Source organism: Hylobates moloch, unplaced genomic scaffold (genome assembly GCF_009828535.3).
Source record: "Hylobates moloch isolate HMO894 unplaced genomic scaffold, HMol_V3 SCAFFOLD_2, whole genome shotgun sequence".
Classification (NCBI taxonomy): Eukaryota; Metazoa; Chordata; class Mammalia; order Primates; family Hylobatidae; genus Hylobates; species Hylobates moloch.
Genome location: NW_026652277.1, coordinates 22,156,752 through 22,436,339, shown reverse-complemented (window position 1 = coordinate 22,436,339; position 279,588 = coordinate 22,156,752). Strand labels below are relative to the sequence as shown.

At 42.0% G+C, this 279,588-nt stretch overlaps 1 protein-coding gene across 2 annotated transcripts; it reads left to right on the top strand.

Moving 5' to 3' along the window:
- Positions 1-36,228: 36,228 nt before the first annotated feature.
- Positions 36,229-216,446, top strand: PIP4K2A (phosphatidylinositol-5-phosphate 4-kinase type 2 alpha). 2 transcript variants are annotated; one of them, XM_058432231.1, is made up of 11 exons: positions 36,229-36,656; positions 140,520-140,617; positions 142,217-142,313; positions 148,092-148,214; positions 158,757-158,909; positions 177,000-177,146; positions 182,832-182,870; positions 200,557-200,670; positions 209,155-209,398; positions 211,470-211,573; positions 214,163-216,446. In XM_058432231.1, the coding sequence occupies exons 1-11, from the start codon at positions 36,513-36,515 to the stop codon at positions 214,241-214,243; spliced, it is 1,344 nt and encodes a 447-aa protein (XP_058288214.1). In that variant the 5' UTR covers positions 36,229-36,512; the 3' UTR covers positions 214,244-216,446. The 2 variants fall into 2 exon arrangements, with proteins under 2 accessions (XP_058288214.1, XP_032025449.1); XM_032169558.2 differs by lacking the exon at positions 148,092-148,214 and having other exon boundaries at positions 36,230-36,656.
- Positions 216,447-279,588: the final 63,142 nt, after the last annotated feature.

Sequence of the window (279,588 nt, the reverse complement as noted above, 5' to 3'; positions counted from 1 at the left end):
TGAACTAGTTTACAGTCCCACCAACAGTGTAAAAGTGTTCCTATTTCTCCACATCCTCTCCAGCACCTGTTGTTTCCTGACTTTTTAATGATGGCCATTCTAACTGGTGTGAGATGGTATCTCATTGTGGTTTTGATTTGCATTTCTCTGATGGCCAGTGATGTTGAGCATTTTTTCATGTCTCTTTTGGCTGCATAAATGTCTTCTTTTGAGAAGTGTCTGTTCATATCCTTTGCCCACTTTTTGATGGGGTTGTTTGTTTTTCTCTTGTAAATTTGTTGGACTTCATTGTAGATTCTCGATATTAGCCCTTTGTCAGATGAGTAGATTGCAAAAATTTTCTCCCATTCTGTAGGTTGCCTGTTCACTCTGGTGGTAATTTCTTTTGTTGTGCAGAAGCTCTTTAGTTTAATTAGACCCCATTTGTCAATTTTGGCTTTTGTTGCCATTGCTTTTGGTGTTTTAGACATGAAGTCCTTGCCCATGCCTATGTCCTGAATGGTATTGCCTAGGTTTTCTTGTAGGGTTTTAATGGTTTTAGGTCTAACATGTAAGTCTTTAATCCATCTTGAATTAATTTTTGTATAAGGTGTAAGGAAGGGATCCAGTTTCAGCTTTCTACACATGGCTAGCCAGTTTTCCCAGCACCATTTATTAAATAGGGAATCCTTTCCCCATTGCTTGTTTTTGTCAGGTTTGTCAAAGATCAGATGGTTGTAGATATGCGGCATTATTTCTGAGGGCTCTGTTCTATTTGTTTGGTCCATATCTCTGTTTTGGTACCAGTACCAGGCTGTTTTGGTTACTGTAGCCTTGTAGTATAGTTTGAAGTCAGGTAGCATGATGCCTCCAGCTTTGTTCTTTTGGCTTAGGATTGACTTGGTGATGCGGGCTCTTTTTTGGTTCCATATGAACTTTGAAGTAGTTTTTTCCAATTTTGTGAAGAAAGTCTGTGGTAGCTTGATGGGGATGGCATTGAATCTATAAATTACCTTGGGCAGTATGACCATTTTCACGATATTGGTCCTTCTTACCCATGAGCATGGAATGTTCTTCCATTTGTTTGTATCCTCTTTTATTTCACTGAGCAGTGGTTTGTAGTTCTCCTTGAAGAGGTCCTTCGCATCCCTTGTAAGTTGGATTCCTAGGTATTTTATTCTCTTTGAAGCAATTGTGAATGGGAGTTCACTCATGATTTGGCTCTCTGTCTGTTATTGGTGTATAAGAATGCTTGTGATTTTTGCACATTGATTTTGTATCCTGAGACTTTGCTGAAGTTGCTTATCAGCTTAAGGAGATTTTGGGCTGAGACAACGGGGTTTTCTAGATATACAATCATGTCATCTGCAAACAGGGACAATTTGACTTCCTCTTTTCCTCATTGAATACCGTTTATTTCCTTTTCCTGCCTGATTGCCCTGGCCAGAACTTCCAGCACTATGTTGAATAGGAGTGGTGAGAGAGGGCATCCCTGTCTTGTGCCAGTTTTCAAAGGGAATGCTTCCAGTTTTTGCCCATTCAGTATGATATTGGCTGTGGGTTTGTCATAGATAGCTCTTATTATTTTGAGATACATCCCATCAATACCTAATTTATTGAGAGTTTTTAGCGTGAAGGTTGTTGAATTTTGTCAAAGGCCTTTTCTGCATCTGTTGAGATAATCACATGGTTTTTGTCATTGGTTCTGTTTATATGCTAGATTATGTTTATTGATTTGCGTATGTTGAACCAGCCTTGCATCCCAGGGATGAAGCCCACTTGATCATGGTGTATAAGCTTTTTGATGTGCTGCTGGATTCAGTTTGCCAGTATTTTATTGAGGATTTTTGCATTGATGTTCATCAGGGATATTGGTCTAAAATTCTCTTCTTTTGTTGTGTCTCTGCCAGGCTTTGGTATCAGGATGATGCTGGCCTCATAAAATGAGTTAGGGAGGATTCCTTCTTTTTCTATTGATTGGAATAGTTTCAGAAGGAATGGTACCAGTTCCTCCTCGTACCTCTGGTAGAATTCGGCTGTGAATCCATCTGGTCCTGGACTTTTTTTGATTGGTAAGCTGTTAATTATTGCCTCAATTTCAGAGCCTGTTGTTTGTCTATTCAGATATTCAACTTCTTCCTGGTTTAATCTTGGGTGGGTGTATGTGTCAAGGAATTTATCCATTTCTTCTAGATTTTCTAGTTTATTTGCGTAGAGGTATTTATAATATTCTCTGATGGTAGTTTGTATTTCTGTGGGATGGGTGGTGATATCCCCTTTATCATTTTTTATTGCATCTATTTGATTCTTCTCTCTTTTCTTTTTTACTAGTCTTGCTAGTGGTCTATCAGTTTTGTTGATCTTTTCAAAAAACCAGCTCCTGGATTCGTTGATTTTTGGAAGGGTTTTTTGTGTCTGTATTTCCTTCAGTTCTGCTCTGATCTTAGTTATTTCTTGCCTTCTGCTAGCTTTTGAATGTGTTTGCTCTTGCTTCTCTAGTTCTTTTAATTGTGATGTTAGGGTGTCAATTTTAGATCTTTCCTGCTTTCTCCTGTGGGCATTTAGTGCTATAAATTTCCCTCTATACACTGCTTTGAATGTGTCCCAGAGATTCTGGTATGTTGTGTCTTTGTTCTCACTGGTTTCAAAGAACATCTTTATTTCTGCCTTCATTTCGTTATGTACCCAGTAGTCATTCAGGAGCAGGTTGTTCAGTTTCCATGTAGTTGAGTGGTTTCGAGTAAGTTTCTTAATCCTGAGTTCTAGTTTGATTGCACTGGGGTCTGAGAGACAGTTTGTTATAATTTCTGTTCTTTTACATTTGGTAAGGAGTGCTTTACTTCCAACTACATGGTCAATTTTGGAGTAGGTGTGGTGTGGTGCTGAAAAAAATGTATATTCTGTTGATTTGGGGTGGAGAGTTCTGTAGATGTCTATTAGGTCTGCTTGGTACAGAGCTGAGTTCAATTCCTGGGTATCCTTGTTAACTTTCTGTCTCGTTGATCTGTCTAATGTTGACAGTGGGGTGTTAAAGCCTCCCATTATTATTGTGTGGGAGTCTAAGTCTCTTTCTAGGTCTCTAAGGACTTGCTTTATGAATCTGGGTGCTCCTGTATTGGGTGCATATATATTTAGGATAGTTAGCTCTTCTTGTTGAATTGATCCCTTTACCATTATGCAATGGCCTTCTTTGTCTCTTTTGATCTTTGTTGGTTTAAAGTCTGTTTTATCAGAGACTAGGATTGCAATTCCTGTCTTTTTTTTTTTTTCCATTTGCTTGGTAGATCTTCCTCCATCCCTTTATTTTGAGCCTATGTGTGTCTCTGCACGTGAGATGGGTTTCCTGAATACAGCACACTGATGGGTCTTGACTCTTTATCCAATTTGCCAGTCTGTGTGTTTTAATGGGATCATTTAGCCCATTTACATTTAACGTTAATATTGTTATGTGTGAATTTGATCCTGTCATTATGATGTTAGCTGGTTATTTTGCTCGTTAGTTGATGCAGTTTCTTCCTAGCCTCAATGGTCTTTACAATTTGGCATGTTTTTGCAGTGGCTGGTACCGGTTGTTCCTTTCCATGTTTAGTGCTTCCTTCAGGAGCTCTTGTAGGGCAGGCCTGGTGGTGACAAAATCTCTCAGCATTTGCTTGTCTGTAAAGTATTTTATTTCTCCTTTACTTATGAAGCTTAGTTTGGCTGGATATAAAATTCTGGATTGAAAATTCTTTCTTTTAAGAATGTTGAATATTGGCCCCCACTCTCTTCTGGCTTGTAGAGTTTCTGTGGAGAGATCAGCTGTTAGTCTGATGGGCTTCCCTTTGTGGGTAACCCAACCTTTCTCTCTGGCTGCCTTTAACATTTTTTCCTTCATTTCAACTTTGGTGAATCTGACAATTGTGTGTCTTGGAGTTGCTCTTTTCAAGGAGTATCTTTGTGGCGTTCTCTGTATTTCCTGAATCTGAATGTTGGCCTGCGTTGCTAGATTGGAGAAGTTCTCCTGGATAATACCCTGCAGAGTGTTTTCCAACTTGGTTCCATTCTCCCCGTCACTTTCAGGTACACCAATCAGACGTAAATTTGGTCTTTTCATATAGTCCCATATTTCTTGGAGGCTTTGTTCGTTTCTTTTTATTCTTTTTTTTCTAAACTTCCCTTCTCGCTTCATTTCATTCATTTGATCTTCCATCACTGATACCCTTTCTTCCAGTTGATCGAATCCACAACTGAGGCTTGTGCATTCATCACGTAGTTCTCGTGCCGTGGTTTTCAGCTCCATCAGGTCCTTTAAGGACTTCTCTGCATTGGTTATTCTAGTTAGCCATTCGTCTAATTTTTTTTCAAGGTTTTTAACTTCTTTGCCATGGGTTTGAACTTCCTCCTTTAGCTTGGAGTAGTTTGATCATCTGAAGCCTTCTTCTCTCAACTTGTCAAAGTCATTCTCCGTCCAGCTTTGTTCCATTGCTGGTGAGGAGCTGCGTTCCTTTGGAGGAGGAGAGGCACTCTGATTTTTAGAGTTTCCAGTTTTTCTGCTCTGTTTTTTTCCCCATCTTCGCGGTTTTATCTACCTTTGGTCTTTGATGATAGTGACGTACAGATGGAGTTTTGGTGTGGATGTCCTTTCTGTTTGTTAGTTTTCCTTCTAACAGATAGGACCCTCAGCTGCAGGTCTGTTGGAGTTTGCTAGAGGTCCACTCCAGACCCTGTTTGCCTGGATATCACCAGCGGAGGCTGCAGAACAGTGAATATTGCAGAACAGACCTCTCCTCTGAGCTCCATCCCCATCTAACTATCTGCCCACGTCGATATCTTCTCAGGAATCTCAAAGGTATCTCAATGTCAACACCTCTAAATCCAAACTTCTGATTACTCTCCCCAAACTTGATCTTCTTCCATTGTTCTCTAGCTCAATGACTGATATCATCCACAAAGAAAGAAACCCAGCAGTGACCCTTGAAATTTCCCTTGAAACCTGTTGTTCCCAATATCCCATCAATCATGAAAAACTACAATCTTACTTCCTAACTATTTCTTGAATCTGTCCAATTCCCTCCACTCCCAGCAACCAAGGGATGCACCATACCCCTCCCCAGATCACCATTCTCATAAGCGATCACAGAGTGACCCTTATGGAGTTGGGCAAGGTTGTGATCCTGTCACCATCCCCATCCTAGTAACATGATTATTGTTTCTTGCCTAGCTACTGCGGGGACCCTCAACACTCTCCTTCTCATCTGGCCCCATTGAATCTGTGCTTCATACTTCAGATGAATTTGCAAACCCAAATGTACCTATGCGTGCTTCCTGGCTGAGATCCTTGTGAGATATCACATTGCCCTTAGAAAAAAGACTCAAGTCTTTAACATATTCCGTCAGGCTTTGCAATGTCCTGTCCCTACCTACCCAGACCCAGTGCACATCATTTCCCCAAGATGTTTATGATCCATCCACAGGTGTCTTCTTTCAGTCCCAGAAACCTGCCATGCTCCCTGTTCACACAAGGATTCACACATGGCAGAGCTCTATCCATAAAGTCTTTGTCTGGTTAATACCTACTCATTTGTATCAGTTACCTATTGCTGCTAATAAACACTTCAAAACTCAGTCTCTTCAAACAACAGACACTGATGGTAGCTCACAGATCTATGGGTCAGCTGGATGGGTCAGTGGCTCTGGGCCAGGCTTGGCTGATAGCTGGGCTTGATCATGGGACTATGCTCACCTAGCAGGGCAGCTGCAGCCTGGCTTGTCTTGGATGGCCTGTCTCACATGTCTGGCAGTTATGTAGCTGTTAGTGAAGACGTCAGGGGCAACTGGACCAAACATGTGTCTCTTTTTATCCAGCAGCCTAGAACAGCTTATTCCCATGGACGGCAGTGTTGGGCTTTTTAAGGAGTGAATGGCCACACACTAAGCCTCTTAAGGTCTACATTCGGAACTGACAAACTGAACATCACTTCTCCTGCATTCTATTGGCTAAAGTAAGTCACAAAGTCAGCCCAAATGTAAAAGATCATGAAAAAGATTCTCCTGATGGCAAGAGTTACAGAGTCACCTTGTAAAGGGATGGAAAGAGTCAGGACAAGTTTTGCAATCAATCTACGACGTTATCTTTCAGATATTGGCTCAAGATAAGATACCTCAGGGAAGCCTCTCATAAGCTACTTGCCTAGACTACACTGCCCCATTATGCCCATTATGGACTCACTCTGTGAACCACCTCTTCATGGCACTTGGCACAGTTGGAATGTCACATGTGTTTCTGTGATTATTTGCTTAAGGTCAAATCCTCCCTTCCATATACCTCTTCCTCCAAGACTTAGAGGTCAACTAAAGGCCAATGTCCCCTTTTCCAGCACCTGGCACAGAGTAGGTAGTAATCCATGAATATTTGTTAAAGAATGATTTCACTTCCCATTATGTTATTAGGAAAATATACTTTCTGTTTCCTGATACAATGCTTTAATTTAAAAAAAAAATTTTTGCTTTTTGGGAGGAGGCAGCAAGAGAAATATTGAGTCCTGTGCACAGCAGAAACCCCAAGGGATAAAGTGATGATCATTGCCTCTTTGGGACCTGTGGCAAGGAAAAATCTGCATGGGTTGGCCACTGGGGGCTGGAAAGTAGCTTTAGGACTTAAAATACAGAGACTCATGTGGGGTCTTCTCAGGAATTGAGACCCACGAAAGCAAAATTTAAAAAAAAATCATCAGGTTATTAGAAAAAGTAATAGGTTTTGTTGTAGATTTGTTGAGTTTGAGGAACATTCATGAATCTAACACTTGGAAAAGAGCTGGAGATTGGACAAGGAGGTATTAGTTCTCACATTGCTATAAAGAAATACCTGAGACTGGGTAACGTATGAAAAAAAAGAGACTTAATTAGTTCACAGTTCCTCAGGCTGTATAGGAAGCATGGTGGCATCTGCTTGGCTTCTGGGGAGGCTTCAGGAAACTTACAATCGTGGGAGAATTGGCAAAGGGGTAATTGGCATGTCTTGTGGCTGGAGCAAGAGAAAGCGGGGTGGCGGGAGCTGCTACATACTACACAACTAGATGTCATGAGAACTCACTCACTATACAGTACCAAGGGGGGATAGTGCCAAACCATTCATGAGAACTCTGACCCCACGATCCAATCACTTTTCACCAGGTCCTACTTCCAACATTAGGGATTACAATTCAACATGAAATTTGGGTGGGGACACAGATCTAAACCCTATGAAACATCTAGAGTTGGGAGTTCACAGTGTATATACTTAAGAGCAATCTCAACCATAGAAGTAGATGAGAGTGGGCAGAGTAAGAAGAGAAGGCTAAAAATGGAAGCTGAAAGAAAATCACATTTAAGAGGCAAGAGGAACAAGTAGGGCAAGGGGCAGTGAGGACTACTCAGAGAAATGAAAGCAGAAGTAAGAAAGAGCCAGTCTCAGAATTAGAGGAGGGAAGAGTTTCAAGAAGGAGGAAGTGACCCCCAAAACCAAACATAGCTAACAGGTCAAAAGATAAGACACAAGAAACACTCAATTCAAAATGACATATGCTGTGAGTGTTATGAATCACTTTTCCTCAAAGGATTATTTGTAATGATGTGTATGTCTTAAAATTCTTAAATGTAATATGGCATAAGTTTCAGGAAGGCACTTTATAAGGCTAAAAATCCAGACACAGTGTCCATTTTGTATTTGAATTTCTACTTTGAACGATTTTTAAGCCCCATTCAGATTCTTGTCCTCTTCCCACAATGCTATTTGGCCTCTCATTTCTATGCATATGTGGAATTAGTTATTTTGGTAATTTTTACTGCCACTCATATCAGTAAAGAATACCAGTATAGGTTAAGTCTAATTTATTCCCATATTCTACTTAACTAGAATGAAATGTTAACCCCAATTTTTTTAAAGGCTAGAAGAGCTAATTAAGCAAATGGGACATGCTAGATCCCTATTACCAACTGAAAATGTTGCTGCCAAACCTGGAACAAATTCATTCATTTGCTAAATAAATGTTGATTATTGAGCTGATCAACTAAAACATGTTTAGAATTACCTCTGGGTTCTGTCTTTCAGAGAATTATACATAAAAGCAATCAAAAGGGAGGAAAAATTAAGCAAGAAAATACTGAATGTACCAAATGTCAAGGATGCCTTTCTCTTCCTCTGTAGTTTTTTTTGTTTGTTTGTTTGTTTGTTTTGAGATGGAGTCTTGCTCTGTTGCCCAGGCTGGAGTGCAGTGGCACAATCCCAGCTCACTGTAACCTCCACCTCCTGGGCTCAAGAGATTGTCCAGCCTCAGCCTCCCAAGTAGCTGAGATTACAGGCACGTGCCACCATGCCCAGCTAATTTTTTTGTATTTTTAGTAGAAACGGGGTTTCACCATGTTGGTCAGGCTGGTCTCGAACTCCTGACCTCAAATGATCCACCCACCTCAGCCTCCCAAAGTGCTGTCATTACAGGCATGAGCCACCGCACCTGACCCCTTTGTAGTTTTCTAATGTTGAGCTAATCATGAGCACAATTGTTTGCTGATTTTTCTCTTCTTTGTCTTTTAAACAAATATTTTATTAAAAGGATTTCAGAGCCATCATTTCATTTTATTATATTTTTAATTAGAATTGAACTGGAACAAAATAGGAAATGCGGTGAACTAGTCTGACTTCTGCCTATAACCAGGTAGATATAGGTAATTTTTTTCTATAGTTTTTATTAATTGAGACTCTAGCTAAAGGTTTGATATTTCTATTTTGATATATACCTTTTTTTACCATAGATTTATTCTTTAAAAGAGAATCTGTAATTTTACTGCTGAATGAAACTTAGAGATGTTTTTCTCCAGACCATCTATTGCACAGATGAAGAAATGAGCCTTCAGAAGATTCATTTGCCTAAAATTACAAAGGTTTAGAGACAAAACTAAGACAAGACCCCAACTCTACAACCTCATGCTTTCCCCTACCATACCATGAGTGTATTTACAGTAACATATAAATGAAATTTAATATTATTTTAGTCTAATAGGATAATCTATTCTTAAGAAGAATCAATTTCTAAACAAAGAAACTTTTTTATAATATTAACAATCTTTGTATGTCACTTTGAGATACTGGTTGAGTTGTTTATTTGTTTTATTGAAGCACATCAGAAAAAGATTATATACTATTTGTATTTCACAAAGTCTCTTCGGAGGAAATTCAATATTTATATTCAAACAGAGATTCTGATAACATAATTTAGCAACAAAAACGTTAATGAGAGCTTGGTGTTTTGGCAAGTAATACTCCATATCAATGTAATGTTAGTCTTTTTTTTTTTTTTTTTTTTGAGACGTAGTCTAGCTTTGTCATCCAGGCTGGAGTGCAATGGCATGATCTTGGCTCACTGTGACCTCTGCCTTCAGGGTTCAAGCAATTCTCCTGCCTCAGTCTCCCGAGTAGCTGGGATTACAGGTGCCCACCACCACGCCAAGCTAATTTTTGTGTTTTTGGTAGAGACGGGGTTTCACCATGTTGGTCAGGCTGGTCTTGAACTCCTGACTTCAAGTGATCCACCTGCCTCAGCATCCCAAAGTGCTGGAATTACAGGTGTGAGCCACTGCACCCAGAAAATGTTAGTCTTTTACGACATGAATGGATTGTAAAAATAGAAACAAATGTGTCCCCTCCCTGCATCTACAGCCTTGGGAAGTGACTTCACAGCTTCCCCCATTGGGAGGTAGAGTCTGCTTCTCCACTCTTAATCTGAACTTGACCATATGACTGGCTTTGGCCAATAGGACATTAGCCAACATGACACAAGTAGAGACTTGGAAGGCACTTGTACGTTAGAACCTGCTCTCCTGCAGCTGCTGGGGACTCTTCTACCACCATGTGGAAATGTCAGGGATAGTCTACTAGAAAATGAGAAACTAGGTGATGTGGTCCCAGCTGAAACATGAGCTATCCCAGCTGAGCCCCGGCTAGCTCCCATTGTAGCTGGAATTTGACCACAGACCTGTAAGTGAGCCAAGCCAAGATCAGAATAACTCAAGGGCAAAAGAAATGACTGCTTTTTGAAGCCACTAAGTTGTAGGGTGGTTTGTTACACAGCAAAAGCTAACTGATACAGGGAGAGAACAAAAAAAACCCTTCAGAGATATATTATTAATGTTTGATAAATGAGGCTAAATGGGAAAAAAAAGATTAACTTTCTTATCTAAGATATGAAATTGAAGCATAGTGAAGTCCCACAATTTTCTCAAGGGTCATTTTTTTTTTTTTCTGTTTTGTGTGTGCGTGTGTGTGTGTGTGTTTTGAGACAGAGTCTCGCTCTTTTGCCCAGGCTGGAGTGCAGTGGCACGATCTTGGCTCACTGCAAGCTCCACCTCCCAGGTTGACGCCATTCTCCTGCCTCAGCCTCCCAAGTAGCTGGGACTACAGGCGCTCACCACCATGCCCAGCTAATTTTTTGTATCTTTAGTAGAGACAGGGTTTTACCATGTTAGCCAGGATGGTGTCGATTTCCTGACCTCGTGATCCGCCCACCTTGGCCTCCCAAAGTGCTGGGATTACAGGAGTGAGCCACCGTGCCCGGCCTAAGGGTCGTATTTTTACTATAATAAAAATTGGAGGCAAAACATTCTAAATATCTTAAGTACCAGCTATGTTCTAATTACTGTTCTGTAACTGTTCCAGATGACCTGAAATCCTGTGGTTCTATCAGATTATTAAAAGCTGATTTGGATTTTTGTATGTTGATTGCTATCATAACTAAAAATTCTAGATCATCTAGGCCATAGCCAGTTGCACTGTGAAAGGGTCAAAGGGAATGCTCCGTTAGTTGAGGGAAGATGTTACTACGTCTAGAGTGAGGAAACTTTAGTCTTCATTGTTCTAAAATTACAATGGGAATATGGAGGTTTATCCTTACTGATATTTTGAGTATTTTAGAATCTATATATTCCATTTATCTTTTTATGGAGCTTAATTCTGAGAGACACGTGAAAACCTAAATGTTACTGATTTTCAGTTATTTTTAAAAAATAAGCATTATCAAGAAAGTGAAAAATGTAAAGTAGCAAGAATTTCATTGTAGGGTATCTATCTGTAGCAATCATACATTCTACTTTGAATGCTTTTGCATATTGAACTCTCATCCTCTATTGACCACTGAGGGCCATACAACTGTTAAGTAACAATGCGAAATTCCTGGCTATCTCTGCAATTTAGTTAAACAATTAACTAATATTTATGCAGAATCATTAACTTAACTGGACAAGCAGGTTTCATGATGTTACACACTCTGAGTTGAAGAAAATTGTCCACCTTTGCAATCCTAAAACATTCAACATAGCAATGTAAAAGTGTAGGCAAACAGCACTGGGTGAATATAAACTTTGAGGATGGATTAATTTTTTTTCCCCATAGGGTACTATATTAACAAAAAAGGTGCAATATAGTAGCCACTGGATGAGGAGTCAGATTTAGGGTGAGAGGTCACATTGTATTACATGGGAGTGATTCCAGAAGTGCATGGAACTGAGACGAAATGAAAACAAAGAGCAAATGCGTGCGTGTCCTGAATCAGCCATGAGGGTGATTAATAGGGAACTGCATTAGGAATAGTCCTCACGACTAAGCTCCTTCCTTGTCCTCTTGTTTTATTTAGCACTGGGCAACACTGTCTTTTATTTATTTATTTATTTATTTATTTATTTATTTATTTATTTGAGATGGAGTTTCACTCTGTCACCAGGCTGGAGTGCAGTGGCACCATCTCAGCTTACTGCAACCTTCGCCTCCCGGGTTAAAGCGATTCTCCTACCTCAGCCTCCCGAGTAGCTGGGACTACAGGCACCCACCGCCATGCCCGGCTAATTTTCCTATTTTTAGTAGAGACAGAGTTTCACCATGTTGGCCAGGCTGGTCTCAAATTCCTGACCTAAAATGACCCGCCTGCCTCATCCTCCCAAAGTGCTGGGATTACAGGCATGAGCCACGATTTCCTGACCAACATTGCCTTTTTTTTTTTTTTTTTTTTTTTTTTTTTTTTTTGAGACAGAGTCTCACTCTGTCATCCAGGTTGGAGTGCAGTGGTGCAATCTTGGCTCACTGCAACCTCCACCTCCCAGGTTCAAGCTATTCCAGCCTCAACCTCCCGAGTAGCTGGGATTACGGGCGTGTGCCACCACACCCAGCTAATTTTTGTATTTTTAGTAGAGATGGGGTTTTGCCATGTTGGCCAGGCTTGTCTCCAACTCCTGACCTCAGGTGATGCACCAACCTCGCTCTCCCAAAGTGCTGGGGTTACAGGTGTGAGCCACCACACCTGGCCACTTTGCAGATATTCTTATCACTCTCTTAGAGCATTTATGTAGGTGAAGAGGCCCAGGATAGCCTCCTTTAAGATGAGAGACCATGCGGAGAGAGAAGCCCAGCTAAGAGTCAACTCCAACAGACAGACACATGAGTGAGGTTCCAGTCAAGCTCCCATGTGACTGCACCTGAATGAGTGGTCCCAGCAGGACCAGTGGAAGAAACCTCCAGCTGGGCGCAGCCCAAAGAGCTGACTCACTGAAATATTACACAATAATATGGTGGCTGTTTTAAGCCACTGGGGTTTGGAACAATTTCTTATGCGGTAATATAGAACTAATGAATACAACTAAAGTACATTTGAATGGCAAACAAAAAACAAATCCAGTGTTGCTGTTTGCAAGAGTTACAAAAAAAAAGTGCTGGGATTATAGGTGGTATTGGTTTTTAAATTAATTCTGTTGAAGACTAAGTGTCCTTCCTAAATTATATTCTAAAAAAAAAATACAGGTAATTTGAAAATAAAGGGACAACAACATGCTAGCCAAAAAGCAATATTAAAACAGAAAATAAATTGAAAAGGTAAACATTTCAAAAATAAAGATATTTTATATTGGTAAAATGTACATCTTACCAGAAAGGTACAAAAGTCATATACCTTTATACACCTAATAATGTAGTTTCAAAACATGTTAAGTAAAAACTGTTTTAATATGAAAGGAAATAGGATAAAACAACTTGGAAGTAAATAAATTTAAAAATAAGTTAAAAAATAGAGGATTACAGTTACACAATTAATAAACCTAATTGAAGAGTTATATTTTAAGAAAATCTGTGCCAAACATATAGGAAAATGCATTAAGTATTCTTATTTATCTTCATTTTTATGTATTATTCCCAACATAAAAAATACAGAGAATCATATCACAACATATACCTGCCACTGAGATTTTTTTAAAGGTTAACTTTTTTGCATATTTATTTAGATCTTTTGGCTTTTAGAAAATAAAATGCTACAGATACAATAACCTTTATTATCACATTTACCTCTGTCGCTCTCTGAAGGGCACAACCATTCTTATTAAAATGATAAATTTCCCACCCTGTTTTTGTACTTTTTTTACATATATGTGTTTCTGTAATTAATATATAGGTTTTTTGTTGTTGTTTTTTTTGGAGACAGGATCTCTGTCACCCAGGCTGGAGTATAGTGGTGTCATCTTCGCTGCAGCCTTGAGCTCCTGGGCTCAAGGGATCCTCCTGATTCAGTCCCTCCCGAGGGACTAGAGGCACTCACTACCATGCCTGGCTAATTTTTTAATTTTTTGTAGAGACTAGGTCTCACTATGTTGCCCAGGCTGATCTCAAACTCCTGGCCTTGTGTGATCCTCATGCTTTGACCTCCCCAAGTACTGGGATTATAGGTGTGAACCATGATGCTTGGCCTATTATGTGCATTTTTAAGATTTACATTGTGTGGGGGAGTGGGGGAAGAAACCTTTTTTCTCTACCCTCTTAGTTTCGGCATCTGGGGCCCAGAAAATTAAACTGACATACAGCATCTTAACAAAGAACGATAAATTTGTAAAGAAGTGAAAAGACAAAAGGAAAAAGGGTTTAGGTTCTTAGGGGTGGCAAACTACAGGAAGATAAGTATATAGGGGAAATTAATGAAGGATGAGGGTTGTTTTATAAGGTTTGTCATGCAGATTCCTGTCTGGGCTGATACTTAGAGTCTAGAGTCATCTCAGGTGACTAAGACTTCTGGGGATTAAGAGTGGTTCTCTTCCTGATAAGGGAGAGGGAGACACCTTAACAAATGGGAATTTATGTTCTGCTTTAAGTCAGATAGGGGAGGGCAGAGAGCTTTATTTTCTTATGTCTACTGTCTCTCAGCTACTTTTGGCTCAAAATAGTTCTTATGCCACAATGGCATATTTTCAGCTGGCATGTTCTGATCCCCTACAACATAAAATTTTAAATTTACATAAATATTATCTTTCTGCAATATTTTTAAAATTCAAAATAAAATAGCCATGCTGTATTCACTTGAAAGCCTATGATGAAGTTCATTCATTTTAGCTGCTGTGAAGTATTTAATTCAGTGGTCCTTAGGTCTCCTACTACTGACCACTTAGGTTACTTCTAATTTTTTGCCATTATGTGAGTCTGCAGTGTGCACCTTTGTATACACTTTTGTGGATGTATGTAAAAGCATTCCCAGAAAACTGGAATTGCTAGGTCATAGGTAATACAAACCTTGAGCTTTGCTAGATATTGCCAAACTGTGCTAAGAAGTGGCACCAATATCGCCCTACAATGTAATCACCAATGTGTACTCCAACAGTAGCTGAGAGTTCTGATTTCTCTACGTCACGACCACCACTTTGTATTGTTAAACTTTTTAAATCTGCGCCAATTTGCTGAAAGTGTTATGGTATGGTTTAGTTTAGAACTGGCCACAAGGGTGGCTCACGCCTGTAATCCCAGCACTTCCAGAAGCCAAGGCAGAAAGATGGCTTGAGGCCAGGAGTTTGGGACAAGCCTGGGTAGCAGTGAGACTCTGTCTGTACAAAAACACTTTTTTTAATTAGCCAGGAGTGGTCAGTAGTCCCAGCTACTTAGGAGGCTGAGGCAGGAGGATCACTTGAGCACAGGAGTCTGAGACTGTGATGAGCCATGACTATGCTACTGTGCTCCAGCCTGGGTGACAGAGTGAGATTCTGACTCAAAAATATAAATAAATACAAGAATAGAATCCTAAGTTAATAATGGCGTTCCCATTGTCATCTGGCATCTAATGTTGCAAATGATAAATACACTATCAGTTTACCTGTCATTCTTTTTTGGCACCTTATTTCTCTGTTTTAATATTTTGTCTTTGTCTTTGTCATTGTCATTGTGCAGCTTACAGTCACATCATTTTGAATTTTTTGTTGTTGTTGTTGTTTTTGAGACAAGTTCTCCATCTGTTGCCCAGTCTGGAGTGCAGGAGTGTGATCATAGCTCACTGTAGTCTTGAACTCCTGGTCTCAAGTGGTCCTCCCGATTCAGCCTCCTGTGTAGCTGGGACTATAGTCATGCGACACCACACCCAACTAACTTTTTAAAAAATTATTTTACTTTGGGAGGCCGAGGCGGGTGGATCACGAGGTCAGGAGATCGAGACCATCCTGGCTAACACGGTGAAACCCCGTCTCTACTAAATATACAAAAAATTAGCCGGGCGTGGTGGCGGGCACCTGTAGTCCCAGCTACTTAGGAGACTGAGGCAGGAGAATGGCGTGAACCCACGGGGAGGAGCTTGCAGTGAGCCGAGATCGCGCCACTGCACTCCAGCCTGGGCAACAGAGCGAGACTCCGTCTCAAAAAAAAAAAAAATTATTTTTGTAGAGACAGGGTCTTGTTATGATGTCCAGGCTAGTCTTGCACTCCTGGTCTCAAGCAGTCCTTCTATCTCAGCCTCCCAAAGTGCTGGGATTATAGGTGGTATTGGTTTTTAAATTAATTCTTTGAAGACGAAATGTCCTTCCTAAATTATATTCTAAATCATTATCTTTTTAAATGCTGTCTCCTGACTTCTGTTTCCAGCAATCTGGTAAACTTGGTGTGCCCATTCAAGTATAGAACCATTTTTAAAGGACAGATAAAAATAGGAAAAAAAATATATACTTCAAAAAATGTTTTGCAGCTTTCTGGAAAGTAAAGGAAAATAACTAGGGGCTGAAAAGAACTAGAAATCATGATTTCATAAGCACTCGAGCCAGCATGTAACCTGAGGGCATCTGCAGATCCCCGATGGCCCAGTATCTGAGAGTCAAGTAGAGTAAAGGGTCAGAAGGAGGCTGCCCACAAAGGCCAGGATCTTCCACTGACAATGACATCAAAAGTGGGTGAATAGAAAAGATACCCACTGAAAAAGACTCTGGCTGTTTTGACCTTGGCTCTGGGTAAACAGAGAGGGGCAAAAAGTCTCTTAATCATTTGTAGCCACAAGTATGCTCTCATTCAGCTTGGGAGGCAAATCCACAATATTTGTGAGGCACAAAAAGGCCCAAGCTAAAAATCCGCCCTAGAGGAACATCCTTTAATCATAGGCGTCAAACAACTCCAACATATAAAGTTCCAAGGAACATATTCTCACAGTCAAAAATTCCTACATGCATGAGGAAACAAGCCACAATGAATGAGAGTTATAAAGAAAGATAAGATGTAAATTCAGACACACGAAGAGTATAGAAATTAAATATAGTGCAGAGGAAAATCCTTAAGAGAAGATAACATTTGGGCAAAGACATGAAGAAGGTGAGAGAGTGAGCCATCCAAGTATCTCAGGAGAGGTGACCTTAGTGGAGAAATCAGAGTTCAAAGGGTCTGAGGCAGGAACATGACTGAATGTTCCAGAAACAGCATGCAATTTGACCTACACTTTTAAAAATACCTTTCTGGATTCTATGTTAAGAATATAGAGGTGAAGGACAAGAGTAAAAGCAGGTAAGCCACATAGATTATGAATTCATGTGAGATATGGTGGGTGAATTAGACCAAGGATGTAAGGGATAAAACTGAGATGTAGACAGATTCTTGAAGGTAAGGTAGACAGGATCTGATGATGGGTTGAATGTGGTTGAGAAAGAGAGAGAGGAATCAAAATCACTTTTCACCTACGATGGGAAAGAAGAAAGATGAAGCATGATTGAGAGAAGGGCAGGAGTTTTTTTCTGAACGGGTTGTGCTCAGATCACCAAATTGGGAAGTTAAATAGACAGCTGGATATATGAATATGGACTTCAGAAGACAGGACTTAACTGGAAGTTTCATTTAGGGGCTGACATAAAGATGAAGCTGATGAAAAAAAAATCTCACATTCAAGAAGAGCAATGCATCTCTAGAAGAATTAAAAATAGGATCTAGGACATCAGGTTTTAGCTCCAGTATGTAAATGGATTGGAACTCATCACTCCCATATACACAATAAGATAAAAAGGTGAAGAAATGGAAAATCAATGACTTTTTTTTTTAACTCTTCAGAGAATTGATGTTGCAGAGCAAATGGGCACCCTGAAATCCGGAGAGAAAGACAAATACAAAGAATCACAGCCAAGGTCAGCTTGCTGGGTTTTTGAAAAGGTAAATAAAATTGACAAATCTTTAGCTAGACTAATTAAAAAAGAAAAAGAGAGAAGACTCAAATAAAAAAATTATAAATGAAAGAGGAGACATTCCATCTAATATCACAAAAATACAAAGTATCATGAAGAACCATAAACAGTTATACAGCAATAAATTGGATCACCTAAAAAAAACGGATAAATTCCTAGATACATACAACTTACCAATCATGAAGAAATAAAAAATCTGAACAGGCTGGGCGCGGTGGCTCACGCCTGTAATCCCAGCACTTTCGGAGGCTGAGGCAGGCAGATCACGAAGTCAGGAGATCAAGATCATCCTGGCTAACACAGTGAAACCCCGTCTCTACTAAAAATACAAAAAATTAGCCAGGCGTGGTGGCGGGCGCCTGTAGTCCCAGCTACTCGGGAGACTGAGGCAGGAGAATGGCGTGAACCCAGGAGGCGGAGCTTGCAGTGAGCCGAGATCATGCCACTGCACTCTAGCCTGGGTGACAGAACGACACTCCGTTTCAAAAAAAAAAAATTCTGAACAGACCAGTAACGAGTAAGGAGATTGAATTAGTGATTAAGAACCTTCCAACAAGTAAAAGCCCAGGACCCGTTAGCTTCACTGGTGAATTCTACCAAGCATTTACAGGATTAATGCCAATCCTTCTCAAACTCTTCCAAAAAATTCAAGAGGAGGTAATTCTTCCAAACACATTCCATGAGGTCAGCATTACCCTGACATTACAGCCAGAAAAATACATGACAAAAAACAAAAACAAAAAAAAGAACAATCTTCCTAAATGAACATAGATGCAAAAATCTTCAACAAAATACCAGCAAACCAAATTCAACAACACATTAAGAGGATCATACACCATGATCAAGTGGGATTTATCTCTGAAATGAAAGGATGGTTCAAAATACATAAATCAATAAATGTGATATACTGTCTTAATAGAATGAAGGATAAAAATCATATTGTCATCTCAATAGATGCAGAAAAAGCATTTGACAAAATTCAACATAATTTCATGATAAAAAAAAAAACTTCCAACAAATTAGGTGTAGAAAGAAGGAACCTCAACACCATAAAGGCAATATGTATCAAGCCCACAGCTAACACCATATTCAATGATAAAAAGCTGAAAGCTTTTCTTCTAAGATCAGGATCAAGACATGGGTACTTCTATTCAATGTAGTACTGGAAATCCTAGTCAGAGCAATTAGGCAAGAAAAAGATATAAAAAGCATTGCTACTGAAAAGGAAGAAGTATAATTATCTCTGTTTGCAGATGACATGATCTTATATATAGAAACTGCTAAAGATTCCACAAAAGGTTGTTGGAATAGGCAAATTCAGCAAAGTTGTAGGATAAAAAGATCAGCATACAAAAATCAATTGTGTTTTTGTACATTAACAAATAAATAAAAAATAAAAAGAGATTGGCAGAGTTAATTTAAAAAAATACCCAACTATATGCTGTCTTCAAGAAACATCGTTAAGATAGAAAGACATGGATAGGTTAAAAGTAAAGCAAAGGAGAAGAATATTCCATGCTAACATTAAGCAAAGAAATGCTGGAGAAGCTATATTAATTTCAGATAAAACAGATTGCAGAACAAGGAAACTTATTAGATAAATACATTCACACAATCTGAATAGGCCTGTATCTATTAAAATAATTGAATCAATAATTACCAACATGGCATTAAAAAAAGCAACAGACTCAGATGGTTTCACTGGTGAGTTCTACCCAGCATTTGTAGACAAATGATACTAATTCTCTACAAGCTTTTCCAGTTAATAGAAGAGAGAATACTTCTTAACTCATTCTATGAAACTAGCTCTATCCTAATATCAAAATCACATAAACACCACAAGAAAGAAAAATTATAGACTAACATCTCTCATTAATATGGTTGCAAAATTCTCAAAAAAAAGTTACAAAATTGAATTCAACAAAGCATAAAAAGAATCACACACCATGACTAAGTGAGTTATTTCAGATATATGAGGATGGCTCGGCATTCAAAAATCAGTTAACCTAATCCACCACATCACCAGGCTAAAGAAGAAAAACCATACAATTGCATCAGCTGATATAGCAAAAACATTTGACAAAGTCCAACACCCTTTCACATCAAAAACTCTAAACAAACTAGGAATAGAGGGGAATGTCCTCAATCCCATAGAAAGCATTTACCAAAAAACCTACAGCTAACATTATACTTACGGCAAAGAGTTTGCCTCTTATTACTCCCATTCAACATCATACTGGAAGCTGTGGCTGGTGCAACTGAAATAAAAGACATATGATTAGGAAGGAAGGAACAGAACAACCTTTGTTCACAGCTGGGATCTATTTAAGTAGAAAATCTCAAATACGGAACACTATTAATAGGTATAAAAGACATTAATTTACATGGAAATACAATGTAGAAATTTATAGCAATAAAATATGAAAAACTGATTACCTTTCTAGAAAAATATTTTATCAAAATTGACTCAAGAAGGTGGAAAACTGAACCAATAAATAACCATCCCCAAACCGCTGAAATAGACACTATACCTTTAATGAACAGATGACTAATGTTTTATTTAAATAATTCCACAAAGAGAAAAAACATATAATGTTTTCCAACTTATCTGTTACTGAATCTGTGTTAAGAGTTATTCATAAGAATATCACTATAAGCCAGTCTCACTGGTGAACATAGGTACAATAAAATGCTAGCAATGAAACCCAGCAGATTCATAATATATTCCCTCACTGAAAGAGAAGACATATTCTATTGACAAAAGTGGGAGGGAGAAGCAAAACACTTGAAACTTAACAAGAAATGTGTATTACCTATGTGAAGAGAACTATGAAGCTTTACTGAAGGTCATAAAAGAAAACTTCAGAAACATAGACAAATGTATTATGTTCATAGATAAGAAGTTTCAGTGTAGAAATATTTCAATTTAGTCTGTAAATCTAATGCAATCCCAATAAGACAAGTTCATTCTCATGTTCATAAGAACGGAAACATGCTTCTTAAGTATATTTTAAAAATTTGAAAAAATTGTGCAGGAAATTTGACCAACCAGAGAGCAAAATATAAAAATACATTGATTTTTGCATGAGGTATTAAAAAAAGAATAGGCTGGGCACAGGGGCTCAGGCCTGTAATTCCAGCACTCTGAGAGGCCAAAGCAGGCAGATCACCTGAGGTCAGGAGTTTGAGACCAGTGTGGCAAACATAGTGAAACCTTATCTCTACTAAAAATACAAAAAAAAAAAAAAAAATTAGCTGGGTGTGGTGGCACATGCCTGTGATCCCAGCTACTCTGGAGGCTGAGGCAGGAGAATCACATGAACCCAGGAGGCAGAGGTTGCAGTGAGCTGAGATTGCCACTGCACTCCAGCCTGAGCGACAGAGCAAGACTCCGTCTCAAAGTCAGATCGCTGGAATTGGAGAGTCAAGAAATATTCCATCTAAATTAAAATTTAAATTATCTTAAGTATGATCTTTTACATCAGTCTGTAGAGACTAGTCTATTAAATATATGGTGCTGTGATATTACCTCATACCAGGAGCAAAAATTAACTCCAGAGCAATTAAAGAGCTACATATAAAAAATATAAAAGCATAAAAATATTCAAAGAAAACAAAATATTTTTATAATCTTGGAAAAGGGAGATGGACAGTTTTGACCATATTGTAACAGATCTTTAAAATAAATGACCCCTTTAACAAAAAGGCCAGCAGTAGACTGAGATACAACACAGTATATTTTGCAGCATATATAACATACAAAGGATTAATATCCAGAACAAAGCCCCACTACATATCAATAAGGAAACAGAAAGACTATAAACAGGCAATTCACAAATTAATAAATACAGTCAATGTAACGCATGCTGTTCTGTGCTGCAGTACTGAAAGATTTATTCTCCCAGCTGCTGAGGGTGTCCATCCTCTCTGGGAATTGCCGTCAGTGGAAGGGACTCACCTTGCCCAAGGGCATGCCTCCTAGGGCTGCCCTCATTCAATAACTGGGGACTCAGGGCTATGCTGGCATCATCACCATGCTCTAAGTTGGACAACTGGAAAGCACCATTCTAGCTTCAAAGATCACCAGGAGGACAGCTGAGGCCTTAGTTGTGACCGAGTAGAAGCCCAACTTCTTCCTCTGCCCAGTCCTGCTTCCTTCCCTCCCAACTTGGGTGTTAAGCAAGAGAGCACTTCCTCATAACTTCCTGTACCCTAATTTCCTTCTCTCCACCCGCTTTCCGGGACCTGACCTGCAACAGTCAGTGGACGTAAAAAGATACCTTGCCGGCCAGGAGTGGTGGCTCACGCCTGTAATCCCAGCACTTTGGGAGGCTGAGGTGGGCAGATCACGAGGTCAGGAGTTCGAGACTAGCCTGGCCAACATAGTGAAACCCCATCTTTACCAAAAATACAAAAATTAGCCGGGTGTGGTGGCACAGTCCTCTAGTCCCAGCTACTCGGGCGGCTGAGGCAGGAGAATCACTTGAACCCAGGAGGCGGAGGTTGTGGTGAGCCAAGATCATGCCACTGCACTCCAGCCTGGGCAACAGAGCCAGACTCCGTTTCAAAAAAAAAAAAAAAAAGTACTTTGCCCCACTGCTAATAAACTCAAAGGTTCTATTTTGCTTATTAGATTGGCAACATTTTCAAAGGCTGATAATATCCAGGGTTAGTGAGGGTGTGAGTAAATGACCATTTTCGTACATGGTTGGAAAGTCAATTGGTAAATCATTTTTGGAAAGCAATTTTCCATAGCCTCTCAGTTCCACCTTTCAGTACCTATCTGTAAGAATTACTAATGCATCTGCATAAAAAGACATATATAAAGCAGTTCACTGAAACTTCATTTTTAATAGAGAAAAACTGCAAACAGTACACATGCTGTTTTATAATCTGCTCAACATTTCCTGCTTTGGAGAACCACCTCTTTCCATCTTATTATGAGATGGTGGGACTGTTCATCCCAATAGCTCCTTCCTCCATCTGGGTACAGTGGTGAGCACAGAACCCAGCTCTGGCCAATCACAGCATCTCATTTCCCTGGACACAGTGATAGGGCCAGGGGTGGGCACCTAATCCCAATAGGGCCAATCTCAGAACTGCTGCAGAACTGACAGATGGATACCAGTGCAGAGAAACTTTCTTTGCAGAGCGGTGAAGCCAGGGACTCTCAGTGACCATCTTCCCTGGGATGTGAAGAAAACGTGTGTGTGACATGAAAGCAATGCGCACACTGAGGATGATCAAGAGCTGGGAACATTGATCTTTAAAGCAATTGTCCGGTCTCTAGATCCAGCAATGTCTGACTCTTCCATTTCAATAAGCCAGCAATTTCCCCAATTTTACAAAAACTAGTTTAAAACAAATTTCTAAACCTTGCAACCAAAAGAATATTAATGTGATTTGTTGAACATTAGAGGATTAAATAACTAATATTACCTGTGTACTAGAAGCTGGCAATTTTTCTTTCTTCCAGAAAGAGCCAAAGAGTAGTTATTTTAGGCTTTGCAGATCATGTGGTCTATCTCAGCTACTCAGCTCTGCTGCTGAGGTGTGAAAGCAGCTATAGACAATATGTACATGAATGAACGTGGCTGTGTTTCTGTAAAACTTTATTTACAAAAGCAGGCAGGATTTAGCCCTCAGGAAATAGTTTGCTGACATGTCCTAGACAATGAAATCACGAAGAAGCTTAAACATGATGTCCTTTATAGATAAAAATGTAATGAAGTAATATTTTGCAACATAAACCCATGGTTTTTGTTTTGCTTTGTTTGAGAAAGGGTCTTGCTCTGTCACCCAGGTTGGAGTACAGTGGTGCCATCATGGCTCACTGCACGGCTCACTGCACGGGGACATCAAGGCTCACTGCAGCCTCAACTACCTGGGCTCAGGTGATCCTTTTGAGTAGCTGAGGCTACAGGTATGTGCCACCATACCCGGCTAATTATTTTATTTTTTTCTAGAGACAGGGTCTTGATATGTTGCCCAGGCTGGTCTCGAACTCCTGGCCTCAAACAGTCTTCCCACCTCACCCTCCCAGAATGTTAAGATTACAGGTGTGAGCCACCAGACACAGTCAACCTATGGCTTTTCTTTCTTAGTGACTCCTTTTAAGCTTTCTGCATCAGAACCTCTGCACTTGCAGGTACTTTGCCTGGAATATTCTTCCCACAGGTACCTGGATGGCCTGCTCCCTTCCAACTTCAGGCCATTACCCAAATGTCTCCTCCTCAAGACTTTTGCTGCTCATGCTATCTAAACACCTTCCTTACTTTATGTTTCTCCTTATTTTCCCCATCAAACATACTACGTATTTTTTTACTTTGAAAGCTCCATGAGGACAGGTATTTTAATCTGTTTTATTCACTATCCCAGTCCTTAAAACAGGGTCTGGCACATAGCAGATGCTCAATAAATATTTGCTAAATGAATGAGTAGAAAGGGTAACGTTTACTGAGCACTTACTATGTGCCAGGCACCATTGAAAGTGCTTTCTATTAATCATAATCCTCACAACACCATTTCTAGCAGGTGCCACTATTATTTCTATTGAAGATAATAGTCTTGGAAGACAAGGTTTTTCCTTGCAAGATCTGACCTTTTAAAAATAAAAATGAACAAAAGCTTTCTGTATGGCCAAAAGCCAAGTACCCAAAGGATTTTTGAGCATAAAGCTTATTCTTAAATGATAGATTGTGATGAATACTTGGATGGTCAGTGGTGCCTTTTAGAAAGAGAGGTAGGGAACACCCTGGGTGCAGCTGGGAGAGTTTCTGAGAATTGGACGGTGGCAGAATTGGCCCTGGTGTGGGCCGGGAGGTGTCCCACATCAGAGCAGACCTAGGCCTTGACTACTAGGTTTGTCCCAGGAGGCTGAGCTCCGCGGACAAGAACCAGGGCAGGACCAGAGCATGCAATGTTACTGGCTGACTGAGGTTCCAGGAGGAAGGCCCAAGGGCAGCCCAAAATCCCTGTGATCTCTCAGGGAGGCAGAGGTGGCTGAGAGGGGAGGGTAGACCCACAGAGAACTGGAGCCAAGCTGAGAAGTTTCCAGAGCACAGGGGCCTCGGTAGAAGAGACCATGGTGTGATGGAGGTTATCTGGGGGTAATCTGAGGAGATCAACAGGCCAAAAACACATCCACAGTCTCCATCCCAAAGCCACAATACATAAGCCTCCTACCCCCATCTCAGGTTGCTCCTAGCGAGAGAGGACTTGACTTTCATTAAGTATTTCCCTAATAGGGGCTAAGGAAAACTCAGAATTTCACCAAGTTTATCTAGAAGAGACTTGATCAAGTCCTCTGCTATTCAGCTAGCAACTGAGCTAATGGTGAAATGAAGTACAGGATGGATGAAGAAAATTATAATTTCATATGGATGAGATTTGTGATAAGTAAGATTTGTCCCTGTTACTCTGATATGGAAAGATCTCGAAGGCACAGTGTTGAGTAAAAAGGCAGCAAGTTGTAGAACAATATGTACAGTATATTTCTGTTTACATAAAAAGCTAACATATGGCGAGGGGTGGTGGTTCAGCCTGTCATCCCAGTACTTTGGGAGGCTGAAGTGGGAGGATCCCTTGAGCCTAGGAGTTGGAGACCAGCCTGGGCAACATAGTGAAACGCTGTCTCTATAAAAAATAAAAATTAGCTGGATGTGGTGGTGTGTACCAGCTATTCAGGAGGCTGAGGTGGGAGGATCACAACCCAGGGGGAAAAAAGTAAACAAAAAAAAGTAAGCATATATTAGTGCATGTACATATACGTGTAAATACATAGAAATGGTCTGACCCACTCAGATATAAACAGAGGGGAAGGGATTGGAGGGAAAGTGAAAGGATCTAAGAAATGGAAAGCAGGAGTGGAGGAGACGGAGGAGGGACTTTCCCTTTTTAGTCTATGATGCCATTCTGTGCTGTTTGGTTTTTTTTTTTTTTTTTTTTTTTTTTTTTTTAGGGGGTTTTTCTCTGTTTCCCCCGGGGGGGGGGGGGGGGGGGGGGCCACCCACAACCCCCCCCCCCCCTTTTTTTTTTTTTTTTTTTTTTTTTTTTTTTTTTAGACAGGGTCTTGCTCTGTCATCCAGGCTGGAGTGGCAGTGGCGTGATCACAGCTAACAGCTCACTGCAGCCTCCAACTCCTGGCTCAAATGATTCTCCCACCTCAGCCTCCTTAGTAGCTGGAACTATAAGTGCACGCCAGCATGACCAGCTAATTTTTAAATTTTTCTGTAGAGACAGGGTCTCATTATGTTGCCCAGGCTGGTCTCCAACTCTTGGCCATAAGTGATCTTCCAAACTCTACCTTTCAAAGTGTTGAGATCACAGATGTGAGCCACCACGCCACATGCTAATCGTGTGCTTCTTCCTCCCTCTAAGCATTTACAGCCCTATCTCTATTGTCTTGCTATAGAAGGTACCATATTGCATTAGAAATGGCTGGCTTACAGCTTTATCCTCCCTACTTAATTATGCACCCCTCAAAGGCAAGGGATGTGTCTTACTCAACTTTATGCTCAGAATCTTCTAGGACCTCAACACATATGTGATGAATGAATGAGCAAAAATGGTAATAAACGTATCTCTGATTTCAAGTTAGTCCCTGAGTTCTAGTTCATCAAGTGTTTAAATACCAGTAACATGACCTACTTAAAATTTGAATTTGCACTTTGGGAGGCCGAGGCGGGCGGATCACGAGGTCAGGAGATCGAGACCACAGTGAAACCCCGTCTCTACTAAAAATACAAAAAATTAGCCAGGCGTGGTGGCGGGCGCCTGTAGTCCCAGCTACTTGGAGAGGCTGAGGCAGGAGAATGGCGTGAACCCGGGAGGCGGAGCTTGCAGTGAGCCGAGACTGCGCCACTGCACTCCAGCCTGGGCGACAGAGCGAGACTCCGTCTCAAAAAAAAAAAAAAAAAAAAAAAAATTTGAATTTGAAAACTAAAACGGAAAAAGCCTGAGTTAGTAAAGGAAAAACAGGACTCTTCATTGAAAATTAGTTGTGACATCAACCTCTAAGGAGGAGCCATCCCATAGTTAAGGTGAAAGCACAAACCAGGGGCATGAATATTGTGAATAATCAAGAGTCCCCTATCTTTAAAATTCGGACCTAGAATTTTATGTAACAACGATTTCATCTGTAACTTCCTTTTAGTGCAACACTCAAATGTTAGCTAGTGCTAAAAGTATGGAAGGGTGTTTTTTTGAAAAGATGTTTTTCAGAGTCTAAAAAACCCTCAAGTCCAATTCCATCTCTTCTGAGATTTTATGAGACTTTCGAAACTGACTAGGGCCATGTCTGAGGGTGACAAGATGAGCACCAGATTATTAATTGAAAATAGCCAGCACTTTATATCAGGCACTCAAATCCAAAACTAAGAGAACTCAGGAGGCTGAGGCAGGAGAATCGCTTGAACCCAGGAGGCAGAGGGTGCAGTAAGCAGAGATTGCGCCTTTGCACTCCAACCAGGGCGACAGAGCGAGACTCTGTCTCAAAAACAAAACAAAACAAAACAAAACTCATGGGGTAGAATTTCATGATGTTTGCACACGTGACAGGAGAGAGTTCCGTGGGTTTGCAGACTTCTATGTAACTGGGGTAAAACTGGATAGGCTCCCCAGGTTTGGGAGCACAGGTATGGGTGACAGACTGATCTAGGAATGCCTTTGCAGTGGGGGCCTCCTGAGTGATTGTTCTGGGGCTGCTTCTGCAGGCTACAACCACAAATTTCAGGAACTGAGAATGGTGAGGAGGCAGTGGAAACAGACTGGGTAGCACCAGGAGATCTCTCTGGGACCTCTTGTTCCTCTCACCTACCTCAATTCTTCCTCCTGGGTTGATGAACAGGAACCACACAGGGTTCACCAGCTCATACCCTCAGCACTACCGGGAAAGCAAGGCCTTAGTCCCTGGCTAACTCTCAAAGCTGTTGTTCTGTGTCTTCCATTTGGTTCTCGAGGGCAGTGGAGACCCTGGGAACTGCCCCATCCCTGACCACTGGACACAGCAGTGTGAAGAAGACTGTGATCCTTTTCTTGTTTTTTTTTTTTTTTTTTTTTGTTTTGAGACGGAGTCTCGCTCTGTTGCCCAGGCTGGAGTGCAGTGGCACGATCTCGGCTCACTGCAAGCTCCGCCTCCCGGGTTCACGCCATTCTCCTGCCTCAGCCTCTCCGAGTAGCTGGGACCACAGGCGCCCACCACCACGCCCGGCTAATTTTTTGTATTTTTAGTAGAGACGGGGTTTCACCGTGGTCTCGATCTCCTGACCTCGTGATCCGCCCGCCTCGGCCTCCCAAAGTGCTGGGATTACAAGCGTGAGCCACCGCGCCCGGCCTGACTGTGATCCTTTTCTTACGGTGATCTCAAGTCACATTTTTTTAGATGCTTTTCAAATATGCACATCAATTATTTCTCTAGGTTTTCTTCAGTGTAGCATCAGTACAGTGTATACTATATTTTAGAATTAAAAAACTCCATGAAAGCAGACTTTAGGTGAGATTTCCCTCTAGGTACCTTCCCATTAAGAGCAGTAGGCACGTAAATTAAGAGTGTCCCTTGATTGCAGGAATGTGGAAAGCACAAATAAGGCCAGGTACAGTGGCTCACACCTGGAGCCCCAACCGCTTTGGTAGGCTGAGACAAGAGGATTGCTTGAGCCCAGGAGTTCAAGGCTGCAGTGAGCTAAAAAAAAAACAGGCACAAATGAAGGTGTGGCTGAGATCTTCCACTATGCACTGCTCTAGGCAGGGAAGCTAGTTTGAATTTTCTCCTTGCTTCCTGCATCTGGACTTTTCCCTTGCGCAGGGCAAAAGGCTCAAGCTAAAATCTTCTGATTCTTTTGCTTCTTGGCCTTTTGGCTAAGATCAAGTGTAAAATCTTCTAATTCCCCTGGTCTTGGCATTCAGTATTGGCTTCAGGTCTGAAGGTCACACCAATTTGTCTGGACCTTGTTGATCTACAAAGAATAGAATCTTTCCTCCCCGCAGCCATTTAAAAAACTCTCCTAAGGGCTGGGCATTCTTATTTTTGGAGGTTTCAACCCTTCAGTGTATCAAACATATGAAAATGCATTCACAGACCACATTTAATTCAACATTTTTGCTGTAAAATACATTAGAAAAGATTTTTATAATTTTGCTCTAAAAATGCTTAGCTATGACTTTTTTTTTTTTTTTTTTTTTTTGGAGATTCAGAATCTCAATCCACCCAGACTAGAGTGCCACTGATCACAGTTCACTGCAGCCTCAATCTCCCAGGCTCAAGTGATCTTCTCACCTCAGTCCCTCGAGTAGCTGGGACCACAGGCACACAACCACTATGCCTGGATAGTGTTTTATTTTTTGTAGAGGCAGGGTCTCCCTATGGTGCCCAGGCTGGTCTCTAACTCCTAGGCTCAAGCAATCCTACCACCTCAACCTCTTAAAGTGCTGGGATTACAGGCATGAACCACCACGCCCAGCCAAACATTTAATTTTTGATTGGCTATTTACTATCTTTTTTATCAATCATCATGCATACTTGTAACATAAGAAAAGCTAAGTCACAAATTGTTTATATACGTAATGACTTTTTAAATACTAAATTTAAATTTAATAAACTTGGCAGTATTATGTTTTGGCAACATTTAGTCAAATGTTATTATTGATATCACTTTTGCAGTTTTCTTTTGTAATCAAAATTTTTGTTTTCACATCTCAAATTTTTTCTAGGTCCCCGAAAAACGCATAGGCTCTATGCGTTGGGAAGATGATGCCCAATGGGTAAACAATTTGTAAACTTGCATAAGGACTTTTTGCGAACACGGGAAGTTCCCTTTCTCCTACATATAGGAAAATGGTCTGTTCACCACAGGCTTAGTTCGCTATTGCCTAAATCGTACATCGACTATTATAAATAGCAAGGAACAAGTGAAAATGCTGGTCTCTTATTGGAATTGGGTTAGTATGTTAAATGACATTACTGTGTTACTTATTTAACTAGGAAAGATAGTTGCATTAAAAAAATTATTATAAAAGTAACACATATGCATCTTATAACATCTGGAAAATGCAGAAATATGTTTTAAAAATCATCCATAACCCTAACTGCACCCCGATATAGCACTGTCAAAAGTATGCTCTGTTTTCTTCCAGTGTTTTACATGCACACACATCTTATAATACACTTTTTACTTTTTAAAAATGTTTAACTTTTATTTTGTAAATATAGGGCCTTGCTATGTTGCCCAGGCTGGTCTTGAACTCCTGGCCTCAAGAGAGCCTTCCACCATGGCCCCCTAAAGTGCGGAGATTATAGGTGTTAGTGCTATTTGGAAGCTTTGTGCTTTTTTAAAAAAGCTTTGTGCTATTAAACTGTAGCATATATACGATATGTATCCTATTTTTTCACTTATATTAATATCATGATTATTTTATGTCATTACATTTTCTGTGAAAATATCATGTTTATTGGATGCATTATATCCTGCCATGTGATCTCCCAATGTTGAAATTTCCATTTCTATAATAAAGAAACCTTTCATATATATATAAAGATATATATGATCAAGATATAATGTCCTTCACTCAGTTTCCTGTCTTCCAGCGGTGGAGGCTAGCTCAAGTTCTCATGTTGCTGCTTGGGGAGTGGAGAAGGTGGGGTGGTCTGGGGAATGGTTAGTCTGCGCATTACCTGCTTTTTACTCCATCTTCTCCCAGTCCAATCTCCCCAAGTCAGGCTAACCAGATAGGTGCCAACTAACTGGTAGATTCCTGGAATGGCTGCCACTGTCCCGGAAGTCCCAGCCAGCTACAGAAGCCAGAAGAATCACCATCGATATTTAAATTGGAGTGGAAAACCCCAACTGGCTGGCGCTAAACCACAGCCAGCCCAGGAAGGGTTTGGATAGTTTAGCCAGACCCCTGGAACTCCCAGAAAGCAAGCCGTGCTGCATCATGTCAATAGCTTATCCCCCCAAAAAGTAACTCACTTGTCACAGTTGAATTTTTAGAGCCCATTTATTGCATCTGTAGCTTACTTATTGCCTTTTGGCTAGATTTGACAGCTTATGCACTTTAAGAATGGTCTTCCAACATAATTTTGCATGGCAAAGCTCAAGGTGACATTGTAGAAGGATGAATGGAATTGTCTCACATCTTGCTCTGATCTCTTCATAAGGCAAGGAAAAGCACAAAGCTTCCAAATAGCACTAAGTCAAAAAAGCTACCAGTTTCCTTTTCTCAAGGAAGAATCGGAATTATTCAATTGATAGTATTTTTTATTAAAAAGGGTAATATAAAAAATCAGAGCATCTACCCTATTCGACCTCTACTTCTGGTCTTGCATACTTTAGGCAACATAATATTTACACCATGTAGTTTTATAGTAAATAAAGTTATTTATACTAAATAAAGTTGATTATAGTAAATGTAAGCAAAAACAAAACCACAACAAGGAGCATAAACAAGTCAGTACTGGGGGCTGTGCACAGCGGTTCACACCTATAATCCCATCACTTTGGGAGGCCAAGGGTGGGGATCACTTGAGGCCAAGAGTTCCAGACCAGCCTGGGCAACATAGCGAGACCTTGTCTCTACAAAAAAATACAAAAATTAGCTGGGCATGGTGGTGTGCACCTGCAGTCCCAGCTATTAGGGAGGTGGGAGGCAAGAGGATCACTTGAGCCCAGGAGGTTGAGGTTGCCATGAGCCATGATTATGCCACTGCACTCCAGCCTGGGGCACAGAGTGAGACCCTATCTCAGAAATAAATAAATAAATAAAACCAAGTCAGTATTGGGAACGTTTTAAATCTTCTTGACATGAACTTCTTTCTTCTTAGTGAACTTGGCTGCTGGAGCCTTTCTTCCATTTGTGATGGGTTTGCCGTCTGGATGAGTAACATCCCACCAGGCCAAATGCAAAAGGATGTGGCTGTTGAGGAGGGCATGGCATTCTTCTTGACTGACACAACCACATGCTCTTCTTGAAGTCAAACTCCCTTGATCTTCCTTCTAGAGAAGGAAGATCTATGCTTCTCTTCCAGACCCTTGGCGAATGTTGATGGTTTGGGTTCTTCAACCCTTGACAAGGTAAACAGCTTGAACCAGGTGGGCTGAACCAAGAGCAAGCAGGACATACACTTTGTCTCATTAGCATGCAAACTCCAGAGGAAAACAGTGATCAAATTGCTAGGTGGCTAAATCCGCATATAGTATCTAGCCCTCGAGTTTAAATATTATGTCTAACCTAATTTCCTAACAAAGTATTTCTGAATGGAACCTTGCACAAAACATTTTCTGGCTATGCAAACTTTACATGTAACTTTGTTATGAGAGATAAAATATTCCTTTTTTCTTTATTCACCAAAATTTCACCACAGCTGCTATGGGAAAGGGAGAATTCAGGGTTCACTGAGACGCCCTAGAAGTGGGTACACCATGGTCCTTGCCTTCAAAGTTTCTTATTGCCCAAGAAATTACTTATTACATTTCTCTAGATCTCAATCGTCTATCAAATGCATACAATTTGAGAATTGGATTACACATTTTGAGGTCACTTCGTTCTTCTTTCCTTTTCTTTCTTACTTTTAGAGACAGTTTCACTCTGTTGCCCAGGCTGGAGTGCAGTGGCACAATCATAGCTCACTGTAACCTCAAACTCCTGGGCTCAAGCGGTCCTCCTGCCTTGGCCTGCCAAAGCTCTGGGATGACAGGCGTGAGCTAAGGTCCTTTCTGTGACTCTAGAACACTTGCATCACACATACACTCCACAGAGCACAAAGCTAATGTGAAAGGTTATTGGCAAAATCATTTAATGAGGCAGGAGTTCAAGGCTGCAGTGAGCTGTGATCTTGCCACTGCACTCCAGCCTGGGTGTCAGAGTGAGACCCTGTCTCAAAAAAAAATACATTAAATAAATAAATAAATAAATAAATAAATCATTTAATGATGTATTTGTGAGTGGCCTTGTGTTAGATGCCATTCAAAACATGTTAAATCACCAGAAATTCTGTCCTTTGAAACCTGCAAGTCTCCTCCTAACTACCTAAAAATACCACACTATGCCCCTATCTGTCTCTCACATGGTGCTGTTGGCCTCTGCATCCACCCACAGATTGCTGCTTTCCTAAGGAGGAGCCTCTCCTGACAACAGGTATCCATCTCCTCTCTCTAGCCTCATTCAGCACTCTGTCACCACTAAATTCAGTTTTTTGGCAGTTGCAGCAAGCCTGTTGTCTTGCATAATTAATATAAAATTAAGTATAATATAGCTATTATGAAACAAATAAATGCTATGGAAGCACTGAGGTGGAAGGATTAATTTGAATTAGGAGGATCAGGAGTGATATGAATGCCATTTCCAATATAATATAATACAAGAAATAAAGTAATTTGTGGATGGGGAAAGATGTCAAACTTGGTTTTAGATATCTTTTTTTTTTTTTTCGAGATAGGGTCTTGCTCTGCTGCCCAGGCTGGAGTGCAGTGGTGCAATCATAGCTCACTGCAGCCTCAGTGATCCTCCTGCCTCAGCCTCCCAAGTAGCTGGGACCACAGGATGCATACCACCATGTGCAGCTAATTCAAATTTTTTTTTTTTTTTTGGTAGAAATGAGATCTCACTATTATATCCAGGCTACTCTTGAACTCCTGGGCTCAAGTGATTCTCCCACCTTGGCGTCCCAAAAATGCTGGGATTACAGGTGTCAGCCACCATGCCCAGATGGTTTTAGACACTTTTAAAAGATGCCTGTGGAAAAGTGATGTACAAATGTGCAACCAGGCACTTCTCTGGGGTCGGGGGAGAGTTTATGAGTTACTTGCAAGCACTCTACATTTTCTATTGTGTTGTCTGGTTTACAAAGGGCTTTCATGGCCATTATCTACTGTTGATTTTGATTCTAACAAACATCCTATAAAGTAGGTAGGGCAGGATTATATTACTAGGTTTAAAATAGTTCCTAAAGTGACATTTGTGTCTGATGATACTTATTGTTAACATAAAGAACCCAAGGATGGGAGAGGTTAAGTGATTTGCTCAAGAAAGTGGGAGAGCTACAGCTCAGTCCCGTGATGTTTCACTAAAAATTCAGGTTTTGGGCTTTTTTAAACCACTAAGAGTAGTGATGGTTGATGCTGGAGAAGCAGATAACATTTTGGATGAAAGCAAGCAGGAAATTATGACGAGGGGATTTTGGGGGTAAACTTGTGTTTAAAAAACAGTCAAAGAAACAATAGGAGCAAACGAAGGTGACCACACGACCTCCCCTCAACCCCTGAGGAGACTCAAGATCCTAAAGGGATAATGGCCTGTCATCCTTCATCTCCCTGACAGGACCAAGCAGTCTGCCAAGGGCACAGAAGGTATCTACTATATTTGAGTGGAGTAATAATGACAACAGACAACTTACAGCGGGTCCTCAAATACTGTCACTTTGTTCAACGTGGTTTTGTTATAATGTTGATGAGAAAAAAATGGATTTCTAGCCGGGACCACTGTTTGTATTTGCAGGTTCTCCTCATGTCTGCAAGAGTTTTCTTTGGGTACCCTGGTTTCCTCTCACATCTTAAAGACACGCACGTTCAGTTCATAGGCTTGTCTACATGATACCAGTAGTTTTTCTTTTCTTTCTTCTTTTTTTTTTTTTTTTTTTTTTGTTTTAAGAGACGAGATCTCCATCTATCACCCAAGCTAGAGTGTAGTGGCATGATCACAGCTCACTGCAGCCTCCAGCTCCTGGGCTCAAGCAATCCGCCTACCGCAGCCTCCAGAATAGCTGAGACTACAGGTGTGTACCACCATGCCTGGTTAGTTTTTGTATTTATGGTAGAGATGGGGTTTCACCATATTGCTCAGGCTGGTCTCCAACTCCTGGGCTCAAGCAGTCCACCTGCCTCATGCCTCCCAAAGTGCTGGGACTACAGGCATGAATCACTGCCCCCTTCCTAAATGGTCCCAGTTTAAGCGAGTGTAGGGGTGTGTGTGTGTGTGTGTGTATGTGTGTGTGTCTTGCAACAGAAGGCATCCTATCCAGGGATGGTTCCCACCTTTTGCCCAAGCTGAACTGCTGGGATAGGCTCCCACTATCTGTGACCTTGAACTGGAATAAATGAGTTGGAAAAATGAATAAATCCATGAAACAAATGACTGTAAAATAAAAATATGTAAGTGTACATTAATCATAAAAATGCATGACAATAAATGAGATAGGAGGGCACTCAGCTACCATATTTGTGATTGTTTTTGAATCTCATGGTAGCAGCAGGTCCTACAAGCAACTTTTGCTTTGCAAACACTTATTCCTTGATTTAACCCAGACCACAGCAACCATCGCTCACTGAATCACCAGAAATTTGGCAAACCATTATCTTGTTTTTATCAATCTTTAAAAAATGTAGGTGGGCCGGGTGCAGTGGTTGGCGCCTGTATTCCCAGCACTTTAGGAGGCCGAGGTGGGCAGATTCCTTAAGCCCAGGAGTTCAAGACCAACCTGGGCAGCATGGTGAAACCCCATCTCTACCAAAAATACAAAAAGTTTATCCAGGCTTGGTGGTGCGCGCCTGTAGTCTCAACTACTGGGGAGTCCGAGGTGGGAGAATCACCTGAGTCTGGGGAAGTAGAGCCTGCAGTGAGCTGTGATTGCACCACTGCACCCCCAAGCCTGGTTGACACAGTGAGACCCTATCTCAAGGGAAAAAAATAAAAATAAAAAAGAGGTATAGCTCACATTTATTTTAATGTTTAATATTATAAGTGTTTTGAGTCTTTGAAGTTCGGTGATGTTTTTGTAACCGGAAATAATGCTGCAGGAACTTAACTCTTTTTTTATATGTCAGCCTATGGCAAATTTGGTTTTGTTATACGTTGTTGTGCTTAAGGTGACAGTTTCCAAGAACCTATTCCGTGAGGACTGGTGAGCTGGGTCAGAGTAAATAGCACAGGACGACGACTGCAAGGACGATATGGAGGCAGCAGGGTTTTAGGCATACTTGGAATGGCAGCTTCCTGAGGTAGGCCAAGTATTCTCAACATAATAAGGGCTACATTTAGGTGTATCTGGAGGAAGACGGTGAACAGATTTCCATGGACGGTGAGTGCACTGGAAAACAGGCAGGGATGGCAAGTACCATAGTGATGGATTGGAAGAAGGTGCACTTTGGGGCATGATTCTACTGGTTAAGCCAAGGGCTCTCGATGAGGTCCCAGGTTCCTGCCCCGGGCACGCAGTGGGTTGGCAGTGACAGCCCAGCCTATTAGGTGGGAGTTTCCCTCTTGAATGACTCCAGGAGGCCCATATCGAGGGTCTGAAAGGCCAGACGGTTAATGGCACAAAGGTATTAAGTTCATTTCAGGGACTGACCCGGCAATGTGCCCGGGTCCTTCCCCTTGGTGCTGGGAAGCCCTGGTCTCCCTGCAGCATTTCACACCTGGCTGGGTCTCTTGACTCGCGGCGTGGGTGAGCGCGTGAGCCTCCCTCTTTCGCCTGATCGACGCCTGGGGGCTCCCCTCCCCAACATCCTCACTCTGCCCACTCTGTCCTCTCCCTCCTCGGGGAGCGGCAGGGGACGCCTGGCCGGGGTCCCCAGGCTCCCTGCTCGCAACCCACGGCCTCCTCCGCGGGCAGGGAGCGAACGCCCGGAGGTCGCCCGCGCACAGGGGACGGCCCGGCTACAGGGGAGCCGGGGCGGGAAGGCGCAGCCTAACGGTCCGGCTGCCGCGCCCCGCGCCCCGCGCCCCGCACCCAGTGCCCCGCCCGCGGCGCCGCAGCCGCCTCCCGCCTGCCCGCCCGCCCCCTGCGTCATGACGCCGGCGCCCAACGCGGAAGCCGCTCGCCGCGCGCCGGGTCCAGCCGCGGGCTGAGCGCGGAGCCGCGGCGGGCGCGGGATACGGGCCGGGGAGCGAACAGAGCGCAGTCTGCCGGGCCGAGCGGGCGGAGCGAGCCGAGCGGGGCCGAGCGCGCCGGCTGCGGCGGCGGGCGGAGCGCAGCGCGGCGCGCCAGGGCCGCCGCCGGGGGGATGCGGCTGCCTCCCCGGGCCAGGGTGTAGAGAGGGCGGGTCCCCGGCCTCGGGAGCGCGGCGGTGGAGGGGACATAGGAGGCGGCCATGGCGACCCCCGGCAACCTAGGGTCCTCCGTCCTGGCGAGCAAGACCAAGACCAAGAAGAAGCACTTCGTAGCGCAGAAAGTGAAGCTGTTTCGGGCCAGCGACCCGCTGCTCAGCGTCCTGATGTGGGGGGTAAACCACTCGGTAAGGGCTCGGCTGCGGCGCGCTGTCCCCTTCCTCCTCCTCCTCTTCCTCCTCGTTCCCCTCCTCCTCCGGCTGCAGCTGCTGCGGGGCGGGGAGCCGGAGCCAGCCCTGGCCCTCCGGCTGCTCGCCCGCCTCGAAGCCCCCAGCCTCGTGGCGTGTGCCCCCAGCCCTCCGGGCCGCCCAGGCTCCACCACTTGCGTCCCCTTTAGATCTGTGGCCAGGTGCGGGTTGGGGGTCCCGTGTGCATGTGAGTCTCACGGTGTGTGCCAGTGCCGCCCCCCGTCCGCCCGCCCGCCCGCGGGTCGGTCCCCGCAGCCTGGGAGGTAGGAAGTTTGTGCGGGGCACGGCGCCTCGGCTGTCAGCCCCAGCGGGAGCTGCTGGGGGCCGGGTCCCGGCGACCGCTGCCCGGTGTGGGGGCCGCGCGGCGCCCGCGTCTTCCGCTTGCGGGCAGGTGTACCTGTCCCGGGCTGGGCGCGTGCAAGCCTCCCACTGGGGCACTGGGGCGAGGATACCGGAGCGCGAGCAGATTTGGGGCAGCAGCTTTGGTGCTTAGGTCCTTTCTTTTTCCTTTAAAGGCAGTATTACTGGGCACAAGTCGGCTTTTTGGCAAAGCAGCAGCCGATGTAAATATGGCTCTGGCGTCGGGCGGCATCCCTGCGCTTCTCCCGCATCGCCCTGCCGCTGTGCGGGCTGGAGAGCCCTTGGCGGGGAGTCTTCCTCCCTTCGTCGCCTCCCCCCACTTTGGGGAGTCAGGCAGAAGTCACCGACTGCGGAAGGGCGGCCGGGGCGGGGACAGCAGGCGGGGGTCCCGGCGGGCGCGGGCGGAGGGGGTCCCGAGTTGGCCGCACGCGCTGTGGGGGGTGTGGGAAAGGCTGGAGAGGAACGCGTGGAAAGGTTAGCGTCACGTACAGTCGGGGGTTGGAGGATGCGCCGCTGCGGGCTATGCGGACTGCGGTTCGAGGGTCTGAAATAGCCTCCTGCTGATCTGACAGCGAGAAACTCCTGCAGTTTTAATCCACTTAGATAGGATCAGGAAACATGATCGGAGCTGTTGGCTCAGCCAGGAAAGTTTAAACGAGCTGTGAATTTTGACCATGACCTTAGCCACTGCAGTCACTTAGCATCTGGGGAAAAGTGTAAGTCCGCTTTCCCTGCTTTTGATTTCGATGGATGTCTGTATGTCCTTTTCAGCGTAATGGAAATGACAGAAAACCATGCTGGCTTTTTGGGAAAAAACAAAACAAAACAAAACAAAAAACACACACTCTCAATGTAGTGAAGTTGTTTAAAATGCCTAAAAGCGTCGTTTTTGTATTTTTCTTCCCCAAGCTGAGCAGGGGGAAGGGCGAAACAGTATCAGGATCGATCGTGTTTGCTTGGAGTGAGTGTTTTTGAAGAAGTTGAGAAATGATTATTTTTATCCAGCTTAATGACTGATTCACTGAAGTTCATTTTAACTTCCTGACAACTTCTTTAGCTATTTGGGAGTGTAAGTTGTTACAAGAGCATGCATTACTGCACCAAAAATTCCTTTCAAGTTTTATTACGGAAAATGAAATGCAATTTTTCCTAAGTAATAAGTTTACAATGTAGAGTTATGTATAATTTTGTTAAGCTCTTTTATTATTTATGTTATTAGTTTTTGGGTCCCTTATTAGTAGAATAGAAACTTATAATTTAAAAAAAGGATGAATACTGTAGTGCTTACTCATATTTATGGTGCTTTTATCTCCTTTGGAGTTCTGGTGTTTTGGTCAGGAGAGTGTTTCTGTCTCGGGGTTTAATTTAGTAAGGTAGTGTCAACAATATGCAGCCGAGAAAGAGTGCTTTCTGGGAACTCGTCTGAATTCCAGTTTGCCTTTAAAAATCTTGTAATTGTGTATGTTTTACTGTAACCACTTATGTTGCTACCTTATATTTATGAATTGCTACATTTGTTTTAGAGTTTCTTGCTAATTGGAAATATTTTGAAACTACTTAAGTGTTTCATAGTGTATGACTTGTGAATAGTACATTTGGTGTTATTTTCTTTTGCTCTCAAGAGAAGTTAGCAATTCTGAGTATCCATAACCAGAGGAGTGAAGTTTCCATTTCATATAAATGTAAGCATGTTACTCATTCAACAGATATATATGGGCACATACAGTGTCAGCTACTATGGGAAGAATTGCTAAAACACCTCTAATATTTTTGTCCAGCTGTCTTTATTTTGAGGGCTCTGAGTTGACATAAGAAAGGTCTGTTTCACAGCCTTCTTTTTCAAAATGTGTATTTTCTTTACTATATTATTTTTGAAAAAAGAATGTAGGTGTAACATAAACATGAAATCTAAACATTAGATGCCATGTATTTCTGGTTTGATTTCATTTTAGGTGACAATGTCTGATATTAGATAAATGTTTTATATGACTTTCTGTGCACCAAAGTTTATAGTATGATGTGAGAATAAATATGTCAGCAGTCTTAAGAACAAACAAGCATGGTGTTGTATATGAGCATCTTCCACATACTGTGGTAAAACGCTCACTGGATCTGTGCTTTAAGTTTTTCTTAAATTCTAACTGTTGACCTTGGGCATGTTAAGGTCAGGTTTTGGCATCAGTGTTTGCACCTGTGAACTGAAGTTGTTTGGATGATTTTCAAGTCTAACTCAAGATTACGTTTTTTTCAGTCTACTAGGTGCACAGTGTTATACTAGGATTTGTAGAATACTATATATAAAAGTTGTCTTACTATTATAACCTTCCAAATGCAGCAACATTCAGGGAATTTTCAAGACCTTGACTAGAGGGGAAGGAAATCTATGGTGATTTTAAGAGACTGTGAACTAACAGTTTGTTATATTGAATGTAGCTGAACTGCATTACAGTCTATTAAGCCAAAGTCGATTTGATTGAAACATAACAACTTGCAATTACGGTGAAAATGTTCAAGTCCATTGAGGTGGTAATGGACATCTTGATTTGGGCAATGGTCATAGTCGGGAGTAAGCCTGCCATTGTGTGGTTAATTTGATATGTTACTGCTTTCTAACTTAAAATACCCATCAGTGAATGGATCAGTGCCAATTTTTAAGTATTTTAAGCAGAGATTATAACTGAATACATAAAGGAAAAGACTTAAGGCAATTTTGTCTTGTTACATTTAGAATTAAACTAAAAATGATCAAACAGTAAGCGTCTTAAGATGATATTTTAATAGTGTGGGGAGGATGTTGAATGATATGAGCCAAGACTTGTTTTAAATAGATACTGAAAAAGATTTTTATCCTCAGTGAAATGTGAGCCTTTTAGAAATTAGTATTTTAAAACCTATTTAAATATCCAAAGGAAAACATTATCTGTATAGAAAAACCTTAAAGCACATAAAACTTGTTTAAAACATGTAGCATTTAGAAGTAGCTAAGTATTGATATTCGAGGCTTTCGGTTTAAAGCTGTAGAAGTTCAAATGAGCTTTGGCAAAAATGTCAGGTATTGAGGGGTTTGGGGGGCCTATCACAGTAGAAGGAAAGGCTGGTAACGGAACCATGTGAAGAGCTGGGTGCTTGAGTGTGTGGGTGTGTGAGTGCGTGGGACTTTTCTGTACCCTTTGGCTCAGTTCTCCTTCATAGCTGGCTGGCTCCACAGAGCAGGGAATGAACGGTTCCTGTATTTCACATTTTGTCATTTCTGCTCCCCCAAAAGGGTTTCCTGTCTCTAATTCAGTTATAAAAATACCGTGGAAGGATTCCACTTGGGATTGGTCTGGCCTTGGTCATTTGTGGCCGTCCCTTGGACTAAGCAGTTATAAAAACATGGCAGCGCTTGCCTGTTGGCGTTGGGGAAAGAACAGTCCCCAGACAGGGGAAAGGGCCTGCCAGGCAGTGTCACGCAGGTCTCTGTCCTAGTAATAGAGCTGGATGGTTCTGGACGTCCGTGGGTCTTTACCATGGGGATCTGGGAGGGCCAGCCTGATGAGCACCGTGTGCTGTGTTGTGTGTGGATTGGAGAATTCATGGCGTCCTTGGTGGAGCATCAGTAGCTTTGATTATATTCTCCACAGGCTCTGGTTTTTGGAATAGATAAAGACCATATTGGATGCATCATAATTATTATTTTTTTGGTTTCATGGGTTTTTATTTGGGCACTGAAAGAAGATAAGAAAACTAAGTTTTAAAGTGATGTGAGTGACTGTGAAATGACTTTGACTGAATAGGACATAATAAGGCAATTACATTAAAATTAAAATTAGACATTAGATGAAATTATTGAGTGGAATCCAGCTACCATTCATTCAAGAACTAGTCTCCTCAAACTATTTTTTTGTTCTTTTTAATCTTCAGAGGAAAGAAACACACCAAGCAGACATACAGAAAGTTTATTAGGGAAGTCGTTTTATACTCCTTAAAACTTGGGATTATAACCGGAGAACAGAATACATTTTCCTCTCCATTTGTCAGATACTTTAGAGTGAACTCTAAGTATTTATACTTAGTGCTTAGTGTTACTTAGTACTTACAGTTACTAAACTTCAGTACTCAGAATGATGCCCCATGTCAGGTCAGTGATTTCTATTTCCAGGGTATCCTTATCTGCTGTGCCTTTAGAAAGGTTGCCGGCAAGAATTATAATAAACCACCAAAATCTGCCTTAAGTTGATTAGAAAATACAGTCAACCAGAGTAATTAATTCTGCCAGCATAGCCTTTGAAATACAAATTTTAGAATTGAAGGGAATTGGTGCAATTTGGCTAAAAAGGTTTGTGGTTGCACAGATGAGGTTCAAATGCTTACTTTGGAACTGATGGGCTCTTTGAGCAGGTAATTTAGTCACTTGAGCCTCAATTTTCACATTCTTAAATTGGAGATGATGATATGACTTCACAGGGTTGAGGGTTAAATGAGATACTGTATTTAAGGCCTAGCACTGTAATTAGCACATGGTGATATATTAAAAGAACCAGATCCCTCTTTCTCAAAATTTAAGGTGCTTATTAATCACTTGGGGACTTTTTTAAAAAAAAAATGTCTGCTAAATTAGGCTCTGCTGCTGGGCAGGTGGCTCATGCCTGTAATCCTAGCCATGCATTGGGAGGCTGAGGCAGGAGGATCACTTGAGGCCAAGATTTCGAGACCAGCCTGGGCAGCATAGCAAGACCCTGTCTCTACAAAAAATGTAAAAACATAGATGGGTATGGCGGCACACACCTGTAGCCTGAACTACTCAGGAGGCTGAGGTGGGAGGATCATCTGAGTCCGGGAGGTCCAGGCTGCAGGGAGCCATGGTTGTACAGTGCACTCTAGCTTGGGTGACAGATGGAGGCTCCCACTAAATGTGAAACAATAAAAATTAAAATGCAGTGTCTAATTCAGTAGATCTGGTGGGGGTGCTGCCTGAGACTGTGCATTTATCATACTCTCGGGTGGTACTGGTGCTGCAGGTCCACAGGCTACATAGCAGTAGAAGGAAGAACTTTACCACTAAGGATTCCTCCCCCAGCCCCAACTGTATGTGATGAGCCCTTAGAAGAATGGTGGCCCCGTGATAGATTAGAAAATTTGGGAGAAGAAATTGTAGGTTGGAAAGGGACACAAACAATTTAGATTCAAGAATGTGGAATTGCAGGTGATGGTGGTGGGTGCATCCTGCAGTTACAGTACCATGTGGGATGCTGGAGAGGTGTGATTGGAGCTTGGGAGCCACTAGGGCTGGGACAGACCATTGAGACCTGCCCGTACAGAATCGGTAAGTCAGATCTTCACCAGAGGAGCAGGGACACTGGGGACACTTGGCTTTGAAGGAAGGACAGAGGAAGAAGAAACAGGAGGAGAAAACAGAGGTCAGCAGAATTAGATGTTCCCAAGTGCTTGAAAGTCATGGCTGTGCTTGTGTTAAAGTGGTTGATTGGGGCTGGGTGCGAAAGCTTAAAGACTTAAGGAGTGAATGAGTGGAAGTAGAGGCAGTTCCTCTTTTTTGGAAGGTAAGTAGAAGGAAGGTGAAAGATGCCATTTTGTTAGGAATACCTGGGGAGTTTCCTTGAATCCGTCTCTTCGTTTCCATTCTCACTTCTGTCACTCCTAACCAGATTTGTTTCCCTCTTTCCTAGACTGATATTAAAACCCCCTAGCTTATTTCCCTGTGTCTGCCTTTATCCTCATTTCTTTTCTTTTTTGTACCAGGGACTCCTCTGGCAGTCCAGTGAAGGCCACAGACGCCTCAGAATGAGGCTTTTAAAGGAATAAATGAAAATACAGGGGATATATGTCCTAGCAAGTTCAAGGATCCCTTTAATTCTAGCCATGGACCACTTGGGAGTTCATGGAACCCCCATCAAGAACCCTTGCAAGAATAAGATGGGGATAGTGTGGGGTGAGAAAGTGGGGAGAGCACGCAGCAGCCAGGAAGAATTCTCGGGGGGGACCACACATAGGCTGAATTGATTACCCGCCTGGGTCATAGTGCCTAGTACTTGGGATTCACAGCTGTACCCTTAACCACTGAGTTGTACTGCCTGGGCCAACCTCAGGAGTCATTCATTTCTTTGAGTTCTTTTATTTTCTTAGTTTTAAGAGCTGTTCTTGGATGGACAGAGTATTAGCTGTTAACATGGGAGAAAACTACTTGAAAAACGGTTTTTTCCTTTATAGAAAGAAAATCATTGTTAATGTTCAGAGCATGTAGGGAGAGAACCAATACATAATTTATTTAAGAAAAATGTAGAGAGTTTTAAAAGAGTAACTTACCTAAAGCTAAGCCTCGCAATTCTAAATCTTTATAGTTTTTCAGCTACCTGGGCACAGTGACACAGTGATTAAGAGCTCCGGAGTCCGTGTTCAGTTGGCTATGTGACCTTGAACAAGTTATTTTGCCTCTCAGTTCCTTGTTTATAAAAGGAGGTAATAATAGTACCTACTTTGGAAGTTTGTTATATGGATTAAATCAATTCATACCTGTAAGATGCCTAAATAGTTGCTGGCACATGGCAAGTTCTTAATATGCTAGCTGTCATTATTACTATTCTTTAACATAGAGACAGAGTCTTGCTATATTGGCCAGGCTGGTCTCAAACTTGTGACCTCAAGCAATCCTCTCACCTCGGCCTCCCAAAGTGCTGGAAATAGAGGCTTCAGCCACCATGCCTATCCTATTTTTTTTTTTTTTAGTATCTTAAATGCTAAGAGGTAGCAAATTATCAGATTGTATGCTAAATCAATGGTTACTTTATCCTGTTTTGTAGTAAAACATCACCGTTGTACTTGGCATCCTTGTGTATTTTTGAGTTATGAATTATCATTTTAGAATTACCCTTGTGCCCTTGCTTTACTTTCTGTATCTATTTTGTTATGTTCTTTCTTGTATTTTTCACACTTCTGCTGGCGATTAGGTTCTTTGAAGTGTCAGAAATCTAATTCACATCCATTAGTTGCAAGTTATGTCAGCTATTGACTTGATATTTCACCTTGTCTTTAAATATGGAGACACTGCAAGATGCTTCAGATGCAAAATGAATATATTGTGGACCTTGCCCTCAAATTGTGCGTAACTACAGGGGACACAGATGTAAAATAAATATATGTGTAAATAACCACAGTGTCCAGAATGCTAGGGGTGGAGGGTATTAAATAGACTGTGCAGAACATTGAGCAAAGGCATGACGTTGGTGAAGGGCTTAGACAGGCAATTTGGGAGAAGAGCATTTCAGGCAGAGGGGTCAGCTGGTGCAAAGGGCCTGAGGCTGGTGCTTGTTTGGCCTGTTATGGCAACTGCAGGAAAGCTGGCGTGGCTGGAGCACAGCAAGAGGGGGATATAGTGGTAGGAGATGGGGCCAAGGTGCTAACCAGGACTGGATCATGATTACTTCTGCCTGGGGGACTTGGAGAATCCTTGAGAGGAGGTAACAATGAGGAGGACCTTGAGGATTAAATAGACTCTCCCAGCTGCAGAAAATGGGTGACATGGTTCAGCTGTGTCCCCACTCAAATCTAATCTTGAACTGTACCCATAATCCCCAGGTGTTGTGGGTGGATCAGCTGGAGATAATTGAATCTTGGGGGCAGTTTTTCCCCATCCTAGTCTCGTGATAGTGAGTTAGTTCTCATGAGACCTGATGGTTTTAAATAAGGAGCGTCTCCTTTTGCTGGGTACTCATTCTTCTGCTTGCTGCTGCCATATGAAGAAGGACGTGTTTGCTTCCCCTTCTGCCATGATTGTAAGTTTCTTAAGGTCTCCCCAGCCCCTTGGAACTGAGTTAGTTAAACCTCTTTCCTTTATAAATTACCCAGTCTTGGGTATTTCTTCATATCAGCGTGAGAACAGATTAATACAATGGGGAAAGGCATATGCAGCCGAGGGTCCGACAGCTGGCAAAACCAAGCAGAGCGGAGAATGTGAGTAGTTGGCTTTGGCTGTGGCCACAATGGCAGGAACATGTTAGAAATGCAGAGCTTGGGCCTCTGCAGACCTGCTGGAGCAGAATGTACATTTTAACAAGGCATGCTGATGGTCAGCATATTTAAGTTTGAGAAACACCCATCAGGGTAAAATCTTTGGTTTCAAGCCCTGAGGTTCCTTAGATGTGCCTCGGGGGCTGGTGGGAGGGGGCCGAGCTGGTGGGGGAATTTAGTCCTACCTCAGTTTCCTCCAGAACAGCCTTGTTTTTGTCCTCATTGTCATCGCTCTCCTTTTTTTTTTTTTTTTTTTAAGTGGGGTACTGAATATAATATGTAAAGGGGGTAAAAAAGATCCTGCAGCCAAGAAAATTGAAAACCACAGAGGAACATAAAGGGAATGTCAGGAGATGGTTGAAAGAGTAGTTTGAGGCCACCTTTGAAGGGCCAAGTGGTTGATGTTTGCCAGAGAAAAGCCAGCAGTTCTGACCAGGGTTACTTTAAAATTTGCCACAAATCTCAAATGACACTCGACCCGAGGGTTACTGCCTCCTTTAATATGTTCTCTACTCTCTGAAGTCATTTCTTCCTTTTCCCCTCTCCTTGAACTTCACCTAGTGTCCTGTCCCCCACTCCCCCCACCTCGTCCTCCCCTCAGCATATAACCTCATTTAGATAGCATTGAACAAATGGAAGCCGTCAGCTTCTGCTCTTCCCACCATCCCATCTAAATTTTGGACAGCTGGGTCCGTCAGTCTACAGACATGCTGGAGGGACTGCCCTGCCTGGTTTGGTAGCTGCCAGCCACATATGGCAATTTAAATTTCAGCTAATAAAACTTAAAATTCAGTTTCTCCTATCAAGTGCTCACTTAGCCACATGTGGTTAGTGGTTACTGGATTGAACAGTGCAGATATAGACGATTCCCACCATTGCAGTATCTTTCACTGACATGGCTCACCACTCCGGGGCCTCCCATCTTGAAAGCAAAATAAACTACAATAACAGCAGAAGCTCTCCTTCACCCTTAGTCTCTCATTTTAGTGTCTTCTCATGTTTTCTGTTCCTTTTTTTTTTTTTTTTTTTTTAGATGAGGTCTTGCTTTTTGGCCTGGGCTGGAGTGCATGGTGCGATCACGGCTCACTGCTGCCTCAAACTCCTGGTCTCAAGCAGTCCTGCTTCAGACTCCCTAAGTGCTGGGATTACACATGTGAGCCACCACACCTGCCCTGTTCCTTTTCATAGCAGGAGTGAAAGGCCTTGTCTAAAGCTGAGGTCTCCTGTTTCTGTAGAGACACCCTACCGCGCAACCCTCAACTTACCTGCCATGATCTCCTTAACTTACTCCAATCTAGCTTTCACCTCCAGCACACCTAGGAAACTGCTCAAGTCAGCATCACTGGCGGTGCTCACGTTTTCAAGTGCAGGGGGCTCCTTTTTTTTTTTTGTCTCTTGTTTTCCTTCTGCTTCACTAGCCACTCCTTAGGCGCAGGCTCCTCCTCTTTTGCTCAGTCTGGAAATGTTGGAATGCCCCAGGCCTCTGTCCAGGATCATCTTCTACAATTACATTTACTTAACCTACATGATTTCATTTGGTCTCATGGCTTTTTATACCATTTTACAGTGATGATTGAGAAATTTTTAACTTCAGCTCTAACTTTCCTCTTGGGCTCTATATGCAGTTTCTTACCAGGTATCTTCACATGAATACCTAATAGACATCTCAGATGTCCCAAGCAGGCCTCTTGATTTCCTCCCTGCACTCTGCCCCATCCCCCGTCATGACTTACACTGGCCTCTTGCGGTCTCAGAAAATGGAACACCATAGACCCAGGTGCTCAAGCTTAAACATAGGGCCCAACCTTGATTATGCTTTTTCTCGCCACTCCTTCTCCACATCCAATTTTTGAGTCCTGAATCCACCTGCTTCTTTCTATTTGAATCTTCTTTCTCAGGAACACTGTGGTAGCCTCCTGTTTGGTCTCCTGGCGTTCAGTTTTGCCCTGTTTCAGTCCGCCTTCCCTGCAGCAGTTGCAGAGGAATCTTGCTGAACTGTAGATGATTTCATGTCATGTCCTCAGTTAAACCTTCCAAAGGCTTACATTGCATTTAGAATAAAATCCAGACCTTTTCTGACCTGCAGGATCTTACTGGCCTGGGCCCCACTTTCCTCCTTGCCCTCATCCCATAACACCCTCTTCATGATTCCTATGTTCCAGCCACCCTGCGCTTTTTCTGTTCCTAAAGGCAAGCTCAGAGTAGCTACAGTTCTTCAGTCTTTATTTTTCTCTTTGTCGGGCCTCTTTTATTTATTTTATTATTTTTTTGAGACAAGGTCTTGCTCTGTTACCTGGGCTGGAGTGCAGTGGCATGGTCATACCTCACTGCAGCCTTGAACTCCTGGGCTCAAGCGATCCTCCTGCCTCAGCCTCCTATGTAGCTGGGACTACAGGTGTGCACCACCATGCCTGGATAATTTTTTTAATTTTTGTAAGAGATGGGTCTCGCTGTGTTGCCCAGGCTGGTCTTCAACTCCTGGCCTCAAGTAATCCTCCTGCCTCAGCCTCCCCAGATGCTGGGATTACAGGCATGAACCACCATGCCCAGCCTGCTCAGATCTTTGGATAGTTGGCTCCTATTAGTTATTTTAGTCTCTTAGCTAAGGGGTTGCCTTCTCAGATGGCCTCTCTGACCTCCTAAGCTAAGGGAGCCCCTCCACTATCATACTGTTATTTTCTCTGTGACAACGCTGTTTGAAACTGAGTTGTGTACATTTTTATTGCGTATCTCCCTCAACTAGAACAATAAGTTTCATAGCAACTGAGACTTTTTCCTATTTACTAGGTGTATCCACATATCTAGAACAGTGTGTTTAGATAGTAGGGGCTTAATACATATTGTTGAATGAATGAGTGGGGCTGGGATTCTAAACCGTAGGCCATTAGTTCTCAGGTGGCATACCATGAGGCCTCCGATATTCAATTTTCATAAACATGTAAAGTTCACTTTTGTTATAATCAAGCATAGAGCATTTTAGAGCATTTTGCTGAGCGGGTTGTGCAATGCATTAGAGAGTGAGGAAAAACTTGCTGCAAATTGGTGATAAGAGGTATGGGGTAACTGCAAGCCATTGCCAAAGAAAGAGGTTATGTTTACAGCAGCATGCAAGAACTGTGTCTTGTGAACACGACAGAAAAGTTTCAGAAAGTAAACAGCTTCTTTCAAACAGTGTCAGATGTTGAAGGGCCGCCAAGTGAACTGCGTGAAGACTATGAATGCATTTCTAAGTAATCTGAGATATTATGTAGAAGAGTGTGCTGCAGTGTTGTTACTGACTTGTTCTTTTAATGTCTTCAGACATGCCTCTAAAAATTGTAGTATTCAGAAGTGTACCATAAGTTAAATTTAAGATTGCATAAACATTGTAAGAATAGTGATAATGTCAATATCTCGTCCTTTGTGGGTCTTTTTCTATTGTGTATTGTTTCTGCTGGTTCTTCTTCATGGTGCCTTGTTGACATTTATGTTTGGTTCATTTTGGCTCTCAGCTGCTCACTTCCCTTGGATAGTTATTCAGGGAGCATTCTTCAAGTCTTGGTATAAAGATGTATCCTTTCAGAGAGAATTGTTTGTTTTTGCCACATGGCTAGGGGTACTGGAGACCAAGCCCATTTGAAACTAAATTCACGGCTTGGAATTTTTTGGATCTCATGGTGATATAAAATTGTTCTGCAGTCCCTGGGGTGGCATGGTTTTATTTTTGGTAGACCCATTGTAGCCTTATGGAGAAAAGGTTTCCTATTAGACTTCACACCTTGGGTGGGCCCTAGGCTTTGTCTTCTGTTCCCGTTAACCCATGAGACCATCAAAGCCCTTAGAGCTAAAGTGGCTTCCATGACTAACTTACTCTTCCTGCTTCCAGTTTTCACTAAGGTCTTGGCAGGCCGACTTCTCTCCTCCCTCTTCCAAATCTTTGATGCCTTCAAGAAGATGTTTAAGAACATATTTTATTCAGGACGCTTACTTATCTTCAGTGCAGAGCTGACCTGAATAACCCCATCAGCAGAAATGCAAATCAACCTCAAAGTTTCAAAAGAGGGAATCCAACAGTAAGTAAGACAGTGGGAAGCCAAAGCATGGTGGCACTTCCGCAGCCTTCCAGGGATGGATCTGTGAGGGGAGTCAGTGGGACAGGAGGCGGGACTGCAAGAAGGAAGGATGCCATTGCTGTCTTCCAGAGGTGATGGGAACCTGAGCTTGGGCAGGGGTAACAGACATTGTTGGATAACCAGGTATAGATGTCGTAGAAGCTGTGTCGTCTAAGTGGCCCATAGCCTAAAAGATTTGAAGATACTGCTCTAAACAAGCAGACAAAGGATGTGCTTAGAGAGATTTCAGGTAGAATCAGCTGGATTTGGTGACTGTTAGGTAACAGGAAGGAATCGACAGTGACTCACCTAGGTCAGTTTCTTACCATTCACACTCTCCATTACATTATTGTTATTTGGGGGCTGTTAGCTTCTGGCGGGATACCCCTGCCCCCCTTGCCGCAACTGGGATTGTACACACAGATACTGTGAGACAGCAGAGGATTAGTAAACTGCCCTGGGAGAGTTAGTGGTAGGCTCTTGAAATTCTTCAAGAATTGAATTAGCGTGGTGGATGGAGAAGCTGGAGAAAACACATTACAGGCAGAGTAATGCATACAAAAGCATAAAGGGTATGTGGCATTTCCAGGGAACTGCCAAACCCTTCTTCAGGTGCTTCTATACTTCTCTCCTTCTGATTTTGTGGTTTTATTCATTTCCATTCTTATAGACATGTTCTTATTTAAATTACTTTTGTTTGTGTTTTTCTAGGCTTGGTCATTTACGCTTAGAAACATGTTTGCAAGTTGCTAGACACCCTAACATTCAGAGCTTAGTTTATTTGTAGTTGTAATAAATAAGCCTTGGTTTTGTTTTTTCAACCTGGACTTTGAGGAAGGTGTTAGGTATTAGTCAACCCAAGAATGACCTCTGTAGCATTCCACATGACCTGCACAAAGGCTCCAGGTGGTAGGGGCAGGTGGGGGCTGACGTCAGTATTGCCACCTGCAGGCTGCGTTAGCGGGAGACAGGCACCCTTTTTGTGAGTTGTCCGCTCAGAGGAAGCTCATTTTCTGATGTGCACAGAGGTGCCTGTGTGCTAGCAGCTGCCCCGCTTTGCCTTGCTTTTCTCGGGTCATGCATCGAAAATTTCTCATGTCACGTTCCCGAGCACTGGTGTCTTTGGAGGAGCTTTCAGGTGGTGTTCAGTCTGGACAGAAGAAAGTGGGGTTTATAAAGTCCCCTTATAGATTTGAATCTGCTTTAGAAAATGCACCGTTGTGCAGTCTTTGCTGCTGCTACATACATGCTTCTACAATGCAGATTCACTTGTATGAGAGCTGTGTATCGGGAATGTGATGTAGGATGTATGAATTGGTCCATATGCAGTTTTCCTTGAGTACGCCACTGCCTCCAAGTATCAGCAGCTAGGTGCAAAGTACACTAATACAGCTCAAGGCAGCAAGCCAAATTGGAAAACAGGACTGCATACCTTGCTCATGTATCCGTTTTCTTCCTCCTGACTTCAGCAGCCTTCTGCTCGATCTCGGAAGTACTCATTTCAGGGTTCTCTCCAATCTTTGGACATTTTCTCCTAGTCTGTGTAACTTAGAAGCTTGGTTACTCCTTATATTCCTTCCATCAAATGATCCTCACCTTTGTATTTCTAAAGTCCATTATATATCTATTAGAAATTACACTAAAATACTGTTTATTTTTCTATTTTGGGGATTTTTCTGTTTAAGCATTCTGGTGATAGAGTTTCATGGTTTTTGAGTGGTCTGCCTAAAATCTGGATTTTAGTGTCTATGTAGAACTGAGAAATTTTTCAGAAATACATATATTGCATTACAATAAAAATAACATATATTGCATTTACAACGTATTTTGAACAACTATATGCCCAGGCTGCAAGTTTCCTAAAGAAAGATGTAATCGTTGGTTTTTTTGTTTCCAAGGATAACCAAGTATAGATGTGGCAGAAGCTGTGTTGTCTAAGTGGCCCATAGCCTAAAAGGTTTGAAGATACTGCTCTAAACAAGCAGAACATTAATTTCTTTGTCGGCTCTTTGAGTTTTCTTACTAATCCTCCTCTGGCCTGACCATGTGTCCCTCCCGAGTTTCGCACGTTCCCAGGTATCTACTGTGTTGGGTTGTCTCCCTGCGCTACTCAGCAGCTACCTTTTTCAGCATTGGCCCTAGCTTGCTTCTGTGCCCAGGAACAGGAACAGAAGTTTTCTTCTCAGCTGTCCCCTGTCTCTCTTAGACCAAGTCCACAGGCTTTTACTACATTAGGCCTTGGAGTACCTTTCCTGTAGAATCAAAGGGCCAACTTACAAATGAATGCTTGGAACACAACCCATTCATAAATTAGGTTCTGCCTGCACCCAGATGGAAAGTTAAATGCTTTGGCATCAGAAGAACTGTTGGGAAACAGATATTGTTTCTGAAATTATGATAAATCCATAAGGCACTTTCTTTTTGGCACATTGCGCCAAAGTAGGAGGACAGGAGCAAATTTTAGGAACATTAAAAAAAATAGGTTAGGAGAAGCTAATCTTTTTGTCTAATTCACTTTCTCTTGCAGTTCTGGCATCAGATACAGATTTAACACATGCCAATGAATGTTTGAGCCAGGAAATAGCCAATAGTGAATATTTTTATTATGTGTTAAATAAAGCTTCTTTCTTCTTATGCTTATTTAGGTGAGCTAGAAATATGGTTTCAGTGAAATTTAAGTTCTGATAAGTACAGATATATAGAATATTTTCTGAAAAACTTGAAAAACACACACAAATATAAAAAATTACCGTAACTATTCTATCAAGAAGCAACCAGTGTTAACGTTTTAATGTTTCTTTCCAATATCTTTTTTAAAAAATCTCATTGAGACTGTTCTGTGTACGTATTTAATCTTACTATGTATTCTTCACAGTTATTTTAAATTTTTGATCACTGCTTAATAATTAGGTTGGTGCAAAAGTAATTGTGGTTCTTGCCATTACTTTCAGTGGCAAAAATTGCTATTACTTTTGCACCAACCTAAATAGTTTATGCCACCACAAATAATGTTGCTGTCAGCATCTCCTTGTATGAAACTCTTTCTTATTTGGGATGATTTCCTTAGAACAGATTCTCTTTTTGGGGAATTTACTTGGTCAAAGGGTATGAATATTTTAAGGCTCTTGGTACATGTTGCCAAGTTGCTTTCAAAAAGGGTTATACCAGATTATAACCCTAGCAGTGTGTCTAAGAGCTGCTTTCCCACATCTTCTGCTTTCAGGGTTCTTTTTTTTTTTTGAGACGGAGTCTCGCTCTGTCGCCCAGGCTGGAGTGCAGTGGCGCAATCTCGGCTCACTGCAAGCTCTGCCTCCCGGGTTCACGTCATTCTCCTGCCTCAGCCTCTCCCAGTAGCTGGGACTACAGGCGCCCGCCACCACGCCCGGCTAATTTTTTTTTTGTATTTTTAGTAGAGATGGGGTTTCACCGTGGTCTCGACTCCTGACCTCATGATCCGCCCACCTCGGCCTCCCAAAGTGCTGGGATTACAAGCGTGAGCCACTGCGCCCGGCCTTCTTTCAGGGTTCTAAATTGAACAGCAAAGATGGGAATAAAAAGATATCCTTTTTTTCCATATGCTTTTAACCCATTTAAATCTCTTTATAGAGATTTTCAGCAGTTTGACCAAAGATGTACACACATGGGCATTGTGGGAGTATCAAGTCTGAGGTTGGAGGATGGCTCCCACATAGGCTGCCTGGCCCGAGTCTGCCCTCTGAAAAGAGCTGCTTTCAACTGACCCACTTCTCCCAGTTTTTCTTCATCGGACTCTAGGCAGTGAGTGCCTGCATCCCAGAAGCAGGTCACTGTCCACTGTCTGTGGTTGGTTAATTTCTGCTGGCCATAGCCCACATGATTTATATTAAACCTAATCCAATAGCATTTAATGGCAGGCAGAATTCTTCCCATGTAAGTAGACTAGTCAGGAATTTGCATTTCATTATTCTCAGTCTGACTGCTTAACGTTAGACTCGACCCATGGACGATTCACATGAACCATTTCAGAAAATGTAATGTGACATCTGCTACAGTCCACAATTACAGGGTGTGTGTGTGTGTGTGTGTGTGTGTGTGTGTGTTTAATTTTTTAAATTTTTTGAGATGCAGTTTTGCCCTGTTAGGCTGGAGTACAGTGGTGTGATCATAGCTCACTACAGCCTCGAATTCTTGGGTACAAGTGATTCTCCTGCCTCAGCCTCCTGTAATAGCTGGGACTATAGTTGTGTGCCACCATGCCCCACTAATTTTTAAAAACAAATTTTTGTAGAGATGGGGGTCTTGCTATGTTGCCTAGGATAGTCTCGAACTCCTGGGCTCAAGTGATCTTTCTGCCTTGGCCTCCCAAAGTGTTGGGATTTCAGCCATGAGCCACCACACCCAGCCTTCTTTTTTAAATGTTGGATGTTACCATCCCTCTGCTGTGGTCCTATAGTTTGGCTCGAAGCTTGATTCTGGGTGCTAGCCACTCTGTCAAGCATATGTAGTATAAATAATGCCGGTCACTTGTGCTGACCTCACAGACATTCCGAAGCCTGGCAAGGCAGGTGTGGAAGCTGAAAGCTTTGCCATCAAACTGTGAGTACTCAGGCTTCTTTCCATTTAGATAAGACACTCAGAAAGGAAAAGCAATGCAATTTTAATTTTTAACTCTTTTACTTCACATACAAAGTAGCCTTTTTTTTTTTTTTTTTTTTTTAAGCTGAAGGAAATGAACTCCAGAGAACACTGAAGAAAAAAAGCAGAGCTCTTAGAAAGAAAGGAAAGGTCACGCTTATAAACTGTAGCCATCTAGATAAACTGTTATTTCCACTTTATGTGGATGTATTTTATTGTGACAGTGCTAACTACAGTTGCCAATTTTCAGGAGGCCTAAATTACTGACTATTTTAGATGAATTCAGGCTTTAAAATTAGCCCTGGGATAATATATTTCTTTTAAAATGGAACCTTAATTGATCCTTATTTTTTAAAGCTTGAATTAAGTAGAAAATTAAGGGTCTTTTGTAAAAGTTGATAATATATATTTAACTTGGATGATTACTTAATAGAGAATTATTCCTTGTTCGAGTATTTTAAAATATTAAATGTTTGACACAAAAACAGACCATTCTGAATAGGCTTTAGGAAGTAGGTGACTTCTCAGGATGAATAAACTATATGTAATTTTTCATTAACTTCAAAATAAGAACTTTAAAAATTATGGATATAAATTTTTATGCCCTATTTTAAGAAACTACCCTTTTTTTCTTATGTGAAAGATGTCTGCAAGATTGATAAAAGCTTCCATATCGAGTAATATATTGAATGAAATGAGTTGTTTTCCACTTAACCAGAGTGGCCAAAGGCTATTTCAAAACAAATTTATTCCCATTTCTGAACCTTCAAATCAAGAGACCACTTAAGGATTCATTTCAATTTGGCTATTTATAAGAAGAAAAGACTATTCTGATGGCACGTAGGATGGTCCTAAAGTAATTAGCTCAGCTAAAAACACACTTATAACTGTTGGGCATGTCAGCTGAGGAGAGACCCTTATAGTCTGTGTTTCCTACAAAAACAAAAACACAGTTCTTTTATGAAAGTAGACAAGTTGATGGTATATTTGGGCTAAATAAAATACGATGTTGACATATGTTGAAATATTCTGTAGTTGTTACACGTGTTGGCTGAGGTTGTCGTACTGATCTAGACACATGGCTGATACTTTGAGTGGGAACATAGCCAGTGTGCCTTTAAAGTATTATGTCCCTCTGAGGAGGGATTACAGATGATTTTTTGCTTTCTACTGACACCTTTTTATAGGTTTTGTACAAAAATATTGAGCATGCAGTCTTCTTACAATTAGGGAAAAACCCAAGACATGTTCTAAGGTGAGATGGGTGGTGGGAAGAAGTCTGTATACAGTCAGCCCTCTGTATCCAAGGCTTCTGAATCTTCGGATTCAACCAACCACGGGTTGAAAATATTAAAGGAAAAAAATAAAAAATAATATAAGTAAAAACACCAATACAGTAAAACAGCTGCTTACTGTGACCATTACATTGTGTTAGGTACTTACACATGGACTAGAGATGATATAGAGTATATGGGAGGATGTGTGCAGGTTTTATACAAATACAACGTTTTGTATTAGGGACTTGAGAATCTGGGGAATGTGGTATCCTGGGGAGTCCTGGAACCAATCCCCCAAAGATACCAAGGGAAGACTGTATATTGAATTCAATGAGGCAGAAATAACTTGTACATTTTGGTTTGTGAAATAAAATATTCTCTTGATATAGGAGATTTTTTTTCTCTGTGTAGCTATCCTAGAAAATCCCTTGATTAAAAGAAATACTGATTGTACTGGGAGAAACAATAATTCTAAAAGTTATCACTTTTTGTGAGTTTGGGAAAAACAAGGATAAACTGCAGTGATGACCACTAATTTACCTACAGGTATCCAAGTTTTTATTGCATCTTAGCAGTGAGAAAAATCGGAGCATGTGCTCTCACTATATGAATTTTTATTTATAAGTTTTCCTGTGTGTACTACTGAATTATTTTGTCTTATACACAGAAATTTTAAAAGGATGCACTGACGGTAAATATTAGTAACTAAAACTTGCTTTGTGAAAAATTATTGATACTGTGAAAAATTATCATTAGTGTGTAGTGGATTTTATTTTTTCATACGAAGGTTATGTGGATGAGTTTGTATCACTGTTTTTAAAAATGGTGACTATTTTATGATAAAGCAGTTTGAAGGTCTGGTCCTATATTCATTTTGCTGTTTGGTTTTAATAGCTCCAAAAGTTACCTACAAAGATACACTGATGCAAATGGGTGAAGTGCATTGTTGACTGTGCTTATTAACTGGTGATTCTCATTTTCACACTGTCCACCAGTTAGATAAAAAATTTTCTGGTAAATTTCCATTTTTGTGGTTAGCACTAAGTTCTCATAAAATGTGTTCCAGTTTATATTAAGGATAAAGAGGGTTGAAAATAAAAAACTTTTTTCATTTATTGAAAATTTTAAAACAGATGAGAAGTATTTTGTAAGTTCTTTGTACAAAAGATACAAAAGCACATCTCTTTTCAAAATACTTTCCGTACGGTCTGAGTTTCTTTCCAAAAAAGCAGTTATTTTCTTGCACTTCTTAAAACCTCATCTTTACCTTGAAGGGACTGATTAAGTAAGGTCATTGAAAAAAACATCTGCCAGGTATTACTGACAGCCACTTGTGATCACAGAGTAGGTCAGGAAATTTGGAGCAAATTGTATTTATGTAAGGGAAAAATGTGTTAATCATTCTTAAAACAATTCTTCTATGTATTTTGCCACAAGAGAACTGGAACACCTCTGTATGGTACGAAACATTTTTGGGGTCATGCCCCACCTCATTACTGAAAGGTTTTGTTTTTTTATACTGCATAGATGGTAGCCCTACATGAATAAGTTGAACAGATGACAAAGGGGCCCACTGCCACATCTTGAGTTATTTAAGTGGCATGTGACATCTAACCTATGGACCCAAATAAGGTCTGTCAGTGTTGGTAAAAGCTGCATTTATTAGCGTTTAAGGTAAAACTAAGTGTAAGTAGACATTCTGACAGTTTCTTCTTGCACTCAGTAGATTGTCTTGCTTACCCCTCTCCCATACACATCACTTAGATTTTCAGGTATAGTAACCTTTTGGTATCCCAGGGGGATTGGTACTTGCATCCTGCAGACACCAAAATCCTCAGATGCTCAAGGCCTTGCAGTCAGCCCTGTGGCACCCAGGGGTATGAAAAGGTAGTCCGCCGTATCCACGGGCTCTGCATCCAGCCAGTAAAGTATTTTTGAATCATCTTTGTTTGAATCCGAGGGCTCCACATACTCAGATAAGGTGTGTAAATGAAGGAGAGAGTGACTCTGGACTTAACACCTCTTTTATCAGGCTCTCTTCATTTCTTGGATTCCATTAAAAAAAATCATAAACCATCAGAACCAGGTGGTAGTTGTGATTTTTTTTTTCCGAATCCCTTCATGTTATAGATGAGAAAGCTGAGACAGTGAAATAAATAAACAGTGCTCAGTGATACAGCGAGGACCAGAATTATGTCTCCCAACTCAGCACCAGGCTGGGTATGTGTGTTAAGGTCATCTGTGGGTAGTGTGTCAATGACTAAGCTCCCCAGATGGGAACTAGTGGAGATCTGTTGATATCTGACTTCCTAAAAACTAATTTCTCTCTCAGATCTCTTGGCTCTGTTCTTTTGTTTCCCAAACATATGGCCTTGAAATCATCTTTAGTTTTTGTCTTTTTGCTTTCTTCTTACAGACACATGCTTTGTCTAGCTATTACTGAAACGTGAAGAATACTCATAAATAGATTCTCATTTCCTGAGAAGTTACCTTCTAAGTGAATCAAGATGCCATGTAGAATCACTCTTGGACTCTTTTTAGTGATGATGGTGAAATCCTTGTAGGTAGTACTCTCCAAAAGCCTTAAAAGTTTTAACAAAGAATGCATAGGTAAAAATAAAGCAAAATGCAATCAGCTAAAAAAAAAAAAAATCAATTTGTAAAGATGGGGAAAGAAAAACACATTTACCATAAAATTTTTCACAGTCCTGGTTAAGGAAACTGACATTGGAACTTGAAACTTAGGTCTGAATTTCTTAGCAACCATGACAAATCTGTGATCTAACTATCCTTGTCTAATGGGAGGACAGATACTGGTTTATTTTCATTCCCTGATTCTGAGGAAAACTTATGACCCCAATCGATTAAAACAGGACTAAAATTAATGGATATGCAGAACTATTTGTTACTGAGTCCCATGAAAGCCAAGGCAAAATGGGACACACACCAGGTATCAGAGTGAGGCAGCCCAGAGGTACGGCTTTCTCCCAGCCTGGCTGTAAACAGAGATCAGCCTTGAATAAATGGTTCCTTCAAGAACATTTTCCAGTCCAGCTCGGTGAAAAATTGAGATCACTATTGAGTGCCTAAAGGACATGTTTTCTGCATTGTTGACTGAAAGAAGATTCCTATACCATAGTTACCTTGGTATGTAGGTAGTAAAGACCTTGTACCATTGGGTCAAATGAGAACTTCACTTGTGGTCTTGTGTGAAGGGCTGTTCCATCTCTAAGGGAAGGCCATAAGTGGGGCCTGGATATTTCTGAGAAAACATTTGATGGTAGTACTCTGTTGAAGCCCCAAATTCTAAGCTACAGAGCAGAAAAGACAATGTCTAGGAAAAGAGACACCAAGTGCCTACCCCTTTCACAGAAGAATCTAGATGCAGCTTCTGTATGTAATATGTTTATTTAGAATCACATCCCACCCTGCCCTAGTTCTCAAATAATCTAGTGTGGATTTTAGACAATTTTCTGTTGTCTAAGACGGATCCCCAACCCCTGCCCACAGATGGACCAGTAGTGGTCCATGGCCTGTTAGGAACTGGGCCACACAGCAGGAGGTGAGCAGCGGGCAAAGGATCAAAGCTTCATCTCTATTTACAGCTGCTCCCCATTGCTCACATTAGCGCCTGAGCTCTGCTTCCTGTCAGATCAGCGACAGCATTAGATGCTCATAGGAGCACAAACCCTATTGTGAACCGTACATGTGAGCAATCTAGGTTACTCACTCCTTATGAAAATCTAATACCTGATGATCTGTCACTGTCTCCCATCACCCCCAGATGGGACCATCTAGTTGTAGGAAAACAAGCTCAGGGCTCCCAATGATTCTATATATTATTGATTTGTATAATTATCTCCTTATATATTACAATGTAATAGAAATTAAGTGCTCCATAAAGGTAATGGTCTTGAATCATCCCAAAACCATCCCTACACCACCCCAGTCCCTGGAAAAATTATCTTCCACGAAACCAGTCCCTGGTGCCTGAAAGGTTGGAGACTGCTAGTCTATAAGATGGTTTTCTATTGCCCAGTCCAGACTGACAATGACAAGGAATTTAGAATCTCAGCTATTATTCTGTTTCCAGCAGCTCTTCCTATTGAGTAACTATGAGAAACATATTTTTAAGAAGACTTATTTTTGGGAAGTTAGAGTTGTGTTGTTTGAGGTGTGCTCCTGAGAGCTGTTGACTCAAACCTTCATGGGTCAAGTTTTATGCTGGGAGCAGGGTTTCCCTTGTAGTCAGGAGCGTATACCTGGAAGCATAGCAAATGACACAATGGGAGAGCCACCTCACTGTGGAATCACGTAGGGCATACATACAGAAATGAATTTTCAATGTTAAAGTATTTCTGTTTTACACAAATGATTATGTGAGGACTTAGATTTGATGATAAAAAGTAAGGAATAAAATTTGAAAAAGCTTTATAAGAACTTCTGGAAAACAAAAGCAAAAACAAGTCTCTTCTGGTATAAAGATGCATACGCAGTGGAAGGAAATGTACTGGGGCGGCAATCGAACATCCTGGGAGGAGGAGAAGGGGCAAGAGTCAGAATAAACATAGGGCTCTGTCATGTATCGGTCTGAAGAAAAGAGGGCCGGTATATGGATGAGCATTTCAGGCCTTTTAACTACAGAGCTGGAAGATAATGCAGGTTCCCGGGAGGTAGGATGAGAAGGACAAAGGAGGGCAGGCCTGAACTATTCAGGGGACAAGCTCTGGGCTGTTCTGAATCGCAGATGCCATGCTGCATTGCATTTGCGTAAAATAGGCTGCAGTGGTTCATGCACACCGTTGCTTCTGTTTGGCACACACCGTCTGAACCTCAGGCATTTCTTAAGACTTTACCAAAACCATTCAGTTTTCTTATTTGTAAAATCGGGATACCACCACCTCTTCTGTCTCCCTTAGGGTGTTACATGGGGGACCAAATCCTTTTTTCTACCCTGGAGGAAGTGCCAGCACAGGGAGGTGGTAGAAATGTTTGCTCAGGTGCCCACAGCCAATTGATGCCCCACTGCTCTTGTGTTTGTATTGAATCCCTTTGTTAATTTTTTTCTTGTTTAGGGGAAATACATATGGTGATTTTGCAATCAATGCAGCATTGCGTAATAATTAAAGGGCTAGCCTTGGGGCCAGACTATTTCAGATTCTAGTCCTCCCATTTGCCTTGCATGATTACTTATCTCAAGCTCAGTTTTCTCCTCTGTAAAACGGTTATTTCTTGCCATGCTATTAAGAGGACAGAATGAGGTAAGGATGACCCAAGTGTCAGTCCATGTGCACTCAGTGAATCTTAGGGTTTTTCCTCCCCTTCTTCGGTATTTGTGCTCTTTGAAGAAAAATCCTCTTGAAAGAGGAGATATGTTGGGTTTTTGTCACTCTCTTCCACAAGAGGAGATGTAAAAACCTTTCAAAATTTTATTTAGTATTTTAGCTTGTGGAAAATACGTTAAGATGGCAAATAATCTTAAAATAAATTAGTGGAGTTAATGATTTCCAAGTAGGGGGAACCCTAATGATTTAAATATGTCCTGATGCTGTATTAACTTACAGAGCGTAGCATAGTGCCTGAGTTCAGATTTAGGAGCCTACTGGCTGGACTCAGCACTTACTAGCTGTGTGACCTTGGGCAAGTGAATTAATTTCTCTGTACCTCAGTTTCATTATTTATACAACATGGGTAGTATTAACAACTAGATTTTGGGATTGTTCCCCCAACCTCTACTCCAAAATAGGGTATTTTTGAGGTTTAAATGAGTTAATATACATTAAACCCTTAGAACCATGCCTGGCCCTGTTTGCTGTTATTTATTATTGTTATGATGCTGCTGCTGTAGTGCGAATAAAGTCAAGAGTAATTTAAGTTTTGAGAAATACTTAGTTATAATAAAATGTCTTCGGACAAGCAGTTATAAGGATTTTTTTTTTCCCCCTGCAGGGCTCAAGTGTTTGAAAAGAGTAAGTACATTCCAGCCATATTCAGTGATGTCCTTACAGGGACCCTACTTTTGTGCATCAGTCTTTTGTGACATGAAAATGTTGCTAAAGAAAAACTTGAGCAGTTAGTAAAGACATCGCAAGGTGTTATGGCAACAACCATCAGTTTGCAGTGATTATGCTATGGTTGGTTGGTCTCATGTGCTTCCACTTTCTTTGCAGTAATACCTGTATGCATTATTTACAATTCCAAATTGAAGCCATCCATTCCTTTACTGTCACGCACCTTGAAATCTGTGTACAGTCATCCCTCAGTATCTGTGAGGGATTGGTTTCAGGACCACTCCCCATACCAAAATCCTGAAGATGCTCAAGTCCCTGATATAAAATGGCATGATGTTTGCATTTATACTGTGCATGCTTATACTGTGCTTCCTGCATGCTTTAAATTCTGTCTCTAGATTATAGTACTTAATACAATGTAAGTGCTATGTACATAGTTGCCATACTGTATTGTTTAGGGAATAATGGCACGAAAAAAAGTCTGTACATGTTCAGTATAGCTGCAACCATCGTAGGCCTAGTTACATTTTCCATCGGATGCGGAACCTGCAAATATGGAGGACCTGTTGTATGGGCTTCATCTAGGTGATTAATGACATAGCAGAGCAGTGTTTTTTTGGTTGTTGTTTTTTAAAAATATTTTTCAATGTACAGGTCTTTATTAACTGAGTGTTCAGGAGTAAGCTCAGTGTGTCACAAGCATTGGAGATGGGGGATTGCTCCCAAGGAGAAGAGAGGGGGTGAGGGGCAGCTTGGGGAGTGAGGAGGAGAGGAAGGACAGGGGGACCAGGGCTAGTCCCCCACCTCCGATACCCTAGCTCCTGAAGGGTTCCACCAGACCCACCCTTGTGCTCCTCGAAGAAAAATCTGCTTAAGGAAGAAGAAAAAGATAGGTTAGTGTTTTTAATGTGACAGACAAATGAATCTTTAAGTGATTCCTTGCATGAATCTAATTCTTGATGATAGCCAATTATTTGAGATGTGTGATAAATTATAACAAGCCCAGACCTTTTACCCTTGGCTCTGGGTATGCATATATGTAAGGAACTTAATGGTAATAGGAACACCCCGTTATCCAGTCTAATAATGAACCACTAATTGTACTAGATAAAAAATATTATGAACTAAAGACCTAATATTGTTGAAATGTCACAACTTCTATGAGTAAAACATTTCAGCTGGGCATGGTGGCTCATGCCTATAATCTCAGCACTTTGGGAGGCTGAGGTAGGAGGATCACTTTAGCCCAGGAGTTCGAGACCAGCCTAGGCAACATAGCAGGACCCTGTCTCTACAAAAAATAAAAAAATTAACCAGGCATGGTGGTGAGTGCCTGTAGGCTCAGCTACTCGGGAGGCTGAGGTGGGAGGATCACTTGAGCCCAGGAGGTCAAGGCTGCAGTGAGCCAAGATGGTATCAGTGTACTCTAGCCTGGTCGACAGAGCAAGACCCTGTCTTAATCAGTCAATCAGTATTTCATGCTTTTAGTTACTCTGTGGTTTTCCCACCAGATGCTGTCACTGCTATCAAAGAACCACATAAGAAAATTCTGTAAATGGTTCTTAACTTTGTGCTGGACACCTGAGAATGTGCACAGGTGTATTAGCCATAGTCTTTCATCTTGAGTCTGTATAGAATCCTGTCCTCTTCTGATACTGTACATAAGTTACTCAGTGTTACCAGTTTTCTTTTTTCTTCATGTTGCTTTCTTACTGTATTCAGAAAATTTCTTCTTTAAAAATGTTTCAGATTATTGTCACTTTGGTGGGCCCTTTACTCGTCTTTAATAAAATGTGAACTGAATACATTTTCAGGTGAGATGTTTCAGTTCATGCTATGGGGTCTCCTGTCTGTGTGAAGATCTGACCTATGGTGTACTTTCTCTTCATTTTTTCCCCCTATTTTTCTAAAATTAATTTTATTCTATATATTTGAGGTTTACAACATGATGCTATGGGAGTCACAGAGATAATAGTGACTATAGTGAAGCAAATTCATCTATCAATGATCTCGCACAAAGTAGGCCCTTTGTATCTGCATGTTCTGCATTTGCAGATCCCACCAACCACAGATCGAAAATACTTGGGAGAAAAACAAATATAACAATGAGAATAATACAGATTTTTAAAAAATGCAGTATAACTATTCACATAGCATTTACATTATATTTGGGATTTTAGAAATGATTTAGAGTATCCAGGAGGATGTGTGTAGATTATATGCAAAGCTGCGTCATTTTTTATCAGGGACTTGATCATTGCGGATTTTGGTGTCCTGAGGGATTCCTGCAACTGGTTGTCCACTGATCTCGAAGGATGATGGTAGTTAATTTGTGTGTGTGTTTGCATGTGTATGCGTATGTGTGTGTGTCTGCATTTGTGACGAGTAACTAAAACCTACTTATTTAACAAAAATCCCCAATACAGTTTTATGAACTCTAGGCCTCATGTTAATACATGAGATCTACATTAGACCTCTAAACTTGTTCATCCTCTGTATCTGCTATTTTGTGTCTTTTGACCTCCATCTCTTCATTTTGTCCTCCCTCCACCTCAGCTCTGATAATCATTGTTTGATTAAATGCATACCTGACCTTTTTAAAAAAAGAATCCACATATAAAATCATGCAGCATTTTTCTCTCTGTGCCTGGCGTATTTCACTTAGCATAATGTCCTCCAGGTCCCTTCATGCTGTGGCAAATGGCAGGGTCTCAGGAAGGGTTTCTTTTTCATCTGAGGTCGACATTTCCTTCCTCCTTTTTTTTTTTTTAATCTGACTTATTCTTGCCTAGTTGAATTGCAGATTAGTATAGTGTCGCATAGCGTGCTGCATCATGAGCATATCAGAATATCACGTTTAATGTATAAGAACTTAATCCAGTAAAACAAATAAGGTCTCATTTGCTATTTACGAGTGAGCATGTATGTGCTAAGTAACTGTGGAGCAGGAGACAGAATGTGTGCGTTCTTCAGCTGCAGAATACCTCTCATAACAGATGGCCCTAAATGCGCTTCTAGCGTCTCCAGACATGAAAAATTCAAATGGTCTAATTTAGCTGCGTCAACATGAGAAATTTAAATGCTGAAATGTTACCTACTTTGTACCATACTCTACTTTATTCCTAGATTAAAGAAAAAATAGAGGCTGGGCGCAGTGGCTCACACCTGTAATCCCATTTCTTTGGGAGACAAAGGTGGGAGGATTGCTAGAAGCCAGGAGTTTGAGACCAGCCTGGGCAACAAAGCAAGACCTCGTTTCTACTAAAAAAAAATTTTTTTAAATAATTAGTTGGTGTATGCCTGTGGCCCCAGTACTGAGGAGGCTGAGGTGGAACTTAAGCCCAGGAGTTCAAGGCTGCAGTGAGCTTTGATTGCAACACTGCACTCCAGCTTGGGCAACAGAGTAAAACCCCATCTCTTAATTAAAAAATAAAAATCCAATAAGAAGAAAATAGAGCTTGCTTTCTTCAATTATTGATTGACTTCTCAACCTAGTATAACTAACAGGAAGAAAAGTCTTTTTGATGCCTACTGATGTCAGTTTTCAGAACTCTGAAAGGAATCCAGGGGTTTAAAGTCCCCTCATTCAAATTATTTGTGGAGTTTAGTTAAGACGTAATTTGTGGAATCTATTGGGAGATTAGATTTCCTTCAGGAGAGAAGAACAACTATCTAGGAGTTCAACTTGTCCAAGGTTTTAGCCAACTGCCTTTGGGAATAATGAGTTTCCTGTTCCTGAAATTATCCGAAATGTGCTGGTTCAGCATGTTTCCAAGTTGTTTTCCACAGCGATAGACAGGATGGATAAACACTCACAAGCACAGCAGACTCCCATGGGCACTGTCGGAAGTTTGCGGCAATCTTGACACGCTCACTATTTACTCGATCTCTGCCTCTCTTAAGGCGAATATTGGAATGAGAGGGAAAGGATGGCATGGCATTGAATCTACTCACGTTCGTATATAAAAAGTAAATTAGAGAACTATAATCGTTATTAAATTACAAACAACAAAATAGATAACTGAGTATTGCAGTCATCAGTGTGAATGACTGGAGGTGTTGTCTGCTGACCTTATGGCCTGCCGTTGCTGTGAGGGGCATGGCACCAGCCGAGTGATAGGACTAGGTAGCTTTTCTGTTTCTCCCTTCCTCCCCCGCCCCCACCCCCACTTCTTCTCTTCTGTTGTCCCTTCTTTTCTTCCTTTTTTTCTGAGACAGTATCTGTCACCCAGCCTGGAATGCAGTGGTGGGATCATAGTTTACTGCAGCCTCAATCTCCTGGGCTCAAGGGATCCTCCTGCATCAGCCTCAACCCCCCTGAGTAGCTGAGACTAAAGGCACATGCCACCACGCCCAGCGAATTTTTAAAGTCGTTTTTTTTTGTTTTTTTTTTGGTTGTTTTTTGTATTGATGGGGTGTCGCTTTGTTGATCAGGCCTGTCTTGAACTCCTGGCAGCAAGTGATCCTCCTGCCTCAGCCTCCCAAAGAGCTGGGATCACAGGTGCAAGCCACCATGCCCAACCCTTTTCACTTTCTTAACCCTGAGATTTTGATTCTGTCATGACCAAAGTTTCACAAGGAAAATTTTCTTAATGATTCGCCTTTCTTCTGAAATTTGTTAGTATTATGGTTCATTAATAGTATGACTTGATGCTAAATATCAAAAACATTGTTTAAGAAAAAAATCAGTAGAAGAGTATACACTGGGACTGTTAAACTCCTTTTAAAAATTACCTAGATATAATCTCTTATGCTGTGTAATTATAAGTTGTACTTTTAATCTCATAACTTTAAATACTCTCCAATTCAAGCAGAACCATTTTCAGAATCAAAGTCCTATTGCAAATATAAACATTAGACTTCTTGAAAAAATATATACATGGCAGATCTACTGTGGATGAAATTAAATGACAAGAGTGTCACCAGGAATGCGGTTTCTCTTATTGCATGGGTTCCACAGGTGTAAAAATAACCCTTACTAGCCCCCTGTTTACTAGCTGGACACTTGCCGAAATGGCCAAGAACACGAAAGTGAAGCAGCTGTGTATCAGGGACAGTTGTGGACAAGATGTCCATAAGCAGTGCTGTAAGGACCCACCAAAGCACAACTTCAGATGACTTGGCAGGGCAGTGACATGCTGGGAAGCAACAGTCATTGGCTGCGCATTTTCGCAGAAGTATTCAAGGAACTCCAGGGTAATTTACAAATGGCCACTTTGCCATATGCTTGAGACATTGGAAAGATTTTTAGTGGGTGGCATCCTATAGACCAGGGATCGTTTTGATGCCAGGGAGCTTGAGCTGATACTGGACATTGGAGGGTGTGTCAGGTTTTCTGATAGACCAATTATGTTTCACTAATAGAATGTTTTGTTTGAGGTAGGGAATATTTTTAAGAGGACAAGGAAAGCCAATAGGTATATTTTTAAAAATTATGAACATATATGTGTAAGAAACAGTATAATGAAACAAGTGCATTACAAAGAATAATGGTAAAACACATTGTGTGTTAGCTTTTGGCGGAAGGAATATAAGCTTAAAAGTTTTTTAAACAACTTTATTTGGCAAAAGAAGTAGAGGGAGTGGCTATCAAAGAAAAAATAAGGGATTCAGACAAAGCGTACCTAGTATTAACTGTTAGTACCACAGATACTAATGCTGGTTTTTAATTAAAACGACCTAATCAGTAATGTCTTTGAGATTGCCTAAATTTACATTTTGCTCTCAAGTATTTTTAAGTCATAAAACAGCAAGCCAGTGGGGAAAATAAACTGAAAGATGATTTGCCACAGGCTTGAAACTGCGAGTGGGGAAGTTGGCATACTAAATTGTAATACAGACAAATGTGAGGTAATGCATTTAAGGGGAAAAAAAAAAAAAAGACTACATTATACACACAAAGTAACGGGCTCCAGGCTTCTTGTGAGTATTTCAGATGGGAATCATTCAGTTTCTAATGGGTATTTGGCCGATGTGGTGCTTACTGTAGCCAGGAACGTTCCGGGCAAGGAAGTGCTGGGCGATTCCAGGAGAGATATAAAGAAAATATTTCAAGATCTTACACACTTTGAATCGTGTGTGTGTGTGTGTGAACTGCTTGGTAGGAAAGCTACAAGAGAGACTGGGAAATGCTAAGGGAAGGGCGACTGAAAGAGGTACCAAACCATGAGAAGAAATTACAGTCAGGAGGGACCCTTCAGTCTCAAAAGATGAAGCTGTGATTAAAAACCATAATAAACACGGGCTCAACAGACTTCTTTATCAAACCCTGCAGAATGGAACAGAAGAGAGCAGTTGCTGCTTGAGGGGGAAAGTTAATAGAAGAAGAAAATAACTTGTTTTTAACAGTCGACAAAGCAGTTTCACCTTTGTCATCTCACCTGACCTGTACCCAGCACTGAGGAGAAGGGTGGGGACAAGTCATTATTCACATTTGACAGATGAGCAAACAGATCAGAATAAGTGACTCGGCTAAGCCCACACTGTCAGCTCTGCGGTCAGGATCAAACCTGGCTCTGACTCGGGTCCCCTTGCGCTTGTCCCCCCTCTGGGTTGCGAAAACTTGGGGTCGGTACCACAGCGTGGAAGACTTAGGATCACTGTGAAAAACGGCAAATGCAAATACTGTTAAAGTCTTTAAGAAAAGCCTTGACTCGGTGGTATGAGCAGAACTTGGAAGAGTTGAGTCAGAGAGCAGTCCAGCTGTCTTCAGCTCAGATAGCTGCCCTTGCTGGAGGCTGCTGGTTGAACAGTAATTTATCAACTTGATCCAACATAAAGTTTCTTCATTTTTACTGTACTGTCATGTGTCAGCTGTTTTTTTGTTGTTGTTGTTTTTCTTTTTTTTTCGGCTTCAGAAATGGCTTCAGCTACGCAAAAATAAAGAAGGATCCGAAAGGTCAGTCTTGTTGTAAAGAAGATGGCAGGTGACATGGTAGTTGACCGCACATTGTTCATTCCCAAGGTCATGGGTAGTGCCAGGATTTTCAGACGCAAATGATGCGTATGTAAAGATGACCAGACCATCTGTGTCTCTTCAGATCCTTTTGCGATTACCAAGTGTTCCCAGCAAGGGTTAATGTGGTGCGTGAACCTGACTAACCTCGGGTTCTAGTTCTCCCTGAGTAGAGAGTCTAGGACCTAGCCAAGTTCAGACTGGCTCAGTCTGGAGGAATTCACAAGTGAGGCAGGTTTAATGGAAGAACAGATACTCTGAGGTTTTGGAGGTCCTGTGATGTGCTTGTCAACCAGTTCCTGCTTCTGCCACCCCCACCACGGAGCACCAACCATGTGGTTTGTTCTTTGTGTACTTTGTTAGCTAAACTCTCAAGTGTCAAGTTGATGGCACTTTTTTTTTTTACGTTCATGGACACTGTTATTGTCCAATAATTTGTTAGTCACCAATACTTTGTTTTATCAGTAAAATAAAACACTCTATTAGGAATAGCATGATCAGAACAGGGTCGTTTCCTAATTTTTAGATTGCTGGCCTTTTCTAGAAAATAAAGGCAAGGTGTGCCTACTTGAGGTTTGAGGGTTACGATTGCCTCCTGGCAGAGGAAATGAGTAGGCCCAACAGTTGCTAGGTTAAAAAGAAACAATAGTTGAAGTACTGAGAAAAGTTTAATGAAAAGTAACTTTGGTTCTCAAGTAGAACAGTTTGAGGACAGTGAAAAATTCAGTAGCTAAGGGTTGTGTGCTCTCTACACAGGGATGGTGTGTGGATTTGTGGGTAAGGTATGCAACAGAGTACTCCTCTTTGGGCATTTTTATATCTTGAATTAACTATAGCACAGGAGTTGGCAGACTATGCTTGTGGGCCGGATCTGGCCCGCTGCTTGTTTTTGTGTGGCCACGAACTAAGGATAGTTTTTATGTATGTACAAAAAAAAAAAATGGTTTTTAAAAAAAGTGTTTCATAACATGTAAAAATTCTATGAAATTCAAATTTCAGTGTCCGTAGATAAGTTTGATTGGAACACAGCCACACTCATTTGTTTGCCAGTTTATAGCTGCTCAAACAGCAGAGGTGAGTCATTGTGACAGAGACTGTGTGGCCCGCAACGCCTAGAATTATTTACTGTGTAACCCTTTACAGGGAAAGTTTGTCAGTTCCTGCTACAGTAAAATACTGCTGGTAGCTGAAATTAGGAGTTTTCACCTCTTTTCCTGGGTTTTATTTTTTAATTTTATTTAATTTTATGTATTTCATTTTTTTTAGAAATAGGGTCTTGCTCTGTCACACAGGCTAGAGTACAGTGGCGCCATCATGGCTCAATGCAGCCTCTACTCCCGAGGCTCAAGACATCCTCCTACCTCAGCCTCTTGAGTACGTGGGACCACAGGTGCATGCCACCACACCTGGCTAATTTTAAAAATTTTTTGAAGAGACAAGGTCTCACTATGTTGCCAAGGCCGGTCTCAAACTCCTGAACAGTCTTCCTGCCTGGACCTCTCAAGGTGATGGGATTACAGGCATGAGCCACTGTGCCTGGCTGAGAAGCCAGGTCTTGAGAAGCCAGGTGGCCCAGAAGGCCTAGCTGACAGCGAAGGAGAGACAGAGGTCCCCTCCCACCCCCCTTTAGCTCTTAGTGGGCTCTTCAGCTGGATCTAGAAGTCAAGTTGACATCAGGCAGATTAACAAGAGAAAGGTATACAAATTTTCTTAGTGTTACATGTACCTGGGAATCTTTAGAAGAGTGAAATCTGAAGGAAGTGGCCAAAGCAAGACACTTTTATGCTGAGAACAATGCATTTGAGAAGAAATGACAAGACAAAATCTGGGGCAGTACATTTCTAGGGGAGTCACTGGGAGGATACGTGGGGAGTATAAAACAGGTAGAAGATAAGGGCTACTTCCAGAAATTTCCTTATTCAGGTCAGTTGCAGCTTCCAAACCCCAGTCTCTGGGATAAGGGCTATTTTCTCGCCTGAATAGGTGAGGGGCCCCTCCCAAAGGAATCTTTGTGGCTTGCTACATGCAGGAAGAGCCAGGTCACCTGGCTTGTTGGGGTCAAGTTGGAATCTACAACTTTTTCAGTGTTTTCAGCTCACACTAATCAGTATAAAAATCTGGCATATTTTGGGATGGCGTGTCCTTCACTCTTTCAACAACATCACCAAGACCTCAGTACATGTGTAGGGTCACCTTGGATCACCAGCCCTCGCTGAGCTGTGGCAGGAACACAATGTTGAGCCTCCTTGAGTTCTTGACCCATGTCATTATGAGCCAATAAAATGGCACTGGTTTTAAGCCATGAAGTTTTGGGGTGTTTTTTACGCAGTGTTGCTTAACTGAAAAGGACTAGGGATGTATGCTAGCCTTTTTATTGTCATTCATGACAGGGAAAATATCCTCTCATCCAAGATGTTAGTAAAGAATGTAGTTAAATCCTTCTGCCACTTGAGTTCCTGGTACGTGTGGCTCATTTAAGACATTAAATTCTATTTCTATGATTATTAAAACAATGCATGCTTATTGGCGAAGATTTAGAAAAGGATAGGAAATTCGGAAGCACAATATGTAAATTACTCATAATTCTGCCATCTAAAGATAATCACGATTAGTACCAGCCTTTTCTTTAAAAATATATTCTTGTTTTATTAAATTTATTTATAGTTTTGTACTCTGCTTTATTCGTGTAATAAACAAGCATATTTCAAAAACATAATTTTTAATGACCACAGCAGCCCATTTAAGTGGATTTAAAAATCCACATAATTCAAAAGTAGTGCGTGGTCTTCATTTTCTGTTTCTAGGTTTGCAAGAGTATTTTTTTAAAGGAATCCTTTTTTAAGACAGCTTTATTGAGCTATAATTCACATATGATGTAAAGTGTACAATTCAAATACCATTTAGAATATGCAATTCATTGCTTTTTAGTATATTTACTAAAATGTATGTATTTTTATATACTATTTAAATATAGGGGTTGTATAACCATTTTCAGTCTAATCTTAGAACATTTTCATCCTCTCTAAAAGAAACTCAAACCTTATTTCTCCCCAACTCCTACCCCCAGCCCTAGGCAACCACTAATCCTCTTCCTGTCTCTGTAGATTTCTATGTGGGCTTTTGTGACTGGCTTTGTTCACTTGGCATAAGGTTTCCAAGGTTCATCCACTTTGTACCTTGTAACAATATTCCTTTTTATGGGGGTCAAGACATATTCTATGGTGTGGATAGACCACATTTTGTTTATCCTTTCACCCATTAATGGACCTCTGGATTGTGTCCATGTTTTGGCTATTATGAATAATGCTGCTATGAACGTTTGTGTAGAAGTTTTTGTGTGGACCCATGTTTTTATTTTTCCTGGGTACATACCTAGTAGTGAAATTGTTGGGTTATATGGTACCTCTGTGTTTAATTTTCTGAGGAACTGCCAAAGCAACTGTATAATTTTACATTCTTACTAGCAATGTATGATGTTTCTAATTTCACTGCATCCATGCCAATACTCGATATTGTCTGTCCTTCTTCTTATAGCCATCCTAGTAGGTATGAAAGAGTAGTATCTCATTGTGGTTTTGATTCACATGTTCCAAAGACTGATGATATTGAGTATTTTTTCATATGCTTATTGGCCATTTTTATATCTTCTGGAGAAATAGCTATTCAAATATTGTGCCCATTTTTTAATTAGGTTGTTTTTTTTTTTTTATTGAATTGTAAGAGTTCTTTGTATATTTTGAGTAAAAATCACTTGTCAGATTTGCAAATATTTTCTCTCATTTTATTAGTTTTCTTTTCACTTTGATAGTATTGTTTGCAGCATTAGGTGTAAATTTTGATGTAGTCCAATTCCTCTATCTTGTTGCTTCTGCCGTTGGCGTCACATCCAAGAAACCATTGCCTAACACAAGTCACAAAGATTTTAGAGAATTTTTTTAATGTTATTTTATTCATTTATTGTACACTTTATAGCTCATTCTGCTGTATTTTTAAAAAGGCAGATCCTTCAAGGACAATACATAGGGAACACATTCTTTTTCATAGCTGTCTAATACTCTAGGTATAAGTAGACCTTAATGTATTCAACCATTTCCTATTGATAGACATAACCTATTTCCAGTTTTTTGGGTTTTGCCACAAATAAGACTGCAAAACTGTGTACGTTTATTATTTTGTTCTGGTGTCTTTATTCCTACAGGATACATTACCTAGGGCGGAATGGGAAGCTTCCTTCAGAATCTAAGTACCAAGATTTGTCTGACATTAGAATTTGAGCACTCTAGTCAGCTGGCTAGGAAAAAAAGATTAGGAATCTGCTGGAGAAGAGTTTTCATCACAGCAAACTCATTTCATAAAGCTGGGTTGCCTTCACATTCTGTTCCTCTTTGAACAGCTTATTTTTATTTATTTATTTATTTATTTTTTACTGTCTTTAAGGAAGTAAAAGAGACTTTTTCCCATAGAACGACAAAGGAAAGAAATGCAGAAAGGTTTGGGAAATAGCCACTAAGAAAAGTATGCCGGTGTTCATTCTCAGTCTTGTATTTGGAGTGTGTGTGTATGTATGTGTGTTCTTTTTATCATGCACTGCTAAGAAGAATTCAGGGACCACATGAAGACACTCATACGTGTGAAGCCATATCTGCTGATGTATGAACCTAATGGGATCACTGAGAAAGTGGAACCCTCCTGGCTCTGCTCTGGTCCCTGGTATCTCATTTCTGTTGTTGAAAGGGGGGTTGGCAGGGGTAACACTGAGAAGACAATTGTGACAAAATAAAGATTTTTTTTAAAAAGTCCAGCAGTTAAAATTGAACATAATTTTTATATCATTCATTCCTCATGGTTTAAAAGGAGTGAAAAATGTACAGGAGCTTTAACTGATGTCTGCTCTGTAAAATCTGTGTTAATGTGATTAATGGTCAGCTATTTGTTTAGAGGAGCCAAAGTAGCAGATGAGTGTTTTCATATTTTTAGATTCTTTTTAAGAGCCCTTAGTGGCCTATTATATCGACTCTTCCTTAGACCACACGCAGCTTCCTTTTAGCAAACCTCCGAATTGTTACTGTCATTTAAACTTCAGCTAGAAGGCCACGTTAGGACCTTACCGACTGATTGAGATGCTAAATTATGTTTTAGCTGCATCTTAGAAACATTTTCTGATGGTTTAAAGGATGTGTTAACTGCTTGCCGTGAACTAAGTAAGCTAAGTGAATAGTTTGTAGGAAACTGACAAGTGGAAGTGGTTTTGAGGACTTTTTTTTTTCTTTTACCTTTTTATTGAGGGAAACTTAAAACATTTCCAAAGTAGAGGGAATACGCATGAACCCGTCACTCAGCTTCCACATTCATCCTCTCAGAGCTCATTCCGTTTCGTCATTCTGCAGGATCCCGCATGCAGCCACGAGCCACGTGTGGCTGCTGAATGCTTGCCTTGTGGCTCTCTGAAGGAAGTTGTTCCCCAGTGTAAAATGCAACCTGAGAGCCTGTTCCAGCGGCCTACTCTCCCTCTTGGGGGCTCCTCATAACTAAACAGAACCTCACCCTAGCCCTATCTCTGTGTAAGCCCCTCCTTTCTTTCCTTTAAAACACTTTTAAAGTGTCACTGTTTAATTATTTGGCGTGCCCATTAAGTCTCAGCCTGATTCCCTATGATAATACAGTCTCCAGGAGGGGTAGGGCCTGGTGTGGAATCGGTGCCCAGAGTGCACCCAGTGAATGAGCACACCGCAGTAGGAATTCTCAACCCCAGCTGGGCCCAATACCTTCTTTGCCATGTGATGCAAACATGTACATGCAAAACGTGTACATGGTAACCTCCTTTAATATCCTGATATGAAATTTACAGATGATAGCTCTTAAAAAATGAATATAATGCCCTAAGTATAACAGGAAAGAGAAATATAAGGAAAGTAATTTGCAATAAAATCATGCTTTTTCTTCTCCTATTTCTAGTATTGGTGGCCCAGATTGTGCCAGACTAACCTACCAGCAGGTAATAAATAGTTGTAAGCCTCTTAGGCAAAACAGCATCTCCCAGTATTCAGCTCTTGCCATCCCTCTGAACTAAGCCTTTCTCCCCTGTAGCACTTAGTACTGAGTGATATTCTCGTTTTTTAATTGTCGGCTTCCTCCTCTGCTAAGAAGCTCCATGAGGGAAAGGAATGTTTTCTCTTTCGTTGAGCACTATATCCTCAGCACCCAGAACAGTGCCTGAACTATAGCAGTTGCCCAGTTAAACAGATGTACCTTTTACTTCTTGTTCTCTGATTCATCAGCAGGAAGAGCCTATGAAAGGTCCCCCTTATCAGCTCATCACCGAGTCAGCTATTCCCCCCTGGTTAGTCTCTTGCCCTTTTTCCTCTCTGCTGGATGAGATGATGTAGCAGATGAAGACCCTCCACCTGTAACTGTGTCGTGCCACATTCAGATTTTTAGAATGCCCCTCTTGATCTGGCCACATCTACATTAAATGCTAGTTTCTTCAAGCAGTGAGACAAAGCTGAGAGATGATAGGTTTAAAGATTGGTTACAAATTCTGATGAAGACTGGTCCTTGAAGTCTTTGGGCTGTTACCTGGCCCTTTGGGAGCAATAGGTCATCACTGTGAACAACTTCTGTAGGTACTGGTTTCCATACGAAGGGAATACATTTTGATGACTTTAGATGAAGTCTTAACTTTATTTGCTGTTTAATGCAAGTTGGTCAAGGGTCTTATTGAGCAGAAGAAACTTGGGAAATGAAAGCACTGTTACTGGGACCACAGTTTTTGAGCCTCTGCTGTCAGTGGAAACAGACACTTCAAAAACGCTCTCCACTGAGGCTCAGAAGAGATGAAAAGACAGGAAAAAGAGCCGAAAAGATGAAAAGACAGGAAAGAAAAGACGAAAAGGAGCTCCGTGTGCCATCATGGAGCACCGGGACAAAGAAATGGCAACAGTGTGTCTGTTTCCCTGTTAATGGTTGTTGAGAAATACTAGCCACAGTTTCCAAAGTATTTAAGGAATAGAAAATGTGCAATAAATTATGTGATTTTTTTTTTTGTGGATCAGTTTCCTTCTTCCAAGTCGCGAAATGTCAGAGAAACACTGTGTTGTTCAAGGATGACAGCCAGGAACTAGTCAGGCTTCAGCACCTCCTGCCATTGCCCCTCTTAGCATTATATAGAGTGGATGTGAGGGCTCATTCATGGACGGTGTCAGGAGAATTGTACTACACTGATCATTTAAGGGAACCATTCTGCTTATTCAGGAGAGTCTTTTCATTACTTATAATGGCTTGTTTATTGACATTTCTTATTTACTGTTTCTCCTCAACAGTGTTTTTGTTTATTTGTTTTTTGAGACGGAGTCTCTCTGTTGCTCAGGCTGGAGTGCAGTGGTGCAATCTTGGCTCACTCACTGTAACCTCCGCCTCCCAGGTTCAAGCCATTCTCCTGCCTCAGCCTCAGCCTCACGAGTATCTGGGATTACAGGCACACGACACCACGCTCGCCTACCTTTTGTATTTTTAGTAGAGATGGGGTTTCACCATGTTGATCAGGCTGGTCTCGACCTCCTGATCTTGTGATCTGCCCACCTAGGCCTCCCAAAGTGCTGGGATTACAGGCGTGAGCCACTGCGCCTGGCCGCCTCAACAATGTTCTAAGAGATAAGGCAAAAGTATCAGGTAATACTTAATCGTAATGGTACCTAGGATAGAAGAATTTCATTTGCTTGCTACTATCTCTACTCTTACGTGAATACAAATGTTCCTAATTTTTAGTCAATGTACCAATCAACATTGAATGAATGATATGTAAATTATAAGAATGAAGGGCCAGAAAGACGTCATGTATCAGTGATGACTGTTCTGAGCTATGTTCTCTTAAAGCAATAAAGTAAGTTCTCTTTGATTAATAGTTACATTGGCTACCTTTTAGCTGCCCATGAAAAATATAGTTGGACATTTTTTTTTTTAAGACAGAATCCTAAGGTCTTGTTTTGTTGCCCAAGCTGGAGTACAGTGGCATGATGACAGCTCACTGCAGCCTCAAACTCCTGGGCTTAAGCAATCTTCCTGCCTCAGCCTGCTGAGTACCTGCGACCATAGGCACACCACCACTCCTGACTGGGTTTTATTTATTTATTTATTTTAATTTTTATTTTTTTGGTAGAGACTGAGTCTTGCAATGTTGCCTGGACTGGTCCTGAAATCTTGGCCTCAAGCATCCTCCCACGTTAGCCTCCCAAAGTGCTGGGATTACAGGCATGAATCACTGTGCCTGGCTGGAAATTTCTTAGTAAAACAAAATTCGTTAGTGGTTCAAATATATTTTCAGTGCTGTAAAGAATATAAAATTCCATTTTCAGTAAACATTTCTACCTATTGTCAGCTAAAGCTAAGAGTTAAAGAACTACACCTAACATAGTGACTGGCATAAAGTAGATATACAGTAAGTATTTGCTGAATGTGTAACTGGATGGCTGGAATGAACTTTGAGTAGGAGAAACAGCTGGTCTGGTCTTCCTTTTTTGTTTTCTTTTTTTTTTTTGCTTTTTTGCTCCCAAGTTTCTTCTTGTGTTTCTCTGATCACCACAGCATGGTTCTTAGGAGTCAAAGTGTCTGGTATATATGAAAAGAGCGTTTTTGGAGGGAGAATTCACCAAAAAAAGATGATACAAGCCAAGAGGGGTTATTAGAGGAGAACAGTGTTGATATGAAGGCTAATTAATGCTTTGTGAATACCCACCATGCACAAGACAGTGTCTGCTGGTTGCTGGAAGTCCAAGATGATCAGTCTGTGTCCCTGTGGCTAAACGTTTGGTTGTTAGTCTGCATGAAATAGATATGACACCAAATTAGGAGAAAGCAGCAGAAGAAAAGCAAGGATTCTGTGTAATAACCAAGGCAATGGGGTTAAAAAAAACACACACATTTCTGAAGAAAGTAAGTTAAGTTGAGCTTTCATTTGCAAAATGACTTTTTATTTGGCTGTAATATTCCTCTGGGATGGCTCTGTGAATTCAGTAAAACAAAGCTAAAGAAAAACCTATTCTGTTTGAGGGACCGTATAATTAACCATAGAAAGTAGTGCCATCCAGTATATTACTGAAGAAAAAGGATTAAATAGTGGTATGAATAAAAATAGTATCCCTTCTTATTCTCCCTAGGCTAAAATTATAAGGACTGTCAGTCATTTTGTTAAGGGTCTAGTTTATTATTGGCTGTGTTGGGAATAGTGCTTTCTATCTTCCTATTATGTAATAGTCCACAATTACATGAATAGTGGTATCTTTATTTTTTATTTTTATTTTTTTTATTTTTTTCCTCAGAAGAGCCTGGTGTTGAGGGGCTGCAGGAGCAGAACAGGAAGTTATGGTTGTTTTGGAATTGTGTGTGGTGTATGTTTAAATTGTATTAGAATAATTTTTATTCCTTTTAAACTGTCTTTCTGGTTGTCTCATGCTACTTTGAGTTTAGTATACCCTGGGCTTGATGCAAGACCCCTGGGCCAGGGCCAGGGCACCTGGTTCTAGTTCTAGGTCTACCTTTGATTGTTGTGGTCATTTTAATTAATTCATGCATACATATTTATTGCATTTTCCTGCACTGAGTCCCGGGCATACACAAATGAATAAAACCCAGTTCCTACCTGTAAGGAATCAGTTTAGTTGGAGGATCACAGAGATAAGCATAATTATAAGACAGCTTAGAGATGTGTATGGAGTATTTTGTGATGTAAGGGAAGGAACCCAAACCATCCTTGGCGGGAAGTAATGGGAAAGACTTCCTGGAGGAGGTGATGCCTGAATTAGGTAGAAGTCATCACCATGGGGATCAGGGGCTTTGTAGAGCATTTCGGCTAGAGATTATCAAATAGCAAGGCAGATAGACCCCAAGTGTGTTCAGAGCACTCACCAGTCCAGGAAGCGGCCCTGGACAGGGAGACAGGAAATGAAGCTGCAGGAATGAGAGAGATCATTGGATCTCCGTTTCCTTACCTAGAAGTGAAGCTCTGTTAATACTAGAAGGCTTCTCAGGAACTCACTCATTTTCTGGAAAGCTTTCATATTGCTGCTTGTTGGAGAATGACAGGTTAACCTACTGCTCACCTTTTTAGGACGTTGAGGCCTAGGTATTAACTGTCTTGAGTTTGGCAATATTTTGAACAAGGACATCCTAAATTATGGTTGGTGTGACTCATGTGAGTTATCAGATTTGTATCTGTTGGTCTTTTTCTCTGCGTCTGTCTGGTTGTCCAGGCCTTTGTGCTTCTCCACCCCTTCTTAATAGGCCCTTCTGGAATTGATCTCTGCATCCATCTCCTCTGGACATAAATGTTCATTTCTCTTTTCTCTGACCCTTCACCAGCTCCCATGCCCTTTGTGTGCAGATGCCCCACAGATCTGGCTGGATTTTCCCTATCCCTGTATATATTCACAAGTACACCTGTGATCATTCAAGTATTGTAATTACAAAAATCGGCATTAGCAAGAAATATGCACATATCAGAAACTGAAGTGGGCGTGTTCTCCAGATTACATCACTATAGACAAATCTCTTTATCCATTTTTGTAATTCTTTGGAAGTGGTTATGAAGGTGTGAATAGTTCATTGTTCAAGGACAGTGCATTGGATTCTGTTTTTTAATCTCATCCGCCTCCGACAATCCCCCGCCGCCCCCCACTGCCCCCCGATCCAGAGCTGTCAGGGCAGCCAGAGGGAACCCTGTTTTCAGGATGCTGATGCTGATATATTATTCATGATGTAGCGGCATTAAATGAGTTAGATATCTGGCTTCCTTTTTTTCCTTTAACAATAACCGCTTATTGTACATTGGTCCTTTTCTGTAATAGGATAAGAATTACAAAGAGTCTTTGGAGGAAGAACCAGTGCTTCAGGTTATGATATACCTTATATTGTTTTTGTTGTTAGGGGCTATATGTAAAATATAGCTGCATATTTTTCTAATAGCTTTGACTTAGACTGAAACATTGGTTGCCAAAAACAAATTATTTCACATTAACAAATATTATTAGTTATTTTAATAACTTATTCCTCTCAGTGGGTGCTAGTCCAGACATTTTTTGTGTTTCTTAGTGGTAATGGACCTGTCTACTTCATGAAAGAACAACAGCGTCTCTGCATTTCCCTAGAAAAATATTCTTGGAGGAGAGTCCTAGACCACCAGTTTGTGTGTGTGTGTGTGTGTGTGTGTGTGTGTGTATTTTCCAAGTAAATCAGAAAATTCAGGCAATTAATAGTGAAAACTGTCTTCTCAGTAACCTTTTCTTCAAGTCTTAACATAAATGACATTTCTTTGAGAGGGCCCCCTAGATCTGGTTGTACCCCTTTGCCTCCCAGCATCCTGTGTTCTCTTAACGATGCCCCTAATGACTCGCACAGCCTCGGAGCTCCACGTGGCAGGACCCAGGTGGGCAGTCTTGTTTATCGCGATGCCAGGCATCAGGCTGCCACCTTCCAGCGGCCCACCCCAGGAGTGTGGTTCTGAGGATTCAGTGAGATGGTTTAGGCAAACTCCTCGGAGCAATGGCTGACCAGAGCAAATCATTAATAAGTGCCAGCTCTTTTTAAAAATTCATCAGGTGTACTCTCTCCACCCAGAAGAGACTAGTAGTTTAGGCTTACCAGGTCTTTCTTCCCAATTCTTTCTCTGCATTGTTATTTATTCATATTTCTTTCTATAATGGTTTATTGCCAAAGGCAGTAAATAGTATGTTGAATTAGCTATTTCTATAATATTTTGGACTGATATGTGTGTGTGCATATATAAATATATGATGTAAAGGTATATATATGTGCGGACGTGGGTGTGTGAATTATATGTATATAATATATGTTCGCTTTCCCTGGCTTTTCACTAAGAAACAAGAGGATTTACCACAGTGTCTCTTGGGTACTCAGTGAAGGGAAAGGCATTCACATCATAGCCCGTAGTTACTGGATGCCCGATAGGATGATGCCAATATGATGACTACTTCTCTGCTCTTTCTTCTCTGAGCCAATTTATTCCAGGAACTTTGTGCTCACTGCAGCTGTGACTATAATTGCAATCAAATTTTAGTTTCTAGTGTCACACATTTGCTGTTTTTTTTTTAAAAAGCTGGAATTATGTTACTGCCCTTAGCAGGACTTTTTAGTGGAAAGAGATAATCAAGTGTTTGTAATGATTAATATCAACTGGTTGTAATATGTGAAAAGTCCACAGTATTTTTAAGTATTTCTAGGGTGTGTAGTGAACTGTTTTTGAATACTATGGAGAAATATAAAAGTTTTTACTAAATTAGCTTTGAAATTATGTAAATAATATATTATGGAAAATGCAGAAGATATGGGTGAGAAAAAATTTTTGAAATTACTATTATTAATTGCACTATTAGCCCCCGGAATAGATTTCGATACACTGTACGTATGCAATAAATAATTGCCGAGTAAGAGGATGAATAAATGAACCCATGTCTTTGTATGAACACCCCATAGAAGGAAGGTCACAGCTGTTTACATATGGAAGAAGTTTGTCAGTCAGGTAGACCTTAAAGAGTGTGTTGGCTGTCATACTGTTTTGGTTTTGGTTTTGGTTTTTGCCCAGGCTGGAGTACAGTGGTGCCATAATGGCTCACTGCAGCCTCAACTTCCTGGGCTCAAGCGATCCTCCCGCCTCAGCCTCCCAAGTAGCTGGGACTACAGGGGTGCACCACCACGCCTGACTAATGTTTGTAGTTTTTGTGGAGATGGGATTTCACCATGTTGCCCAGGCTAGTCTCAAACTTCTGGGCTCAAGTGATCCTCCTGCATTGGCCTCCCAAAGTTCTGGGATTATAGGCTTGAGCCACAACACCTGGCCTGTCATATTTTTTAGTTGTCAGAATGAGTTGTAAATTACATGTGGTATGATTATTAAGACTGCAATTAATAGAAGCACTAAGAAACACAATAGGTCATGGTAGCCTGGGGCTCTAATTTATGTATGGATCATGCTGAGGTCCCATAATGTCCAGATGAGGTGCTCTGCTTCTAGTGGCTGGCCCAGCCTGGCTTTCTGTAATCATGGTCAGCTTGTGAACTAACAGGTCATAGTCATTCATTTTCACTGTGATTCTGCAAATAAACAAATATGCAGACTAGAAATCAGGAAGACATTCATATTTTTTGCTAGCAAAAAATGTTGGTTTGGTAAAAAAGTGATTGCACAAAATCTTCCAAGCTCCACTGCCCCAGTGCCTGCACCTGGAACTTGGCAAGTCGCAGACTGTCTGTGTCCTGCATCGGTGGTGTCCTCTGAGTGTGCGTGGCCTCTCCAGTGGGCACGCCCGCAATAAACCCAGTGTCCATAGCCTCAGCTGCATTACCTACAGGGTTTGCTGTCTTGACTCGGTGGAGAGGACTTAGTGGGGAGGAGTGCTCCTTTTCCTTCTTTCTTTCATAGCTTGGTTTTTGCTTCTGACAGTTTTGTTGTTTTTTGTTTGTTTGTTTGTTTGTTTGTTTGATTTATACATAGTCATGTGTTGCTTAATGATAGGGATATGTTCTGACAAATATGTTGTTAGGCGATTACGTCATTGCGTGAACATCACAGAGTGTACTCACATGAACCTAGGTGGTGGTGCCTGCCACACACCTACAATCTTATGGCACCACTGTCGTGTATAGGCTGTGTCCTTGACTGCAGTGTTGTTATGCGGCTCATAACTCTACATACCTTTCCTTCTTTCCTTTTTTGATCTTCAGGCTCTTCTAATTTCCTTTTTACTCATTCTCTCTGTGAGTCAAAAATCTCCCCTCATTATAGTTGCAAAGCATATGGCTAGTACTGTGACACTTCCCTATCAAAGGATTTCAGAGCCACATTATTTTTGAAGCAAAGTGAGACTTGAATGTAGTGTTCTTAGTCCCCAGAGCTCTTGAAAGCTCGACAGACATGTTCAAATTATCAGCTAGCAACAAAAAAAGAGTATTAAAACCAGGAGTGTTTTATTAAAAATGAAATGTATTAAAACAGAAAATTGAGCTAACAGAAGCAAAACATGAAGAAACATCCCCGAAGTTTACTGTTAAATTATCTTATTTGGTATTTTTTTCTTTACAATAACAGCCCAAACCATGTTTTGCTTGAAGCATAAGGCTTCAAGAGAAGTAAATGTTTCTTATATAAATTCCCATTCGTGTTTTGTTTGGTTTAATGTCTACTGTTGCTAGTAGACCGTGTATTGCAAAGGAACTTATTTTCTAGTATTTTCTGCATTGATCCACATGCATAGTATTTCATTTACATTGTGGGCCATATAGAATTTTGCAGACTAGTTCAGAAAACCAACTTCATTTTATAACATTGAATTTTCAGGAAAATGCATTCTGGGTTCCAAATAATGAGCTTAGAACTTCACTTTTGAAACACAGCCCAATTGTATGTTGGGAGCTGCCTACCCTGTAAGCCAATGAAGGGTTTTTACTTTGTATGATATTTAAATATGATCCAGAAGCATCTAGTTTATCTAGCATACCATTTAAAAAAAAAAAAAAAAACACTTCATGCTGCTTAGCCAGGAGAGGTCTTAATTTTGCTTTGACTTCAGCCCATTGTCTTCTTAGTTGGTGATAGTCTGTGATGAAAAGGCCTGCTGGGAAACGTTGAGAGACTCTTTTAAAATTTTAATGCAGGGAATTTTAAAGACCAATTTAAAAAATACTACTTAGGGTTGGGCGTGGTGGCTCATGCCTGTAATCCTAGCACTTTGGGAGGCCAAGGCAGGCGGATCATGAGGTCAGGAGTTCAAGACCAGCCTGGCCAACATAGTGAAACCCTGTCTCTACTAAAAATACAAAAAAATTAGCTGGGAGTGATAGCACGCGTAGGCCCAGCTACTTAGGAGGCTAAGGCAGGTGAATTGCTTGAACCTGGGAGGCAGAGGTTGCAGTGAGCCAAGACCATGCTATTACATTCCAGCCTGGGTGACACAGTCAGACTCTGTCTGTCTCTCTCTCCCCGCCTCTATACACACACACACACACACACACACACACACACACACACACACACACTAGAAGTTCACTGAAAACTTCAGGATTTTCTGTGGCTAAGAGTCATTTCAATCATGAAAGTATGATTTACTTCTAAAATTTTTTGGAGAAGTTTTAAAATTGTTACAAAGTTTTTTTTTTTTAAATCCTCTTTTTACAAGTATTAGTTTCTGGGAAAAGCTGGAAGACACATATTTTCTAGTTAAAAAATAAAGGCAAAGGTTTCATTTTCTAAGAGAATTTTAATTTTATAACCTCCCAGATTAGTGTCTTGGTGTATAAATGTGTATCTCATGGAATGTGACATGAGAAGCACATCATTTGTTAGGTGCTAAATTTGTTTTTACGATTATCGATTTTATAAGTGATCTTCAGTTTGTTGAAGAATGAGTAAAACCACATAGATGTTACTTTCCCACTTTAATCTTTTGGATGAAAACACACATTCAAAGCCAAAGGACTTAGAGTGAAATCTTAAAGTGTTTGCTACCATAATTCTAATTTGGTATTCATAAAAAATTATGTAATATGTCAAGACTAATGTGCTCTGTTTGAATACACACATCAAAACTCTGTGGTTGCTTTCTTTTTTCCACTTGAGAAACTAAATTTAAAGCTAGTTAGTGGAATTGAACACTAGTTATTTTAATTTCCTTGCTACTTGATCAAGATCTTGCTCTTTTAAGCATCATGTGAAACCATTAGTACCCACTTTTACCTGGCAAAATAAGGCATTTTACATGATCAGGGCAAATATTATTCTGAATCTGATGAAGGATTTCTGTGCCAGTCAACACATTATTATTTTTACAAAGTTACAGTCTTTGAGTTGGAAATGTGGGCATTTTTTTCTTTCCATGTTATTTGGTATAGTTAATATTAATTAGAAAGTAATTGTTATTAAACAAGTAGTGAATAGATTCACCTGCCCTTTTTACATGTGCCTCATAGAATGGCATCGGCCAATGATTAACTTTCTTGCAGAGATGTGGATGTTGGTTGTTCTGATGCTATATTGGCATATTATTCCTATCAGTGTAGGACTATTAAAAACTTTCTACAAATGTAATGGGAAAGTGTACGTTCGGGGAGCAAAGGGGTAGTAGGGCTTATCAAATGCAAATGGCTACTTGGAGAGTGCTGTTTCAGATGAGGCCTGCAGAAAAAAAAAAAAAAAAAAGAAGTGTAGGTGCCGGAAACAGTGCAGGGAGAATTTAAGAATAACCGCAGTTGGGGTTTGTGCAGGCTGAAGAAAGCATTTGATGATAAGCCAGCTGCAGGATGTTGACACAGGGGCTGTGTTAGCCTGGGTGTTTGGAATTGCCTTCTGAGTAGAATTTTAGAGCCGTTCCTTGGTTCTACTTAAGTATTTGATAATATCTTTTGGGATCGATAATTTTTCAAAACAGGCTTCCTAAATTAATGCCTTCCTGATGCATAAAAAGCTATTCCTTTTCTTTGGTAAATTGGGAAAAGAGCATTGAAAGGGCATGGTTTCTCCCGTGACTTTTATATGAAGGTACATTTTTCTACCCCTGTAGTTTAGGTGGCCAACATAAAAACTGGTTGATAATCAGTAAGTTATACAATATACTTTAAAGGCATCGTAGCTCTCAACACTTCTCAGATATTTATTTTGAAGTTCATGGTGGAAGAATTTGTGTAATGTATTATTTTCTGTGTTTCCCTGTGTAATATTGGTAAAAGTGTTACTGGGAAACAAGGAGAGTAATGAAAGTAGCATCAAAACTTATTGGAGTTAGGGGAAAATAATTAAAATGTGTTCTATTAGGTTTTTTCCTCAAGATAGGTGGCAAGGCAACCTTTCCTTGGTCAAGTTTATTAGAAACCTATCTCAGACGTTGTAGAGAATGTTGTATGTTTATATAGCATTCCTGGAAAGCCATCTGAAAATAGTAATCAAAATTAATATATATGGCCTTTGATCTCACAGTCCCACTTCTGATAATCTATCCCATAGAACTAAAAGCACTGGTTAGTAAAATTGTGTGTGTGTGTGTGTGTGTATATATATATATTATATGTATGTGTCTGTGTATGTATATATATGTATATGTCTGTATATATAAATATATTTATAGCATCATTGTGTATTGCATCTAAACATTGGAAACAGACCAGGTGCAGTGGCCTAACATCTGTAATCCCAGCACTTTGGGAGGCTGAGGTGGGAGGATTGCTTGAGCCCAGGAGTTCGAGACCAGTGTGGGCAACGTAGTGAGACCCCATTACTTTTTTCTTAATAAAAAAAAAAAAAAAGCCAGGTGTGGTAGTGCACCTCTGTAGTTTCAACTACTTGGGAGGCTGAGGCAGGAGGATCTCTTGAGCCCAGGAGGTTGAGGCTGCAGTGAGCCATGACAGTGCCACTGTACTCCAGCATGGGTGACAGAGTGAGACCCTGTCTCAAAAGAAACATTGGAAGCAAAGTGAATGACCTTTAGTAGTGGAACAGCTAAATAAATTATAGTGCATTCACTCTCTGAAGTAATATAATTAAAAGTGAGCTAGACCAGTTGTGTAGGAGGGAGCTGTATGACGTAGTTTAGGAAAAGGCAAGTTCAGAGAAATATATGTAGTAGGATTTCATATTTTAAAACGCAAAGCACTTCTCTCGTTGCTTTTGTCATCACACATACCAACCAAGCTGCGCACCTTGGCTTGTGAAGGCTTGAAAGTCACAGGATGGTTAGAGGGAAAAAAGTAAAGTGATGAAGACAGACATCATAGAGCCAGTTTTTCGTTTCTGTAAAAATGTATGTGTGTGTGTTTGTATACGAATGTATTAAATATATGCATAAAGATATGTATACAAAAATCAAAATATTGTGGTTATCTTGGGTATTGCTATTACAATAATGTTATGGTTTTTTTCCTTATTTTTCTCTATTTGAATTTTTTTCAAGGATCCTGTGTTTATGTAATGTGAAAGGAAAATAAAACTTTTCATGGAGTGGGGGACAAAAGAACAATGATGTCCAGTTTTCCATTTTGTGTTATTAGTATTCAAAGTTTTAATGAAATCTGCTAATTCACCCAAAGAGTTCTCACTTCCAAATGTAATATATTTTAAGACCTAGAAGATATCTGTGGCTCTGTGGTAGTACTTCATACTGAAAGCATACAGCTAAATGTTTCTTTTGTGTTGAAACTCTAGGACATCATTTATTAGCATCAAAAAATAAAAGTAAAACATTTTGGATTGTAGAATTTTTGTTTAAAAGCATGTATATACCAAATAGAAAACAAAGGGCTTAAAGACTAATAGATTTAACCACATAAGGGTGAAAACTTCTTTTATCAATGCTTATCATAAGTAAAATCAAAAGAAAAAAATGGAGAAAAATTGGCAAGCATAAGGGCATACTATTGTGTGTGATCAACAATAAAATAATTCTGTAGAAAATGGAATTTAAAAAACCATGAAGAGGAAAAACCACAGATAAAAAATATAAATAGCCAGGAAACATGAAAATATGTTCGGTCACAGTAGTTATCCATGTAAATTAAAACAACAGTTACACATTGCTGATGAGAATATAATTTAATAGTCTTTCTGAACAACAGTTCGTGTGTGTGTATGTGTGTGTGTATATATATATATACATATATATATCTCTCCATATATATATATATGGAGAGAGAGAGAGAGAGAGAGCCTTAAGTGGGCATACCCCTGACCCTAGTAATGCTTCCTCTAGGAATTTATTATGATTTAGCTAATTAGGAACATCTTTTTACAAGAATGTATACACAGTGATATTTATCATGCAACTCTGTTTATAATGGCCAAATGAGGGGAAAATTGTAAATGCACAACAGTGACATTAAATGATGGTGTAGTTACACAATTGAGTCCTATGTCATTACAAATCATGTGACTGTGTATTTATGTGGAATATTAATGAAGAATTAATTTGCAAAATAGTATGTATAGTATGCTTTCTGCTTTTATAAAAATATTTATAGAACACTGTATAGAAAAATGTCTAGAAGAATATATATCAAAAACATTTATAGCGACTATCCCTAGATGATAGTCAGTGATTTTTATTTTTTTCTCTTATTCTTTTAGCTTTCTGATATAAGCCCCAAACTTTTAATGAAATATGCTACCTACTTACATTTCTGTTTACAAATATAATATATAATTTGTTATATCTACAATGAACATGTGTTACTTTTATAATTAGAAAAAAAGTTGAATTGGCTTTGTTCATTTGAGATATGAAGAAAAAGCCAAACAACCAACCATATGGAAATTATACACAAAAGATTTCTCCAAAGTTAGAGAGGAAGAGGAGAATCAAGGTAGAGAACATTTATTAGGCTCTAATTGTATGCCAGCTCTTGACATACATTATTTCAACTAAGCCTTGATTTACTACCTTAGCAAATATATATCAGATACCTCTTCCTATGTTACAGTCACAACAAAGAGTCCTTTATGCAGAAAAAGAAATAGTCTCAGAGACATGACCTTTGAGATCACACAGCTAGTTAAGTGGAAAGCCAAGAATTTAAATACAGCTGGAATTGTCAGGATCCTCTCAATTTACTGCTGACACTAAGCTCAAATGACTAATGTACCAGAGGTCACCATACTGTCACTAGGAGTGGCAGAACCCAAAAGAATGTGCATCTAATTCCAGATTTTTGGATTCATCAGTTGCCTCATCTCTCTCCACACCCTGGGGCTACACACACCAGATGTTGCAGAACTGCGTGGGGGCTGCATTGCTCCATTACCCCATGTAGATGTGTGCATATCTCTCTAAGCCCAGGCTTGGAGTTCTGTAACTTTCCCCTAGCTTGGCCAGGTGATCAGATTTTATGGGAAGGGACAATTTGTATCATAGTCTTTGGGTGTCCTCACCGTTGTGGCAGGGGGAGTTTTAGTTAATTCCTCGCCCCTGTAGTGTCTCTAGATATACTGTGCTAGTATGATTTCTCCATTTTCCGGTGAGTGCCTGTGAGTTTTTTCAACCTTTCAAGCAGTCATTGGGCTAAAAGTTTCTTTTATATTACTTGACTCAGCAAATAAGCTTTTAAGCTAGCTCAAGAGTACCTTTTTCTCCCAGATAAACAGTGATATACCCCGCATATTAAAGGGCAAAGCTGAACACTGAAGGGAAGTACCCTTAATTATGTGCAAAACGTTTTCAATCAAATCTATTGTCGTATGCACAAATATCAAATTTTGAGGTTGGCCTTTGGAAAACTCACAGCACAACATTTCAGAAATCTTCAGCATTCAGCAGAATCTCCCTGAAATATTACATCCAAACCAGAGAGAAAACTCTTGTGATCTTACAAAAGGTTCTTGATTCTTTGAATTATATTTGGGATAAAGGAAAAGAAGAGGAGTTGGAGTGTGGGAAGATAGATGTAAGTGATGGAAGAATGCAGTCTGGTGGAAGAATGGGGATGCCTAGATTAAACAATTGACATTTGTAAAAATGAAAATGAAGTGGAATAGGAGCGTACAGAATCTGGCAAATAATTGGTGAGGCAAAATTCAATATCAAAAATAAAGACAGCTTTTCCCCTTTGCTTCCTGCAGTATAAATGGTGGGTACATTTTTGTTTTCTTGTCATTCATTCCTTGCACCCAACTTTTCAGAGTTGGATTTATAATAAATGATCAAGGGTGTTGTTTTGACTGTTAAGATCCATTTTGGTATCCAGCTAAATTTTACAGAATTCCTTTCACGTTACAATCCTGTTCCTCATGTTTCACAGTGTTTGTCTTTGCTTTCCCTACTGAGACTTGTTTTCTAATTTTCAGCCTCTTCTCTCTGGTCCTTCATCCTAGAATTTGCATCCAGTGTTTCTAACTTCCTGCTCAGAAACCGTGAAAATAATATGTTCATTTACCGATTGATTCATCCAAACAATAATTGGGTACACACTACATACCAGGTATCAGGGGAATAAAGAGCAATGAAAAGCAAGTCCCTTGTCCTCAAGGACCTTAGTTTAACTTAAAAGTGTTCTCCTATTTAAGGCCAGTGAGTGGCTCACACCTGTAATCCCAGCACTTTAGGAGGCTGAGGCAGGAGAATCATTTGAGGCCAGGAATTTGAGACCAGCCTGGGCAACAAAGTGAGACATTGTTTCTACAAACAAATTTTTTTTAAAAACAGCCTGGCACAGTGGTGCGTGCCTGTGGTCCAGCTACCCAGAAGACTGAGGCAGGAGGATCACTTGAGCCCAGGAGTTCGAGGCTGCAGTGAGCTATGACTGTGCCACTGAGCTCCAGCCTGAGCGACAGAACAAGACCCCATCTCTTAAAAAAAAAAAAAAGCAGCATCATTCTCACAGATAGGTATAGACTAGTATATATAAGTCTGAATCAAAAACAAGATGAATTTGGAGGATAAGTGTTGCTTTCGTGGGAAAACTCCATCTGATCAATTTTTAGGCACTTGGAGTTAACAGTGGTTTTTGTCACACTGTGCTTTGCAACTGCAAAGATGAATACATAGTCTTAAGTTAAAACATTTGACTCTTTAACAGTGTGGATTAACTGAAGTGGTGTTCACTTTTTAAAAATCAGCTTTATTTTTAGAGTCATTTTAGTTTCACAGCAAAACTGAGTGGACAATATGGAGAGATTCTGTATAACTCCCTGTCCCCACACACGCACAACCGCTCTCCTGTTGTCCCACACCAGAGTGGCTTGTTTGTTACAATTGATGAACCTACATTGACACGTCGTTATCACCGAGTCTGTAAAGTGACCTTAGGGTTTGCTCTTGGTGTTATATGTTCTATGGGTTTTGACAAACGTATGACAGGTATCCACCATTGTAGTTCCATATAAACTTTTTTTTTTGCTTTAAAGTACTATACATTTTCTTGAGTTCTAGAAGTACAGTGTATTGAATTATTTATTGATGTCACGAGTTAGGAGGCTGTACAGATTATTAAAGAAAAATGTAAGGAAAGGCTATATTTGAAATTAAGGTTAGGTTCTTGGAAAATATTAGCAAGCTGAATCAAGGTATAAATCTCTTACCTTTCAGGAACACATCTTTTGTGCAAAATGAGATAGGGCTGTGCTTGGTATTCGTTTAACGGGATCCTGTGAGTCATAAAGCACATGGATCACCTAGATTCTTGCATCTTCTTTCCTGCCTGCCTTTCAGAAAAAAAAAAAAATTCAGGATTCAGTAAGCGTTTATTTTTTATTTTTTTGAGATGGAGTCTCCGTCGCCGAGGCTGGAGCAGTGGCGCGATCTCAGCTCACTGCAGTCTCTGCCTCCCGGGTTCAAGCAGTTCTGCCTCAGCCTCCCAAGTAGCTGGGATTACAGGCACGCACTGCCGCACCCGGCTAATTTTTTATATTTTAGTAGAAATAGGGTTTGACCATGTTGCCCAGGCTGGTCTCGAACTCCTGAGCTCAGGCAATCTGCCCGCCTTGGTCTCCCAAAGTGCTAGGATTACAGGTGTGAGCCACCGTGTCCGGCCTCAGTAAGCATTTATAAACACTGATTATGTACCAGGCACGGTAGCAAGGAGTAGGTGCTGGGGATATAGGGGCAAGTGAGACAGTTTTCATGTCTACCAGGGGCCCACATCTATCTAGCAAGGCAGAAAGTCCTGGAAACAATCAAAGTTTGTGGGGGTGGTTAAGGACACAACGTCTGTACCTTGCAGCCAGGAGGGGCCCAGAGCTCTGCTTCGCAAGACAAGTGATAAATGACGTTTAAGCTAAACTAAAGATAGCCAGGCCTGCCTCAGTCTGAAAACAGCCCTAGGAAGAGATTCCTAATAGACCTGCCCTTTAGGCTATTAAATCAAACCCTATTTTTTGTTGTTGTTGGGAGTGGGAGTAGGGGCGCGGGGTGGGAGGGATGGAATCTTGTTCTGTCACCCAGGCTGGAGTGCAGTGGTGCAATCTTGGCTCACTGCAACTTCCACTTCCAGGTTCAAGTGATTCTCCTGCCTCAGCCTCCCGAGTAGCTGGGATTACAGGCTCCTGCCACCATGCCCAGCCCCCATTAGCATCTTGGGGGAATCAAACCAAGAATCCACCAACCCTTAAGTGGCAAGTTCCTATTGATCTGCTGTACGGAGCATTAATGTCTCAATGACCCCAGACCTTGCTGCCATCCTCCTCTCAACTCCTGCAGCACATTTAATGAAATAATACAGAATTACTCCTAAGTGTTTCATCTCATGTTATTGTTATTACAGGCACCACGCCCAGTTAATTTTTGTATTTTTAGTATAGACGGGGTTTCGCCATATTGGCCAGGCTGGTCTCAAACTCCTGCTCAGGTGATCCGCCCACCTTGGCCTCCCAAAGTGTTGGGATTACAGGTGTGAGCCACTGCACCCGGCCAAATCAGAGCCTTTTGTCTGTAGTCCTTATGGTGCTTGAATCCTTTTGTGGCCAAAAAGACATGTATTATGAGTATATTCAGTGGTATGTGCTTAGGAAAAGAAAAAGAAAATCACTGAAGACTGAGTAAAGCTAGTTTTTTCCTGTGGAATCCAAATGTTAGCCAGAAGGAACCAGGGTCCATTTAGTCCCAACCTCTTCACGTTACTCAGAGGGACCTGAGGCTAGAGGGGTGGTGGTTTGACAAACCAACATTACCAGTCCCAGCCTCAGAGCCAAGGCAAACCCAAGTTTCTTGGATTCTGGTGAGGGTACATTCCGCAGCCTTGAGCTGCCCCAAGGGGCCTGGAGATTTGCTTAGGAACCCTATGGAGCCCTTATCAGAAAGATGTGAAAAGCTCCAGGCTTTGTCATCTGATAGTCATGGGATTAAATATGACCTTGTGACCTTGGGTGAGTTATGTAACTTTTCTAAACTCAGTTTTTTCTTCTATAAAATGGAGACAAAAATTCATATCCACCAATGGAATTGCTCTGCAGACTTTTTGAGGTCATATATGTAAAATGCCTGTGACACTCCTGGGCTTAGGATAACTGCTGGAGAGATATTCTCATTCTTACGGGATCTTTTGCTGCACAGCAACCATATGATCCCACTGGATTGATGAAATAGAGATTTGGTAAAGATCTAGTCTAAGAAGCTTTACATTTTTTTAAAAAGCAGGTATAGAATAGCTTCTAATTGCAGTTCTTTAATTCACTGTCTCCTTGTATTTTGAATGGTTGGTAGTTTAAGCCTATTATCCTTCCTGCTTTACTTTTTAATTTATTTGTATCAGTTTAACAGGTAGTATTTTAAGTTCTCAGATTCTTATAGTTATATGAAACATTAATATACCGTGGTCCCTTTCTCCACCAATACATGTACCTCAAGTGTTAGAGATGGTGTTATTTTGCGAAGTATTTCAGTTCTTTCCGGTAATAACCTTGCTTGTTATCCAAGTATTTCTTCCGTTTCAGTTTATGTCACATTCAACACTTTTAGTCTCCTTTTGTTAACTGTTAACATTTTCTAATCAACAGTATTTTTCCAAAATGATTTGTATTGTGGTGTGACATTTTGATGCCACATATTCAAAGTAGAGCAAACCTTGAAATGTCTAATTCTGAGAAGATCAACAAAGGAAGTTTATAGGAAACATTTTCCCTGTGGGGTGAGTATTCTTGTGTTTTATTCATAGCTGATTGCTTAGAAAAAAAATTGCACGTTTCTTTTCCTGTCTGTACTTCTGGCGCCACATATTTCTGTAGTAGTGATCTCAGTAGGGTTTCTAGCCTGAAGAAAATAGATCCCACTTTCTACGTCCAGCTAAAAAATGATTTTACAATAGCATAGTTTATATCCAGAAAAAAAACTACTAGATTTGAAATTTAGCAATTGCACCCATATTAAAAATGGATGGGGTGTTTAATAACAGTGTTCCTATCTACTGTCTCTAATTCCATGCCTGGGCAAAATGGGTTTTAGTTTTTCAAGTGGGCAGGCCAGCTACGCTTCTTGCTTTTTCAAGTAGTCACATGGATAAGGACACATTTCCAAAATTCAAGCTATGACATCAAGTCTTTGTTTTATTTGGTGAAGCATATTCTTTTAGAAGACATTTATATCAAGGCTAAAGACTCTTTGGTTTACCATTATAGAATCTAAATTGGTTTTAGCCTATTTTTTTCTTGTCAAAGCAGTGTGTCTGTCTTTGCTTTGGAATAGGGAGTTGAAAGGCATCCTTTTCGAGATCCTTCAGGTGAAAAGAAAAATCCGAAATTGCTCTAGGAAGACTTACTACTGACCCACAACAGTTGAAAATAAAATTGAAGTTCCTTGAAAAGACAAATATTAGTCCCTTGAAATATGGAGTCCCTTTTGATAAAGGCTGATGGAAGACTGGTGCTTTGTTCCTAAACATCATTCATTGTCTTAAGTGCTTTGAGGTTATTCCCAGCTGTCTCCCATGGATGTCTGGAGGTGAAGGCATCCCATTGCAGAGGGAGGAAAAAATACTGCATTGCCAGCAGAGTTATCTCCACCAGCTGTCTGGGGCGGTTGGTGCTTCTGAGAATGTTTTGTTCCAATTGGAGGCCTGAGTTCTACAAAGTAAGACACAGATGTTTGATGTATCAATCACAGTATTAGATGTTGGGGCAGATAGAAAGCAAAATAAAATATGGCCCTAGAGCCAAAGCGTACATTAAATGCTGAACACTGCTCTTGGCCCTGTTGGGACCTGGGAGAGGCTTCCTCAAGCTCAGGGAGTTTAGAATCTAATTGGCGAATCATTTAGGACTCTATTTTGAAAGTCAGTTTTGAAAGTGACATAAAATAACTCAAACTGACTTGATCAGAAAGAAAACTTCAAGTATAAAAAAAATCCAGGTGTAGTTCTACCTAGAGTTTCATATAGTTTACCATGGCCTGGCTCTTTGCTTTTTTTTTTTTTTTTTTTGAGACAGAGTCTGGCTCTTGTCACCCAGGCTGGAGTGCAGTGGCACGATCTTGGCTCACTGCAACCTCCGCCTCCCAGGTTCAGGCTATTCTTCTGCCTCAGCCTCCTGAATAGCTGGGATTACAGGTACCCGCCACCACACCCAGCAAATTTTTTACTTTTAGTAGAGATGGGGTTTTACCATGTTGGCCTCAAACTCCTAACCTCAGGTGATCCACCCACCTCAACCTCCCAAAGTGCTGGGATTACAGGCGTGAACCACCGTGCCTTTATTTGCACCCTTGTAGCAGCAAGATGGTCTCAGCAGCTCCAGCCTTACCGTGTTCACCACTGAGTCCAGCAAGACAGTGTCTCTTCCCTTAACAGTGGAATGAAAGTCTTAGGCCTGACTGTCCTTGCCCCAAATTGGGGCATATGTCTGTCCCTGAAGCAGTTGCCGTGTCCAGGGGAATGGGAAGTGCTTATTTTTTAGGCATAGTTCCCCTCTCTCACTTCTGGAGCTGGACCGGGAATTCGAGAGGGGCCGGTGCCCCAGGTGGGGACACAGGACACTAACCAGAAGGAGCTGAGTAGATGTGGAGGAGCGGCAACAGCCGGTGTCCCTCACACGGGAGTCAGAACTCATCCACAAGGAAACAACAACATGAGATGAAACACTTAGGAGTAATTCTATATATTTCATTAAATGTGCTGCAGGAGTTGAGAGGAGGAAGGCAGCAAGGTCTGGGGTCATTGAGGTATTAATGCTCCGTAGAGCAGATCGATAGGAACTTGCCCCTTAAGGATTGGTGGATTCTTGGTTTGATTGCCCCAAGATGCTAATGGGGGAATGCCTGGAGTTGGAATTGATGCCCACTCCAGTGCTTTGTGCCCCTCCAGTGGAACGATGCAACACTACACAACACACCCAGCTCTTAAGGCTGACACAGGAACCCAGAAACTTCACTCTTGCATAAATCACGGATGTACTAAAAAGCCAGGGTATGCTTCAGCAGCAGTCAATAAATGAGTAAGTAAGCGAATTATGGTACAGATGCATGTCGGAATGTTTTCTAGCCATCCAGTCATGTTTACATTTTAATAAGTAGTTGTTGAGCACCTACTCATTAAAATATTTGGAAGAATTTTTAAATGAGAAAAGCTGAGCTGCAGAGTTGTTTACAGGATGAGTTCAGCCATCTGCAAACAACTTAAAACACAAAAGCCTAGAAGGAAATACATCAAAAAGATATGTGGTTGTCTCTGTTCTTTATACTTACCTGTAATTTTAAGACAAATGAAAAAGACCGCACAGCTGTGAACTGGCTAAATTAAGAGACAGCATTTGAAACATGGGGCGTCAGGCTTGTGCAGAGAAGAAACATAAATTACCACGGTTCTGGAAGGCAGGGCAGCAGTCACAAACAGACCTCCACCTCCTGTCAAGGGCTCCAGCTCTGAAGATCTCATCTTGTGCACGGCTGCATAGACAGGGATCAGTGCCTGTTACACTGGGTTAAGAGCTTCAGCTCTTCTTAAAAATCTTCAGACCTCTGCCTTCGAGATGGCATTTTGCAAAGTGTTTCAACTGAGTCAAATTGTTATTTTTCCACCTGGTGGTATCCCAGGGCTTCTATCAATTTACCTTGTGTATGTCCTGTGTACCCCCTCTTGAGGTACCATTTCCTTTTTACATTTTTGTTTTTAAATTTTAAATACTCTTTTTTAGACAGAGTCTTGCTTTGTTGCCCAGGCTGGTCTCAAACCCCTGGCCCCAGGTGGTCCTCCCTCCTTGGCCTTCTAAAGTAGGGATTACAGGTGTGAGCCACCCTCCTGGTGCACCGTTTTTTCAGTCCACTCATTTCTATCCCCTGCATTTTCCTTGGGTAAAGCCCAGGCCCACTTTTGCCATAGCCTTCTCTGATTTGCTTTAATTTGAACTTTCACAGGTAAAACCTTTCATAGGTTTCATAGCAGTCTCACACATCTCATTTGCTGCCTTGCGATATAGCTGGATGATGCCATCATCCCTATTAAAATACGTGAGGGGAGGGCTCAGAGGTGTTAACTGCCCAGAATTATACAACCCCGGTCTCCCGACTCCAGCTTGCAGGGCTTCCCCACCATGACCAGCAGCTGGACCAGACCCTTCCTTGGGAATGCACACTTGACTACCCCTGAATCACTTTAAAACTCACCTGTCTCTGAAGACATTGTTTCTCAGAGACAGCTTCACTAGCACTGTTCAGTCTTGTTAACCCCTTTCCCTCCTGTTGCGCTTTTGATCCTGAAATCTTAGCCCATATTAAAAACACCTTTCACAGATGTCCTTGTTACTAAGATTCTCCAATTTTTCGCTTTTCGTACTTATGATTTGGATCATTTGCCCACTCTAAGTATCTATTTTTACACATCTTTTTTTTCTCCACACATGGTGAATTCTTGGAAAGTGAGAGCTGTGTTTTCCATTTCCTTAATAGTGGATATTTCTGCTAGGGGGAAGTTTAATCTGAGTGTCCAGCTGACCTTGAAATAATTTAACCTTGAACATTTTCATAGCATTTTTAAAAATTATGAGATTAAATTTTCCTGAAAAATTTACGGAAACATGTGTTTTTCAAAATTAAGTTGGAAATATGAATGGCCTTGGGCATCTGCGGCCAGCAAAGTCATTTCCATTCCAGAACCCCTCACTGCAGGGTTTCCTTTCGTCCATTTATTAAATCTAAGCCCCGTAGCGAGGAGAGACACTGCTGCACTCACCAAAAAAACACTATTTATAAAACACTCAGGCACTTCAGAGATAGCAGCTGTTTTCTCTTGGCATTAACACGGATCTGCAGATTGCCAGTTGTTCAGAATACAGACCTTTCCCAAATCTCCACTAACTTTGTTTATTTATTTATTTATTTATTTTGAGATGGAGTCTCACTCTGTCACCCAGGCTGGAGTGCAGTGGCACAATCTCGGCTCACTGCAACCTCTGCCTTCTGGACTCAAGCGATTCTCCTGCCTCAGCCTCCAAGTAGCTGGGATTACAGTAGAGACAGGATTTCGCCACGTTGGCCAGGCTGGTCTCGAACTCCTGGCCTCAAGTGATCCACTCACCTCAGCCTCCCGAAGTGCTGGGATTACAGGGGTGAGCCACCATGCCTGATCCCAAATCTCCACTAACTTTAGGTGTGTAGGATGGACTGAGCAATTACGGAAATCCCAAAGCACCAGGGCCTACCTCCTTTCTTGTGTCTGCCTCCCCCGCCTTCCCAGTGTGCATCTGCTGAATTGAATCATTAAGAGAAAAATTAAGATGGATGGAAGGTGAGCCTGTTGTTGCTGACAGTTCACTTTCCCCATTAAAACTGTCAGGAACACAAAGAGATGTTGAAGTTTTAGAGTAAGTGGCCCAGGGTCTTATGGGATCCTGCAGTGTGACGCTGGGTAGAAAGAGGCAGAGGAGAAGGAAGGAATTGGCCTGGTTTGGCTGTCATGCACTGCCTTCCTTCATTTCCTTACCTCCCATGTACTGCCCCCCATCTGAGGCAAGAGGGGAGGAGTTTTCACCTTTTCCATATATTCTTCTTTATTCTTTGAAACTATTTTCTTCTTAGAGTTGTCTTTGATGGAATGGCCTTTAACTTAGCGTACAGTATGATTCATACCCCCGGGGATAGTCCTTTCTCATAAACACTTCTTTCTTTTTTTTGAGATACTCTGTTGCCCAGACCGGAGTGCAGCAGCACCATCATAGCTCACTGCAACCTCAAACTTCTGGGCTCGAGCCATCCTCCTACATAAGCCTCCTGCGTAGCTGGGACTGAAGGTGTGTACCACCACTCCCAGCTTATTTTTGTGGTTTTGTAGAGATGGGGGTCTCATTATGTTGCTCAGGCTGGTCTCGAACTACTGGGCTCAAGTGATCCTCAAGCCTCAGCCTCCCAAAGCTCTGGGCTTGTAGGCGTGAGCCGCTGCGATGGACCCCTCATAAATGTTTCAAGCAGCATTGAACCAGAACTAGGATCAGCGTTTTCAGTTGGGAATTCATTGTGTATTTTTCATTAAGAACATAACATTTCTTAACTTAGATGTTTACGTAACCTGAGTTGCAAGATGAATTTATCACACAGTGTCAGACTTTAAATTTTTGGTTTTAATACACATTTGTGTATTTTAAAAGCAAATGTACCTTCAGCCTGTGAAATAATATGCTAGATAATTACAGGTACTTTGACTTCAGTTATGCCTTAGATTTATTATAACTACAGTGTTGATTACTATGAAGACATTGCTTTGCAGAGGGAGATGTCTCAAAATGTCACAATTCAGTGGTTTATTGTCAGACAGTTGCTAAAGTGGATAGTTAAAAATTGACGCCTGGCGTGGTGGCTCACACTTGTAATCTCTGTACTTTGGGAGGATGAGGCAGGCGGATCACTTGAGGTCAGGAGTTCAATACCAGCCTGGGCAACATGGTGAAACCCTGTCTCTACTAAAAATGCCAAAAAAATAGGCATGGTGGTGCGCACCTGTAGTCTCAGCTACTCGAGAGACTGAGGCAGGAGAATCGCTTGGCTTGAACCTAGGAGGCGGAGGTTGCAGTGAGCCAAGACCATGCCGCTGCACTCCAGCCTGGGTGACAGAGCAAGAGTCTGTCTCAAAAAAAAAAAAAAATTGTGTGCAGTTTGTCAGTTATTTCATGACTATTAGTGGTTATTCAACACAAATTCAGCACTGTATCAGTTACAGGGTTCAGTTAAATAATACAGAATCTACAGGAGCTGATTTAGATAGCAAGGCATTAAATGTACTAGTGAGTATTAATAGTGGCTCAGTCTCTGCAAATGCTGAAAAGGCACCTCTGGATAGTGCTAGCAGGTGGGGAATCATTTTATATCCAGATCACTAGTAGCAAGGAAATCTGAGAAATTAATTTTTAGTTCCCCAGACAAAGCAGCACAGGAAGTCGCACAAGCAGTGATCGGTCACCCATGCATCTGTCCTTAGCACCCTGCAGCCACTGAGCTGCCTCCCGGGCACCAGCACAGACCTCAGTAGTCATGGCCTTGCTCTCACCAGTTCTACTGTCTGGGAGACAGATGTCAGATACATCATACAAATACCAATGATGACAACTGCATGAGGCTAAAAGACAGGTCCGCAATGCTTAGAAGTCAATAATAAGGGGACAGAGTCTAAGCTGGAGGTGGTGTGGATGCCTAGGAAGTCTCCTGGAGGAAGATGCATCTAAGCTGAGAGCTGGCCAGGAGAAGCGGAATGAGGGAGTGAGAGAATTCCAGGCAGAGGAGCTGCATGGGAGGCCCCAGGCTCGCTGGGAGAACAGAGCAAAGGCTGGGGTGATTGGAGTGAAAGGCCACAGGGCATAGAGTTGGGGACAAGGTGGGTCAGGTAGGGCTTTGAGGTCACCAAAAGGATTTTTCCTAAGAGCAATTGGAAGTCATCTTTTGAGGCTGGGAATAGTGGCAGATGAGTGCTTTTAAACAATCACAGCTGCCGCAATTTGGAGAAAGTCTTGGAGGAGGGACAGAGTGAAAGGCAGGAGACCAGTTAAGAGTCTGCTTGGTGGACGGGCTTAGGAGGTGGAGAGAAACTAGAGATCCACTCACCCAGACTCAAGGCATGGTTTTCTGGCATAATTAACTTTGTGGTAAGAGTGCCTTTTTAGCCCTCAAAGTGGAGATGTTAAGAAAGCCATTGGTCGTGGAAGTCTGGAGCTCAGAGGGTGATAGGAGCTAGAGCTACAAATCTGGGAGCTGTCACTTCCAGATGAGATTGAAAGCCCAGTAGTGAACCAGGTAGGCTTGAGAGAGGCTGTGGCCTGAGGTGGCTCGAGCCAGACCACTTGGACATGTAGAAGCAGGCTAGAGCAAGAACAGCCAGCCAGTAAAAGGTAGGAGGAAAAACAACACCAGTAGATTTCCAAAAAGAAGAAACTCTCCATCTAGTTTAGGAAGGAATCTTTTTGTTTGGAAATAGACCATTTCTAGAAAGTATAGAAGTTGGTTCACGTATCTCATCCTGCTAGCAGCTAGGCTGTGCCTGGAGAAGTTAATTTAAAATAAAGAATGAGTTTATCTCTGTTGAGAACATTAACTTTCTTGCTATACCACGAGTGACACCTAAATGAGAGTATATATTGAAACCAGAAGTCCAGCTTGTTCACAATATCACAGTAAAATTGAGCTCAAATATGTCCTCTTGTTTTATAGAGTGCTGTGTAGAGTGCTCTGATATTTCATGGTGAACTACATAGGGCAGATATTCCTTTTTCCATTTTATAGTATGAAAACTGAGGCAGCCTGGGCAACATGGCAAAACCCCATCTCTACAAAAATTAGCTGGGTGTGGCGTCTTGCCCCTGTAGTCCCAGCTACTCCGGAGGCGGAGGCTGGAGGATCCCTTGAGCCCGGGAAGTCGAAGTTGCTGTGAGCTGTGGCCATGTCACTATATACTCCAGTCTGGGTGACAAAGGGAGACCCAGTCTCAGAAAAAAGAAAGCTGAGGCTAAAAAGCAGTAAGTGATATGACTGTAAAACCTTCACACCTGCTTGTAAATACGTCTGATAGATCATCAGAGCTGTGTCACCTGGGAAGTCCCTAAGGGAGTGGCCCACAAGGCAGCTCACTTGTGATTCTGGAATAGCCTAGAAGATTTTTGGACACACACTTAGTTTTATTGGTCAAATGTTTGAGCCAAATCCCATGGATGGGTTCTGGGGAGATACACAGTCCCTGTCCCCAAGGAGTTGATGGACTAATGAGGAAGGCAGATAGAACCATGAACTCTGGGTGTTCCTGCCATTCTCTTGCAGCGATACAGGGGAACTTTTGTGACCTGGTGGGACGGGAGGGGGATATGAATGGCCATAAAGGAAATACAGGAAAAAAGTAGGGCTGATATCGTTTGCTGAAGAATGAACCTACATAAGTATTTTTCCTGGGGCAGGTCCTTCCACCTGCTTGTGCTGTGTAATTTAGCGAGGAGACTGATGTGGGTATGGCCATCCCTCTTAGGGAGTAAATCTGTCCCATTATGTAGCTGTCCACCCCGTTCCTGGTCTTGCCCCTGAGGGAGCATGCCCCTCCCTTGGAGGTGAGCTAAGTCAGGATGTTGGGGTTAACCATGAGCCTGCGTGTGCTAATGCTTTCAGACTTCTTCCTTGTGTCTGCAATGTCACCCACTAGTTACTTTATTAGCTCCTGGAGGACAGGGAGCATGTTTTCTTCTCCTGCTTTTGGCCTCTTGCACTGTGCCAGGTGCAACTTGGCGCTTAGGTGGAAAAGAGATGGCCATTTGACACGTGTTTTGGCTCAGGTTTTTCTCAAGTTCAACAGTAACTCCACTCACTCAGCCCTTTTATGTGGAAGATGATTCATTTGACAGCCAAGTTAATATTTTAAAAGTGTGAACTTAAAACAATAAAGGAACTTTTTGGGAGCTGGAAAATCTATAGTCAAAGGGAGGAAGAAACGGACATTATAGACCCATCTGATTGTGGAATGCAGGAACATGTTAAATTATTCATAAGTTGCTTGATAACTGGTGAATAAATGTATGATGGAACATTTAGAATTTGGCAAAGCCTTCTAGAGAATCCATTAAACAAATGCATCCAACAGCAAGTTTTGGATAAATTTTTATTATAAATTGGACGACATATAGCTAAACTCAAATTAGAACTATCAGTGAAAATATTCCAGTGCCCAGATTAGCAAATTATTTTTACTAGTGCTTTCTGGCTCTAAAAACTGGTATTTTATGGGAAATCAGAGGGTTAATTCTTGAAAGTATGATTTTGATGTCCTAGAATGTGCTTTCTGCCCTCAAGCAAATGGTACAGCTTTGGGCTACGTTCTGATGATCACAAGTATCTCTGAATTGCTTTCTGTTTCAGGAATGTGTATCCTCTCTAGTCTTCATTGGCCAAACTGATCTCTTAAAGACATTGTGGTCTGGCAAAGCCACTTCTTGCTCATTAAGCTTGGGAGTATGTTTTAAATAGTTACATTCAATTGTTTCCTTGAAGCGTGTGAAGGAAATGTGCCTGTTTCAGACCACAAGAGCCAGGGAATTTTTTTAATGTTTGATTGTGGTTAATCAGTTTTCTGTTCTTCCTGGAGATAAACTGCATAAGAAAAGTTCACATGTTTTAGGGCCCCTCCTGCAAAATCAGAGATAGTATGAAATGACAGAAAGAGTGTTTTCCAGTCTGAGGAAAATACTTGGAAAAGGCAAAATGTTCATTATCTGTAACAAGTGGTTAAAGATTTTTCAAAGACATTCATAAAAATTGAATAATAATGAAAAGAAGTTGTCCAATGGAAGAAATATTCTTCAGATTACTTTTCCTCTTCTTTGATACTATAATAACCAGAGGGCCATTTAATGTCAGCTAATAAAGGATTCACGGAATAACTACTAAGCAGACTTAAGGAATTAACTTTCCCCACACTGTCCTTAACTGAGTTTTTTGGTTGTCTGAATATTTTCTGTACATACTCTCACTCATTATTTGGCACTTTTTTTTTCTTTTTACTTAGTATATTTTAAGATACAACCTTTGCAGGAAAGAAGAGAGAAAACTGTATATTTAAACAGAGTGAATTGTGTGTTAATCCTGAAAGGACAGAGACTGGAAGGAAGATAAGTCAGGGCTTGAATATTCCAGGAAGGCTTTGAGGAGGAAGGAAATAAAGTCTGAACATCCTTGAAGAATGGATAGACGTAGGAAAGGATTCAGGAAGGTCTTTAGATAACAAAAGTAGAGATCCAGTGGCTGAGATGTTGTCGATATTTTATTTTTATCTTCTAAATGCTTTTCTTGGAAGATCTTATTTCTTTTCACACATTGTTTTTCTTTTGTTTTTCCCAGCTCTCTGCTTCCAGGGCTAATGGTGAGTTTTCCTGCAACTCACTGGAGATTTTGCTGTGTAAAATCCCAAAGGGTCACTTGCATGTACTTGTTGCCAGTAGCCTGTTTTCACTGGGTCATTTACTGTGGTTTAATATGCCACTTCCCCAGTGGACCTGATGTGAAGAAAGTCCCCACAATCCTGTCTTCTGTGACCTTTCTGAGGCCTTTTCTTTGTTACTTGGAACAAAGATGTGATAGCTGATTGGGAGGAGAGTGTTTCATGTCATCTATCACACCAGTCACTTTGTTTTTCCATGTTGTCGAATGCAGATTGAGTTACTGTTGTGGCCTATGTTATTGTTGTCCACGTTGTGTAGATCCCATGACTCTCCGGGGGTGTTTAAGATGGGATGCCTCCGCCATCAAATCCCAGGAGAGCCTGTTTTTCTCCACCTCAGTCCTTTCACTTATCTGCTTCCCTGCCTCCTCCTCTGTCCCAAAAGCCTTTCACAAAATAGTTAACATATTTGCTTTAAGACAAAGCTTGAAAACACACGCACGCGCGCGCGCGCGCACACACACACACACACAAAGTATTTAGAGACTAGATACTGAATTATCTGACGAGACTTAGAATTTGATTCTCCTACCCTGTATCTTGCTACCAAAAATGGCACGTGGGCACACATACACACTTTTAATAGGCAACTTAGAGCCCATGAAATAATGAGAGTAATAATAATAGTAGTTACGAAGTCTTGCATTTCCTATTCTGCTTTGGCCAGAGAGCAATAAAGTCTCATTTAAAAAGCAGTTTTCCATCTTTCTTTGAAAAAACTTTGTAGTAGAAGTAAACAATTCTGTTTGTTTCAATGAGAGAAAACACCCGTGGATGAGCCAGGTTGACAGCCCAGTCAGCTTGCATCCTGGTTTGTTTTTTTTGTTTGTTTTTTGTCTTGAAGAGTTTTTGCTGAAGAGTTCTACTTAATATGCATACAATAGAAAGCAGTAATTAAGGAAAAGGATGTATCAGCCAACCTATCTTAAGAATCTAACTAGATAAACTTTGTCTTGAAGACAGTCCTAACTCTCAGACTCCACAGGTGGGTGCAAACAACAGTGCTTCCCACTGGAGATCCTGGGGCCCACTTGGGCTTGCCTTCGAAAAGGGAAGACAAAGTGTCCCTCCCAAGTTACAAGCACAAGTTGTATACTGTGGCTTTTACTCTCTGATAACCAGATTAGCCTTCTAAACAACTATTCTCAGCAGAAGTAAAGGTGGTCTTGATTTTTTTTTTTTTTTTCCATCCAGTGTGCTTCCTGTCTTTCAGAGCGCAAGGCTGTTTGTAAGTAAAATGTGTGAACTGAAAACCACCACTACCACCTATTAGATGAGTACAAGATAACCAGAAACCAAATACAAAATGAGCTGTCAGAGCTGTTGATAAGCTCTCTTGTGTGAAAGGAAAGAATAAAAATGCAGCAAAAGGCCATGAGAATTATTTTTAAAAGTAAGACTATAGACAAAAGTCCAAGGAAATCTTAATCTTCCTTTCTCTATTCCTCTTGTCTCATTCTCCAGCCAACTTTAGGGACAAGCAGTGTCTTCATCGAGAGGCACATCACGTCCCCACAGGTGGGTTCTTGGTGACCAAAGTACCTGCTTACAGAAAGCAGAGAAGCCTGTTTTCCTACTTGTGTCTGTAGGAAAGTTGTCTTTCAGATATAGTCTTCTTTGTTCATCTGTTACTGTGCACTGCCAGGCTGACCCCTTTTCTCAGGCAGATTGATCATAAAATTAAAAATGGTTTACCTGAGTTAATTATATTATTAGGCCAGGCACAGTGGCGCACACCTATAATCCCAGCACTCTGGGACGCCAAGATCAGTGGATCTCTTGAGCCCAGGAGTTCCAGACCAGCCTGGGCAACATAGGGAGACCCCGTCTCTACAAAAAATACAAAAAATAAATAAATAAATAAATAAATAAAATAGCTAGTGTGGTGGCTCGTACCTGTAGTCCCAGCTACTCAGGAGGCTGAGGTGGGAGGATCAGCTGAGCCCAGGAGGTCCAGGCTGCAATGAGCCCTGAGCTGAGATCTCACCAGCTTGGAGTGTAGACCGTGTCTGAGTGTCTGAGTCCGACCCTGTCTCAGAAAAAAAAAAAAAAAAAAAAATTAAGTACTATCTTCATTTTTTTCAAGACATTTTCCACTTGTTACTTTAACAAAGTTTACAGTATTCTACTTGTTTTCATTCCTTCAAAACTAATCTTTTTCTTTCTTCCTTTCTTTCTTTTTTTTTTTTTTTTTAAAGAGAGTCTTTCTCTGTTACCCAAAACTGGAGCACAGTGGTGCAATCATATCTCATTGCAACCTGAAACTCCCAGGCTCAAGTGATGCTTCCATCTCAGCCTCCCGAGTAGCAGGGACTACAGGTCGCGTCACCATGCCTGGCTAATTTTTAAAATATTTTGTAGAGACAGGGTCTTACTCTGTTGCTCAAGCTGGTCTTAAACTCCTGGGCTCAGGTAATCCCCTCACCTCAGCCTCCCAAAGTGCTGGGATTATGGGCGTGAGCCACTGCGGCTGGCCCTAATTCATTTTTAATAACTAACCAGATACACTAGTGGTGTTATACATAAGCATTAATTTTTTTTATCATCGTCACCCATTTAAAAAATATTGTGTTTTCAAAATGAATTGCTTCAACCTAGTTCAGAGAATCAAAATTTTTAGAGATCAAAATGTTGGTATTTTAAAATTCAATTCTGACCAATTATAGTGATTTGGTTCTACCTGATAGTTTAATATTTCTTTGCCCTTTTAGTAAGTCCCCAGCAGCGGGGGAAGGGGGTAGGCAGTAAGTCTTAGAAAACAGTGTCTTGTGAATTTACTGACTCTTATGGATTGGGAATTTCTAGGGGTATCTGAAAATTAACCAAAGCAGTTCTTTTTCTTCTCCAGTTAGGGGAAGTTGCCATGGAACAAATAATGGTGACTTGGTTGGTTCATTATATCATTTATTTATTGAATATTTATGGCCTGTCCACTAATTACCTGGCACAAGTGTAGGTCCTAGAAGATACACACTAGGGAAAAAATAGACACACAGACTAGATCCGTACTGTCCTGTCTTACATTCTAGGAGGGGGAGAGAAAATGTCAAAAATGAACAAAGTAAGTTGTCAGGTCAGGTGCTACCAAGTGCCAGGGAAGGAGATTAGAGTGGTGGGTGCCATCTGGATAGGGTGGTCAGGGGAACCCCATCTGCTAAGGTGGCATTTGAGTGGAGACTTGAGGTGAGAGACTGGGAAGTGAGGTGGGGACCGAAGCCTGATGGACTAGCCATGGGCAGACCAGGCAGGAGCTTAGCCAAGGTGAGGACGTGTAGAGGAGTTGGGCAGGGATGTGAAATAATTAGCTTGATGTTCTGCACAGGATGCCCTGGGCTGCAAAGTGTGGAACTGATAAGCCAAGACCTCCCAGGAGGCTTTGCCACCATCTGCAGAATCATGCTGATGGCTTTGAAGAGGGAGGCAGTGGTGGAGAGAAGTGGCTGATTTGGGGCATGCTTTGAATACAGACCCCACAGATTTGCTGAAGACTTGACTGCAGGGTGAGATGGGAGTCAGAGTCAACTCTGGGAATTTGGGCCCAGACTACTCTGTGCATGGAGGTGCTACTTGTGCATGGAGGTCCCACTGGCTGAGAGAGGGAGGGGTGAGCAGGAGCTGGTTGCAGGCCAGGGGAGAACAGCACCTACCCCATCTTCTGGTTCTGTGGTTCCTACGCAGAAGAAAAAATACTTGAGGGGGGCTGCAAGGGAAGTGTGGTCCTTGGGGACAATCAGAATTTGGCTGGCATGAAAAGATAAAGTGTTCAGTGATAGGTTAATTTTTGCTGATGAGAAATTATGACTCCTGGAGAGCCCCATGGAGGGATTTGGGGGCCTGGGATGGCAAAGGTTCAGGTCAACTGGGTCAGGTTAGGCAATCTTTGGAGTGGAATGGAGCTGGTGGCTGGAATTCTTGTAACATCTGAATTAAACAGGGATGGAAGGCCTAGTAGGATTAATCTGCCTTCCTAAGACCAGATCTAAGGGTGAGCAAACTTTTTCTGCAAAAAGATAGTATTTTAGGCACTGTATTTAGGCCATACAGTTTCTGTCAGTGACTCAAACTTCTGTCATAGCACGAACACAGCCATAGATAACACAAATCAATGGGCCTGGCTCTGTTCCAATAAAACTTTATTGACAAAAGCAGCCAGCGGCCAGATTTGCCCATAGGATGTAGTCTGGCAAGCTGTAGGCAAGGGAGTTAGTAATTGGTGAGAGAGCGATGAGGAGATGGGTGGGAAGAGGGGGCCCAAGACTTGGAGTTGGGAAAACTGGAGCTCCAGGAGCCAAGTCCTCGGTCTGTCCCCATCCTGATGAGGTGTCCATCACCCACAGGGAGAACTAGGTGTTTCCACTCCTCCTCCTTGGTGCTGGAGTCTTTTGAAAATTGCTTAATGAAAGAGGCAGGTGATCCCAGGTCTCATATTCAGGAGCGTGATGAGGTTTTCCTCATCTCCACAGCAGCCAGACTAGAGGAAAGAGGCTTAAGATGTAATCGGAGATGTTTACATTGACAAAAGAAAACTTCTTGGCAGGAATGAAGCTAAAATACACGAATTACTATCTAGGTTGGAGGTTAGAATGAACAAGACCAATTTCCTTCTCTAACCTGGACCACAGAGACTTCGCTGGTCTTTTCCAAGCCCTAGATCTTTTCATGTGAATGTGTCATTGTCTTAACTCTGTAAGAGGCAAATCTGTTCTAAATACCGTTTTGATGTGCTATAAATACACTGTTCTGTTATATATCTGTTGTATGTGTGTGTTTATAAACAGATGAGTGTGTATGTCTGTATATACATACACACTGATCTGTTAAATACACATATAAATATACATACAGACACACATAATCTGTTTATAAATACACTGTTATAGATACTCCTAATTTAAGAATACATATTTAAAATTTCTCAAGTTGCAAGTGGTAAAGTTATGTTTCATTATTTATCTTAATAAATTGAATACCTATGAGTGACAATGTTGATTTTGCCAGCCTATCCTAGTATTCTTCGTTGGTATGATTTTATTTGCCAAAATAAATTGGTTTGCCTCAAACCACACACTAGGTACTAAGTATCTTCAAAGCAAAATTCATTGAAACTTGAAAGTGCTGTAGGACGGTGATTGTAAGTGACAGAAACCCAATTCAGACTAAGCAGAAAGAGAGCTTTGTCTCCAGGATCCGAGGGTGCATTCTGGAGGCCCGAGCTAGGATGTGGAGCAAGGGATGTGGCTGAGCCCACAGTGCAGCTGGAACCAGGGATGCAAATGCCGCCAGGACCTCTCTGTTTCTCACCTCTGCTTCTATCTGCATCTCTGTCTCCTCCAGGCCAAATTTTGGTGAACAGTGACTGTGTCCATTCTTTATATCTCATCATTAAGTTATGGGAAGAGGCCTGCGTGAAAGTCCGAAGGTCAGATCCTGGAAAGAAAACTCATTGGTCTGCTTGGGCTTGGGGCCAGCCTTGGACAGCCCTGAACAGTTCTGGCTGCAGAGCAGGGAACCCTGTGATGTCCAGAGAATAGGGTCACAGCCATATAGAATCATCACTCCTGTGGTAACCAGGTAGATCTGGGGTTCAAGGAAGGGTGAGATGTGGGTAGTAAGCTGGGCATTCAAAAGAGAAGGTAGGCCGGGCATGGGGGCTCATGGCGGCTCATGGCCTATAGTCATAGCACTTTGGGAGGCTGAGGTGGGAGGATCACTTGAGGCCAGGAGTTTGAGACTAGCCTGGGCTGATCTCAGACCCCATAAAAAAAAATAAAAAAAAAAAAAAAAAAAAAAAAACCTAGCTGAGTGTGGTTGCACATACCTGTAGTCCCAGCTACTTGGGACATTGAGGTGGGAGGATCACTTGAGCCCATGAGTTCAAGGCTGCAGTGAGCTATGATTGTGCCACTGCATTCCAGCCTGGGTGACAGAGCAAGACCCCATCTTAAAAAAAAAAAAAAAAAAAAAAAAGGTCAGATATACGTTAAGTAAACATGAAATCTATATAAGAGAACAAAAATTCACTCTTATGTCAATGTCAGCACGTTAATGTAGATCCATTTACTGAGACAGACTCTGTAGTGGCAGAGTGGCCTTGTTAAGCCAGGACCCTGTTCTGCAGGCTGTGGGTAGAAGCTAGGAAGTCCCTGGAGTTTCACCCAGCTTTTCCATGAATGAGCTTGGCCTCAGTCTCTTCATTTATAAAATGACGGGGTTAGATTAGGTGGTCTCCAGAGTACCCTCCGAGTCTAAAACTGCTCTGTCTGCAGCATCATATGTCATAGGATATAATAGACTTTACAACAAGATTACTGCTGCTACACAAGCGTATATTACCATTTGTTGAGTTGATAAGGCTTGCTAATGTAATTGGAGAGGCATTACTTTTTTTTTCAAAATGGAATATGAATAAAATTTTATATTTCTCCCAAATCTTTCTCTCGGTTCTTAGAACTATTTATTACTTTTTTTCCTGTTAATTTCCCACTAGGTCTCTCTGGGCTTCACATCCTTGCTCTGTGTTTATGTAGAATATTAAACATCATTCCCTTTCATCTCACTGCAACTGCTTCTCTGTTTCATCTGCACTTTATTTCCACTTTGCATTAGGGAATACAAAACTGAGCCATGTTTAAGCAATGTAGTGTCAATCACCCAGTTTAGATTCCATTTTCCCAGGCGGAGGAGAAGGTAAATAAATTGGATCCAGTGAGAAGCCTGGATATTAGGATGTGCCCATCATTGTCTCTTTCAGCAGAACTGCACACAGAGGACAGGCAATCCCCTAGGCTCTGCACGGGTCACTGGGCACGCCACCCTGCTACCACAGCATCAGCATAATCCACTCCCGGAGCCCTTTGTGGGGCGGTGGGTCTTGGCCAGCCTGTTTTCCCCACAGCTGCTGTCCTTAGACCCCTTCATGCTTCACATGCATTAAAAGGACCTGGTGTTGATAAACAAGCTGAGGCTCCTGTGGGATGAATCTCCCAACTGGGAGGTTCTCTTCTGTGTGCAGAAAAAGCACCTGATTGTTGCCAAGGTTTCCTTTGGTACCAAAATAGTACCTGGTGCTACCAAGGGAAATACTGAATTTCCCAGATGCAATACCCATCATCCTTCTTTGCTGATTTATGAGTCCCTGTTAAGTCAAACATTTTCTTTCGATATTCTAAAATTAACAATTTCAAAAATCTAGTGAGCTTCATGTAAAGGATTGTGTTTTAATAAAAGTGATCATTCAAAACACCTGTTTAACTCATGGCTTTCAATTCCAATCAAAGCTCTGTTAATCCTTTGCTTGGGATGTCTTGATTTTTCTTTTTCTTTTTCCTTAAAAAAAAGACAACACATCCATGCATCCATTGGATTGATACTTGATTCGTCTTGGTAAAACTGCCAGTTTTAATTAAATTTGAAAATTGAAATCTGGCTGGAAATGGATGAAATTCAGCATAGTAATTTCCTTCACGTGTTCTTCGTGTTCTGCAGCAGGGACTGTGAATTTATGTGGCTGAAGACATTATGTGACTTTAATTACACCTGCTTTTGTGAATTAAATACAACTTTTTAGTTTTGATGGTGTTCATAAAAATCCTTTTATGCTTCTTGAAGGGAAGGGATCAGTAAAAGAATATTCAGTTTTAAGCTATGGCAACTTCTTTTTATTCACTATAGCAAATAAGTTCACTTAGGGATTTTAGTTAGGAAAGCTTGAGGCACTTTGTGTTGTGAAAAAAATGTACTCTAATTTTAAAGAAATCTCAGGGTATTCTGTGAGTTGTGCACACTCTATGTCCTTGACAATTTGTATTCTTGAGTGTATTACCCACTTTTTTCCCACTCATTTTTAAGTGAATTTGAACCTAAGAAAAGTTGGACATATACATACCTTAAAAAAAAAAAAACCTTAATCCTAACTCTCAAATGGAGAAATTAGAGAACTGTATTTGTTTTGTGTCTCTAAGTTAATCAAAATGTTAATTTTATTTTTTTAACTTCTTTTGATTTCTCAAGTATAAAGTAAATGGATGTTTCTGGCAAGCTCAGCTGGTGTTTCTCTGAGCACTTTTTGGTTTTGTTACCTGCATGATAAACATGCATGATAAAGGTTGACAATTACCTAAATGGCTTTTGGTATTCCTTCTTGGCTTCCTTGGATTTATTGGCTAATTGATGTGCTTTAAATGTTTTTTTCTGATGTCTTTGATTTGGTGGATGCTCTTTACTGAGGATTCTTTCTGCCCCATTTCCTAACCCCCACCATGTCTCGACCATGAGTCATTGTTTTTCCTATCAGTGTGATCAGATTAATTTGATTTTGTTGAAGGTCTGGGCTAGGGCTTCTGGTGGCCTTGAGAATATACCTTCCAGTTTTGCTATCATGGTGCTGTTAGCCAACCACATGCTCAGGGCAGTGCTAACAAAAACACTGTCAAAAGAAGACTTTAACCAAGTGCTAATATTAAGATTTTAACCAAGTAAGAATCACTACTAAGATTCTTACGTGGGCATAATACTTTTAATCTTACAGAAGAACTGTAATAAATATTCTAAGGCACCATGATTTTTGGACTTTGTCCTTCACTGAACTTCAACTTCCTACATACTTAAAAACAAAAGCCAAAAAATATGTCAATGAATTTCTTTCCATCAAACATACAATAACAATAGAAAAGTGGGTTTTTTCCCTCCCCCTTTAAAAATTGATCTCTGTTCACTAGGAGAATAGAGAAAATTTTCATTTAAGCTACTTACTTTGAAAATTACTTAGATGGGATCCAGAAAAAGTAAAGGGAAAAAGAAGAAAGAAGAAAGATGAGTAGTTCTGTTGGACTCTTCCTGCTCTTTCCTTTTGGTTGTGTATTTAGTTTGAGTACGAATACTTTAAGACATACTTAAATAATAATTTAAGTCAGGAAGACTAATTCTGGAAAGAGGAGAGGAGAAGAGTTATTGAGAGAGGCTATAAATTGAGGTCAGATTAACCAAAGAATATGGCCATCCATATAGAAACTTAATACGGAGACAGAAGAGATTGTTCAAAGAAAGGGGAGAGTGTGGCAGAGAAGAGTGGAGTTAATTTACTATGATATACTTAATTTTATATAGGGTATTTCTTTTAATCAAAACCCAATGCTTTCTGTATTTATTTTCATGATAAATTTTATTCATTCATTCTTAGCAAGTACACTCAACCAGGATGATCAAACCTGCTTCAACATGCAAGTTATTATCCAAAATGCAGCCTTCCTGGAGCCCCATTGGGGATCATTAGTGCAAATTCCACTGTGTTCTTTGGTCCGGGGGGACTGTTCAGGAGGCAGGTGATGCCAGAATTAGCCGATCGAATTGCGGCACTAAGGATCTCCGAAGAGCAGATTTTCCAGAGATAGTATTCACTTATACATCCATTACAGAACTGTCTTCATACTTATTTTCAGATTATCCATTCAGAATCATTCTGTGACTCTGAAAAATCTGTTTCAGAGTATACTTGCTGAGATCCTTTTAAGTAAACAAGTACTTTTTACATTGTGCAGCTTGATGGGCATCAAGACTGTTGAATGATCACGTTTTGTGGGATTTTACACTCTTTGTGGCCGAGTTGCCGAGTTGCTTTGCTTTGGTGGCATGTGTCTGAGTTCTGATTTCGTCTGGGCAGCATGGTTGCTGCAGCCTTTTGGCCAGTGCACTTTACGCTCCTTGTCTTGCTTTGTGCTGTTTCCCACCTGGATGATTCCATCCAGCCGTTGAACCTCACTGCACAAAGAAGAAAAGAACAAATAACCCGTATGCGTTAGGGCATTCAAGAGGCTGGCTTTTTTGAGGATGGCAAATCTGTGAATAGAGTCTGGATAGGCTAAGTTATGCAGCATGTGTTGTTATGGTTGGGCAGGTTTGCATAGTCCAAGGTACATCAGCTGAGCAGTAGCCGGTCTAGCTTCTGGTCTTGATGCTAAAAGTAATTTCTTGTGTTATTTTAGTAATAGGTCACTTATTTGGCTTCAGTTTATTAATCTTTTTGTCATCTTTAGGTCCTTTAAGCTCTTAAACTATGGAATCTGTATCTTAGATCATTATGGATGGGATCAACAGATGAGGATATAACGGTTTGAAAAGAGCCATACTGAGAAAGGTGCTTAGTTCCAGAGAGACCAACCTAGGTGTCAAATCATGGGGCCATTTTCACTATTCTGTGGGCTTTAAAATACACACTTCTATTCCAAACCTAAAGCTTCCTTGACGTTTGCTCTTCCTTGCCACCCTACATAGACATACATTGCCTCCATCTTTAAAATGCTCTGTAGTACTTATTTACTGCTATTAATATATAAGTGGCCTAAAACAACAAGTCTTTATTTGCTGGGGATTCTGCAATATGGGCTGGGCTCTGCTGGGCAGTTCTTCTGGTCTCAATCACGTGGCCGCAGTCACCTGCAGAATCACTGGGTCTGGGGCTGTTGTAACCACCTTCCAGAAGAACAAACCCAGGGCTCAGTGCTTGTCAGGCCTTGTGCTTATGGTCTTGTTTGCTGATTGCTCACTGGCGAAAGCCAGCCTCGAGGCCAGCACCAGAGTCACTGTGGGAAGGGGCTGCATAAGGGTGTGAACACCTAGAAGTGTGATTCATCGGAGACCGTTAATATGCAGTCAACCACATATTTACACCCTGAGCTTGTATTTTGAAAGTCTGTACCACAGATTTGAAGGACATGTCTGTATTCCCTGTCCTAGGCTGTAAACTTTCAGAAAGTTTTGCTTGACAGTATCTACACCCCTACAGCGAATGAGGTGAGTGCATAATAAGTTTTGACTGTGTATGGCAGCTCATGCCTATAATCCTACCACTTTGGGGAGGCTGAAGCAGGAGGGGATCGCTTGAGGCCAGAAGTTCAAGACCAGCCTAGAGAACATAGCGAGACCCTGTCTCTACAGTGTTTTTTTGTTTGTTTTAATTAGCTGGGTGTGGTGGCACACACCTGTAGTCCCAGCTACTCAAGGGGCTGAGGTGGGAGGATCCCTTGAGCCTGGGACATTGAGGTGGCAGTGAGCTGTGGTAATACTACTGCACTCCAGCCTGGGTGACAGAATGAGACCCTGTCTTTAAAAACTAAAAATAAATAAATTTGAAAAATGAATCAGTTGTGATGACAGAGGTGGGTGTCTGTACTTCCCTGAGTATGGCCAGGAGAGAATGTTTCCTGTTCCTTCTAGTTCTTTCTCCAGTTCCTTTTCAAGACTCCATTTTGGAGTCCTCTTCCTGAAGATTTTCACCATTTTTTTCTCTCTGAATCCCTTTGTGACATTATCAATTCCTATGGCTACGCTCTTCCTAAAGCTTTAAATAAAATCTCTTTGCCGATTACTTCTAAATGTTTTCGGCATCAGAACCACATTTGTGGCTGCATGTTAAACATTTCCACATGAATAATCTGTGGACATACCAAGATAATGCATCTTCTACACACCCTAAATCGACTTCTCTTTCTGCGTTTCCTGTTTTAGGTAATGGCTTCACCACTCTTCTAGTCTCAAAGGCTTGAAACCTCTTAAGCATTCCTAGCATCCGTTGCTTGGTCCTGCATTGTGATTCTGGCCTCCAGTCCTCATCCTTGCTTCAAATTATATTCCACACACTGAGCTCCTTAGAGGGCCTCATCATAGAACCCCCCAGCTCATAACTTTCCATGCTTCCTCGCTGCCCACAGAACTCAGCCTGGCACTGAAGATCCCCATCAGTTTGGGCCTTTGAAGTTCTTCAGTCATTTTCTGGGTTTAATGACATGCTCTCTTGAATAAGAATCCAAATCCAAGTGTTTTCCCTCCTTCAGGGTCTGGCTCCAGCATTTCCTCCTCCGCAGACAAACTCAGTGGGTAACAGTCTCTTCCCTCTCAATACTGTCACAGCCTTTCATGCTATTAGCAACTTTTCTTTTTATTTAAAATAGACATTATTTTTTTTTTACAGAAGTTTTAGGTTCACAACAAATTGAGAGAACTGTGCAGAGAGTTCCCACAAAGCCCTTCCAGACACACACATTCAGCCTCCCCACCACTGACATCCCAGTTGGCACCAGAGCAGGACGGTTGTTACATTCGATGAAACTGCCATAACATTTCATTGTCAACCACAGTTCACAGTTGACATTAGGGTTCTCTCTGTGTTGTACATTCTGTGGGTTTTGGCAAGTGTATAATGATACGTACCCACCATTATATTAATAATATGATACAGAATAGTGTCACTGCCTCCCAAATCTGTCATGCTCCACCTCTGCCTCCCTCACTCCCTCCCCCCCCCCCCCCCTCCCCCGCCTCCCCCCTCCCTCCCCCTAAATCTGCTGCACTTCTCACTCACCTCACTGTTTCTGTCGCTCACCTATGACTCTCTCCACCCCATCGTAGTCTTCTGTTACTGTATAGATCTCTAAAAGATGTAGATTACATCTTCAAAATCCCAGTTAAAGTGCAGTCATTATCTCCTAAGGAAGACCCAGGTTTTACACAAATTGGAAATTTTCTTTGGGGACACAAGCCACTAAGGTTAGCGGTTACTTAAGATGAAACTTGACAGGGGAGACATTTTACAGCCTAGTAAAGGGCAATAAGTATTTGGTGACATTAGAGATGATTTTTGCTTTATGTCATAGTTGTGTGTGCTCCCTTCTAAATGGTTTCTCTATAGATTAAAAAAATCTATGCTTCCTAAAACACTTTACACCTCTGCTATAGAGAGGGGGAGAGAGAGAGAGAGAGAGAGAAGAATTGGACCTTGGACAGGAATACTTAAGTGGATCCTTCTTTAAGGCAGTCTCCATTTCTAATATGAATAATCACCTCTTAATTGGTTTTCTAAATGTGGACTTTTAAGAGATCCTATTATAAGAAACAAGCGAGTAAATGCCAAACAGGTTAACAGGAACATATGCAGAATATGCTATAATACCGCTGCAAAGAACTCGGCCAAAACGGATACAGTGTTCTAAAGTGGTTTGAACAGCCTTGTCAGCAGGTGTCTAAATGTTCCCCCAAATCTGTAACCACTAAAGGAAACAAACTTGAAAATAAACAAGAAGTACTATAGGAAAGGAAGGTGATACACCAGAGCAAGACATTACAGTTTCCTATAGCAAAAGGTGTGATGCATGGTAGTTTTAGATTGGCCAGCGGTAATGAAACAGGCAAGGCCACTTCTGTTCCATCCCGTCCTCTTTGGCTGGGCTCTTTGGTCTCTTCTGTGATTTGTGGACACAGATTTCACAGGTGCTCAGGGTGGCATTGCCTCTCAGCTGCTCTGTGAAATATCAGCTGCAGGTTCTATGTTGAGTTCATGTTCATAATGACTCTAAGTCACATAGTCATATTTTGATTTAACTACATTTTGTTTTCAATAAAAGTCAGCAAAGATTTATTAAGCGTCTACTCTGGGGCAGCCCTCTGGGGCCAGTGATGACAATGACAATGAAGTGCCTGAGCCAGGCACTGTTGTGGACTCAGTTTGTTCTCACAGCAGCTCCATGCTCCTAGCACTGCATCTGAGATGCCTTGAGAAGCCGACACTCACTTTTCTACCTGTGAATTCGCTTGCTTGGCCTCCCACTTGCTTATGACCAGTTGCCTCCATACTGGGGCAAAGATCTGAGAAAACAAAACTACATGCGAGTGTTTAGCATTTATTGTTTCCTTGGTGACCAGTTGTGTGAAGCATTTTTGGAACATACTGCAGATAGCTCTGGGTGTGGCGAGAAGGAATGACAGTCCAGGTGAGAAGGACTCAGCGCCTGCCATGTCTCGGATCCCTTTGACCTGGGTTTCTTGCCCCAAGGTCCCCTCCCCTGCCTGTACCCTTTGCTCCTGGCTCCAAGGAGCACCCCAAAGTTCTAGCCTGTCCTTTTCCCTCTCTTTACTGGTAGCTGGGACAAAGTTGGGATTTTTTTCCATGAAGGTATTTTTACTGTGGGTGAGTGGGTAAAATAAAAAGAGCAGAGGATCGCATAGACTTACCGAAAGTGAGTGTGTTCTACAGAGAGGCTGTGTGTTTTTTAATCTAGCTCCCATCTACCTCGTAAGCGGCTTTCCCTCTGGCTGCTTTAAGTAGTTAAGCAAGTTTTTCTTTTTCTTTTAAAAATTTATGTCCCTTTCATTTATTTATGTGTTTATAAAACAAGAGGCAGTTGAGAGCCATGGCCAAGAGCCCAGGTTCTGGAGCTGTATTGCCCAGATCTGAATCCCCAGCACCATGCAAAGGTCTCTATGACCTTGAGCCATCACTTAACTCAGCCTCTGCTTTCCTACTGTAAAGAGGGGGGCTGCGTAATAGTTGTGCCCATTTCACAGGGTTAAGGTGGTTACATGGGAGGCTGTTAGGGTGGTTAGCAGATACCCGACGTATACTAAGCCTTAAATAAAAGTTAGCCTTAGTGATGTATTGTTATGGGCCATTTTTTGAAATGATGAATGTTGAGGATGAAAAGGGGCCATACAAATAGAAAACCAAAGAATACAAAACAAAATATGAAACTCAACCGCTTTCTACAAGTAAGACATTTTTTTCTTTTGATTGGAAATTATCCATCAAATTTGATAATGTAAGAGAGTCAAGAATATTTATGTCCTATTTCCCCCTACCTTTTTTTCCCCATAATTTTTATTCCAAAATAAGCTCTAGAGATTCTGAGCTGGTTCAGCAGGTCATGGAGTAAAATTTAAAAATAACAATGAGGGGACACTGAGCTAGGTGCCAGGGATATGAGTGTGCCTGGTGACCTACGCCGGGGGTCATGCTTCTTGCACATGGAATAGAGCAGATGACATTGCTTATCCCAGTGGGGTGTGAGAGAAATACTCCAATTAATTGTATGTAAGGTGCATTATGTGGCATAAAAATGACAAATTGAGCTAACACCAACTTGTCAACTTCAGTAAGGACGGTGCAGATTATTAGGGAGAGAAACAATGTTGTACATACTGTACTAAAAATACCATTTTAATGTTCGTTTTTATTTCCATTTTGAAACAATTTCAGACATATAAAAATGTTGCAAAAATAATACAAAGAACTCTCATATGGACTTCACCCAGATGCTAACATCTTATATAACAAATAGTACAGTTATGAATATGAGGAAACTAACACTGATACAAGATGACTGCATAATAATAGAAAGCTCTTATTTACATTTCCGCACTCGTTCCACTTTTGTTTTCTTTCTGGTCCAGGATCACCTGATGCATTTGGTTGTCATGTCTCTTAGTCTCCTTTAATCTGGACTATTTCCTGTCTTTGTCTATCATGACCTTTACACTTTTCATGAAGACTGGTTATTTTGTAGAATGGCTCTCAACGAGAGCTTGCTTCCTAATGATTACATTCATTATGCAGTTTTCAAGAGAATACCAGAGCGTTAGTGTTGTGTCCATCTCAGCACACTTATCAGAAGGCGCGTGATGTCCACTGATCTCATCACTGAAGCTGTTGACTCTGGTCAGTTGGTTACGGTGATGTCAGTGTCAGCTCTCTCCACTGTTAAATCACTGTTGTTTCCCTTTGTTCTTAAGTATGTTGTGGGAGATACTTAGAGATTGTGTAAATATCCTGTTTCTCAGCATTCTTTTGCTCCAAAAATTGAACATTTATTGCTGATTCTTAATGTGTAACAGTTATTACTGTGGTATTTGCAAATTGCTGATTTTTTATTTTCATTATTCATTCTATATAGTTGAAATTGTACTATAAGGAAGAGTTTCCTCCCCTTCCATAGAACACGAACTCATAGATTCTTATTCTGTGGCTACTGTATTAGTCTGCTCAGACCCACCACCAAAATGCCATCAGTTGGACGGCTTAAATAACAGATACTTATTATCTCCCAGTTCTGGAAGCTGGAAAGTTGAAGATCAGGGTTCTGACAGGGTTCGGTTTCTGGTGAGGGGTCTCTTTCTGGCCTGCAGATGACCACCTTCTGCCCCTGTCCTCACATGGTGGGCCTGGGCTGGGGATGGGGGCATTGAGCTCTTTGGTGTCTGTACTTAAAAGGACATTAATTCCATCAGATCAGGGCCCACCCTGATGAACTCATTTAACCTTAAATACCTCCTAAGGGCCCCATCTCCAAACAAAGTCACACTCGAGGTTAGGGCTCCAACGTAGGAATTTGGGGGAGACAAAAACACTGAGCCTGTGACAGTTATAATCTGTTATTATCACTATTTACAAAAAGGTTATTAAAAAATATTTGGAAGAGGGATTATTGCTAAAGCAAAGAAACTCTGTATTGACCATCAATACAAAGTAAAACTGAACGTCGTATCCTGCGGTGTGTTAGTGTACTGTGTATGGCCTGTTGTGCTGCTTTCTGGGCAGGGTACATGACTTGGCTCCTGATCTCGAGAAGCTGTCATTTTAGTTCCTACCTACTCTCTTGTCCCTGTTTCCATGTTCCTGTCCATTAGTATTTACTCTTGTAAGAAGAATCAGAGAATTGATGTGTCAAACCTTGCCTGAGTCTGCTGGCTTAATTGGGTTGGATGGCGATGGAAGGTGAGAGGACCCAGAACCCAAGTATGTTGTAGTAATTGATAGATGGTGAGTCATCCCTGCAATTTGCATATCCTGTCCCAGCTTTAGAGGACTGTTGGGGATTTTGAAACCAAAACTTAACAGAATATGAATTTTGCTGTTGCTGTTTTTGAGTTTGTTACCCTTTGTGGCTCATTCTGAAGTTTTGCTGATAATCATATATTTGCTAATGTCTAAAAACAGAACGGTTGGGTCACTGCTGTAAAGCAGATAAATACAGCAGTTCTAGAACCTGCTGACTTGGTGGATTCACATCTACAAGGGAAAGCAGTTTTCGTTGTAAAAATCCCCATTTCATAGATAAGAAAGATGATTCCTATCTAGTCATGTTTTTAACAGTCATCTAGTAATTCTGTATTTTAACATCTCAGTAGCTACTTATATTCTGAATAGCTACAAAGCAGAGCACTTGAAACAATCTTTAAAACATAGGGCTAGAGAAAAAATAGAAACCACATGATTAAACTGTTACGATGATCATCAGGGACAGTGTAAATCATTATGGAAATTAGGTGGAGGAAATGGCATGGTGTCATTACCAGCTTCATATCAAACAGAAAGGCTATTTGATATGAAACCCCAGCCTTCCAAATAACTGGAACCACAAGTGCATGCCTCCATACCTGGCTTTTTTTTTTTTTTTTTTTGTAGTCATGAAGTCGCCGTATGTTGCACAGGCTGGTCTTAAAACTCCTGACCTTAAGCGTCTTCCCTCCTTGGCCTTCCCAACATGCTAGGATTACAAGTATGAGCTACTGCGCCTGGCCTTGGGTGTGCTTTGGAGTCAGATGGAAACCGCTTGAGAAATACAGAGAGCATCTTGTAGCTAGTCTAGTCAACTGAAGACATTTTTGGAGAACATCTAATACCACTTCCTTTTGTCATCTAGTGAAAGTAGAATATCTTTTTTTCTTAATCCTGTTTTGAAAGACATCTTATAGAAAGGAGGGCTCCCCTGCTCACTCCCTCTTTAGAATTGAACGCTTTTATTATCTCATGTATCTACATGTGATAATAAAAACAAAAACTACAGCAAAGACTGGGTTGTCTTTGGTTGGAATAGGAAATATATTTCCTCTAGAGTGTTAAAAAGGGTAAGAGAAAACTAGTGAAACTGATTTAGCTAATTTAGTCAACAAATTAGGAAAATGACATTTCCTAAAGTTCTGATGGGGTTAGCTCTACCTCCTCAGTGGAAATAGTAAACCACCTGGAATTTTACTTTTAGTATATGTCATTATTTGTATTTTAAATTTATCTTCAGTGTTGTTTATATATTACTTTAAAGTCACTCTTGATTTTTTAAATTATAATACAGAACTTTATTTTCTTTAAAAAGGACAACTTATTTTATAATTAGCATAGATTGCTTTCCTCAAAATAAAACTTGTCATTCCATTCTAGCATCCTCTGCCAATTGCAGTGTGACTCGAGGTATGACTGCAGTTGTCTTAGAATAATCATAGGTCTAGTGAGTGCTTTAGGCTTCCACATTTTTTTAAAAGAATGCAAGTATGATGGACCTTTAACCACATATAAGTAAAATATTAAATGAAGCATGCTTTTAATGGCTATCCTGTTATTTTTAAGGTTTCAATAGTATATGTTTAGAGGCAGTGAATTTAAAAGTGTTTGTATATTAAAGCTTAATAATCCTTAAGCATTATTAAGTTTCTGTTTGATGGGCTGTCAACAAATCATATGGAAATAAGAGAGAAAATGGTTGTCTTGGATTTTTTTAGCATGGAGTTATGTAAACCAAAAACAAAATTCTAAGGTCCCCAAACCATCTGAACGGACCCCTCCTGTAGGCCAAGGGCGTTCCAAAGTTAACCTGAAAAACATGTTCAGGCCATGATGGAAGAGGGGGTTGGACATGCCTCATTCTACCATTTTCCCTTTTGGAATTCAGGAAAAGCCAACCAGCATTAACCTCAACACAGATTTTAAGTCTGATAAGAAGCATTTACAATCTGTTCTTTCTGAAGCTTGCTACCTGAAGGCTTCATCTGCATGATATAACCTTGGTTTCCAAAACCCCTTATCCTAACCCAGACATTCCTTTCTGTGGAATAAGTCTTTCAACCAACTGCCAATCAGAAAATTTTTGAATCTACCTGTGACTTGGAAGGCCTGCCTTCTCCTGCTTCAAGATGTCCTAACCAATGTGAATCTTACGTGTATCTGATTGATGTCTCATGTCTTCCTGAAATGTGTGAAACTAGGCTCTGCCCCAACTACCTTGGGCACATGTTCTTAAGATTTCCTGAGGGCTCTGTCATGAGCCGTTGGTCACTCATATTTGGCTCACAATAAACCTCTTCACATTACAGAGTTTGACTCTTCGTCAGCATTACTATTTCCTGAGTATACAGCAACAATTTAAAGCATTTAGGGTACAATTTTTTCTGTGATTTTTGAGACTTTTTGTAATGACCAAGATTCATACTATAAAAAGGACTTAAATAATGGATATGAATATTTATAAGTTTGAAATGCTGTGCACATTTACAAAAACAACTTCTTCAAAAATTGCTCAGCTGGTGGAATTAGTCTGTGGAGAATAGTTTATTGCATTTATTTTATGCCAGTAAAATAATACTTTAGTAAGTCATCTTGTGTTTAATCGGTCTAAACTTTGGTAACTTGGTAAACAGAAACTTAATCATTGGCATTGTAGCTTTTGGGTTTCTGAGAGATCAATATGAATATCAGGATTTTTCTTTGCTAGATATAATAGTAAAGTCACTTCAAAAGTTTATAACCCAAGGAATGAGTTTAAAATTTGGTCAACAACTGTTTCTTGTAGTTGGTTCCTGGGATGGACCAAGTGTGCAAAAATGAATAGATCTAGTCCCCACCCTTAAGGTAGCTGTAATATTGTAGGGAAAAATGACAACCATAGGCCAACTTTTCTCTCATTGGGAAAAATTGTGTTTTATCCTGTTGTGACAGCTAATGCTTATATTCTTACATTCTCCCTAGACTGTCTCTACATAAGAAATTACTAGAGTCCTCAAATAAAGAATATCATGGGGATTCTTAAATTTGACAGTAAAAGGCCTTGCACACAGGCAAAGCCCTTGTATAGTGAGATGGCAGCAATGAAAGCACAATGTGTCATCAATGTGTCATGTATCCCAGCAGGTTTGTACAAAGCCACAGCCAGTGGCTTTCCTTATCTGTTTTTTTTTTTTTTTTTTTTTTTTTTTTTTTTTACATATTAGCTTTTGGTTAAACAAATGATGCAGGTCTGTTTTCAGTATTTCTTAGATTTCACATTCTTGATGAGCAGGGAAAGGCAATGTATTAGAGTTTATGTAAAAGAGATATTTGTGAGAAAATATTAAAGAAACTGATACGCTATTTAAGATCTGTATTATTCACCTAATAACCTTTGAGAGATCACTTAGGGCAATCTGTGATGTTCCTAGGAATATGTTTGTGAAGCTGGGTGGTTTGATGGGAGAGATTGTGAGAGTTAAATACTCACAGTCTGCATTTTATCTTGATGAAAACTGTTAGCCTCAAATGATTCAGAAGAATTTTTAGAGGTTTCCAGGTTTAAAATGTAGTGAGAACTGCCTGGATTAAATCTGGGTAGATTGCATTCTTGATTCATGTTCATAGCATATGGAGAATGAGAAATTAATGTTAATTGATCTAATTAGGAATTAGGATTCTCTGACATCTAATTCTCCAGTTTATTTTGCTCATCTATTTTTATAGTTGATAGAATACATAGAATGCGTGGGAGGAGATGGGGAGAAGAGAGAATTATTTATGCAAAACTCATGTGACGGCAAGTGCCCTTTTTCCTAAAGTAATGAAAACAACTAGTAGCAGTTTTGTTCTCCTGACAGTTTGTGAATTGGAATATTTGTGGGTAGGAGATATATATTAATTGGCATGATGTATTTTTGAAAATGAGTCATGAAACTCTGACAGTTGTTTTTTACCAGGTTAAAAGAAAGTACTTGTTATTTTTGTTATTTGTAAAGCTCTTAAGTATTTTTTTGTGAGTATACATGCATCTAAATATAGATGAAAATATCCTGTTTTCAGCTATGAAAAAGAAATTGAGCTAATGGTGGTTTTATAAACCACACCCCTATACTTTGCATTAAAATATGAAGTAAATTTGTATCTATACCAGGAAGTGATTTTCTGCACTTCAGTGTGATGATGGAAGTATAGGTGTGCTAAAACCTAAAGTGAAAAATCTTTGTAGCAACTTACTATACTGGGTAGCTCGTCCTTATTCTCCTCAATTTTCAGAAACATTTTCAGGCACAAAAGAAAATTATGTAAGAAATGTAGTGTGATATGTCTTATAAACAATATCCTCATGTTCTGAATACAATAGCTTTGAAATATTATTTGCTAAACAATTATTTCTTTAGACAAAACTTGAGTTGCCTCTTGGTTTTATTTTTTTAAAAACATGCATTTTTAGAAATAGTCTCTTAGGCTAAAGAACATAACTCATCAGGAAAACATGATTAATTCAGTATATGAGAAAAGCTCTGAACTCAAAAGCAAGTTACTGTTTTTCTTTTTTTTAAGCAGAATATATTTTAGAAATTTGGGTAGGAGAAATTAATGTAGAAGATTGGGATTTAGATACCAAAAATGCTGAATACCCCATGCTATCATCTGATTTATATTCCCAACTTCCATGGTTTTTGTAGGCTCCTGGAATGCAGCCTCCCACCAGGCTATGGGGAAGACTCAGCGGGACCACTCAGGATGGCTATAATGTCATCTCTGTCCATGTGGCACCCACTTCAAGACTCAGGACTCTGGAGTCCATTGTGTAGGTGACATTGGTGTAAGCACAAGCCTTTATCAGAAGTCTGAATCTACCTTTTCTTAGGACCCAAGAGAGAAGAAAGCCCATTTCCCCTCCCTGCTGAGTTATTTAACTTTTATTTCTCTTCTGTTCAGTGAGAATAATCTTATTTCAGTGTTGCAAAAACCACGTCTATGTGAAAGGTTTTTGACAGTGTTTAAAACATGATGTTGCTGTGGCTAAGCGTAAATACTGTGTCGTGGCCGTGCCTCCTGCCTCTGGCCAGCCTGAGTATAAGAGGATCACTTTCTTTCTCAGCAGTGCCAACTAAATGCCAGGAGCATGTAGAAGAGGAGAGGATTGTATGACAAATACCTGGGGACTGTTTTGTAACTCCAAAGCCCACCGCCAAATATCCTGTTTCCTCATCCCTGGGGTAATAGATGCATAAAGATAGGTGTATTTTGAAAACATCTCCCTTAGAACAATAGACTCCAGATTTTTTTGATCACATAGCTGTGTTTATGTGAAATCAGGGCATACGAATAACATGTATTGTGATGTATACATTATAGTCATATATAAGTATTGATGTTCTATACATTTTAATGCATATTTAAGAACTGAAAAAGGTAAGATTAAACATTTTCAGTAATTTTAACACTACAGAAAATCTTTTGCTCTCCGTTAGAGATTTTTTCATGAAAGCAGTAAAACTAATTTTTGAATTTTCTGAAAATGTTGTTTTAATAGTGATTTTTTAAAGCCTAGCTCTAAGTTTAGCATATTTTGATTGTCGGTTTTAATGGCTTTCATTACTGAAAAATACAACCCATAAAGATTTGTAAATACAAGTGGAAGAATTGTATCACTGGCCATTTTTACTAAATCATACGAAATTATTACGCTCCTTTTCTCAACACATCCAACCAGTTATACAAAGGTTTTTAGTTGACTTTCAGATGGTAAAATTTTATTCTGAAACTTATTGGAAGGTTATTGTATTTTTAAACTTTTAATAAATAGATTTAAAAGCCATTAACAAATGGGTTTGAAACTCTCTGACAAGATTTCTAATACACTAGAATATTCTATTTTCAAGTTCCTAAGTGTGCTGATATAAAAGTTTTCATAGGTGACACAGTTTCATTGTTTTTGGCAAAAAGAAAGCAAAACAGTGGAAATATTTCCAAACATCTGTTTGTATAATAATACTCTTTCAAAGCTTTGGTTTCTCTTGAAAAGCAGTTAATTTCTTACTCAATCTTGAGTCTCACCTTTACTTTGAAAGGAAGCGTAAAGTGTGCTGATTTTTTTTTTTCCCCCTGCTAGGTAACATACTACTGAGAAGCACCTCTGACCCCTGCAAAGGTCCATGAATTTGGAACACATGTTTTGTAAGGGAAAAGTGCATGACTCATCTCCTAAATTCCACAACTTTTTTAAAGTGCTTGCGTTCTTCTTCCCTCTCAACCATACACAGTAGTTCTTTGAATACAGGAAATAAGTTAGCAAATACCCGAAGCAGAGAAATGTTAGAATCATCTTTACTTTGATGCAATTCTAAAGCAAACTTCATAGGCTGTGTAATTTATTCTAATCCTTGAGTCTTCAAATATTGACTGGTGTTTCTATGCCTCTGCCAGCAGTATTTGCTGACAAAGGAATTCATTCAAATTTGATGCCATATTGGTTTTTACATGCTTTAAGCCATTTTTGCCTTGGTAGAAATAGCAAGTGCTTCTCCAGTAATATGTGGTTTTTAGTCTTTTGCTAGCAAAGGAACCCAGAAAGAAGCTTCTACATGTTAATCATTAAATTAATAAAATTTTGTGAAGTACTCAATTTGTAGTGTAGTACTGCACAATGTTAAACATAGTGAAAAAAGCTAGAGTTGTTTGTCTTCAGGTCCTGAGTGCTTAGATTTTAAATGACTTGCGCATTTTGATAGCGCTGGAGTATCATTAGCTGGTATCTCTAGGCACAGTGTACACTTTGGGAAGCTTTATCATGAACAAAAATGAATGGAAGCCCACATTTTAAATAAAGTCTTCCCAGTCATTTTAATTGTTGTGAACTATTCTTTTTCATATCTGATGAAATAATCAGTGCTTTGACTTCATCATGTGACTGACAGCGAGAACCCTGGGAGCTCAGGGCTCAGTCTTAGGCCTGCCACGTGGCTTCTTGTTAATTGGTCCTGTGTGTTTAACATTAGCTTCAGCCCATGTGGTTGTTTTTCAGGCATCCTCTTAAGCACTTGTCTGTTTTGTGAGCGTTGCTTTAGCTTAGTTAAAGCCAGATGGTATGATCTGCAAATCCACTTAACTGGGCACATGTAACCTACAATCGGTTGCAATCCATTGGACCTGAGCAGTGCCCGGATGTCCCCTGCCGACCGCCAACCTCTAAGCTCCTACTGTTCCTGGGGGTACCTCCCTTCCAATATACAGCTCATGACGCTCACATTGGACTGAGGAGGGCATTTGTCAAACAAGCTTTGTAAAGGCAGCCTTTTAGTGTAGCGTACATAGAGAAGTTCTGCTGTCTTCTCCCTGAGGAGCACACTGCCCTTGTGGAAGACCCTTGCGACCCTTGCCTTAGAGCTGTGGTCTGCCCCTGAGGTAGATGCTTCCTTCGTGAGCACTTTGGTTTTTCTCTCCATCATTACTATGAAAATAACAAGTGATCAAGAATTTAAATAGTACAGAAGCTCACCATTACAGGTGAGCTTCATCCCCCACCCCAGACACCTAAACTCGATCTTTGTGCTTTTTTTGTGCTTTCTCAGTAAGTTTCATAGACAGACACATGAATGTGTAACCTTTTTTTAAAAAAAAAGTCAATGGTAGCTCATTAAACACACCTCTGTCTTGCTTTTCTCACTCCGCACTATTTCTTAGAGAACGTTCCATGTTGGTTTACACAGCTATACATAATTATTTGCCCCGGTGTTTGCTAAGTAATATGCTTGTGCCATTATTTATGAATTTGTCATGTTAGGCATTTTCTGTTGAGTTTCTGCCATGGCAGATGATGCTGGCTCTCTCACACCATCTCTTTTCTCCCCTCATCCTTCTTTTTTTTGAAATAATGCATAGTTTTTTTGGTAAAATAATAGCATTCACCTTACTGTGACTCAGTTATTTTTAGTACTTTGTGAAGTACTAAATTTGGCGATTTAGTATTGCTTGATGTTAAATAGCATTGAGAAAAAAATTATAGATTTGTTATAGTCTCCTTCATGCTAAAGGCTTTCCTCCCGTGTCCGGTGGTTTGTTGCTCTCCAGTCAGGTTTTAGAACGAGGTGCTGGAAGACAGACGACCTGTCATGGGTATGTGGAGTGGTGGTGCCTGTCCACTGACAGTGGGGAAGAGGCCAACCTTCGTGCTGCTGCCCACTGGCGGAATTACTAATATTTCTGGGGCCTTTCCACCAGAATGGGAATCCTCCAGTGTCCCCTCGGGGAGTGACCCAGGCCAAAAATGTGATTGCAGCAGAGCAGGGGACAGCGGCGGAGGGCCCAGGCCTCAGAGCACAGATGGTCACTGGCTCCTCCTGTGCTCCATGACGCCCAGCCCAGCCCTGTGTGAGCTGGATCTTCCCGTGCCCGAAGCCTCTTGGGCTGGGGTCTCGGAGGAATCAGTCCTGTGCCTCCCATGCAATGGGATGGCGTGGACAGCAACAGGCAGCGCACCGTCTTTCTGCCACCTGAACCCCAGCTGTGGAGCCCCTCAGCATCTGGGAGCACACGGCATCAAGTGGCCACCGGCACAGAGGTAGCAGCTTTCTCTCCTCTTCTGTCTACTAACAATCCTCTACTTCTTTTCTGTCTTTAAAAAATTTTTTGGTATTTCTCCTTTTCTGTTGTCTGCTCTCCAGTGTTCTTGTCATGTTTGTTGGTGGTGTTTTTGTTTTTCCCCCAGTCTCTAACTTCCTTTACTGTCATCTTAGCAGAGCTTCTGGAAGGAAAAGAGATAAAAATGCATGGTCAGGTCATCTCTTAAAATGGGAATCCGGGAAAGCAGTGTAAACGGCAGCATGGTACCCTTCCTCTCATTGTTCCTTCAGGATGGATGCTGGGCGGGAAAGCAGGCGGCCCCTCTATTGTGGTCATGGAAAGAAAAACAAAAGTTCTGGTGTAACAGAATTAGGATTTCATTGCTTCCCTCTGGAATCTTAACGAAGGTCCCAACCATGAAGTCTGCTGAACACATCTCAGTTCAAAATGCTGAACTGTACATACCATCCCCTTCTCCATTGTCTTACAGGTTTTATTAATGATGTGTTTCAGTGATTGATTTTCTAAATGCACGGCTGTCACTCACTGCTTACTTTTTCAGTAGATGTGATTATCTGGGGTACCCAGGGACACCTGTATTACATACCAAACTCCTCCCCATCTTCTCCATGGCTAGCCAGACCCTGCTCCCAAAGGGGTATGACATTTAGGGCTTCTTGCCAGCTTGGTATCATCCAGCACCTTCTGGAAGCTTTGCCTTCGTAGCTTACTTGGGGAACTCTAGTTTTAGAACATCCGTATCCCAGGATGAATGGTTAGAAAGATAACAGGAAGTATTAAATTATTTTAGCATATTAAATATCTGACTAAAAAGTAAGATGTTTATTTGAAGCTTTCAAGATCAGTTTCTTACAGTGCTGTGTGATTGCTAGTGGTCATACCATTTCAATGAGTGAAGTTCTTATTTGACATCCATTAAGTATTTGAGTGTCTTCAATTGCAAGTGGCAGAAATTTACCTTCCACTAGCTTAGGGGATTGATTGGTTGCTGTCTCTGGAAAGGATGTTGGGTTAGGCTGGCCTCAAGATGCCCTGGGTCCAGAAATTCAAATGATGTCGTCTGCACATGGTTCTTGTCTGTCTTATCCTGTCTTTTCTGTGCATCAATGGTGATGCTTACTTTACATGGCTGAAGACATGGTTACAGGCAACTGCAGGCATATTAGCTTCATTTAGCATCTCTTCCCTGTCCCTGTGTCAGTTTCAAAGGAAGACCAGGAACCTGCAATGCCTTTGATTAGAATATTGGAGCTGTGGCTTCTCTTCCAAACTTTGTCCCTGCACTGCCACATCCACCTAAATGAAACACTTAAAGAGGTTATGTGTGTCTTCCAGGAATTAAGTGGATCTCTGGAAAGTTGTTTTGTGATTCATTTGAATTTGTGGGAATGTCTCCCAAGTGCAGGCACCAGAGCCCTGTGGTGGCTAAAGCCCTGGAATGGGCCAAGTCATCCAGGCAGGAGACTCCAGGGAGTGGCAGGAACTGTGCTCAGCCGGAGAGTGTATCCCCACAGCTACTCAGCACCAGATGAGTGATGTGGGGCCCAGTGCCAGGTCTTCCCATTTTTAAAAGAAGCCAGAAATCCAAATTTGTATGTAAATGTTCTCAAGTCTGAAAGATTGGTGATTAATTCACGCATTTTCTAAATCACTATCTGGCCAAAGCACACATCACGTGATCTCTTCTCAAACTCGTTTTTTAAAGTATAAAGCGAGATCAAGAGTGATGGGGCACTTTGCTAAAGGCCAGAGGGTGGTGACGTGGCTGACCAGGGCTCAGTCATAGGTCTCCTGACTCCCTGAGCCTGGGGCCCTTTTGAATGGACCACGTTGTAAGCTCTTGTTTTCATTGGCAATGTCTTTGTTTGAATTTTTTAAAAAGCCAGTATTACCTCTGTACTAGATTATAAATTTTTGGCCTGAATTCAATAGTTTTATGTCAGATTCTGTGGTTCATGGGAGGTAGAATTTTAACATGACTACATTCTTTTGTATGAAGTTGACAGTGGGCCAGCCAGCAAGGATGTCCATAAGAGTCTGATTGAGCTTGCAGATACCGAGTTGACAGATGGGAGAGTTTGTGTCTATGTTATAAATTAAAGTAAGATTCTAAGCAAGAGTTTAAGTATTTCTGATGACATTTTAATTTTAGTCAAGTAGCCATTAATCAAAAGATTGACTTAATGATTCTTGTTTAACTGAAAAATCTGCTGAAGTGAATTAATTTAGGCTTTTGAGTTTATGGACCCTGGAACTTTTATTCTCATACCTACTCAGCTTTGATAACAGAATAAGTTTATTTGGCTTGTCAAAAAAAGGATTAATTTTCTAGATATTGGAAGGTAGCTCAGATTTCAGAAGAAAATGTTAATTAAAATATACTTGGATCTTTGATTTTTGTCTTATCTGCAGATAGAAAGACATCAACTTTTGAGACACAGTCTTAGAAAATGAATATTGGCTGGGCGTGTTGGCTCATGCCTGTAATCCCAGCACTTTGGGAGGCCAACGCGGTTGGATCACCTGAGGTCAGGAGTTCGAGACTAGCCTGGCTAACATGGTGAAACCCCGACTCTACTAAAAATACAAAAACTAGGCACATGTGGTGACACTCACCTGTAGTCCCAGGTACTCAGGAGGCTGAGACAGGAGAATTGCTTGAACCCAAGAGGCGGAGGTTACATTGAACTAAGATCACGCCATTGTACTCCAGCCTGGGCAACAGAGTGAGGCTTTGTCTCAAAAAAAAAAAAAATAAAGAAAAAGAAAATGAATATTGATGAAGCAGCTGTAGAAAATTGACCTCATGCCTCAAGGCAAATAAAAGTACCTTTCCCAGACATTTTCAGCTGCCTGTTTTTTCCTGCCTCTGTAACTGATTGTAATTTGCCTTGCCCACTCTGAAACCTCAGAACTTTCAAATTGCTATTTGGTTTGTGGGGTAGGTTGTAATGAGAGTCACAGCATTCCAAGTGTGGGCTACATGCCTGAATCATATTAGAACTTCATTTTTTTTAAAGTTCTTAATTGTTTCAACCTATATTCATTGTAATATTATAAAAATTATCTCCAAATGAGAGCTGGTGCTCAAGTTGGTGATTTTTTTTCCCCCAGTACAAAATTAACAATTACACATGAACATCAGATAGTGAAAATCAGATAAAAAATGTTTAGGTAATCCCTCATTCTCCCAATAAGACACTTAGTAGAAAAAAGTAAGAAAAAATTATGCCTTTATGATGGTCTTTGTTCTAAGTATGTTCTGGTTGCTACCAATACACATCAAAAATAAGAACTTTGGTGTGTAAATAGTCGTAGTTTCCCCATTCTACAAACAAATTGGACACAACTTTCAAGTATTCTGAAGGAGAGGTCATAGGTATTGCACCTAATGTGGGTAATTCTGTGTCAGCCAGGCAGCCTACTACTATGTTCATGCGCATGATTCTAACCCTCGAAGCTGTATTGTCTCTGCTTCTCAGCTCCCAGCCAAGCCCTCTGTACCTCTCCAGAAATAAATAGTGTGCAGATAGCTCTGGAGAAGAGCATGGTGTGGAGGGGATTGTGCAATGTGATGGCCTTTTTTAGGTGACATTATGGAAAATATTTTCTTAGCAATGCACCTGAGGTCATTTTTTATACGTTTGTGGAGAACAAGTGAAAGTTCTCATCACAACTGCAGGGCCCTTCTGTTTGCCGGACAGGGACATAACAAGTCAGAACTTCCAGCTGTGAGTCACCTCAGTAGCTCTGGATACCCTCAACTCTTATCTCTTAATAGTCCTAATTTTAGTTCTCTGTTCATTCACTTCTTAAAGCGAATGAACCTCAGGGCAGAAATGGTTCAAAGTCATTTGTTTGGTGGAAGGAATCCTTGTGTGTTTTATCAGCCACAGAGTCACAAAGGAATTTTGTTTTCTTAGGATGAATCCAGTAAGTGGAAAGTATCTATTTTCAGAAACTGATAGGAAGGGATGTGGGGAAAGAGAGGAGAGATTTTTATCTATAATGGTGAACTCATATCACATTTTAGGTCATGAAGCTAGCGAGCATCCATTTGTAGAAGCCAGAAGCAATTGCAAAACTTGCAAAGTCTAGGGAATCTGGTATGACATATTTACTGTTCGATTTCCCTATGAAATTAATTAAAGTTAAAGTAGTATCCAGAATAATCATCATATCAAGTTATGCGTTACACTTCTTCCTGTTGGGCCTTCATTGATCTTGAACCCTTTGTGCTTACCTCGCTCTGGTTATTTTTGTTATTGAATTATGTTTTAAAATAGGCCCTCATATTTAAGTAGTAGAAATGTATCTTGGGAGATAAAGTGAGCCCTTTTTCAATCTGTATCTTGAGATTTTTGAGGAGGGATGCACGGGCCTTTCAAGATAATTCCCAACTCACTCTCGACATCTCCTGTCTCCCTCCATGCTCATGCTGCCATGAAATAGCTCCCCCTCCAGGCCCCCCGCCACCTCTGCCAGCCTTTATACCCAGCAGGGGCTCCACACAAGGGGTGCTTCCTGTTTCATCTCAGTATGTCATAATTTGTAGGGAATTGTCTTCATTATAATCAGATTAAGTATCTCAGTGTCTCCTCTACATGTGAGAGGCTTTTTTGGTTCTTTTTGCATATTCTTGGCTGAATGAAAACCAATTACTAATTATGTATTAGTCTGAGAACATAGTGTTTAGGGTGAATATATCTGAATTAATTAAGTGTCATTAATAATGCCTCTCAGAATTTATGAGCATATTCTTTGCTTGACTTAAAAATGATATAAATTAGTGAGGTTTATTTTTTAAATGTCACACTGTGGGATGGCTTTGTGGGGGCACCTCTGTATGCCTTAATTTCAGAACCGTTACCAGCTGGGTCTCACTTATTTATTCCTTGTCCAGTAGCTATTTAGTATTCCCATTTTTGCAGCTTAATTGCAACCTCTCTTTTCCTGCCACTGTGAATTTAGTCTTACATCTGCAGGAGTGATACTCATTGCAGTCAGCCAATCTCACACAAAAAAACAAACCTGTGTGTTTCGCAGTGTTGGAGGGAACTTGCATGTGATGTAAATTTCAATGCCTTGCTCAGGAGAGGAATCGAGGTGCCTTTTCTGAGTTGGGCTATATAGTAATTTAAAAGGAAAGGCCCACATAAATGTTACTGTGTTTTGTGTTAATTATATTTTTCACGAAGGAAACTGAGACAATTGGCTTTAATAAATAATTGCCTTAGAAATAGATTTTACATCCTTCAAGGATACTGTGTATGATTCATTAAGATTTAATGGAGCTTTGAGGAGTATTTATTTTCCCTTTTTTAAAATGACAAGAAATGTTAGATGACAACTTTTCAGTCACACAGTTCTTTCCAGATTTACACTGGTATAATTGTAGTAGCCCATGGTACATATTCAGTTAAGTGTGTATTTCATCATCTGTCCTAAACATGTACTTAATTACTATTTTTTTTTTTTAAATAAGGAATCTTTTGGAAGTTTTTTTTTTTTTTTAACACAATGAAGACTTAAATTTCAGGCAGATGTCTTATGAAGTTGCTAGGAATCTTATCTCACTGGCTGTTAGGAATTTGAAAGTATCTTGGGCTTAGCCAGTCCAGCTCCCTGTATTTTATAGTCCAGGTAACTCATGTGAGTTAGGTTGGCAGAAGAAGATTTAAGATTGGGCTGAGTTCCAGGTACAGCTCTACTGTTTAATAGCTTGGACCTTCTCTAATCTCACTAAGCCTCAATTTCCTTATCTGTATAATGGGCACGATAATAGCACCTCTACCCCCTTGGGTTGTAAAGATCAGATAAGATACTGTGTCTAGAGTGCCTCACGTGGGTCTTGGCACATGTGCGCCTAGCACGAGCCATAAGGTTAGTGCCAAGTGTGGCAGTGAGTTAGGGTAAAGCTGAGCCAAGACTGAGGAGCTCTCCCTGGCTTCCTCCCTCCCCCTGCCACATGTCAGCTCCCCCTCTGCTCTCTCCCCTGCCCCCACTCTTGAGTCATACCATAATCAGGGACATTTTGGCGCTCTGCATTAGCCCTCTCTGCCCCCTTTGACCCTGTTTCTATTGATGCGGACAACAAAGCTGCTTTATTTTATGTCATCTTTGGAGCCCCAGCATGGGCAACTTTGATGCCCGATGGCCAGGCAGCAAGGCAGTGCAGACCCACACCTGCTATTTGGGGGTGACTGGCACGGCATAAACAGGAACAAGAAGTCGCTCCCAGGACGCCCTGGGGCCCCAGCCTCCAGCCGCTCTGTGTGGGGCAGGGAATTTCTAATACACTTGTTTTACAGGCCTGTGAGTGTGACCGGCAGTACAAAGAGAGAACTATCCTGTGTTTGCCAAAGGGGATTGACAACCATTAAGTATTTGACAACCATTAAGTATGAAGTGATATTGCTCTTTTGCTGTGAGAATTTTATTGAATATTTGCAACCTGAACCTTAAATGTGGCCTGTATGTGATAGTATAACTGGTGCTTTTACTTTGTTCAGCTAACCTAAGAAAATTTTAATAAACTCAAAAACCACTTTCATCTTCATGAATTAAAAACTGTTTGGATTTCACAATGTATGCTTATTCCTATAAAGGGTGTATGATTCTTTCCTTCAAAATAGTAATGGTTAACACAAATCTTTTTGTTTCCTTTATGAATATTATGTAACATATAGATAGAACTATGTGTGTGTGTGTTCCCAATATAAGTATCTTAGAAAAGTGTCAATTCTTTGTTTATAAAATACTGATGAAAGGACAGGTGGGATGGTTCATGCCTGTGATTCCAACACTTTGAGAGGCTGAGGCAAGAGGATCTGTTGAGCCCAGGGATTTGAGACCAGCCCAGGCAACATAGCAAGACCTTGTCACCACAAAAAAATTGTTTAAATTAGCCATGCATGGTGGTGTGCGCCTGTAGTCCCAGCTCTCAGAGGACTGAGGCAGGAGGACCGCTTGAGCCTGGGAGTTCAAGACTGCAGTTGGCCATGATCATGCCCCTGCACTTCAGCCTGAGCAACCCTATCTTTAAAAAAAAAAAAAATCCTGATAATAAGTGTAAAATAATGATGATAAACCACTGTTAGTTATCAATTTTAGGGTAGATCATATAGAACGGTTGGTCTAGGTAGGATGCCAAACTAACAATTTAAAGTTTTCTAAAACTGGAGACTTTGAAACCCAAGAATCTTTATTTTGAAGTCTGAAAGTTCACAGCCCAGAGCTCTATATAAAATATTGAAGTTAACAAATAGGATTAACTCAGCCTTCTTCAAGCTGGGAGCTCATTGCCATTACCTGCATTTGCACCAAAATTTGAACTAGAGACAAGCAATATATTTTAGTTTGGGTAAAAGCAAAGTAACAGGCTAAAGGAGAGAGTTTTTCAGGAAGTTAAATGTCTTCTCAGTTACTAGTCAGCTCTGCAAGTAATCCATTTCAGTAAAACTGATGATCGCTAAGCCTCATATACAACAAAATAAAACGTATTGTAGAAAAAAATAATGTAGGGGCTCATAGGTACACTATTGAAAAAATAGTTCGCTAATTAAAAGCTTCTCTTTTAAGTAGTAGATCCTCTCTTTTGTGAAGTGTTTGTTTACAAGTCATTAAATCTAGCTACCACCTGACCAAGAAGTTTTCTGGGGGGAATCTCGAGGGGAAATAAAGCCAAAAGCAATGTGATGCAAATGTAAAGAATGAAAGGCCAACTGGAAGAAAAATAAAGTAGGCATAAAGTAGCTGTCAGATCTAACTCAATATCCTGCCCCACTACTCAATTATGAGGGTACAGATACTGCTCTACCAGGACATATTACAATCTGCAAAATGAGAGGTTAGCCTATATGATCTCCGAAATTCTTTTTTAATTTCAGCATCTTATGATTCCATGTAAACCAAGATATAAGTGTAACTATCTTTGATTTTTCTTCTTGTCTCATTTCTTGTCTTCTTAGATAAAGAGGACCAAACATTCTCTACCTCTTGGGGTAGTCTGGTTTTGGAAGATGGGGAATAGCTAAAAGTTTGTGTTTCCCTGACATTTCAATGACACAGTAGTCAGAACTCTCCATCCCTCAAAGGCCAAGTAGGGCTGCTCTCCTTCCAAGAAGCCCGTCACCCACACCCGTGACCATGGGCTCCTGCTCTGTGCATCTGTGGCACTTGTTGTCTGGTGTGCTGCTTGGTATTTTACTACGTGTGAAGGTCCTGCGCCATCGACTACAGTGGAAAACTCCTTACGGTCAGGGATCTTGTTTTGTACTCACTTTCCATTTCCAAGTGATGGTCCTGGAACTCCTTTCCCCTTTATGTCACACTCAGCCAGCAAACACCCTCCATCCTGAAGGACCCCTGTCATCCCATCTCTGCACCTGCACCCTGGGGTTGAGCTCTGCCAGAATGAGGAATGTCATCCACAGGTTCTCTTGGTTCCTGTACATGAACCATCACAAACTGTGGATGACGCTCAGCTCTGCCCAGAAGCTCAGCCTCCTGTCTCTATTTAAACTTGGCCATCCACATTCTGCAGTCCCTTTTTTAAGCTCTCTGGGTTCTCTTTAACCTTTGAAGTCCTCAGCCTGCTTCTCACTCTTAGCAGGTGGCCTTGGCCCTACTTCCCAGAGAAAATAGGAGCCAGTGGATGGGAGCCCCGTCTTCCCTCCATCAGTTCTGCCATCTCCCCACGACACCTATCTCTTTTCCCTCCTGTGAATAGGAAAGTCGCTTCCCCCTCAGAGCCTCTCCTTCCTGCATGCTTGGATCCCATCCCCTTCCACCTTCTCGAGAAGTGCTACAGAATGTCCCTTCTCTCTCAGGTCCTCCCTCTGTCCCCCATCCCTCTTCATCTCGCTCCTGTCCTTCCCTGCCAGGCTCCTTAGAAATCAGCCATGTGCAGTGCCAGCATTTCCTTAACTTACCTCAGTCTGGGTTCCATTGCTACACTCCACCGAAACAACTCTGCCAAGGTTGCCAAGGACCTCCCGTGCCGTTCAATCTGGCTGACATTTGCCAGTCCCTGCCTTCTCAAAAGCGTCATGTTCCTCCCATAGCATGTTTGAACTCCCTTTTCCCTTCACTCCCATTGGGTAGCCCTGTGCTTTTTCACTTCCTGCCTCAATAGCAGTTTTCCCCTTTCTCATCCTCTTCTCTAGGCTTTGAAACGTTCCTGTTCTTGAAGACTGCTTCTCCGCCCTCCTCCCCCTCATGCCATCCCCTCCCCAGGTTACCTCATCCACTCCTCTGGGGAGCTAATGTCTGATGCACAGATACACACATCTTTATCTCTTGCCCCTGCTGCCCCTGGGAACTTCAGACCCACCTGTCCACGGCCTACCTGACGTTGACACTTAGATGTCCCAAGAGCACATGAAATTTAACAAGCTCAAAACTGAACTCTTAAGATGCATTGTGCCAGTCGTTGGACCCACCAGCTACCCCCACATGCATGCAGCACTCCCTCCATCTTTCCCTACATTTCTAGTCTGTCATCAAGCTCTGTAGATTTCAGCACTTCAGCATGCTGGAGTCTGTCTGCTTCCTTCATCTCTGCTGCCTCCTCTGCCCTCTGCTGAGCTGTTCTCCTCTGTCTGGTGCAACTCTACAGCAGCCGCTTCCCGGTGCTCCTGGGCCTGCTGTTCATCCCTTTCATGCCACGCATCTTTTCTATTTCTGCACTGTTTTCCCATTAACAGTTCCCCCTCCTCTCCAGGACTCGCCTTCTTCATGGAAGCTCTATTCACCTGCCCTCTCCTTTCTCCACGAGCCATTGCTGCCCAGGGAAGCCTCACATGCCTCCCCCATCTGGCCTGGGCCTTTTCCATACTTGCTCATGGCCCAATGTGCTTCTCCCTCCTGACTCTGTCATTGTTAGAGTTCTACACTTGGGGCAGTTCTTCAGTTAATGTGTCTGCCCCTCTGGACCATAAGCCCCAAGAGGGCAAAGACTGGTGTCCGAGCTGTGCCCAGCACAGAGTGGAGTCTTAAAGGTTGTGCTGACACGAGGATGGGTGGGGAAGGAAAATCAATAAGGAAAATTCTCAGTTTACTTATTCCATGTTGGCTGAAGTTTTCATATTTTCTCCACAAAACATGTTCCAGAGCAGGTACCATAAAGCAAAAGGATGCAGAAAATTTCTGGTTTCCTGTTTCCTTTCTGAGAAGACTCTGTTAAGCGATACTGATTTAAGCAGCCTGAGGAGGCATCAAAGCTTTGGAGGATCTTCTGAACGCATCACGTGCATTTAAATAATCAGTGTCCAATCCCACCGCCACGTTGGGTTTCACTTTCTCTTGTTCCACAAGATATCGAAGTGCTGATCGAGTTGGCATTCAACTTCATTCGCATTGTGTTTATTATCGCAGGACTTGGATTTCCATTATAATTTTCCTTTTCTGTTATTTTTCAAACTTTGATATTCCACTGATAGCATAAAGATATATAAACTTTAATTTTTCATAGATATACTCTGGGAATGACTTAGTATCATAAGATACTTGAGTAAAGTGAACTGGAGAAGCTATATGATGTTAGATTCCTGTTTTCGTTCAGTGGGTTTGAGAAGCTAGCTGTCAGCTGTCACTATCATTCCTCTGTTGTGTTTGCCTTTTCTCTCTGGCCACCATTCCTTTCTTCTTTGCATTTGGCCTTCTTTAGTTTAACTACAGCGTATCTAGGTGTGCTTTGAATATTCTTACTTATATATTGCTTTGAGTATTCTGCCTTTTTTTGTTTGTTGTTGTTGTTTGTTTTTTGTTTAACAGACATGGATCCACTCTGTCACCCAGGCTGGAGTGCAGTGGTACAATCACAGCTCACTGCAGCCTCGAAATCCTGGATACAAGTGATCTTCCTTCCTCAGCCTCCCAAGTAGCTGGGACTACAGGTGCACACCACGACGCCCAGCTAATTTTTGTTATATTTTTATTTGTTAGAGACGAAGTCTGTTGCCTAGGCTGGTCTGAAACTCCTGGGCTCAAGCAGTCATCCTGCCTCAGCCTCCCAAATTGCTGGGATTGCATATATGAGCCGCTGTGCCCAACTGTATCTACAGATTTATAACTTTCATTAATTGTGGAAAATTCTGAATCATTATTTTTTCAAATATAATCATCTTTTGTACATCTTCTATTTCTGTATAATTTCTCATAGCTTAAAAAATTCTGTATCTGATCATCTTAGTAACTAACGTCTTGAAAATATTAATCAGTCGTTGCTATCTCTGTGAGCTCATGTTTGATTGATCTTCATCTGTGAGAAGCCTGGAGGCCTGGCAGGGGGTGCTCTCCTCCAGAGATCATTTGCGTTTACTTCCGCCAGGTGTTGGGGCCACTTTCAAAGGCTTCCTTCAGGGATCTCAGGTTAATGTTGAAGGCTTTGTTGAGCTCCCAGCTTTCGTTTGGCCCAAGTAAGTGTTGAAACTGGCGTTTGTCCTCAGAGTCCCTCCTTTCAGGCTTGCTTAATTGTCCCCACACTCCCTGTGGATTAAACTCACTTTGGGGGAAGAAAGGTGTCTTGGAGATTCCCTCTACTGTCTGTGAACCCAGCATGTGATTTAAAAAAGACAAAAAACTCTGCTCTATCAAGCAGCTCATTCTTTTGTTGTTTGCTTGTTTTGTTTTTGTAACTGAGAATCCTTCAGCGTACCTGCCTTCTATCCTACTGGAAGCATAAATCTTTGACATGGTTTTTATTGCTAGAAACAAGGAAAGTCAACAAGCAAAAATAGTTAACCAAGAGAAAGTTCAGGTTTTTCAAAATCGTGTCCAAAGCTGTCCCTGTCATTCACTGGAACTTGATCTTACCCTTTGTCCTTTGGAAGCACATCTTTGCTTTTGTTCTTGACTCATGTCCAACCCACCTCCTTCTCTTATAGTCCTGGGGCCACGTGTCTTCTTCCTTCCCTGAATGGAGGTTCTTCTTTTGGTAAATTCATGCCCCACCCCAATCTTTATTTTTAAACTTATTTCCTGTAAGGGAAATAAAGAGCACACAGATGAGTGTTGTTCTTGAAGTTCAATATATAAATCACGTCCATTAATCCAACAAATATTTACATGAAAAATTTAAAAGCTTTCTTTCTCAGATAACATTTTCTTTACAGAGGGAAGTTGTCCTGGACATGTGACCAAAGGGCTGTGGGATGAGGTTCTGGAGGGAAGGTAGGGAGAGTGGATGGGCAAGAAGCAGGGACAGGTGGCATGAGGATTCAATCTCCCTCACCACTGCCGTCCGGTGGCCACCATGGACCCAGCATCAGACAGATGTAAGAAGTGGGAATTAGGAAGACAGGAAGAGAGACTATGATGGCAGAGGGAAGGAGGGTGGGTGGGTGGGTGGGAAGAGAAGTTCCTGTGTCCACCATGTTTTTTTTCCCAAGGTACACATTCAAGTCAAGTCCTCCTCACCTGGATTGTAATAACCCATGCTATTTATTTTATATTTTTCTAGATCAATGAACTGAGCCATGTTCAAATCCCTGTTATGTTGATGCCAGATGACTTCAAAGCCTATTCAAAAATAAAGGTGGACAATCACCTTTTTAACAAGTAAGTACAAGTATAACCTTTCATAAGACTAGCGTGGCTGCTGGGAGTACAAGTTTTGTGAATTTTTGTAATCACATAATTTGTCAATGGGTGGGAGTAAAGTTTTGCTGATGAAGTTAATCCTGTGATAAACATAACCATCTGTCATTTTTAGAGAAGCAACAGCAGGCTTTCTGGGATAATATCCTTTGCCATATGGCATATTGTTCTCTATGAATATCTTATACGTTGAAAGTGATATTCTCATTATAATTCAAATTTTTGAAGCTGTAAATTGCTTGGATTTTTGAGCAGTTATGAACCTCTGCTCTTGTACACAGAACTTTGAAAATGATGATTTATGAACAGCAATGACTCCATCATAGAACAATAAAGACCGAAGGTACATTTTCATAAGGCACAATTAGATGCCATGTTGGGCATTGAGAACATTTCTCCTTCATTTGAATGTCGTTTTAGACGTCATTATGGAGCACCTATTACATGTTAGGTGGTCCACTGAGCGCTAGATATGCAATGATATAGAAGACATGGCCCTGCCCTCAAGGGGCTCAGAGTACAAAAACTGACACATACAAAAACTGTTATAGTTCAGTGTGCAAAGTATGGTAAGGGAGGGGTGTGTTCATATGTATAATTTATATGCATATCTGGTTGCGTGGGAACACAAAGAGGGAAACAATTCTGAATGATTAGGTGAACCTCAAATCACTCCCATGTGAGGATCATTATGAAATTTTTTTTTTGAGACAGGATTTGCTCTGTTGCTCAGGCTGGTGTGCAGTGGCGAAACTATATGTCACTGCAGTCTCAAATTCCTGGGCTCAAGCAATCCTCCTTCCTGAGGCTTCCGAATAGCTGGGACTACAGGTGCAGTTACCATGCCCAGTTGATTTTTTTTAAAAACTTTTTGTAAAGACAGGGGTCTTACTATGTTCCCTAGGCCGGCCTCAAACTCCTGGCCTCAAGCAGTCCTCCCACCTCAGTCTCCCAAAGTGCTGGGATTACAAGTGAGCGGTGTAAGCCACCGTGCCAGACCAATTATGAAATGTCTTCAGGGGGCCATTGTCCTTATGTGAAGCTGATGTGTTAATTTTTCTCGTAACAGTGTTTAGAAGCTGACTTTGAGAGAATTTTCTCTATGCAAATTTAGAATGTTGCATTTATATAAAACAGGCCTTTTAGGGGGTGAGCGAGTGGCCCTCCTTTCCTCGGCAGTAGCTAAGAGAGAACCTTGCTCCGCTGCCTCTTCCTAACTCATTCTCCCGCCATTGTGCTTTTCCCTCACTGATCCCCCTGCCTGGCCCCTTCCTTCCCCACCTCTTGTTCTTTGAGGAATGGCTGCAGTGTGTGGCCAGGATTTAAAGAGGTCACATAGTCCAAGCGTGCCTGTGACAAAGGAGACAGACAGACATCCGTCTAGCCCCCTGTGTCTCCTGGATCTTCCTGCGGGTTGTACCTGGTTCTAGGAAGCACACCTGTCCTTTTGGTAGACAGTGAACCCCGAACCCTTCTTTGGCTACCTGTGGAACTCAGTGGTGGCAGATGCAAGTCTGATTGACTCTCTCTGAGCTTTATTCCACGCTGTGACTGTTTCAGAGAAAACATGCCGAGCCATTTCAAGTTTAAGGAATACTGCCCGATGGTCTTCCGTAACCTGCGGGAGAGGTTTGGAATTGATGATCAAGATTTCCAGGTGAGTTGCATTTGTAACATTTGCTTCCAGCAGGAAATGGGTTTTGCCATGCCTTTTGCTCTGTAAATTAGGATCTATATTTTTGTCAATAAAAGTATTATATAATAGTAATTTTCATTTTGCGTAAGAAGTTTTTAATGTTCATGCTGAAGTAAAGGGTTCTCTTGATTGGGGACCTCTGTACATATCATATCGGTATAAAAGTCAGTAGGAAAATATATTACGGTTCTTTGGAAGGAGACTGAGCATGTGAGGGTTTTACATAATACTCTCATTTCCAGGTGGAAATTAACAGGCTAGCAGAGCCGCCTGTTAATTTCTGCTGTCAGACATGTCAGTAGCCTGTGTGAGTGTGCATGTTTTCTATCTTTGTAGAGGCTGCTTAGGACTCTCAGGAATCTTTATCTTGCTGATTTGCTGCTTTTCAAGTTGGTCAGACTCTTGCCACAGCATTTTTGTCAAAGGGCACCCTTTGTGCACTGCAGTGCTGGACTGTGGAGTGACCATAGCACTGTGGTCAGCACTAGGAACCCAACATCCTGGGTGTGTCCTGTGATGCGTCTTCCTCTTCATCTTGATTCCCACCACATAAAAATGTGCACTGCTGCTCTCCTCCCCACACTGGCCTGGTCCTTCATTCTCACTTTTAAACATCTATTTTAACTCTTTAAATAACTGTTGAGCCATGATCATTTTTTTCTAAGAAAGGATTTGACATTGGTTACCCAAGTTTCATATAGCGAACCAGATTCGTTAATGCTAAGGATTTTTTTTAAAAGCAGAAATCTAAGGGACAGGTTGAGCATCCCAATCAGAAAATCTGAAATCCAAAATGCTTCAAAATCGAATATTTTCTGATCATCAACATGATGCCACAAGTGGAAAATTCCAGTTAAGTGCTCAACACAGCCTTTGTTTCATATACACAATTTTTTTTTTTTTTTTTTTTTTGAGATGGAGTCTCGCTCTGTCGCCCAGGCTGGAGTGCAGTGGCGCAGTCTCGGCTCACTGCAAGCTCCGCCTCCCGGGTTCACGCCATTCTCCTGCCTCAGCCTCTCCGAGTAGCTGGGACTACAGGCGCCCGCCACCACGCCCGGCTAAGTTTTTGTATTTTCAGTAGAGACGGGGTTTCACCATGGTCTCGATCTCCTGACCTCGTGATCCACCCGCCTCGGCCTCCCAAAGTGCTGGGATTACAAGCGTGAGCCACCGCGCCCGGCCCATATACACAATTATTTAAAATACTTTATAAAATTACCTTTAGGCTATGTGTATAAGGTGTATATGAAATAGATAAATTTTGTGTTTAGACTTGGATCCCATCCCCGAGATATGTCATTATCTGTGCAAATATTCTGAAATCTGAAATATGACTGACTCCAGGCATTTCAAATAAAGGATGCTCAACATATACTGACTTAAGTCCCTTCAAATCTAGTCCTAATTTGCCCTCAATTTAAAATCTGAATTTATCCTGCATTAAGTGACATATTGCCACCCTGGGTGACTACAGATTGAGTACTGATAGAGCTTACCCTGTATTTTCCTCTGAAGAATAGGGTCCCTGAGGCAAACTGAGATAGTTAGCACACTTTCCTAAAGATCTGTGCTCCCACTGCTCTCTCTGTACCATTGCCAAAAATTTCCAGGAATTTCTCATATGTTTGCTCAGGCATGAGAGAGGCTGCCATGTTTGGAGAAAGCAGTGCTGACCAGGCTGCCAGTGACATTGTCTCAAGATGGCCTGGGGTTGTGGTTTGCATGGAGATCCAGACCCTGAGCTGAGGCTCTGTGTACACAGAAGAGCTGAGGGCTGGCTAGTGGGACAGGAAGGATGTGGTTGCTCATTTGCTATTAAAACTGCATGGGAGCCAACACTCCTGTTAGGGCATTTCTTTTTTTTTCTTGAGACAAGGTCTTGCTCTGTCGCCCAGGCTGGAGTACAGTGATGTGATCATAGCTCACTGCAGCCTCAAACTGTTGAGCTCAAGTGATCCTCCCACCTCAGCTTCCAGAGTAGCTAGGACTACAGGTGTGCACCACCATGCCCAGCTAAGTTTTTTTTTTTTTTTTTTTTTGTAGAGCTTGGGGTCTCACTATGTTACCCAAGCTGGTCTCAAACTCCTGGCCTCAAGGCATCCTCTCAGAGCATGAGCCAGTGCACCTGGCCTTGGGGCTTAATTTTTAAGAGAGAACTTAGATCACAGTTATGGACTTGAAATTTACTGCTGTAAAAATAATTAACAGATAATTATTAGAATAGTAAAAAGCGTTTCTCTGGAATTAAAATTTAATTCTGTATCATTTTAGATCCATTACTAAATTTAAAGAGGCCACCTGAAAATGAACTAGATGCTTTTTTTTAAAGGAATTAACAGCAGATACCTTCAGTGTCTTAAGAAAATCTCCTCTGCCTTAAGAAAAGCTGAACACCAGTGTGTTCCTCCTTCTGTCCACATCCTTTTTTTGTTTGGCTGGGTTTTGTTTTAATAAAACAATTTCACTGGCATTTCACAGAGACTGACTTTTGAGGGCCCATGCATCTTATCTTGTTAGATTCCTCAATTCATTATTGAAATAAAGTCTTTCTATTTCTTGTCATAATCAATTCTGTCAAATGAGATCCAAAATGAACCCATTACGATCTGAGTTCTGCACTGCAGCAGAGAAAAGTAGTTTTTAAAATTTCCTCAGATGACCAATTTAGTTGCTGAAATGCAAAGACATGAACTGGTTTTCCTTCCCTTTTTTTCACCTACAAAGAAAACTACGTAAGTTGATATTGAAGTCAGTGCAAATTGCTGAGTACAAACTTTGAAAGAAAATTAGGAAAGTGGAGGATGATTCACAAGTAACTAATTGGCAAGTCTGTTAAACTCTTCACATGAGAGCTCCCTGTTGGGGAGAGTGGTGTGAATGTGATTAATCATTCGAACACTCCTCCTTTCCTTAGCTCTGCCTGTTGCTTTTGGTATTTAAATTGCTGCTTTCTCTTTGGCAACTGTATTTCTATTAAAAAAAAAAGAAAAAAAGAAAAAGTGTGTATTCAGAGTCACTTTAGTACTGCAGAGGTATACTCTTCTTCCCTCCTCAGTCCTGTATTTCTTTCCCAGTGTCTGTACCTCTTAAAATTCTTCAGCAGGGTCAGGGACCCTGAGTTCCAACTGAAAACAGGATCGTAAATCTGGGGCTGTATCCCAGTCTATTGGCTACTTGGTTTTTAAGAAAGGAGGGCAGTTGTGACAGCTCTGGCTCCAGGGTCACCTTGCAGGCCCCTGTGTACTGCAGGGATTCAGGCAGCAGACGGGCAGGGGCCAGGACCTGGGGCTCCAGCTGCCTGACACATTGTTACTGCCCAGACAGTTCAATCCTCATGCCCAGTCCAAGTAACAGGTATCGTTTGGCACATGTGGCACCAGATGACTAAAAGCAACGTTGTTTTCCTTTCCCGGAGCTTGCTAATGTGCCTTTGCTGAGTAGAGTCTCCCACCGGCTGCCTCTGTCACTCCTGGGTACTGGCTGCTGAAGACGGCGTATATCGGAAAAAACCCAACTCTTTTTCTGAGCTTATCAATGTGAGCTGCTTTTTGAATACTCTTTCCCAACTGACTTGGAAAGTAGGATCAGTGACCTAGGCTCTCATAGTGTTTTGGAGGACACTGGATAGCAGAAGGAGAACAGGCATTGCCTGCTGTGTTTATTTTTCCAATCTGCTTGCATGTTGGACAAGCGGCTCTAAATCAATGTGGTGGTTAGGGGCTCCATCGTCTGGTTTATCTCGTATTCAGACCTTTCCATTCAGCCAAGTGGGTAAATGGTCCCGACTTGTCTTATTTGTGTGACCACCTTTTTGCTACACCTGAAGAAAGTAGATATTGGTCCGTGGAGACCACTCTGATTAAAGTAGAACATAGTTAAGTAACCTACGCAATTGACCCCTACCGGTGAATTTAAACTTCTTAAAAAGTTTTTAAGATAAATGAAAAGGATAATGAAATGAAAAATGAAAACATTCCTGCTTTCTCAGTAAACATTTGTATCTTTCCTCTGGTTTTGATTTCTGGAATATCTTTTAAAAATGACTTTTCCTTGTCGTTAAAGACAAATTCAAAGAACAATTCTAGAATATTCATTGTTAATAACAGTAACATGTAACATACATATGTAAACCTCTGTGTGTGTGTGTGTGTGTGTGTGCTCGCGCATGTGTGTAACCAGTGCTTCTAGATTCAGAACTTTTTCCAATTCATTAGGGCATTTTTAAATTGCATGATTGGTTTGTAATATGCTCAGGGTTGAATCAGTGTGGCATCAGGGTTCTGATCATTGTTTGGCCAGCATGATATCCATCGTCATATTTTAAAGGTGTGTTTCAGGATGAATGCTGCCTGGGAGGAGGCCTCTTCTGTGACTATAGCCGCAGTCCTGTGTCTACCATTACCACTGCCCCCTTAAGCCCTGATCACCTGAGGTCTGGGATTTCATGCATAATTATCCAGTGGAAGTATTTGTTTGTACCTACCACATGTCAGGCTCTGTGCTAGCCGTTTTAGGGAATGCAGAGAGAAGAAAGGGTGAAGCATCACTTTCTTTAAAAACTATTGCATACCAGATTCTGTATTAGATGCTAACGAGATTTACAGAAACCCAGCATCTTGATTTGTAATGTTCTTCATGCAAATCTGCACCCCTCCTTCCAGTCTCTTACACTCATTTGATCGTCTCTTATGTTCATACCCAGAGAGACTGGAAAGAGGGGTGCAGATTTTCATGAAGAACATTAAACAGCCCTGGGAAGTCAAACAGAGGCTTCAGTTACATTTAGTAGCTGCCAGAGAGGGTTGCCTCCCAGAAAAAAGTTATGCAGGAGGCAGCTGATGCTATTATACCTAAATAGACCACACATTTGAGAGTGAGGCCTCTTGTTCACTGTGGAGGATAATGTCAGGTTTGCTTTTCCCCTACTGTGTCTCCTAAATTAGAATCCCTCATTATTCACATCTGATGCCCTTTCTTCTTTGTGTTTGTAACAGAGAATTCTAATTTTAAAATAATTAATTTTAAAAGCTAACATTTTAAACTTTTGATGTTCTTATTTCAAGTTTAGAAATAAAATTCTAAAGTGTTAAGACCTTCAGTGTATACTAAACTTGAAGTGGGGCAGCGGGAATTCTGCCTTTATCTCTAGAATATCAAGTCTATCCTCTGAAACTTTCACTTGTAGATTTCTCACTTTGACTTTAAACTGCCTGAGAGCGGGAGCAGTGTTTGTATTTCCTGGCTGCCTGTCCCCCGTTTAGCACAATGCTCGGCTCACCAGGCACTTAAGAAATATTTGCAGTCAGGACAATGGCCACACGTGTAATCCCAGCTACTCAGGTGGCCAGTGCAGGAGGATCTCTTGAGCCCAGGAGTTCGAGACCAGCCTGGGCAACATAGTGAGACAGCATCTCTAAAAACATGAAAAATAAATAAGTAAATAAGAAATACTTGTGAAAGAAAGTGAGTGAGGGCTAATGGGGACTTTGAAGAGAAGTGAACCCTCTGGGCCCAAGCAGAAGGCAGGAGAGCCCATGAAATGTGAAGGTATTTGGATGGTGGCAGAATGGTGGGGGATAAAGATGTTAAAATAGCAAGAGACACAAAGACACTAGGGACACTGGGTCGATTCTGCTGCCAGCGAGCAGCCCTGTGGGTTTTGCCAGGGGAATGGCGATGTCATGACGTCTGTATTTTCTTTTCTTTTTTCTTTTTCTTCCTTTCTTTTTTTTTTTTTAGACAGAGTTTCACTCTGTTGCCCAGGCTGGAGTACAGTGGCACAATCTCGGCTCACTGCAGCCACCTAACTCCTGGGCTCAATCGATCCTGCCACTTCAGCCCCCTGAGTACCTGGGACTACAGGTATGTGCCACTATGCCCAACTAATTTTTGTATTTTTTGTAGACACAGAGTTTTGCCATGTTGCCCAGGCTGGTCTCGAACTCCTGGGCTCAAGGGATCTGCCCACCTTAGCCTCCGAAAGTACTGGGATTACAGATGTGAGCCACTGCACCCACCCGAAGTCTTTATTTTCTAAAGCTAACTGCATTGTAATTTATAGAACGCATAGAAGGGAGATAAGGAAATCAGGAGGCTATGAAATCCCAGTGAGCCAAGCCTCTGTCACCCACCATGTAAAGCATGGAGCAGCTTCAAAAGACATTGAGAGAAGTAAACCCACAGGTTCAGTGGCCAGTGGCAAAGGACAAGAGCCACAGAGGCACTGGGACCCGAGAGGCTAAGAGAGCAGGGATGCGGGTCACAGAGGGAGGGATGTTTGGGGCTACCGGTGGATAGAAAGGAAGATGGAGTTGAGGTTTTGACCTGTTGACTGGCCATGGTGGTGGGATACCTGGTGAGGCTTGTGGCCTGCATTGGGCATCTTGGGTCACAACTCTGAATGAGGTTGGAACAGAGGTCCAGCTGTGGGGAAGATTGGCACAGACATGCTTGTGGGACTCCTCCTTGGTCCAACTCTTAACGCTCAACCTACATCATCACCCCTGTGCTTGCTCCTCGAATGCCTAAACACTGTCATTCCTGTATTACCAGTTGTTGCCTGTTGGGTTTGCTCCGTTTGTCCTCACAGGTTAGCTGCCCTGGAAGGAAACTCCACCCAGCTCAGAGACGCACCAAGGCTGAGACCCAAGGGAGGCCCCTCTCTGATTGGACAGCCTCTTGATAGACTGGGGGAAGCTCCCTCACAGCCTGTCAGGATCAGCAGGCATTTCTTGCACTGCTTCAGGTCCTGTTTATGAGCTGAGCAAATTACTGTTCCTGCCCCCACCTGGGACCCCAGGCTTACTGTTAGCCTGTGTTTCCCACCTCAAACCTGCTTTGGGTTTTGCCTCGTGGCTTTTGACAGAGAGCTGACAGTCAGTCATCCTTGCCACTGGGTGCTTCTCTCCAGGTTAAACGCTGTGTTTACCGTGAGCCTTGGGGACAGTTCCCTGGTTTTGTTTTTTTTTTTTTTTTTGAGACGGAGTCTCGCTCTGTTGCCCAGGCTGGGCCCCTGGTGTTGTAATCATCGTCAAACAGCAGCTGAGATTTTAAAAGATGGTCTCATGGCACTCTGTGAAGTTTCTGCAACTCTGCTCCTTTCTCTGTTGGTCACTGCCTTTCATTTTTATATTCTTTTTTTCTGATAAGTTGTTTAATTATTGATAAGTGTTAAATTGCACTGTGTCTTGCTCCCCTCTATAATGAAAGCTATTCTTTGCTTGAGATCACAGCTTAGATTTTCTTTGAAATTCCCCAAGAGCTTAACACAGGGCTTTGAACACAGTGGGCATTTAATAAATCCTTGATGATGATGTTCAAGTTCACACGTTGGTCTTTAACTCTCTGGCGAGGTCAGAGGACCATCTGTGCTCACTCAGATATGTCAACTGCAGACCCAGAAAGCAGCCTTCTCCAGACAAGTTGCTCCTGTCTCCTGGACTGTGTGATTCGAGGCATGTAATCGTAATCCTGAGCTGTCAGCAGGGCAGTGATTGGTTTCCAGGTTTCAAGTCCATGAAACAGGTAGCCAGGGTTGGGGAAAAGAATATTTCCGGGAACTTAGGAGGCCTGGTTGAGTCTTGGATCTTTAGTGACTGATGCTGTGACCATGAGACACTCACTCACCCCTGGTGGGTCTCAGTTTCCTCATCCGTAACATGAGGAGAGGGACACAGTGCTCTCTCCGGCCCCCCCAGCTGTCAGGTCTCTGAATCTATTACTGTGCCACCATGAGGAGATGGCTGGCACGTGAGTTCTGGACGGTACTGACATGTTCCCTTATACGAGAGTGGCTTTACATATTTGAGCATGGCAAAGTTTAAGTGGCCCCTCCTTCAACTAAAAATAAAAACTTTTCATACATGATTTTTAGCAGAATGTATACAAACGACTATCAAAATGGAAAAAAACAAATTATACAAGACTTACGTGATTAATTCAAGATAATTAAATATGCAAAATGCTCGGTTGTTTAAAAAATACAGGGAAAAGTAACTGTTACTAAATGAGGACACTTTTATTAGAGAAAAGATTGGCGATAAGAATGAGCTAATTAAATTGACATTTATGTTTCCTTCCCCCTTCTGGGGGCTCCACTAATCCTGGACCTCCGACTGCGGAAATAAACATCTTCAGCGCAGACGTTTAGAGGAAGGGGGGAAAGGACAGCATCGTTAATCCTTTTCTTAAGGGAAAGGACAATAAATTTCCAGTTATAAATATAAAAAGGCATTAAAGAGGGAGCTTCATCTATCATTACCTTCCTTTATTTGCTGTTGAGAGGACCGAGATAGCACCAGAGCCTCAAACACTGCTTTTGTGGTTTGAGCTAGGATAGTGTAAGTTAGGAAAGGTATTTGGCTATGGGAAAAAGTACATTTATTCACCAAGTTGCAAAATAGGCGAAAATGAACTAAATTGTCATACTCTTACCTGCCCTGCATCATACAGCTTTGCCCTAGAACTTGAATGTTTGTCCAACTGTTTGTTTTTCTCTAGCTCCCTATGCTAGGAGCAAACTTAGAAGCAACATTTCTTGGCTGTGATGTGTCCACTGCAATTGTGTATGGGTGCTGGCCTGAGTAGAGAGCACTTGCCAGGTCACCTCACTCATCCTGAGACAGCCTCATGGTGGATGAGTGTGTCTAGGGCACTTGCAAGATCAGTGTTTGGGCCAATCACAAACACCTGTGTACTGTATGGTTACATCCATATGAAATGTCCAGAATGGGCAGATATATAGAGACAAAGATCAGTGGCCTTTCTAGGCTGGGGGATAGGGGAAGGAATGGGAGTGATTGCAGATAGGTTCAGGTTTCTTTTTGGAGTCATGAAAATGCTCTAAAAATGATTGTGGTCATGGTTGCATGATTTGGTGAAAACATTAAAAACAATTATTGAGTTGTATACTTTAAATAGGTGAGTCATATGATATGTGAGTCATATCTCAAGGAAGAAGAATGCTTGGAGTTTGAAACTAGTTTAATTTATTCAATCAGAGACATTTTTTTCCCAAAAGGTTGAAACTAGTTTAATTTATTCAATAAGAGACAGTTTTTCCCAAAGTTGATTTTGGCTGTTGTTTTTTTTGGGATGGGTTATGGTATCAGTATTTTTATTTAGAACAGGTGACTTTAAATAATTTCATAATTTATAATATGAAACTATCAAAGGTATAGAAAGAAGAAAAGGAATAGCCAATGAAGAAAGTGTATTTTTGCAGTTTGTGCATGTTTATTATTAGATTTTTTTCCCATAAACTAATAGTAAATCATCATCCATTTCCTAAGTCTCTACAAACTGACAGCAGAATAATAATTAGAAGAATGAGCAGGAAGCTTAGAGACCATTAAGTCCAGCTGTCTTTCTTTGCAGATAATCAGATAACAGAGTAAGGGACGTGGGAAGGGTGAGTTGGAGGGAGGACTCAAAGCCCTTACTTCAGCCCATTGCTGTTGAGATGGATCACCCTGACACTCTGAAGCTGCTTCCTGGGTCCATTCTGTTTTGTCGTCATCTATGTCCTTTGCCCATCTCTGGTTTGAGAGGTCACAGGGAAGTGAGCAGGGGCCAGCAATAGAAGGAAGACCTTGTGGGCTGGGAATTTTCAATCTGAAACTTCCTTGTGAAATTTTAAATTCTCCTTTTAACATGTAAGTTATTATTGAGGCCTTTAGGGAATAACTTATTGTCACTTTTGAACTGATAGGTGCAGAATCCCCAGTTTTGTCTGTCTGTTTTTATTTTTTAACACAGTCTCTGTCAACTAGGCTGGAGTGCAGTGGTGCAATCATGGCTCGCTGCATCCTGGAACTCCTCAGCTCAAGTGATCCTCCAACCTCAGCCTTCCTTGTAGCTAGAACTACAGGCACGCACCACCACATCCGGCTAATTTTTTAATGCTATGTAGACACAGAGCCTTACTATGCTGCCCAGGCTGGTCCCAAACTCCTGGCCTCAATTGATCTTCCCACCTCGGCCTCCCAAAGTGCTAGGATTACAGGCATAAGCCACTGCGCCCAGCCCCCAATTTTGAATTTAAATAATGTCACTTTATTGCAGACCATGTAACTCTCCAAGTGTGTCCACGACAAGGAATTTGTTTTTTAGTGAGAGTAGATCTCTCCAAAGCCTGGGTGGTTTTCACTGGGTAATTTTATCTGGCTGCTTTCTCATGAAGACAGACAGGTAGATAAGGGTAAATGTTCCAGAAAGTGAATATTTTACTTTGGAGATGAAGAGGACTAAACCAGCCCTCTAAAGGATGTTTTTAAGGCCTTAGGTAGGATCAGCTTCATCTCAGATTTGCCCTTTTAAATTAGGTGATTGAGAAGAGAAAGAATTTTTCTAAATGGTGCCTTCTGCTAGGCCTTCTTTTTTCCATGCAGAGCTGGTCTTAACTTGCAAATTTCATCTTAATTTCTTTTTTTCCTGTTCTCGTTTTTTTTTTAATCCTCCCAGCTTAGTAGTATAGAGAGTGCATATAGAATATAGAGTAACCCAGAATTCAGCACTCCCAGTATAAAAGATTGCTCCTTTCAACTTTGGCATTCTTTGTGAAGAAAATCTATGGAGTTTTAAGCAGAAGAAGTGGATGGGACAGTCTTCTAAAGGCAGAAACCGGTGACAGGAGGAAAACAAGAACCTCCAACAATTCTCAGACCACATAAACTAATTTAAATAGACATGATGCAGTGGGCCACATGGTCAGAAATGTGAAGAATTCTTATGGTTGACATCGTCACCACAGTCAAAAGGACTCACAGGAAATGCTAAGTGCTGGTCCTCCTTCAGCCCTCTGTTACGCTGTGTGAGTGCCTGACTCTGGGCCCAGGGCACAGCAGCACGGTCTTCCTGTCCCGAAGGCTTATTCCACAAACACATCTGTCTCAGCTCCTGCCTGGAGAGAAGACAGCTCCTACTCTTCCTACTCAGTTAATGCAAAGTAATGAACAGTCCTAGAATGAGTCCAGATAGCTTTGTACACATGTTAATAAAAGTGTAAATAACAGACTCTGGACTGCATTAGCACTGTGGCTGTTATTGATGATATTTTCTACACACTTTACTTGGCAAAATCGAAAACCTAAAGACAGGTTTGGTTTTGTGCCAGCTGGCTCACACTCTAACTTGGCATTAGAAGGTGTATGTCACTATGGAAAAATGACTGTCCCTTCATAATGCCCACCATACTCTGGAGCCCAGGCAGGGAAGCAGCACAGCAGGGGGAGATGGAGGCTCTGGGCAGGGCCCCTGCAGGGCCCTCCATGTACACCAGCCCACCTGATGTTGGAGAACTGAGTTGGGCAAGTCATTTCTGCTCTCTGGGTCTGTTTTCTTATCTGTATATTGAGTGGTTTGGAATCATCTCCAAGGTTGCTTCCAACTCTAATGCTCTTTGAGATTTATTTATAAATGGAGGGACCCCTTGGGGACACCTGAAGGTCACTCCCAAGCTCTGTTTCCATCAAGGGCCTCCCAACTTGTCCAAGCATCCAACATCATGCTGTGATTCCTTTTTCCTTTGCAACAAAACAAAGCACACTGAGGAGTTTCTTATTCAGTGTCAGTAGATAGACTGTTTTGAGGCAGCACAGTGACTATGTTGAAGATATAAGACCTCCTTCCCTGAGCTCATGTGCTCATTCTAGCCGACATTGTCCTGAATACTTCTGGAATCTGTGAAGTGTTATTTTCACTGCATCTTCTCTTTCATCTCAGCCCAGGTGTCCTAAACCATCATTAGGCCCCTGCCGAGGTGATGGTTGTACTGTCTTCTGATTGGACTCTGTTTCTTGGGACGGTTGTCCTGAGTCACCTTCTGAGGCCCATGCTTTACAGCATTTCCTAGAGCAACGAGTCGTGTCTTCGAGTAAATCCTTTTTTTTTTTTTTTTTTTTTTTTTGAGATCGAGTTTTGCTCTTGTTGCCCAGGCTGGAGTGCAATGGCACAATCTCGGCTCACCGCAGCCTCCATCTCCCAGGTTCAAGCGATTCTCCTGCCTCAGCCTCCCGAGTAGCTGGGATTACAGGCATGCCCCACCATGCCTGGATAATTTTGTATTTTTAGTAGAGACGGGGTTTCTCCATGTTGGTCAGGCTAGTCTCGAACTCCCAGCCTCAGGTGATCTGCCCGCCTTGGCCTCCCAAAGTGCTGAGATTACAGGCGTGCCCCACTGTGCCTGGCTGAGTAAATCCATTTTTAGAGTCATAAAAGATCCAAGGTAGAGGTCTAATTCAGCCTGTTCTCTCCCCAGGCTTATTCTCTATCACTTTATAGACCCGGAAACTGAGGCTCAAAGAGACTAAATGCAATCTACAAGAACTGATGAATGTTCTAGATCCCAGACCAGTGCCCTCACCATTACACTATGCTGCCCTTTTTTTTTTTTTTTTTTTTTTCCGTGAGACAGAGGCTCACTGTGCTGCTCAGGTTGGAGTGCAGTGGTGCGATCTCGGCTCATTGCAATCTCTGCCTCCCAGGTTCAAACAATTCTCGTGCCTCAGCCTCCCAAGTAGCTGGAATTACAGGCATGCACCACCACACCTGGCTGATTTTTGTATTTTTAATGGAGACGGGGTTTCACCATGTTGCCCAGGCTGGTCTCGAACTCCTGGCCTCAAGTGATCCACCCATCCCAGCCCCCAAAGTGCTGAGACTACAGGCATGAGCCACCGTATCCTGCCTGTGCTGCCTTTAAATACACACATCTGCTTCATGCCTTGGAAGAAGGCAAGAAAGTAAATGATAATAATAAATAAAAATACATAAACAATTTTACTTCATTTTAAGGGCTACAAAAAGTCTATGATTATAATGACAGAAGTTTAGTCTTATCTTTGTTAATCGCCCTTTTTGGTTAGTTCAGAGAAAGCTTTAGACAGGAATCTTAGGCACATTGCTTGGCTCCATTGTACACTAGTTTCTTTATCTTGAGGTGGGAAAAATGGATCTGGCTTTTCCTCTCTCACAGGAATATTGTGAAAATGTGAAATAATGAGTTAGATTTTTCCAGGCCTTAGAATCATTCCAAGGATCAGGCATTTTGTATAGAATTGCATTAACTCTTTTGATTTCCTGCTTATCAGATAAGGCTTTTAATACACTTGATTTATGTATTTTTATATTCATAGTGATATGAAAGGTACATTCTATGTTTTGACACAGTGTTCCTAACTTCATTGGTTATTTGATATTCATGAACCTTAAAAATATTCAGATAGTGTGGGTTGGAGCTACTCATGTGATTATTAAAATGGTGATTTGAGACAGAATCAAGATTCGAATTTTTAAGGTTTTTTATCCCAGGGTGAAGACATGGCTGATATCCTAATCCAGTGTCTGCATATATGACTATAATAATGCCTTTGAAACTGAAAGAAAAGGCAAAAAACTGGGGAAGAGGTAGTATCTGAGCTAAGGAGTTCCTACATTATTTGCTTTTACGTTTCCAGCCCTTTATAAACCCGTACATTGGGCTGGGCATGGTGGCTCATGCCTGTAATCCCAGCACTTTGGGAGGCCAAGGCAGGCAGATAGATCACTTGAGGCCGGGAGTTCGAGATCACCTTGGCCAGCATGACAAAACCCTGTCTCTACTAAAAATACAAAAATTAGCTGGGCATGGTGGCACATGCCTATAATCCCAGCTACTCAGGAGGCAGAGGCACGAGAATCACTTGACTCCAGGAGATCAAGGCTGCAGTGAGCCAAGATCGCACCACCATACTCCAGCCTGGGCAACACAGTGAGACCCTGTCTCAAAAAATAAAAACAAAAAACCCCGTACATTGTATTGGTACTTGTACATAGTACTATTGAACCCTTCTTTAATTAATTAGTAAGGTAAATGCCGTGAATTATCATTCTGAACTATAAAGTTTCCCATTTTAATCAAACTAGAGGTGTTGAGAATATAATGGGAAAGGCATGAGTGCCAGTAAGTCTGTAATTATAATGTACTTAATACACTAGACTGTACATGCTGCATGCCAGTAAAACACAGCGTAAACACCATTCTGTAGACCTTGTTTCTCACGTGTGGTCTGCAGACCCACTCCAGCAGCAGCATCTACTTCTGAAAATGCCCTACCCCTGACCTGCTGGATCAGAATCTGCATTTTCACATGATCCCTGGGTGATTCAGTTGCTTGTTAAGTTTGAGATGCACTGACTATGCAGCTTTCGATTTTATTTCACCCCACTGGCCCATGAGAGAACGTTATACTGTCCTATCTAATGTACATAAGAAAACGATCTATGAAACTGAGGCTGCTAGAATTCCATTCTCTGCTGAATACAGTTCTCCTTTACTATTCCCCATCCCCCCCAAAGTTATTTTACACGTATTGTCAGTTTGACAGAGTTTAAGGTCTGTTCCACTTGGTCTGCTCCACCTGGCTTTCATAAACTTGATTGTTCCCACTTTGATTTTATGCCCGAAGATAATTTGCAATCTTACAGTTCCTAGAGTTCTTGTTTTATTTGAAAGAAATACCCTTTTGCAAATTAGTGATTGCAAGAAAAAAGTAAGACCACTAACAAAGAGCAATAATTGCTTTTTGGGGGCTAGCATTTAAAACCCCACAAGGGGAAATTCACTTTGATTTTCTTCCTTTTTGTTCTAAGTGGGAAGTAGTATAAAGGAGATCTTGTTCGTTTTAGGAAAAAAGATGAAATTAAGAATTAAACTCTTGTTAATATAGGCATTTTCATCCTGAAAGTCATTTTTATCATTCTCAGTCGTCTAATAAATTTCAGTTGTCTTAAGAATAACTGAACACTGCCAAGTTTTGCTATTTAAAGTCATTGGGGATTATGTAGATTTTTTTTTCCTTCTCTCAAGTTTTCTAATAAGCTAAGGAAAGCAAATTCAGTTACTTGGTGGCCTGGACTCTGCATCTGGCAGATGCGCCTGCTTGCCTTCAGATCAAGGTGTGCTATTGCAGAACGTGTGATCCACCGCAGGGGATGCCAGGGTGGTGAGGTGAGAATCCTGGAAGATGAAGATTTGCTCATGGGCCACTTTTCTCTTCAGGCATAGGTAGGGCCTGCATGAACCCCTGCACTGCTGCAATCTGATTCTGCCTCAAGTGGTTCAGTCGTATTGATTTCATCTAGAAAGGAAGGAAAGGATAAAGAGATTGGAATATACTAGACAGAAAGGCACTCTTCCTTTTGCAAATCCATGGGCAGAGCTATCTATCACCTGCCTCTCTAAAGGTATCCGTGTTCCCTTAACTTGACAGCATTTGGCCACTGAGGCCTTTGAATGCCCACTTTAGAGAGGAAGTTAAAGAGAGAAAGCATGTTTGCCTTTGAATCCCACACAGGCCATCCCGCAGGGCCAGGCAAGGAGTGAAAGTCACTGCTCAGGAGCAGTTGGCAAGGATGGAGATGAGGCTTCCTTGGGGCCAGGGGTTTGCTAGACTCCATGGCCTGGACGGCCATTGTCAGGAGGCTGGGACAAGGAGGAGGCTTCTTGGAGGATGTAAGAAAGAGGAGATCTGAACAGAGGAGTCACATGGGAGGAGAAGGGTAGTCCTACCTAGCCAGTGTCACTAGCACGAACCAGATCTTGGAGTGAATGATGTCAGAAGAGCCCCTACTCAGAGCCCCTCATCCATCCACCCTCCAGGAGATCAGTAGTTCTCAAAAATGGTGGTAGGGAGTGGAAGATGGACCAAATTCAAATCGCCTAAGGAGGAGCTGTTTTAGAAGACGCTCTCCCAGGCTCCTGCCTCCTCCTCCTCCTGGGGCACACAGGTAGCATAGTCTGCAAGTTAAGTACTTTACTAGTTGAGTAGTTTACTAGTTGAGAGTTTGGATTCTGAGCCAGCCACACTGGAGTCAGAGTTCTAGCTCTTCCCTTACTAGCTATGTGCCCTTTGCCCAGATACTAAGCCTCTCTTATCCCCAACTCCTCATCTGTAAAGTAATGATGATAGCAATCGTAACCATTGCATGGGAATGTTATCAGAATTGGGGGAAATAATCTGTGCAAAATGCTTGGCATGATACTTGTCATGTAAGAAAATGCTCAGTGATGGTAAAATTTTCTTTTATGACTGGAACCTAATTTTATTCAGAAGAAAACTTTGAGAGCTTGTCCATCTCTGAAAAGAACTAAGTGATTAAAGTTACTTTGATTATAATTCTAAACATTAGCCTGCTTTAAGGGTATTAGAATCATAGTACAATTCAAGTTGTTTTCATTTCATCTGAAAGGCTTGCAATGTGAGTTATGATGCATGTAAAAATGTTGTCATCCTACTTACCAATTTATCCCACACACAAATGTTTTTGAAAACTTGCAACGATGACAAATTATCTGGGAATCGGAAAGCCACACCTTTAACTAGTTATCTTTCCCCCCTTCCTTCCCCTCTTACCCCACCCGGGAAGAATTCCCTGACCAGGAGCGCACCCCTCCCCAACGACTCCCAGGCCCGCAGTGGAGCTCGTTTTCACACTTCCTACGACAAAAGATACATCATCAAGACTATTACCAGTGAAGACGTGGCCGAAATGCACAACATCCTGAAGAAATACCACCAGGTAATTTTTCTGGATCTTTATTTGGAACTCCGAGAAGGTTAACATGCATAGCAATTTCTCACCAAGGCCAAAGATTTAAATATATAGTTAGAGAACAAGAAGAACACATTTCACATAAAAATCTCCTCTAACCCGGTGTTCTAAAATTACAGTGGCCAGATTCCTGGCAGTTAACCTTTAGGCAAGCTTATGCTGTAAAGGTCATTCATTATTTATATAACACTTTTAACCTAAATACTCTTGTATAATAGTTTCAGTTATCACTACTCTGATTTTAAAATCATTCAGCTTAAGATTTGGCAACTTCGCAGAAGTTTTTGCCTGTGCCAGAGATTAGGTGTTGACCTCTGAATGTGTATCCATTTACACCTCCAAATCCCATTTTGCTGTCACTGGTTCTTCTGTCCTGGCCCCAGCAGGGCCCACCCCATTCACAATCTGCTATGGAGCAAGCTCTCTGATTTTAGAAGGTGAGTGTTGGTCTGCTTCTTGTCCCCTTTTCATCCCTGAGCATAATTCCATTGTAATCACTGGAGGTAAAATAGACCATCCTTGGGAGCAGCAATCTATCTCTCCTGGAGTAAATTCCAGCACAAGCTTCCCTGGTAGAGCACATGTTCCCAAGGCCCAGCCCGCGCTGTAAGAGGCCTCCTTCACCATGGCGTATAAAAGCATGAAGTCCAGCGTTCGACAATCCTGGGCTCAAATCCCAGCCCTGTCACTTACTAACCATGTGACTTCTGGTCTTGGTTGTTTTTTAGAGACAGGGTCTTGCTCTGTGGCCAGATTGAAGTGCAGTGGCATGATCACAGCTCACTGCATCCTCACCCTCCTGGGCTCAAGCAGTCCTTCCACCCCGGCCTCCCAAGTAGCTGGGACCACAGGTATGCACCACCATGCCTGGCCAATTTTTTTAAGTTGTGTTTTTATAGAGGTGGAGTTTTGCTATGTTGCGCAGGCTGGTCTTGAACTCTTGGGCTCAAGCAGTTCTCCCATCTTGGCCTCCCAAAGTGCTAAGGTTACAGGTGTGAGCCTCCACACCCTGCCTGGATTTTGAAGCCACAGTTTCTTTGTTTATACAGTCGGGATAATAACACCTAATATGGATTCTAAAGATTAAATAGGAAATTGCATGTCAAGTACTTAGCACAGTGTCTGTCACACACTAGATACTCAATGTGTGGTGGTGGCCATAGCATCGCTATTATCAAGGTAACATCTATGGTATAAAAATAACATAACAGCTAAGTCACTTGGAGAAATTGTAGTCATACAGTATGAACATGTCTGCTCTTGCAACATCCCAGGAATCATCCTCACAACTGGTGTTTAAAACACATACACACATTGTTGCTTTTAGGATCTTAATCAGCATGAGCTGTCATAAAAAACCATAGACTGGGTAGCTTAAATGACAGAAATTTATTTCTTACTGTTCTAGAGGTTGAAGTCTCTGAGATCAGGGTGCCAGTATGGTCAGGTTCTTCCTGGTTTGCAGACAGCCAGCTTCTCACTGTATCCTCACGTGTGTTGGCAGGGGCAGGGTGGGTGGGACAGGATCAAAAGCACTCTTCTGTCACTTCTAATAAGGGCACTGATCACATAATGAGGGCTCTAACCTCATGATCTAATTACCTCTCAAAGGCCCCACCTCCTAATACCATCACTTGGGGATTAGGGTTTCAACGTAAGCATTTTGGGGGACACAAACTTTCCATTCATAACAGAGTCACACTGTGTTTTTCACTTAAATAGCTCCCAATCCCCCAAAGGTAAAAATTGCCTGTCACAAAGGATATTCAAAATAAAGTGCCGCAGGCCCTGAATATATTAATAAAAGGATTCTCAAGTATAAACACTCACACTTATTAAGTATCTGCTTTGAAGGCAGCACTGGCCTGGACTTGTGAGCTCCTAGATGTCTGTTTAAACATCCCTTTAAAAGCATTACTTTATGTTCATGCATGATGCTCTAATATCATGGATTCTTTCTTGGCAGTTGCTTATTCTTCCAATCTTTGCAAATACGATCAATTGCATTTTGCTTGCAGTGAAGTCTGTAAAAATCTTTGAGCTATATTCTGTTTCTTGAAACTTGGTACTGCCTGTAGTTTGTTTTCTAAAATCATTAGCCTCTAAATTCATTTAATATCTAATAAATCTTTTATAATATCTATTCCTTTTGAAATTTGTTCTACACTGCTTATGCTACTGCCTCTTATTCTAAAGGAAATTTTAAAGTGCCAGGATGCTACCTGTGAGGTGGAAGACGTGAGGCTCTGTTATCTGAATGAACTGAATTACAGGTTGCAGCTTTTAACTCTTCACCTTTTAAACTGTCTACTTTTTCATTTTTTCCCCTCTGGAAATTGATATCATACTTACGCGTTCTTTTTATACTTTCTTTCAGTTGTCTCAGAACATTCAAAGCAAAGTGATATCTCATGACTGATGAGAGCATATTGTTCTAAAAAATGGCTATGATACCATGCTAATAAAATGTGACACGCAATTGAAGTATCAACTTCTTGATGACAACTTTGAGTTTAGCATCCTTTGACTCTACAAAAATCATGATTTGAAATGTTTTCTCTGGGGTGGTTATTGTAACCTAACATAGGGATTTGACATATCCCCAGTGTTACATAAAATAAGTGTGGGATCAAAATAAGTCTATTGACATCTCCCAGGGACCTTAACAGTATAAAGACTTCCTTTTGTTCCACTGCTGCAAAATTGTTATCTTCTTGATGTGTTCTTTATTCAGAAAAGTCTCCTTTATCCAACATCTATATTTTTTCTTTTTATAAACAGAATATTTTAAATATAATTTGTAGGGTCTTAATGATTGAGAATCACATTATTAATATAAATTATTTAAAGGGCACTAAGTTGAAGTCAGGAGACATAGATCCTAACCTGTTAGGAACTGCCTCTTGGATGATCTCTGAACTCAGCTTCTGCAACTGCATTTCATTCATTCATTCATGTATTCATGTATTCACTCTTGACCTTATTCCAGAAAGGATTTAAGGTGGCCTTCAAAGAAGTTGGAAATACAAGCTAGAATAAATGAAAAAAAGAAAAGGAAGAGGCAGAAAGATAAAGGCACAAAATGGAGCCTGGAATGAGCATAGATATTCATGCCAAGATGACCAGCATGCTTGATACTTTGAGTCTGTTGCCAAGGAGAAATGTAAGTGGTCTTGGTACTAAGATCCAACAGGGTTGACTCTAAGGAGTTCCCCACAGAGCGGACACAGGACACCTGACCTGATAAAACAACATCCTTGCCACAAGCTGAGAAACATACAAGAATGTTAGAGAACTTAAAAAAAAAATTGTCCATATAGGCTGCTGATTATCAGTATAGGCCATGTATAAATACAGCCACAGTTGCAGCACCATTTGTTTTGCTAATTTGTCCATTTTTAAATTACATTTAAACAAAAACAAATTCAGGACAAGGAAATGTGTGGGTGACACAAACGTTGACCATTAAAGATGAACATGCTACTCGTGTATATCTCAACAAAATCTCACATAGAAGAGGTTTTTAAAAATACAGCAGCAGTGAAGAGTAACAGTGTTAATTCCATGATCAGAGAATTCCACAGAAACCTCATAAAAGGTCTCAACATTCACACAGCTTATTTGATACTGATCTATTTGGGGTGACCCCTGCTAGGCTCACTGAGGGCAGGGCTGGGACCCTGCTCAGGTTGGCAGGTGTTCATGAAGGAAGACGCAGTCCGCCGAGTCAAACATCCCACCCGCAGCGATTAGCAAAGGCCACACCAGCATGTAGTTTACATTTAGTAAATGCTGTTCTACAGAGAAAGGCTATAATGCACACCGGCTGCCTAGCCCTCTCCCATTCTGGCTTCTCTTTGAATGTTCTTCAGGCTGTTCTTCTTGTATGCCACTTCCAGACAAGATTTTGGTGAATATTACTGGGTGGTGGGCTCAGCCTGGCATGTCCTCGTGTGATTCTGTGTGACCGGACACAGGCCTGTCATTGGTAAACCCAGGGAGGCCTGTCAAGCTTTGTGTTTCTCTCCCTGTGGTTTGAAATGCTCAGAGGTATTTGAGGTATATGTCAGGCCTTCCAATTCCTACTTTATGTGGGCCTAGAGTACTTTTAGGGTTTATGTATAAGAAACTTTCTGTCTCTTGCTTCAGTAGTGATCATCAGTTCTTCTGTTTCTTCTTGCTTGTTGTTGCTCTTACCTTGGAATTCTCTGGGCTTCTGAACCTTCCAAATCTAGACAAGTAATGCAGATTGTTTAATTGCATGTCAGTTGATTAGAGGCTCTCATAGAGGGTTTCTCCTGTGGAGTGAATTGCGTGGACTTTCTGACAACTTTGGGTTACCCAAAAGCCCCCTTTTTTTTTTCTTTTCCTTTATTGTTTCTTGTTTTAAGGAAATGCAGCCACAGTTGGAATTATATTCTGGAGGGTTAAAATTGCCCAAGGCCAGCCTCTGGAGAAGTAGAACATGGCTAGTTATTTGAATATTTGAACAAATTCTTCCTAGAATTAATTTTCTGACACACTGACCTTCCCAGCAATCTGGTGTGACAGGTGGTTCAAGAGCAAGGACTTGGAGCCAGCCAGCCACCTTCCGGTCCCAGCCATGCCCCTGACCAATGGCATGACCTTGGGCAAGTTACCTATACTTTTGACACCTCTTGGTCTATAATATTTGGATAATAGTACCCTCTTCATTTGGGTGTTGTTCTAATTAGGTGAATTCATATTTATAACATGCTCACAGCAGTGTCTAGTATATAAGAAGTGCTAAATGGGCCAGGCGCAGTGGCTCACGTCTGTAATCCCAGCACTTTGGGAGGCCGAGGTGGGTGGATCACCTGAGGTCAGGAATTCAAGACCAGCCTGACCAACATGGTGAAATCTCATCTCTACTAAAAATACAAAAATTAGTTGGGCATGGTGGCACGTGCCTGTAGTCTCAGCTACTCGGGAGGCTGAGACATGAGAATTGCTTGAACCTAGGAGGTGGAGGTTGCAGTGAGCCGAGGTTGTGCCACTGCACTCCAGCCTGGGTAACAGAGCGAGACTCCGTTTCAAAAAAAAAAAAAAGAAAGAAAGAAAAAGAAGTGCTAAATGAGTGACTGAATAAGATTTTTAATTAAATATCGTTCTCGTATTTAATTTCCTACACCTCAGTGTTGAAATCATTCTAATGTGGCATTCAGTCCTTAACTCTTTTAATCCACTAGGGGGCCTGGTTTCTGGTAGACTGTGGCACTGATGCAGAATTATGAAGACTTCAGCCATAAGGAGTTAGATTTTTCCCCCAAGTTCCAGTATCTTGCTCTATTCTTTATTTCCTGCCCAAATGCTACCCTAGTTTTGACTCTGTGCAAAGAAAGGAAAGCATCATCTCAGACCAATGGGAGAATTCATATTAAGCACAGCAAACTTTCATAAATTTTGTTTACTTCATTTGATTTTCTCTTACTTGTAGTTGGGAAAATAATGTTTCGCTATAAATATCCTTTTCACATTTCTGTTAGGCTGTAAGAAACTCGGGTCCTATAAATGATGATTATCAGCTGATTAAACAATGTTAGAACTTTCAAAAAGGAAAAAAATGGTAAAAAACCTATTTGCCTACTTGAATATGTTTTTTTCTTAAATCGATTGAATTTCTTTTTCTCCGCACTGACCTGAATTCATTGGGAGCTTTGGTATCATGTAGCTTCAACTTGAATTAAAATCGAAAAGTATTGACTGGACACAGTGGCTCATGCTTGTAACCCCAGTGCTTTGGGAGGCCGAGGTGGACAGATCACTTGAGGCTAGGAGTTCAAGACCAGCCTAGCCAACACAGTGAAATCTGGTCTCTACTAAAACTACAAAAAATTAGCTGGGGGTGGTGGTGTGTGCCTCTAGTCCCAGCTGCTCAGGAGGCTAAGGCGTGAGAATCCCTTGAACTCAGGAGGCAGAAGTTGCAGGGAGCCACGATGGCGTCACTGCACTCTAGCCTGGGTAAGATTCTGTCTCAAAAAAAAAAAAAAAAAAGAGAGAGGTATTGTTGGTAACATACCTCCCAGAAGTTGTGTAGGACTCACAGTGTAACCCGAGGGAAGCTGCAATGTAGGTGATCAAGAAATACCTTATGAAAATATTATTGAGTATTTTAATAGCTTTTGAAATGCAGCATTTGAATTTACTTTTTTTTTTCAAAGTGACTGAATCGATAAATGGGTAAAATTGGTAAAAATTGACTTAAATTCCTTTCTTATCCTTTTATTTGGGGAAACAATATCTTTAGTTGAATCCAGAAGTTTTACCCCAAAATCTGAACTCCCTGTTAAATAAGCTAATTAGCACCTCAAATTTCAAGGATTTTAGGGTGAGCATGTGACTTCTTTGAAATCTCCTCATAGTATATCTGCTTATCCTTTCCTGAAGGTCGGGGACGTTGGTGTTACTATTCAAAGGATGAGGCTTTGGTAGAGCAAAACTGAGAAAATAGGGACCGTAAAAGGTAAATACAAAAAAGAGTGGAGAGGGTTATAGCACCAAAAGAGAAAAGGTTCCACATTGCGTCAGTGCTTCTTAGACTTTCATCAGGGCTCTGACTGGGTGGGTCTGGAGGGGCTGTCGGGGAGTCTGTGGAGGCCACCGTTCTACCAGGCTCCCAGGTGACGCTCATGTGCCTCCTGTGAGTGACAGGGCAGCTCCTGTGTTCTAGAACAACAACATTCTGAGCACTGAGTTCTGAATCTGCTCTTGAGCTCTTTTGTTCATTTTTCTGGAGGAGTGATCAATTAAAATTTGGAAGATAGTTGGATATTCTCAGTCCTGTGTTAAGTATCAGATTATGAGACTAAACACAAGCTCCCAGTAGACCCTCTGCTGCCATTGTAAGCTGCAGACACGTCTTGCTTCTCTCTTAGAAATAGGGGAAGGTATTTGTCATCTTGGGAGGTCCTGTGGCCCGAGTGCCCCGAAGCTTGCCGATGGCGTCATTTGTAGCCCTCTGTTCCCAATGTCCTCAGCCATTTCCTCCTAGTTTCGTGGGGAGCTGCCCAGCACACTCCCCAGTAAGCTTTTCCTGCAGCACTTCTTCTCCAGTGCCTGGAAGTTCCGCAGTCCTTTTCTCTTTCAGCCTCACCTCTCTCCTCCTGTTCCTCCAACAAGTACATCTTTAACATGCTTATCCTGGCTTCCCCATCTTTAACTTTTCTTTCCCATTTTCCATCTCCAAACATCTCCGCCCAATTCTGGGTGAATTCTTCAAAATATATCATCCAGTCCTAAGTGTCTCTTCAACTGTTCTAATCCTTTTTTTTTTAATTTCAACAATTATCTTTTTTATTCTAGTTTTCCAGAAGATTTTTCAAAATCTGACCGTTCATTCCTGATAGTTTCTTGATTTATGCTCATCTCTGAAATTGCATCCTTTGTTTCTTTAGACGTTTTGTACGTAACTACTCAAAACTTACTCCTGAGAGTTCCCACCTCTGTAATTCCTGGGGGCCTGAATTTGTTGTCATGGTCTGCCAACTCTCACACACAGTGACTTGCCTAACCAGATGCTGACACAGTTTGGGGTCAAGATGTTGATCAGGATCAAAGCTTATGTAGGGAAGAGGAAGGAAGTGAGACTGTGCAGAGGGAGAAGTCAGACTGCCATGCTAGCCCAGTCAAGCCTCGGCTAACCTGGCAGGGCACTATGGAACATGCCCCTAGAGGCTCCTATGTTGGGCCAAAATGACAGGCCGCCCTCGGAAGGCAGACCTAGAAGGAGCTGCCTTTGCAGGCCTTCTGCAGACCGCACACCCTCAGCTGGGCAGCACGACCTTCCCTGGAGGGAATCTGGGCATCCCATCTCTGTGGCTACACTTGCTTTCCTTAGTGTCTGAGAGTCTTGCTGAACTCATAGCTTCATCTTCACCTCTCCAATGTTTGGGAAGGCCTCTGACCCTAATTTACGGAAGCTCTTTTTCAGAGAGTTTTGTTTCTGCAAAAGAGGAGGGTGGGGATTCCCAGCCCTGGACCCTGTCAGCCCCCTTCAAGGGTTTTGCTAGGAGTGGGAGCCCCTGGGCCCACTCCCCCACCATGCTAATGTCCTCAGTGTCCCTGCACCCGTGTGCTCCTGACAGGCTCTGTCTAGCACCTCCAACACTTTGGCTGGGATCCCAGCTCCTCACATGCTCCCTGGGCACACCTGCTCTTGGGTGCACCTGCTCAAATGCTCAGCGCCCCCAGCCCCAGGCATAGGCCACTCAGGCCCCAGCTCCCCATTGTGTGTGGGGTACAGGGGCCATTCCGGAACCTTCCTGCCTTTGATACCAGCTAAGCTTCCTATCTAGGATGGGGCTCTCCAGGAGGCCTTGGGCTTGTCAAAGCTCCCTGCCAGCGGTCATGCGTGGAGTAGCCATTCTGTGCTTTTTGTAACAAATGGCATCTGTACATATGATAAAGCACTTTATTGTATTTTTTACAAAGTTATTTCATTTTTAATGATGATGTTATTTATGAGTCCTTATTATGGTGTGTCACAAATTGAATTAGGCACATCCCTGTGTGTACTTAGGCATTTCTGCATATCTCAGTACTAAGAATTTATGTAAACACTACAGAAGAATGCTTGTTCCTTTTAAGCTTGATTTTGATCAAGCTTAATTAAGAAAAGCAGTAAAGTTTCATTTGTTATGTTATTTATTTGTTACATTTGTTATATTTGCTTAAATATAGTCATCCTTACTTTTTTTTTTTTTTTTTTACTTCAAGACGATTTGAAATCAAAATAAATTATATTAACTGACATTTACAGATCATTATCCCCAAACATACCAAGACATCCACTCAAAGGAAGTTGTATCATTTATTTATTTATATGGTCATTGTACACCAGAGCAGTCCATAATTTCAAGCTGTCTAGACTTCTTTCTTTTCTTCCCTTCCCTTCCTTTTGCTTCCCTTCCTTTCCCTTTCCTTTTCTTTCATGTGAAGTATATTGTAGGAATAGTCTATAAACATAGCCCATGGCACAGTAAGGATTACAGATAATTTAACCTTTCAAAAACATTAAATGAAACAAGACTTTACATTGAAGTACTAATTTGATGCTATATTAAATTGTCACTTCAAGCTTTTTAGAAAAATGAGTGAAACATGATAACAGCAATTCCCAAAAGCCGGAGCCCAGGTTCACACTATTGTGCGGAGATATAAATATTTATCTGTTGCAGTACATCACTTAGAACCCTTTCTGCTGCAACCTTCAGTCAGCTGTGAATCTCTTAATGGCATTTCATTCTCCATGAGAAGAGCAACAAATCGGGGCTTCATAACCCTTGTTATTCTCGGTGAGTGCCTAAGAGCAAAGGAAACCTAGGTCTGGTGGCTGTTACGTTTTATGTTTTTGAAAGCCTAATTCCATGACTCTTAATTTATCATTGCATTACATTTCTAACAAGCCCACAGTAATACAGGAAAAAGTTCTGAAGGAGAATTAGGAAGGGAGAAACTTTACCTTTGCTGACAACATCATTTATAAGTATTTTTTTTTTCTTTTTTGAGACAGGGTCTTGGTCTGTAGCCCAGGCTGGAGTACAGTGGCGCAAACACAGCTCACTGCAGCCTCAGCCTCCCAGCCTCAAGTGATCCTCCTGCCGCAGCCTCCCAAGTAGCTGGGAATATAGGCATGCGCCACCATACCTGGCTCATTTCTTTTATTTTTTTTTTGTAGAGATGGGGTTTTGCCTTGTTGCCTAGGCTGGTCTCAAACTCCTGGACTCAAGCGATCCTCCTGCCTCAACCTCCCAGTGCTGGAATTACAGGCATGAGCCACCATGCCCAGCTGTAAGCAAATTGTTTTTTAAAAAAAGAAAAAAGTGAAAACTGTTAGTGTTGGAAATGCATGTTACAGATGAGAAAAATTAAAAAATAAAGCCAGCAAATAGGAAAGTTTCTGAAAGCACTCTTAGAATTAACAGAAGCTATCATGTGGTAAGTAATGAAGGGAAGTGACAAGAGGTGGCCAGCTATGACAGTGCAGAAGTGAACAGTGCTTAATAAAAGGAATATTTTAAATTTTTTTTTTTTTTTTTTGAAATAGGATCTCCCTGTGTTGCCCTGGCTGATCTCGAACTCCTGGGCTGCAGCAACCTTCCTGCCTCAGCCTCCTAAGTAACTGGGCAAAAACAATATTTTAAAATGCAAGCATAGGTAATGCAGTGAGTTTAACACTGAGAATAGGAACGCTGACCCCAAGAATAATATACTTGCTACACATAGCAAGTATAAGAAGAATTGGTGATAATCAGGTTCACTTTTATAAAGTTTGAGAGTAGATTTTCAGCACCTACTCAGATGGAAGCTCAATGCCATGGCTGCATTGCAGGCATCTAGAAGCCTCCGCTCCAGGTGCCAGGCAGAGCTGCTGTTTGATGTGAGTGGAGGGCTTAGCTACAGGTGACCTGCAGAGTCAGACAGGTGGAAATGACAGGTGAGCATTGTGCCACCAGGAGGAATGCCTCAGGGGAAAAGCCCTGCTCGAGGAGCCGCTGAAAGGAACACTCTTCGGTATTGTGTTCATGCTGCCTGTGCTCTCACAGGAGAATAAGCCCACTTATCTGGTGTGGGCTCTTAATTTCTGAGCCACACACGGGACGGCCAGCATTGTTCAGTGTTTGGTCCATTTGCAGCCTCATCTGCCTTGGGACTTCAAAGTGGCTGCAGACAGGAGTTGGCAGACTCATCCATTCTACAAAGGAGCCTCCCGGGCCACATTAGAGCACTGGCACCTGTCGAGTCTGTAAAGCGAGACATTACCATCGCAGAAAGGGACAACTGTGTTGATGACATCCTTTTGCCAGTGGGGAAGGATTGCCTTGTAGCCACATCTAGACCGTGGTTGAAAGTGAAAGAAATGCACCTTTCCTAAAGAGTGGCCCCAAGGGACTGCATTATAACTTCGGCATTCTTGTAATCTGGAAGTTAAACATGTGGAAGAGAGGAAGCAAAGGTTCCTCAGATTGTCTTGTGGTTGAGCCAACAGTGTTTTACAAAAGGGTAATAGATAGGTTGCTTTAAACTCTTACAAAGAAGAGAATGACCGGGTCAAATAATAGGTTGTTAAAAGCATGGCATTCTGGTGCCCCCAGTACATGCTCTTCTTCTTGCTGTCTTTATTTTCTTTTCTTTTTGTTGAGATGGGGTTTCACCATGTTGGCCAGGTTGGTCTCAAACTCCTGGGCTCAAGTAATCCGCCCGCCTTGGTATCCTGAATGACCGGGACTATAGGCATTAGCCACTATGCCCAGCCTCTTCTTGCTGTTTTTGAAGCATTCACTTACGAGTTATTTTGTTAATTTGTCTATGATGTTTAAGTTTTGAAGAAAAATGTGCTCACAGTTGTGATCCTAGAAGCAACATAAGATAGAAATAATTTTTTTGGTGTTTCTTTTACATTTACAATAATCTCACCTTATAAATAAATACAGAGACACTGCAGCCTTATTAATTATGGAGAGTCCTTGAAATTGGGAGTCCCCGTCATGCATTAAAGATACAACCCGTGTCTCTGAGAGCATTTGGGGCACATATCAGGTGCTCCTAGAAGTCTCCCTCCTTCACCCCTTCCTGCCTATGCCATCTCCACCCCTCACCTCGGGGTCTTGGCTGCATCTTGGCCCTGCTTGAGTCGTCAGCAGATCCTGTTTCCCTTGTCTCCATATTCATCAGAATGCGGTGTCTTTTTTTTTTTCTTTTTTCTTTTTCTCAGACGAAGTCTCGTTCTATCACCTAGGCTGGAGTGCGGGCGCAATCCCGGCTCACTGCAGCCTCTACCTCTTGGGTTCAAGTGATTCTCCTGCCTCAGCCTCCCAAGTAGCTAGGATTACAGGCACCCGCCACTATGCCCGTCTAATTTTTATATTTTTAGTAGAAACGGGGTTTCACTGTGTTGGCCAGGCTGGTCTCGATCTCCTCCTGTCTTCAAGTGATCCATCAAGTGATCTACCTGCCCCTGCCTCTCAAAGTGCTAGGATTACGTGCGTGAGCCACCATGCCCGGCCAGAATTGAGCGTCTTAAAGGCAAGTTCCTCTGTGGTTGGTATGGGAGCATCACGTCTAAGCACTGTTATGCCCAAAGATCCCCTCCTCTCCAGGGGTGAGGATAGGGAAGAGCTGGAGGGGAAGGAGGCGGGCGTCCTTTAATTGCTGTGCACGTGATTCTGTGGAAAACACCATTTATCAGCTTTATCAGTGCATACAAACTTTGGGAAGTTGAGAGAATTTTAAGTGTGAATTCTGTATAAATCATCGGATGTGATTCTTTACTCTTATTCAGTGACAGATTGATATCACTAGGGTTACGGTTCTGCTCCATCCCTTTCCTCAAAGTTCTGTTTCTCCCGTGATGCTAGAGAATGAGGATACATTGCGTGGTACAGTTTACATGTGTGGTAATAGCTCCAAAACAGATAAACTGTGACCATTTCCGAATTCTCCCCCAAGTTAACCATGTGACTGCCTTTTTTTTTTTTTTTTAAGATTAACATCCTTAAACAGTTATTTTGTGGTACCCTCATTTCCTCCTTTCGTGCCCGACATATGCCTGCTTTTTTCCTGCTTATTGTGTAAAGTTCTTCGTTTGTCATGGCCATTATGAGAAAAATCTAGGGCTTCTCTTTCAACATAAATGACAGTTTTTTTTTCTGCTTTCAAAATCCAGAATTTTCATATTTATAACACCTGGAGGTAAGGGCGATGGTGTTAATTATAAAGAGAGCAGAGAGAGTAGGCATCTGTAGGAAACATCTTGTGTTTTTTTAATTATTCGCTGCATTCATTTATTCAACAGTTGTATATGAAATGTTTTTTACACATGAGTTCCTGCTAAGGGTAGTGCTTGCCACCTTCGTGGGGCTTACATTTGGTAGGAAGCCTTATTACACTAGATGAATCCTATATGGATGTGCAACTCAAAAGAAAGGTTGTGGACTGAGAATCATAAGTTTGGGAGTTATCGAGACACAGATAGAAATGTAAACAAAAGGTGTAGATCAGGTAGCCTGTACGCAGTGAAGAAGAGAAGATGAGAGGACATCTAGGTCAGGGCCCTGACAATGGGCATGTAGACGAGGAAGAATTGGCCAAGGAACAGGAAAGATGAGATGGAGTAGGAGGAGGACCGCCAGGAGAACACAGCGTCTCAGAAGCCAAGGGAGGGAGGAAGCCCCAGACAGGAGCGCTGTTTGCTCATGGGGTTCAAGAGAGAGAAAGGCGGAGAAGCATCTGTCAAATTTAACCACTCAAAGGGCATTGAGATCTCAGGGGGAACAGTTGCTCTGAAGGGATAGGAAAGTAAAATCCAGAGCAGGATGAGCTGCAGAACGGATGGGGGTTACAGAGCAACAGAAAATAAGCATAGACAGCTCTGCCAAGAAGCCAGTCAGGAGAGAGACCAGAGATGGGGAAAGACATGGAGTCAAAGAAGGGTTTGTGTTTCTTTTTACTTTTTATTGTAAAAATGTTCAAACAGACAGAAAATTGGTAGTATATACCCATCACTTAGACTGAACAATTATTAACATTTTACCACGTTTGGGTCATTTTATTTTTGCAGAAATGTTTCAAAAGTAAATCACAGACACATTTCCTCCGTAAATACTTTGATATGCTTCTCTGAAACATAAGCACTTCTCAGGTTAAGAAAATTGCCAATAAATTCCTTAATATCACCAAATATCTAGTGAGTGGCATAATCAGGTGTCCCCAGTTGCCCTCAAAGTGTACGTTCAAGCCAGGATCCAGGCAGTGCCAGACCATGCATCTCTGCAATTGAGAGGATGTTATGTGTTGTGTTTTTGTTGCTTTCATGAGAGAAACTTCAGCACATTTAAGCACTGTTGAGAAGCTGCTGGTGGAGGGAGAGAGGTTGAGGATCCTGGACTGAGAGGGAGGATGCCCAAGAACCCGACAAGACGGGTCCCAGTGTGACTGGAGAGACCACTCTTAGAAGGGGATCCACCGTGCGAGCACTGAGTGTCTTTGCCTGTTTGTGTTGCTGTGAGGAATACCTGAGGCTGGGTGATTTATAAGGAAAAGAGGTTTATTTGGCTTGCAATTCTGCAGGCTGTACAAGAAGCATGGTGTCAGCATCTGTCTCTGGTGAGACCCTCAGGAAGCTTCTACTCATGTTGGAAGGCAGTGGGGAGCTGGCATGGCTTGGTGAGAGGCGAGGAAGGAGAGTGGAAGGCCCTTTTCCATAAGCAGTTCTCCCCATGGCACCAAGCCATTCGTGAGGGACCCGCCCCCATGACCCAGTCACCTCCCACCAAGCACCACCTCCAACATTGGGGATCACATTGCAACATGAGTTTTAGAGGGGACAGATATTCAAACTGTATCACTGGGAGGTGGGGCTACCGGAAGTCAAGCCATTCCCCTCCCATGGCACCCTTTTCCACCTGATTTTTTTTTTGGAGACAGGAGTTTGCTCTGTCACCCAGGCTAGAGTGCAGTGGCGCAATCTCGGCTCACTGCAGCCTCCACCTCCCGAGTTCAAACGATTCTCCTGCCTCATCCAGCCTCCTGAGTAGCTGGGACTACAGGCTTGCACCACCACACCTGGATAATTTTTGTATTTTTAGCAGAGACGAGGTTTCGCTGTGTTGGCCAGGCTGGTCTCAAACTCCTGATCTCAAGCTATCTGCCCACCTTGGCCTCCCAAGGTGCTGGGATTACAGGTATGAGCCACCATACTCGGCCTTATGAATGAATATTGAGAGTGATGAGGGGGTTTTGAGGTTTGATAAAAATGGAAAAGGTTCAAAAGATAGATAACACTTCCAAACTACTTTTTGTGCACCAGGCTTTGTTCTAAAAACTTTATAATTAACTCATTTAATCGTTAAGTATTATTATTACCTCCCAGTTTCCAAATGCGGACCGAGAGGTTGAATAACTATCCCAAGGTCACACAGGTAATGAACACGGAGCTGGACCAGGAGGGCTCCTAGCTGTGTAATGTGGCTGAGGCTCGTGAGACCCTGGCTAAAGCTGTAGCTGTAAATCTAGTCTCCCTGGTTCAGGGCTGACCTCCAGCAGCTGGTGTGTGTAGAAATCCTTGGAGTTAACGCCCGCTGGTGTTATGAGTTTGTGCTCAGCACTCTCTGGGTCAACTGGAAGAATCCATCAGGATTCTCATTCAGGTCTCTCTGTGTCAACATCTACCTACAACAGCGCATCGTGCTGGAGAACAGAGGTCCCTAGCCCAGGCATTCACAGACCCAGTTAAATGTTCCTCCACTGAAATGCATGCAGCAGGGTGCCCTTTTCCCAGTGTTTCCCCCCAGAAATTCGGTTAATGGGTATAATTTTCTCTACTGTAAAATTTTAACTCATTAATGCTTTCTAAACCTTTGATACCACCTGCAGCTTGGCAGTACTCGAATCTAATAGATAAACTTTGGTATGACTTGTGGGTTTGTACATGTTCATATCCTCAGGAGTTTTAGGTATTCATCAAAGAGCCCCATAGGTGAGCCATACATTTGAGAACAACTGCGCGTAGACTTGCTGATAAAGTAGACAGACTTTTCTTTTCTTTTTTTTTTTTTTTTTTTTTGAGATGGAGTCTTGCTCTGTCACCCAGGCTGGAGTACAGTGGCACGATCTCGGCTCACTGAAACCTCCGCCTCCCGGATTCAAGCAATTCTTCTGCCTCAGCCTCCCGAGTAGCTGGGATTACGGGTGTGCACCACCACAGCCAGCTAATTGTTGTATTTTTAGTAGAGATGGGGTTTCACTATCTTGGCCAGGCTGATCTTGAACTCCTGACCTCGTGATCCACTTGCCTTGGCCTCCGAAAGTGCTGGGATTACAGGCGTGAGCCACCGCACCTGGCGAAGTAGATAGATTCGATCTGTCTCTTTTCAGTGTAGTAATTTAGCTAATGTTTAAGGTAGGGGAGGTATAGAATGTAATCTGTATGGGTGTTTTTTCCTAAGTGGGGGCAACTAGTCAATGATTTGCTGTATAATATTCAGAAGATTTCTTGACCATATTTGTAGCATGAATAATGGTTCTTTTCTGCTATGAGACATAGCTGTCTGTGGCTCTGCACAGCAACTTGAATCAAGAGAGGAATGGCAGGATTCTGTAAAGGTAGTCCATGATGAGAGCTCAGCGAGGGGTTGAGCAGCAAAACCAAAACCAGTGTGTCCCCTGAGGCAGGGACTCTGTCTTGTGGGCCTCAGAAATAACTGCCTCGGAGCCGACCCCACCCATTACATGTCTGTATGTCAGTTGGGAGCACAAAACAGGTGTAACATTAAAATTTCTTAACAGAATTTTGAATGAAAACAATCACTGTCGTCTTCAGTATAGTGTAGTACACAGCATCGTGTGAAGTATTTTGACATACTCTTACCCGTAACCCTCAAGACAGCCTTCGAGGTAGGAATTAGGCTCTTTTTCTGGAAAATGGAGCTAAACTGTGGAGTGATTTGGTAACTTGCCCAAGATCTCACAGCTTGTAAATGGAGGCGCCAGGAAACACACACACACCTTTCTGGCTCGCAAACCTACGTTCTCTCTACTGCACGTGAAGACTAGACTTCCTCAGTGTCCATGTTTGAAGACCCAACCAACCACCTTTCTACAGAGGCCAAGAACCCCTTTTCATTTCTCTAGATCAGATGTGAGAAATTTTCTTCTCACCCAATGGCTATTTACTACCTGTTTTGCATTAGCAAAACTCATTTTATTATATTTTGAAAGGAAATAGAAAATGTTTCACTCATCTAATTTCAAATAACAAGGTGAAACTTACTCAGGAATTACATGAGATTAAAATATATAGCTCAGTTATTGTCAATAAGAAGAAAGCGAAGAGGCATCTTTAAAACTTGCCAAAACTCTAGATGGCAAAAATGAGAATCAAGTACCAATGCTGTTTATCTTTAACGATCAAAACCAAAGACTTTTTCATTCTTAAGGTGGTTAAATATTATCAGAATTGATTATTAACGGTATTTACAACTAAGAAGTTTGAAAGGACATTCTAATTACTTTTGTATTTTTTATAAAATGCTCATTGTAAAAAAAAAAAAAAAGAAAGAAAATGAAAAATTCAAGCAGTATAGAAAAGGATCAGAATTCCCTCCAGTTGCATCATTAGCGTCTCTGAATATGCCCAACACGTATGGTATTTACAGTAATGGAATCTCACCATTTATGCTGTTTATTATTCTGGAGATTTCACACGTGTCAATGGACATAGAGCTTTTTTGAAATATTCCTTCCCCATGATTTTAAAGGAAGGAAAACCTAAGCTTCCTTTGGGAAGTGCAGAGGGACCCCTGTTTTGTGAAAATCTGCTCTTGGGGAGAAGTGGCTCCATCTTGTGGCCCTCTGGAGTGTGGTCATGAAAAACAGCCAAGGTCGTGTTGTGTTTTTGCAACTCTCCTCGGAAATGGTGTCAACCCTGGGCTTGTCCAGTTAACTTGGTGGAAACCAGCAGGGACCAGGCAGTCCCCATCTGCTGGCAGAGCAGGAGCGAGGGTGCTATGGTCACAGGGGTTGCCCCCTTCTCCCTTGCTCTCATGGGAAGCTTAGCTCAGACCTCCCAGCTTCTAACACTGGGCTTTCCACAATTTCCTCTTCAATCTCGTCTTCAACACTGTTAGAGAAGCTGATTTTAGCAGCCAGGTCGCTCTGCTTCAGCCCTGTAGTCAGGGCTTTGGGGGTAGAAGACAGAGATACTAGGTGGAGTGTAATATCCCTTAAAAGGAATTTGAGAAAGACAGTCACGTGTCCTCTTGCCTTACACGATCATATCCAAGGTTTGACCATACAAATTCCATTTGGAATGTTGGAAAAAAATCTATTTGGAGATAAAATTGAATTTTCTTTTCTGTGTAGAGATGGTGAACACAGATGTGATTGGTAAGCAGTACAAATGTGGTCATTTTCTGTAAATAAGACCCTAATGGCTGGAGGTTTTCACTTTGTATAAACACCATAGGCATATGTATTTTACATCTAAGGAAACAATCTTTTGATTGGATGTTTTTTCCTTTTTCTTTCTCTCCTATGCAGTACATAGTGGAATGTCATGGGATCACCCTTCTTCCCCAATTCTTGGGCATGTACCGGCTTAATGTTGATGGAGTTGAAATATATGTGATAGTTACAAGAAATGTATTCAGCCACCGTTTGTCTGTATATAGGAAATACGACTTAAAGGTGAGATTGATTTTATGAGTTTTTGTAAAGTAACTCAAGCTTACTCTTCTGCATTGTAAATGTTGTCATTGATCATCAGAAATGCTTAGGAGCCACTCAGCACTTAAAGCTACCAGACAAGTAGCAGTGTATTCCTTCCTATGAGGCAGTAAGTGCTTGCTGGCCTCACCAAAAAACACTGGCACACGTTAGAGGTATCACATCTACTTAAATATTCAACCAACTGCATACCAGGCACTGTTCTAGATGCTGGAAATGATGGGATGAACAAACCAAACCTGCACTCGGGGAGCTGACATTCTGGTGGGTAAAGACAGGCAGTAAGTAAAAGTAATAAGTTAGTCATAGAGCATACCCAGAAGTGCTATAGACAGAATTAAAGAGGGGGAGAGTTTTAAATAGTTCTGTCAGGGAAGGTTCCCCTGAGAAAGATGACATTGGAGCAGACTTGAAGATGAGGAAATGAGCTGAGGAAGAATATTGCTGGCAGAGGGAACTGTAAGTACAGAGACCATTTCAAAGGCTTGGAGAGAAAGGGGGGCCCCTGGCAATTCTGAGAGTGGAGTGACATAATCTGGCTTCTGGTGTCACCAACTCAGGGGCGAATGTTCAAGTTAGGGGTTGGAAAACTGTGACTTGCCTGAATGCCAAATCCTGCTTGAGGGACTTTTTTTTTGAGACAGAGTCTTCCTCTGTTGCCCAGTCTGGAGTGCAGTGGCGCAATCTTGGCTCATGGCAACCTCTGCCTCGCTGGTTCAAGCAATCCTCCCACCTCAGCTTCCCAAGTAGCTGGGACCACAGGCACGCACCACCATGCTCAGATAATTTTTTGTATTTTTTGGTGGAGACAGGATTTCACCATGTTGCCCAGGCTGGTCTTGAACTCCTGAGCTCAAGCAATCCACCCACCTTGGCCTTCCAAAGTGCTGGGATTATAGGCATGAGCCACCGCGCCTAGCTGGGCCAATTTTATAAATAAGTTTTTATTGGAATACCGCGAAGCCCATTGTTTCTGTATTGTCTGTTGCTGCTTTTGCACTGTAATGGCAGAGTTTGGTAGTTACCACAGAGACCATTTGGGACCACAAAGCCTAAAACATTTACCCTCTGACTGTTTGCAGAAAAGTTTGCCAAACTCTAGTCTCTGACATTTGATTCTCAAGTTTTTTGGTCTCAACCCTTTCACACTCTTAAAAGAGGACCCTCAAAAGCTTTTGCAGATGTGAGTTGCGTCTGTGGATATTTACAGTATTAAAAATTAATATAATAAATATTAGAATATGTAGTTTCTTTAAAAATGAGAAAACCATTACATGTTAACATTTTTATGAAAAATAACTATTTTCCAAAAGCAAAAACATTAATGAGACAAGTAGCATTGTTTTACATTTTTGCAAATCTCCGTAATGTCTTGACTTAATGTGAGATAGCTGGAATGTCATACCTGATTCTGCTGTCAATCTGTGTGGTGTTATGCTGCTGAAGTATGTGAAGAAAATCTGAACTCACACAATAATGAAGTTTGGAAAGTTGTTAAAGCATGTTTTAACAACTTTTTTGGATAATTGTAGATATTCTTCTTTGATACTACACCAAAGCTTGACAAGAGGTAATTTCTCAAAGCTTAGTTGCATTATGGAATCTGAAATCATATCAATGAACTTTTTGTACTCTTCATCGAAATCCATTGATCTGTTTGCATGCATTGTTCTGAATGTGTGACTTTGTCAAGGCATGCACTTGCCATTTGGAACACATTGGTTCACTGAGTTATTTGACTCTTCCAAATATTGACACATTTCATTATACAGTATCAAAAAGTCATAAAAGTGTCACCACAAAAGTCTTTTACATATTGGGAAGCGGTCAGGCCTAGGGTGGTGGATATAAGTTTTTTAAAAATCAATTTTTTACTTGCAATCTCAAATTTTATCACTGGCCACAAGCCCTGTCCGTTGTTTTCTGTGAAATGACCACATGTAGCAAGCACCCCAGCATAGAGGTGAGCCTAGCAGCTTCATTCATTTTGTAGCAAACATCAGTCACATGCCCAGATCTGAATAAACATAGACTGTCGGTTGTTCTTTCAAGTAAAAGTGTTGTTTCATGAAAAAGGTGGCCAGTTCAGCTCATAACTCAAACCATCACAAAAAACAGTTCTTAAGAAACCATTCCTTCTTTATAAACAGAAGTGCTTTATGTATATTTCCTGCACAGAATATTGAAAAGACCTGTACTCCTGGGTCTAGATTTGATACATTTAATGTTATGCTTTCATGTGTTTACTAGATGCCTACTTGTAGGACACAACATCTTAGCCAGAGGTTCAGCAACTTATACACAGCTCACAAGTCGTAAAAACCAGGATGTGTGGCTTCAGAGGTTTCTGAAATGATGCTGGGTTTCTTAGATGGTGCTGGTTTTTTCCATTGGGTTGTTTTTTTTTTAATCACAAACACTACTAATACCCATTGGTGCCACTGTTTGACTTATGCTAAACTGCTAGCAGTTCTTCCCACCATTGTTTTTGCAGTATTTATACAAACATCAGGACAGTGAAAAGGCAAATGTCTCAGTACTATTATAAAAATAGTTTTGGCTTTGTATAGTTTTGGTCTCGGGACCCCAGGGTTCTGAACCATGCTTTGAGAAATGCTAGTCTAAGTGAAGGAAATGGTCTAGGCTTGTCTCCTAACTTCTGAAGTCCCCACACACTGGATCCACTTCCCAAATATACCCTTGTCCTGTCCTGTCTTAAAGTCTTAGCCCAAGCAAGCCATTTTGTGCCCCTGGAATTACCCCTGGGGAAATCCCAGCCATCCTTCAGGGCCCTTGCCAGCACCAGCTCTTTCGTGGAGCCTTGGCGGTACTGCTCAGGGCACACAGGACTCTGTCTGACTTTCCCAGGGGAGAAAGCCAGAGTGACCTGTAAAGTCACATGTTGTTCTTTTATGACTTGTTAACCTTGTGTAAGTTGCTGAACCTCTATGACCCTCCGTCTCTTCATCTGTTAAAACAGGGATAATTTTACCTACATTTGCAGGGATGTTTTGAGGATTAAATAAGATGCATATGTATTGTGTCCAGCGTGAGGCATGGCATATGGGAGTTAATGAATCTTGGTTGCCTCATTCATTCTCTTGATGTGTAAGTGCCTCAAGGGCAAGTATTTTGTTCTACTTAACTTTTTTTTTTTTTTTAATCCCCCTGCAATGCCTAAGATAGCGCCTCGGACAAGTAGGCATCTGGTAAACATATCTTGGAGTAAATTATACTTGGAGATTGGATATTCTAGGTTTAATTTGCCTTGCTTTTCACAATTTCATCTCCCTTTCTGGCTTGTGGCATAGATAAACTCTGTTCTTGCCAGTGCTCTCAGTTGTGATGGAACCTGTACATCTGGCATCAGTTCATGGCTTAAACTCTTGGCCTTCCTTTTCTATTTTTTTTTTAATAATTTTTTATTGTGAATTAATTTAAACTTGGATGAGTTTTGTGTTTTGTTGTTCCCAAACTAATGATCAGCATTTGCATACAGATGAAGCTTCCCAGAGAATCAGAAGCAGGGTGGATTATATTGTAGGAGGGGAAACACACGCACACACGCACACACCAACAACTTGGTTAAGAATTCAAAGTAGAGGCCGGGCGCGGTGGCTCACGCTTGTAATCCCAGCACTTTGGGAGGCCGAGGCGGGCGGATCACGAGGTCAGGAGATCGAGACCACGGTGAAACCCCGTCTCTACTAAAAATACAAAAAAATTAGCCGGGCGCGGTAGCAGGCACCTGTAGTCCCAGCTACTTGGAGAGGCTGAGGCAGGAGAATGGCGTGAACCTGGGAGGCGGAGCTTGCAGTGAGCCGAGATCGCGCCACTGCACTCCAGCCTGGGCGACAGAGCGAGACTCCATCTCAAAAAAAAAAAAAAAAAAAGAATTCAAAGTAGAATAGTTTCTTCCTATACCCAGCAGCATAGGCAGTGCTCAAGTATTACAAATGTCCCAATTTTTATAAAGTATTTGGGAACATTTTGTTAAAAATCAGTGTGTAAAGGAAGGTACTTGTGGTCCATATTCAGGAATCCCTTAAGGAAGGAAAGTAGACCATGGCAAGTAACAGTTGTCAGACATGGCTGTGCAGAGGGGCTCTGGCTGTGGTGGTAGAACTGTGGTGGTAGAATGAGTTCTCAGGTTTGCCTTCATGAATGGTTCGCATTATCTATCTCCATCTGATGAGTCAGCTTTGGGCTGCTCTGACTCGCCCCAAGAAACATTGAACATTTTCCCTGGGCCAGCAGCAGCGTCCCTCGGATCTTCTAGTCCTGGGGGCACTGAGCACCAGGCGGATGGAAGATCGGCCCTGGGGAGACCCCCTAGCCTGGTCTTGGCTCCCTTCCCCAATTTGAGGAGTCCCTTCCGTTCAAGTTTCCACATCTGTGAATTGCAGGAAGCTCACATCCTAGTCAATGCCTGAGCTGCTTGATGAAAGCCAGTAATCAAAAATTTTGATTTCTTTGCAGATGGCCAATCTAAAAGCCACTTTCACTTTTCCCAAGTCAACTAAGTTCATTTAATGAATGGCTAACACAAGTAACCCAGGGCAATAGATACCTATTCATCAGGTGGTCGAGAAGCCAGTGGCTGGCTGACCTCACGATAGTTAGGGGTGTCCAGTGCAGGAGGGGAAGGGAGCCCAGGAAATTGGCCTGTGATTCTTCTCCAGCCATTTATGCAGTAAACACAGGACATCTGCTGTGTATGAGACACCGTGATTGTCATCCATAAATAGGAATTCACCAGACCATTTGTTTCCCAGCTTTTCTTTTGAATTAAAATCTTCCACAAGCCACGGGAAGTTTCTCTGCTTGGACTCTACCCCTAAAGCCTCCCCGTCGGCCTCTGAGGTAGACTCAGGTCATACTAGACAACCCAGAGCTCTGAGGCAGAGTTTTGAACACCACTGCAGTAAGAGCACAGACTGCTGAGATCAAGGGCCATGTTTTCCTCCGCTTTGTACCTCTACACTCAGCATAGGGCCTGGCACAAAAGAGGTACAAATAACTGTGTGTCTTTGAAGGAATCTCCAAAGTAAGTGGGGTCAGAGAGTGGCCATGGGGGACTGATGTATAGCACGCAAGGAAAGAGTGTTCATCAGTAACTCTAAGACGGGAGAAAACAATGAGTGTTGCAGAAAAAAGTCAGCACGCGAGGATGTGCCCAATCTGGAAGATGTAACGTGGGGAAAGAGGCACTTAACGCCCCTGTGGTCCCACTGCAGCCAGCTAGTGGGACTCTTCTTTAAGATAACAAGACTGACTATTTCTGGCAGTTGATACAAGGAGCAAAGTGTGGGGCTGATCCAGTGTTGAGTAAGTTACTGCTCAAGTAAGTGGTGGTCAGGTTTTCTAACTTCCAGCAGGTGGACAAGAACCACAGAAACACAGGTGAGCGTGACAGAGTCAGGGCTGAAGAAGCAGCCAGTGGCCAGGAATACCTGCAGAGAAGGGGGCACAGGCCAGACAGAGAGCCATGGTCAGGGAGGGATGAGAAGCCCATTCCGCGTGGGCTGCGAAGCAGAGCGGGTGCTGCGCCGGCTCTCTGCTCCGCCCAGAGTCATTTTCATATTTTCCGCGTGTGAATCCCAATGCCTCCTATGTGCATGTTTTTATTATTTCCTTGTATTTCAGGGCTCTACGGTGGCTAGAGAAGCTAGTGACAAAGAAAAGGTAAGTACCTTGCTGTATGTCTCCCCGTGTCCTGGGGGCATGATCACGCACTCCCAGTCACCTTTACTCTTTCTTTCTAGTCTCCCACCCCTGCCATTGCGATTCTTCCTGTTCCCCATTCTGCTGCCACCAGCCAGAAACACTTTATTGACCCGATGAGAGTTCTACTTAATTTCTGTTCATCAAATTGTTGAATAGTGAAATAGTTATTTATTGCAAGCATGGTCGGAAGGAACATTCCACATGCAACTTGCTCTTGAAAAACACAGCCACCTGTGCAGTAAACTTATAATCGAAAATGGCACTGACAGCTGAGAGTGCGTTCCTGCAGGTCAGGGAACCAGGACCTAACACTGCTTCACCAATATCAAACCGAATGTGACCTGAATACATTTCTTTGCATCGATGAGTCTGCTTTCTCACCTGTAGAATGTTAGCTTGGATGAGCCTCAAACTCCTTTCCAACTATTAAGACATGATTCAAGTATTTTTTGCCGAAGAAATTAAGAAGGCTGCATCTCTTTTTCTCTTCCTGGCTTATTGGACATTAGGTAGTATTTGAGCCACGTTTAGTTTACAATGCAAGATTATAGATCGAGTCAACTTGAAGGATTGGTTTGAATAGGAATTTAGGAAGTAGCTTCCTGCATGTAAACCTAAACTAACTCAAGTCAACACGTGCTTATGTAAAGGGTACATCGATACTCTTAGTTATGCCTTCTTGTCACCTTGGGAAGTGCCTTTTTCTTAACTATTCCATTTGAAAACAGGGCTCAAAGTTGTTTGAAAGTTGTTCTTTTAGAATGATAGCAGTTTTGAGTTGAATTTTGTAGATTTGCAAATCTACTTTTGTTTATTCATTCAGAGGTGTTCGTGAGTATTTTTGTGGCTACTATCCTAGCTTCAGGGGCTAAAATAACAAGACACACAGAAAGATCTAGCAGGGGATGCAGACCTCAAATAGAAAATTATGTTATCATGGGGTGAACACTCAGACAGGACACTCAGGGAGCTCTAGAGCACATAGCAAGGGCACCTGGCTTAGGCTGGGCAGGGTCAAGGAAGGGCTTCCTGCAGGAGATGATGTCCAGAAACCTGAAGGGATCAATAGGAGTTAGGCAGAGGAAGAGCGCAGGTGCAAGGGCATGAGAGTCAGGGTGAGGAGCATTTGGTGCATTTGCTGCAGGGAGAGAGGAGGCCACGGAGGGAAGGAAGCCAGACCTGTCGGAGAGGCCGATGAAGTATCCCGGAGAAGATGCTGGCCTGAGCTGGGATGTAGTGGAAGTGGATGAATTACAGAGAGATTTGGAAAGACGAATCTACAGAACTGAGGGATTGAGTGCCAGAGGTGCCAGGGAGTGTGCATAGAGGGAAGGGGGTTAAGGATGACCCCCAAGTTTCTGGTTTAGGCAGTTGGGTAGGTAGGTGTTCATTCCACTCCCTGAAATAGCAAACGAGCAGGAGGAGGAGTTTGAAATGTCAGTTATCGGGGAACCTGCCCTGATATTCACGTAGGTTGTTTTCTATTTTTCCTAAGCGTCGGCCGGCTTGAGAAATAAAGGTACAGAGTACAAAAGAGAGAAATTTTAAAGCTGGGCATCTGGGGGAGACATCACACATTGGTAGGATCCGTGATGCCCCACAAGCCACAAAAACCAGCAAGTTTTTATTAGGGATTTTCAAAAGGGGAGGGAGTGTGCAAATAGGTGTGGGTGACAGACATCAAGTACTTAACAGGGTAATAGAATATCACAAGGCAAGTGGAGGCAGGGTGAGATCACAGGACCGAGGCGAAATTAAAATTGCTAATGAAGTTTCGGGCACCATTGTCATTGATAACATCTTATCAGGAGACAGGTTTTGAGATCAACCGGTCTGACCAAAATTTATTAGGCGGGAATTTCCTCTTCCTGATAAGCCTGGGAGCACTATGGGAGACTGGTGTCTATTTCATCTCTGCAGTTTTGACCATAAGAGACAGGTGCACCTAGAGGGGGCTGTTTATAAGCCTATACCTCCAGGCACATATTCTCTTTCTCAGGGATGTTCCATGCTGAGAAAAAGAATTCAGTGATATTTCTCCCATTTGCTTTTGAAAGAAGAGAAATATGCCTCTGTTCTGCCTGGCTCACCAGTGGTCAGAGTTTAAGGTTCTCTCTCTTATTCCCTGAACAATTGCTGTCATCCTTTTTTCAAGGTGCCCACATTTCATATTGCTCAAACACACATGCTGTACAATTTATGCAGTTAATGCAATTATTACAGGGTCCTGAGGCGATATACATCCTCCTCAGCTGACAGGATTAAGAGATTAAAGTAAAGACAGGCATAGGAAATCACAAGGGTGTTGATTGGGGAAGTGATAAGTGTCCATGAAATCTTTACAGTTTATGTTTAGAGATTGCAGTAAAGACAGGTGTAAGAAATTACAAAAGTATTAATTTAGGGAACTAATAAACGTCCATAAAATCTTCACATTCCACGTTCTTCTGTCATGGCTTCAGCTGGTCCCTCTGTTTGGGGTCCCTGAGCACAGTGGCTCTCAGCTGAAAAAAGAGTGTGAGAATCTTCCCAGGAAGGACGGTTGGCAGAGACAAGAAAGTGGGTGAGGTCACCCAGGAGGAGTGTGTGGAGAAGAGAAGCATGTCTAGAACAAGCCCAGAATCACCTTTTACAGGAGCCAGGAGACACTGGGTCACTCACTCAGATACCGATTGAGCGTCTGTGATGAGTACACACTCTGCCAAGCATTGTAAGAAATGCTTCGTGGAACTAGGCTGGTGCAGTCCCCATCCTCATGAAACTTTCACTCTAGTAATTTCCCAGGAACCAGAGAAAATGAACTTCCCAGTGTCAGATGCTTTCGCGAGGCCAGGTAGGGTAAGAATGGAGAGTTGTCCAGGGATGTATCCACAGGGAAATCGCTGGGGACCTGGTCGGTGAGGGTGAGTGGGGACCAAAGCCAGATTGCAGCAGGTAAGGAGGAAAGAAGGAAATGGTGGAGGCTTCTTTGGCCATTTGCCCTTTTACTGTACATCAGTGAATGTACATTTTGAAAATTCAACCTTCGTGTAAAACCCCTCTAAGGCACTGGCTTTGGCCAGAAGAGGCAGAAACAGTGACTGTCGACTTCCATGCTGCCATGAGTTAATGTTTCTTCCAGGTACTGAAGACTCAGCAGATATTTCAGTTTTAGCCCATGAGAAGCTCAGAGGCTAAATTTTGTTGAGATTTTCTCCTCAGAGGAAATACCAGAGCGTATACAGAGTCACACATGCTCTTCAGCATCATACGACAGGCCAGCCCCTGAGTCACATGATGCCCCATGTTGGTGGGTCTGTTTTTACTTTCTTCCAAAGTTCCTTGGGACTACCACTAGCAAGATTTTTTTCCTTCATTCATTTTGATTTCTTCAGGTTCAGTCAACAAGGGCTTGGTCCTGCTCTGACAGTAAACACTGCCAACACGGACAGTTACAGCTAATGGCGTGGTTGCTGCTGAAGCCTAAATCATAAAACAAGGGCACACAGAGAGAAAAGCCACATGTATTTGACTTCCTGTATCTGTAACGGTCCCTGCGAAGCAGGATATTCACTTACCTATCTTCCTTTCCACTGTTCCACCTGTAGGACTTAACACACTTTCCAGAAACCCAGGGCATGAACCACAGTTTACTGCCCTCCTCACCAAAAAATGTTTAGCCCCTTTATTGGTATAGCTTTCTATGAAAAGAGAATAATAGACTTTGTTTGACCGAGAACTCATCTTTCTAGGACTCTGCTAGGATGCTTTTATCCTGTATCTAATACGAACATGTAGCCATCATTCCTTAAAACATCTCCCTAGGAGGTAGGCTTAGAGGAAGTCACAACTGGCACTGGTTGAATACAAACTATATACCAGACAGTTTTAAATTGTACATGAATTATGTCATGTAATCCTTAACAGTCACCAGATGAGATCGGTGCTGTCATTACTTCCTTTGAGTGGATGAAGTTGCTTAACTGACAGGTTTAGTAACTTCATCCAGGGTCCAGTGCCAGGGTTTGAGCCTGGGGTAACCAGCCCGATAGCGCACATTTCTAACCACTATGGCACACTGCCTTGTAAATGTTTGTGAGTTCATGTCTCTCCTTTAAGGGCATATTATCAAAAAGTCATGTTAATCCCATTGTGAAAATGAGGAAAAAGTTACTACATTGACAAAAACATTGTTTCAGAGTTAAATATGGTGCTGAAACAGTTGATTCTAAAACTTGATTTTTTTTTCTAAAGTAGTGAAATAAATTATTTGGTTTCATACTATGTTAGCAAAACAATTTATATTTCCTCTATTTGAAGAGCTTGAGCATTTTTGCTCATACTTTCAGATGTACATATTTGTAAAACTTGTACATATAATGCAGTTTTTATCACTGTGTCTTACACTGTGCAAACGTTAGAATTGTCTACACAGTTGCCCTGGGGAAGAATTCAGTGCCCCAGCCTTCTTTTTGTGGTTGAGGTTTCTAATAACTCTTATTCCAGAAGGCAGAGGCTGCATAAAGCTACCCCACCCACCCTTCTGTATTAGAAATGCTCACTTGGGAAGGGGAAGAGGAAATAGCTTGAAGATGTGGAATGTCAAAGTAATAGAAATTGGTAAATGATGGAGAGTGTGCCTGCCTTGACAGTAGGATGGAGATCAAAATGTACCTTCATTCATGCACAGTAAAAGGGCAAATGGCCAAAGAAACATCCACCATTTCCTTTTCTCCTCCTCACTTCATCACCTGCTGCAGTCTGGCTCCCACCCACCCTCACCGACCACACCCCCAGCAATCCCAGACAAGAAAGAGAGGAGGCATTTGAAATGTCAGGGTGGCATCAGAACAGAGATATCCAATAGGCACGAGAGGCTGCACGGGGGGTCTTAGCTGAAAACAAAGGGCTTGGGAATCCTCCGTGGAAGGACGGTCAGCAGAGACAGGGAAGTGGGTGGGTCACCCAGGAGGAGCGTGTGGAGAAGAGAAGCACGTCTAGAACGAGCCCAGGGGAAAGTTGTCATTCATGGCTCGGTAGAGATTATGCCATGCCTTCTCTCTCTGATACGGCAGTGTTTTGTAGGATCTAGAAATGTTTATTAAACTGTAATAGATCAAATGAAATGTATTAATAGAGCTGAACTCTTTTTTGGTTTTTTTTTTGAGACGGAGTCTCGCTCTGTCGCCCAGGCTGGAGTGCAGTGGCGCGATCTCGGCTCACTGCAAGCTCCGCCTCCCGGGTTCACGCCATTCTCCTGCCTCAGCCTCCCGAGTAGCTGGGACTACAAGCACCCGTCACTACGCCCGGCTAATTTTTTTGTATTTTTAGTAGAGACGGGGTTTCACTGTGTTAGCCAGGATGGTCTCGATCCCCTGACCTCATGATCCACCCGCCTCGGCCTCCCAAAGTGCTGGGATTACAGGCATGAGCCACCGTGCCCAGCCAAGCCGAACTCTTAAAAACATTGTTTGTTTTTTTAACTTTTAAAAAAAGTCTTTGCTTTCCCTTTTCTGCCAACCTTTGGGTTTTCTTTCCATGATCAGTTAGGATTTTTGACTCTTCCAAAAAACATACCATTCATTGTGTTCACAAATCATAAACACTCCTTTTCATGATCAGACATCATGGGAACAAATGCTGTCAAAACAGTCTACTAAATGCTATCAAAACAATCTACTGGTACCTCTGGTTTGAAATATTTGGGGAAGGCTAAAAACACTTATTTACTACATTTTAGCCTTTTATAAATGAAATGATTTGCAAGAATATTCATTGCTATTATATATATATAACTATATTCCTTTCCAAATGATCATTATGGTACAAAGAACAATCTTTCTAGTGGGCTGGGCATGGTGGCTCATGCCTGTAATCCCAGCACTTTGGGAGGCTGAGGCTAGAGGATAGCCTGAGCTCAGGAGTTCAGGACCACCCTGGGAAACATAGCGAGACCCCCAACTCTACAAACAATACAAAAAACTAGCTGGGCATGGTGGTGCACGCTTGTGGCCCCAGCTACGTGGGAGGATTTCTTGAACTCAGGATGTCCATGCTGCAGTGAGCTGTGATCACACCACTGCATTCCAGCCTGAGTGACAGAACAAGACCGTGTCTCAGAAAAAAAAAAAAAAAAAAATCTGCATAGAGAATCTCTGGTGACATAGTTTAATTAGTAATCTCAATTCTCATTCTTCCCAGGTTTTCTTTCATATGAGTCATTATAACTGTTTTAATTTTCCATACTTTTAACTTGTTGATGACAAGTTTTGAAACTGTCATTTCAAATATTTAGCATTATAGGTGCAGACAAGTCCCATCTCCTAGATTGTAGCTTGACATGTAATTAGTGTGATTTGCATTAGCATAATCATGAAGATGGAACTGAAGGAAATAAGTTATATTCTAACAATGGAATCACTTTCATGGCAACAAGTCTCAGAACATGCATGTACAGATGTCTTGAGTTTTTTTTAGGAGCAGAACAGTGCTTTAAAAAAAAAATAACCATTGTCAAATTCTGACAGCTGCTGTGACTTGTTTTATTCTTTAATTCTTTCCTTTTTAATGGAAGGGCATCTCCCATTCATGGCTCCAGCAGTTTCGCCTCCTCTAAATGAGACAGAGAAATGCGAACCTCCCTGGTGGTCAATCTTTTCACAGCTGCGCTGCAATTCCAGTGTGACATCAAATTAGTAATTATAGCTGAGCGGGCTGCTTTTTACAAATGACAGTCTTAGCATGCTGCCTGCTAGCGAGCGACTCAGCAGGGGACCTGGGGAAGTAAAAGAAAACATAACTGGACTCACTTGATTTCTGGGGGATTTGACCTGACTCTTTAGAAAGCCCATGTTCTTGAGAGAGAGAGTCCTGGGGATTTACACAAATATGCATTTCGTTCATCATCCTGCACAGTTCTTCTCAAAACTCATGTCTGATTTTATTAGGTAAAGTAAAGCATGTGTAATGGAGCCGTAGGGTCATAATAAGAAGATTCCTTTTAACATACAGCCTTCCTGAAACCCGTTTGAAAGAAAACAGCTGCCCTGCAATTGGCGTTTGTGTAACTATATTGGCAATAATCATTGTTGACACTTTGATAATGGGCTACAAAAAGCCGCCTTGTCGATTCTCAGGCACTGTGAATTGCACTAGCAATTAAGTGACTGTCACCGTCTCCGACATTTTACCTATTACCAACTGAGGGTTTGAGAGGATTAATCATTAATACCCTTACGTCTAAAAATGCTTTTCGAAACCAGTTTTCAACACTTCTTTTGTGGTCTTTAAATTGTAACAAATTGTAATTAATTACTACCCCTATCTGGTCATCTGGGCTGCCGTTGAAGCGAGGTGGCCAGGGCGGCGGGCTCCCCAAACGTGACACAAAAGCACAGCAGTGTATCCTTCTGGAAATCTTTATTTGCCGCTCAGCTAAGAAGTGCCTCCTTTTCCACTGTGGGCGGATCATCGGTTAAAGGGGGGTTGTCAAGCTTTTTAGGCCCTCAATTCAGCTAATGCTTTAACCGCCTTCTGTAAAATTCCTTTTCTTCTGAGATAGAAGGGAATCATTCCCCTTTGCCAGCCAGTGTTAGGGACACCAATCCTACTACCCAAAGTGCAGGGGAAAGTTTCCCACTACGGCAGAAGCAGGGCTTCTTTCTCAGACCTTAAAGGCGGCACCAGTAACATCCACAAGAGACATTTTATAAAAGGGAGATTTGGGTGAAGGACTCCAAACAGAGGGTTAGGGGATCTGAGTCCCAGCCCTGGGGGCACAGGGCTGCATTAATGGGGTTTCAGTATAGGTCATCTGACTTTGTCCTCGTTTGTAAAATTAAAAGATTGGCTTGCATCATTGCTCCTCATGCTGTAGTGTTGGTGAGAATCTCTTGTTTCAAATGAAGCTTTCCTGGACCTTCCTTCAGAGATGTGGTTCAGCAGTCGGCCCCACTTGGAGAAGTCCTGGCCTGACCATCACAAAAATCTTCTCTGTTCCAGATATAGATTAAGGTGATTGCTATGATTGATGGGGAAAAAAAAAATGTTCTGTTCAGCAGATATAGATAAGAACCCCATAAACCATGAGGGGTATTCTGGAAATGAAGTTTTAAAGCTTCATTTAGAATTTCTCCTAACTGGTAAGCATGGCACGTGACAAAGAGAGGATCACATGCAGTGACTCTTGTGAGCACTTTCCAGATTTTCACTCAGATGACAGCATTAAAATCCTCAAGGCTTTATGACTTATGGCTTATGGTGCTGCATCAGCTCTCATTTGCCTCAGATTAATTTTTATCTCACTGGAATGAAATCAACTCAGAGTATCCCAAGCACACATGGAGCAGTGCTGTTAGGTATGGGAATGTCTTCAAGCTAACAACTTAGTCAGTTCTAGAAAAAGTTGGGGTGGAGAGAAGACTTCCAAAATTCAGTATGTGGTCTGAATTTAAACCAAGCTGCTACAGATGTATAATTCTTAATTAAATAATGATCTTTAACATGTTAGTATTAAACCAGAAATCTAGAGGAGTTAGCAAATTCCTTGAGTGTTCAGCCTTTGACATTTCTTAGATTATCACCATAGATATCTGCACCAGAATCTTCTGTTCCTACTGGAAGGAACCCATCCTGTAGGTCCTGTTTTGTAGGTCTTGTATGCAGTTCAGCTGTCATATCCCAGTTTGTGGAGGAAGACCAAACCGTCACCTTTGACATCACCACATAGAGCTGTGGTCATAAAATATGACAGTCTTAAAAAAGGAATAAATTTCACTTTTTACATATTAGCTTGAGGGAAAATTGCCAACAGCTAGGTCTTGCCGGCCCTAACAATTATAACTTACGCTTCTCCAGTTTTGCGCAGCTCACTTACAGCACTGTTTCACAAGTATGTTGAGGTGTATTCTCTTTCCACATTCATACATAAACAGATTCAAAATAAAAATTATAAGATGTTCACATCTGGATGCTAGTCACAGATGTTCACATTCTTACTGTTTTCACTGTGAAAATTAGAAGTTATTAATGGCCTCTTAGATAATTTCTCAAACCATGAACTTGTATAAACATTCTGCTTATGTAGTTAAAGGAGGTTGGCATATGTACTATTTGTGCAAAACCACCCTTTTTCTTTGCTACTTCTGTATGAACTTTATCCGTATCCACTAATTTGCCTTTTGATGTATCAAATTTGTGGCTTAGATGTTCCGAGAAGCAGAACTGATTTTATTATAAATCTCTAGCATCTCTTATTACCCCAGAATTGATACCACATATGATGTTATTCCATCAAATTATTTTTATCCTAGCTCCAACATAAGGATTACCTAAAATTCCTTCCCTTATAGAAATACTTGTGAATTATGTTTTCAGTTCCGTAGATTCTGATTTTTATGAAGATTTTTGCAAGCACAGCAAAAGGGGTTTTATTCTTTTTTGCAAGTTTATTTTCATTTGGGTGAGCTTGGAATTACAAGTAAATCAGGAACACAAGCAGTTCTAACATAAAACAATAATTACTACATATTTTTTATGTGGAGCATTCAGCTCTGAGTGTCACAGTAACAGCGTATCAAAAGGACACCCGGCAGCAGTCTTTGACATCGAGGCTTACAATTAGACTTAAAAAATAGTAAATAGGTTGCCAAATGAGCATATCGAACAAAAAATTCATTCCAAAATACAAGTCCTTTAATCACAGTGTACTATGATATGTATTATCCTTTGCATTAAAACCTAGTGCCAAAATCCTGTTTGCATTAGACACTCAAGTGTGACTGGGTGCATTTCTTCTTCTCAGTAAGGTTTCCATCCAGACTAAAATAAAAACTTGGCTCTATATTATAAAGATTTTGGCTGTGTGCATTTTAGGTTCATGTATTTTCTATTTCCAGTTATTAATGGCCATTTACCCATACAGTTGGCTCTTGTGTAATTAAAGTTAGAATGATCATTAAAAATCCAATGATATTTTAGTTTGAATTCTGTTTAATGTTTCAAACTATAGTTTGAAATTTGTGATTTTTAAAAATTTTGTGTCATCTAAAAGATAGTTTTACTAAATCTCACTAAAAGAAAATGTTCATATAACTTCTGGCTTTACTAAACCTTAAAATATCCAATATTGCTAAACTCCATATGAATGACAGCAGTTATGCATCAAATCACAGAACCTAATGAAATAAGCACATATGTACACACACACAAGTTAATTCCCACTTGAAACAAAGCATTTAACTCTTTTGGTACTTAGAGATTCTGCAGAAGTTCTTAGTCATTTGGAATTTTTTTTAATTATTATTATACTTTAGGTTTTAGCGTACACGTGCACAATGTGCAGGTTTGTTACATACGTATCCATGTGCCATGTTGTTTTGCTGCACCCATTAACTCGTCATTTAGCATTAGGTATATCTCCTAATGCTGTCCCTCCCCCCTCCTCCCACCCCACAACAGTCCCCGGAGTGTGATGTTCCCCTTCCTGTGTCCATGAGTTCTCATTGTTCAATTCCCACCTATGAGTGAGAACATGCAGTGTTTGGTTTTTTGTCCTTGTGATAGTTTACTGAGAATGATGTTCTCCAGTTTCATCCATGTCCCTACAAAGGACATGAACTCATCATTTTTTATGGCTGCATAGTATTCCATGGTGTATATGTGCCACATTTTCTTAATCCAGTCTATCGTTGTTGGACATTTGGGTTGGTTCCAAGTCTTTGCTATTATGAATAGTGCCGCAGTAAACATACGTGTGCATGTGTCTTTATAGCAGCATGATTTATAGTCCTTTGGGTATATACCCAGTAATGGGATGGCTGGGTCAAATGGTATTTCTAGTTCTAGATCCCTGAGGAATCGCCACACTGACTTCCACAATGGTTGAACTAGTTTACAGTCCCACCAACAGTGTAAAAGTGTTCCTATTTCTCCACATCCTCTCCAGCACCTGTTGTTTCCTGATTTTTTAATGATGGCCATTCTAACTGGTGTGAGATGGTATCTCATTGTGGTTTTGATTTGCATTTCTCTGATGGCCAGTGCTTTTTAAGCATAAAAGTACTAAATAAGTAATATTAAGCAGGAGTTTTTTAGATGTTGCTTTTTAGCTCCTTTTTACCAGTTCTGCTGGGAAGCAAACAGTGCTACATCTCCTTTGCTCTCATAGAATTCTGTAATTTTTATACCACAGGTCTCTGCTAAAAGGCAGCATGTGTTTAGAAATTCTAAAAATGAGGGCTCTAAACTTTGTAACTGTCCTGATACGTTTTCCCTTTTTTAATCCCAACCCCCTGGCCAAATCTGTCCTTAGAGATCATTGATATCTTGTATTGAACCCTAGGGCATAAGTAATTCTGTCGAGAGGCTGTTACACACTGAAAGCCGACGCGTGTGTTGGTTATCTTCAGGCTCTGACTCAGCTGAGTGTGCATCTCACTTCTCACATTCATGTTGTGTCTTAGTGACACACAAACTATTTTTGACCGTGACTTGTATTATCACACAGTGTGTTTCTTACTGTTGACTTACAATAGACTTGCTGAGGCCTGTGATGCTGTGCTTCAAAAGCCAAAAACTTTTCAAAATGAGGGAGAAATGTCTATAATAAATGTATTATATATATACAAATGTTTATAATAAATTTTCCTTTTATAACTCATAGCAAGTTAAATGTTCCCAGTGAGTTCACTGCTCCCTAGGAGTGAGTTCACCATTCCCTAGTATTTTGGTTATATTTTCTGGCTACTAAGATTTCAGCTTCTGTGGATTTTTGCTTTAGGTCAGCAAAACAGCATTCACTCAATTACCCACTATTATAGTGTGCTGAAAAAAACTAACCCATGGAAAATTAAGGTAAGACAAAATTCAGCAAATTTCTGTCTTTGGCCAGATACATAAAATCATTACATCTTATTCCATATATTGAATAAATATCATAAATTTCAAATTCTTTATTCAGGAATTTAACCAGTCCAATTTTTATTATAAGATAGGAACATTTTACTCTCATTTGGGTTTCAGTTTTAAAAAAAGTCTTTTCAGTGAGGTTTCCTACTGGGAATAGCTTTTGCAGGTGATCGCAGAGGTTTTTCTAGCCGGGAGAATTCACAATTGAGGTTTGCAAAGCAGAGTAGGGAACTAGAGCCACCAAGACAGGGAGGTCAGAGCCTCGGGCCGTGGCACCTTCGATGCATCCTGTCTCATGTACCCTCTGTGTTCCCGGTGGGTCCTGTGTAGTGAAATGAAATACTAACTTTGCCCTCATATATGGTAGGTTTGTGTGCAGTGTGCAGTAACAAAAGTGTCTTCCAAATTTGAAGGCAGTATGTAGAGAATTCATGTGACATGTTTGTAGCTAGCAGATAAAACCTAAAAACAAAGGAAATTTTAAATATCATTTAAATAAAGCTTGTCCAACCTGCGGCTCATGGGCTGCATGGGGCCCAGGACAGCTTTGAATGCGGCCCAATACAAATCTGTAAACTTTCTTAAAACATGATGAGATTTTCTTGTGTGTTTTTTTTTTTTTAAGCTCATCAGCTCTCATTAGTGTTCACTGATTTTATGTGTGGCCCAAGACAATTATTCTTCCAGTGTGGCCCAGGGAAGCTAAAAGATTGGACACCCAGGTTTAGATTACCGACATCATAAATTTTTTTTTTTAATCATCCGGGTATCAACTAGAAGATATCCTAAGTTTAAAGACCCTATTTTAGAAGAAACAAACATAGTAAGTTACTGTTGCCAGGCACTATGTGCTTTGTGTCATTTGATTTACACACTAACCCTATTACATAGGTACAGTATTAATTTCCCATTATAAAAGGAAACTGAGGTTTGGGCAGATTAAGCAACTGGCCCAGAACATCACAGCTAGTGTTAAAATGTTAAATATGTCAATATATTTTTTTAAAAGAAATATCTTGCTCTGGATTGACCAGTGATGAGCTTTTCCTAGATCCATAAGCCATACTTGAGAACATGACTAGCATATAATGACGTTTGTATATAACACACTATGTGGCAGGCACCATTTTAGGCCTTTTTACTTGTGTGAACTATGTAATCCTCACAACCCTGTGTTTGCAAATCCCCCTTTAAAGATGGAAAACCAAGTCACAGAGAGGTTAGGTAACTTGCCAGAGTCACATAGCTAATAATTGGAGTTGCAGAGCTACAACCCAGGCAGCCTGGATCCAGTGTGTTCACATAACCATGGGCTTCAGTCTGTCTCCTACGTGGAAACCTGAGCCATGCCCAGTCGACCTGGGGTCGGGCATCACTCCACATGACAGTGAAGGGCTCATTTTATGTGAACGGGAAGCAGGACAGCCAGGCTGCAGGGGGAACAGCGTCCCTCTGCTGATGCCTGTGGCTGTGTTTGTGCATTTACACATCACATTAGCGGAGATGAATGCCACTTGGAATCCAACCCACCACAGCAGATTACTTCATGCAAGAGAGAAAACAGCCCTGCCTGTGCTAGCCTGGCTCTGCGCTGGGCTGTATTTACTCACGGGGCCTCAGCTGGCCTGGGCCTTGGAGCAGCTCGGGGGCCCCCCACCCGGGCAGGAGTCCCAGCTCAGGACTAGACGCACGGAGGAGGATGGGGTGGGGAAGAGCAGTTCCCTCCCATACCTTCGTCCCCTCCCAGCAAGTACAGAGGGTCGTACAGCAATCGCCCCGCCTTACTTAGAGGCTCTGATCTGCACAAAACTGGCCAGAGCTGAATTCAGAGCAAATAAAGACTCGGCCGGCCGCCACTTCAGAAAGGTTGCTGACCGCTGGCTGGAAGCCGGCCTGGGAGAGTCCACAGCTGAGAAGCATTTCTGAGCTGTCTTTAGTTAGCCCTGGGGGTTTCCTCCACCCTCTGGCTGTTTCTGCACTGAACTAGAAAAGATATCAAAGACACTCATTACAGAACCAGACCCAATGACTACAAGCTTGGAAAACTCTACGCGCAAATAATCCAGTATTTAAAAGCAAAGTGTAGAATCTGTTGCTACATTAAGCTCTCGCTGCCCACAGTTAATTTTCTGCTGCTCTGCAGACGTCATCTTTGTAGGCAGTTTTACACCAAGAGTTTATTAAGTTCATTAAATCATAGTATAGTTTTCCACATTAAAGAAAAAAAGATGTTTCTAATATAAACACTTCATTATCAGAGAGACACTGAAATTTCTTTTAAAAAGCTAAGCTGTAAGATTTTCTTGAGAGTGAATCGTCGTCAGGTGACTTAACCTTTGTCATCTCGTTTTTTTGTTTCTTTCTGTTTTTGAGATAGGGTCTTACTATGTAGTGTCACCCAGGCTGGACTGCAGTGGCGCGATCGTGGCTCTCTGCAAATTTGACCTCCCGGGTTCAGGCGATCCTCCTACCTCAGCCTCCCAAATAGCTGGGATGACAGGCACACACCACCACGCCTATCTTATATGTTTTATTACTTTTTTGTAGAGATGGAGTCTCACTATGTTAGCCAGACTGGTCTCGAAATTCTGGGCTCCAGTGAACCTCCTGTCTCAGGCTCCCAAAGTGCTGAGATTGCAGGTGTGAGCCACCACGCCCAGCCTATCTTGTTCTTAATAAAAAATAGTTAAGTTTTTAAAAAAAAAAAAAAAAAAAAAAAAAAGTCTTTCAACCTGTAATGCCCGTTTTAAGTCTGTGCGCTTTATTAAATGCTCACAGTGATGATGATGATGGGGGTGGTGATGGTGATTACAAGCACCACTATTTTTGAATCTGTCACATGGTTTCTGGTTGAGTTCCCAGCACAACTCTACCTTAGCAGAATGATTAAGGTTCCCATCTCAGCTCATCACTCACCAAACTCTGCGACCTTAGTTAAATTGCATGATCTCAGTTTCCTTGAATGTAAAACGTGAATAAGAATAATAGTTAAGGTTGTTGCAAAGACTAAAGGTAGATGATAGATGTGAATAAAATGACGCACACAAAGCGCTAAGCAGGATACCTAAGGCTGCTGCATGTGGTAGCGGCGGTGTTTTCCCCCTTCTGCATCTATGGAAACAGGCTGGAGAGGTCCAGGAACCTGGCCCCTGGTCCCTGGCAAGCAAGGGGTGGAACCAGGATTGCAGCCTCGGGATTCATGACCCCAAAACCTTCGTGCCCCTGAGCCCTCTGTCTTGCAGCAAGCATTTGGGAGGTTGATATCTGTAGACCAGTGTTAGATTCCATGCTGGCAGCTGCCCTGCCAGGATCCGCCTTCTCCTCTTGATCCTTTCAATAAGCCCTTAAGTCTTTTAACCAATCTGGGTGCCCTTTTTTGAACTTGATCCAATCTAAATACGTCCCTAGTGCCTGTGAAATTCACAAGTCAGCTTAGTCATAGAGTACATGGTGTCCAGAGTTTTATGAGGTAGGATTATACTTTCCCTGTCACATGAGGTAATTCTGCTGGGGTGAACCTGAAGTGGCATTCATCTTCATTAATGTGACTTGTGTTACAAACACACATCCAGCGTGTAATTTACTGCCTTGTCTGGGGTCTGTCATCTCTGCCTTCAGGTTTCTCACATTTATACAAAACCAGAAAAAAACACCCTCTACCCTTCTTTTCTTACACATATAAAATGAGTTGTGGAATTGAGGCAGATATCTTAATCCTTGACACCCCCACCCACACACCTCCCATCGCCAACACATAATGACACAAATGCCCAAGGTGTCTGCTGAGAAAATTACGATTCTTCTCCATCTCTCCTGTTTGTGTGTAGGTCTGGCTTCAACCCTTTTTTCCAACGTGCTTCCAATTTTCTATTTTGGGCAGTGCTTATCTTTTCACTGCCCTCTGAGTTTTGTTAAACTTCAGAACCTTGCATTTCATTCTTGGTGAAACTTAATTATGTTTACAGTTCTAATAGGAGAGAAACCTTATAATCTAGTGTGATGAACTCAAACATTTTAATACTGTGCTGTCTTCACATTCAAGGTTTGTGGGAATGGAGGGGTGCATGTATTGCATTATTTTAAAATTATTAATGACAGATTTAGGGGGTAAGTCTAGCAGGCGCATCCTAAAATTTTGTGAAGAATGGCGTTGCATTTTCATTTCTTAAAGACTCAATAACTCAGCATAAAAGTGTTTGGAATTAGATCATTCTCTCCCAGAATCTTAGTATTTATCTTTACATCTTACATACACATCCTGCTTTATTTTCTACCTACCTGCTTTCACATCATTCTCCCGTACGAGATTACAAACTCCTTTACGCAGAAATTGTGACCTATTCATATTTGCATCTCTGTACTTGATTCACTCAGTAACTGCTTATTGAGTTGAATCTTGACATTTCTGGGCCTTGCTGTACCTGTTTTGTAAGGATTAATTCTGTTTGGCTTATAAAGATTGTGGTTATATCTAATTCAAAGTTGCAAAACTGTTTAAATTTTCTCAAAGTTAGTAGCCAAAGCGACTAATTTAGAAATGCATAATTTCTGTACATCTGTGTTGGTGTAAATAGATGTGACTATGTTTACATGCATGTCTATACTTTATAAATAAGAGGGGAAGTGAACAGTTCGAGCATGTGAAAGATGCAGGAGATGGACCCAGGGAGTGTTCTTTCATTGCCCTGAATAAGGAGGGAGGAGGAACAGTGCGGGAGGCAGGAAGGACAGCATCTTGTTTCCTTGGATTATTTTGTTTTCATTTGGTTCACACCTACGGAAAAGAGAACCCTTCCAGGTTCATCAACATACAGGCAAAGGCAGTGCATGACATTGGATTTCTTTCTGCTGAAATAAACAAGCTATGGTTAGCTGAAAGGGGTGGGAGATTATTTTGAGCTCGTACTGAATGCAGGTTGCACAAAGTTAAATAGAATAATCCACACTGTTTTAAAACTATATGCCTATATTATCCTGTTTGCTGCAGTACAAGCTACGGTGTTTACTGCTCATCATCCATGTTTTGATAGTCGCTCATTGCTTTGTGTTGGTTGCCATAAGTGCAGTTTACTTGTTAGCTCACCCTCTTGTTCATTTGTAAAAGGTAGAACTCTCATCTTAATACGTTTATGTTAAGACTTTTTTTCTTTGATATTGTCCAAATGAGAAGAGAATTTCCTTCTTGGAGTGGTGAACAGGAAGGCTTGGAAGGGCAGATGGCTAACCTTGGGCTGCATGTTCTCCCTGGTGCAGAAAGTAGATATGATTATGGATAGAGCTGTTCTGAGACAAGGTAACATGTTATTTGTAATGTGAGCCCAGCAACGGCTACCCAAAAGTGGGAGGAGGGACGGAGTTGTGTTGTACCAGTAAGGAAATTGAGGGTTCCTGGGAAAATATTCCAATAATACAAATTTTATACTTAGAAGACTTCTTGTAAGACAGTGAATCTAAGAAAGCAGTCAGGTTCATTCCTCTGAAAAACATGAAATGTGTTACAAAAAGCCTTATAATATGGAGTCTGTCTGACCCCCACCCCGCTGCTCCTGGGAATGCTTCCAGAGGTTGCAGCTCACTGGCACCCCCCGGTGGTATTCAAGCCTTCTCCTATTTTATTGTTTGGGTAAGACCCCTGTGGTGGTGAATGGGATGGGGGCGGTGAAAGGGGCAAACTTCAATGTCCAGGGTTGGAAGGTGTATGTGGTTTTTTTAGGTTTTATTCAAGCGTCTTTGTCAGTCTTTTTCTCGTTTGTTTTAGGCCAAAGAACTGCCAACTCTGAAAGATAATGATTTCATTAATGAGGGCCAAAAGATTTATATTGATGACAACAACAAGAAGGTCTTCCTGGAAAAACTAAAAAAGGATGTTGAGGTAAGAACAGTCAGTGTAGAGGCCAGACTCATTGTATAAATGTCAGCCCTGTTGGTTTTTAGGAGCTTTTTAAACCATCTATTTAAATCTTCAATCAAGGCAAAAACCTGCATACTCTACCTTATCAAAGTCAGACATGAAGGGGTCTCATGTTACATGATCTGGTTTAAAGCAAACGCATGCCAGTTTAGCAGCCCTCTCATTTAGGCACCAAACACAAGAAAGCACCTGCTGTCATCCGCTGGGAATCCCCGGCCCCAGGCCCCTGTATTCTGTATTGGGGCTGAGCTGGGGGACTGACCTGCCCACACCAGCCAGTTTGGGAGGGGCCAGGGGAGTACTGGACTCTCTGTCAACCAGCAGAGCATCTCAAAAACAAATGTTCAGTCACTATTAGAGTCTTGGCACTTTTCCCTCTAAAGCACATGTCAGTGCTGGTAAACATAGCCTGGGTCACTTAATGCTTTCCTATCTCCACCGGTCACCACAAACCATGTCATGAGACCCAGTGAGGCCCCCTTACACATCGTGGGACTAGCGCAGGGGCAGCTTGGGACACTAGGTCATAGGGGACAGTGAAGAGACATAGAACAATGTCCAAGGGCTTTGGTCCATAATGATGGAGTTTTGCTTTTAAACACTTCTAAACATTTAAAATGTACCTTTTCCTGTCATTTAGTTTATGATAAAGGCATTGCAGCTTTTCCATTGGATTTGCTCATTTAAGTCTTTTATAAATCTAGAAAAAAAAGGTTATTTTTTCTTTTTTTTGAGATGGAGTCTCACTGTCTTCCAGGCTGGAGTGCAGTGGTGCGATCTCGGCTCACAGTAAGCTCCACCTCCCGAGTTCACGCCATTCTCCTGCCTCAGCCTCCCAAGTAGCTGGGACTACAGGCGCCTGCCACCACGCCCGGCTAATTTTTTGTATTTTTAGTAGAGACGGGGTTTCACCGTGTTAGCCAGGATGGTCTCGATCTCCTGACCTTGTGATCCACCCGCCTCAGCCTCCCAAAGTGCTGGGATTACAGGCTTCAGCCACCGCGCCCGGCCGAAAAAAGGTTATTTTCTTGGACTTCGTTGAGTTAGAAAACAATGCAGTGGGAATTAGAATTTAGGCAGCTACTAAACTTAAGTTTTTCTTAGCTGTTGCTTTCATTCATTTGTGTACACTTCCCGGCACACCAGTACAGATCTGCTATTTAGAGAGCGGCTTTGTGTGAAGATTGTCTTTTTCATGTCATTAAACCAAAAAGAAAAAGAAAATGACTAAAGCTACAGAATGAGTGTCATACATTTGTATTTCCCATGAAGGCAGAAGCAGTATAATTTATTTTTAATCTTCTAACAGTTCTTTTTATTACAAGAAACTCACACTGACCAAGTTATTAATAGTTAATATTTTTAGATTATGAATTACTTTAATAAAATTTTTTACATATTTTAACCTTTATAGTATACATACTTGGATTAAAACCTATATATTGGTTATTTGTGAAGGGTGTAAGCATCTACTTTTTTGTTGCCATTGTTTTTAGAGACAATCTTGCTATGTTGGCCAGGCTAGAGTGCGGTGGCATGAGCATAGCTCACTGCAGCCTTGAACTGCCAGCTCGGGCAATCCTCCCGCCTCAGCCTCCATAGTAGCTGGGACTACAGGCATGCATCATGGTGCCTGGCTAATTCTTGAATTTTTGTTTTGTAGAGATGGGGTCTCGCTATGTTGCACAGGCTGGTCTTGAACTCCTGGCCTCAAGCAATCCTCCCACCTCAGCCTCCCAAAGTGCTGGGATTACAGGCATGAGTCACTGTGCTTAGCCTGTAAGCATCTACTTCAAACAAACAAAAAGATACAAGTGTTTGCTTTTCTCTTGTAACATTTTCCTCCAGTCTTTCGTTAAGGAATGTTTAGTTTTCCTCAGTTGTCAGTGGTTATTAGTAAAATGTATTAGTTAAGCATTTCCCCCTTGCTTTGGGATCTGTTTGATGCAACTGGTATGTATCCTTAGTAAACATACTCTTGGATTTTTATTGATTAATCAGCAAATCTTTGATACTGAGAAGAATATTGTTTTAGCAATTATGGTAAGTAGCCCTTAGCGTTATCTGTGACCTATTAAAAAAAGTTTTTTTTTTCTGTTGGCAGTATATCACTATGATATTTAGACTCCAGAAATAGTGTAATTCAAGCAGTTCAAATTTACAGTTGAATTACAGAAGGATCCTCTTAGCTTTTTTGTTGTCTCTAATAATACCATTGATTAGAGGACTCTATAGTCTAATCCCATACATGGCTCAAGCACTTAGCTGTTTCGTTGAAATGGAGGCAGGGTACAAAACATTTTTTCATTTAAAAATATTCTCAATAGCTGATAACAGTGTCTTTAGTTTTGAAATTTATGCAGAACCATCATTAAATTTTTAAGCAGGTAATTATGGTGAAATAGCTTGACATCTGATCTGGATAATGAGGCTAGAATTTAATTGAGTTTTCTTTTTTCATCAGTTCCGTGCTTTCTAATTTAGCTGACTGACCCGTTGGAGTTTCATTACGGTTTTTTGTTTTTGTTGCTGTTTTTCCTTAATGCCTCAAGTAGGAGATCTGAGTGTATTACAGCTCAAGAAATCTAGATTTAAGAAAACTAATTTTCATCTGAGATTCTAGTTGCTGTTTTTCTATAATTGAAGCCCTGTTCTATTCCTGTGCCATGCTGGGTATTTTCATCCACATAGCTTTGCACGTAACACAGGTGAGTCTTTTTCTCACACACACACACACACACAAATTGGTGTATGAGGAGTGACAAGCACTTTTGCCTTCTGCCCTGTGTTTTGTCAACTCTGATCACTGCCCTGAAGAATCAACCCTGGTCTCTCCTCTCATTGACTCACATGATACAAAACTGTTCTCCCTCTGTGGCATCCAGGAGTACCCCCTCAGAGGGCATTTCAGCTGTCTGAGGTTTATGGCCCCCCATCCATGGAGATGGGTGAGAGGGGATAGGGCGGTGGGAGTAGTGGGATGGGTGGCAGCATTTGTGGTGCACATCGAGCCCAGGTCCTTGCCATGCAGTGTCACTTGTCATTCTCAAAACAGCCCCTTGACAGTGGTCCTGCCCCTACCCTAGTTTGATGAATGAGGAAGCTGAGCCCAGAGACGCTATGTGATTTGCTCAAAGGCACAAAGCTTCTAAATTCAGACTGGGGTGTCAGGCCCTCAGAGGGCACAATCTTAACTATTCTGACATAAACACAAGTTAAAAATACTTGTGTGAGTACAGTGGAGGCTTTGTTTTCTGATAATTGCTCCAAAGGAGGATTATAATTTTTAACAAGTGGTAAGATATAAACGTTAAACAGGGTTGACTGGCATTTTAATTCTACTTCACAGATATGTTGGGAGATGGTGATGTGGTAGAACACAGTGTGTTAGTATAGTTAAATATCAATTGAAAACCATTGTGAAGGATAGTCTTAGACTCATAAAGATCTCAAGGAAGATTGTAGCTCAAAGATTTGTCACAGCAAGGAATCCATTAGTAAGGAATTAGATGAGAAAGGATATTCTGGGGGGAAAAGAGGCAGATCTGAGGTCTAGCAGGTGGTTTCTGAGAAGCTGGAAAGGAAGAAAAGCAGGGGACCTAAAGACTGAAAAATCTTCATACTTTGAAATCTTATGTTCTTAAAAAATAAAAAACAAATATATACTGTGTTCCTGCAGTGAGCCAGAAGCAGACCCCACAGTGAAGCCCACACCCCCTTTCTATCTTCTCTTTCCATCCGCCAGCTTCCAGCCCACAAGAGTTTTCTCTAACAAAAATCTCGGATTTATTGCCACACTTCATTCACTCTACCTCAGAACAGATTTAAAATTTGAGGCCGGTTGTGGTGGCTCATGCCTGTAATCCCAGCACTTTGGGAGGCTGAGGCAGGAGGACTGATTAAGCCCAGGAGTTTGAGACCAGCCTGGGCAACATGGTGAGACCCCATCTCTACAAAGATTTTTAAAAATTAGCCAGACATGGTGGTCCGTGCCTGTGGTCCTAGCTATTAGGGAAGCTGAAGCAGGAGGATCCCTTGAGTCCAAGAGTTTGAGGCTTCAGTGAGCCATGATCACACCACTGCACTCCAGCCTGGGTGACAGAGCTAGACCCTGTCTCAAAAAGAAATTTAAGGTTATGAAGATGAGAGCCTGTGAATTAACGGGCTTTTCCATATGGTTCTTTTTCCCCTTCATCCACAAACTGAAACCTGTTTAAATTTGAAATCTTGGTATTAAAAAAAGACTTCTACCATAATCAAAACAACATTGACAGTTACAAATAACAGCTTCCATTATTTTGTGCGAGGCACCATATTTTTTCTCTCAGCTTCATAATCTTAATTCTTCCACACCCCTGTGAGGTGAGTGGCATTGTCCCATTTTAAAGTCAGAATGACTGAAGATCCAGGAGGCGAACTCATCAAGCATGGAGCTAGCGAGTGCGACCAAATCAGATTCTTTGTTTCTTGAATGGGTCTCCCTTGTCAGCATGACCTGTCCCTTTAACCATTGTGCCATACTTGGTTTTTTCCCATTTCTACCTCTGTCTCAGAGATTTGAAAACATGAATAATCCAGCAGTTTGGGAGGCCAAGGCAGAGGCCAGGTGTTCGAGACCAGCCTGGACAACATAGCAAGATCCTGTCTCCACACAAAATAAAAAATAATTAGCTGGGCATGGTGGTACACCTTCGTAATCCAGCTCCTCAGAAGAGTGAGGCAGGAGGATTGCTTGAGCCCAGGAGTTCAAGGCTACCGTGATCTGTGATCGTACCACTGTATTCCAGCCTGGGCAACAGAGCAAGATCCCATCTCTTAAAAAGAAAACATGTGCAATACCCATTGCGACTGCAATTTCCTCAGTCTTCTTGGGTGCCTCAGAACAGCTTCTTACCTAGAGATGCATTTTTCATCACACTGATGGTTTTTGGATTGTGCTAGGGGTTGACTGCACCTTTATTTCTGCCTCACTGGAAGACGACAATAAGCAGTCTGACCACAGGCCTGAGGCCCAGGAAAATTACTCTGGGCTGTCCAGTGTGGTGAGGAACCCAGATGGGGTACCAGGGGAGGCTGGGCCCTGGAGGCTCACCGTAGTGAGTGCGGCTGGCTAGTCCCAGTTGCCCCTTCCCTCTCTGCCCTTGGGCAAATTAATCACAGACAGCCCTGACTTCTGTAACTAAAACACACTTGAAGGTCAACCAGTAGACCTTCTTGTTAAGGGAATTGTCTTAAATGGTTGCCTCGCGCTTCCTTCCCAGAGCTGTTGCCTCATGCAGTCTCAGACAAAGGTTTTCTGTTGTTGCTTTGTTGTTTGTATTTGGCTTTGGTAGTTATTTCCTGGTGGAAGCAGGTTGGGGAGAATGAGGGAGAGCTGGGACGGATAGGGAAGAAGTAGCAGGCATCCCATTCACTTGTCCAACAAGTACAGAATACTTTCCTGAGCCCTCTACCTGCTGGGAGTCGGGAATGCAGTGAAAGCCAAAACCTTAGAGCCCCATTTGGGGCTGCCTTGCTTGGGAACGAGAGAAGTCGTTCAAATACTCCAACAAAATGAATGTGCAGCGTGGCCCCGTGTCATTGGGGAGGAGTGTGCAGTGCCCTAAATACCCAGACTCTGGGGCTGTGCTGCCGTGTGCGGTGCCCTGCAGCTGAGACCTGAAGGCACAGGAGGAAGTACCTGCCCCCAGAGAAGCCCAGGAAGGGGGCAGAGCAGGGCTCACATGGGCCCCAGAAGTGGATGGGGCCAAGCTATCCAGGCCCCCTGGGCCATGTGAGTTTTGTTTGTGGCACTATGGAAATGTGTTAAGCAGAACAGGACGTGATCAGGTTCACATTTTGAAAACTTCTGTCCTTTGCAGAGGACTGGAGGGGAGGTTGAGGCACCACTCAGCCTTTACCACTTCACAGGGACCTTCCAAGCACCCAGAGGGAACAGGGATGGGCAGGAGGGGGGAGCTTTTCCCTGTCACCACTCAAGCTGAGCAGGGCCTGACCTAGCTCCAGAGAGGCTTCCAGGTGTAGAGAGGAAGGCTAGGGAAGCCGTAGATCCAGGGAGCAGAGCCAGGCACCATGCTAGGCTTGGGAGGGGCAGCGGAGGTGGCGAAGGAGACCCTGACCCAGTCCTCCAGGAGCGCAGAGACCGTGGAACAACAGGGCAGGGAGAAGTGGGCCCACCATAAGCACCCCTGCCCCCACCATACCCCTCAAGCGTTGGAGAAGACGACTAGTTACTTATAATGCAGTATTTTTCAAATAGGCTTCTGAAACCCCAGGCCCACAGGGCATTCTGACGGGGAAGCAGGTTCCATGATCACAGCAGTGCCAGGCATGCTGCTGCTGGGCCGCCTAACCCTCCGGAGACCCACCGCGCAGAGTCACGTGTGGAGGGCCTGTGCTGCCAGCTGATTTTAACTCATTACCTTCCTCCTAGGGTTGCGAAGAAAAGGAGAGGGGAAAGCTGCTTTAAGGCAGCCTCCAGAGGTAGCTGATACAGAGCAGAGAGTACGAGCTCAGAACAGGCCCTGAATTCACCCCTCCTTGGATTTGAATCCTTGCACTCTGGTCCAGCTGCTGAGCTTGGCTGCTGTCTCACACGGAGAGCCTGCCCCCTGCCTTGGATCTTGTCACCTGTCTCTATACCCCGGAGTGCCCAGTTCTCTTCCACATCCACAGGCCCATGTATAGCGGAGCTGGTACCCGAGACCCAGCTCCCTGGCTGGCTTCACCTTGCTGGTGGAGGACTCAAGTGAGCCTTCCACCACTGTAGATTTCTCCCCGCAGCTGCCCCCACAAACATGATCCCAGCCAGGTGATCCTGGCCAGGTATGCCTCACAGCCTGACAGCTGCCGAGATTCTAGGGGAGGATGTGCAGTCTCTGACCGCTGGCAAGGAATCTGACAGAGGGAGGTGCAAGTGGAAAGTCGGTTCTCATGTTTACTGTAATGGAGTTTGGGGAAAGGCCAGGGGGATGAGCGGTGGCTTCCCCTCCTCTCTGGGACCCAGAAAGGTGAACGCAGGAGCCCCATGCTGTTTCCACGAGGCGTTTGCCTCTATTTTTAAATAAACTGGTTTCTCCCACTTTGCTTAAATATTTGAGTGTAAGATTTGTGTGATTTCTCTTTTCTGATCTCGAAACAAATGGGGAAGATGTAGCTGGCCCCGGGGGATTCCTGTTGGGAAGGCAGCAAAGTGGGAGCTCTGGCCAGTTTGCTGGGCTGAGCGGGATGCTGGCTGATGGAGAATTGCAGGCACCGGGAACCAGCTGGAGAGTGGGACAGCCGTGTGCCCAGGGGTCCTCTCCTCATCTGTAAGGAATCAGGGCTTCTCATTCAGTTTCGAGACAGAACTGCTTCCCAGCAGGCTGAGGAGAAATGGCTCTGCGGGGCTTAGCAAATTGATTTCATTTTAAGCCAGAACTTCAAGACCTGTGATTTTATCTGCTTGCCCTTTGTGTGAGGACATTTGCTTCCTAAATTCTATCAGCGTAGCCCAGAGGCTGCTCAGCCACTCTGCATTCCCTAGCGAGGTGGCGCTGAGTCCTTCCAGAGCCAGGACCGTGAACCTTCCTGGACCCCGAGCCCAAGGTCAGAGTGGAACAGGATCCTGTGCGGAGCCAGCCAGCCACGGGGTCAGGGAGCCAGTTGGGTCCAGCCCACAGATGGGCTGCCACTGTTTGCACTCAGCACAACCGTCCACGTTTTATGGCAACATTGGAAAGTTGTGCTGAATGTCTCAAATAAGAAAAGGGAAACAAATTGTGATCTGAAAAGTCAAAGAACTGGGCAGACAGGAGTAGCCAAACACACAGAGCTAGGTCTTGCCCCCACATTATGTTCTAGCCACGGCTGGAGGAGAGGGAGGACAGGAATCCTGGATGTGCGGTGCTTCCTGGAAAGCACACATGGAAAGCACCTTGTTGCCCTGGACTGGACTGCATTACTCACCAGACGTGGACACAGTGCCTTTGCTTTTACTTGTTTGCAACAGCGTAACAATCGCGTGCTGAATTCCAAGGTGCTTTCCTGAACTACCACCAGAGACTCCGCTGGAAGCTACTTGGGAGGTGCCTGGGTTCCCCATTAGCCAGTCTTAATCATTGGGAGGAACTTGCTGTCCCTCCCAGTCTCTCTTTGCATCTCTTACTGGTCGTGCTTCTTGCTATCTGGTGAAATCCAGCCACCCTCTGATAGATACACGCTTCTCTGCATCCAGTGTGGCCTTCCAGGGTAAACAGCCTGAGCTCTGAGCCAGCCTGAAGTGTGAGAATACACTTTAGATAGAGAAACAGCCCAGGAGGGTAAGAGCATCGTGAAGGAGGCACCCGGCGCCTCTGCTGCCCCACCCCGCAGCCTTCCCTCTGGGTGTCACCCAACTTGTCTCCTTTAAATGTTGGCTTTTACATTTAAGGTGTGGCTGACTCACCCTGTTGCCTCTGTACCCAGTTTCTGGCCCAGCTGAAGCTCATGGACTACAGTCTGCTGGTGGGAATTCATGATGTGGAGAGAGCCGAACAGGAGGAAGTGGAGTGTGAGGAGAACGACGGGGAGGAGGAGGGCGAGAGCGATGGCACCCACCCAGTGGGAACCCCCCCAGATAGCCCCGGGAATACACTGAACAGCTCACCACCCCTGGCTCCCGGGGAGTTCGATCCAAACATCGACGTCTATGGAATTAAGTGCCATGAAAGTAAGTTTGATTACTGTGGACCCTTTTTGCATGTGAAGTGGTTTGACTTTGGCCTTGTTTTCTACCAGTAATCACTACCCCAGTTATGAGGGTGCTGCCCGGCAGCACTCATCCTCCAAACTCCAAAGAAATGGATTTGGGGACAAGAGTATGTTAAAGGTAACTGTGATCTCAGTGCTGAAACATAAGGCGATGGGACCTTTGAATTCTGTGATGTTGAGGGAATACAGCAAAACCACAAACTATACTATACATATACAACACACCTGTACATATGCACATACACACTGGCATACAACACACATGCACACACATACAACATGCATGTACATATGCATAAACACACATGTTCACATATACACATACAAATAACATCAGAAATGCTTTAAAATATTAATACATTTTTGCCTAGTTATCTTTTTTATCTAAGTCAAAAGCATCATGAATCTAAGCTAGGCACATGCATGTGATCCTCTGTGACCCTTAGGTTGTCCTCTTGTCATTACCAACAGCCCTCTCCTCTCAGGGGTGTGAAGGGTGTGTGAAGCTGGGTCCTGTGTGTGGGGTGAGAATCTGATTTGCTGCTGAGTCTGGCTCTGCTGTCCTCCCCAGTGGAAGGGCCTATGGGCCTCTTCCCTAGAGTCAGATCAATCTTAATCCACTGTATCCAGGTGATTGGGTGCACCAGTTATTTGAATATTACATCTTACCTTAGCAACTTATCCATGACAAAACCAAAATATTTTTGTGATAGGATAAAAACAGCTTCTTGTTTTTTGAATAATAAAAACTGTGGCTCATCAGTTGTTTTTTAATCTCAAATGGCATATCAGCTGAGGATCTGAGTTCTGTTTTGTTCTGTTTTGCTCACCAAACTGTTTTCTTCAACACAAAATTAGACAGTCAAATGTACTTTTCTTACTGTTCGTATTTTTGGAAATGGATAGAAAATAGACATTGGAGCCAGGCGCAGTGGTTCACGCCTGTAATCCCAGCCCTTTGGGAGGCTGCAGCAGGCAGATCACCTGAGGTCAGGAGTTGGAGACCAGCCTGACCTACATGGAGAAACCCCGTCTCTACTAAAAATACGAAATTAGCTGGGCATAGGGGTGCATGCTTGTAATCCCAGCTACTCAGTAGGCCGAGGCAGGAGAGTCACTTGAACTCGGGAGGCAGAGGTTGCTGTGAGCCGAGATCGCACCATTGCACTCCAGCCTGGGTAACAAGAACAAAACTCTGTCTCAAAAAAAAAAGAAAATAGACATTGGAGTGGATGTATGCCTTTATCCAGTTCTGATACTGTATCCAATGAGAATTATGAACAGTTCTACCATTTGATGTAAAGGATTAATGTGCATTAATTAGTTCTACTTGTTTTATAGGGTATTTTTATTTTTTTTATTTTTATTTTTTTTTTTTTGAGACGGAGTCTCGATCTGTCACCCAGGCTGGAGTGCAGTGGAGCGATCTCGGCTCACTGCAAGCTCCGCCTCCCGGGTTCACGCCATTCTCCTGCCTCAGCCTCTCCGAGTAGCTGGGACTACAGGCGCCCGCCACCACGCCCGGCTAATTTTTTTATATTTTTAGTAGAGACGGGGTTTCACCGTGGTCTCGATCTCCTGACCTCGTGATCCGCCCGCCTCAGCCTCCCAAAGTGCTGGGATTACAAGCGTGAGCCACCGCGCCCGGCCTATAGGGTATTTTTAAATAGCATATTTCTTCACACCAAAGCAATACACAGTCATTAAAGAAAATGCAAATTAATAAAAAAGACTCCATTCCACCGTTGGATCTCCACTGTTGATACCCTGGTGTGATGATGTTTTTAGTTGTTAGTGTTGTTTCTTTTTAAATTGCAAGGGGACTGGGTCAGAGAGGCAAGCTGTCTGTTTAGTCAGGATCCGCAGGGGTGGTATAGAGTTTGTCTCTGGACTCCTTCCATCCGCGTTCCGTTGAATCCCCTCCCTCCAGCCTCACTTCTCCCTCCCTCTCTCCCTCCCTCCCTCCCTCAGCAGCAATGCTGGCCCTGGTGTTGTCACATGTCCCAGTCATTGCTCTCCTGTCTCTGCAGACTCGCCTAGGAAGGAGGTGTACTTCATGGCAATTATTGACATCCTTACTCATTATGATGCGAAAAAGAAAGCTGCCCATGCTGCAAAAACTGTTAAACATGGCGTGAGTATCTCCATTTTGTTTCCTTCTCTCTCTCTCTCTCTCCTGGCTCCTCTGTGTGGCCTGTAACTCAGGGATCACTCCTTTCTGCCACTGAGCTGCTTTCTGCTGAGCCATTCAAAGCCCTTTAGTGACGCTTGTTCCCTGGGGGCAAGTCATGTTCTGAGCGTAAGATGCAGAACCCACAAACGCTTACTGCTCACCGCTGCTCTTACCAGAGCTCTCTGTGGCTTCCAGCGAAGTCACTTAAACATGAACATCTCTTCTTTTTACACATGGCAGACACTAACAGGCATGCGCATCACTAGGATGTTATACAAATTCTTTTTTGTTTGAAAAATGTTCCAGAGATAAAAATGCAAAAGATAATGAAGTGTTTTAATATGAAATATTCAGAACTGAAGCATGATTGTCTGCTTAAGACACTTTCAAAATATACAGGATTAATATTTCTTTTCTCCCAGTGAGTTGTATTTTTTCTACTACAGAAATCTTTTGAGTGCAAGATCAAAGTTGCATAATATTAATTACTCACCGTTAATGTGCTTGATGGGAATTTTCACTGCTCGAGCCATATGTTAAGCTGTTTTATCCCCCATGAGAAGCCTATGAAAGAGATACTAGTGTACCTGCTTTTGTCAGCTGGAGAAACTGAGGAAGACAGCTTCAGGAGTAACTTGCCAGGGCCTCATACTAGCAAGTGGCAAAGATGGGATTCCTCCCCAGGACCCAGCCCCCTCCGGGTTCTGTGTTCATGCTCATCCCCTTGCCTTGCCTGCAAGCCCCTCCTGCCTGGCCCAACTTTACAGCTCGCCGAGTTCCATGCTTGCATTGCAGGGTGCCATCTTTGTTTTGCAGAGGTCCTGAAAGCCATAGAGCCCACCCCACACAGATGAATGTCTTCCCTGGTTTGTTGGCCCTGGAAGAAGAGGTGCTTCCCACAGACTGTGTAGAACTAATCAAGATTCACCAGAACCAAAAACTCACTTGAAACCTCTTCTTTTCTGTTCTAAAATAGAAATCAGCCTAACAAACACCGTATTCTATTTGCCAAAGAAATAGTTGTCACATTGTCAATAGCTATGGTATTCCTGCTGTGTGCAGAGCACAGACTGGGACCTCACTGCCCCCGAGCACGTCAGTAAGCGAGGGTGCCCCAACAGAAATTTTTGAGTACTCTTTTTAAACAAACGTCCGTACCAGGTGCACCACCCCCATTCCGTCATTCTGAGGCCAGTTCAGGAGGGTGAGGGAAGGGTCTTCAGAAGCCTCCATGGTCATTCTGATGCTCATCTCTGGTTGAAAACCATGGTGTGTGGCAAGGAGAGAACTGGGGAGGAATCCTCGTTTGACCCTTCCCACTTGTATGACCTCAAGGGGACACTTTTGGAGCTCCTGTTTTTTCACCTCATACGGAGATCCTACTGCCTTGCTGATGGGGTTTTGCCAGAGATACAAGAGTTGTCTGGACAAATGCTTTGTAAATGTCTGTTCCCATATTATACATCCTATGAAACTGGAGTGTATCCTAGCCAATATGGCTCCACGTTCATCTCCCCATAAGCCACCAGTTCACCTCCATAGTGTGCCACACGGCATAAAATCACAGGTAGTTTGCTAGAAGAAAACATTACTGTCAGCACAGGAACGCTGTGTTAAGCTGCTGTTGGGGACCATTCTCTGCCTTCAAGCCTGGGCTCCTCCATGCAGCCCAGGCCTGGAAATATTACAAGTTCCCCCGTGAACATGGGTGTCTAAAAACAGCACCTGCTCACTTAGCAAAACTCCGTTCTTGCCCTTTGCAGCTCAGGAAACTGGCCAGTGACTCCCTTGAGTGTGCTGGCCTGCACCCTGCATCTCATCATGGAAAAATCCCCCACTGCGCTTCTGCAAGGGGCCAGGCTTGCTTGCTCTCTGTAGGGCTCTGAAAGGGGAACAGTGGCACCCCTGTGTGCTGCTGCAGAGGGAAGTCAGCTCCTTCCCCCGTGGGCAAGATGGAGCCAGCAGTGTTGTGCCTTACCTGGTTACGGTGCAGGGAATGGGCTGGGGGCAGCTGTCCCAGAACCTGTGGCTGCTGCTATTGCCCCTCATGTTTGAGCACTGAGCTGGGTGCCTCTGTCCAGAAACGAAGAGGGGGTCCTGAAGAAATAATGCGGTTTTAAGTCATTGTCATTAAGGTTTACCTTTCACCAAATGTTGATGTCATTCTCAAGGTGGCTCCAGTCTGCCTTCTTGAAAAGTGTAATATAAGTATTGTTTCCGTGACTTCTGAACAATTCCACTGTTTGATAGTAAGCATCCCAAACTTGGCCCATTTGATTTTTTTTGTGAGTTGCAACATCCCCAGTGTGTGTGGTAGCATCTGGTGCTCCTGTCGCGCTTTGTCTCATTTGCAGATTTCTAAGAACCTTGCTTATTCAACCACGAGCGCCAAGATATCTTGAGTGATGTTTTTCAGAGCAGAGACTGCGTGGATTTGAAAATTGCTTACTGTATATTCAGTTGCCATTGGAAATAGCTGTAGATATTGAGTAATAATTTGGGGAAATCATAAATACTTTGTCAATATTTCCTTTTTTAAAAACTGCCCAGGCTGGCGCGGAGATCTCCACCGTGAACCCAGAACAGTATTCAAAGCGCTTTTTGGACTTTATTGGCCACATCTTGACGTAACCTCCTGCGCAGCCTCGGACGGACATGAACATGGGATGGACAGAGGTGGCTTCGGTGTAAGAAAAATGAAAATCAAACTCAGTGAAGTACTCATCTTGCAGGAAGCAAACCTCCTTGTTTACATCTTCAGGCCAAGATGACTGATTTGGGAGCTACTCGCTTTACAGCTACCTGATTTTCCCAGCATCGTTCTAGCTATTTCTGACTTTGTGTATATGTGTTGGGGGGGGGCGGTGAGTGTATGTGCGTGTGTGCATTTTAAAAGTCATAAATTAATTAAAACAGATCCACTTCGGTCAGAATGTGTCCCAACAAAGACTCTTTGATTCCAGCTATGGCCGAATGAGTGAGTGAGTGAATGAACACACGTGTGGGGGAGGGGAGAAGGAAGTGCATGTCAGGCACCGTGTTGGCATCACACAACAAACTGTGGATCAGTTTTTTTTTGTTTTTTGTTTTTTTTTTTTTGGAGTTGAAAGATGTGAGACAGTATTCAGAATAATGAAGATAATAATAATGATTATTATAATAATGATGATGATTCCAAGGAAAAAACCTACAGTGAATGTTCCCCTTCTACGCCGCACACAGACACTCCCTAACACTGGTAACCTGAGCGCCCAGCACTGGACGGAAGAATGCTGGCGTCTCCGTGTGTACTGGTTCAGGGTTCTGGCCCCAGCCTTGTCAGGACCCCCTGGTGTCCAGAGCCCCCACCCCTACCCCAACAAGCAGCTGATGCGCCAGTGATTCTCTATACATTTTTCACCTCGGCCAATATGTCCAGGAAAACTGCTTACTTCTCTTTTCTTGCCTGGAGACTTCATTGTTACACCCTTACGTTGCAATATAGGAATTAATGCTACAACATAAAAGTAAAGCTTACCTGAAAAGTGCATAGTTTGGGGCAATGGTATCTACATCTCCCACTGTGGGAAAACCAGCAAAGCATCAAAACTCTCAATTCTCCTGTTACCGAATGCAGATCTGAATTATAAGATGTTTATGTTTGACCATTGTTTCAACAATGGGATTTTGTTATGAATTATCCCTTTAACTGAAACCCTCAGTTTTACTGTTTACATTATTAGGAAAACAGGGATATCTTTTGAATCTAAAAATTTGATGTACAGCATGTGAGTTTTGAAGTTTACATGTAAAGTCACAGTATAGGTGAAATAACGTTTGTCATATTTTGAGATGTATCCTGCAGTCATGTTTTTACGTGAGTGTTTTAGTCAAAGTACATGGTAGACAGTCTTTCACAATACAAGGAAAAGGATTTTTTTTTCCTCCAAATGTACATTTATCAACCTAATGATTTTTTTAAAAAGAGATTTCGCCCCAGTCTGGTTTATGAAAGTTCATTGCCCTAAACTGTGCTGATTGTTTTTAATCAAGTTATAAATTTCCAACCTAGATCATGCATCTAACAACTCTCCTGCATTTTCCAAAAGGTGTTGAGCTTAAATATTAGTCTTGCTTAGAGTAGGTTATCCACTTATACGCTGCGCTAAAGCCGTGCCTTTGAAACTCCTTGTTTAAAACGTGATATGATTTTTTGTGGGCAGTTTCAGAAAAGAAAACAAAAATCTACCCTTTAATTATTACTTGCAACTCAACAGATCTCCCTCCCGTACTGCCTTTTCCAGGAACTTTACTTCAGGGCTGTCCAGATTGCAGTTGTGCCCAGTGTATGTGGATCTAGTTCACAGAGTCTTTGGAAGCCAGCAGTCACGCCCTCCCTCTACTGTCCACTGATTTTACATAGATTTGGTATCCTCAGCAGACGATGTGAACACCACTGTAACATAGTGTACAAATTCATATTGTATGTATTTAAAGTAAAGTAATCCGTACTATGATTTGGTTTTTCCCTGCACCATTAATTCTGGCATCAGATCAGTTTCTGTGTTCTGAAGTTCTACTGTGGTTTGACCCAAGACTACAACCATGAGACCCTGAAGTAAAGATAAGGTACACATACATTATTTGAGTAACTATTTCCTTGGGGGCCAATCTGTGTATGCTTTTAGAAGTTTACAGAATGCTTTTATTTTTGTCTATAACAGTCTGTCATTTATTTCTGTTGATAAACTATTTGGACAGAGTGAGGACGTTTGCCCTGTTATCTCCTAGTGCTAACAGTACACTCCAGTCATGAGCCGGGCTTTACAAATAAAGCACTTTTGATGACTCACAAGTTGAATCCTTTTTTCCTCTGTCCCAACTGTGTCTCTCTGTTCCAAACACATTTTAAATACTCAGTCCTGACAGTGTCTTTAGCTAATCCTTGAGGAAATAAAAGTGGAATTGAATCTTTTTAGTTTCTAGAGCCTTGCCTTCAGTTTGGGAATTATTTTATCAGTAATAACAAACTTCCACAACACAACTGACTTTGCTGCAAGATGAACAAGTAGAGGAAAAGAATCTCTTCCATGAATATCCTATAAAGTCATATGTTTTGTTTTTAGCTTTGATACACCTTATTTCTATCTATCTGTGTCAGCATTTTTTGAAACTTCCTTGGGATACCATTGATGGATAGCAGACTTACGGCATTCCGCTTGGTGCCAGGTTAACACAGACAGCTTGTCTATAGCACTTGCTTTGATAACTCATTTTTCTTCTAATGCAACTGATGTATTATAGCAGGGGTCCCCAAACCCCAGGCCACAGACCGGTACTAGTCCATGGCCTGTTAGGAACCTGGCTGCACAGCAGGAGGTGAGCAGCTGGCCAGCATTACCGCCTATGCTCCGCCTCCTTAGATTAGCAGCAGCATTAGATTCTCATAGGAGCGCGAACCCTATTATGAACTGCACATGCGAGGAATCTAGGTTGAGCACTCCTTATGTGACTCTAACTAATGTCTGATGATCTGAGGTGGAACGGTTTCTTCCTAAAACCATCTCCCCAGCCCCCTGCCAGTCCGTGGAAAAACTGTCTTCCACAAAACCAGCCCCTGGCACCAAAAAGATTGGGGACTACCCCGTATTAGAGAATAATTTGAGCATAATGCACTTTTCACATTGCTCATGTGCCGTTTGGTCTGCAAGGAACATTAGGTGAATGCAGAGAACTGCACTCAACTGAACTGAGCTGCATAGGGAAACACAACACACCCACACTTCAAACATCTCCACCTCACTTCAGTGCCCGTGATTTGTTACACTCGTTCATATATGGAGTTACACGTTTCCACCTGATATCAGATCACCTTTCTCCTCTTTACAATACCCAAGAGCTGCCATCCTTCTAATGCCCACAACCACAGGTGTGCCTTACGTCTTCAAGGTAACTTGCCCTATTTTGATATTTTGAATATTTCCTAACCAGTTAGCATTTTTGTAATTGTGCTACTGCTTTTATTAGATTTCTTTTTCTTTTCAGTGTGTGACTCCTTACATTTTGGGCTGTTGTGGCCCTAGTCTCATTTTTCCCAGAAGTTCTGTGATTTCCATTGTGCAGCTTTGCCTAAAGCAGTGATTTCTAGGAACATACATGTTGCATTATTGTAGAATTGACTGTGGTCAGCAGGGAGCTTTAATTCAATGTTCTTTGTGGACTGTTTGAATGTGGACATTCATTTTCCCTTCATTTTGGTTAAGTTCCTGGATTAGAATCCACAATAGTTCCAGAAGGTTATTTCTAATTCATAGAAGGGCAAAAGTTGGTATGAAGCATTAATCCTGAGCGCAACACTTTTAAAAACAGTGGTTAAGTGCAAGAGATTACAAACTGCATGTTGTGAAATGGTGATATGTATAGTGTGCAAATGTACACAGGCCGAGAGGCTGAACATAGACTCAGGACCGCTGCACACAACCTTTCTTGGAATTTTTAAATAGCACAAAATCAGTGATTGGAGTGACTACTGTACATGTGCATCTTTCTTCGAGCTCTGAAAATAACTGGCCCCCATTCCTTCCTATAATATAGCTATATTAAAAGCATAAAAATTAATATAGATTGCTATATTAAAAACATAGAAGTCATTCTTCCTAAAGGGCAGCAACTCTGCCATGTCTTTTGAATTCCTATGCCAGGCTGGGCACACTGGCTCATACCTGCAGGGGGATCACTTGAGGCCAGGAGTTTGAGACCAGCCTGGGCAACCTAGAGAGACCCTGTTGCTAAAAAAAATAACAATTAAAATTTTAAAAAATTAGGTGAACGTGGTGGTGCATACCTGTAGTCCCAGCTACTCAGGAAGCTGAGGCAGGAGGATCTAATTGAGCCCAGGAGTTTGAGGCTGCAGTGAGCTATAATCACACCACTGTACTCCAGCCTGGGCGAACTTGTCTCTTAAAAAAAAAAGTAATAATTAAATAGATAGATAGTGAATTCCCCTCTCCCGTAGAGTCACCTGCACCGCCTTGTGGAGCCTCTGGCCAGCCTGCCTTCACCCCATGTTTTCCTTATTCTGAGCTGGTATCTTTATAAACAGTTGGCAAATTGAAGGGGCACTCATAGTAAAGTAGCCCAGAAGACCAATGAAGTGACCTGGGAAAATTATAGTTGCTAATTTAATCTAGAGTGGTCATTGAAAATTATTTCATAGGCTGGGCTTGGTGGCTCATGCCTGTAATCCCAGCACTTGGGGAGGCCAAGGCGGGTGGATCACCTGAGGTCAGGAGTTCGAGACCAGCCTGGCCAACATGGCAAAACCCTTTCTCTACTAAAAATATAAAAATTAGCTGGGCACGGTGGCAGGTACCTGTAATCCCAGCTACTCGGGAGGCTGAGGCAGGAGAATAGCTTGAACCCCGGAGATGGAGGTTGCAGTGAGCCGAGATTGCACCATTTTTCTACTCCAGCCTAGGAAACAGAGCAAGACTCTGTCTCAAAACAAAAAAAGAAAAAGAAAAAGTTATTTCATAAAAGAAACTCCTGAGGAGTAAAGTACCTCTTTTTCTCAACTGAATGCCCTTCAGAAGTTTGTCCTAGTTCTGCTTTTGGAGTTCTGTGAAAATCCTGCCAAAGAGCAATTAAATGCCCTAATCTGTGATTGTCTCTCACTCTTAAACACTCTGTTTAATTTCATAAGAGAGGGAACAAAAGATTAGAATTCTCCAGAGTCTACTGTGATAGATCTTTGTTTTTATAGAATGTTCTATAGAACTTGTTGCTGGAAGAGATGTTACAGATGAGAAAACCTTGGCCCAGAGAAGCTAAGTGACTTCTTCAAGGTCAGACAGTGGTCAGTGGCAAAGCTAAGCTTAGAACTCAGCTCTCTGCCCCAACTTCTAAGAGTGGAATTTGAATGCATGCGCTATGGACCTGGAACCTCACCATTTCCCTAATGAGAATTAATCTATATTATCCCATTTTCCTAATTCTTTCTCTGAGTCCAACAGTTTTGTGGGTTTTTAACTGTCTCTTGATTTTTTTAAATCAAGAAGTCTCACTGGGGAATATAAAAATATTGGTAGACCTACTGAATGGCACTGTGGACATGGAACTTGAAAATCTGTCATGAGTAGACTTCCTGGGTGCTTCCAAATGGCCAGATTTAGAAACCACTGTCTTAAGTAGTGAAGCCCTCCCAATGATGACTAAGGGTTTTTTTTGTTTTGTTTCGTTTGTTGTTTTTGTTTTTTGTTTTTTTTTCTGAGATAGGCATTTGCTCTGTCACCCAGGCTGGAGTGCAGTGGCCTGAACATAACTCACTGCAACCTTGAACTCCTGGGCTCAAGTGATCCTCCCTCCTCAGCCTTTGGAGTAGCTAGGACTACAGGAGCATGCCACGATGCCCAGCTAAGTTTTTAAATTTTTTTTGTAGATATGGAGTCTTGCTGCATCCCCATCCCTCTCCATCTCCCTTCCCCTCTTTCTCCCCCTTTTTTCTGTACTCTCTCCTAATATATGAACAAGTTAACTTCTCATTGATTAGAGCAGGAGTTAGAAAATTACAGCCTTAGGGCCAAATCCAACCCAGAAAATGATTTTTATTGTAAATAAAGTTTTACTGAAGCACAGCCACACCTATTGATTTAATGTTTTCTATGGCTGCTTTCAAGCCACAGTGGCAGACATCATGGCCCACAAAACATTTACCATCCAGCCCTTTACAGCAAAGGATTACTGACCCCTGAAACAGCCTCATTTTAGTATTACAGTCTAATTTCTGCAAAGCCATGGGCTTCAGCTACAGTTCCTTCCCGTTTTTCCTCAGCTGTGATATAAAACAAAGTTTGAGAAACATTTCAAGATGTGCCAACAACATTGAATATTAAAAACTTGGTGGGATCTGGCAAGATGGCCAAATAGGAAGAGCTCTGGCCTGTAGCTCCCAGCAAGACTAATGCAGAAGGCAGTGATTTCTGCATTTCAAACTGAGGTACCCAGTTCATCTCATTGGGACTGGTTAGACAGTGGGTGCAGCCCATGGAGGGCAAACAGAAGCCGGGTGGGGCATCGCCTCACCCAGGAAGTGCAAGGAGCTGGGGGACCTCCCTCCTCCAGCCAAAAAAAACCCATGACTGTGCTACCCAGCCTGCATACTACGCTTTTCCCACAGTTTTTGCAATCTGCAGATCAGGAGGTTCCCTCATGTGCCTACACCAACAGGGCCCTGAGCTTCAAGCACAAAACTGGGCGGCTCTTTGGGCAGACACCAAGCTAGCTGCAGGAGGTTTTTTTTCATACCCCAATGGCTCTTGGAACCCCTGTGAGACAGAACCATTCACTGCCCTGGAAAGGGGGCTGAAGACAGGGAGCCAAGTGGTTTCACTCAGCTGCTCCCACTCCCATGGAGCCCAGCAAGCTAAGAACCACTGGCTTGAAATTCTCCCTGCCAGCACAGCAGTCTGAAGTCAGCCTGAGATGATCGAGCTTGGTGCAGGGAGGGGTGTCCACCATTACTGAGGCTTGAGTAGGCAGTTTTCCCCTGACAGTGTTAAGGAAGCAGGGAAGTTTGGACTGGGCAGAATTCACCACAGCACAGCAAAGCAGCTATGGCAAGACTGCCTCTCTAGATTCCTCCTCACTGGGCAGGGCATCTCTGAAAGAAAGGCAGCAGCCCCAGTCAGGGGCTTACAGATGAAACTCCCATCTCCCTGGGACAGAGCACCTGAGGGAAGGGGCAGCTATGGGCACAGCTTCAGCAGACCTAAACGTTCCTGCCTGCTGGCTCTGAAGAGAGCAGCAGATCTCCCAGCACAGCGCTCGAGTTCGGCTAATGGACAGACTGCCTCCTCAAGTGGGTCCCTGACCCCTATGCCTGCTGATTGGGAAAGACCTCCCAACAGGGGTCAACAGACACCTCATACAGGAGAGCTCTGGCTGGCATCAGGCTGGTGCCCCTCTGGGACTAAGCTTCCAGAGGAAGGAGCAGGCCGCGATCTTGGCTGTTCTGTAGCCACCACTGGAGACACCCAGGTAAACAGGGTCTGGAGTGGACCTCCAGCAAAATGCAGCAACTTGCAGAAAAGGGGCCTGACTTTTAGAAGAAACACTAACAGAAAGCAACAACATCAACAAAAGGCCCACACACAAAAATCCCATCCAAAAGTCATCAGCCTCAAAGATCAAAGGAAGATAAATCCATGAAGGTGAGGAAAAACCAGCACATAAATGCTGAAAACTCCAAAAACCAGAATGCCTCTTCTCCTCCAAATGATCGCAACTCCTCTCCAGCAAGGGCACAAAACTGGATGGAGAATGAGATTGACGAATTGACAGAAGTAAGCTTCCGAAGGTGAATAATAAACTCCTCTGAGCTAAAGGAGCAAATTGGATAAAGAGTCAAGACCCATTGGTATGCTATATTCAGGAGACCCATCTCATGTGCAAAGATGCACATAGGCTCAAAATAAAGGGATGGAGGAATATTTACCAAGCAAACGGAAAGCAAAATAAAAGCAGGGATTGCAATCCTAGTCTCTTATAAAAGAGACTTGCAATCCTTGTTTCTTATGAAACAGACTTTAAAGCAACAAAGATCAAATAAGACAAAGAAGGACACTACATAATGGTAAAGGGATCAATGCAACAAAAGCTAACTATCCTAAATATATATGCACCCAATACAAGAGAACCAAATTCATAAAACAAGTTCACCTACTGGTTGTGTTTTTCTGGTGGAGTTTTGACTAAAACAGCCTCTCAGATGTTCCAGATTTTTTCTAATAACAAGGGAAAAAGCACCTCTGGAAGGATGCAGTAAAGGCCTCAAAGCTCTTCCTCAGGAGGCTTAAATGCTACTGCTGCTGCCACCATCCTGTCTCTAGTGCCGTCTGAAAAGTTCCAGCACATTTTTTAAGTACTAAACACCAACACTGATGGGTAATGGAAAATAGCTTTTGTCATCATTCCCATTAAGGATGAAGGGCAAAGACGTGCTCTTGTATTAAGGACAATGAGTAGAAATTGTCCTTGAGGAAGCCTAGATTTTGGACTTGTTACATAATAACTTTAAATCAGCCATTATAAATATATTCAAAGAACTGGGAAACTATGCCTAAAGAGTTAAAGGGGCCAGACACTGTGGCTCATGCCTGTAATCCCTGTACTTTGGGAGGCCGAGGCAGGCCGATCACTTGAGGTCAGGAATTCAAGGCCAACATGGTGAAACCTTGTCTCTACTAAAATTGAAAAAAAAAAAAATAGCTGGGCATGGTGGTGGGTGCCCATATTCTCAGCAAGTAGAGAGGCTGAGGGAGGAGAATCGCTTTAACCCAGGAGATGGGGGTTGCAGTGAGCCAAGACCATGCCACTGCATACCAGCCTGGGCAATAGAGTGAGACTCCATCTCAAAAAAAAAAAAAAAAAAAGAGTAAATGAAAGTAGGAAAATTATATCTTAAGAAATGGAGAATTTCAATACATAAATAAAAATTATTTAAAAGAACCCATAGAAATTCAGGAGGTGAAAAGTATAATAACTGGAGCGAAAAAATTACTACAAGGGTACAACAGCAAATATGAACTGGCAGAAGAAAGAAAGCAAACTTAAAGGTCCATCGAGATTATCCAGTCTAGGAAAAAAAGAAAAAAGTCAAGGAAAATGAGCAGCCTTAGAGACTGATGGGATATCAAACATGCCACTGTATAAATAATGAGAGTTCCAGAGGAAGAGAGGAGAGAGAAAGGAACAGAAGAAATATGCGAAGAAATAATGGCCAAGGGAATTTTAAGAAGTTTACAGATAGAAATATGTAGAAATTAAATAACATTTCCTGAAAACCCAGTGGGTTAAAGGAGAAATCACAAGGGAAATTCTAAGATACTTTGAAGTGAATGAAAACAAAAACACACACACCAAAACTTCTCGGATGCAACCAAAATCATGCTTAGAGGAAAATTTTTTCAACTCTAAGTAACTATATTGAAAACTAAAAAATCTCAAAGCCTTTATTCATAAACAGCCTGATGATCTTAATAGATGCAGGAAAAGCATTGGACAAAATCCTTTCATAAAATATTCAACAAATTACGAATAAAGGGCAACTCCCTTAACCTCCATGGACATCTACGAAAAACTCACAGCCAGCATTGCACTTAAACCTGAAAGACTGAATATTTTCCTCCTGAGATCAGGAACAAGACAAGGATAACCACTCTTGCCACCTCTACTCAGCATTTGTCTTAATTAGTTTGGACTGCTATAATAAATTACCATAGACTGGTGGCTTAAACAACAAACATTTATTTCTCACATTTCTGGAGACTGGAAGTCTGAGATTGGGTGCCAGCATGGTGAAGTTCTTGATGAGTGCCCTTTTCTGTAGAGAAAGTAAGACTTTTTCTAGTTGCAGATGACATGATCTTACATATAAAAAATCTTAAGGAATCCACCAGAAGAAACTAATAGGGCTAACAAGTTCAGTAAGATTGCAGGGTACAAGATCAATAAACAAAAAGCAATTTTATTTCTATGCTAGCAATGAACAATCTGAAAATTAAAAACAATTCTATTTATAATAACATGGATAAAGTTTTTAAATCTGGAAATAAACTCAGCCCAAAAATGCAAAACTCATAGACTGAAAACAATAAAACATCATTAAAAGAAATTAAAGAAGACCTAATAAGTTGAAAGATATCCCGTATTTATGGAAAGCGTAACATCATTAAGATAGCAATACTCCAGATTTAACCCAGTTTCTATCTAAATCCCTGCAGGCTGCTTTGCAGAAATTGACAAACTGATCCTAAAATTGTATGGAAATGCAAGGGGCCCAGAATAGCCAAAACAATCTTGAAAAGTACAAAGTTGAAGGATTCACACTTTTAGATTTCACAGTTACAGAAATATAGCAATCAAAAGTGTGGACAGATATACATATAGATCAAAGAAATATAATACAGATTTCAGAAATGAACCCTTACATTTATGGTCAATTGATTTTTTTTGAGGGTGCCAAGACAATTCAGTGGGTGAAAGAATAGTCTTTTTCCACAACTGATGCTGGGACAACTATATATCCACATGCAAAAGAATGAAATAGGACCCCTACCTCACATCATACATGAAAAATTAATTCATAGTGCGTCAAAGACTTAAATGAAAAAACTAAAACTAAAATTCAGAAGAAAACATAGGCAGAGGCTATGGCTTGCATGAGTATAATGAAAAGCAAGTGTTGGTGAAGATGTGGGGGAATTAGAACCTTCATATACTGCCTGTAAGTGTGTAAAATGGCACAGCTACTTTGGAAAATAGTCTGGGAGTTCCTTGAATGGTTAAATATATGTTACCATATCACTTGGGAATTTTAGTCCTGGCAACATACCCTAGAGGAGGGCTGCATTCTTTCTGGAAGCCCTGGTGGAGAATTTGTTCTCTTGCCCTTTCCAGGTACAGATTGTCTGCATTGTTTGGGTATTTGGTTTCATCCTTTATCTTCAAAGCTAGCAATATAGCATCTTTCTCTGGCTCTGCTTCTATCATATGTCCCTGATTAAATTAGCTACTGGACTATTTAGTTAGTAAGTTTTTTCTAGTTTGTATGTCTCTGAAAGAAAGGCAGCAGCCCCAGTCAGGGGCTTACAGATGAAACTCCCATCTCTCTGGGACAGAGCATGAGGGAAGGGGTGGCTGTGAGCCCAGCATCAGCAGTCTTACAAGTTCCTGCCTGCTGGCTCTGAAGAGAGCAGCAGATCTCCCAGCACAGCACTCGAGTTCAGCTAATGGACAGACTGCCTCCTCAAGTGGGTCCCTGACCCCTATGCCTGCTGACTAGGAGAGACCTCCCAACAGGGGTTGACAGATACCTCATACAGGAGAGCTCTGGGTGGCATCAGGCCGGTGCCCCTCTAGGACTAAGCTTCCAGAGGAAGGAGCAGGCAGCGATCTTTGCTGTTCTGCAGCCTCCAGTGGTGATACCCAGGTAAAGAGGGTCTGGAGTGAACCTCCAGCAAAATGCAGCAACTTTCAGAAGAGGGGGCTGACTTTTAGAAGAAACACTGACAGAAAGCAACAACATCAACAAAAGAGCCACACAAAAACCCCATCCAAAGGTGATCAGCCTCAAAGATCAAAGGTAGATAAATCCACGAAGGTGAGGAAAAACCAGCACATAAATGGTGAAAATTCCAAAAACAAGAATGCCTCTTCTCCTCCAAGTGATCACAACTCCTCTCCATCAAGGGCACAAATCTGGACAGAGAATGAGGTTGACAAACTGAGAGAAGTAGGCTTCAAAAGGTGAGTAATAACAAACTCCTCTGAGCTAAAGGAACATGTTCTAACCTAATGCAAAGAAGCTAAGAACCTTGATAAAACGTTACTGGAACTGCTAACTAGAATAATCAGTTTAGAGAAGAACACAAATGACCTGATGGAGCTGAAAAACACAGCACGAAAACTTCATGAAGCATACACAAGTATCAATAGCGAATAAAGTGGAAGAAAGTATATTGGAGATTGAAGATCAACTTACTGAAATAAGGCATGAAGACAAGATTAGAGAAAAAAGATTGAAAAGAAATGAACAAAGCCTCCAAGAAATATGGGACTATGTGAAAAGACCAAACCTAAAATTGACTGGTGTATCTCAAAGTGATGGGGAGAATGGAACCAAGTTGGAAAACACACTTGAGGATATTATCCAGGAGAACTTCCCCAACATAGCAAGACAGACCAACATTCAAATTCAGGAAATACAGAGAACACCACTAAGAATCACCAAGAAAAGCAAGCCCAAGACACATGTTCATCAGATTCTCCAAGGTTGAAACAAAGGACAAATATTAAGGGCAGCCAGAGAGAAAGGTCAGGTTACCTACAAAGGGAAGCCCATCACACTAACGGCAGATCTCTCTGCAGAAACCAGGCAAGCCAGAAGAGGGTGAGGGCCAATATTCAACATTCTTAAAGAAAAGAATTTTCAAACCAGAATTTCATATCCAGCCAAACTGAGCTTCATAAGCGAAGGAAAAATAAAATCCTTTCCAGACAAGACGAGCAAATGCTGAGGGATTTTGTCACCACCACGCCTACCTTACAAGAGCTCCTGAAGGAAGCACTAGGTATGGAAAGGAAAAACTGGTACCAGCAACTGCAAAAACATGCCAAATTGTAAAGACCATCAAAGCTATGAAGAAACTGAATCAACTAATGTACAAAAAACCAGCTAGCATCATGATGACAGGATCAAATTCAAACATAACAATATTAATTTTAAATGTAAATGAGCTAAATGCCCCAATTAAAAGACACAGACTGGCAAATTGAATAGAGTCAAGACCCATCGGTGTATTCAGGAGACCCATCTCACATGCAAACACACACATAGGCTCAAAATAAAGGGATGCAGGAATATTTACCAAGCAAATGGAAAGAAAAACAAAACAAAACACAACAAAACAAAGATTGCAATCCTTATTTCTTATAAAACAGACTTTAAACCAACAAAGATCAAAAAAGACAAAGAAAGGCATTACATAATGGTAAAGGCATCAATGCAACAAAAGCTAACTATCCTAAATATATATGCACCCAATACAGGAGCACCCAGATTCATAAAACAAGTTCGTAGAGACCTATGAAGAGACTTAGACACCCACACAATAATAGTGGGAGATATTTACACCCCACTGTCAATATTAGACAGATCAACAAGATAGAAAATTAACAAGGATATTCAGGACTTGAACTCAGATCTGGACCACGTGGACCTAACCTACATCTACAGAACTCTCCACCCCATATCAACAGAATATACATTCTTCTCAGAGCCACATAGCACTTATTCTAAAATTGACCACATAATTGGAAGTAAAACACTCCTCTGCAAATTTAAAAGAACAGAAATCATAACAAACTGCCTCTCAGACCACAGTGCAACCAAATTAGAACTCAGGATTAAGAAACTCACTCAAAACCACACAACTACCTAGAAATTGAACAACTTGCTCCTGAATGACTGCTGGGTAAATAACGAAATTAAGGCAGAAATAAAGAAGTTCTTTGAAACCAATGAGAACAAAGAGACAATGTACCAGAACCTCTGGAACACAGATAAAGCAGTGTTAAGAGGGAAATTCATAGCACTAAATGCCCACATCGGAAAGCTGGAAAGATCTAAAATTGACACCCTAACATCACAATTAAAAGAACTAGAGAAGCAAGAGTAAACAAATTCAAAAGCTAGCAGAAGACAAGAAATAACTAAGATCAGAGCAGAACTGAAGGAGATAAAAAACCCTTCAAAAAAAGCAATGAATCCAGGAGCTGGTTTTTTTGAAAAGATCAACAAAATAGACCACTAGGTAGACCATAAAGAAGAAGAGAGAGAAGAATGAAACAGACAATAAAAAATGATAAAGGGGACATCACCACCAATCCCACAGAAATACAAACCACCTTCAGGGAATACTATAAACACCTCTACACAAGTAAACTAGAAAATCTAGAAGAAATAGATGAATTCCTGGACACATACACCCTCCCAAAACTAAACCAGGATGAAGTCAAATCCCTGAATAGACCAATAACAGGTTCTAAAATTGAGGCAGTAATTAATAGCCTACCAACCAAAAAAAGCCCAGGACCAGATGGATTCACAGCCGAATTCTACCAGGGGTAGAAAGAGGAGGTGGTACCATTCCTTCTGAAACTATTCCAAACAATAGAAAAAGAGGAAATCCTCCCTAACTCATTTTATGAGTCCAGCATCATCCTGATTCCAAAATCTGGCAGAGACACAACAAAAAAGAAAATTTCAGGCCAATATCTCTGATGAACATCGATGCGAAAATCCTCAATAAGATACCGGCAAACCGAATCCAGCAGCACATCAAACAGCTTATCCACCATGATCAAGTCAGCTTCATTCCCAGAATGCAAGGCTGTTTCAACATATGCAAATCAATAAACATAATCCATCACATAAACAGAATCAATGACAAAAACCATATGACTATCTCAATAGATGCAGAAAAGGCCTCCAATAAAATTTAACATCCGTTTATAACATGTAAGGAAGGGGTCCAGTTTGTTTTCTGTGTCCCTTATACATCCCTTCATGCTAAAAACTCTCAAACTAGGTATTGATGGAACATATTTCAAAATAATAAATTGTTATTTATGACGAACTCATAGCCAATACCATACTGAATTAGCAAAAGCTGGTAGCATTCCCTTTGAAAACCGGCACAAGACAAGGACGTCCTATCTCACCACTCCTATTCAACATAGTATTGGAAGTTCTGGCCAGGGCAGTCAGGCAAGAGAAAGAAATAAAGGGTACTCGGATAGGAAGAGAAGAAGTCAAATTGTCTCTGTTTGCAGACAACGTGATTGTATATTTAGAAAACCCCATCATCTCAGCCCCAGAACTCCTTAAGCTGATAAGCAACTTCAGCAACATGTCAGAATACAAAATCAATGTGCAAAAATCACAAGCATTCCTATATGCCAATAACAGACAAACAGAGAGCCAAATCATGAGTGAACTCCCATTCGCAGTTGATGCAAAGAGAATAAAATACCTAGGAATATAACTTACGAGGGATGTGAAGGACCTCTTCAAGGAGAACCACAAACCACTGCTCAAGGAAATAAGAGAAGACACAAACAAATGGAAAAACATTCCATGCTCATGGATAGGAAGACCCAATATTGTGAAAATGGCCATTCTGCCCAAAGTAATTTATAGATTCACTGCTATTTCCATCAAGCTACCATTGTCTTTCTTTGCAGAATTAATTAGAAAAAACTACTTTAAACTTTATATGGAACCAAAAAGAAGCTATATAGCCAAGACAATCCTAAGCAAAAAGAACAAAACTGCAGGCATCACACTACCTGACTTCAAACTATTCTACAAGGCTACAGTAACCAAAACAGGATGGTACTGGTACCAAAACACCACACATCTACAACCATCTGATCTTCGACAAACCTGACAAAAACAAGCAATGGAGAAAGGATTCCCTATTTAATAAATGATGCTGGGAAAACTGGCTAGCCATATGCAGAAAACTGAAACTGGGCCCCTTTCTTACACCTTATACGAAAATTAACTCGATGGATTAAAGACTTAAATGTAAAACCCAAAACCATAGAAACTGTAGAAGAAAACCTAGGCAATACCATTCAGGACATAGGCATGGGCAAAGACTTCATGACTAAAGCACCCAAAGCAATTGCAACAAAGGTGCCAAAATTGACAAATGGGATCTAATTAAACTAAAGAGCTTCTGCACAGCAAAATAAACTATCATCAGAGTGAACAGGCAACCTACAGAATGGGAGAAAATTTATGCAAGTTACCCATCTGACAAAGGTCTAATATCCAGAATCTACAAAGAACTTAAACAAATTTACAAGAAAAAAACAAACAACTCCATCAAAAAGTGGACGAAGGATATGAACAGATACTTCTCAAAAGAAGACATTTATGCAGCCAACAAACATATGAAAAAAAATCTTATCATCACTGGTCATTAGAGAAATGCAAATAAAAACCACAATGAGATACCAACTCACACCAGTCAAAATGGTGATTATTAAAAAGTCAGGAAACAATAGACGCTGTTGAGGCTGTGGGGAAATAGAAAAGCTTTTACACTGTTGGTGGGAGTGTAAATTAGTTCAACCATTGTGGAAGACAGTGTGGTGATTCCTTAAGGATCTAGAACCAGAAATACCATTTGACGCAGCAATCCCATTACTGGGTATACACCCAAAGGCTTATAAATTATTCTATTGTAAAGACACATGCACATGTATGTTTACTGCAGCACTATTTACAATAGCAAAGAGTTGGAACCAACCCAAATGCCCATCAATGATAGACTATAGAAAATGTGTCTTATATACATTATGGAATACTATGCAGCCATAAAAAAGAATGAGTTCATATCCTTTGCAGGGACATGGATGAAGCTGGAAGGCATCATTTTCAGCAAAGTAACACAGGAAAAGAAAACCAAACACTACATGTTCTCACTCATAAATGGGAGTTGAACAATGAGAACACATGGACACAGGAGAGAGAGAGCAAGGGAGGGAGGAATGGCTAGTTGGAACAATTAGAACACACACAACATTTTAAGTTCGCCATTTTACATGGGTGCAGTTGGTGATGCCCTGAAGCAATTACAATAGTAGTATCTAAGATCACTGATCACAGATCACCATAACAAATCTATTAATAATTTAAAAGTTTGAAATATTGCAAGAACTCACAAAATATGACACGGAGACATGAGGTAAGCACATGCTATTGGGAAAATGGTGCTGATAGACTTGCTCAACTCAGGCTTACACAAACTTTCAATTTGTAAAAAATGCAGTATCTGCAAAGCTTAATCAAGTGAAGCACAATCAAATGAGATATGCCTGCATTTCCCTTTTAACCCAAGAGCTGTCTAATAGGAGGGGTTTTTTTAAATTTTAAATTTCCAGGTAGAAGTGCCTTTTTGGTTTTTAATATCTAGCTTTACTGTGTTGTCTTTAGAAACTGAGTAATGTTTTAACTTTTTGGAACTTATCAATATTCTCTTTGTGTCCTCACATATGAGCACTTTTCAGGAATGTTCATGTGTACTTTAAAAGGAAGGTATATTCTCTATCATCACAGAGGGATGTTTAATACATACACAAAAGGTCTATCTTATGGATTATGCTGTAGACCTTTTGTATCTTTACTTAATTTTGCCCGTCTGAACTGTCCCAAGAGGACCTATTTTGTACTGAGAATGGTTTCTTGTTCTCTCATTGATTCTATTTCTCCTTAATCTCCTGTAGTTTGTTTTATATAGGTAATTGGTGTGTGATTTGTTGCATACATTTTCCTAATTGCTATATCACCATCTTGAAATGTGACTTTTAGTGTTATAAAATTCCTTTGTCTCATGTAATGCTTTTTCACTTGAAATTCTACTTTATCCACTATCAGAATCTCCATCTTCTTTCTTATTTTTTCCCTTTGCCTGGTAAATCTTCCACCTTTATTTTCTGATTTTTGAATAACTACATCTTAGATGAGTCTCTTGAATACACCATAGAGTTGTGTTTTACTTTATATGCACACTTGAATAGACAAATTAAGTCCATTCATTTATTTTTGTGCCTGATAAGTATGGTCTTAATTCTCTTATATGTTTTGTTACACTTTCTATGTGCGATGTGTTATATTTATTGTGTTTCTTTCTATATTAGATGTGTTCTCTTTGCCTACATTTTCTTGGAGTATTTAGGAAGGTTTGCATTTTTATTCTTTTGGTTACCTTGATGTCAGTATTTTTGTAATGTCCTAATTCTCTCTTTTTATCACTTAGTCTGTTGCTATCTTTTAATAGGTATGCTTTGACATCCATTATGTCTATAGCAATCAGTAATCATATGCTACTTTCTTCTCTGTCTCCCTCCTCTTCCCATTGAGTGTTACTCTACTTTTCCAGAACATCAAAATAAGCCTACTAAACAAAGAACTGATTTCATTAACAAGTATGGATTTTTATATCCATAATCCCATCCTTATTTTAGCTTTGGCACTACAATTAAATATAGGGAATGCTCACCACAAGTCCTTTTGCCAAAGTTTTCTTGATCATCTTTTACTTGGATGCAGCTCATCCACTAGTACAGGAGTGGGCAAACTTTTTCAACAGCTGAACTGATAGTAAATATTTTAGGCTTTGTGGAAGTCTTTTGAAATTACTCAGTTCTGCTACTGTAGTGCAAAAAGAGACATAGACACTACATCAATGAATTGGTGTGGCTATGTGCCAGTAAAATTTTATTTAGATAAATAGGCATCAGGCCAGTTTGAGGACCACCACTTTACTAGGTTTCTTAGAAAGAGCACCTGTCTCATGTATTACCCAAGTTCTCGCACATTCAGAACTGTTTTTCTATAGCCTTGATACTTGAAGGATGCCTGGCTGAATTATTTTTCTAGTTTATATTTTCTTTCCTTAAATTTCTTGAGAATGCTATTCCACTGTTACCATTAAAAATCATCTAGTCTTTTTGTTTGAGTCCCTGAAGATTTCTTCTTTATCTTTAAAGTCTAATCATGTTATTAGGTCTGGTATGCAGGCTCCAGTGAGCCCATCCTCCTGATATTCATGCCTTTGTTTAATTGCCTTTCCTCAAGTGTGGGCTGGAGCAGTGACTCACTTCTAAAAAATAGATTGTGACAAAAATGAGATGTCACTTCCAAGATTAGGTTATGAAAACACAGGCTTCCATAGTCTTCACCCTCGCTTGCTCTCTTGCTTGAACACTTTGATGGCATCCATTTGTTATGGTGTGAGGTAACATACATTGAAGCCTACTAGAAAAGGAACTGATAACATTAACAAGTGGAGTTTTGAAGCAACAATATAAAGTCCTCCCTCAATTGAACCTTCAAGTGAGGCCACAGCCCTGACTGGTAAGTTAGCTGCATAAGCTGCTCCTGGATTCCTGACCCATAGAAACTGAGTTGACAAGTGTTTGCTATTTTAAGCTGCTAAATTTGGGGGTAATTTGTTGCACAGTTGTATCTACACAATTATAGATAACATAATCATTATCTACACAGTTTGTAGATAACACAATCATTATCTACACAGTTGTAGATAACAATTATACATGGATTCTCAAAGCTGATCATCCCAGGTTAATTTTGAGGGTACTCAGTTGGTCCTTTCTTTCTGGTGGTAAAATACACGTAACAGAAAATTTACCACCTCAACTCTCTTTAATTGCACAGCTCAGTCACGTTACAAACATTCACACTGTTGCACAGCCAATCTCCAGAACTCTTTTCTTCTTGCAAACATGAAACTCAGTACTCATTAAACAACTCCCACTTCTCCCCTTCCCCCCAGAACCTGGCAACCACCATTTTACTTTCTGTCTCTACGAAATTAGCTACTCTTAAGTATTTCATATCAGTGGAATCATACAGTAGTTGTCGTTTTGTGACTGGCTGATTTCACTTAACGTAATGTTCTCAGGCTTCATCCATGTTATAGTATGTGTCAGAATTTCATTTCTTTTAAAGGCTGAATAATATTTCATTATATGTAGATACCACATTTTGTTTAGACACTCATCTATTTTTAGCTATTATAAATAATGCTATTATGAACCAATTGGCCTTTCTTCCTTCTTTTCTTCTTTTCTCCTTTTCTTCTCTCCTCTCTCTATCCTCTCCTTTCTATTTTGAGCCTGTCTGGAGTGCAGTGATCCCATCATAGCTCCCTGCAGCCTCAAACTCCTGAAGTGATCCTCCCACCTCAGCCTCACAAGTAGTTAGGACTAGAGACATACACCACTGCGCTTGGTTAATTTTTTTTTTTAGTTTTTTTGTAGAGATGGGGTCTTGCTATGTTGCCCAGAATGTTCTCAAACCCCTGGCCTCAAGGGATCTTCCCACCTTAAACTCCCAAAGTGCTGGGATTGAAGGCATGAGTCACCTCACCCAGCCTGATTGGTCTTTTTCATGGGTACATGCCAGGAGGTGGGGGGGCGGCAGGGGGGGTATCTTTCTTTACCTTATTTTCTGTCTCCTGGGTTTTTTCCTGGTTTTTAATATCTTTTATTGAAATTTAATTTGAATTTATTCTTCCTTGGGCACCTTGCAATTGAATCTTTGTTTCTAATATGATTTTACAGTTTTATTCTGTTCCTGAGTTTAATATTCTCTTGAATATTAAGTGAAAGGAGTCATTGTCATTTTTTTTCTGCAGGATCCTTAATTTCCGCCTCTTATGTTTTTCCCTTTACTGCCACACCTCCAAGAAGTACTTTCCCTACCCTATATTGCTGAGACTTCCCCAGAAGTAGTATTTCCTTCCTGCACTTTCAAGCCACTTTCCTCTAGCCAGTGCTATGAATTAGTAAGCCTTGACTTGGGTTCAGTATTTTGCATTGGACTTTCTCTTTCTGGAGGTGACATTTTTCTGCTCTCTGCACCCCTCTACTCTCTTTTATTGAGTCTCTTAAGTTTCCTCTCTCCTGCTTTCCATACCCACAGGCTTGCAGTGGAGGATGGACAGCAGAAGCTTTTTTTTTTTTTTCTTTTTTTGAGATGGAGTCTCACTCAGTCACCCAAGCTGGAGTGCAGTGGCGGGATCTCAGCTCACTGCAAGCTCCACCTCTCAGGTTCATGCCATTCTCCTGCCTCAGCCTCCCGAGTAGCTGGGACTACAGGCGCCTGCCACTACACCCGGCTAGTTTTTTTGTATTTTTAGTAGAGACGGGGTTTCACCGTGTTAGCCAGGATGGTCTCGATCTCCTGACCTCGTGATCCGCCCGTCTTGGCCTCCCAAAGTGCTGGGATTACAGGCATGAGCCACCGCGCCCGGCCAAGTTTTTTTTTTTGAGACAGGGTCTCTCTGTGTCACCCCAGCTAGACTGCAGTGGCATCATATCATCATAGCTCACTGGAGCCTCGACTGCCTGGGCTCAAGCTATCCTCCTACCTCAGTCTCCTGAGTAGCTGGGACTATAGGAATACACTACCATGCCTGGCTATTTTTTTAATTATTTGTGGAGATGAGGTCTTGCTATGTTACCCAGGCTGGTCTTGAACTCCTGGGCTCAAGTGATCTTCCTGCCTCAGCCTCCCAAAGTGCTGGGATTACAGGTGTGAGCCACAGCGCCTAGCCAGGAGCTCTGTTGAAATTTGATTTTCTTTTTCTCTTTTTCTTTAAGAGACAAAGTCTCACTCTGTCCCCCAGGCTAGAGTACAGTGGTGCTGTCATAGCTCATTGCAGCCTTGAACTCCTCTCCAGTTTTCAACTAAGCATCAACTCTTATTTGTAGATGTCCTGCCCATCTCTCTCCTCAAAGGCCCCTATCTTTAGCCAACCGGCTATTCAACCTCTTGACTTGGATGTTTCAAAGGCTCTTATTCGCAACTCTGCAATCCCAAGCTAAATTCATGCTATTATCTCTCCCAAATCTTGGATTCCTCCAGTTTTTCCTATTTTATCCCATTCATTTAGGTATATAAATCAAAATCTTGGGAGCCATTCCTCTCCAACCTCAATTACATCATACTTCCCCAACATCCAAGATTCTCACACCCTCCTAATTCTCCTCCTAAAGAGCCCTCAAATCCATCACTTCCTTCTGTGTCCACCTTCTTGTTTAAGCAACTGTAAGTACACTCAGTTACTCAAGCCAGAAACCTGGGAACATTTGTTACCCATTTCTTTCCCTCACTACCACATTCAATCTATCATCAAGTCCTGCTGACTCGTCTTTCAAAATACCTCATTCTATCGACTTCTATTTCCACTGCTACCAGGCTAGCCCAGGCCACTGACATCTCCCCCTGAGTGTCCTCTTGCTTAAAGGTATATTCTGCTCTTCCGACAAGGTAAATCAAACATGCCACTCACATCTTTAAAGACCCTTCCATGGCTTCCCGTACTAGGATAAAATCCACACTCCCCACATGACTTGCCTGCCCTTGCTTAAATCATCTTGTCCCTGCCTGTTTTTTAGATTTTATCTCCCCCTCACCCAGCAGTGCCCTCGGTGCTCCAACTATACCTGATTTATTGCTATTTCTCAAACAAGCCTAGTTCTTTCCAAACTAGGATGTTTCTCTTTGCTGTTCTCAAATATTGAAATCTCCTTCCTGGAAGTCTTTATGTCACTCATTCCTTCTCATACTGAACATCCTGTGAAACGGAGGTTGTTCCATTATTCTTTATCATAATACTCTCTTTATTTCCATTAAGATCCATCTCACGGTCTGTAATGTTTTTCATGTGCGTTGGTTTTCTTACTTATTTTTTGTTTTCTGTAAATTCCCTGTTATCAGGTGGAAGCGTAGGTGCTAGGGGTGCATCTAGGCACGGCATTTATGCCATTTCTTGAGGAGACAGAAAGCTGCCAAGAGGAAGTGGTGCTATTTTGCCTGAGATCTAAAGGACCCTATTCCAGCAAAGGGTGTGGAGTGGCTCATAAGAAGGGAACTTTTGGGAAGACAGAACAGTAGACAGAGAGTTTTGAGAAAGCACAGCACTTTCACATGGTTTCCTGTGGCTGACATGTAAATGTGAAGGCTAGGCACAGTGGCTCACGCACGTAATCTCAGCACTTTGGGAGGCCAAGGTGGGAGAACTGCTTGAGCCCAGGAGTTTGAGACCAGCGTGGGCAACATAGCAAGACCTTGTCTCTATTAAAAAATTTAAAAATTAAAAAAGGGATTTCCAGCAAGATGTCTGAACAGGAACAGCTCCAGTCTGTAGCTCCCAGTGAGATCGACGCAGAAGATGGGCGATTTCTGCATTTCCAACTGAGGTACCTGGTTCATCTCATTGGGACTGGTTGGACAGTGGCTACAGCCCATGGAGGGCGAGCCAAAGCAGGGCAGGGCATCGCCTCACCCGGGAAGCACAAGGGGTCAGGGGATTTCCCTTTCCTAGCAAACGGAAGCTGTGAGAGGCTGTACCAGGAGGAACCGTACACTCCTGCCCAGATACTGCATTTTTCCCATGGTCTTCACAACCGGCAGACCAGGAGATTCCCTCCAGTGCCTGGCTCAGCGGGTCCCACGCCCATGGAGCCCAGCAAGCTAAGATCCATTGGCTTGAAATTCTTGCTGCTAGCGCAGCAGTCTGAGATTGACCTGGGACACTTGAGCTTGGCAGGGGGAGGGGCGTCCACCATTGCTGAGGCTTGAGTTGGCGGTTTTATGCTCACAGTGTAAACAAAGCTGCAGGGAGGTTCGAACTGGGCGGATCCCCCCGCAGCTCAGTAAGGCTGACTGCTTCTCTACATTCCACCTCTGTGAGCAGGGCATCCCTGAACAAAATGCAGCAGCCCCAGTTAGAGACTTATAGATAAATCCCCCATCTCCCTGGGACAGAGCACCTGGGGGAAGGGGCAGCTGTGGGCACAGCTTCAGCAGACTTAAACATCCCTGCCTGACAGCTCTGAAGAGAGTAGTGGTTCTCCCAGCACAGCGTTCGAGCTCTGATAACAGATAGACTGCCTCCTCAAGTGGGTCTCTGGCCCCCATGTAGCCTGACTGGGAGACACCTCCCAGTAGGGGCCGCCAGACGCCTCATACAGGAAAGCTGTGGCTGGCAGCCGGTGGGTGCCCCTCTGGGACAAAGCTTCCAGAGGAAGGATTAGGCAGCAATATTTGCTGTTCTGCTGCCTCCACTGGTGATACCCAGGCAAACCTGAATCTGGAGTGGACCTCCAGCAAACTCCAACAGACCTGCAGCTGAGGGGCCTGACGGTTAGAAGGAAAACTAACAAACAGAAAGGAATAGCATCAACAAAAAGGATGTCCACACCAAAACCCCATCCGTAGGTCACCAACGTCAAAGACCAGAGGTAGATAAAACCACAAAGATGGGGAGAAACAAGCGCAGAAAGGCTGAAAATTCCAAAAACAAGAAAGCCTCTTCTCCTCCAAAGGATCGCAATCCCTCACCAGCAAGGGAACAAAACTGGACAGAGAATGAGTTTGACGAATTGACAGAAGTAGGCTTCAGAAGGTGGGTAAGAACAAACTCCTCCGAGCTAAAGGAGCATGTTCTAACCTAATGCAAGGAAGCTAAGAACCTTGAAAAAACGTTAAACGAATTGCTAACTAAAATAATCAGTGTAGACAAGAACATAAATGACCCAATGGAGCTAAAAAATGCAGCATGAGAACTTCGTGAAGCATACACAAGCTTCAATAGCCAAATCAATCAAGCGGAAGAAAGGATATCAGTGACTGAAGATCAACTTAACGAAATAAAGCGAGAAGACAAGATTAAAGAAAAAAGAGTGAAAAGAAAAAAACAAAGCCTCCAAGAAATATGGGACTAAGTGAAAAGACCAAATCTACATTTGATTGGTATACCTGAAAGTGACAGGAGAATGGAACCAAGTTGGAAAACACTCCTCAGGATACTATCCAGGAAAACTCCCCAACCTAGCAAGGCAGGCCAACATTCAAATTCAGGAAATACAGAGAACACCAGCAAGATATTCCTCGAGAAGAACAACCCCAAGACACATAATCGTCAGATTCACCAAGGTTGAAATGAAGGAAAAATGTTAAGGGCAGCCAGAGAGAAAGGTCGGGTTACCCACAAAGGAAAACACATCAGACTAACAGTGGATCTCTCAGCAGAAACCCTACAAGCCAGAACAGAGTGGGAGCCAATATTCAACATTCTTAAAGAATTTTCAACCCAGAATTTCATATCCAGCCAAACTAAGCTTCATAAGTGAAGGAGAAATAAATTCCTTTACAGACAAGCAAATGCTGAGAGATTTTATCACCACCAGGCCTGCTTTACAAGAGCTCCTGAAAGAAGCACTAAACATGGAAAGGAACCACTGGGATAAGCCACTGCAAAAACATGACAAATTGTAAAGACCATCAACGCTATAAAGAAACTGCATCAACTAATGGGCAAAATAACCAGCTAACATCATAATGACAGGATCAAATTCACACATAACAATATTAACGTTAAATGTAAATGGGCTAAATACCCCAATTAAGAGACACAGACTAGCAAATTGGATAAAGAGTCAAGACCCATCAGTGTGCTGTATTCAGGAGAACCATCTCATGTGCAAAGACACACATAGGCTCACAATAAAGGGATGGAGGAAGATCTACCAAGTAAATGGAAAACAAAAAAAAGCAGGGGTTGCAATCCTGTCTCTGACAAAACAGACTTTAAACCAACAAAGATCAAAAGAGACAAAGAAGGGCATTACAAAATGGTAAAGGGATCAATTCAACAAGAAGAGCTAACCATCCTAAATATATATGCACCCAATACAGGAGCACCCAGATTCATAAAGCAAGTTCTTAGAGACCTACAAAGAGACTTAGACTCCCACACAATAATAGTGGAAGACTTCAACACCCCAATGTCAGTATTAGACAGATCAGTGAGACAGAAAATTACCAAATATATTCAAGACTTGAACTCAGCTCTGGACCAAGCAGACCTAATAGACATCTACAGAACTCTCCACGCCAAATCAACAGAATATACATTCTTCTCAGCACCGCATCACACTTATTCTAAAATCGGCCACATAATTGGAAGTAAAACACTTCTCAGCAAATGTAAAAGAACAGAAATCACAACAAGCTGTCTCTCAGACCACAGTGCAATCAAATTAGAACTCAGGATTAAGAAACTCACTCAAAACTGCACAGCTACATGGAAACTGAACAACCTTCTCCTGAATAACTACTGGGTAAATAACAAGATGAAGGAGAAATAAAGATGTTCTTTAAGACCAATGAGACATGGCACATGTATACATATGTAACAAACCTGCACGTTGTGCACATGTATTCTGGAACTTAAAGTATAATTAAAAATAAATAAATAAATAAAACAAAGATAAAACCAATGAGAACAAAGACACAACATACCAGAATCTCTGGGACACATTTAAATCAGTGTGTAGAGGAAATTTATAGCACTACATGCCCACAAGAGAAAGCAGGAAAGATCTAAAATCGACATCCTAACATCACAATTAAAAGAACTAGAGAAGCAAGAACAAACAAATTCATAAGCTAGCAGAAGACAAGAAATAACTAAGATCAGAGTAGACCTGTAACAGATAGAGACACAAAAAACCCAGCAAAAAATCAATGAATCCAAGAGCTGGTTTTTTTTTAAAAAGATTAACAAAACAGATAGACTGCTAGCAACACTAATAAAGAAAAGAGAGAAGAATCAAATAGATGCAATAAAAAATGATAAAGGGGATATCACCACCGATCCCACAGAAATACAAACTACCATCAGAAAATACTATAAACACCTCTACACAAATAAACTAGAAAATCTAGAAGAAACGGATAAATTCCTTGACACATACGCCCTCCCAAAACTAAACCAGGAAGAAGTCAAATCTCTGAATAGACCAATAACATGTTCTGAAATTGAGGCAATAATTAATAGCCTACCAACCAAAAAAAGCCCAGGACCAGATGGATTCACAGCTGAATTCTACCAGAGGTACAAAGAGGAGCTGGTACCATTCCTTCTGAAACTATTCCAGACAATAGAAAAAGAGGGAATCCTCCCTAACTCATTTTATGAGGTCAGCATCATCCTGATTCCAAAACCTGGCAGAGACACAACAAAAAAAGAAAATGTTAGGCCAACATCCCTGATGAACATTGATGTGAAAATCCTCAGTAAAATACTGGCAAACTGAATCCAGCAGCACATCAAAAAGCTTCTCCACCATGATCACGTCAGCTTCATCCCTGGGATGCAAGGCTGATTCAACATATGCAAATCAATAAGCATAATCCACCACATAAACTGAACCAGTGACAAAAGCTACATGATTATCTCAATAGATGCAGAAAAGGCCTTTGACAAAATTCAACAGCCCTTCATGCTAAAAACTCTCAATAAACTAGGTATTGATGGAACATATCTCAAAATAATAAGAGCTATTTATGATAAATACACAGCCAATATCATACTGAATGGGCAAAAACTGGAAGCATTCCCTTTGAAAACTGGCACAAGACAAGGATGCCCTCTCTCACCACTCCTATTCAACATAGTATTGGAAGTTCTGGCCAGGGCAGTCAGGCAAGAGAAAGAAATAAAGGGTATTCAGTTAGGAAAAGAGGAAGTCAAATTGTCTCTGTTTGCAGATGACATATGATTGTATATTTAGAAAACCCCAATGGCTCAGCCCAAAATCTCCTTAAGCTGATAAGCAACTTCAGCAAAGTCTCAGGATACAAAATCAACATGCAAAAATCACAAGCATTCCTATACACCAATAACAGACAAACAGAGAGCCAAATTATGAGTGAACTCCCATTCACAATTGCTGCAAAGAGAATAAAATACCTAGGAATACAACTTACAAGGGATGTGAAGGGCCTCTTCATAGAAAACTACAAACCACTGCTCAAGGAAATAAAAGAGGATACAAACAAATGGAAGAACATTCCATGCTCATGGATAGGAAGAATCAATATTGTGAAAATGGCCATACTGCCCAAAGTAATGTATAGATTCAATGCTATCCCTATAAGCTACCACAGACTTTCTTCACAGAATTGGAAAAAACTACTTTAAATTTCATATAGAACCAAAAAACAGCTTGCATAGTCCAGACAATCCTAAGCCAAAAGAACAAAGCTGGAGGTATCACGCTACCTGACTTCAAACTATACTACAAGGCTACAGTAACCAAAACAGCATGGTACTGGTACCAAAACAGATATATAGACCAACGGAACAGAACAGAGGCCTCAGAAATAACACCACACATTTACAAGTATCTGATCTTTGACAAACCTGACAAAAACAAGCAATGGGAAAAGGATTCCCTATTTAATAAATGGTGCTGGGAAAACTGGCTAGCCATATGCAGAAAGCTGAAACTGGATCCCTTCTGTACACCTCATACAAAAATTAACTCAAGATGGATTAAAGACTTAAATGTAAAACCCAAAACCATAAAAACCCTAGAGAAAACCTAGGCAATACCATTCAGGACATAGGCATGGGCAAGGTCTTCATGACTAAAACAGCAATAGCAATGGCAACAAAAGCCAAAATAGACAAATGGGATCTAATTAAACTAAAAAGCTTCTGCACAGCAAGAGAAACTATCAGAGTGAACAGGCAACCTACAGAGTGGGAGAAATTTTCTGCAATCTACCCATCTGACAAAGGGCTAATATCCAGAATCTACAAAGAACTTAAACAAATTTACAAGAAAAAAAAAACAAACAACCCTATCAAAAAGTGGGCAAAGGATATGAACAAACACTTCTCAAAAAGAAGACATTTATGCAGCCAACAAACTTATGAAAAAATGTTCATCATCACTGGTCATTAGAGAAATGCAAATCAAAACCACAACGAGATACTATCTCATGCCACTTAGAAAGGCGATCATTAAAAAGTCAGGAAACAACAGGTGCTGGAGAGGATGTGGAGAAATAGGAACACTTTTACACTGTTGGTGGGAGTGTAAATTAGTTCAACTATTGTGGATGACAGTGTGGCAACTCCTCAATGATCTAGAACTAGAAATACCATTTGACCCAGCAATCTCATTACTGGGTATATACCCAAGGATTATAAATCATTCTACTATATTGAAGCACTGTTCACAATAGCAAAGTCTTGGAACCAACCCAAATGCCCATCAATGATAGACTGGATAAATAAAATGTGGCACATATACACCATGGAATACTATGCAGCCATAAAAAAGGATGAGTTCATGTCCTTTGCAGGGACATGGATGAAACTGGAAACCATCATTCTCAGCAAAGTACGACAAGAAGAGAAAACCAAACACCACATGTTCTCACTCATAAGTGGGAGTTGAACAATGAGAACACATGGACACAGGGAGGGGACCATCACACACTGGGGCCTGTGAGTGGGTGGGGAGCTGGAGGAGGGATAGCATTAGGAGAAATACCTAATGTAAATGACGAGTTGATGGGTGTAACAAACCTGCACGTTGTGCACATGTACCCCAGAACTTAAAGTATAATAAAAAATAAAAATTAAAAAATTAGCCAGGATGCTGAGGCAGGATACTCACTGGAGCCCATAGGGTTGAGACTGCAGTGAGCCCTGTGCCACTGCACTCCAGCCTGGACAACTGAGCAAGATCCTGTATAATTAAAAAAAAATGTTGAAGGCCAAGAGTATTAGAAGGCTGAACATGATGAGGCAGCACACACTGGATCATGTCTGCAAATAACGGTACTCGATTTACTCCCTTGACGTAGCAATTCCTCTGATAGGAATATATCTGACATACACACTCAAATACATGTGAAATAATGTCTGCACATTCACTGAAGCACTGTTTGTAATAGCAAATGTGGAAAGCAAATTCCATGTCTGGTAGAAGAGGACTGTTAAATGAGATGTTATCCAAGAAAGGGGCAACCACACAGCCCTTAAAAAGAATGGGGATGGGCCGGATGCACTGGCTCACGCCTGTAATCCCAGCACTTTGGAAGGCTGAGGTGGGCGGATTGCTTGAGGTCAGGAGTTCACGACCAACCTAGCCAACATGGTGAAACCCCATCTCTACTAAAAATGCCAAAAATTAGCCAGATGTCGAGGCACACACCTGTAGACCCAGCTACTCAGGAAGCTAAGGCAGGAGAATCCCTTGAACCCGGGAGGCAGAGGTTGCAGTAAGCCACGATTGCGCCACTGCACTCAAGCCTGGGCCACAGAGCGAGACTCCATGTTGGACAATTAAAAAAAAAAGAAAAAAAAATGTGAGGATGCACACTTTAGTGTTAAACGTTAGAATGATCTGTCCAAAATTAACCAAAAAATGAGAAAAAAAAAAACATGGTGCCAAAGTGTATAGAGGACAAGTCCATGTGTGTTTCACATGTATACATAGACATACAGACTGTAGATACATAGAGTATCTTGGGGAGAAAACAGGAAACCAGTTTCAGTGATTGCCCCCAGGAGGGGAAGGAAACAGGTGGGAAGGAGACTTCCTCTCCATTATGTATCCTTCTGTACCTTTTGCATGTTATTTACCTAGTTCAGAATACAAATTACATCATAACTCTTTAAAAAAGTGATGATACTGAAGTCGAGGTAAATACCTATGACTTTTAAAATGTTATTTGTCATCACTTGGAGCACTCACTATCTCCCTTGTTCTGGGAATTTCTTTCCATCAAAATAAAGACAGTGAGGCTCGATGGTTGGGGGAGCCTGGAAGTTTCATGGACTGCCCATCTCTCCAAGGTGTGATTTCTCAGAGCCTGCTCCGGGATGGGGGAAATGGCCAACTGTTGATGCTTCAAAGGGCTCTCAAAAAGAAGAGAGGGCAGGAAGATGTCCGCAAAGCAGCCCAAGCCCGCAGTTAACTCTCCTTCCTCCTGGTGGTTTTGCTCCTGAAAATCTCTGCCCGTGTGTTAAGCAGAGAGAATAATGAGTTACATTCTCACTTCCACCTTCTCAGCACCCTGAAGCAGATCCCATAAATCTGGCAACGACCGGGTGATGATTGGTTGATTGGCTGAACATTCCCATGGCTGAATTGAATCATGAGCGTCAGTGATGGTACCAGATGTCGACTCACCTCCTCATCATTCTTTGAGCAAATGTCCACGCAGCACTTACCACTATACTTGTACAAAAGAGGACGTTGAATCTCCCCCGCTTGACTCTTCTCATTTTTATTTTCTCACTTATTTTCATTTATTTGTTATTCCCCAACCATAATTCTCACAGGGGTAAAAACAATCGAGACGTGTGAATCAGATGTCAACAGCAGCCCCGGTGTTAGTGCTGGGAGCAGCTCTAACAGTCAGCAGAGGAAGCGCGCGGGCTGTGTGGGCAGGCTGGGTTGGGCCGTCAGAGTAGGTGTCCCAGACGCCCATAAACCAGGGCTGCCACAGAGTCAGTGCTGCCAAGAAACAAGATCTCTAGATGAACAGACGGGGCAGACTTCCAAGACTTGATTATACAGAATTTACGTCATAATCTCATTGAGCAAACTTTTATTGGGTTCCTACTATGGGTTAAGCCTTGTGAGAGCCGCTGACATTGTAACAAGTCAATGAACTATGACAGTTTACAGGCTAGCTTGGAAGACAACTGCAACACCATGCCAGCACTGGAGGACTGGGGGCACCCTCTCACTAAGGGTCTGGGCCTCTGGTCTCTGCTTGCCGCCTGTAGATAGATATGTGTCTCCCCAGCATACTCCAGATTCTAAGTGCAAAGCCTCAATGTCTGTCCTTGCATATCCCATAGTAAGGAAAGCACAGACTTTAAAATCCTTTAAATCTGAAGTTGAATCCCAGCCCTTGCAGCATGACCCTGGGAAGGCTTCAGAGATTCAGTTTCCACATTACACGGTTGTTTTAGTGATTACCTGAGGTAACTTATGTTATGCACTAGTTTTAGGACGTAGCACATCCATTCAGGACTGTGGGTATTCATAAGGTTTTCCTATTAGACGGAATAATGGAAGCCATGTTCATACAACCATCTGCATTATAGACAGGTATGGTATCACAGATGCTATACAGTTATACATACGTCAATGCTCTGTCTTTATGCCTCATTTTCCTTCCTTCCTATTTATGGACCATATTATCAGAACATTGTCCTTCCCTCTCAATCATTCTTTTAAACTTCCTTTCTTCTATCTTCACATGATGTTTCAGAGCAAGGTCAGCCATTTCTACTGTAATGTCAGCCCAAGGTCAATGTTGGGATGTTATGATTTGATTTGTATGTAAGACAAAGTTAAGTTCCAATGTCCATCACCAAGTAGGATCCCATCATACCCTAGAGGGAGTAACGTCTTTTCCTCAGTAACAGAAAGCAACACGCTGATGAGAAGATTATAACTTTATGGAACCAATGGAATTCCTGCGGAAGCCTGGGCTCTGACAAAAGGGAAGAGAAAACAGGGCAGGTAAGGCATTCTAGCTGACTGTTCAGCCTGCCGCCAGCTTTCCAAAAGGAGTTTCTCCCGGGCAGATCATGTTACAGACTCTCACCTCCAGTGACAGAAAAACAGCTTCCCAGGACCTGATGTACACATTGCTGATGGGTTTTCTGTCAGGATGAGAGTTTTATCTGAAGCTGTCTTAACAACACCCAAGATACGGTTTTCTTCATTCGCATGTTGCCTCGTAATCTAACATCTAGCCACTTGCTCAATATCTTCCTAAAACCTTTTCTGGCTGTTGGCTTCCACTCTTATTTTTCTCTAAAGGTAAAATGTGTGCAGATCCTCTGTTGGAGTGTTCTTTAGATCTATTATACAACTCAGGAAAAATAAACTGTGTTCAAATAGGAATTCAAGGAAACCATGTTGATGGGTCTGCTCTGTCTTGGGGAGAGAGAGACATGAGTGGGTAGGAAGAATTCTTGTGTGAACGTCCAGCTTCTTGGATGTTGTGAATAAATTATCCTTAGATGTTTCACTAAACTATAAAAGTTAAATAATACAAATTTCCTGGTCATGATGTAGCACACCTGTAGTCCCAGCTACTTGGGAGGCTGAGGCAGGAGGATCCCTTGAGCTCAGGAGTTTTGAGGCCAGCCTGGGCAACATAGTGAGACCCCATCTTTAAAAAACAAACCAACCAAAAAAAAAAAACTTCCTAAAAATATTTTTGAGGAGCAATGAAGAAGTTTAAAAAGCATAAGAAAAAAGGATGTTTATCCCATTAAACTATAAACAGAGCCAAAGTCACAAAGAAAAAACTCAACACAAATTCCGAAACCTCCGTTTAATTGCTTGTGGCTTAAATCTTCTCACTTACAGAGGGTCCCTTTCCCCAGAGCCCCGGCAGACCCCCAAGAAGAATCCCACTTAGCAAAGGCCAAACCCATCCACAAAGGTCGACGCTGGTGTCCACTCCCCCAACATGCAAAATACTCTTGTCAAAATTTCAAGTATAGATTAGATAACAGCATGTTTCATCATCTAAAAATAAAAATTTAAATTTAAATAAAAGAAATTACTAGTCCTCCAAAATCAAATTTATCTGAAAACAACAGTTCGCAGAATGCTTTTGCTAAGCTGCGTGGTGATAAATGACACCGGGGTACTGCAGTGTCCTCAGGGCTTTATGACTCACCAAAGAGCCACATAAATCATGGTTGGCTTGGTCTGTGTGGTGTGAATGTTATTAAGGCCTTTGAACACTTTTTTTTGACATTAAGTAGTTCGTTTAGGGCATATTAATCAACTTAATCAGAAGTCCCCACTTCCCAATCATGGGGGGAGGGAAGAGAATCTACAAGAAAATGCAGTGACTGACCTTTCTTTGTGGCCACAAAACCTTCCACTCTGTCTGTCCAGTCATCCATCTATGCCACAAATCTTTATTAGTGCCTGCCCTAGGTACCAGGAGCTCCGAGATACTTGCAATTCCTCTATTCATCCAACACCTCCCCTGACCCATCCATCCTTTTCTTCTCCTCTGTTTAGAATCACCTTCTTGTCTGGTCATTTGTGACCAAAACTGTGAAATAAAGACAGACCCTGTTTCCCCAGACTTCTCATAGGTGTGCAAATTTACTGTTAAATGCTTAGGTGTGCAAATTTACTATTAAATGCTTAAGACGAGACATTTACTCAAATGCCCAACTTCCCATGAGAAATACTAGAGGTTTTAATGAAACAAAGAATTCCTTTATGCCCTGCTTCTAAAGAGTCAGGTTTTTATGGTGATTTTATGCTCTAAACCAAAGGCAGACATCACCTCATTTGACTGTCATGTGGGTTTCACATATTCACCCTTCAAGACAGAATTCTCAATCGGGTGCTAAGACCCTCTTCCTGACCAGAGCTGCTTAGAAGTTCCAACATCTATCAAGTGTTCTTTCAAAAATAAATGTACCAGAGAATCTCATTTTCCCTTCATAATTCCTCAAATTAGGAAAAAAGATTTATTATGCATGAAATCTGAAATAATAGGATTACTTCCTAAGCAATTACATACTTAATCATTTTAACCCAAAGGATGGGAAACCCAGCCAAAAATGCCTCTTTTACATAGAAGGATATTTTAGCAAAGAGATATCTTAACTTCTTTTGCTGGATACACTTCAGGTGAGCTTTAAAACAGCAATTTATCTGTAGACCATGAGGGCAAACTGCATAAATGTTCACACAGTTGCAAACCTTGTCTTTACTTTTGTTGTTTTGTTTTGTTTTTTAACTTAAAGATCCCAACCCTCCTCTAACAGTGGCCAGTGCTTTCTTCCTTTCAATGATATCACTACTTTTAATTGGCTTCTTTTGAAATCCCAGACTCCTAAAAAATGTACCCCATTCATCTGTGCTTACTTTGCCAGTGATTCCATGTTACTCGTCAGTACATGCTAGCTTGCCTTTTCATCTTTAAGGTTAGTCTTTTTCTCCCTGCTTCTTAATATATTTTGACTTGGAAAAACTGATCAGGTTATTTTAAGGCATTTTTAAAAGGTAAAGTGTTATCATGGGGCAAATAAATAACTACGATGAGGCTGGGCACGGTGGCTCATACCTGTAATCAGCACTTTGGGAGGCCAAGGCGGGTGGATCATCTAAGGTCAGGAGTTCAAGACCCAGCTTGGCCAACATGGTGAAACCTCGCCTCTACTAAAAAAAAAAAAAAAAAAAAATTAGCCAGGCATGGTTGTGGGTGCCTGTAATCCCAACTACTTGGGAGGCCAAGGCAGGAGAATCACTTGAACCCAGGAGTCAGAGGTTGCAGTGAGCCAAGATCTCACCACTGCACTCCAGCCTGGGCAATACAGTGAGGCTCCATCTCAAAATAATTAAATAACCAAGACTGGAGTCTGAAAAGAGCACTTAAATGGTACTTAGACTCATTGTTCAAGGCCTCATGATGCTGGCTTGCAGGACGGCTAGGGATAGTTTGCTTGGTAAGGCAACACCATCCCCTCAGGGAAATTACCTTCTTGTGTTTTCTGTATTTAGTTGCAACAGGACCATCTTGCCAATAAGCAGTAACTGTTGACTTCATTCACGATTTTTACTGACATGCTTTTCTCTGAATCTGGCCTCCTCCATGGCACTGGGGCTTAAAGTAATCCAAATATTGTTCTGTGTGGGAATCAATCTCTTCCAGCTTTTTTGGGAAACCTTTAATAAAGGCTCATAATGCTCCTGGGAGATGTGGTTTTCCCTAATCTCCAAACGGAGCAAACGAGATACACAAAGGTAACGTGTTTCTCCAACATCACACAAGGATCCTCTAGCTATGGTGAAGGCAAGAATTGTACCTTATTCTCAGTTTTTAAACCTTGCTAGGAGAACATGTTCCCTCCCTTTAGGCCAATAAGTCGTATTAACCCAAGAATTGATGTTGCTTTTCCAATCTAATAATAAAGGTCACTTCCAGTAATGGGAAAAGGACACATTTGCATATATCACTCACAGCCCATTGTCCTGAGAACAGAGCCTGGAGCCAAACAAAGCTTTCCTCATGCAGTAGAATCACGGGGGCCTTCAAAATTCTTATCTATCTCGATGGTCCTGAATATGTGGCCCATGTCACAATATAAAAATATGACTGTCAGCTCTAGACAGGTTGGTGTTAGTCTAAATGCCACAGGAAGGATGTGTGTGTATGTGTGTGTGCGTGTATGTTTCACCAAAGCTATTTACTAGAGACAATCATTTTTTTTCCTACAGCCCTCTCTGTAATTCCTAATTTTAAGAGGAAGAGAGGAAACAAGATGACTTGTGTTGGCATAAATATGTGTGAAAAGTGCCAAGGTACATACTGATTATTGTGAACTGCAGGGTTGCATGTGGTTTTGTTTTTTAGCAGCTTATCCCTGTTGACAGAAAGAAACTCCTGACAGATGAGCAGATAAATGTCACTGAAAAACACCATAAACTTCTGTCTCCCTTCAGCTCTCACAGTAATGAATTGAAGCATCTGCATCCTTTGCCCTGAAGCCTGGGAACACTGGACACTGAATTCATTCATCTTCCCTCCCCGCTTCCCTCACTCCGCATCTTTTGTAACATCTATTTCCTAACAGTCTCCAGGCCCGGTGTTAAACTTCAGATCTGGGAAAAAACTGGATTGGCTTCTGGCACTGGAAACTTTTCTCCACGCAGCCTTTTTAGATGGTTTTGGCAGGCACATATAATACCAGTGGAGAGAGAAATCCCACTGGCAAGAGAAAATAAAAACTTTAACATAACTGTAATGGCCCTGAGTGGTGTTTTACATGTTATGCTTGCTCAAGATTTATGTTAAAGTCAACCTTGCAAAAGAGGCTTTTTAAAAAGTCTATCAAGCTGCCAAAGTTTAAACAGCTCTTTCTTTACTAACCAATGACAGTAGATTTTAACAGCTTAAATGACCTGCGACAAACGCATTTCTCAGTATTCAATTTCACCCTGTAGTCTTTCAATTACTTCACCAATGTCTGAGAACTTTTGTCCCTCTCTCCCCTTTCTCTCTTCTTTTTCCATATTTCTGTCTCCAAAATGTGAGAGGGATATAAGTGAAATGAAACTAATTAATCCAAAGTCATTGAAGTTAATATTTTTTTAAAGAGATGGAGTCTCACTCTGTCACCCAGGTGACAGTGGTGTAATCAAAGGTCACTGCAGCCTCAAATTCCTGGGTTCAAGCAATCCTCCTGCCTCAGCATCCCAATGAAATTAACTTTTTAATTTATGTATCTTTTTAATTAGAGATAGGATCTTGCTCTGTCACCCAGACTGGAGTACAGTGGAGTGATCAAAGCTCACTGCAGCCTCAAACTCCTGGGCTCAGATGATCCTCCTGCCTCAGCCTCCAGAGTAGCTGGGACTATAGAGGCACACCACCATACCTGGCTAAAATTTTTTTATTTTTTGTAGAGATGGGATCTTGCTATGTTGCCCAGGCCAGTCTTGAACTCCTGGCCTCAAGTGATCCTCCCAGCTAGGCCTCCCAAAGAGCTGGGATTACAGGTGTGAGCCACTGCACCTGGCAGAAATTGATATTTAATTTGAGGATCACATTCAGAAGTATTCTTTCCTGGCCCCAAAGTTTTTACCAGACATCTCTGCCAGACCTGAACGTTGTCACTGTTCACTCTGGCACCACTAACTGCCAGGTAGTTTCTTCCTGAGCTTGCTGGTTGTCACTATTCCACACACATGCTTCCCTAGGTCAGCTCCCACAGCCAGGCCAGTGTGCCCCTAGGGGCAGGGTCTCTGCCCGAAAGCCTTTGGCACCCCCGGCTCACTCCATGGAACCTACTCCCCCACGCAGGACTTCTTCCATGTGGAAAGAGGAAACGCCTCTGCACATGTGTAACTAAGCAAAATGGAAACACCGTCTGCCTGTAACTAAGCAATATTGATATCTCCCTGAGCTGGCTGATCAATTCCCCTAGCAGCTTATAGTTTTTCAATCACTGCCTCTGACAATTCCTGACAAAAACATACTTCTACTCATGAGCTCCTTTGTGTGGCTCAAATATACATGGCTGAAATGAGGATTGTGTCTCTAATAAGAAGCCAGTCTAACAACACACCAGAGGTGTTTTCTTTCTTTTTTTTTTTTTCCTTTTTTCTTTTCCTTTTAAACATATTCATCCTGTGGAGGCCACCTGCTTCCAAGAAGGAGCTGAGGCAGTGGAACCAGGTGGGCAGGTAATGAGTTTTCATGCTGATGTGGTACCTCAGATGCCCAGTAAGTGACAAGGGGCAAAACCTATGGGTGAAAATGAGAAAGGACAGAATTCAAAAACCACCTTCAAGGAGGAAGGAGGTTGGCCAGCTGTTTTCCATTCCAAGTCAAGACAGGAGAGAAAAATAGGCTGAGGCAGTGAAGCGGAGAGAGAGAAGAAAGACTTTCTAGTCAACTCAAGTCCTGGTCTGAGGCTGCACCCCCGCCCTTGAGAACCTCACCAGGGCATTAACCGGTCCCCACCACAAGGACCAGACAGAGGGCCCTCTGGCCACAAGATTCTGTGTAGGGACTCTGGAGCCATGTATAGCCTATGAATCCTTTCAAGTTTATTTGAACTTACAGTGTTTTATATTGGCTCTAATAGTTTAAACGCAAAGGGCAATGCTGGGAATGACCATCAAAATTTTAAAAACTCGGCGCTGCCCAGGCCACAGCTGCAGGCTGTGTCCACTGTCTAAGCCTGCAGCAAAGCCCACCTGGCCTTTGTGGGGGTCTTTGCAGAATGTTCTGCACACAGGACCCTCAGGTAGGGTGTTTCTACTGTGAGATGTGAGGTGACTATTCCCTGGGAATATGACCAGTTCTGAAAGGAAGTATGTCTTTTGAAGACAGATAAAAATGCAAAAGTTGGCCAGCCACAGTGGCTCACACCTGTAATCCCAGCACTTTGGGAGGCCAAGGTGGGAGGATTGCTTGCTTGAGGACAGGGGTTTGAGAACAGCCTGGGCAACATAGCAAGATCCTGTTTCTAGGAAAATAAAAAAAATAGCCAGGTGTGGTAGCACATGCCTATAGTCCAGCTGCTTGGGAGGCTGAGGCAGGAGGACAGCTTGAGCTCAGGCATTCTAGACTAGAGTGAGCCATGATCATGCCACGACACTCCAGCTGTGATCATGCCACTGCACTCCAGCCTGGGCAACAGAGCAGACCCCGTCTCAAAGAAAAAAAAGAAAAAGAAAAAAAGGCAATGGTGTAGAAGGCACCACTTGTCTTTTCCATTGAAATGACCCACCTTCACCCCTCTCAATCCCCATGCCAGGGGATTGTACCACTTCTACGAAAAGAAGCTGTGAACCACTAAGTAGAACTTTGCACCAATTATCCCCTCAAGGGCCCGCTGACCTGCATACATAGAGTAGTGTTGGATGGTCATACTCAGAATTTTACAAGATGCCTAGTGACAGTCATGGTTCCCAGGTACCTAGGAACTGCCAGATATCTAGTAAATTCTAAATCACTATGCCAATGTTCATTTTTCTTATCTGATGGATATCGAGTATGGTCAAATAAAACTAGACTTGCCACACAAAAGCTTTGCTCCATCGGTGGCGGGGCCAGGGTAGAGAGAAAGCCATCCAACCTGAGAAGCCTCATGGCAGCTGTGAGCATCCTGAGGAAACATTCTTTTAGAGTGATGAACAGGACGGCTGCTAAAGGTGTGACCCATTTCTGGGGGGTCTAGGGGCACACATAGCTGACACTGGCTAGCCCAGATGTCTAAGACGGCTTCTGAGCTGGCTCAGCCTCCCTGCCCTTTCTCCCATTTAGTTATGGAAATCTTTTTCTAAAATATTGAGCTCATCATTAAAAATAAATAGGTGAATGGCTCTGCCCCCACCTGCCCCCCAGCCCCTGACCTGTAAGGCAGAATTCAGTGTCCTCCCTCAAACATTCTAGCGCCTCCCCCAGTTGGTCACAGGCCCCTCTAATAAATGTGCCGCAGTTCTCCAACAGGGACCCTCTGCTCTAACCATGCTCTCACCTAAACTAGTGATTAACATCACCTTTCAGTTCCGTGAGCATTAACTCTGCCACCGGGAACATCCCTCCCCCATCTCTCCATCCATGCAGCTGCTGCCATTCCTTCAGCGTCCTCTCCAATCACACCTCCTCCCTATAGCTTTTTCTGATCATTTCCCCCTCATTCCCCCTTCCCTGGAGTCTTCCATAGACCCTCAGAACCTCACCAAAGCACTCACACACAGTGAGTGTTTGATATCCACCTTTAAATGAGCAAATGGCTTTGGTGGATGCAAAGTACATAAAGCCAAAACTTCAGTCCCGCTAAGGCCTGCTCAGTGTTGCTGGTTCCTAGTCTGCGGCTGGATGGATCATTGGCTTTTCTGCAAATGAAGGCCAGAGCATCCATGGAGAGAGATGCACACATCCATTATTTGAAGCATGGTGGAGTGCACATTTTAATGGGGAATGAGTCCCCTCAATTAGAAGACATTTTAAAGTTGGGAGATTCGTTTTTTTTTTTTCTTTTTTTTTTTTGAGACAGGGTCTCACTCTGTCACCCAGGTTGGAGTGCAGTGGTGCAATCTCAGCTCACTGCAGCCTTGACCTCCTGGGCTCAAGCAATCCTCCTACCTCAGCCTCCCAAGTAGCTGGGACCATAGGCGTACACCACTACATTTGGCTAATTTTGTTTAGTTTTTGTAGAGATGTGGTACTGGGATTCAAATACATGGAAACTTCCTGCCTCTCCCCACTCCTGCTACTGAACTTGGAGTTGAGAGCAGAAGGCAGGCAAAGACAGCAACAGCCACACTATATGGATGGGTATGCACAGGTACTGTTGGTGCCCGCTCTAGGGTGCCAGTGCAGCTTGAGAAGGGCAGGGGCCTCATACAGGAAGGTTGGTGACTTGAAACTGAGCAATTCACCCATGAGACTGGAGAGGAGGTGCCACCTGAAGAAAAGGGCAATACGCTTACAGGTGGGCTTCAAGGCCTTGTGTAATTCACTAGAGTGGCTAAGATTAAAAGATGGACAATACCAGATGTTGATGAGGATATGAAACAACCAGAACTCTCAAGCACTAGTGGAGGGACTGTACAATGCTGCAGTCACCGTGGAAACTAGTTTGCAACAGTCTTCTAAAGTTAAACATATACTTCTGTACAATACAGGAATGGTACTTACCTGAGAGGAATTAAAACATGTGCTTACTGCTGGGCACAGTGGCTCACACCTGTAATCCCAGCACCTTGGGAGGCTAAGGCAGGAGGATTGCTGGAGGCCAACAGTTTGAAACCAGCCTGGAAAACATAGTAAGACCTCATCTCTACAAAATATTTAAACATTAGCTGGACGTGGTGGCACGTGCCTGTAGTCTCAGCCACTTGGGAGGCTGAGGTAAGGGGATCGCTTGAGCCTGGAGGTTCAAGGCTGCAATGAGCTATAATCATGCCACTGCATTCCAGTTTGGACAGCAGAATGAGGCCCTGCCTCTTTAAAAAAAAAAAAAAATGCTCACAGAGACATGTACATGAATGCTCCTGGCAGCTTTATTCAGAATATAAAAAACTGGAAAATAACACAAATGACCACCAACTGGTGAAAGGATAGACTAATTGTGATTACGTCCCCACAATGGAATACTCATCAGCTGAAAAAATAAAAAAAGAACAAACTTCTGATATACATATCGTGAATAAATATCAAAAGCTTTATAGACGAAAACAAGCCAGACTACACAGACTACTACATACTCTATGATTCATTTATGTGAAATTCTAAAACAAAAAAATTTTTTAAATGACAAAAGTACAGTGACACAAAGCAGACCAATACTTTCCAGGGGCTGGAGACAAGGGGAGGGGACAGAAATGAAAGGGTGTGAGCAAATTGTTCTAGATCCTGATCACGGTGGCAGAGGTTCCATGGATAAATCCATTTGTCAACATTCATTGAACTATACTTGGGACATCAGTGCATTTTATTGTGTGTAAATTGTACCTCAATAAAGTTGGTTATGAAAAGAAAAAGAAAAAGGCTAGTGTATCTGCTAAGGGGGTGGACTTTATCCAGAAGGTGCAGGGAGTCAACACAGTCAACCTCAGCAGGGGAGTGACAAGGGGAGATGTGTGCTTTAGAAAGATGCTCTGGCAGTAGCAGAGGATGGCTTAGAGACGGTCCCACAGAAGGCAGTTAGGATCACACTGCCCTTCCTCTAACTGAGACACTGTCTGACCTCCAAGGGCACAGTGGGAGAATTTGCATGCATGGCCTCCTCGAAACTGAATGATGCTGTCCAACAGCCCCTCTGCCTGCTCTCCTTCTGGGGAACACACCTGGAGACAATGACAAAGGTATACCCCAGCCTCCAAGCATCTGCAGTGCCAGCAACCAATGCATTGTGAGGACACATTCATTCATTTATTTTTATGCTCCTCACCTGTTACCAGGGAAAAGCATTCAGTGCCCATGCCCAAGCACAGAAGCCTGAGGGCATGGTCTGCTTAGAGATCAGTTCTGAAAGCCAGAGGGGGTTTGAGAGGGGACATGATGTGGCCGCTATCTCCTCTTTCATCACCTCCTTGGAATCTCCAAGAAGGGCAAATGGATTCAGCTACACATAAATCCTTGTTTCTAGCCACGGGGATACTATGTTTCAGAAACTCTCTACAAGCTTTGGAATAGGATACAACTGAAACACACATATACATGTGCCTTTACCTGGGGAAGGGAAAATACCAGCACATGCCCCACCACCCGCCATGTCTTACTGGGTAATTCCTACTAATTAAATACTCAGGATAAATGTCAGCTAGATTTACTTTTCATGACAATGATTGCATTGTTTGATGAAAATCTTGAGCTATTTGGAATGATTGTGATTTGCACTGGTCTGTCTGCTGGTGGGGGTTCAGGCAGAGAGTAGGCGGGCACATACCTCCCTCAGCTATGATGGCAGAGGTGGTGCCTGCCAGCCATAGTGCTTAGGAGATACGGCTTTGAGTGGAGCAGTTATACAATAAATCCTTGCTCTTTTGCACCTAGTTGAATAAATCTTTGGGCCACTGCTTTCCCATAATACAAATACACAGGCATCTGAGGGGCAATGCTAAACTGTGCTTTTAAAATTCAGTAAGAAGGCACTTAGATTTCTGCATTCATTGTTCATCACAGCTTTGGAAATAAATGGACTTCCAAGAATTTGCAACCAAGCCTAGTGGGTTTTTCAGAATTTTGTAGCCAAACCTATCACACTTCACAGAATACATAGCTGCAGCTTAGTTACCAGGCAGGGACTTTGCTCTGGGGGTATTGTACTAAATAAAAGTACTTAATGCCCTCATGTAATGAGTTCTTATGTTATGTGGCCTTGGCCTCCGTTTTGAATAGAAGTTTAACTTTATCAGACCAGAAGCAAGGCTCAGTCACCCTTGATGCAGTTTCCAGTTCTACTCCACACCCAAATGGTTTAAGCCAATGGCCAGAGATAAACACTGAGAAGCATCTCTCCCACCTAGCAGGCTGGGCTCCCTACTTTCCCAACGCTTCCTTTAAACTACCCATTGAGACATTTGCCAGTGAACTTAAAGTGACCCATGCCCTATTCCTTTATACAGATGCTTCTTGACTTACAATGGGGCTGTGTCCCAATAAACCCATCATAAGTTGAAAATACCCTAAGTAGAAATGCACTGATACACCTAACCTGTAGAACATCATAGCTCAGCCTAGCCTACCTTCATCATACTCAGAAAACTTACATTAGCCTAGAGTTGGGCAAAATCACCTAACACAAGGCCTATTTTATAATAAGCATTGAATGTCTCATGTAATTTATTGAACATGGTACTGAAAGTGAAAATTGGAATGGCTGTATGGGTCCCTGAAGTAGTTTCTACTGAATGCATATGACTTTTGCACCACCGTGAAGTCCAGAAATTGGAAATCAAAACTACCACAGGTCAGGCACTTTCTGCACCGCTGGTTGCAGCACGCTGTTCATGCCTCTGCCTGACCCTTCATTCCTGCCACTGGTAACCCAGGGACAGAAGACTGCCCTCCCAGCTCATTGCACTCTCGTTGCCTAGAATCTGTAGATAAAAACCCCTTAATTTGTTCCATACTGTGGCGGTGTATTGAATTTGTGCCTTCCATCTGAAGGACCAGGGACTGCCCCAGGCTGAGTTTTCCCCTTGGATGCCAGGGAGAACATAGGTCAGGCTCCCAGCACCAGAGCCATGGTCAGACAAGGGCATCTGCCAGTATAAACAAATTTCCCATATGAGGGACCCCTGGTCACAGGTAGACATTAAGCCATCCTCCAGGTAAAAGAAGGATGCCGTGAAAGGCTCATGTTAACCATCCCGATTCAGCTCCCCTTCATTTACCGTTGGGGCAGGGTTGCTAGCCGCCCTGGCACTGGAATCTCAGTTTAGCTGGGGGCTCTCAAAACACCTAATCTCTGGGACATTTCTTATTGGAGAAGAGGATTGAGCTATCTACACCATTACATATGCTTATGAATGGTCAGTCCCTGGTTGCATCAATTAGTTTTGCTTATCTGAATGGCTCTGGCATTCCTAATGGCAGTTGTGGTTTGCATATTTCTATTTCATATTTCTATAGAAATATTTCTATTTCTTTCTCCAGCAACTAATTTGTATAAGGTGTTAGCCTATGAAATATTGCTTCATGAACAGAGGATTAAAATGAGTTGGTTTTTTCAATAGCAAACTCAATGGACATTTTGAAAACAGCCAGGCACAGACCTCTATAATAGTTCCTCTCAGAAGATGTATTTAAGTTTGTCTTTCCTGCTCAACCTCTGTAAACTCCAATGTAGTGGCAGAATATCATCTGCTGTGATCTTAGTGTCTTCATTTATTAATGCATTCACTAGACATTTGGCAGGACTACATTAGTTAAGGTCACCGAGGTTCCAGTAACAAATAGACCCAAGACTTATTATGATGCCAACACTCTAGAATTTAGTTCTTGCTCAAGTTGTGGTCCCTGGTGGGTGTCCTTAGCTGCAAAGGTGGCCTTCCCCAGTGCTACAGCTAGGGACCCAGGCTCCTTTCATGTGTAGCTCCATTATCTTCTACTCCTAAGTATCTGCAGCAAGCTGGTGGAGGAGATGGAGGAGGCACACCTACTTCTTAAAGGCCTTGGCCCCAAGATGCCACACACCTGCTCACATTGTCTCTGTGAGGACCAGTCACATGAGGACTTTGTACCTGACTACAAAGAGGGCCAGGCAATGTAGCTTACGTTTGCACACTGCTTCCTAGCTATAGGTCTGTCCTACGGAGGGAGAAGATAGGCTTTGGCAGGCAGCTAACCATCTCTGTCACAAGGCCAGCTGCTTTCTTGATTGATACACAGCTTTCTTCCAAAGCAGGCTGCAGGGACCTAAAAGCTACTCTCAGCCTGGCACCATATTGGCTGCTGAAAAGCATTGCTGTAGTGAGATGATAATGCCCAGTTCTGGGGTTGCATGAAGGAGGGAAGGTGGAAGTCATCTTAAGTAGGAAGGAAGTGGTCCCTGTGGCTTATATGACACATACACCACAAGGCAGGTTTCCTACCTCACGGCATCTAAATAGGATCTAGGCATTAGCAGGGTTTGCTAAGTATGTCTAGATGGTAAGACAGGGATCAGGTGTTTACTTTATAACACCTCATGTTTTCCAAATTATCTATAATAAATATGTTTTACTTTCATAATCAGAGAAAACGTCTTTTTAAGCAAAACTATTATCAACAAATAAAACTAGAATCTAATTTACAAAAGAACTTGAAGAAATAAGATGAGCCCCTTAACTCTGCACCTAGATAGTGTGGCTCTAGAAAATCACTCTTTGGCCCTCTGTAATGGTGCCATGCAACAGCACCTGTGAAACTCTGGCTGCCTTGTAGTCAGCAAGCAACTAGCCCCATGCATGTTGTTTCAGCCTACTGGCTCTCTGCTGGCATGCTGCCCCTTGGAAGCTGGAGGTTTGACAATCATAGTCATGTGGGTAATGAGATCAGAGAGAGAGAATAAAGATCCAGAGACAAAAGGCTGCATCTCGGCAAACTGAGTGTCAGGGCAAATCAAAGAGACAAGGTGGATATGGGCACGCACAAAGGTCAGAGATAGTGATTGAGAGATGAGCTAATGCCGGACAACTGTCCCACTTAAGTACAGAGAACCAACTCAAAAGTCACTACAGAGCTGAAGGTCAAAGCCAGGTTTGCAACCAGAGCAATGGTAGACTGCAGACACAGAAAGATTTTGAGTTGGGAAAATGCTTCCTCAAGCATGAAACCTTGTATGATCTTCCTCTTATTAGAAAAAGATGAAATATTTGCTGCAGTGCAACTGGATGCAAGAGGCAGATTGTGACATCCAACCAATCACTTAGATAGATCCATTCATTTAACTAATATTTACGGAGCACCTATGGCAGGATGGAGACTGTCAGGTGCTACAGATACAGAATAAGACAGCTAAGGCCTTGTCTTCATGTAACTTGAATTATGTTGGAATTTCTACACTACCTTGGAAAAAGTAGCTCATTTGCAAAAATTTTGAGCATATTTGAATAGTCCATTTAGCAGCAAAAGTGCCATTATTTGTACAGCAATCTAAGTTGTACCAGGTTGTATAGCTGAAAAATAACTCAACCCATGGGATGTCCTACTGGGACACTAGATAAGCAATATGGAGGCTGCTGCTTGAACTTTCCATTCCAGTCCCCCTCCCCTGCAATTCAGCCTTTCTGTTGGTAGATGAATTGGAACTCCCTAAAGAGTTAACTTATCAGATAATGACACAATAAGAAGTCTCTCTAGATGTTGATATAATCGTCAGCTCTTCTTATTCTGCTCTGCCATGATGATTGTATGTCAGTGATGACTGTGCTCTCAGGCTGACCTTGGAAGTAGGCAAGAATCAGTATCACAGGCTGGGTGTGGTGGCTTACTCCTGTAATCTCAACACTTTGGGAGGCCAAGGCTAGAGGACTGCTTAAGGCCAGGAGTTCAAGGTCAGCCTGGGCATCATAGTGAGACCCTTCCTCTACCAAAAATACAATTAGCTAAGCATGGTGGCATACACCTGTGGTCCCAGCCACTTGGGCCCAAGAATTTGAGGCTATGGTAAGCTATGATTGCATCACTACACTCCAACCTGGGCAACAGAGTAAGATCCCATCTCTAAAATAAATAAATAAATAAATAATATATATATTATGTGTGTATACACAGACACATATGATCATCAGTGCTTCTAGCTAAATCTGGGAGGTTTTGTTTTTTGAGAGAGGTGATACTTTAATCCTCAAGTTTCAGGAGTTTTTACTGGATTAGGTAACACTTTCCTTTTGTGGGGGGTTTAAAGAACTATGTACTCTCCCCTTCCTGGAACCAATCATAGTTGCAATTTTACATTAATGTGTGTGGTTATTCTATTACTGTCGCTTTCACCTGATAGATTGTAAGAGTCATAAAGAGAAGCACCATGACTGCTTTGTCTCACATTTCATGTCCTGAACCTAATATAGGGCCCAGGACATGGTACAAAACTTTGTGAAAGGCCAAATATGGTGGCTCATGCCTGTAATCTCAGCACTTTGAAGGCCAAGGCGGGAAGGTCGCTTGAGCCCAGGAGTTTGACACCAGCCTGGGCAAGATGGCAAGACCCCATCTCTACAAGAAAATTTAAAAAAAAAAAAATTAGCCAACGGTGGTGGCATGTACCTGCAATCCCAATAAATGTTTGTCATCAGACAGATGGGTCATGAACAGGTTCCTTTATTCCATTTGGCATTTCTTTCCATCAGCATACTGTTTTCTTTACCTCATCGCTGTTCTTTAGGCCTCTCAGAATACTTTGGCATATTTTTAGTATGGCAATTCTTACTTCCCCATCACACTGAACAAATAGTGATATACTTAGCACATAGGGCCAGATCTGGGAAGTCTTGATGATAAAGAAACGAGTTGGGTCTGCCCTATCTGACTCATAGTGTGTCTCCCAAGAGAAAAACCCTATACTACATGGAATGATGCAACTGGAGTAGATTTTCAAATTTATTTTACTTCCCATAAAAGACTCCCATGACAAGTACTCCTTTTCATAGGTGGAATCCACACAGCTTCCAAAATACCCTCAAAGTTGAAAGGAAACTTCTGTACAGTCAAGTACTTTTTTTTTTTTTTTTTTTTTTTGAGATTTCATGGTGCACCCTCTTCTAGTCTTCTGAGACTGGCCCAGGAATGAATGCTGTATATCAGAGCAGTCTGTTTCCAAAGTGACTCCTGGTTTCTCTGACAGGCTCTGTCATCTGGCCATCAGTGACAAGTTTGTTGAGGACATTAAACTGCAACTTTCCATGCTTCCTTGCCATTTGGAATTTGACAGTGAATTTGCTAATTTATTTTCCATATAAAACACTTATTTGGTCTTTATGAGTCTTTACATGGACTTCATTTCTTTCAGGCTGGATTCTTGGAGGGATTAACAAACTGACAGTGATGTTTGATAGAACTTTTCCACCTGCCAAGGTGGAAAATTCTCTCTTGTAGAGAGAATTCAACATACCCTGAAACTACTCAGCCCTTTGCACCTCTGTGATTCCTCAAAAGTCATAAGTGGTGTTCCTACGTTTAGCAAGTATGTATTAAAAAAGTACCATGTGGGCGGGTGCAGTGGCTCACACCTGTAATCCCAACACTTTCAGAGGCTAAGGCAAGAGGATTGCCTGAGGCCAGGAGTTTGAGACCAGCCTGGGCAACACAGTGAGAAAATTTTTAAAATTTGCTGGGCACTGTGGTGCATGCCTGTAGTCCCAGCTACCTGGGAGGCTGAGGCAGGAGGATCACTTGAGCCCAGGAGTTGGAGGCTGCAGTGAGCTATGATGGTGTCATTGTACTCCCACCTGAGCAACAGAGAGAGACCCTGGCTCTAAAAAGAAAGAATGAATCATGTGAAAAGCACCAGGAAGGATACAAAAGAGTCCCTGCCCTCTTTCTCAAGAGGAAAACGTTAAGAAGCAATGTGCAGTGAAAGGTGTCAGTGGCTGTGCTTAGAAGTTCATGGAGGGAGACAGCAGCATCGCCTGCGTGACCAGGGAGGACTTCTTAGAGGAGGGATTAGCTTTACCTGAGCCATGGGAAGATGCAAGGTATTACAGACCAGAAGGGCTGCTGATCGGACAGCTGGAACAATACATTTACGACAATTTAAAATGAAGGAGTGAAGGCTTTATAAATAAACAGGCAACAACAGGGCTATCGATAGTACAATCTAGCTGGGCACAGTGGCTCGTGCCGGTAATCCCAGCACTTTGGGAGTCTGAGGTGGGACTACTGCTTGAGTTCAGGAGTTTGAGACCAGCCTGGGCAACATGGAAAAATCCTGTCTCTATGAAAAAAAAAAAAATTTTTTTTTAATTAGCTGGGTAGGGTGGCTCACACCTGTAACCCCAGCTACTTAAGAGGCTGAGGTGGTAGAATCACTTGAGGCTGCCGTGAGCTGTGTTCATGTTACTGCACTCCAGCCTAAGTGACAGAGAAAGACCCTGTCTCAAAACAAAAAATAATACAATCTATGAAACAAACAGCCACAATCTAACAATAAAGGCTATAAAGTGACTTTACTTCACACCTTTCATGATTTCTCCAGATTCAACCCTCTTATCTTCATTCCATTCTTAGTATTATCTCAAAGGAGAACTTGGCAGGGACCTAAGGTGATTCCAGGCCATACGTGGATTTAGGCCAAGTGGGGGCCAATCCCAGCTGTACTGTTACGGTTTCAGAGAGATAAACCCTGTAAGGCTCAGCTTCCTGATGTTTGAAATAAAGATCATAATACCTACCTGAACAGATGGTTCGGAAGATTAAATAAAATTATGTGTGAAGAATCCTTAGCACAGAGCTCAACATGTGTTATGAACCCAAATAAATGCCAACTATTATTGCATGGTTTGATTCCTCTGGTTTAGTAAGCACAGAATGACAGGCAGATGTTCCTTCCAGTGGGGGCATGTGACATGCACACAATAAATACGTACTGAATTAATTAAGCAAAGGTCCTTTCACTTCATTTAAGAGCTACTATCTATTAAATCAATATGGCATTCGTTTGATAGTCCAGTGACACTTGAGCTGTATTATTTTGAAGAAAATCTGTGACAGAAAATCTCTTCCCTGCTTCACCTCAGAAATGATGAGTAAATAAGGCCGGGCGCGGTGGCTCACGCTTGTAATCCCAGCACTTTGGGAGGCCGAGGTGGGCGGATCACGAGGTCAGGAGATCGAGACCACGGTGAAACCCCGTCTCTACTAAAAATACAAAAAAATTAGCCGGGCGTGGTGGCGGGCGCCTGTAGTCCCAGCTACTCGGAGAGGCTGAGGCAGGAGAATGGCGTGAACCCGGGAGGCGGAGCTTGCAGTGAGCCGAGATCGCGCCACTGCACTCCAGCCTGGGTGACAGAGTGAGACTCCGTCTCAAAAAAAAAAAAAAAAAAAAAAAGAAATGATGAGTAAATAGTTCTGGTCCTTTACAAAAATTGCAAAGAACTGTGGATGGGGTCTTCCATAAATGAGAGGAGCTAAAATGTAATCAAGAGACTGCAAGAACTATTTTGTACAACAAATAATGGGCACTGAATTCAAACTTGACGAATTGTAAGTGATCTCCCTTTTTCTTCCAATAAGGGTTTTTCTGGGCCAGTAGGAGCCCAGGAGTTCGAGACCAGCCTCGGCAACATGAGAAGACCCCAACTCTACAAAGAATCAAAACATTAGCTGGGCATGGTGGCATGCACCTATAGTCCCAGCTACTTGGGAGGCTGAGGTAGGAAGATTGCTTGAGCCGGAGTTTGAGGCTGCAGGGAGCTATGTTTGCAGCCACTGGAACAATAATTTGTAGGAAATGGTAAAGGGGAGTTCAAGTAGGAAGAAGGCCAGGTGAATCTTTAAACATGTGAACAATGTTTGTTTCAAATAAATCTTAGAAAAAAGATTCACCACCCATCAGAGAACACAGTTTTCTAACTCCTCTTTCTCAAAAAAGTACCTATAAACTGGTTTCATACAAATGTTGAGATTTTAAGGAGATATTTCATGCCCTGGGCATACAGCCAGCTTGTTGGCATATTTCAGGAAGAAAGTATCTGGAAATATGTCATAATTGGAGAAGGAAGGCCAAATGATAAATAGTTCATCTAGTACAGCAGATCAGAATATGTCAGAGAGAGAACATTGGCAGGAAAGCTGCCTCAGGACGGGTTTCTTGGAATTCCGGACACCACATGGATCAAATTAACTTCATGGTTCAAGGATATCCTGTTTTCTGAAGCTACTGTGCTTTGAACAACTTTGTAGCATCTGTTGGAAGCAAAATATAATCTGTGGCAACTCATTTATATTTTCAGAACTTTGCCTTCAAAGTCCTGGAGAAGCTCCTCTGATGTTCTAAGAATATCTAACCCATTTTTGGTAGCAGAGCTTTGGTAAAAGTTAATGGTCTCCTAGAGAAACAAGGGGCTCCTTCCCGGCACTGAGAAGGAAAAGTGGCAACACTAACCATGGCCATTAAGACAACAGGGCCGTGGCCAGCTGCAGTGGTTCATGCATGTCATGCCAGAACTTTGGGAGGTTGAGGCAGTAGGATCACTTGAGTCCAAGGAGTTCACAACTAGCCTGGGCAATATGGCAGCACCCTGTCTCTACAAAGTATTCTACCTCTACAAAAATAAAAATGAAAATGTTGGAGAAAAAAAAAAAAAAAAAACAGGAAACAAGAAGACAACAGACCCATAATTGCCAGGTCCCTCACAAAGAGTTGGCACTGTTCTGTAAACATTTTATTTTCTTGACTTCTTTTTATCCTTTGATTTTTCCTCTGCATATTTGCAGCAAAGAGATTTCCAAGATAGTCAAAGTCATGTATTCTCCTATTATTAAAAAGGAAAAATTGAGGGATTGCCTAACTCAATGCAAAGCTCTAATTCACCAGAACCAATTCAGGGCTGGACACTTTACAAAACAGGAGTGTATGAGTGTGTGTGTGTGTAATAAGGAGGAGGGGAAGCTTAGCAGGACAGAGCAACACTTTTTAATCATGACATTCTCTCAACTAATGGATGTGTTCCTGGTCCTTAAGGGTAGATAGATTAAAACAAAAACAAAACAAAACAAAAAAAAGATGGGGTGAGGTAGCTCACCCTCTAATCCCAGCACTTTGGGAGGCCGAGGTGAGCATATTGCTTGAGTCCAGGAGTTTGAGACCAGCCTGGGTGACATGGCAAAACCCTGTCTCTAAAAAATACAAAAATTAGCCAGGCATGGTGGAACATGCCTGTAGTCCCAGCTACTAGGCAGGCTGAAGGCTGAGGCAGGAGGATCACTTGGGCCCAGGAGACAGAGGTGGCAGTGAGCTGTGATCATGCCACTGCAATCCAGCCTGGGTGACAGAGTGAGACCCCATGGCCACCCCCGCCCCCATAAAAACCTCCATGGGTGGATTGTAAAAGATCAGTATGTGTGTGCCTGTGTGTGTGTGTGTGTGCGCGCACACACACGTGCATGCACATGAGAAAAATGCACAACTTTAGGGCATGTGGTCAGATACTGCACCTTAAATTAGGAAAAAAAAAAAAACTGATATAAATGGTGTTTCCACCTCAGAAAACCTTTATAACTAGGGCAGAACAATTATGTGTATTCCCCCAGAGGCTGTCTGCAAGACTACCTAGAAAGATCCAGAAAACTTTTTCTTTTCCATTTTGGGAAAGTACCAGGAAAAAAAAAAGTGAAAACTAAATCTGAGTTAACAACAAAATCTATCATTTCAGGTCACTCATGCAGACTTGAATGAAATATTATTTCTATTATTTGCTTGGAAATGTTTTTTACAGGACTTGAATATTATTTCTATTCTTTGCTTGGAAATGTTTTTACAGCTAAAAAGCAAAATCAGAGATGCCCATGTCAATTTCTGTTAAAATAAATATAAGTTACAATTTTTAATGAAAAACATAAAGGCTGCATAAGTCTACTTTAGTTACTTGCATTTATTTAAGTATCTCTTACTTCAATGATAGAAAATGGCAGAAATTTATTCTCGAGCGTGACTTGTTAGAGTTAAGGTAGTTTACTCCCTACTTCATACTCATCAACTTCAATTAGCTTTCATAAATAAACTATATAATCAAATACCACTGAGTTATCTGGCAAGGCTGCAAAATTGGTCACTTAAATTATTAAATTATTTTTTAAATGTAGTCTACCAAAACTTACAAGGCCAAACAGAGAGGAGGACAGTATTTTAACCAGATATGAAAGACAAGATTATGTATAAGGTATAAAGAGATCATCCAAATTCATGAGAAAAACATTGTCACCAGTAGATAAATGGGCAAAGTGTATTAACTACAATTCACAGGTAAGAGGAAGGACAAATTAGCAAACATCTAATAAATATATGTCTTCATTTGTAATCAAAGAAATATGCTTTTAAAACAACCCCAAGAAGCAATTTTATACCTGCCCATATAGCATCTTTTTAAAGAAATCACACATCCAATGTTATCAAGGTTAAGGTAAAACTGGTTTTCTTGTTCAGTGCTAACAGAATGATACACCATCACAATCCCTACAGAAGGCAAAACAGCAGTACATAAACCATATGCATTTGTAAAGAAGAAATAAATACTCAACCACTTTGCTGTCTAATCATTTACATCTACTTAATTCAAAGTAATTCCATCTTAAGATACCCTCCACTTCTATCAAACGAGCACTTTAGAAGTTGACTCATTCTGGCATAGGTATATATTAGACCATTCAGAAGAAGCAAAGAGAAAATGTTCGAGTTACTTTAACCAGACGTGGAAGTATAAAACATTTTTTGGAGTTAGAATATAACTTCTTAATGTAATTGGCTTTTTAAAAAATTTTACTAACAACCAAATGCACTAAAACAAGGACACAAATATACATTGTAGGAAATAGATATTCTGAGAACATTTCTAGCTAATTAACCAATTGTCCTGGATTTCAGTTTCTTGATCTATAAAAGGGAGCTGATATCTCTGAGGGCTGTCTGGGAAATAAGTAAGGAAATGTAGGTAAAGCACCAAGCTCAGTGCCTAGCACAGAAAAAAACTAGTTTTTCTTCTGCAATTTCACCTGCCCATTTTCTGAGAAAGGATAATATGTTCCATCTCTCTCTTTTAATATAAGAAGAATAAATGAAATGATATGCATGGAAAAAGTGCTTTGAAAAGTAAAGAAGCCCTCTAAAAACAGACTACCATTACTAAAAGATAGGTTTAGAGGACTAAGGGAAACACAGATGTGCCTAAAAACCATTGTGAACTGTTGGGATATCTTTAACAATTGCTGAAAACCAGATGAGAGCTGGAGAGTCAAACAGTTCTTTATGAAAATCTTTGATTGCCATTGATTAAAAAAACTATTCTATATTAATCTAGTCGCTCTTATTCTCTTGCTCTCTCCCTTTCAGTGCATGTACTTTTGGTTTCATTTCATTCACACCTACTTTCTCAGGTTTATTTCAGTTAGTTTTTATTCCTGTTTCTTTCCTCTGATTTAAAAGATAAATTAAAAAGCAGTAATATGACAAGCCATAATGAAGGGTGGGACAAAAAGAAAAGCTCAGTAATGGTATTTTTAGTTAAAACATTGACTATTTGTTGATCATGAATTTTTGTGTTAATTTTGATTTTTTTAAAAATATTGCATTAAAATATTTATCTAGGCCAGATGTGGTGGCTCATGCCTGTTATCTCAGCACTTTGGGAGGCGAAGGCAGGAGGATCGCTTGAGCTCAGGAGTAAAAAAAAAAAAAAAAAAATTAGCCAGGGGTGATGGTGCGCCCCGTAGTCCCAGCTACTCGGGAAGCTGAGGTGGGAGGATCACCTGAGCCGGGGAGGCAGACTGTGCAGTTGCGATTGTGCCACTGCACTCAGCCTACACAACGCAGTGAGACCCTGTCTCAATTGAAATAAAATATTTTGATCACTGAGAAATTTTTGGCAGCCCCTTAAATCTTGTGCCCAAGGCCAATGTCTTATTCACCTCACCCTAGTACCAGCCCTGTGAAAAGGGGAAGAGGTCAGAAAGCTGGAAATGCTCCTAATAGAGCTGATGGAAACCGACACCACGGTGAAGGGTCTGTACACACAGGAACCTGACTCCAGTCTTCCACTCATCAAGTAAACTACATGTGACTGCTCCACTTTCTATGTTGCCGAAGACACACATCTCTTTTCTGGAGAAACTGCCCTGACAGTCTAGATTTGGTCTCCTGTCTGAACGTCACCCAAAAGGGAAAAAGAAGTGTTAGGTCAGAAGACTAAGGAAAGCAGCTCTGAGCCATGCTTCCAGTTGGCTCCTGGATAGCAGGGTTTCCAAACTCTGACTGGGGGTGGGGAGAGGGGGGGCAGACAGGAAAAGAACGATTTGGGAAAAATGAGTTGCAATGTGAGCCACCAGTACAAGTTGAAAGAAGGTGAAACCCCCTGTAGGAAAGCGTCTGGGCAGGACTGCCCTCCTCCTTTTGATCCTGAGGTTGAGTTTGCATTTTCCTCCTTCAAAAGGCACAGTGAATCACTAGCTTCTATCTGGGGGCAGGCTGGCCTAACCTGGGATCTTTTTAACAAGGGAAGCAGCCTTTCATTCTGCAATTAGAGAGAAAGCCCCGAGTGCAAAGAGGAAACACCTAAAATGAGAGGCCATGAGTGAATTTTCTTTGTAGACTGTAAATACATGTAATTCATGTAAAAGGCACTATTGTTACTGACCTAAGAAGACACATCTAGTGTCAAATGGCTGGCAGCAGGAGTTTTCTAGTGCATGGCAGCCTAGCCAGACTCTGTCCACGGCATTGCTGACTGACAGCTGTGTGGGACAGTAGGTTACTGGAGGAACTAAGGGCAACAAGTCATCCCATTTTTAACACTTGCCACCTTCCTCCAGGCATGGCCACAGGAATCTCAGCTTATTCAGAGGAGCAAGAGGAAGAAAAAATAACTTGAAATGTGTTCTCTTGAAGACAGTAAAGACTAGGCGAGGCATGGTGGCTCACACCTGTAATCCCAGCACTTTAGGAAGCAGAGGTGGGAGGATCACTGGAGCTCAGGAGTTCAACACCAACCTGGGAAACATGACAAAACCCCATCTCTACAAAAAAAAAAAAACCAAAAAAACAAAAACAAAAAACCAAATATTAGCCAAGCCTTGTGGCACACACCTGTAGTCCCAGTTACTTGGGGGCTGAGGTGGGAGGATCACTTGAGCCCAGGAGGCGGAGGTTGCAGTGAGCTGAGATCGAACCAAGATAATAAAGACTTACTTTCCAAATGAAGCCACTTAGCATTAGTGACTAACTTTGGTGAAGCCAGCTTCACCGATTTGGTTGATGGCTTGTGCTAACTCACAGGTGAACAGAATTTAGTCAAACCCCGACTCTGCTACTTACCAGCATTGTTACAGAACATCTCTGTGCCTCAGTTTCCTCGCCTGTAAAATGGGTACACTCAGAGTACTTACCCCATATAGGGTTGCGGTGAAGATGAAATGAGGCAATAGGTGCTCAGAGTGCCCTATACGCAGTGGGCGCTCATAAATGTCCACTATCATTATCAACCAGACTCACTGCTTTGGTGAATGGCAATTGAGCATTAATTTTCACACATCTATAAGTAGTCAACAGAAATCTTTACTCCCCCAAAGGCTCATTAGGCCCAGATCTACCCATCAAAGGATGCCATCTTTTCTATAATACCTACCTAGTTCTTTCCAGTATTTTCTATGACACCAAGCTTAGGACATGAGCAGCTCTAAGTAGCAAATATGAAAATCCAAGCAAAACAGAGAAAGACTGTATTCAATTATTGTAGATCCCAGTCTCATTTTCACAAGCTCTAACCAGGTGTGAAGTGTAGATGAGTGTTAGTTTTTATGAGCATGAGTGGTGGGTGTGTCTGGGTGTCTATGTTGTATAAAATCCAGTAGGTTGTACAGGTGTGAGATTGCTGAATGTCCAGCGCTGATAAATAACACATCCCGCAGCTTCTGCGGGCAAACAAAACTGTCCCAGTCCAGGCCTGCATTGCTAATTAAGGGCAATTGCCTGGGCCTGTGTCCAATCAGGGGCAGTGGAGGGAAGAGGAGAAACAGGATCTATGGCCACCATGGGGGTGGGTGTCAGGGACTCCTCCTGCTGCGGCTGCTATCTATCTTTGTGAAGGGGGGCTTCTAGCTTATGCATGTCACATCCCCAGCTGCACACCTTTGTCCTGTGGAAAGGCCTAGCTCCCACGTGTGCCTTTGGTTCTGTGGCCTGGACTGCACCCGGTTTCTTGTCAGGCACTGTATTAGTCCATTCTCACACTGCTATAAAGAAATGCCTGCAATGGGGTAATGTATAAAGGAAAGAGACTTAATCGACTCACCATTCTGGATGGCTGGAGAGGCCTCAGGAAACACAATCATGGTGGAAGGTGAAAGGGAAGCAGACACCTTCTTCACAAGGTAGCAGGAAAGGGAAATGAAAGAGGGAAAACTGCCCCTTTTAAAACCATCAGATCTCGTGAGAACTCCCTCACTATAACGAGAACAGCATGGAGGAAACCACCCTCATGATCCATTCACTTTCCTCCCTTGACATATGGGGATTACAGGTCCCTCCCTGGACACAGGGGAATTACAGTTCGAGATGAGATTTGGGTAGGGACACAGACCCAAACCATATCAGGCACCCACTGGTCCTTCTGCTGCTGACAGCTGTGTTTTGTGCACCTCCTGCCAAACACAGCAAAACACAGTGAATATGCAATGTGAATTCCAGGACAAAACCATCTCTCCAAAAACCGATTATAGCTCAGTGTCTCCTGTTGACTCCATGGTGATGGTGATGGTGATGGGTGTGGTAGCAAAAGCCCCAAGACAGACACAGAAGACCCCCATCCTCTCTATGTGGCCTAAGCCTAATTGCTTAACCTCTCTCGGCCTTAGTTTCTTCATCTTTAAAGGCAGATAATAAGAACTTGTCATAAGGAACCAGCAAATATTCTGTCAGATCTAAAGTCTCATAACAACAAAGGGTGTTTCGTTGTGATTTCTGCAGCAGCTCCAGCCATTGGGGGAAAAGCACTCAGCAAAGCTCTTGTTTGGTCCACTTCTCTGTGGCACCTCGAGGCAAGACTCAGCCAGCTGGTAACAGACACAGCAGCTTTCTGGGCCCTGTTCTAGTATTGCATCATCTGGGGAGGGGTAGGGTGAGGCTGAGCTAGCAGAATTCAAAAACAGCTTTCAGACTTTTACTGCCAGAGAAGACCAGGAGTTGTATGTAGGGTTTCCAAGAGACAAGCTGGTACGTGACTTTCATCTTTATCAAGCTAAAAAGGGTAATATAAAATGCAAAAATAGCAGATTTGTGTGTATATGTGGGTGAGTGTAAGAGAGAGAAGAGAGATACAGAAAGTTGGGTGGTCAGGGGGAGACAGAGAGAGAGAGAGCAACCCAGGATTGTCATTAGCAAAGAACAATTTTTAAATGCCTATGCCTGCCTTTTGCAACCGTTCTTGGTTGAGATGAAAGAGTTTCCAAGACATTCCAAGAAATACTCCCACTAGCTGATTTCCAGATGCCATCTTGTGCTCCAAAGGGACAGGAGGCCTTTGTGGCTGCCTGGCTCCCATCACTGCCTGTATCCCACACCACAGCAGAATGAAAAGTGGGACAGAACACATTTTACTCCATGCAGGCTCGAGGCCTGATTCTAAACGAAGTGGCTTAGCTCAACGGCCCTTTAGAGAAGGTCAACCCCACGTGGTCTTCATGTAGCTCTTCTGGGTCCTTTAATACTTACTGAATAGTTGCTGGGTGCAGGTTTAATAAGTGAAACCCACACCTGCCCAAATGCCCACTGCTGCCATCCTATTGTATTGCTGCTGCTCCTGCCCTCAATGACCCCCTCCTCCAAGGCGACCAACTTCTGCCCATCAGGCAGGCTCCTTCCCCACCCAGGTGACCTGAGTGCTAGACTTGGGGTTGGGCGGGGGAAGAAAAGGGAAGATGCAAACCACAGTGGTTTTATGAGAGCAGCCTATGCCACCTGCCCACCAAAATGGGTGTCCCCAGCTCTGGGCCTCAGTTAACTATTTGCTGCCAGAGCCTTGAGCCTATGTTAATTATACAGGAAACTTTGATTTAGCAAAAAAGCTGATCTTGCCTCGAGTGACCTGCAGTAACTGCCCACAAGAGCTACAGTCTTGAAGTAGCCCAGGTGGATTTCTTGTTTCTCATGTCAGTAGAAGGTTAGCAATCATGAAACTCTGTGACCATCACAGTCTGATCACTGACAATTTCAGGTTGTGGAACGCTTAGTTTCTTTTAATTGGGCCTGCATTTTAAATTGAAACATAATTAGAGCTAATTTAACTTCTTTGGGTGCTTTACCTGAATCCTTATTTTGCAATTTGAACTTTCCTCTTGTAATTTAAGTGGAAACATATCAAGTAAACAGACAGTTATGTATTTAAATGACCATCATAATCCCCAGGAAGTAGACAGCACCTCTCTGCCTTGGGCAGCGGTTTGCGGGCACAGAAGTCTCGAACTGAAATAAGCAGGCAAGACATAATTAGGCAGCGCCTCTCAGCCTACAGTGGTGCCTTACCAGTCTGAGCGACCAGGTCTGCGCACGGAGAGCCCGGCCTTCTCAGGCGGCGACAGGTGTGTCCTTCGGACGGGCTCCTGGCCGCCTCCACCAGCTTTCCCGGGCTGAACGCGGCTGGGCTCCCCCAAGACCTCCCCTTGCTGACGGCTCCACGCCTGGGAGACGAGAAGCGGCCTCCCCCGGGCGTCGCAAGCCCCTGGGACAAGAAGGGAGTCGACGTTGAGGGAGACCTGAGCAGTGGAAGCAGCCAGCGTCAGCCTGGACGTCCCCGGAGTTGCGGCGAGACCCTGGCTCCCCACCACCGCCCCGGCTCTCAGCTTTGGCATCGCGTCTCCAGAGAGGGCGGTGGATCACGAGAAACTGCAGCAGTGCACGACCCCTGGGCCTCCAGAAGACCCTGGGGAGAGCGCGCTGAGTTCCTGGCTAGCGGCCCCCTTGCAGCCGGGTACCTCTTCTCCGCTGCGCGCAGCCCCTTAGGGGCACAAGATAAGCCCCTGGGGAGGGAGCCGGCTGCAGGGGCGGTGGGGAAGAACGGCCCGGACGCAGCCGGGCACAGGGCAGGCCGGGCCTGCAGACTGGAGAGACGTGGGCTGCGGTGAAACCGTTAGGGCTGCTTTGCCGCGCACAGACACGGAGGCCTTTACAAGGCCGACAGGCCTCGCCCAGGGCCTGGGCCGCCGCAGGTGCCTTTGGGTCACACCCGGGGCGAATCCCACACCCTCCCGGGGCCGCTTCTGTTTACCAAACCCCTCAGGCTATTGCGTTAGTTGTGCGGGGGAAGGATAGAGGCAGGGTCCTCTGGCGGAGGGGAGGGAACTGGGGACCCGGGGCTGCTGGGGACGCAGGCGACAGAATGAAAGGCGAAGAGGCGGCAGCTCGAATCTGTCTGGGGGTGATTCTAACCGGCGCAGAGGTGCAGCATATGCTTTCCAGGTTGGACTGCGAATACAAAGAACGACTCTGAGCCCGGGGAGCCTCCTGACACCGAAACCAAACGATCCCGACCTAGGGGGGCTGAGTGGCAGGAGACTGGATTTTTTGAGTTGCAATTAAACGGAGATAATTAAGCCCGGAGCCGCGCAGCTTATTAATATTTATAGCCCGGAGCGACAGGGCCTGCCCTCGCTGGAGGCGGATTTGCAGGCCCAGGCGCGGAGCCGGTGTCTCCGGAGCCAGGGGCTTCGCAAAGACTCGGGAGGAGAAGGCTCAATGGGGAAATTGGGGAGCGTCCGCCTTCTGCGTTTCTCCTAATTACTCCAGCGGTCAAAGTCGGCCGGGCCGGAACGTCCCGAAGGCCGGGAACCGCGCGATGCCCGAATGCGGGGCGACCCGGCCGCAGTATCTAGCACTTCGGAAGCCCAGTTGGGTCTCGTCTCATTGTTAATTACCCAAACATTGCATCTCGCAGTATGTTTCTGGCCACGGGGACAGACCGCGCGTTAAGGAAATGGCCCGATAATTAGGACTCGGGATACAATGTGTCTTATTTTCTTGGAGCATGCGGGGCAAAGGAGACAGTGGGTACATGGCGGCCCTGGCTTTGGGGCAATTTTGCAAAAAAGAAAACGCCCTCCGGCCTTGAACTTCGTCCGCGGTCGGCCAGGCGCCGCGCTGCGGTTCCTTTTCCACTCCGCGGTCCCCGGGTGTGGGCCAAAGCCCGGACCGGCGGGAGGGGCTCCCGGTGCCCGCATCGCTGCCCTGGCCTGGGGGATGCGCCCGAGCGGGCTGGAAGGAGGGGGTGCACAGGCGGCGCCCACAGGGTCGTAGCGCCCGGGCTGGGAGCCTGAGAGTTGTGGGTTCCCGGCCTGCGGCCGCGCTCTAGCTCCCGGAAAATGCGCGCGAAGCTTTTGCCGTTTGTACCGCACGCGGTTCTCGGATCTCTGCTTTTCACGCACGGCGGGTGGGGGCGGGGAGGAAGCGCGGGTGGGAGTGGGCTGCCGCGGTTAGCTTCTCCTGTCACAAACGCAGGGTTTCGCTGGGGGCGCCGCTACGGTTCCTATGGCAACGCGGCTCCTCGACGCAGCCCAGGAGTCGCGGTCGCGGGAGGCTGCGCCGCGCACCGAGCTCTTCCCTGTGGCCGCCGCGGCCGCCAGCCTCTTCCTGCTCATGCTTTTCCTCATCTTCATCTCGGTCTGAGTGGGCTCTGGGCCTCTCCACCAGCCTCTGCCCCAGAGCTGTTAACTGCGGGCCGGGGGGGAAAAGGAATTTGTCGTCGCAACGCGCGTTCCGATGGAGCCGAACGCCACAAAGGAAGACTCATGCTGCACCCCGCGGGGCAGATGCGGCGACGCTGGACATCGCTGCACAGCTGGGTCTGCCCCTCCGAGCCGTTTCCAGAGCTGCTTAGCGCCGACGCCCATAAATGAGGAGGAAGACTCCCTGTGTATTAAAAGGGGGATCCGCAGGGTTTAATTTGATAAGGATTATAGCCTTCATAAAGGCATTTTTAACAAAAAGATGTAGATGGCATGGTAATCGAGTATTCTTTACGCATCTCTCTGCACATGCACTCATATCTGAAAACGTTTGGCAGGCACAAAATGATTGTGTGTATAAAGAATGTGTGTAACTCCTGGATGGTGGGGTTCAGCAGGACAGATTAGTGGCATTAGATCATTTACAATGAGGATTATGTTTGTGCTGCAAATAAAAGCTATATTGTTTATTTAGTTTATTGCCATTTGCATGTGTCCAAGCGTTTTATTAACATTAACCAGCTAGAAAATAATGGCATAATGACCACCTAACCTGTTTTATCATGGGAAAGTAAATGTGATGAAGAAGTATTCAGCACCAATACCCAACAGATAAACACATTTGCCCTTTGTGGCTAATTTACACATTGTTTGAAATAGATAATGTATACTGTTCTTTTAATGTTCTCTTTCTTGACCTTCCTGCAGTATTTTCAGTGACTGTCACACTATTGTCTCTCTTATCCTCCTTGTTTATATTTTTAAAAATAAGCCTTTTGAAATTATAGAATAGTTTTAGGCTTACAGAAAAGTTGCATAGTTCTATACCCCACCTCCCGTTTCTCCTACTGTTAACATCTTAGTGTGGGACACGTCACAACTAATGAACCAATATTCATGCATTGTTACTAACCGAACTCCATATTTCATTTGGATTTCTTTATTTTTCACCTTTTCTGGTCTTGGATCTCATCCAGGATATCACATTTAGTCCTCATGTCTCCTAGGCAGACTGTGACAGCTTCTCTGGCTTTCCCTGTTTTTTATGACCTTGAGCGTTTGGGGGATTGTTTTCATTTTTAATAGAAGTATAATTTACATATAATGAAATGCAAAGATCTGAACTTACAGTTGTAAGAGTTTCAATCATTGCATACTCTTGATATCTACTTTTGCCCAGAAAACATCAAGTCTGATATTTGACATATTGTCACACAAATATTGCAGAAGTATTTATTTGTTAGTTTCTCCCACATATGTACACGTTGTAGTAAAAATTTTCCCATGACTTTTCAATTCTCACTTAATATTTAACATTTTTCAATTTCAAAGGTCGTTAAAGAGCTATTAACATAATGGTAGCTTTATGAGTTGTTGATAGTTTACTCTCAACAGCCGTCTTTTGCACACAAGTTAAGCTACTGATTGTTTTTTATTCTAGAACATTTTCCTGTCTGTAGAGAGTACAGTCCAGGCATGCTCCTTAAGAAACTAGACAAACGGGGATAAGTTAATCTGGGAAGTTTATTGGAGTGGCTTTGAAATTTTAAAAACAGTTTCTTTGTTTTTTAGTTCTTAATATTAAAGCAATAATTAATGCATTTATTTGTGCACAGCTCTTGAAAGAAATGTTTGTCAGTATCACATTGGTAATTTTGCCATAAATAACTGAGTCTCCTAACTGTAAAAAAGCCTTCCACATGTCCTTAAATCTTTGAGAATTTGACACATGGTGTAACCCCTAAAGACGTATTTTTAAGTAATGTTTAAAAACTTAGAACTGGTGCTTAACAATGAGGAAAAAGGATAAAAAAAAAGGTCTTAATATTATTGTGAACCATACTATAACCGAAAGCTTGAGGCAGACACATTTTTTAAACAACTGAGTAAAACACTAAATTAATAGAACCTAATTTCCTCTTCGCTTCTGTGATGTTTTATATGAGTAGGCTCAGTGGATCACATTTTTATGGTTTGGTAATACAGAGTGGTGGACATCAGAGAGAAAAGGTAAAATTTAAGGTTGATGTTTTTCACCAACTATTTTAAAGAAATCCACAAACCTGCCCAGTGTGGTGGAGATCTTCTGGCCATGTTTAGGTAAAGCTGGTCATCTGAGAACCCATCTGTTGGTAATTCCCAGAGCTGCCTTTTAAAAGTTTTTGGCTAAAATAGTTTTTAGAGTCAGGCCATATTCATGTCAACACGATTCTGGCCCACGTTATACTTATCTTTCTCAATCCACAAGTAAAAACCAAGCCAACTAGGGTAAAAACTGTTCCAAAGGTGTGGGTGGCTGTAGGCAGATGGTTTTCATTCTTTTGCCATGACAAGAAAAGATTCAAAAATCTGTATGTTTTAGCACTAAATATATTTTGAATCCATTCTTTTTTTTTTTTTTTTTTTTTTTGAGACGCAGTCTAGCTCTGTCGCCCAGGCTGGAGTGCAGTGGCGCGATCTCGGCTCACTGCAAGCTCCGCCTCCTGGGTTCACGCCATTCTCCTGCCTCAGCCTCCTGAGTAGCTGGGACTACAGGCGCCCGCCACCACGCCCGGCTAATTTTTTTGTATTTTTAGTAGAGACGGGGTTTCACCGTGTTAGCCAGGATGGTCTTGATCTCCTGACCTCGTGATCTGCCCGTCTCGGCCTCCCAAAGTGCTGGGATTACAGGCGTGAGCCACAGTGCCTAGCCGCATCCATTCTTTAAAAAGCCTCAACTCCTATACAAATCAAGTAATTTGAGCAAATATCTTCCAGAATGATAATTTTAAGAAGGATGTTGAGGAGTAATGCCTTTGAGTGAAGTCTACCTTCAGTTATAGCTAAGAAAAGACATAATGTTAAACACACCTGACCATGTGTGATTATTTCAATTACTTGCCTGAATTTGAGTAAGCTAACTGTGACTATCAGAAAGGATGTCAGAAATAAAAATCCTGGTTTTTCTCTGCCTGCTACGAATCAGAGTTCAGCAGCTGTCTCTCACCGGCTGAGAGTTAGCTGAGTAGAGGATAACATAGATTTAGTCACGTGTGCACCAATTTCAGCGTAGTGAATAATGCATGTGGGCTCTGAAATTAGACAAACAGGTTCATATATGGTGCCATTACTGACTTGCGGATGTTCTTAACCATGTCACTGAAGTCCTCGGGTCCTAGTGCTCTCAAATATTAAATAGAGATAATAATAATAATAATACTAACTTCATAAAACTGTTGTGAGGACTAAATGAGATATTCACATCATATTCAGAATAGGAAATACATAGCACATGGGAAGCACTCAAATGATAGCTCTTATTATCATTGTTTTTGTTATTTACTGTTTTTAAATGCCTGCTATAACCAGGTATTATACTATACAATATGCTGAGGTTTTGGTAATATCGAAAAAACAGATGTTTTTCTACATCATAGAGCCTAAAAACTAAATCCTTAGGTTTGAGCCTCATTCAACCTGCCTGTTTCAATTTAAAAAGTGTATTTCTACAGTGCTTTGTGAGGCTGAGGCAGGAGGATTGCTTGGGCCTATGAGTTCGAGACCAGACTGGGCAACATGGAGAAACCCCATTTCTACAAAAAAAAATACAAAGACTAGCCAGGGGTGGTGGCACACATCTGTAGTCCCAGCTACTCAGGAGGCTGAGGTGGGATGATTGCTTGAACCCAGAAGTTCAAGGCTACAGTGAGCCGTGATCACACCATTCCAGCCTGGGCAACAGAAAGAGACTCTGTTTCAGAAAAAAAAAAAAAAAAAGTTTATTTCTCACCTGTAATATTCATAACATTGTGCTAAATGCCGTTGATTTTTCTGTGTTCTCATTCATTTTTGCAAAAGAGATGCAAACAAAAAAACAACTGGGACTTACCCAAAGCCCCAGATAGAGAAGCTGCATAATCACACTCCGATCCCTCAGGACAAGATTCCCCAAGGAACACAAAACACAGCACCAACTGCAAATCATCTTCCATTTACTCAACAGACAATGAGTATCAGCGATGTATCGGGCATTGTTCAGAGCTGGCCATTCAAGGATAAAACACAGTCTTCATCCTCAAGAAGCTTATGGTGAATTGGAGGAAGAGACAAAATTAAGTACGTA

What these genes read in the sequence shown, in the direction of transcription:
- PIP4K2A (XM_058432231.1), top strand. Translation starts at nt 36,513, where the DNA reads ATGGCGACCCCCGGCAACCTAGGGTCCTCCGTCCTGGCGAGCAAGACC. An exon ending in CTGAGTACCTGGGACTACAG is followed by an intron (nt 148,215 to 158,756) that starts GTATGTGCCACT and finishes CCACCCGGGAAG; the next exon opens with AATTCCCTGACCAGGAGCGC. An exon ending in ATAGGAAATACGACTTAAAG is followed by an intron (nt 177,147 to 182,831) that starts GTGAGATTGATT and finishes CTTGTATTTCAG; the next exon opens with GGCTCTACGGTGGCTAGAGA.